The following is a 281198-nucleotide window of genomic DNA, read 5'->3' on the forward strand; positions in this document are numbered from 1 at the left end:
CGTGGGGATCCTGACAGTGCCACCTGTCCTGGCCCAGCATCAGGTACAGGATCGCAAGTGATGGGGAGCCCATCCTGACCTCAGGGGTTTTCGACAGGTGCTTGTGACGTGTCCATAGCAAGTGACCGCTCCTTCCCCTTTCAGCAGAGCAATGCTGCACGTAGCCATTTGCTCCATGCAGAAGCACATGGCAGGTGTATGCAAGACTCAGCAGGGCTGTGCTCCAGCAGCATCCGTCCATCACCCTGACAGCCCTGCGTGAATCCTGGCCCCCTTCCTTGCCCCCCATGCTGCCACGGCGGCTGGAGAGCTGCGATAAGGCCCTTTGCAGGAGGAGGCACTGAGCTGCTGCAGGAGCCTAACTCTGCTATCAAGAACGCTGGGTTGATCGGCTGCTGCGGGAGGTTTTCCAGGACCCAGAGCCTGGCCCTGGCAGACAGCATTGCAGCTAGGATGCGGCGGTGGTGAGGAGCTTGTAAAATGCCTGTCTTCCTACCGTAATCAGGCTAACCTTCTCCACAGCAAGGAAGCCCCCAAGGGAGCTCCTCAGACTGACAAAATGCCTTTCTTTTAAAGTTGCTTTGCTTAATTACTCTGGGACACATTTAAAAATATGATGTGCCATGAGCCTTTGAAGTTCAGAGAGACTTCAGCAGGTGCAGTAATCCCCTTATTCTAATCCTGATGACCAAGATATGTTGGCTGCCCTTTCTCATGGTCTAGCGGGACTCAGGCAGTTTAAAAGCTGGAGTCTTTGTCTGCTTTCCTCAGATGAGACTTTCAGAATTGCGCTGGCCTGTCTTTACTTTGGATGGACCAAACACCTTGCTAATGTGTTTATGCACAGCTGTCGCTTACTTATATCGTCCTGAAAAATGCAGGTGAGTGCCCAGGAGGACAGTGGTTGTGCACTTTGTTCTTCCAGCTGTGCTTGTATCAGGCTGGTTTTGCTGAAGGAGGAGAAAGGCTTGCTCCATCCCTGCAGGCAGCTGGGAGCAGGTTGGAAGCTGCAAACCAGAGTGCGCAGGGGCACAAGGACCCTCTGGCTCCAAAAGTGGTCTGGGAGAGCACTGCAAAGGCTGGGCATTGCTGCCATCCTTCAGTCAAAGTGAGCAGGGAAAGAATTTGTTTCTCTTATGCAACCAACGGGAGCTATTGCCCAAAGCACAGGCCATGTGTAAGACTAATTAAGAGCTGAGCTATGCGCATGAAAGAGCTGAAGAGATGTTGCTTTGTTAGCGAGGTCTATGGGCCTGCCTGGCTGAGGGGAGCAGGCACAATGGAAATAATCTGAAGCAATCATCAGAAAGCCAAGGGTGGCCAAAGCAACACTTTCCAGCCTTATGTTCAGAGCAAGCAAAGACTGAGATTTTGGGCCGCATATTGGCTGGGGAAAGAGGCTTGGGGAAGTCTGGTAGCATCAGTATGTCCTGCTGCACCAGTGCTCATCTCAAGGAAAGGGTCATTTACAACAATGTTTTTGCATATGAAATGAATGCCTCCAGAAATACCTGGCTCTCTTGCAAGTTCCCTCCATATTGGAAATAGCTGCCAAAAGTCAAGTCTGAATATTAGCTAACTACTTCAATCAAATTACATAACTACATGATGTTGAATAAGCTGAGAAATAAAGTCAATTGTGGAGTAACAAATAATGTATTTGCTGCAATAGAGGTGCTTGAGCTTTCAAAGCTTACAAAATGTCTTCTTTTTTTTTCAAAATTAAATTTCCTTGAAATCAATGTATTCCCATGGAAATTCTTTATTACAACAAAACGCCATTTAAATGCCATTTTCTGGTGGAAATGCTCTGTTGGTGTATTATTGACATGGTTCAATTACTGCGCTCACGCATTCAGTAGCAATGTGCCAGACAAACAGCACCCAGGGCACATTCCTCTCTTTCTCCAGACGGTTTTTGTGCCGCCCTAGATGCAAAGGCTGGACTCCAGGCCAGGCTGGGAAGATTCATCTGCCACATTTTGACACATCCTGGGTACAAAAGTCCCTTTCTGCGGAAGGTCTCCAGACTCCTGTACCCTCCTGCATCCATCCAGGACCGTTTGCATGATGAGGTCAGGTCCTGCCCCAGGACCAGCTCTGGCAGAGTTGGGCCCCTTGAGAGATACGAGGGCTGAACCCAGCCATTATGTGTGCTGAGCCCTGCCCAAGGAGAGGTACCCAGACCTGCTGAGTTTCTTCTCCATGAATGGAAGTCATCCATTTGACTGCCACCTCATGCTCCTCTGGCAACAAATTTGCATCTTCTGCCTTTGCATTTCAGCCATGTGATTTCTCATGCTCTGGGGATCCCACATGCCCAGTAAGGTTGTCACTAGACTGGTTTAAACCCAGACTGTCTGGTTTTGTCCCAGAATGCCCTGGACCTGCTGGAAACACAGCCCTTGCACATGCCAGGCTGCCCGATGCTCAGCAGCTTCAGGGTTAAGGCAGCTGCTCCTTGTGTTCTTTAATCCAGTAAACTTGGATAAACATCGTACATTCTTTGAAAGGGACCACAGCAGCACCTGCCCCATCAGGCCCCCACCTCTGAAGTCATGCTGTAGCTGTGCAGGCAGAGAAACTGCAGTATGTTCACTGTCTCCTGAGGATGTGAACTGTTGCTTTCATGGCTGGGAGAAATAACTGCAGCGGGTGCGAGCAGGAGCTGCCTGTTCCTCATCTTTAGGGTGTGCTCCATGGAAATGAGGCAGTCTCTTTCCTCTCAGAGTCGGGAAATCATTTCTCACCTCCTGCTTGGTCCAGCTCAGACAGTGAGGTGCTTTGACCCCCTCCAGGAGAACCTGAGTCTCAGCCCTGCCTCTCACTGTGGCATCCTGCTGCCTGCTCAAAGTCAGGTGTGTTGGAGCTGGGTGACGGGGCCAAGTGCATCTGCCTGGAAGATGGAAAACATGCACCCCCAACAAATTTGCACATACAAAACTGAGAGGAGTGATTGATGCACCCAATGGGTGTGCTAGCCTTCAGAGGGACCTCCACAGGTTGGAGAAACGGGCTGATGGGAGCCTCACAGAGTTCAGTAAATGTTTGCAGTGGTGCCCAGTGACAGGCCAAGAGGCAACAGGCACAAACTGAAATACTGGAAATTGTGTCTGAACGTAAGAAGACCTTTTTTTATTGCAAGGGTCCTTGAACACTTGAAGTTCACAGATTGCCCCAAAAGGTTGTGATGTCTCCATCCTTGGAGATATTCAAAACGCCCAGGTGCAGCAGTGGGGGCATGCCCCAGGGTGTGCCTGCCTTGGCTGTACTACTCCTTGCTTTGCTGTGCAAGCATCCAGGGAAGTGGAATGACATTATCTTCTTCTTTCCACTCAGATTGTTAAAGCGGAGCACCCCATTTCCTTCCTGAATTAAGCTGATGTATAGTTTGGCAGCCTGGATAATCTCCTAAAATGCTCCTGAGAGGCTGCCTGACCCGTCCTGTCCTCCATCAGCAGGGGCTTCTTGGGAACAAGGAATGCAGTGTTTATCCCCTGCAGCCTGTATTCTGGAAATGCAATGCCTGTTTTCCTGCAAACTGCTGCCAGCCACCCCGGCCCCTCAGGGTGCCAAAAGCCCTGCGGTGCCAGCCATCCGCCGCTGCATGCCACATGCCACAGCCACCGGGACCTGAACGCAGCCCTGCAGCCACCCCTCCGGAGCCAGGGCAGATGCAGAGGGGATTCATTTTACCCACCTCAGTAATTTGCTTGAAACAGAAAAAACTTTTTTTAAATCTCCATTTGCTGTGTTTCACCCTGATTCTCCGCTGCAGCATCTCTTTTTCTTGGCCACAGCTTGCACTGGAGAGCAAGGGTCTTGAAGTTTGTTCTTACAAATAAACTGAGTGACTGGTACACTTATGGCAAATTAAAAGCAGCTATTTAGCTATGCAGATAAACTCGGCTCCATTTTTTTTCCTTCAGTTTTGGCTGTTCATTAATAACAGCCCATTTGTACAGAGAGAAATATCACACCAAGCAACCAGCAACACACAGCTAGGATCCTTGGGAAGTTGGCAGTTTTGCTGAAAGGAAAAGGAAACAAAAAAGGCACATTGGGTTATAGAAATGCAGCCTTCTAGTTACAGGCAGCCAAGCAAGTCACAGCAAACACTTTATTCAATTCATTTAGCCCTTTCTCTTCTTACGAAATATTTGCAGTCTTCATTTTGACCCACATGTATTTGTTGATGAGCCAGCTCTGTTAATCATTCATGTCAAACTACTTCAGTCTATCCGCTCTTAGCCCACTGTTTGCTTTGCTGCCTGAAGAATTGGAAATTCAGCTTCGCAGGCTGCAGGTGACTTACAGTTTCCTTTGTATATTCGTGTGCAGAAAAATGGTCTTGAATCATTACTTGAGGGACCAAAATGAAAAGGAGTCAAAGGAAAAGATTATAGCAGAAAGATACAGTATGAAATGACTGATTTTTATTTAACACATTAACAATATACTTTTTCAAATATAGGCTCAAGCCTACTTAAGGCAAAGTTCAAGTTAATATTGATATTTGAAGGAGGAAGCACTTTCCTATTAATCACCTAACTATTAAATGTCTGTTATGAGACAGAGCTTATGGGCTATGTCTCCAGACACATTTCCAAATGGTTCAGGCTAACTTTGATCCCTCTTAATGACAGAGAGCAATTACATAATGGGTTCAGAAACACTTTTATCACACAACTTGCACAGGGTCTTTTTTGCAGCGTTGTGAGACAATATCTCAAAAACATTTCTGGGAAGCAGAAAGGACCATTCTTAGATCACCCTGCAGTTTTGCTCTGCAGTCTCAGATTTGCAGCCTAATTTGCAGCAGGCCAGAGTCCAAACGTGAAATAGCTGAGTGATCAAAGTGCAAGATGTTGCAGTGGTGCAAAACCCTGTGGGCTTCTCCTTCAGCCAGGGATGCACAGCATTGTCCATCACAGGTGGGGAAGGAGATAGGGAGCGTTTTCCTCCAGCCACTGGGTGGTACAGACCCTCGGCGCATGCATTGCCATGGCAACTGCATCCCAGGGCAGCAGAGATGGTGAGAAAACCCAGCGTTGGGCCAGCAGCACAGCAAAGCTCGGCTCATGCCAAGGCTGGCGCAGGCTGGGCAAGCAGTGGGGCCTGACACCATGGCCAGGTTGGGAAGGGCGACCCAGTGGCCCAGGTGCTGGGTGGAGGGAGGTGGATTTCCTCCCGGAGGAGTCTGGGAGGGACCACACACTTGGGGAGTCAGCGGCTGTTGGCATGTGGAAGGGTTGTTATGGGAGCCAGGGGCAAATGGGAGCAGAACTGCTGTGGGGGAGCCTGTGGGTGCACATCTGCACATGTGTGTGCATGCACACGTGTGTGCATATGTACATGTGCATGTGTGCTCATGTGTGCATGTATATCTGTGTGTGCATATTTTTGTGCATGTGTATGTTGCTTGTGCACATGCATGCAGGTGTGCATGCAAATACATACGTGTGCATGCAGGGGCACAGCTGGGCATGAACCTCTGTGTGTGTGCACCCCCTCACTCCCGCATACCCTGCAGGGTACATGGCTCTACATCTACATACATTTGTGGGGAGGTCAGGGGGGTTGCAGTCATGCCTCTGTTCCAGCCAGCCATAGGGTGCTCAAGCACATGTGCTTATGTTAAAAATAATGTAATAGATATTCCTTTCAACATCAGTGGGGAAAGGCTGCCAATACCACAAGCATAACACAGGGCACCATCAGAAAGAGGTGGACTTGCACTCGGCTTTTTCACACTTCATCATTTCTGTGTTTTCTAGCTGAACACTAACCTGTCTCTGAGAGTGGGGTGGTGGGTGCCCTGCAGGGATATGGAGAAGCCTCACACCCACAGCCAAGGCATGAAAATATCCATCTGAGTGTGCAAGGGCCAGTGAGCATTTGAGAAGTCAAAGCATACAGAGTGGCAGCATCCTTCACCTGCTGTCCTCGTCTTAGCAGAGCCAGACACATAATGCTGCTGCTCACCTGTGGGATATAGCTGGACCAAGCATATGGGTCTGGGAGACACCTACAGTCAGTCCAAGGTGTTCATCCTGGCTATATGTCATATATCATCCCCATAACCAGACCAACATGCTGGGACATATCAGCTCTCCCTGTCCTTGGGTTTCCAAAGGGATGAGCCCAGTGGCAGGGGTTGGAGAAAGCAGAGATTTGGGGGAAACAGGGCTGCTGGGTGTACCCCAATGCATGTTCAATACCCATCTAAGCAGGCAGGTGCCTCCTTCTGCAAGCCCTTTTCTTCATCTGTGTCTCTTTGCCACAAGTGCTGCTCTGCAATGATCAGGTCCCCATCATGCAAGGCACCCCCCTGGGATGGTCTGTGCTGCATTTGGCTGCAGGCACAAGCTGCACCTGCCCGGTCACATCCTGCACCCCTGAGCTCCTCAGCACAATTTTTAGCTCTACAGGTGGGATCAGCACAAAGCTTCAGCACCACAAAACAAATAGGGATGGGTTAAACCAGTATTTTACAGCTCTTGGCCTTGCCTGTCCTCAGGGTGAGTGCTGAAAGGAGGCAGTGCAATGAATAGATAGGGAACCCAGAAAATCACCTCCCACTGGGTCAGGGAGCACCTGGGAGGTGGAGTATGGCTGCATGGGGGCCTTCTCTGCTGAGGGTGAGGCTGAACCACAGTTGGTGGCTAAGGCATCATTAGAGTGACTATACATCCAAGCAGCATCCTCTTTCTGACAAGGGCTCTTTTGTCCAGCACAGGGGGTCACGGGAAGCCTGTGACTGTAGGCACAGGGGTGATGGCTGGGTAGGTGCACGAGAAAGTGAAAAGCTTTGGGAGCAAAGCTTCTTGTAAACAGGAAGAAAACACAGCTGACTGCTGCACTTCATCTGTTTACAGCTAACAGCAAGTGCAGCAGCGAACAGAGTAACAGGCAGCTTTCACCTGGAAAATGTACCATGTTTGTGCAAATCATCTCTGAGGAAGAGGATACAGGAGCTGGAGCTGCGTCTCTGGTCTGGAGGCAAACACCAGATGCTGGGGTGCCCAGGAAAGAGATTTCCCACAGAGATGCAAAAATTCTGCATTTACACACATGCCTGTGTGTATTTCTGCCTTTACAACTACAGAGTAAACTTTTCCAGCTGTGGAAACTCAGCTTGGTGAATCCTTTCTTGAGGATTAAGTTTAAACTGGTGTTAACCTAATGAACAGGAGAGATGGTTTAAAGAATTCAAATACAAATAAAGTCTCTTTGTTAAGTAAGGTTTGCTGCCATGCTGTCAGAGACACTCCACTGCCCCACCAAGGGAGTTTTCAGAGGTGCAAATGGTACATAGGTGGCCAGGTCCTGCTGAGAAACACCACTACTCATGTGCGTAATGAAAAGCAGTCTCCTGTCCGAAAAATCCACCAGGTGCAGCTGGACCCACTAAAAGTACAAGAATTAAAATCACAGGAGCCCAAGCTCCATCCACACTGAGGCACCTGAATGAGCAATCTTCTCGGCAGAAATTTTGAGCAAGCCAGGGGCTCCTAATGTTCCTGTGCAGCCTCTGCCACTGCTCAAGGCACAAAAGCTGCTCATTTCAACTGGCCAAATTTGCAAAGTGAAGGGAAAATGATGGTTATTAGACACACTTTTTAACCTGAAATGCAGTCTTTTATTTAGATAACAAAGAATTTTTTACATTATGGGCACTTTCAAGCATAGCTGTTTGGATAGTGACATCGACAGCAGAATCCCAGCATGAAAAATGCAAAATATGTGAGAGAGTATGAAGTCCTCCATGTATCGTGGGTATGCACATCACAGTTCAATTAATTTAAAGCCAACTCTAACCAATCTGGACCTGACTCAGCTATCCTGCTCAGGACTGTGTGATAGCACAGCTGGACTGCCTGGGTCAAGAGCTCCTTGCTCAAATTCCATACGCAGGATAAATAGAAGTGTAGAAAAAATACGACATGGCATTTGTCAGACGTCCGCTCCCTCACCTGCTCCAATAGTAAAAAACCCTTTTGCCAGGTGCGAATTTGCAAGCCCCAGTTTCTGTGATCTCATCTAAAAAAGGGGGGTGGGGGGGTGGGAATGCATTTTAAGCAATTTTGTTTTACGCTACACTTTTTATACTTTGATGGCTTCTTCTTTGGTAGTAAGGGCACAGGAATGCAAAATTAACAAACTGGCCCACTGCCTTTGAAAAAAACAGAAAGATGAGCAGGCCTCTTGTATTTATAAAAATGTTGCACCTTCTACAGCGTTCAGAACTGTACAAGATGAAGGAACCTGTGCAACGGCTAACCTGTACTCAGACAGGTGCCGGAGAGATGCATGGGCACTTCATTTGCAAACACAAATGCTCCCTACGGTGGCTGGAAAGTTGGTACATGAATGTCATCGTCTGAAAGCATCAGGTGGATGTGCCAAGGGTAGACATGGATACTCTGGGAAGGCCACAAAACCAGGCAGAGAATGTCTGATGGTGTCCCAGTGCACAGGCACTCCTCTGGGCTCCACTGCTTCATCAGTGTGGGGCAGCTCCCAACACGAGCATCTGTCCTCAGAGTCCCCGAGGGTGGAGCAGCAGTAACAGCCCTGTCTGCTGTACCATAAATCCAGCTCGTGCACGAGCCCTGGAGGTGCGTGGTTCAGCCAAGAGGAGCGAAGCACAATTGCTGGAAGGGGCTTGACACAGAGGCGTGCGGGAGTGCTGGCAGCCATTCTTCTGAGCTTGCCAAACTGGCACAGATGTAATCTGTGCAAAACACCAGTAACCGGGGCCAAGGGTGTGACAGCTATAGCCTTGACTCGGTTATGCTAAATACAGGAGATGAGACTTGGTGTGCTCTGACCCCCACTGCTGAAGGAATGATCCTTCCTGAGGTGGAAATTGTGGGGGCTGTCTGATGGAGGCACCCCCCAAGCTTTGGACCCAGACTCATTAAGCAGTGAATTTGCATCTTAGCCTGAACTTCTTATTTGACTTTTTAAGAGGGGAGACATCAAACCAGTGAGCAACCCTCATATCATCAGCCTCTTCCAAGCAGCCTCAGGAGTCATAGAATCATCATTTAGGTTGGAAAGGACCTTTAAGATCATCAAGTCCAACCGTTAACCCATCACTGCCAAGTACTCACTAAACCATGTCCCTAAGCACATCTATACATTTTTTCAACACCTCCAGGGATGGTGATTCCACCATCTCCCTGGGCAGCCTGTTCCAGTGTTTGACCACCTTTCAGTGAAGAAATTTTTCGCAATATCCAATCTAAACCTCCCCTGGCACAACTTGAGTCCATGGGAAGCAATATACATTGCCTAAACAAAAGGGATTTCTTGGGTCCCACTGCTCCTCAGGCTACTTGAAGATGTCTAAGCCTGGAGATCTTAGTGTGCACGATGTTATCAGTTCGTTAATCCATCTTTACAAGACACTGCACCCTGGTGCAGCCTCCCAGCATTAACGTAGCACCTTAGGAGGGTCTGAGGAGGGCTGTACATCAATGAAAGAAAAATTGCAGCAGACATTGTGGAGTGCAAGAAGTCCCTGAGCTGCAGGTAGATCAGCCAGCCTGGCTGCTGACACCCTCGCTCCTGCCCTGGCCCAGCAGATGTGCTACCTCCTGAGCTCGCATGGCTGGGGATCAGCTCACCGGCGGCTGTATCAAAGCTGACACCTGTCACCTCCGATGTCCAGCGAGACCGTGCAGAGCCCAGAGCGTGACGTTGGCGTTGGCTCCCAGCTTGCCCTTGGAGCTTGCTCTGTCTGTGCATCCCCACAGCTCCTGTTGTGACCTGAAGCGAGACCGAACGGTGGGTGAAACCTCCCCCAGCGCTGGGTTTCTACAGCCATGACCGACTGCTTTCGGGGTGATTTTGCCTTCTGAAGAGAATGCTGAGTAACGCAGGTTGGACACAGTCCAGGGAGGGGCCATTCAAGCTCAGCTTCTGGCTCACTGTTTGGGGTGCAGATGGGACAGGACACAGGAAACCTGCTTCATCTGACCATCTGCTGGGTAGGAAAGCAAGCACAGAGGCCCATGCTCATCTGCAGAGATCAGAGTCATCTGGGCTGTCTCCATTATCAAAGGTGAGATTTAGAGGACTTCAGAGACCAATTTTGCCAGGCTTGTCTTCAACACCTCCAGTGCAGCAGAGGGAATGCGCTCTGGAAGCATCTCTCTGTCTGCCTGGGCAGTTTTAGGACCCTAGACAGCCACAGAGTTTGCTGCTGTATGGTGACAGGCAGGTCACACAAACATCACCCACCAAGTCTGGAGCAATACTCTTCTGCAGCCAGCAGCACCAGCCTCAAGTGGAAGGATGCAGAATACAACGAAGTGATGGTGGGCTCCTGAGCTCTAGAGCCCCTTCCCCATAGATGGGATGCATCCAACCCACTAGAAGTTAGAAACACTTGCTAAAAACCTTCTGAGGGTTATTTCTCTCCTGTCTGAGTACAGACAGTACCAAGCACAGCATCACATAAACCAAACTTGCACCTGCACAGCAGATGTCCTTGTGGGGAAACTTCCTACCACCCGAAAAGCGTTAGGGACAGGTTATTGTCAGCAACATGGGCTTAGCCCAGCACTGGTCCTGCCAGGTATGGGGTAGAGGAACCCCTGGGGTTGCATTTGATCCAGAAAACCTCAAGTGATATTCTCCATCACCAGAGGCAGTGAGGTGTAGATCCCCCAAGTGAGACCACCATCCTCATCTCTTAAAAGGGACTTCAAGCTCAAAGCTCAGTGTTGCCCTTTGGTAAAAGGCTTTGAGGAGCTGGAAGTGCCATTTTGCTCCCATGCTGCCAGTACTGCAAAGCTCTATGCCAGTAGCCAAGGTGGGAATGGTATGGTCACAGGAGTGAGACCCCAAAGCTTGCACTGAGGGGACCATCCCAGGTGGCACTGCTGGAGCAAAGCCCTCGCTGTGCGAGCAATGCACTGCCATCCCTCTAACTTGTGCAGGGAATGCCGTGTCCCACATGAAAGGTGAGAGAGCGTTTAAGCCACTTTTAAAGCTGTGTAAGACTTAAACCCTTGGTGACACATAAGGACTTAAATGCCTTAAGACTGTAACATGTCATAAGGCAGAGTTAAAGCAGCATAAGCCGCCTTTAGCTTCTGTGGTCCTTGAAGGGCAGCCTTATGGCATGCCAACGGCTCCTATTTTAAAGGCCCCACAAAACCAGGCTCTCAGAGAGATGTCCCTTCTGCTAGGCTGGTCTGGAGTCCCCTGTTTGACCCCAGCTGGGCTCAGGCTGCATCGGGCACTGTGCATGCAGGCTCTCAGAGAGATGTCCCTTCTGCTAGGCTGGTCTGGAGTCCCCTGTTTGACCCCAGCTGGGCTCAGGCTGCATCGGGCACTGTGCATGCAGGAGGTCTCTTCTTCCTTCACCAAGTCTGGATGCCTCATTAAGACAAAGGGCCAGGGCTTCCGGAGCGTGTCAAACAGAGCTGGTTTCTCCTTTTTCCTTGATTGTGAGTTTGAAGAAGCAAGTCCTTCTGGTGCATCTGGTGTGTCTGGGAGAGGAAGAGGATGCTGGAAGATAAAACAAGAGCGTTCTCCAACTGGTACAGACACAGTGGCCCAAGTGAAGAGGCAGGAACACACATTTGAGCAGTGACGAGCAAGGTCAGGAAGAAACGCCTGCGAGGCAGGCAGATGAGCATGCCCTATGCAAACACACACACCCTGATCCATAGGGCTTATCACAGGCTATAAAGACACATTTTGTGGAAAACCCTGTTAAGATACTGGCTGCACATCACTGCTTTAAGCCCCTACAGCAACTTAAACTGGCTATAATGTTAAGCCTTTAGAGTATTTTAAACTGCTTAGATTGCTCAAAAGACCAGCTTAATCTTAAACTGCAGTGCAGCTGCTTAAACAGTTTAAGCTGATCTAAAAGCTCGTAGGAACACAGAGTGCTTGAACTATGCTTAGCCCTGTTTGTTGACTGAAGCACGGTGCTGGCCCTGTCACACCCAATGTGACACCCGGGCTGACATATAAGCTGTTTTCCTAAATAGACCTTGCAGAATCTAGGGGAGAAAAAAGACCTTCTATTATCCCCTCCCAGCACTAGGCACAGCTCCAGGTGCGCTCATCCTTCCCTTAGCACAAGTGGCACCAGCTCCCCAGGGAAAGGAAGGTCTCCAGGGCACAGGTGATCCACAACATGGTGGGAAGTGTCACACTTTTTTTTTTTTTTTTTTGTCAGACACTCTTAGTCTTTGCAAACAGAATTTTGCAGGGAAGGGTACTCACTAGTTGGGTTATTAATGGTGCTTTCTTGCAGAGCCCAGCACAAGTGAATGTTGGCTATCATCTTTCTCTAACATGAGTAATGGCTGGAATCTCCAGCTACAAGGACAGAGGACAATGCTCCATCCCTGAGCAGGATGAAGCCACATCTAAACCGACACCTTGTTCACACTGAGTCAGACCAGCCTTGTGAATCTCCCCCAACAGGGTCATTTTTTCCCATTCCCACAGAGAAAGCCCAGGGCTTTTTGTCACTAAGCTTTGTTTTTATGAGTTGCAATGGCATTTGCACCTTCTTCTCCATGTGTGACTTTTACATAATGCAAGTGCAGAATTTATAACCGTTTTGACTACGTATCACTCGGGGAGTTTAATTTATATGTGTCTGTTATTTTGTTTTCCTAATGCATGTTATACTGAGATGCGTGCTGTCCTGTTTCTCCTGCTGGTGCTATCTAACCAGCCTGAATGGGCTTCTAGTGCTTTTGTGGTGCTATCTGTTTCCTAATAACTGGCTGGAATATATTTAGCATGGTATGGTGCTTGCATATTGTATGTCGACACACAAAGACAGCACAAAGAACAATTCTCCAACAGAACAAATCTCCAACACAGCGAAGTTTATGAAATGCTGCAGGGCTCCAGGAATGCGTCCCGGTACCCAGGCACTTACCCAGCTCTTGCAATGGGTGGGAAGTCCTGGCCTGTCTCTGGTAACTGCTGAAGCTATTTCATAAATTCTTGTAGAGATATGAAAACCTAAAAATAGGACTCATGGTCTGTGGAGTGGCCTGGAGGTACGAGAGAAAAGGCCACGAGTGTCCCTGGTCCTGCCGACGAGCTCACCATGGATTAGATCTCAACACAGCATCCTCCTGCCCTCCTGGCAGAATTCAGTGCTACGTCAAATACCTCTGTTTGCACAGAGGGAGGTCATGCCTTGTAGGAAATGCCTTCCTCCCGTTGTTTCCCTGCCCACTGAGACACCAGCTGCCAGACCTGAGCTGAACACCGGAGCCCCAGTGCTCAGCATGGCCGGATCCTTCCCCTGCCTGTTCCCTGGGAGCTCTCCCTCGTGCACTTGGAGCATCTGGGACTCGTGAACTAGCTAGTCGGCTTTCTCGCTCAGGAATCATTATCATTTATTGATAGGATGCCTTTTGCAAGCCTCAGGGCACTGTTGCAGACTTTCAGGCTGTGCACATACGAATTCAGTCCACCCATAGCAGAGAAACAGTTGCTGCATGCAGAGATGTTACAAAACTGTCTTGGCCAGGAAGCAAAAAGCAGTTTCTCAGTACGTGCGTAGCAACTGCAGCAAAATTCGCCAGCCCGAAGAGTGTGTGCAGGAGCGACACACATTCCAGCATCTGGGAACAGGGGTTTTGGGAAACACCCCAGGCTCCTGTCTGCACGGGGTGCACCATGCAGGGCATTATTTCAACAGCTTTATTCCAGCCTCAGCAATCCCATCCTCCACTCCTGGACACCCCGCACCAGCCCCCACACTTAGGCTGTGCATTTACCCCCAGACCATCCACACCAGTCCTGTCTCACACTCCCTACACAACCCCAAGTATCCCGAATGGAGCATCTCCACCAGCTTTCTCAGTCTTCTTTCTACCATCACCTACTGCCATGGACAGAAAGAGAGAGAAACTCATTTTATAATCCAAATTCCTCAGATCTCTACCTCAAGAGAAAGACTGTGGGCTGTGGTGCATTCTGAGCAGGTCTTCTGGGCAGTTGGTGGCCTCAGTATTCAGGCAGCATGGTCTCCATGAATGGTAGTTAGAGCACAAATGCTCCTTCTCAGCTTGCCTGGAGTTCTCTGACGAGAAGGTATTGCAGTAGTCAGTGATCAGAAATGGACTAAGAGAAATGCTGCATTTCCAAGAAACGGGCGATGAAACAAGCTTGAGGTCAAAGACAAGCTGCCAATTCTTTCTAATGGGTTGCTCCAAAGTGCAGACTCATCTCTAGGACTGAAGTTTTAAGGTAATTTCTGCCCATTGAAGGCTCCAGGGTGGATGTGCCAAAGCTCTTGAGGCTTCTGAGATGCCTGATGGAGGCATTTGGGCAGATGGCAGTGCTGTCTTCATAGCACTGGGGTGGGCGATGTGGAGATGGGGATGACACCCACAGGTCATCATGGGGTGACCAGGACATGGACATGACCTAGAGGTAAGTCAGTACCAAAGGCTAAGGCAAGATGTTCTCCTGGGCTTCATGTAACTGATTTAGCCAGTTTCTCACCCCTGAGAGACGCGTGCCTACCCTGCCACCAGCACATCTGCTCCCTGGGCCCCAGCTCCCCTCTCTGAGCAGCACAGAGACAATGTCCTCCCCTAACTGGGTTATAGGAGATTGGATTAGCAATTTGTGAGTTAGTAAAAGTCTAAGAATGGAAGATAAAACAAAGTGTGACAGGCTAAGCAGCCCTTGTCACCGGGGATTGATCACAGTGCTAATAGCCAGCGACAGCCACACATTAATAACACAATAACCCAGCTTTGGATATTGGCACTATCACAACCCTTTAACCTGGTAATAACTCATTGGGAAAATGCTAACAGTGTCATAGCCAACATGTCTCTGCTGTTTACGCCCCCCTCTACCTGCCAGGCGGGCAGAGGCAACAGGACCACCACAGGGTCACCGGCTCTGCCACAGCTGTGGGTGTCAGGTCCCGTCTCAGCACCCTGTGCCCTGTCAGAATTTTAGTGGATTTTGGTGGCACACACCATCCCCAGTTTGCCTGGGAAGGCTCCTGCTTCTACTTCTGGCTTGGTGGGAGAAGAGACACTGGGGAAGTTTGAAAAAAATCAGAGTTGTTTAGAAAATAGGAAATAAAATTAGAGACAAAGCTTTTTGAAAAATGTAGATCAAAATTTGTAAAAAAAAAAAAAGTAAACTCTATCTTAGGGCAGACAGCATTGCCTTGTTTACAAAGGGTTTTCTGAACGCTGCTCGGTGTCACGCAGCACGGAGGGGGAGGAGGGATGGAGGAATATCACTGCTGTTTCTCCACCCCGAGCACGAGCCGCACGAGGCATTTCCCTGCCTCGGCTGGAGCCCAGGCTCGGCGCTGGCACCCACCCAGCGGCTGCATCTCTTGGCTGCGCTTGTCAGAGTAACGCTGAGAGCAACCGATTTAAGGGATTCAAAGGTCAGCAAATCCTAAGTGCCAGCTGCAGGAGAGAGGGTCTGCAGCATCAGTGAGACATCTGCAGAGGAACCCTTCCCATCCCAGCAGGGACCAGCTTCTTGCCACTGCATGTGCCTGAAACCAAAGACGGCTCCAGGCCAGGTGGGCAATGCAGCCAGGGCTGGGACTGACAACATCTCTGCAGTAGCAAGAGCCCCAGCACAGTTGGGGTGAGACCTATGAAGTCCTGTTGCTACCCCAACTTAGCCAGGTCGGCCATCTGGGAGTGCTTATGGCCGATTACACCCATGGGCTGTGTGGAGCATCCTGTACGTCATCCCCAGCAGACCCAACTGTCCTCATTTTGGGCTCAGACAATCCTGGGGATGTCTGTGTGTGCCAGTGCAGCCCAGGCGTGGAGGAGCAGATGCTGGTGAAGGAGTGGAATCTTGTGCCATAGTGCAAGGACCCGTGTCCCCCCTGTTTCTGGGGGGGCTGCCTGTGCTCCCTGCAGCCCATCATCCCTGCCAGCAGAAAGACAGGTTAACCCACTCATTCTGTGTCAAGCAACACAACTTAATGGCAGAGAACCCCCCCAGCTGTTATAGAACACCTTGGCTATCAGCACAGTGTGCTCTGCTCCACCTCCCCAGCAATGGCTGAGGTTGCTGCTCCAACCCTCCTCTGGAGTCATGACCACTTGTTGCCCAGAGCATCAAGTCACTACCAGCCAGCACGAGGGCCATGGGAGGCAGAGCAAAACTGGGGGGGTTACCTAGGGTACAGTGGCGTGGCCGTGCCCCGGGGGAGTGCAAACCCCTCCCAACCATGGCTTCCTTCAGCTGGCCAGCAGAGGCAACTTTCCTTCCTTCCCAGTGGGCTCCTGCCCACATGGCGCCACCGCCCATGTTTTTGCAGCAGAAGGCATACCTAAAAAAAACCCAACAAACAACAAAAAAAAGGTGAAAATGCAATCTAGCTTTGAATGATCCCATGACTAATTAGTTTTGGAGACCAGGCTGGCTGAGATCAGCCAGCCTTGCCTGCAATTGCTCTGACAAGAAAGGACCCCTTTGAGACTTGCTGCCAAACGGGGCATTTCCCCCTGCTGCCCAGCTAAAGGGATGAGGACCAGAGAAGTGGTGGGGAGAGAAGACATCCCGATGCTCCCGTGCTCCCTAGCTGCCTTTTTTCTCCAAAGGTGCCCCAATGAGGGGCTTTGCTGCAGTGTAGCTCTGATGCATGCAGGGGACACGCATCAACAGTGAGAAAGGGAGGGCTCAGCTTGTTTAGCTTAATTAGAATAATGAAGCTGTGAGCCTAATAGGAGGAGGTTGGAGTGCTGAGGCTGTAATTGGCAGAGATTGGGAAGCGTGAGGCTGTCGGCTGGCAGCCATATGGAAGCAGCAAAGTGAGGGTAGTGAGTGACAGCCTGAACCTGTGGCGCTCTCATTAATTCCAACAGCAGAGCTGTGATTGATGTGTCAGCTCCCTGCTGCTCCACGATTCGGGCGGCTGATTCCACCTCACTTCTGCCACTACTGCTGCAGCCCAGGCTGGGGAAGAGAAAGGTGGAGAGGGGAGGAGAGGAGAAAAATTCGTAAAGGAGGGAAAGAGAGAGAGAGGAGAAACAGCAGAAAGAGGAGAAAGGTCAGGGGGTGAGATGGACGGGTGGGTGGGTAGATGGATGGATGGATGGATGGATGGATGGATGGATGGATGGATGGATGGATGTTATAACCTGGGCATTGGTATCTGCAAAGCCTGCTCAGCCCCAAAGACAGGCTTCAATTCTGGTTTTCAATCCACATTCAGATTTTCAACCCAGGATTCACTCTATGTTGCAGTCAGAAGTGTTTCATAGCCCCCAGGACCTGTACGGCTCTGTTCCTGTTTGTGCTCTTGGAGGCTTTACCAGGCTGCAGGCAAATCGGCAGGGCCAGGCTACCCCCTTGGCCCCTCTGCCTGCACAGCAGGATGAGATGCTTGGTCCTCACACGCTCACCTTCCTGCAGAGAGGCTGCCCACTCCCACCGGTGCCTGACACACGGGCGCCCCACGAGCACACAGCAGCAGCATGCCAGCTCTCTGACTTCACCAGCACACCCAGTCCTAGGCTGAGGCTGCAAAGCTGGTGTGTCTGAGGTGTGGGTGTCTATAGATCCACAAAGAGTTTTCTGTGTAGAGTTCTAAACTCGAGGCAGGAGACACTCACCCTCTCTCCCACCCTAAGCAGGACAAGAGCAGCCCCTACAAAAGGCACACTAAGACATGATATGCTGCTCACAGCCCCTGTCTTATATTACCCTAAAGCTTCTGCCATGATCCTGGCAGAGTTACAGGATTGCCAGCCATCACCGCGTAACCAGCTAACCAGATTTAGCTGCTTAATCTTTCTGCAATGCTTCCACCTTCCCTTCAGCTCCAATCACATCTGAACGGGGCCAGTCCCCGTAGGGTGCAAACCAGAGGCTTCGCACCAGCGGCAGCTTCCTCGTGCCATCTAGACTTGGGTAGCAGTGTCTGCCTGAGCATCCCGCGTGCCTCCAGAGAGCTGGTCTGGCTGAGCGTGCAGGGAGGAGGGAGAGCATGTCTGTCCCAGGGAACGGAGCAGATCTGCTCAGGGAAAGGTGTTTTCAGGATACAGCCTGTGGCAGGACACTGCCAGAGCAGGGAGCGCAGCTGGAAAGAGTTTGGAGCAGACCAGAGCTGCATTTCTGGTCTGTGAACACCGGGCACAGGGAAGGGACTGGGCAGTGTTAGCTAGAACAATTAACCCATCTGTGGGCAGGGAGTGGTTATATGCAAACCCTATTTAATTTCTAGTCTGTCTGGCCCAGTCATTTTGGACCTTTTCCATTGAAACAGTTAATTTTTGTAGTTCTCCAAAAGCCAGATTTAGTCGTTCAAATGTCCTTTTACCTCACTTTAGAGAAGGGAAAATGTCTGGGTAGATCCACCTCAGTGCTGTGACTAAATGGGTGTCTTGGCACGGCATCCAAGCAGTTTTCCCTCGTGGAGCAAGATATGGCTGTGGGAGGTTGTGGGACAGGCGGCCAGGGAAGTCCTGTCACCATGATCTGATGTTTCATCTAGCATTGCCTGCCTGCATGAATCAAGACTTCTCATCCCTCCCTCTGAGGGAAGCAGCTACCCATGAAGGGGAACAGGGGATAAACTGCCAAGATGATAACTCATTTGGGTAAGGCTATCAAGGCTCATTTGTTTTGCCTTGTTGCCTTTGTGAAGGAGCATGCAAAATGAAGTATTAGTGTGTGGAGAACAAAACTTCAGCTTTACCCTCTCCATACGTTCCCCTAGTCCCAGCTGGGGGGAAGCCAAGGTGATACCTCACTCCAGGGCTGGCTCCTACACACTGCAAAACTAATGGGGAAGAACGGGTTGCCTTTTCCTCTGGGCAACTCCACTGAAAGCACACAGCCACTCCACTAATTTGAAGAAGGATGAAAAGCAAGATGGAGAAGGAAAAATTGGGTTTGATTGCACAGCTCCAGCTGTAGAGCTCCTTTAGCAGGGAAACAAGTAACAGTAAGGGTAGCCAGAAGCTTTGTATCCAGTACAGTCATTTTTTCTAGTAGGTATTCACTTGTACGATGAAGACCATTAGGTAAAGTATCTCTGAATAACTCTCATTTGCAGACTACATGGTGAGGAGGTGGTTTCTCGGCAACTGGTACCTCCTACACAGCGACTGCGACTGTTCCTGGAGTAGGACGAGGCTTTTGCTTGTGATGATGCTGAGATGTGTTTCATCCAGCTCCGCTCCAGTCTGGGTGGCTTCCTCAATGTCTCTGTCATATTTGGACATGCAGAAGTCCGAATAGCCAGGGCCATGATTAAACTGAAGGAAATGTCTTCTGCCTGCTCCCTCTGCACAGAAAAGATGCCAGGCTGACCTTGCTTTCCTAATGCAGAGTCTGGGGGGGAGCCACAAAACCACGGCACGGTAGAAAGCTTCTCTGTGAGTTCAGGTCAGCGCAAGCTGTTCTGCAATCAGTTTGTTCTTCAATAAATGGGTTTCTGAACAACTAGCTACCACTTCACCTCTAAGCTGGGGAAAACAGACTGTGGCAAGCTGTTGTCATACCCGTTCTCGCAGCCTTGCCTGTGCATTTGCTATATCAGAGACAGCACTGACCCCATTGGTCTTGAACTTGAACTTGAACAAAAGATGTGCACTGTCTGATCCTACCTGAGATGACTCCTGCAGGGGCTGGCATCCGAGCCGGACCATCGGCCCACAGCTGGCTCTGCTGCCGCCTGCAAGGAGCCAGGCTGTCCTACAGCCTTTGCATGTGCACTGCTTACTCCCGGGTCATCTGGCCCAGAAAGCAGCACACAGGCTTGGCCGACACCAGTGCAGAGCCAGACGTACCTTCAGATCCCCACTGGGAGCTCTGGGTCAGTGACACAGGAGTCGCTGGGGTCCTCAGACCAAGTGAAAGCATGGAATGCATCCCGTGTCTGAGCAGTTTCAGCAGAAAGCAGCATTGATCCTGGACAGGAGCTTTGCTTTAGAAGAGCAGTGAAGAAAATAGTTAGAAGGATGTGCCAGCAGTCAAACACGGCAACTCTGTGAGGTTTTCCCACACATTTTCCTTCCTATAGGTATTTCCAGAGGCTGAAATACAGACTTAAGCTGGCTGAGAATCTGTGATGCTGTTTCCAAGACTGTCTCTCCAGCTCTGTGTACAGTCAATCTGTCTTCTAGCTACTGCAGCTGAGCAGATGAGATGAGTGCATCAGCTTAGGTCTCTGGAGCTTCACATGTCCTGCATGGGTGGTAGACAACAGAAGGCAGCATTTGTTGAGTAGTCAGGAGAAGGGAAATAACTGCATGACAGCCCATGGTTTGTCATCTGTGTCCATCTCAGCATTTCCAAAGCTCATGAGCGAGCAGTAGACTGATGTAGAGGGGGATGTGCATGAAGAGGTGGATGGTTTGTGTCGGCGGAGGCACAGCCAGCTCACCAGCTGCAGCAGCCCTTACACGGCTGGGATGCTCTGAGCTCCCTCTGTGGTTGGTCTGGGGCTGGAGAGGATGTAAGGACTCATGGGCAGGGTCTAAGGAGCCCCTCATTTGTTGTGACCAACATAAGAATGATGAGACAGAAAACTATGAAGATGGCCCCAGCATCCCACATGCTGACATGGTGACAAGCCCCACGTGCCTGGTGATGTCTCCCACGTGGCTGGACACTTGACATGTACTAAGGGTGGCCAGATACCGTGGCCAAGTTAGGATCCTTCGGCTTGATGCCAGGGATGTGCAGGTGGGAGTCAGCGGGTCCTCAAACCCATTGCTACAGCTGCTAAGCACCAGCACCGAGCTGAGCCGGGGGTTTGGCTGTGACAGCGCTCTTATTTCACCCTTTTCCACCTGTGCCTTGGAGTGAAATGGGGTGCAGAAGCAGCACCTGTATATCAGCTGTGTCTCAGCCAGGGGCTGTGATCTGCAACAAGCAAAATGGAGCATCTTCCTAAACTATTGCTCACTGGTAGGAGTCCGGATTAATTCCTCGCTCCTGTCCCCATGTGTTCATGCAGGGGGAATGGGGGCTCAGCACAGACATGCTTCCCCTGGCAACCCATCACCCCCGCTCCTGCTCCAAAGCACCCTGTGCCAGAGTTGTCACTGAGCTGCAAGCACCGCACAGCAGCGGACAGGACAAACAGCCTGCAGGCACCTAAACACAGGGAACAAACAGAAAAAACAGCACCTGGGACAATTCAACCTACAGAGATTTCGGATACCAGGCACTGGAACTTGTGTTAGCATTGCTGAAGCACCCAGGGATCCTGTCCAGGCTCTGGCCCATGGTGCCAGAAAGCTGCCGATTCAGGGAACCACTGCTCAGCCATAACCTGGATCCTTCGGGGTCACGGAGCACACGCCAGCCTCGCTGACTGGGCACTTCCTAGGCACCTCCAATGGCTTTAGCTGGCATCAAGGTTCTCCCATGGTTAGTCACCCCATTTTAAGTTACAGACACAAAGGTACTGGCCCCATCTCCTAGTCACTATTTCGCCTGGATCATTTTCAGTAGTACTTGCAAGAACCGCCATGTGTCCTCTCGGCAGCACTGCCTGGAAAAACTGCAGAGCAAACCCCTGCAGGGGCATCGCGCAGGTTGTGGGACCACGTGCACTGCCCGGTGAAGGGCACTGGGAACAGAGGAGCTCCTTAGTCCTCTTGGTTGATGCTTCTTCCAGTTATTAACTGGGTATTGTCTTCTTCAGGACACCTTCCTCTGCTGAAATGCCTAGATGTTGCCAGCTGATCAAAGTGACCAGGAGAGACACTACACTTCTTCTCCTGCCTGTACAGTGCTGGGACGGTGGGGTCATTTTCTGTGTTGGCTCAACCAGCACTGTGCTGCTGAATATTGCTTCTCTTTCTCTCCATCGTTTATTCACAGCATGGTGTAGTCTTTTCTGGTTTAAGGGCTTCCACACCCAGGTGTTCAGAGCTAATGGTGCCTTCGCTGTAGCACAGCCAAGACAAGCCGAGAGAAGCTCTGAGGAGGGTCAGCTGGGGTCCAGGGCTGGTCAGGGAGATTGGATGAGAGCTGCCAGGGTGGACTATGGCAAGAAATCTCCATCCTACTTTTAAAACCAAACATGATTATGGGTAGCCACCACCACCTCATTGGGCCTTTCCTAGCATTTCCTCCAGGCACAGCACCCTACAGAGCTGTGATCCTCAGCCTGGGGTTTTATTAACCTCACCTCACCGTGCTGAATAACTTTCTGCTCGGTGCATTGCACTGCCTGCTCAGCTGGCCCTGTTTGGTGAATAAATTAATGCCGAGGTGAATCTGGGTATGGGACATGTACCTCTGCCAGGAGATGCTGGCTGACCACGCTTAGGCTAAATGATTTTCATAATTCAGAACTGGAACTGTTTTGACTGCAAACAAGCCGTGTGATGTGGATCTGCTTCTTAATCACATCAGACTCCTCAGGTTTCCAGCGTGAATACTCATAAGTTCAAAATTCATGTCTAAAACACATGCTGCTGCATCTTTGTGTAGAAAACATTCCTGTTGGCAAGCTCTGCAGGAGTGCTTATAAAGAACAAATATCAAAGTGTGACAATCATGGCTGATTACAAATAGCAGGAACATTTGCAGAGCACTGCTCTGCAGAACTGGCCCCGCGCAAGAGGCTTCTCCGTCTGCCATTGAAGCAAAGCCCAGGTGCTCCCTGGGGATGGTCCAACCCTCGGCATTGCTACCCACAAGCTACAGAGCTGCTCTGACTCACCCAAGCCAGGAAAAATAACATAAAATGTGTAAGCAGGGTAGCAGAAATGGAGAAGGAGAAATATGCACCAGAAAATTAATTCTGAAAGCAGAAGCAATATTAGCAGGCAAGCAGAATTCAGTTCCTGCTGTAGCCCGCACAAAGGCAGAATGATGGACGTGCAGAAGTTATTCTTGTGCTGCCTTTTTAAAGCTGAAATGAGGAACAGGTTAAGCAACCTTTTCATGTCAGTGCTGCAGAACACGCTGTCCTGCTCCAGGACTGCAAATCCCACTTCAAAATACCAGAACATGTTCCTACCACAAACCAAAACACCTTATTGTGATTTTTCCAGACATGCTTGCATGCTAACTTATAATATCTTTGCAAAATACGTTGCCTTGGGTATTCTATTTGCATCCACATCAGTATATCTGTGATGAACTTGGTCTTTCTCATGTCAGATTACATGATGCTCTGTGGGTTTTTTGGGAATCATAAGGCAACCCAGAGAATTTTTTCCTGCGTGTCGCCGACAAAGTGGTAATCCAGTAATAGCACCACAGCCTGCTGGCAGTTACTGTTCTCAGATATTAAATGAATGTTCATGGACAATTTTCAGGGTATGTATTGTACCATCTGTCATAGCAGCACTGGTAGGTTTTAATTATGGTTTATACTCTGTCTTCAAGCACCTGGATTCATTTTTTTGTACTGTCTATTATTCATGACGATCTGCTAAACAGTGCCTTGCTTCTGCTTTCTGCTATCCCCTTTCAACAGCTGGGCCAGCAATATAAATGGGAAGGTGTCAAAGGTGTGCAACATGTGAGAACGCTTCTTGCTCAGGCACTTCCCGCTGTGGGGGCCAATTCCACGGCCATTTGGAGATTCATCTTTGAAATAATTTGCTTAGGGACTTAGTTGGATAAATGATTTGCAGAGAGAAAATAGATCACAGGAGCTTCCTGAAGAGGAAGACCTCGATGCAGAAGAAACCTAGCCCAGCTCTGGTGATCCCATGCACAGCTAGGCAGCCCCCGCTAGTAACAAAGCCACTTGCTTTCTGTGTCACTACAACCTGGCCAATTTGCTCTTGTCAGCTCGGCCATGAGACAGCTAGCGGTGGAGGTTTGCAGCTCTGTTATTAAAGTTACTGCCTGTGGGTTGTGAGCATCGAGGGATGGCTCTGAAATAATCGCTAAGTTACAGTGAATAATGTCTTCAAGCCGCACTAAAGCCATTGATGCGGTGAAGCTGTACTCGGTAGAGTAGCTGTAATGCTGCTACGGAAAGTACATGCAGGGTATGGCGCAGGTGGGAGAGGACCTGCTGTTTGCATGTTGGGGCCAGGTGGGGTGGCATCACTTTCCAGTCACCTCTCCAGCAACAAAGTGCAGCTCTGAATTTTAGTAGACCGTGCCCACCACCCTCCACGGCTCACGGAACTAAGGTGTGGTCTCACAATGCCCACAGAAAATTCAAATATACCTTTAGCATGGGATAAAATAGACACTCGGCCAATTTTCCCGATAAGAAAGTGTCCATGAAACAATAAGGGCATAGACCCAAAAGAGGTGGGGAAAACCCAGGCTGCCAGATATACTTGCATCCATGATATGGCACTTTCAATGAGTAATCACTTGCCAATACATATGGTGTTTTTGTAGATGTGAAATGTCATGGAACATAACGTACTGATATGTTTAAAAATAAATCGCTGGGATAGCTTAAAAAATAAATGACTGAAGTGAAGGGACTTATGTTGCATTTTGCTGTGGATTAGTTTTGTCATTTGATTTGGGTAAAGCTTGATTCAGGTGTCAAACTAAGCATTGACTTAATAAACTGGGGTTTTTTCCGCTTGCTCTCTGAGGAGTACTGGGGAACGAGGTCAGTCTCTTAATTAATTTATGCAAATTGCTGTTTTCTTCTACTCCGCTTAAACGTTAGTGATACCTGTCTTATCTCCTTATAGCTAATTGAACAGCAACAAATATGTAACCACAGGCAGGACTTTCTTAAAGTCACAAGCAGGAACGATGAAACTCTTACAATCAGCCCAGAACAGCTGCAAAGTATCATAATAATCATATATGTGTGCACACACACTTTTTCAAGCATTGATCAAACCCATATTCAGTTGTTCAGCATCAGGAGGTGTTACTTAAAGGCACGAAGACAGCGTACGTCCGCAGCCTGGGCTCCCACCAGGGACCTTGCTCTGTGCAGATACCCAGAGGCTGCTGCAGGAGCCTTGGAGCAGCAGGTGTGAGCTCCTGGCTGGCTGCCACACCACCCCCACGCCTGGCAAATCCACCCCCACATCCCCTTTCTCGGTTTCCCCCGTGTTTGTCCCACTCTTCGTCCCGTAAGTGTCTGATCCCCCCAAATCTAGAGCTTACCTTCCACATGCACCTTTGCAGTGTGCTTTCTCCATCCGTGTAGCTGGGCTGTAAGCTGAGAGATTACCACAGAACAAGGAGCTATAAAGTGCCATCCTGCCTCTGGGAACAGCTGTTGAGAGGGGTGCAGAGAAGGGCAGGGTGCTGTGGGGATGGGCAGGATGGCACAGCTGGGCTTCCAGCCTGCACCTGGCAGTGATGCTGTGGGCGCTGAAATAATAGTGCAAATAGTGCAGGTTCCTGCCCCGCAGGGAGCGGGCTTAGGGAAAAGGGACAAAACAACAGGCACCTGCCAGCTCCGCTTATTGCAGTGGGAACCATATACCCCACAGCCTGTCTTACCTTCTGGTTATTCCTGTTCCCCTACTTGTGGGTTATCTGTGGAAGAGGAAGCCTTCAAAATACCCAAAATATCACACCTGCATTCATTTTGCTATTAAAACACTCCAGGTAGCCTTTGTTTGGTTATTGTGTTGTTTGTTTTTTTCAAAGTGATGCTTTTGATTAAGGCACAAGCAAGGCAACAAAGGTAGTACCGCAGGAAAAATCCCAGGGAAGGGGTGGGAGTGGAGGCGATGCCAGCGCAGCCGCGTGGGCAGCTGCCCAGGTCTGAATGCACCTTGGGGCTGCCCAGTGCCACCTTGGGGCTGCCCAGTGGCTGTGTCACCCACCGGCAGGACAGCCCGGGTCAGCCGCATGTGCCAAGCTGAGTCCGTGCAGATGTCCTGGGAAAATCTGCCTATTTTCCTGGTGGAAGATACTACAGAACCGGTCACCAAATGGCAAATGCTGTTTTGCAGGAATTTTAGAGGGTAATTCGTCACAATTTCCTTTGGATCTTCTCTTTCTTTTGTGAGGAAAGAAAAGTTACAGGCTTCATTTTTCAAAAAAAAAATTGTTTGAGCACAAAATTGCAGGGTTCTGCAAGAAACCGTGTACAGATTTTAAAACTGACTTCTAGGTTGCTTGTTTGCTTTGTGAGTATTTTTAAGAAAACCTGTTTTGTGCAAAACTATAAACCCTCTAGCATCATGTTTCGTTCCCCCCCCCCTTTTTTTTTTTTTTCAGAGAGAGAGAACTATGTGAAAATTTGGCCAAGGTGATAAGAAGAAAATAATCACAGAAGCCCTGTCTGGCATAGAAGTTACTTTTACTGGTGAAATCAAACCCAGATATGATGACAGCAACAGCCCCTTGGCTGTGCAGAAGGGAAGCAGCCCCAGCCCAGCGGGAGAGCCGAAGGTAGGGACTGGAGGCTGGCCCATTACCACTTCTGTGGCACAGCAGGTTTCCTACATCTCCGTTGCTTTTTGATGAGTGGTGTGAATAGCGGAGCCACTTTTCCCTATGAAAATATTCTGTGTTTTTGCACATTGCTCTCCCTCCTCCCCCAGCCTACCTCCTGGGGCTCTTCTCTCGAATCCATCACATCCTTCCCCTGCTTCCCATCAAAGTTCACCCAGGCTGTATTGCTCCCAAACACCCTGCATGGAGCCGGCAGTGGGGCTGCAGGTGAGCTTGCCGCCTGCCTCCTTCCATGTGGCACCCACAAGAGCATAAATAAGCATCCACTCAGCCACGGGTGCTCTGGGCTGCAGAGGGATGTGCAGGGTGAGGATGGTGTCCTTACCACTGCTGGTTCCCAGCCTGTGATGGGTGCTTACAGGCACCTAAATGTCAGTGTCCCCGCTGTGAGCCAGGGGTCTGGGCTCTCCTGACAGCCAGCCATGGTCCAGTGATGCGTGCAGGTTCTCTCACAAGTGGGTCTGGAGCTGTAAGAGATGCCCTGGTCTCCAGCTACAGCTTCAGGAGGCATGATCTGTTGTTTGTCTGCCTCCATGCAAATGTCACAGCTGCTGAAGGCTTTTTTATCAGGCTCCTGCAAAGTCAAGGGACAGCCCACCTGAAGGCAGGTGAGGGCTGGCCAGCCCTGTGACTTGGCTCGGAGGCTGCCAGCATACCCAGACACCAGGGCTGGACCGCACCATGCGCGTGGCTCAGTCCCGAGCAGCATCCCAGCCCCTGCTGCTGGCTGCCTGAGCACTTCTCATCTGCTCCAGAGCAAAGTCATATGGGTTCACTTAAAATAACTCCCAGCGCTGCCGCTGAGCCACTCGCAGATGCCTCTCCTCTGAGATGCGTGGAGGGGCTAAGCACATGCGGGTACCTCAAACATGGAGGCAAATTTGGTGTTCAAGCAAAGTGAGAGACTGTGGGAAGCGTCTGGACCCGTTGAGGCTCCACTGTGACTGGCGCAGAATCGCTACGTGCCAGCCTGGCAGCCAGCTGCCACTGTCCTTATGGCTCTGCCTACATGCATCCCCTCTGCAATGATTTCTAAATGTGCAATATCAACATTGCAGTAGCATAGGATTTTTGCATGTAATTATCCTAAGGTTTATTTGAATAAAAAGATGGTTGGGGGGAGGAAGAGCCCATCTATATCTTGCAGATCATGCAAAGTCTAGCAGCTCTGCTAGCAGAGCTTGGAAATGCCGATAGACAGTTAAAAGCATAGACACACAGCCATATCTGTATTTGCTTTGAAGCGTGCTGCTAAAACATGTTGCCATTGAGATTCCTAAGACCCACATTTTAAAATATTCATTGCCACAGCCCAGATTCTCTCCTGAGGAGCAGAAATCCAGGCAGAGATGAGAATCTATCTGGCATCCCCTTGTGGCTTTGTTTCTCCCTGCTGTAACGGGAGAGCAAGTCATAAAACCAAAGGACACCCCAGATCTGCATGGATCATGGCCAGACCTCATGGCAGAGAAGAGAGTGTCTTCCCATAGTTATCTCTCCACTTGCTACTGCTCCCACTAGCCTCCACTTGCTGCTGCTACCCAGAGATGTCATGAGTGGCTTTAAGTAAGAAAAATACACACAGTCTCTCATGATCTGCAACAGCACTAGTCAAGTTTTGTTCTCCCTGAGATTTCCCCAAGGTCTTGGTCACAAAGATCACATTTTGGGAGGACTCAATGTATAAAGCGTGGCCCCAAGGTGACCACGGCTGTGTCAAAAGGACCTTGTTTGGGGACAAGGGTCCTGCTTCAAAGAGTTCAGGCACTTTGCTGTACGTACAGGGACCAGTTCAGCAACAGCCCCGTGAAAAGGCTGAGATTAAGAGGTGCCCCAGGGGTTCAAACCACAGCTACGAATTGTAAAGTGCAGATGTTCTTCCCACACACAGTCCTCCCAGCAATCTGCAGACCAAACCATAAATTTTGTGGGTCAAATTTCGTTAAGGAAGGCCGGGTGCTTCTAAGACATTTAACATTTGTCTCTGGTTGTTGTCCTGGTGATTTACATAATGGATTAGTACAGATTAGCCCAGCATTCGGGAGAGTCACTGCTTTGCTTTGCATGCACCATAGGCAAAGGATTCAGGCTGTAAATGGGATGATCTAATAACAAGCATAATTGCTGTTTTATAGACTATAAGTACTGCCATGTCAGTAGCTCATCTAACTCTACAGTGAGGCCATTGTACAAATATAAATCCCCCAGCCACCAAACAGCTCTTCAGAGGCTCCTCCTTGCGACAGCCACAGCGAGTGGCCTCGCACTGGCTTAGATGCACACAGGAAGCTGAACACCTGTGTTATGAGCCACCAGCAGCAATTTCATGGATCCAATCCTTTAAAGTTGCTAGCCTGAGCATCAGAAGATACTGGGCTCCCTTGATGCAAATGTTTCTGCTTTCCCAAGCCCCAGAGCAATGCCGGGGTGGGGGGGGTGGGGGGTGGGGGGGGGGTGGGGGATGGGACTGAGGCAGGAGCATAGGAGAGCCCTTTGGAAGCGGAGTGTGGGGTGTAGGGTGGGTTTTTCTTATTATACCCCATAGTCAGTGTTTTTCTTTCTGATTCACTGATAAATTCAGGGCTCAACAACTAATTTCTCTCAGGTGCTTTGCATGGCTCTGGAGCAAACCAACCCCATACTGGTAATATTACAAAGCTTTTTAGGAAAGGAGAGGCTGGCAATTGCGACAGCACTTTTGAATCATTCATAATTTTGCACAGGGGCAACTTCCGTAGGTGTCTTGTTTTCTCTATGATTGTACTGTTTTAGGACTAAAAATAACAAGGAATTGCTGCTCAGAATGTAAGCGAGGAATTAAAGTTGCGAAGAAACTTAAGAGTAAAACTGTAGTGGAGGACACCAGAGCTTTCTCATAGCCGCAGCCACAAACCCAATTAATCCTGGGTTAGACAGAATGAAAACACGCAGCTGGAGAGATTTGCAGGAAATGCTCCAAAACAGCTTTAACTTGCCATCCAGGCAGTATGCAGATAGTGGTGTGAAATTTTTTGGAAAATTAACTTGAGCTTATTTGTGACCACAAACACTGAAACGCAGTGACTGTAACTGCATGGCCACCTGAGCACCTGTGTCACATCCCCGTGGGTTAGCCTGCGCGTTTTGCAGTACAAAAGTGATGCTCTGGGGCACCTGAGCTGCACTCCTGCTCCGTGCTTCCCATGTGAGGCTGCTACTTCGCTTGGACCAAAATGCTGATGTGGTTTTGAACAGCTGCTGTGGTTCATGGATCCTCTCCTGCAGGTGGGGTTTGGGCTCCTTGTTGGAGCTGCCCGGGCTCATTCAGCGGTGACAGCCACGGAGCAGTGTGGCTGGGCTTGGGTCTGGGACCCAAGGCTGTGTGAGGAGCATGGCTGTTGCATACATGGAGACACCGAAGCTTCAGGCAATCACAGTAAGGCAGTCTGGAGAGCTGGAAGTGGGGCAGAGCCTTGTCATGGCAGGGGAACAAGACACAGTGCTGACGATCCAGCTTTAAGGGTGCTTTCAGGCACCTAGAAGCAGGGCAGAGGGTGGCCGACAGCATCCTGGAGCTGCAGACAGGGCATCTGCAAGGGAGCATCAGCATGTCCCTGTGCGACCCTGCTCAGGGCCCTGAGACAAGCTGAGGTGTCTGGCGTGGCAAACACATCACTGCCCCAGTGCCTGTGGCTGGCCTCCTTGCGCTCACCATCCCCATTCACCAGGTAGGGGCATGTGGCTTGACACCAGCTCCAACCCGTCCCTCTCTTCAAAGTTCCTTTTGCTGGTTGCTCTGCACCAGGCTGAGGCACCCAGATGTCTTCCCCCTGGCCATGCTGGTCTGGCTGGATCAGAAGGACCAGCCGATCTACCCAACTGGTAGAGCTGTTGACCTAAATGAAGGTCACCCTCTGGACCCCTTGGTGCTGGGGAAAGCTCAGCTTTCTTTACAACAGGTCACTGCCCGTATTCTTTCCTGCACTTCCCAAGCACATTGCAGTGGCCATCTACTCTGAGCCCTCCTCCACTATAGGGGTCTGCTTAAACCCATTGCCTAATGATTTCCACACCGAGCTCTCCTCTGAGCCGAGGGGATGAGAGGAATTCACGTCCTGGAAGTTTCAGCTTCTTATTTTGGAATTAATTTTGTAAGCTCCTCCTTGGACCGAGCTCTCTGTGGGCTCAGGCATAACAGGGCCAGTGAGAGGGGAAAGTCATGTTGCTGGTTAAATCTCTAAAGCAAAAATAATCCATTTTAATGAAGGTTCACAATCTGCAATGAATGTGAAACAATGTTGTCAGCTAAGCTGTTGCATTATTCACTTTTATTTGTACAAGGTCCTTCCATTAATATTTGACTACAAGAGAATGCAATTAAAAATTTTCTACTTGAATAAACCTCTCGCCACTGTGTTAGTTAAAGGATAAAAACCTTTTACATTGCTGAAGAAGAGAATTTAGCACACTAGCTTTGTGCACGTGGGTCACACGCCAACTCTTTTAGTTGCCCGCACCCCACAATTTGTTCTGTACTCCCATTTCTTCGTGGTGCCTTCCCTTCAGCCTTCACCCTCAATCAGCTCCTCTGTGCTTCCCTTCTCCCTGTCCCTCTCATTCTGAGCATCCCAAAGCAATTGTTTCCTTCTGAGTGGAGCCAAACCAGGCGGGGGGGGGGGGGGGGGGGGGGGGGGGCTGTGCAGGCAGGTGGGATGCACCCACAGTTCCCAGTAATTTCACAGAAGTAACAGTAAGGCTGTCTCAGGCCAAGACAGAGCCCCACTTTGCCAGAAAGAAGTGGGGCTTTGCATTCATGTGCATGGGTGTTCGCTGGCAGGGAGAGATGATTTATTATTTAAATTTTTGCATGCATGGATGGGCATTGAATTAGTTGTTATCTCCCAGGGAGGGAGGAAAAAACTTTCTAGGATCCTGGAAGACAGCTCAGTGAAGACATGAGGTCAGCTCGCAGACTAGGGACAAAAAGGAAGATGTTAGGAACAAGGGAAAGAAGGGTGAGATGCAAAGCATAGTGTAACAGATACAAGCATTATGCACTATTTCCCTTCCCAGAGCATCCAAGAACAAAGGGTATCTCGTGAAAATAAAGAGAGTTTATGTGGGCACAGAAGTGAATACAGTTGGTTGGTAGAGCATGATATGACAAGACACCAGTGAAGAAATAGGTCTGTGTGTGTACAGGCTGGTTGCAGAGAAGAGGGGGAAATGTGTTTTGAGAAGAGCTGAAGCAGGAGGACTGAAGTGCTGGCTGTTTTGAAAATACTTCCGCGCCTCGAGGCTAATTCAGGGAGCTGTGATGTACATAGAGGAGATGAACATTTTATCCTGTTCTAATTCATCTCTTGGAGTCTCTGACACTGCTTGCCTGTGACTGCAGCTGTGAGGAAGAGCAGCTGATGGCAAAAGGAAAGTTCACCTGTGGTTTAGCAGACTGAAAGCCAGAACTGGGTGAGATGGAAAGAGAAAGCATGTGTGCATATGCAGAAGAGGAGCCTCTGGCCTTAGAAAACTAAGGCCCATAGAGGTTTGGAGCCAGGACTTTGGGAGTGGAAATTAGGGGGCAAAAAGGGCCAGCCCTGGGGGCAGACAGATGGCAAGGTGCAGGTGACCAATGTGTTGAGTCAGGTGGAGAAGAGGCACTAGGACCAGGTGAGTAACAGTACCTCAATAAGGGCTTTTAGGGGAAAAGGACCCTGAGGAGAGTTCTCACTGCCACAGGGATCTCCAGATAAGGGACTGTGTCCAGCATCCTGTAGATCACCATTGGTTTTTTGGAGTGATATCTGCCAGGGCACACAGTGGGCAGCCAGCTGCTCTCAGAGGAGTGTATAGCCTCATCACATGCCAAAAGCTCACTGGTCCCTGTGGGAAATTCATACACTGACTGTTTAACACCACCCAACACGGTAATGTTTGTAGATCTGTATCTACCTCCTTTCAGGAGCAAGCAGGCCCCTGATCGCCATGCAACAAAATCTGTGCCATGGTGTAAGAAGCTGCCAGTGCTGTCCTCCTCTTCCTATGATGAACATTTCCCATGTCTATGACAAACACAGCTCCACAGCTAGATCTCTTTCACTGAGCAGCTGAGATCCGTTGTTGAGGTTGGTGCAATCCCTGTATGTGGTTCCTGGGGCAGAGGGTCACAAGAAGCAACCAGCAGCAATTGCAGTCAATAATTAGGGAGTATTCTGCTCTTCCATCCCCTCCTGATCTCAGGGGTGGGCTCCTGCCTGGCTGTTGGTGGGGAAGGTGGCAGTGATGTCCAGAGTTCAGAGAGAAGCCAGTGGCACCATCTGCGGGCTCTTCTGAGGTGCTCTGGCTGCACGCCTGGAGATCTCACATCCCGCAGCTGCTCCTGCAAGGCAGGGAATTAGCTCATCTAACGCTAAATAATCCGTCCATCGAATACTAAGCATCACCTAAAGCAGGTCCTCAGAGCCTCAGATTGCACAACTGTATAGAAAGGAATCTTTGGACCTTAAATGCTCTATGCTTCAACTCTTCACTGATAAAATGAGGATTAAGGAGCCCATTCATCTCAGAGAGTGTTGTGAAAAATCAGTCCATTAGTTTGCGTCCCATTAATGTTATCTAGGCCAAGGAGATGAATAATTCTGTCCCCAGAAGATTTGTATAGCGAGCAGCATATAAGACAAGGGACCATACCAAACAATAAAGCTAAAGCGAGATATTGAGAAATGGTTCGTTAAGTGTATGCCATTCATCCCAGCACAGGGTCAGGCTGTGTCTTACAGAAGCAGTACGTGTTTATAAGCAGAGGCTGCGGTGTGGTGCATGCACACAGGGGCTGCATTAAAGCTTTGCAAAACACACTAATTGGAATGTGTCCCACCTTGCTGGTGATCAATTTGCAACCTACGTATTGTTCTGGGGTTTTTTAAATGCTGTGCTTTTTCTGTCAAATGACTTCAAGAGCTCTAATCCTTGTTAAGCGACAGCCATTCACCTGGGAGCAAGGGAACAAGCGCGCAGGGACCAGCCATCCTCTCCGGAGACCAGCGGCTCCTGGAGCAGCGGTGGGGGCCAGTGCAGCTGCACGCCAACCCCACCAGAGCAATCTGCTTCCAGCGCTTGGAGATCTCACTATTACCACCCACCTCTGTCCTCCGAAGCAGGGTTAGTTAACCCCTACTTTCCAAGGCTGCATCTGAAGCCACGTAAGTGTCTGAGCTCAGCAGGAATATACAAGCTTGGAGGTGCGTTCTGTCTCAGACACACAAATCTCTGCTTGAATAAGGGTGGATGCAAGGGGTTCTGCCCTTGACTGCCATGGACCCAAAGGTGTCCATCTCAGGCACCCAGGCAGCTCAGCACCAATACTCTCGCCACTGTGAGCAGCTGAGCCCAGAGCCCTCTGCTCCTTTAGGTCCTTGAGAAGGAGACGGTTTGAGCATTCAGGTGGATGACAGGAGCATCTGCTGCATGGCCAGCACTTACTTTCCAACACAGATGCAGAGCAGGGGGGTGATGTGAAAGCAGACAAGCTTGTTCAGTGAAGGGGACAGGTTTTCTGATACTTCTTTGGCTTCTGATGGAGCTTGGTTACTTTGCAGGGCTCCTTGTGTGCTCCCATCAATAAAACCAACCACCAACAAATCCATGGCTTCAAGGCTTGTTTTTTAGAGGTGAAATGCTTAGATTTCTTCTTCTCTGCCTTGCATTAGTCTGTAGCCAGGAAGGATTTTCGTTAAAATATCCCATTTTCCTTTTCCCCCTCAGCTCTGGAAAGAGCTGGGGTAAATCTGGGTTTCAACAGCTGGGCTTACAGACTGAGCCACAGCCAGATTTCAGATCCTCGGCAGATCGTGTAAACTCTTTGGGCTGACAGCCATAGCTACCAGAGCTTTTCTTCAGAGGTAGTTCAAGAGCAGCTTCTGGGAGTCCAGGACATACAAGGCAACGTGGAAAGGCATCTCCACCTGAGCTGCCCAAGTGATGTGCCCAGCTGGGCTCAGGGCTCCACAAATGAGCAACCACATTTGAATCCATTAGTTTTAAACATGCCACCATTGCTGCACCAATCAGCTTTTGCATTTGGCATGTTGCATGCAATAAATGTTTCATAAAATACCTGTTTCTGACAGTTTCCAAGGTATTCATGGACTTCTGATGATATAAAGAAATATTCCCTTTCGTTCAAAATATCTCTACTAGTCACTAGCTTGCCTAGGCTGATGTGGAAAAATCTCACTGTCAGAAAGGCAGCCTGAAAAAATTAAAAGCAAATGGAAAAGGCAGTGGCTGAACAGGAGCTAGCAACTAACCTTATCTCCAGTGAGCCCCTCTCGTAACAGGTACAGAGCTGCCTGGGAAGGACTAAAGGTGCTAAAATATGATGTTTATTGGATGATCAAGGAGTACTGCACTGGCTGTTCAGGAAGATTTATTCTCCATCTGTGCTTGTTTTTATTCTACTGGCATGCCTAATAAATATCAGCTCTTTAAAAGAAAAGCACCTCTATTTGCAAACGTGTTAGCAAACCTTTGGCATTTCGCAATGATTTTGCCTCCGACCTCCCCAGCTGGAGGCCCACGTGTTTATCCCCAGGACTTGCTGGTATTTCTCAGGCCGATGGTCCCTCGGGTTCACTCCTCTGCTTGTTGCCTGAAAAAAAATATATCAAAGATCTGGTGCTTTTTCAGCACACACACACCCTTCCAGATGCACACACAGGTGACTACCAGCAATCCAGGGAATTTAAGAAAGCAATTACTAAGTGAACACTCCATATCATACAAGCTCACCAAGGCTCAGAAACCTTTGCTGTGCAACTAGAGAAGAAAAAAAATGAAAATAATTTTAAAAATTACCAAATCCCAGGGCCCTGTGAGGGAGTAAGTAAAGTTTGGCAACTTTCAAATGCATAACCCGTTGTTACAAGCTGTTCCATGTGGCTCCCCAGAGGGCTGGTCCATAAAGGATAACAACCTTTGCCTGCTGGGAGCTATTAGCTTAAACGGTAGCGGGCTGCTGCAGCTTTTAAGGCTGATTATAATAGTGTCATTGGATTTGTATGTGCTGGGATCCATGCAGATGGATTTCACAAAAATTCTAAGAAATTGCTTCCAGGAAAGGGAGCTAAAGGGACGCCTCTGTGCGTGGCAAGCACTGGCTGAACTGAAATTGCTAATAGAGGATCACCAGGGGAAAAAAAACCCCAAACTCAAGTAAGTTAAATGAGTATCGGTGTTGTGATGGGGAAGTCAGGAGCAAAAATGTTTTCCAGGCTCTGGAATATGCTGGAACAGGTAGATCTATTAATGATCAAAATGCCTACATCTCTCTTCTTCATTTTTGCATTGAATTCATATTATTTTATTAAGACAGCCTGTGGATACCTGCACATTCATTAGGTATGCGAGCACACTAAATCATTTGCTGTGTTACATGTGGCATTACACAAAATTTGGCTGGTATTGTAACTCTCCTTGCAGGGTTATCTATAGATTAGCACTTCTCCCTTCCCATCATTTCTAGGGATTCAGGGGACAGGCTGTAAGCCAGGAAATCTAATCAGATCAGATAGCAAAACCTGAATTTCCACGTCCTGGAAACAAGCCGGTAATGTATACCTGGCTAAAGCACATGACCCAGAAAAGCATCGATCTTGTACAATTAATTTGCGTTTGACTTGCAGACATCAGGGTCTTTACACATTGCAACCAACTCACCTCTCAACCTTCCAAGTGAGAAGGTAAAGGACTAGCTCTCGAAGCATCTTCTGCTCAAGGTTGGTCGTTTGGTTTTTTCTGTTTTCTTTTTGGGTTGCACATTGAACTATTTAGTGGATCTTTTCAGCAGTTTTCTCACCCGTGGAGCTGCCACAGCACCCATGCTGCTCCCCAGATTGCTGGTGGGCCGTTCTAGAGCCATGGAGCTGTGACCGATGGAGCAGGGCTTCCCCCAGCCATCACAGCCACTGCCAGCGACACCACAGACGGTCACCCCAGCAAACCCAGAAGTGCCCAGCACAGTGCAGCTGGGAAGCAATGAGCTTTCCAGTAGCTTCCTTGTTTACAGAGCCATTTATAAGCTTCCACTTAATTAAAACAATCACTAATAAGTCTGGCAGCTTAGCAGAAGCAGCCCACACTCTTTACGCAGCCGCAGAGGATTGCTGCTCCCAGTGTCTGAAGCCATTGCTGTGGCTCAGTCGTGATTTACCAGGGATGTTGAAATGAAATGAAGGAAAGGACAAGAGACACAACTTTAGACTGCCTGAAACAATCTGATGATGATGTACATGTTCAGAGCCAAGCATCAGCATCCCATCGCATGTCCATCCTTGCAAAGAGCCAGCCAAAGCGGGTACAGAGGGGCACAGTACTCACGACTGGTGCCCACACACCAGGGGCAGCCCTCTGATTTCACCCCCACTACCAGGGCAGCAGTCCTAGCCTTTCCAGCTGGCCAGGGTCACCTACCCAGCTTCACTAGGTTTAATCCCTCATTAGTTCTCCAAACCTCCACCACCTGGACAAACAGTGCCTCACTGCCCAATACTCTTTTTAACATTTTGCAAAATCTTTCCCTCCTTCTTAAGGCTTAAAGAGAACAAAAAAAATGCACATTCCTTATTTAGAAACATTCTTGTGATGTTTATTGGAACAGGCTGAAAGAGCTGAGGTTTGAAAATTAGTATCTGGCAAGGAAACAGTGTCCTCAGGGGCCAGAGAACAAGCCGCAATGGGAGGAAAGTGATGGGACCAGCCTTTAAAGGCTGGAAAATTGCAAACTGAGTGTGCTCAGCAGTATTTTCTTTTATGCAGTTCTTTTATTCTTAAGATGAAAATTGCTCAGGACAAAAGCATCAGCCTGATACCTGGGACAGTCTGCTCCTTACTCTCCTTTTTCCTGTGAAAATGTATGGTTCTTTGAAAAGAAGAAATGTTCAGCAAGAAGCAAATGCCAACGTGACCATTTTTAAAGCAAATTCTCTGAGATCTCTCCCTGTTCCTCTAATACTGCATAGGAAATCTGTGACGGTGCCTTGGCAGGGCTGTCAGTCTGTGCTGCCTCTGCACTGCTGGGAGAGGAACAAGGGCCTGTGGTGGTTTTACATGATGAGAAACTGCCTTGTTCATTTTCCAGACTCTGATCCTACCTCAACGCAATAGCGAGGGCCTGTTCCACCCCCCCTCCGGGACTTGCCATCCCATCGCTCAAAGGTTTTAATGAGCGGACAAAGCCGGTGCTGGTGGCATCGCTGGGAGGATGCTCCTGTGGGCCAGGGGGTGCTCAGTGTCCCCTGGGCGGGTCAGGGCAGGCGCAGCCGCACGTCCTGCACCGCTGGTCCCAGCCTCATGCAGCACGCACAGAGTTAAAACCCCTTCTGCTATTCTCGGGGGGGTACGGGGGACTCGGCTGTGACTTTCCCAGCAGTTCTTCCCACACTCGCCCTCCGTCGGGATCTGGCAGAGCCGAGCAGCGAGCACTGCTCCGTGGAGCATCGCACTGACCCATGACCCCGCGTGGGGCCCAGGCTGCCGCCGCTCACCGCCCCCACAGCCCGGGGAGGCCAGCGGTTCCCACAGCCCGCGCGGGGGGGAGGAGGCGCAGCCCCCCAAATGCAGCCCTCGGGAGCCACAAATCACCCCAGCCCTCTGCCGCCACTCTGCTCCCCGCTGGCCCTGGCGCGGGTGCGCCTCGGCGGGGGTGCTGTGCGAGCAGCCATACCCCTGAGCAAGCCCGCGGATCCTCAGGGTGCCTGCGGGGTAAGATGCATGCAGAGCACTTGTGCTTTCCACTGAGAGTGTCGCGTTCCTATCCAGTATACCCTCTAGCACCCATCCTCCCTCCCCAAAAACAGTCCCACGCTGACGGAACTCTGCCCACCCACTTTATTATCATCTCGACACCAGCATGCACCAGTACTCAGCATCCACAGCACGGCACGCAGATGCACACTGGTGCGCGCATCTACAGGGGGATCGATGCTGCTGGCTGATTGCTCCTCCAACAAACAAATCACACCTGATAAACATTCCTCTGTCCATAAACACACAACCCTGACCTGCACACCACCCGTATTGCCACCCCCACCCCCACCCCGTGGAGTCCATCCATAGGGATGCTGGAGGAGCACAGCTCATGCACCATGACTGGGGCGCTTAGACCACTTTCTGTAAGCCCTTCTTAGACTTGCAACCTCTTATTAACTGGGAGTGAGTCCTCTGCCCCAGAAATTTCCATCCTGGCTACAGCTGCAGAGGCAACACTAGGTGTAAGGGTTCAGCAAGTGATGATTCATAGTTTCCAAGTGCTTTATTAGTATTAACTAAATCATATTCATTAATTAGCCCCATCTGCTCAGCACGTGACTGAGTGCTATAGTCTGCATGCAGGAAAGGTCATTTCGACCAGGTGCTCATACACCTTGTCTTTCCTGCCAAAGAGGAAAGTGGTGGAGTAGAGAGAGAAAAGAGCCTGTGAACAGTGTCCGCTGGTCAACCCAACCAGGAGGGAGTCCCTCCTGTGAGGTGAGATAACGCCATCGCAGACCAGGAACACCCAAGCCAATCCTCCCACCTGAGATGCACAAAAGATGTGAGAGAAGATGGGAGAAGAGCCCCAGCAGCCGATCCCAGTCACCAGGATGCCCAGGCTGATGGGAAGGCAATGGAAACCCGCTGGATGACCACGGCAGGCAGGGAGCTGCAGAGCTGTGATCCAGCACGCTTGGCTATTTAATGCTACTTATTGCAGCCCTCAATTCTTCCTCTCCCTGAAAGACAAATGTGATCACTGCTCCGTTTGCTTCACTAGCCTTCCCCAGCACCATTCAATTCACCACTGAGTTTTGCTGGGGGGCAGGATAAGATTGTACAGATATAATAACTCCATTCATCACCGCCGAGCAGGGGTGGGCAAACAGCGCTTTGTAAATGACTTGGGAAGTTTGGCAGCTCAGATCCCACCAATCTCCCTGACAAGCAATACCAGCGTGCCCTCCAGCCCTGGAGCACCACATCTGGAGGAGTCAGACCCACTGCCACCGTGCTGGCGTGGACCCTGCCACCCCATGGTGCACCAGCCTGGGTGCGCATGGGAGCTGATGGAGGGGAAGGCTCTCGCTGCCTGCCCTCTCCCAGTCAAAGCATTCAGAGCAGCAGGAGCAGTAAATCTGGGGGTGCCAGCACCCCAGCAGTGGTATCCCAGCCATGAGTGATGGTCAGAGGCCAGCTGCTGGGCAGTGCCCTCATGGCTCCCGGGGGACCTATCTGTCGCCTCCCATAGACTTTGGGAGCTTTGCACTTGGACCCCACCAGGTTCCTGTGTCCCGCTGTGGTTGACAAACCCGAGTATCAAAGGCTTTTGGTGCTTTCCTAGCATGCTCACACACACGTGCATGTGCAAACACACATGCACACACATGTGCACACACACATTACATATGTACACACACAGCCTGGCGCTGCTGGCCAATGCATCCCCTCCTGTTCCATCCTGCTTAAAAGAAATAGCTTCCACTAGCCAAAATACAAAAGAAAATAATGGGTATTTTTAAATAATAGGTGCAGACATAGACGGCAGCTTCAGGTGCATCCCACACTGCCTCTTCATTGTCTCAACACCTGGGCAATGCAATCCTGCTGCTGACGTGTGGCTTTGGTTCAGAAACTGCATTAGCCCTAATTCCCTGCACCAACATCCTCTGCTGATCCAGGACTGTGGGCAGGGAAGCTTGAGATGATACTGCTAATTCCCATAGCCATCCCACAGCCTCTGTTGCAGTCCACCCTGGAAACTGCTTTGCAAGCTGGAGCCATAGGGAAGTCACTGCTGGGACACGGCTCAGTGACCTCCTGGGCAAGCTGGCTGTGGAACACCTGTGGGCTGGGGATACTATTTTCAGCTCAGTTTTTGGCCTATATCTGGTTTTAGGGTTTGGGGTTGGGTTTATTTCCAGATTTTTAATTACCAAATTAGTACAGAAGGAGCCATTTGAAAACCACTAGTTTAGTGAGGGCTTGCTACTATCTGGGCTTTTCATTAAAAGGCTAGCATCTGTTAAAGAAAATCCAAGGGGCTGACTTTTTCTTTCTTGACACAAAACAGCTTTCCAGAGCTTAATAGAAATTTGAGTAAGGCGTTTGCTGCCAAGGATGCAAAAAAAATGATTTAGTGTGTTGAAGTTCATTTATTATTTTTTGCAAAATATTTTTAAGGGTGAAATTTCCTCTGTGTGTTTTCAGCGGAGTTTGCAGGAATGTGTTAAGATACTTCTCAGTACAACAGTAATTACCAATGTTCATTTTCAGGATTATAAAAAGACTGGGTTCTTATGACTATTTTCACTTCACAAACAACTGGAAAACCATTGCAGGTTCCTACACAAATACCACATTGCAAGTATCTCTACAAAATATGTAGCACACCTAGTGTTGTTTAAAGTGACAATAAATAAATAAATAAATCAGTGACACAAATAATTATCAAAATGCCTTCGAGCAGTATGTATTCCAACAGAGTAATGAAGTCAGGTATGCATTGTACTCTGTCAAACCAAACAACTCACTTTTAGTACTCCTCCAGTGCTTCCTATAAGTAGTGCTTACACTTACTTATATATTGCTGTATAGGCACTGTATCTAGTTATGTGTTTCCTCCGCTTTTCACATTTCAGGGAAATGGTGTTACAGGTGCATTACATCAGGGGATGGAAAAGATACCCAGAACACGCAAGTCAACCCATGGTCGGATCTGTTCTGCAACACCCGTTCCAGCGCCCTGGGAGCACATGGTGAGGCTCTCCGGCCCAAGCATGGCCCTTCAGTCCGAGCAGCACAGGCGCGCAGCTGGGCATGGGTGTGCTGGGGACATCCTGGGTCTCGGGGTCAGCTGCCCTACCACAGTGTGTTGTAAGATTCACACAGTGAGTAGAGAAGAGAGGTTTTCAGGCACAGGAAGATGAAGCAGCAGCTTCTTCTTACAAGCCCCTGAAAAGTCGATTTATTGTTGTTGCTCTTCTTCTTCCCTGTACTAGAATGGGAGGGAATTACACACAAAGAGAGTAAAATAGGATGAGAGGTGCCATGCTCCTTCCAAGGGAGACCCTCCACGCCAGAAAATGCTGGAAGTCCTCACCCTGCTGCTTGGTGATGGGTTGGGTGAAGGTTCAGGGAAGAGATCTCATGAGCTGGAGCTAGAGGGTGACCAGCACAGTAAAGAGCAGAGCAGTATGGGGACACACACAGATGGCTGTGGCTGGTCTGGACTGGGCAGACTGGGAGAAATAGTTCAACAGCAGGTAGGGTGGGAGCAGAGCTCTAGAAAATCCAGACAGAAAATGGCAATGGTCACAGAACATCAGAAACACCACGTAACAGCATGTCTGTAAGCAATGAACAACTGGGAAAGCCACATAAAAATCCACATCCTGTGAACACCCATGGAAAATAGCATACACAGCAGGATATGAGGGTCATTAGACACAAATTCAAGGACTTTTGGCAGGGAAGCTTCATTTTTAAGAAAACTTTAGGGTTTTATTGCTACATGGAGTGTACTATGTGCATTTATGTTTGAAATAGATGAATGCTTTCCCAGTGGCTTTGGTCTCTCCTGAGCAGGTTGAGAGATGCTGGGAACATCATTCTCATCCCTTTGATCTCCAGGACCTTTGAGTCCTGGAGCAACCCACGAGCAGAGCCCAGCCCAGCTAAGGAGAAGTGAACTGGGACCACCCTGTGGAAAAAAGGGCTGGCCTGAGGATGGTGCAGTACCCAGGAACAACCTGAGGCTGACTCCATTCAAACTTTGTAATTATTTTTCCTCTCTTCTCTTCCAGACGCAACTTCACTGGAGGTATGGATAGCTTATGGACCTTTGGGAAGGAGACAGACTAGCCTGGTAAATACCTACATGTGGAGATCCGGGCCACCGGTGGGGTCCTCTGAGCAGCAAGGAGCAAAACCAGGCTTCTAAAACCCACAGAAATGAAAACAGCTGTAAACTGGGAAACAACCTTGGCTTTTTGATGCAAAGGATGCAAATCTCAGAGGCTGCAATGACATTTTATGCCAACGTCCTAATGAAGCACAAGAAAAGACACATTTCTGACTATGGCTGCAAAAGGGACATTTGCATAATGTTTGCCTGCAGATTGGGGTGTTACGCTATGATGGCTTTAGAGGAAGGACAGGCTGTCCTCCTGAAAGTGTCACTGAAAAACATGCCTCCCTTGGAGACTAAGGGACAGCGTTTGTATCCTTCATTCAATGGGAAATAAGCAGCCCAGAAGCTGCTTGGTGAGACATTCAGCAGGTCACTGTGTGCCTTGGGACAGCAGCGAGGGTGCAGAAGGGTGCCCACCACCTTCCCAAGCACATCCCAAGCTGGAAGGAGCTGGGACCACTGTGCCAGTGAGGTTCCAGGACAGGTAGGAGCAAGTCAGGGGCACACGGTGATAAGCACAGCTGGAAACAGGAGTCATCAGCCCCAGAAAGACGACAGCAGGGACAAGTAGCCCCAAAGCCTTGCATAACAAGGTGTGTACTTCGGAACGGGCCCAGGTGCAGGGCAGGAAGGTTATGGTCAGCCAGACAGTGGCAGGGAAGTAGACATGATATGTCAGGACAAGGCGAGGGCAGCTGAAAAGGTTGCACAGGTCACCAGGGTGGATCCATATGATGATGACGTTGGCTTTGTGGGAAATGATCTTCTCATCAAATTTTACTTAATAAAACTGGATAGAAGCAGCTGATGTTTATGTGCTTGATTGAGGAGTGTGACAGAAAGAGAGCTAATTAATTATTGCAACCTGAGGCTTAAAAAACAGCCAGAAAGTCAGTGTTTGAAATGCTGCTTTCACTGGCCTGCCTGCTCTGACAGAGCATGGAGAAAGCCGTGGTAACCCCACCAAAACCATCTTTTCCGTGCTCAGGGAAGGGGACGTGTCCATCCCCCAGCCCAGTGAAACTGGAGCCATACCCAGCTCCCACTCCCACCTGCTAAACCTACAAAACTTGAGCTTCCTCATAGATTCTAGAAACAGGAATACAGCAGCTGATAACACATGAAAATGGACATTTATTTTTTAATTTTTTTTTTTAAAGGCTTCTATACTTGGAAGTCTCCTGTTGGACCTCAAAGTGGACCTGTTACTCTCTGCTCTTTAGATGATTTATTAATTACAGGCAGATTTACGGCAGAACTGCAGTTCCCTCAGTTCTGGTGATTTGTGTGAGACTGGAAAAAACTTTGCCTTTTGCAGGAATAAACCCCACATGCATAGCCAAAAAAGGGAACGTAGTCCTTAAAAGACTACACACAGAGAGACACACACACAAACACACACAAATATCTATTCATAAATATAGCTTTTGGTGATGTGTCTCATGCTTCAGGACTGAATCTATTTTTATGCTTTCATAAATGACCATGGAAGAGCATTTCAAATGAATCTCAAAGAATAACATCCTTTTGTTCATAGGCACAGATACACACAGAATGGACTTGGCAGAAAAATAAAATAAGACTTTGAAAGAAGGAGAAAGAAGAAAGTTACCTGAATAACTACAGACTTAGAGCTTCTCAGCCTGTTCTCACGGCATGAGATATTTCTCTGGTTTGGAGAAAGAGCTCTGGATTCCCATCTTAGGAAGGATGCAAAGAACAATATAAATCTCTTTCAAATTCTAAATGAAAAGAGGCATTTGATACTGTTTTGGAAGTAGTTAAATGCTGTGAACTCTTACAAAGATGTGCTAATTATGGAGTACCTGCTTCTAGCCACAAGGATGCTCAGCCAGGAAGATATTTTACTGCATTCGGGGACACAGCGAGAGCAGACACACCCCAGCCCAAATCAATAGGTGGACTCTTATGCTCTTGCTTAAACTTAAAGAGAGTGCCAGACTTGGAGGAAGAAGCTGATATTGTCTCTTACCGAAGAATCGAATCAAACAGTAGGTCTCAGCTTTACTTCCCCAGGAGAAGAATAGGCACACGGTGGTACGAACAGAGGCAGGCATTGTGTTCAGGACAAATATTTAGAATGCTCATGATCTGACACAAAGATCAAACAGGCTGGGGGAAGCAAAAGGTTGGGTTAGAGGATTTTTAGGTCGTCGTCTGAAATAATTAATCACCAGTGCGGTCTGTACCCCATGATACACCCTGATTGCTATGTGTTGGGTGCAGGCTAGGCAACGCTGGGGCTAATACAGCCTCAGGGCACGTCTGCACATTGCTGTGCTCAGTATCTGCCGCTAAGCTTAGTCTGAAGAAGCCATTCCAGATAATGCATCTTTATTTGCTTTGGAAGAATTAAATTTAAATTCCCAAAGAAAATCGGTGGAACTACATAATAGACAGCACAAAGCCCGTGAGCCCAAGCTCCACGTTGCTTCAGACCAGAACAAAATCCATCTTTTCAAAACTCAGGTATTTCAAACCAGGTGAAAGTTTTTGTGAGAAGGATTCCTAGCCTAGAGCCAGGTCTTGAAACAACAAGGAGGCAGCCTGGCCTGTTGTTCCTAAATAGGAAATACAAAAATACGGTTTCTAACCAGGAAAGCTGCAAGACCCAGAATATTCATATGTGAGATCTGAAGTTAGGATCTTAAATTCTTTTTCAAGAACATCAGCAGGAGGAGCACCAAATAAAAATTGTCACTGTTATTTTTCTTGTTGTCATTATATGGTTACAAGTGAAAGCAGAATGGGCCTTCCTGCGTCAGAGGATATAATACAATCTGTGGGTGTTGCAGGAAGAAAGAGAGAAGAATAAGCAGAAGGGGAGGTGGGGAAGAGAAGTAGAAAATTAAATAAAATGACAAAGTTAAAGCCATTTTGGGCAATACAGTTATTAGGAAACTGAAAAACCATGAAGGCTAGGCTGCTGTGCTTGGTGGCATCCACGCGGTCCACGCGATAATGTGGAGAGCACCTGCCCGTGGGGCTGTCCTGGAGCAGGCATCCTCACATGGCCTGGCCAGGCACCATGAACGGGTTGGGTTGAATTTCTGACTTCCAGCAGGGGATGACGAAGAGGATGGGAGCCCCTGTCAGGTGCCTTCAGCCTGCCTGAGCTTCAGGGGCTTCAGAGCAACTGGGTCTAGCACAGGGTTTCCAATGCAGCAACAAAGCCAAGGGGAAAAGTGAGGGCTCCCTTCCCTCGGGGGGAAATTTCCTGAACCCAGAGGTGCTAACGCCATCCACGATGCCAGCTGCAAGGTGGGACAAATCCTGCTGTCCCTGCAGGGCTCCTCAGCAGGGATGTCTGCTCCAGCACCACTGGGCAAAGGGATGAGTGTTGGCAGAGCCCACACAGCAAACACTGCATCTTGTCCAGCAGGCAGGACAGGGTCGTGGGTGCTCACCTCCACAGCCAGCATTCAGCATTAGGGCAGCAGCAGAGATAAAAGCCAGAGTAAAACCACAAAAGTGCAGAGCGTGGCTGAGCCGTGGGGCAGAAGGGAAAAGCACCACGCAAGAAATTGATTCCATTAAAAAGTAATCTCGAATTTAATAAAAGTTATGATTTGATTATAGCCATAGAACCGGAGGGCAGGGAAGAGAGTGCAGAGAGAGAGCTGAGGGGGAGGCACCAGGAGGGGGGAAAGCAGCTCTCAGCTCTGGCCAAACCTCCAGAATGGCTCTCACAGCCTATGTGGCTACTGCCTGGCCCATCCCCAAGCATCTCTGCTCCTGCCTCTATCTCTTTCCGACCGGCGGGATGGCTCCCTGCGCTGGGCTCCTCTGCCTGCAGGACTCAGGCAAGGGAGAGTAATGCCGATGGACAGGATGGAGAGCATCATGGGGGAGCTCATCCAGATACAGTCAGCATTTATGAAATCAATGCCTCAACGTGCTTGGACGAACGCAGAGAAACTCTTATGCATCCCAGAAGATGCTCTTGCTTTTCTGAGGCCCAGAGGCACAGCTTTGTGCAAACCCATCTGCTTCACTCCCACCTGCCTTCTCCAGCAAGGTGGCGGCAGCCCCCACCTCCCCCTGCAGACAGGCTCTACCTTCCCCTGCATGTTGGGACCACCACAGGGGCGGGCAGACTCGGTGATTTGGGGCAGGACAGATACCACAGGCATTTGCCTGCACCAGGACCGGCAGATCCAGAGCTGAACCAGGTGGCTGTGGTGGAACCCACATGCCAGGGAGGAGCTGATGAGGCTGACACCTTGAGTGCCCTCAGCTGTGACACATCTGCAGCCTTTCAAAGCTGTCCTTGCCCCTGTGAACTGCTTGGTCTGGGAGCATCCCTTTCCTCTGGCTCAGGGAGAACCCCTGCTCACAGCATGTCCTCCCTCGGTAATCCAAAGCCACCCCTGTGAGCAGGGTTGGGAGGGCTGTGCCAGGGCAATGCTGCAAAAGGCTGGTGGGGGGATGGGGATGGGTGAGGGCCAGCCTTGTGTTAATCCAGGCCCCACATTGCAACAGGGGGCACAAGCGGTTCCTCTCATTTTTGCTGGGGAAGGAGTGGGCATGGCCTTTGAGGAGAGGGGGACCTGGGTGGGGAAACACAGCATTGCTTTCCCCTGAGAGCATCAGTGCTGAGCAAAACTGACGGTGAAGGAAAACACAAAGGAACTTGCTTGTTCCTAGAGAGGCTCCTCTTGCATGTTCGGTTACATACCAAAGATCCATGATTCTGCTGTGCAGAATATAAAAATACAAATTGTTTTGCATGTTAGAGTAGTGCAAAAGCCCAGTCCTTGTCCTGTCAAAAAGGACTAACAGCTTGGTCTGTGAGTCAGCATCTACCCTGAAATCGCTAGCTGCTCCTTTCCAATTTCTCTGTTTATATTGATAAGGTTGGCAGCTGGATGGCTGCCTGTGTCTTGACAGTAAACGCGTATGAATGATATAGATGCATAATATTGTTAAATGTTATGGGTAAGGATGTTTCTTTAAGTGCAGGTGACAGGCCGTGGCTGTTAGTGCAGACCTATATGCATGCACATATATAAAGAAGGGAAGAGAGAATAATTAATCTAACACCAGTTACCTAGATTTTGCCTCTTAAGCTGAACGGCTATATTATTAGAAAGTATGTGGTTATGGAAGTAAGGAACAAAAGAAGAAAATAAAAATGTGTTAGGACTAAAAGGAATCTGATGTTAGTTATTAAAAGGAATCAAATGCTGGTATAAGGCCTGCTACTAAGTGGGCATGATAAAACTGAGGGTAGTGTTACTGAAAAGTCAAATATGTTCCAAAAATATTTCTGCTTGGTAATTAAAAAAAAAAAAAAAAAAGGACAGCGTTTTGCAAGTTTACAGAGCTAATGAGATATTTTTCATTCTAAACTGTAACTATTGGTGGTTATTAAATTGCAATATTGAGTCAAATGCATTTAAATTAGAGATGCTGTGCAATGGGCTTCCAAGTGTTTTTGAGAAACTCCTGGGGAACTTGTGGGTTAATAATACGTACTGTGATAATGGGAAATACTGAGAAAGCTTCAGAGGATGGGGAGAGGGAAACACTGGGCCAAAACAAAGAACAGAATGAAATTGCTGAAGTTATTTTGCTGAACACTGTTCCTACATAAAATAGCAGGACAGCTGGTAAAAGATATAGCTAATAATTAATTGAGAATAAAACATTATTATAATAGATTATTTTGGCCACTCAGCAGGCTTTTCTGAGTGTTCCTGGTAAACGGTTATAAATCACCAAGGGTAACCATTGGAGTGATTTTCTCGGGTACATCTCTCAATCGTGCGTGGTGGTGTGTGGCTGGTGAAACAGGAGGATGGGGACTGCATGGGGCTGCTGCGAGCTCAGGCAACTCCAAAATAGAAATTAAATCCAGGGGTTCAGAGGAACATCCTGGAGCTTCAAAAGCCACAGATAATCCTCCAATATACTTTAATGTACTTAACTCCAAGACTAAAATACCAAATACTACAAAAAACAATGTGTCCAAGGTAGAAATCAGGAGAGACTGTGGAATGCTATCAGTGTGGTGGGCTCCTGCAGCACCGGGGTGTTCGCCCAATAAAAACTGCCAGGTGGCCTCTGATAATGCCATCTCACAGAAGGTGAAAAATAAAGGCATCCCTATGATCCCTGATTTAGGGAAAACCTCCTTGATCCCAAACCTGGTGACCAAGTTAATCCTGGGCCTGGGAGCAAGATGCATCTTTCCATGCCAAACCCACCTTTACCTGTGGCTGCCTGCTGGTGCTGCAAAAGAAACAAGCAAACCCAAAACCCAAGTTAACGCATCAAGTGGCAGAAATAGAAATTTGTCCCGATCCCTGGGACCACAGGGTTATATATAGCCTAGGCATGGCATGCAAAATAAATCTCCCTGCATCCCCTGTGCAGATACACCAAGAAATGTACACCCAGCCCTCCATACCACAAGTGACAATTTCTCAGCCTCCTGTCTGGAGGAGGAGGGCTGGCGCGGGATGTACGGAGCTGTGGGGGGTGAGGTGGCATGGGCTGGGGTGCTGCCAGCCCTGCAGGGGTGCTGGGCAGACGGGAGCAGCCGTGGAGGGGGCCTGGGGCAGCCCACGCCGGTGGGAGCTGCACTGATGCCCAGCAGCCCCCATGTTCTGCGAGGGAGGCAGGATGGCCTGGCGGGTGTCATGGTGGATTTTACCAAGAAACCAAGAGGGACCTGAAAAGCTTATTGCTGCGGTTTGGGAGAGACACAGATGGCTGCTGCCTGTTCATCATCCCATTTTCTTTTCCTTCTTGATCTTCAGCACAGTGCTGATCGGCAGAGCTGTCTGACTCACCACTTGTGAGTGGGAAAGTAAAGCTCGCTGTGAACTCAGACAGTTCAATTTTCAGATTTTGATCAGGACTCCGTTTATCAGCTGGGATAGAAGCTGAAACTGTCCCATGGTTGCAAACTGGGGGTGATAGCTGATGGGCATGTGCCCTTCTCCCAAGTCCTCCACGTGCTGAGCCTGCTCTGCCGCAGGAGTTGCCAGGGATGCTGTTAAAGCAACACAGCTTCTTTGTAAGTTGGGAGATTGTGGGGTTTTGGCATCATGTCAACTATTCTTGAGATGGTTCCCAATTATAGTCCTTTCCTTTGTGGTTTGTTTTTTTCAAATTTGTTGTTTTTCTCCGTCGGTGTGCAGTGCTCTCAGTGATGTGAAATGGGTCCTTACAAGGCTTTTAAGTAAATACTCGTCTGGGTGGATTTGCACTTTATTCTTCAGCTTGTAGCTGAGTCACTAAAACTGTAAACTGTGGTCACAAAAAAAATGTTTGCTTCTGTGATTTTGTTTTTATCTGTGAAGATGATGTGAAGGCTGCCATGTCCAGCTCTAAACCAGACGTCCGGTGACAGCCCACAACACGCATGTCCTGGCAGCACCCGAGCGCGTGGAGCTGCAGGCTCGCGGCTGGTGATCCTGGCTGGCCCAGCAGCTGAGGTCCACGTTCCTCTGGTCAAAATGAACCCATCCTGGCACCCATGTGCTAATGCAATGTCCTGTCTGCGCAGTGTAGCAACTCTGAGCCCAGGAGACAACATTTTATTCAAAACCTGATCCCTTTGGGCTGTGCTGCACGGCCCTTGTTGGGGGTGTTGAGTTTTGCTTCCCGATTTGCCATACCTTTTGAGTCCCAGGGAAACGTGATGTTTTATCAGGCACTGATTTCGCTACTGAAGCAAAATCCTTGCTGTCACTCACTTATGTGTCATGCTGTCACAACACTTCTTTGGCCCTGACTCTTTTTTTAATTCATTATTGATCATGGGAAATTGTTTCTAGAAGTGGGATGTAATTTATTTATTACCAAGTCTTCCAGTGGAATGTGATTTGTGCTGAAGTCCTTTTCCCTGAATTGTGCTTCAGCAAATACGATAAGACTCTGGAAGTAGGACAGCTTTGATGCTGAAGAGTCACTCTTAACATCCCAAACACACTGCTGTAAATGTGGCTGTAACCTCCCTTCTGTGCTCCATTTCTGCTGGTGCCAGAGGCTCCCCATCTCTTCCTTTTAAAATCTGAGCTGTTTCCCTCCGCCCCTGGCAGCAATAGGTGGGGCCTGAAGCATATCAGACCCACTCACATTATATCACATCAATATTATTACCCTTGATAAGCTCACAGGAAGTATTTTAGGCAGAATAAACTTTTTTATGGAAGGAAGCAAGCAAAGGAAATCATATATAGGAAAAGCTATTTCCTAGTCAATAAATAGATATCTTTTTAAGTACGGAGTCTGGTATGTTGTTCTGTTTGTCAGAACTATCCCCAGTTTTAGGATTCAAAATATTTTTGTATGTCAGTGTGTTCATCTTCCCCATGAAGTGAGGGATCAGTGGGTTGAGGGGGGAAAGATGGGATCTGGGTACTGCCAGACAACTAACAACAACTGACACCCACTGCTCTGAGAGCATCCACAAGAGCCTGTTCCAGCTGCAGGCGTATCGTGAGTGCCAAAGATAAGAAGGGGGGAAGCTCCTAAAACTGATGTTATAATCTGTAACACCAGAAAAGCTTTCTTAGTCTAGCCTTGATCATATATTCTTTTACACAGGGGAATGCCATCTCTTTCATTTCCTCTGCTCTCCTTCTCTTATGATTTACTTTTTTTACCCATAAAAGTCTGAAATGTCCTTTTGCACTTCTGCTACTATTGTACCCAGGATTTTAGTGGGAACATTTGAAAAATAAATACTAGCCAAGGAGCACATTCATTTTTATTATAGCTATTCTCTCTGCATATGCAATGGTGAATTAACTCTATTTCTGCAAGTCTCTTGATTTTTATGTATCAGTGGAGAGAAGCTAAGGCCATAAAGCTTGTTTGGTCCTGTAGACATTTGTGTTCTTAAGTATGTAGATACCCCAGCAGAGGCCATACTGTTCCTCTATTTTTTTGTGCAATTCTATTTTAGTGCATGTATTGCTAGTGATTTCCACTTTGGTTAATTCTCTTTAAAAGCTGAAAATCTCTCCAAAATTGTTTCTCTTCCTATTTCTGAGACTGCCTGTTACGGCTGCAGAGTTATAGCATGACACTGCCTGAATATAGGCAGTTTTCTACTGCAAACACGTTATCGTTATTCTGTCAATACATTTATTGCTTGAGAACCTCTGGGGCAGTAGTTGCTTTGCTCTAGTGAGCACGAGAGATAGCAGACACTTGCTAGTCCCAAAGCTTCGAAGTAGGTGCCCTGGCCCGTATTATACTGTCTGGGGCATTTTGCCAAAACCTGTGTCTACTTAAACATTTTCCTTTCCTTGAGCTTTTTGACTTGATCCTAATGTATCCCTGGGTTTATAGCGCTGGGATGCTTCTGGATGTACAGACGTGAGCTCAGTGCCTTGTTTATTGAGTTACTTTTATGGTAGCTTATATCCTTCTGTCTTAATCTTATTTTATGTCCTTTTTCCTCTCCCACTCTGTATAGTGGTAACTGTCTCTGATATTTAAAAGCCCACATACATGATCAGTGGATCTTAAGAGTAATATTTTTATCTCATCCATTTAGTAAATGCTGGGTATGGCTTGCTTTACAAGTAAATCTGGATGATGTGATGCTCACATCGCATGGACTTTTCTTCAGTGGTCACAATAGTAATAAATGGGTTTATTGCTATTGTCAGAGACATATGTTTTAAGGCCAGCAGGGCCTTTATGATTATTTGGTTGGAGATTATGGATTGCTCAAAGCAGAATTCAAAGCACTGAGTCAAACTTAATAATGTGAAGGGGAGTATGCGTGATGTGAATATATTACTCGGGAAGACACAGCCCTTATGTAGGTGCCACTTGTGTGGCGTGCGGCACGCACTTGGCTTCAGTCGTGTGAGCAGTCGCCTCCCTCCTCGAAGTCCACAGTGCTTTCCTAAGCCAGGCCTCCCAGGCTGGAGGTGATGGTCTTTCATGTCCTCAGTTTTCTTTGCACCACGGAAAAGTTGCACATTTACGGTTTGAATGCTTGCAGCAGCTAGACCTTGGAATGACAGTGCCTGTCAGCAAGCTGGTTAAAGTCTCTTAATAAGTATTACATGAATCACTGCATCCTTATGGTCCCAAAGACTTTATGCTGTTCTGAAGAACTGCTGTTCCTGGAGATGCCATCTCAAAATGACATGTCTCCCCCAGAAAAGCACATTCCTCAAGGGGTCTTTAAAGCTACTCTGCTGCACTTAGACCCTGCTGAGTTGTGTGGCTGATTATGATGCTCTGCAAAGACTTGTTTCACAACTATGATTTTCCAATTACTTAAATCACCTGGAACTGAACTAAACCAGAGTTCCCTGTAATTTCTTTTTTCCTGTTTGTTTTGAGTGGAGCTTTATGATCCTATTTTGCTCCTTCCAGTGAGCACTTGTCTAATGCCTAGGCTTGCTATCTGGATGGAGATGTGCAGTCCCACCCACTCTTCCATTGCAGGTGGGCTTCAATTTAAATTTAGGACATAACTGCAGGTATCTACATGAGAGCTACATGTCTGAACTGTTGTTAAATGACCACAGCAGGATTCACAAAGCACACAGACACATCAGAAAGCTATATTTCAGTGCCTTAATCTCCAGCTCAGACACACCCTTCCTATATGGGCTGTATTTTGCTTGCTGAAACCAAGTGAGAGAGATGTTCTCAGCACCTCTCAGACCAAATCTTTTAGGAGGTCACAGCCAAAGGCTTAGAAAAGTGACCCAAAGGCACTGCTATATAGACAGCCTCAGCCAACGGGAGCACTTCTGCCCACTCCAGCCTGCCTGGCCACAGACCCTGAATTGTCCAGAGCTGTATCTGCCCAGACCTCCACCCCATTGCTAGGGCCCAAAGGTGACCCAACCAAAACATTAGACAGAAAATACAATGAAAGCGATTGAAAGTAAGCTGATAAGACAGAAGGAAACACTTAAAAGGCTTATGAACAGCTCTTCCCATGCTCAGATGTCTATGCAGGCAGATCCTTGCCTCCAGACTGGGTTTAGGCAAGTGATTCATTGGTTTCAGGGCAGCAAGCTCTGCACAGCCCTTCTCATCCCAGGAGATCTTCCCTTTCCAGTGTCTCCCAGGCCTGGCTCTTTGATCCCTGTCTCTTGCTGTGGGCTCTGACACCGCTTGGCTAGTGGGTTCCCAGCTCTGCCAGCCCAACTCTGGTAGCACCCATCCTGTCCTCTCCAGCACCTTCTGCCTGGAGCGGGCACAGCAGTGCTTTGCCCTCCCTTCATGGTAACCCACCGGATCCAGACTGCTTCCAGGGAGGGGAAATATCTTCTCCACCTGAGATGCTTCACGCAGGTTCTGGTGACAGCACCAGGTGAGTGGGTGGGTGTGCGGTTGGGTAAATTCCCATGACAACTATGAATTGTCTTTAGCAGATAGGGGAACAAGACTGGATAAGGATTTGATACAAAGCAGTTAAAAATCTTTGAGAAAGGAAGCCTAATTATCTGAATTTCATAATTACCAGCCCTTTTATAGTATACACTCATGAAAGGCAGCTGGAACTTGGAATTACCTATCCAGAGCAGTTCACCATATTGTTGCTTCTGTGAGAACAATATGTTATAAACCACATATCAATAAAGTTGTTTTAATTAAGCAATTATCTATTCAAAGTTTCTTGTAGTTCTCTTTATCTCTGTTCTTTAGCTACAGTACAATATGGAAATTAGAGTAAATTAAAGCTCTTTATTAGACAAAATGGAATTCACAAAGAAAATAAGAAGTTACAGTGAATGAAACGCAGGCCACCTGATCATGCTTGCAACATGTAAAATGATAACTTTAGCTGTTAAAGCAGATGAAGCACAGTGAATTAAATCAGTTAATCCAAGTCATCCTACCACTGTGTTACCAGAGTAAGCTCTATCCGCAACCTGCTGGGGGGGGGCAGGTGACTTCTGGAAGAGTGCAGAGCCCTCCCCAGCGTGGTGTGGGTTTATTGTGGTCTGCAGGAGAGGTGGGTGCCGGCACACGCTGTCCCATGTGAGGCTTGTGCTGGCAGTGGGACCAGGCGTGCTGGGGCTCGGGGCTGTGCAGCAGCTCCCCTCGCAGTGCCCTTAAAGCCACGGTTTCCCCTCAGTGGGGGCTAAGCTGCAAGTCCTGCAAAACACACGTAAAGTAACGCTCCGGACAAGACCCAGCAGCTGCAGCGTGCTCTCAGACGGCAGCCAGAGAATCCCCCTTCTCCTCCCCCCACCCTTCCTGACATAACCCCGTCGTCGCCCAAGCACTGAGTGGGGCACAGGGCAAAAGCCACCCTTGCCTGGGGGGCCAAACGCATCCTCTCCCTCCAGCCGGTCTGTTACTCCCTGGATGAGCTCCTCAGCAGCAGCCTTGCAAGCAGTGCTTAATAAAGCACCTAAAATCAGGGTGGGCAGACGGGACTGAGGAGGGTTGCCTCTCTCCAGGGCTTTCCTCCTGGCTCAGGGTCCTGGTGGGATAACCTGCCAGGGGCCAGGACTTCTTGGCCACGTGGCCGTGGTGCAGCTTGTTTGCAGCGTGACTGCGGTGTCGAGACAGGCAGCAGCTCTCTGTGAAAGCAGGTTTTTGCCACTGAGAACACAACGTGCGCTGAGCAGGCAACAGCTATTAACAGATAAAACCCAGCAAACTGAGGATGTGATTGCTGCCAGGCTTCATGTTAGCAGGTTGTTCTTAGCATCGGCATTGCTCCCGCGCAGTAGCAGCTCCTCTCCTTGTGAATCGGGGAGAGTATTAAACCTGAAGTCCCTTGCAAGGCTTTAACTAAGGTGTGTGCTTCCAGAGAAGTAGTTGGACACAAAGAGTCATCTTGTCACTTGGGTAAACAAGACACAACTATCAGGCTCGGTTTGGGGCTTATCAATTGGAACCAGCATGAAAGCGAGTTCTCCGTCTCACAGTTGCAATGACTGGTTTCTCAAGATAAACTAAGAGTGCATTCAAGTACTTTTCTCTCAAAGTGATATGAAAGTCACATTGTTGTTATTCCACATCTTATGAGCCAGTTCCCTAAATAGGATTTCAGAGACATAAAGTTAATGGGATGCTTGTCTTGGATGCAATTTGAGGCATTACCTGGTAAATTACTGGCTGCTCCCCCTCGCTGCTCCCCGCCCCCAGCCTTCCTGGGGATGCTTTGTGCTCCAGGGAGAGGGGTGCAGAGCCCAGCACATCGGGCCTTGTTCAGTCCCCTATGGGCAATGCCTGTGGTGCCTCTTCTTGACAAAGCTGGCACTTGCTAATCAGTTATCAGATGAGTAAAAACTAGGAGATGCTCACCTGGAGCAAGCCTTCTCTTGGCCCTTCCCAGAAACAGAACAAAGCATGTTCTGTATTTTGGCTGCTTGGTGTTTCTGGGAATATAAAAGGAGACATGTCCTACCAGCTTGGGTAAGACAGCTCTAGCCATCTCTGACCTCTAATTAATTGTACAGCTACAAGTTATCCTGGGATGTCTGTTAATTGGGGCACTGACCAATAGTGATTTGTGCAAGGTGCAGGCTCGATGACCCACTGACTGGGAGGCCACCCTGAGCCCTCCTCACACCCCCTTCTCTAGCCTGTTCAGGCATTGCACTGGCTGGAGATCCCCATTTCAAAGGCATAACAAGGTCCCCCGACGATTCTCTCCCTGCTCGCAGGGCTGTCCCCGCTGGTGGGGAGCCAGGAGCTATGTCTGCCCCGTTGCCCCTTTGGCCTGCCTCACCGGCCTCTTAGACCCAGATTGTCATTATGGGTAAAACAGGAGCAACCTCTGCGGAGCTAAAGATCTAGTGTGTGTCTAATTACAGCCTTAACAGTCTAATCAAAATATAACAGTTATTATCCCTGTTACAATGATACTAACACTCTGAATTGATATGGAAAAGCGTCATTAATAATACAATCATAAAAACCCTGCTGGTGTTTGTCTCAAGCTACGCTCACCCTTCTGTGGTTCCTAAGCCTGGTGGCACTGGTCCTCCTGGAGCAGAAAACGGGTTGGGGTGTCAACTGGGTCGACAGCATCTCAAGCCTTTCAGCAGGATGAGCTCAGGGTGGCTGCACGTGCTGTTCCCCAGGGTGCCTGGGGTTACCCTTACACCTCCCCTCAATGCAGCCTGCTTTCTTGCTGCTGCTAAAGTCTGCAAGTTGCACAGAAGCCCCCACCTCAGCGCAGAGGGTTGGTTGTTACGCAATTACCGCTGAGGTTTGCTGCATCCTCCCGTAGCGTTTGCAGAGCTAAGCTGTGACAGGTCAGGCAGCTGCCACTGATCAGTGGCGATTGCAGCCAAAATGAGCTCAAACCAGCGCAGGGGCCAGGGTGAGCCCAGCAAGGCTTGTCACCTCGCTCTTCAAGCACAAAGCCAGCAGATGTTCCCAGGCCCTGTGTAGCAAAAATCACGTTGCAAAGATTGTATTTGGCCATCCCAGCTGCGACAGTACCGGTGATGGTTAATGGGAAACTCAGTGCCGTGAACAAACCCTTTTACTGTTTCATGAATATCCAATGTTGCCTTGGATATTGTTCCTTATGTTAATATTGCTATAATGTTAGACCGAATCAAAGTATTATATTTCTTATTTTTAATAGGTTATATATATATTAGAGAAATTAATATAAACATTTTATCTTCCTGCAGTTTTGAGTTATCGACTATTACAGCCAGGTAGCTTTTCAAAGATATTTTTTCTATCAAAACACTCTTTTGTCAAAAATGAAGCTTTGGACAGGAGTAGGGCTCTTCAGACGCTATAAGGATTTAATCAAGGAAAGCCATCATTATGGCTTTTGGTTTCAAAATAACTTTTTTACAATAACTTTTTATTTATGGGCAGCTGTAGCCCAAAGATTTTTAATACTGAAGTTATATCAGGTGATTTGCTGCGGATAGCCTAATCCCGTCCCTGTTCTAGTTTTTAAGTGTGATAGGTTGTGGGATTTTAAAGGTATAAGGACACTGTGGGAACTGGCTTTTGTCTGAAGTTTTTCTGCCTCTGGGCCTTGAGTTTCCAGTGTTGTTAGATGCTCCGTGGGGCAAACTGAACTGGTATTTGTGAAATCTGAACGGGCTCCCTCATGTCTCCGTTCTTCCACTCCTGCTTTAAATGGCTGCAGGAGAGTTTAGCTATGGCTATGCACCACATAGAAATTGTCATTGACTCCCTGATTTTAGTGCTAGAAAGGTCCATTAAATGACAGTCTGTCCTTCAGACTAAGGGCTGCTGTCTGCTTGGGATCACAAAAACTTTCAAGAAGCCTGAGAAGTGCTACAGAAAGCAGTGTTAGCAGCTACTTCAAAGCAGAGGGGTGAGAGCTTGTTTTAATAAAATATTGCAAGTGTTCACACCACCCAAGCATCTGCTAACTGCCCTGAATTTTAGGTAAAAAATAATGGACTTCTTCCAGGGAGAAGTGCAGGTTTATAACTGCAGGCAATAATTAGAGGCTGGTGATTCAAGGTACTGCAAAAGGAACAGAGGGGACAAAAAACTGTGTGTGTGGGGGAAGCTACAAACTACTCAAATGCTTGTTCTAGGATAAATTTAACCTTCCTGAAACATACCCAGGCTGAGCTTTTCCCCCACCTAGAGAGACACTGTAGGGCTGTCTTAAGCCAGTATCTGCCCTGGTGACTTGCCTTGCCCTAGTGTTGTGGGGGGGTGTCCCGTTTACCCGGGAAGTGCCTGCAGGATAGGCAAGCCTTGGGCAGCGGCTCACCTCGTGATGACGGTGACCTGGTCCCCTCGGCTGCTGAAAGAGGTGGGTGCACCCAGGGACCCCCACCAAACCCCTCTATGCCCCCTGCTTTAGAAAGAGCCGGGTTGTTGCCCCCAGCACATTTGGCTCCATCGGGCATACCAGGAGCGCAGGAGACCGCTCCGATGGAGACCCCGGCATCTCGCTGGATGAATCCCTCTCCATACTGCGCTCAGTCCCCAGGGGCAGGACTGATACCACCTGCTCCTGTGAGCCAGACACTTTAATTCTTCCTTCGCGTACTATAAGAACACGTTCACAAGTTTCATACAAACTTTTAATAGCTGATCCAAACAGGCTGGAAGCAAGGTTTCTGAACAAGCAGCAGGGCTTGACCAGCACTATTAAATAGTGATTTTATCCATGTTCACACAGGTCTTGGATGAGGGAATGGAGAGTACATAGCATAAAACAGATTATTTTTTTTCTTTTTACAAGAGCTTTAGATTAAATAAGTTTGTGGTAGCTGGTAGGACAAATTAGATGGGAGCTGGTGAGAGATAGCAGGGGGGATTAGTGGCACTTAAAGCAATAATGTAGAGCAGGTCTGAGGTAAGAATTGCTACCTGATAACCTGGGGGGACCTAGGCTCAAAGGGAGCAGAGCTGACACTAGGGTTGGGAAAAACTGCTCTGAAGATGATCTTTTTCTACATGAGCAGTGCTGGTGACTACCTGTTCTGCATATCACAGTGTGATGGTAACATCCACTGCTCCACTCTGCAACTGGAAATTCCCTTTTTTTTAACTTTTTTTTCCAGGGATGTGGAGCAATCTGGCAAAATCTTGCATGGTAAATTTGTGATGAAATCCAGGAGAGAACATTAATTCTGTATTTCTCTTCATCAGCTCACTGCCCTTTAAGTATGCTCATAAAGTCATTTTGCTCTTGCATTTCTTTGCAGTATCTACAGAGGTACTTAAGCAAAACTATTTCTTTCTCCTGAGCTCTTCTCCATTGCATGTTATCATCTGCACATTAAGAAAAGTGTTTGTTTCCCATTTCTCTTTGTATTTCACCTTCACACTTTGAAGGAATTTCTTCAGTCCTCTCTTTGCTCAAGAAAATTCTTGTTTGGGGAGTAGAGTTTTTGCTAATCCTGCAGACATGCAGACCCTTTGCAGTACCTATCACTACTTCTGTTGCCCTTCCTTGACCTGCCTAGTTAGACCAGACAAATTGCTTTAGGTTGCCTATTAACTACTCAAACTCATTTGGGGCTGATTAAATGCAACTATAAACAGCTGTCCCCCTGACACACTGTTTTTTCTTAAGGAAAATGTGCCTTTCCCAAGCAGTGTTTTTGCTTTGACTGTAACATCTGTGACAACACAGAGCCATTTTCCAATGAACATGAAGATGTGCTACAGACCCCGATGCCTCTGGGCTTGCTTGTGGCCTTGTGCAAAGGGTCCTACTTACCTGGTGATGTAGCTTTTTTTTTTAAAAAAAAAAAAAACAAACAAAAAAAAAACCAACATGAAAATACACCAGACAAGATCCAGAATGTGCTTGTATGGACAGCTAATTTGAGCTTTACAGCAACTCACAGTTGCTTGCTGAGTGCCAGCACGGTGATTCAGTGTGCTGAAGTTGGTTGATGGTGACTAACTCAGAAAGCTGTTGTGTCTACCTCAGTGCTGATCCTGCTCGCTGTTTTGATCAGAACTGCTGTGCACAAGGGTTAGACCATACCTTTTATCTTGCCAAGAAGCTATTCACTCTTTGTCAGGTTGATTTCTTTTAGATTTAGTGTGTCCAAACAGCTCAGCACAGACTCAAATCAATGCTGGAGCTGTAGAGAAGAGGGAGCCTGATCATGCTGGTAGTCAGGTAGGTGACAAGATGAACTGTGTCCATCAGTATAAATCAGCTGAGAAGGTGGTGATAGTGGCATTGCTTCTCTACAGCTAGCAATGTATGTATTATATATATTTACATATATATATGTGTGTGTATATATATATTTACATATAGCAATGTAAAGCTTCACATAAAGCCTTCTTCCAGTGGCAAACCTTGGCTGACCTGCCTTATGACCCCCAGGGATCTTCAGTCCATAATTCCCATAACACGGAATTCTGCAAGGACGCGTCCCCATGCTTCTGGTTTGGAAGTCCTCTGCACAACACAAGCACGGCCCAAGAATAAAAACTAGCACTGTGGTTTTACCAGCACCCACGACCTCCGTGTTCATGGTGGTGGACCCTCTAACTTTTATCCCTCTGGTCCACCTGGGACATGGCCATGGTGGTGAAAGGACAAGGTCCCCCTGCAGAGTCTGAACACAGATATTCTTGGCTGGGTCAGTTTTCAGTGCAGCAGTGTCGCAGGTAATGGCTAAGAAACTTGATTTATTAAAGGTGTTGGGAAGGTGCTAGTCCTTTTGGGTATCCAAGATCAATGTGACCAGCGTGGTGTGGCCCCGTGCCCTGAGCCCCCTTTGCCTTCAGCAGAGGATCTGCCCTTTCTGAAGGGAGGGCTGGGAGGGCAGAAAGTTGAGTTGATAGAGAGCAATGAGGTCGTAGGTAGGATCACAGCTCCATGGCCATCCCTTGATAGCAAACCATTAGCTTTCTACCTCTCTTAGGGTATTACTTCAGCCGGGGCTGCAGGAAGCCCCCTCAAACCTTTCCATATCTGGGTATTAACGTGGGACTCCCAAAGCTCAAGCGAGAGCCATGATGGGCATGACACCAGCCTCTTTCTTTCCATGGCGCTTATCTCTGCAGGCTGCCCTGATGAGCCAGAGGACAGAAGCTATTTTGGGTGGTGAAAGGCTGGTTTGACACATTCCTGCAGAGAGCCTCCCCCAGCACCCGTTGAACTCGGGCGAGCTGTCGGAGAGAAGCCTGCTAATTAGCAAAGATCTTCGTGCTGCAGCCGGGAGTGGAAAGGGTGTCTCTGCAGCTCTGTACACAGCGATGACAGCTTCAGCTTTGCTGTTCTGTCCCGGCTTGTTTTTATTGAAACTTTGTGTAGACGTGGAAAATGCACAATTAGAGGCTGTTATGTGATTGATTTCTGGGCGCAGGGGCCTTTCCTCCTTGCCTGGAAGGTCTGGCAGGTATTATTTAAAGAGCTAATGAATGTTAATGGGCACATTATTTGCAAATCTTGAAGTGGAATATTAGATCAGGGCTCCTGTGTGTCATGGTAATCAGCTTTCCCTCGCTAGCTCTGGCTTGGGGGGGAAACACCCTGCAGTTGCTTTGTTGTACGCTTTTCAGATTAATATCCTTTTTCCAATCCAGCAGCTTTTCTCTGGGTGTTTTAGTCGAAGAAGCAGATGGCTCACATGCTGGTATTTGATGCCTGACCAAAGGGATTGTCCTGCTCAAAACCACCCTGCCAGGAGCACGAAGCGAGCTTCCTGCTTTGTCTTCTCCTGGGAAGGAAAAAAAAAAAAGCTCTTGGAAGGAGGCAAGGGCCAGGCTGGCTTGCCCACACCACCACAACATGCCTGTGATGGAGGCCAAGGGCAGGGATGAGCAGGCAGCATCACCTCTGCTCAGCACCTGGCACAGCCCACGTGAAGCCTCCCCTGCACGGGGACTGGCCACGGGAGCCCCAAGGTCTGGCTATGGGAGCAGCTCGCATGGTGAGCAACTTGCTGCACTGCCTGCTGCTGCTCCAAGCTGCCTTTCCTCCAGTGCTTCCCAAGCTTATCTTCTCTGCCACCACTGCCCACCACCCCAGTGCTCCCCCCGCACCATCCCTCCCCCTCAGTGCCCTCCAGCATGCCCGCATCCATCCAGAGCCTCCTGCCAGCTGGTCTGGGGGCCACTGCAGGCTGGTGGCCCACCAGCCCACATCTTCCTGGGCACAGTGAGCTGCTGCCAAATCCCACAGGCAAGGCTTGAGTCTTCCCCACTGTGCTTTCAGTGAGCACAAAGGTTCATCTGCCTTTCACACGACTCCCAGAAGTGTGTCGATCTGGGGACCTCTGCCCCTCTCAGCTGTGGCTTCGACTGCCCCGTCAGCTCAAAATGCTTGGCAGACACTGCATAGCACATGTGTTGTTTCCTTTAGGAAGCCAAATTAAAAGAAAGGAAGAAATAACAGGTGACTTTCCAAATGCCTTTGCTGGAGCCTTTCCTAATCATCAGAAGAAACGAAGCTGCCGCACAGTGAGAAGTACAGCTCTGCCGTGCATCCGGAGGTGCCTGGGGGAGGATGGTGCTCCGTAGCATCCAAAGTGAGCTGCAAAAGCAGTGAGTTGTGAAGCTGGGCAACCACAAAATGGTGATTTAGGTGTTACACTTGCTGAGTGCTGCTGCACATGTAAAGGACCTGAGCAAGATGAGCAGCACCAGGGAGCTGTGCTGTGGGAGACACCCACTGTCCCAGGTGCATGCAAGTGAATGATGGGGGAGGGCAGGCAGCATGCTGCCACAATAAATTGCCAGATTAACGATGGAAGGAGATACATAACCTACCTATGTATTTCCAGTATCCCTCTTGGTGAATCAGGAGGGCTTCTGCCTAAGAAGAGCAAGAGTTTTCTACTTGTTCTGTTACCTCCAGACTTCCCAGCATCTACCCACCCCTTCTCCTCAGCTCATCGGTGCCAACCTACTTTGAATTAACAGCAATTCAAATGTTAACAGCTGCTGTCCATGTTAGTCAAAAAGAAGCTTAATACAAATATATGACTACTGTGTGAGCATTGTATAAATGATACTTGGTTATGTCTTAAGCTAGGATAACAATATACCCTTTTATCCAATCCTGATATGTTTATAAATATATTTAAATGGATATAAATATTTATAAATAGTTTCTGTAATCTTCTATAATTAGGCTTTAAGCTCTGTGACAGACAGCATCTGTTTGATCTGCGTGTGCTCTTGGTGTGTGTGTGTGTCAGGTTTCTCTAAGAAGTGCTGGGGCTGGGCAGATGCCTCTGAAGGGAGCCGGCATGCCTTGCTCCTTCCCTCGGGAGGAGGCAGCCCAGACCTGAACCAGCCTCCCGGGTGCGGGAAGCGGAGAGGAAAAGCCAAGCGTAGAGCTGGGAATCGGCAGCCTGTGCCCAGAGGCTGTGGAGGGGAGCCGGGGGGGGGGGGGGGGGGGTGATGGAGGGGCAAACAGCCCAGGGCCAGCAGCACTGCAAGTTATTGTCAGCTGAAGCTGGTCTGGGAGGAAGGACCAGCTGGCAAGGATGTGGTGGGTGGGGAAACTGTTCATAAACCCTTTTTCACTCCTCTTCGTATCTCTTTTTACTTCTACTTTGATTTGGTCACTTTGACCTATCTTAATTTCAGAAGAGAAGGAAGTATCCCGAACACAGTCAAACAAAACTGTCCCTTTTTGCCCTAAAGGCCTTTTGGGAATGATCTCTACACAGAGGAAACTGGGTAGATCTTTCTTAAGGCTCTAGGTACCTGCTCTACTCCTTGGGACCAGCAGACAAGCCCAGTGGCATCAGGGCAGGATGATCCATGACCACACAGTGCCTCAGGAGCTCCCACAGGTACCTCTCCTGCACTCAGGTCCCAAAGCAGGGAGCAGAGATGGATGCCTGCCTGGACCACTCTTTGCTTGTCCTTTTACAGCTCAGAACAGGCTGATGTTGCTCACATGGCTCCTGGCTGCTTGGGCAACACCATATAGTGGCACAAAGCAAGCAGAGGAGGATGCTTAGACTGTCCCACATAGGGACTCAGGCAGGACAGGGGCATCGGCTGCTTGATGCCAAGGTGGCTTGATGGGTGTGTTTGGTGGGAGAAACAGAAATCGGCACTGCAAAAGTTCTCCTGAGGCCATCCTTTATTATTCCTTTCTGGAGAACCCTCTTTGGGGATGATGACACTGGCCATGTTCTTGGGATATGCTACTCAATGATCCTGTGCTCAGTGGGCACAAGCGAGATGGAGGAGAGGGAGGGTCTGCCAGCCCAGTTCAGATGGGTGCCAGGGCTCAATGCAAGGCTTTGGTCCCTGGAACTGAGAGGCTATGCTGGAGAGACGTCCCTGGCTCCCACGGGTACCACTCTGTGTTCCCCCGCTACACATGTGGCTTTGGAGACCGTGGATGTGTCCCCTGCCCTTGGCCTCTTGTCCAACCAGCCCAGCTGTGTCACTACTTCTGGTCCATGAGAAGAGCACGTTTTGCCTGCGGCCTCCGGGAAAATCATTCTTCTGGGGGAGATAGAGGGCTAGGGATTCAGGCTAAGGAAGAGGACGTGGAGGAGTGTGGGGAGGTTTGTATGTGTGGGATGGAGACAAGTGCTGGGAATGGGAGGAAGAGAGGAAGCAGGGCAGATCAGAACAAAGCCAGACTGGGGCAGGAGCCTGGGGCTGTGTAGGAGTGCGAGACCCATCCAGCATCAGAGCTGGGCTGGCTGTGCCCAAATCCTGGGGTGGGAGGACAACCCTTGGGAATAGGGACTGACCAGACTTGGGCGCTCCATTTCGAGTCCTGTTCTCAAGCAGGCAGATGACTCTTCCCCGATTTGCATGTTTAAAAATGCAGGAGAACAGACTGGGAAAAAAACCAAATCAAATTGCAAACTGAGAAGTTGCAGAATGATCTTTGCTTTGCAGCTTTGACTTGGGCCCTGGCTGTGTATCTTTAATCTTTCTGAAGTCTTTAATCAGAAGAAAATCTGGCTTATCCCTAAAGCCCAGGGTCTGAGCCTGTGCAGCGCAAACAGAATCCTCCGGAGCCTCCGGGAGGAGACTGCACGGAGACAAGCAAACATGCGGCTGTAGCTGTACAATGAGACAAGCGCGTCACTGCACAGCAACAACCAGGTATGCTGTCCAACAGGAGCTGCGTTTGGCGGCATTTGAGGCTCGAGATGCAAAGAGAAGTGATGCTTAAGGCACGAACAGGGAAGGAATGAAACTGTGACAGCTGTGAATGAATAAGCAGGCTGTGTATTTTAAAAGAGAAAATTGAAATGCCTGGGAAATGTTGTCCACGCTCACCTGGAAGGAAGCTTGTAAGCCTGGATTTATTGAGGGGTGATGTTGGGAATTTGCAGGGGTTTGGGGTTTTTTAGAAACGGGGTGGTGTGGCTTGCTACCCGTTTGCTAAAAGATCACATAAACCAAGTGGAAAACACGAGGAACCAGCAGAGCCTGTGCAGCCGCTCCGCTCCCCGTGACGGCTCGCTGCTCCCATGATAGAAGCAGAGCCAGCCCCGCCAGCGCTGCTTTTCAACGTAAAACTAAGTGTATCTACTTCAGAGCTTGCCGGGACAAATTTTTTTGGCATGAACAAGGCTTTCCCCACTGACTTAATGGAGGCAGACTTGCTTTACAAATGTTTTCAGGCAGACTTAGCCAGGGTAGACGGCGGATCCTGCCGGCTGTGCTCGGGGAAGCGCCTGCTGCCTGTGCTACCCAGTTGCGGCTGCTGGGTTTCCCTTTCTTCCTCTCCTCCCCTGTTGAATGTTCCTGGCAGTTCTTAGCTGTGATAAAAAGCTCAGAGGAAATGACAAGATTGGAAATAATCGTGCTTTCAGTCTAAAACATGGGAGAGGGAAAGGTACCTGGATTTTTACAACCTTCCCTCCTCTTGTCACACACTCCCGGCTCCTCTGCAGTAGGTGGGATGTGAGGGGCTGTAGCCACCTTTGCAGACAATATTCTGGTCATGGAGTATGATGGCAAGTTGCAAACCAGAAAGAAACCTGAAAAACACTTAACATCTTTACAAAGTTGCATTTTGTTTTGGTTTTTTAAATATTCCCTTAAAATGGCAGCCCTGGTTTAAATTTTGTGAACTGAGAAGTAGGGAGGAAGGGGCTGGTTTTTAATTTAGAAAAATGTCAAAAACATGTTTGGACAATTTTAAATCACCTTTTCTACTCAGGCACGACCTGAAGTTTTTCACTGCTTGTTAATGTTGTCTCACTTGTTGAAATAAGTGTTATTCCAGACAGAAAATACAAAGTCAGCCTGGTGAGAGGGTCCAGCCCAAAACCAGGCTCAGGCTCTCAAGCCACCCACTGGGATGAAGCCCTGGAGCCGTTGCTCCTCTGCTGTGCTCAGCCCCAGCCCCAGCTCACAGGGGCGATGTGGGGAGACCCAACAGGACATGTCACAGCTCAGATGGTCGGGGCTGCAGGGGAGGAGTAGCATGCACATTCAGCTTGTCACAAAAGAGGTCCCAGCCCCAAGACCCATGGCTGGAGGAGAGGAGAGACCTGGGCTACCACCAAGACAACTTCACAGGCATTTTAAAAAGAGGTGAAACCACCTCGGAGCATCTAGGTAGCCCATAGCTGCTGTTTCAGGAGAGACTGGGGTACTGCCTGGTCCTCTCAGATCCCCTCTGTGTGATGGGATGGTGGCTGTAGGAGCAGCTCTGCATGGTTCATCCATGGGAGCTGCTCTCTGGGTCCATGCCTGTGCACCTGGGCTCACTCCGAACAGCTGGGCTCACTGTCGGGGGCTGCGGGCTACCAGGATCGATGGGGCTGGCAACAGGAACAATGTCTGCCCCCCGTATCCCCTTCTGTTTCCCCATCTTCCTGCCCTGCTTCCCCATTCCTGTTTTACGTGTTTCAAGGAAACAGTCCAAAGACAAAGATGCTCAGGGATCCCTCTGTTTCCATGTTTCACTTTGCGGTGCTGCTGTCTGAAAAGCCAGGGTGTAACTGAACCAGAGACTGGTGCTTGTGCTGGTGGGAAGCTTCGCTGCACTGAGTATCAGCAGGGGTCTTGGTACCAGCTGGGGGTGGAGGGAAAGCATCAGATGGTTTAACTAACTCCCTGCCACCTTCCCCCAGCTCCCATCCACTGCAGACTAGGGGAGGGAGAGATTCCTCTTGGAAATGCCAGGCAGGGGAGTCAGGAAAACAGGCAGGTATGACCATCCCTGGGCTTATCTGCACTGCATGTGCCAGGAGCAGGGGGATCGGCGTGCGTCTGCCCCCCGGAGCTCCCAGGCTGCACAAGGATCGGTTGGAAGGGACAGAACTGGTGGTCAGGAGGACCTTCACACCTAGGTGACCAGTGTGTGACGGGAGGAGGGATGGTGGGACAGGGACCAGGGTGGCTGCGTACTCAGCTGTGGGGCTGAGGAGACAGGAGGGCCTGGAAAGAAAGTGATGGGGTTGGCTTAACAACCATGGGAGATGGTCTGAATCTTCCAGAGGCAGATGCCTTGGGGAGAAAGCTGTGCAGGACACAGCCAGGCACACATCCTGCCACTTGGGATGAGACAGAAGGGCCGGATAACTGGGCCATGGCCCAGGGCACGCTGGGGGAGAGGTCTTCAACACAGGCCAGCCTGGGGGGTCCCCTGCACTCAGGGTCGGGGCACATCCTCAGGAGCTGAGGTGAAGCACCACAGATGTCGAAGCAGCTTGCTGGCTTGGGAAGATCTGTGAGGTTTGGGGCGGGGCGGGGAGGAGGTGTAGCAACCGTCTTTTAAACTTTGTAATTAGCAATATAACCTTTCCGTCGCCAGAGTGAAACATTTTATTTTGTATTCTCAGATTTATTTGGCATCACGTATAAATCCAGGTAAAGTGGTAGGATCATGGACATGCCCAGCTTAAAGAACAGCAGTTCCAACTGAACTTGGCAACTCTCCCAGAGCTTTAGTTTAGGAAAGGGGTATCTTGGATGACCCTGTCACCCAGTTAAGGTCAATGTGGGGCACTACTGAAGTTTTATCCCAACCCATGTGAAAATCAGCGGGACAGGGTGACCTTCATGGTGCCCACAGACCCCAAACTGTGAAAGCGTTGGCATAACAGGCACGTCAGAGTGGGAGTGAAAGCACTGGCACAAGTGGGCTGGATATTAAGTAGTGCAGAATAACAGTGAACAATAAATGTTAGAAAATAACAGACCCCCTGTGGGTTTAAATACAATGCCAATACAAAAGGTTGATGTGACATCCTTAACAACCCAACCAGATGACTCTTAGCCATAATAGCCATCAGTAAGATGGGGGGGGGCGAGGGGGTGCAAACCAGCCCAATGCTGTGGGGGCTTCAAATATTCATATAGAGAAATGGACAGATGCCTGGAGACAACACAGAAGATAAATCTTCCTTGGGACAGCTAGGAGAAGCAACACTAGATTTAATCCTGAGCAGGCCACAGGGCTAATTTAAAATGTTATTATTGAAGAGTCCCTCCACAAAAATGTCTGCAATATACTTAAACTCAGTAACACTGTAGGAATTTAAAAATAAAGCTGAAAAAGTTCATTGTGACTTCATTTCAAAAAGGCTATCCACATAAAAGTGGAGAGGCTTGTTAAAAAGAAATTAAAAGCAGCCACCAAAAGAGTAAAATTTTTCCAGGGGACACAGACATTGTTTAAAGATCTTCTATTAGATGATGAGAGCAAGTCTATACAATTATCAAAAGAAGCTCTAAAAAGGCACAAAATTAGCTCTTCTCATTAAAGAACCGACTAAAGGACCCCATCAGAAGTAAAACAGTATCCTTCAAAAAGCAGAAGTCATGTTCAAATGGGGAAAATAAATAAAAAAAGTGAGAGATGACAAATTAAGCGTATAAATACAACAAAGGAGGTGAACCCTTTTTTTATGAGCAGCTTCCTAAGGTGTAAAAATCTAATAGTAGACCTTTTTTCTCAAACCCCTCAGCAACTGTGGAGCCCCCTGGGGCTCTTCCCACCACAGAAGACCCATCCCAAAATCAGTGTTGCTGAAAGAGGCTGGGGAGCAAACTGGGGAAATCAAGAGTATCAAAGAGCAGAGAGCATTCACCCCAGAGCCCGAGGGATGTCTAGTATGAAATAGCCATGTAGCAAGGGACCGTTTAAAATAACGGTGGTGTCAAAGGAGCCAAAGGTGGTAAATGCAATGATATTAAAAAAGGGTCCCAGCAGCAACCCAGGGGGCTGCCCAGCTGACCTCTGTGCTGGGCGGGCAGTCGGAGACACATAACAAAGGTGCCAGTGAGCATGAGGATAAATACGGAATAGTGGGGAAGAGTCGGTGCAGGCTGTGCAGAAGGAAGACCTGCACCGTGAGCCCTGGTGAGCTTGCAGAGCTGGAGGTGCATTGGGCAAAAGCTCTGGAAAATTGTCTCCATCAGAGTACTTAAAGAAATTAAGCCGCTGTAGTGTAAAAGAGAAAGTCCGCCTCTGTTTAATAGCTGCTTAAGAGTATGAAAGGCAAATTAGGAATAAATTGGCAGATTTTGCACTGGAATGAAAGTGCCAAGAGAGGTACTGAGGGACCTGTGGTGGAGAAGAAAAGGAAAATACTGAGGGGGTGAAATTCCTGGCAATATTTCAATATTCAGGGTTGGTGGTGAAAAGCTATGGCAAGATCTCTCAATACTGAGCAACTGGGCAGCAAAACAAGTGAAATTCAGCAGCAAGATGTGCAAAATCATGTACATGGCTGAAACAGCATGTTTGTGCTTGGGCCTGTCATAAGCCTTGAACGAGCTATTACTGCTCAGGAAAGATAACTTTTCCCTTGCATACCCACCTTGCAGGTAGTGTTATAAAAACATCACCTCAGTGATCTGTGATAGCCTAAAAAGTAAATTGAGTGTGGAAATTTTTAGGGAAAAAGCGTTAAACAAAACAGAAGAGATCAATTTGTCATTGCACAGATCAATAAGTCACCTGCTACTTAAATACTGTTTACAAATGTGTTCCCTCCACTGGAGGGGAAATAAAAAAAAAGACAGAAAAAAACCCCTAGAAACTAGAAAAAGGTGAAGAGAGAGATGGGAAAGATAAGCGCTGGGGAACGGCTCTGCAGGTGGAGAGATTACACGGACGGAGACTCTTCATCCCGGAGAAGTGTGAGTGATGGGCTGGGCGGTGAGGAGCGACACGGGAGAGATTATTCACGCTTCCCTGCAGCACAAAACCTAGGGGTATCAACCTACGGATCAGGACATTTGAAACACACCAGAAGAAAATGCTTTTTTCATATCCTGCATAACTGAACTTCTTCCCCACAGGGTGTTATTTGTAAGGTCTGGATGGGCTGCAGGGTAACTGAACGACCCCAGGGAGAGCAGCTGCTGGGAGCTACAGCGAGATGGTTTTGGCACCGTCGGCCTTACAACACGCCCCCGGGGGGTGGTTTCCTCTTCTTGATCTTATTTCTGGTTTTTAAGCTTCTCGTAGGAGCCCATCAGGAAACTCTTGAAATGGGTGACCCGGGCCAAGCTCTAATGTGAGGTCAGAGGAGGATGAGGTGGGACTCCATACACATGTTTCTGCATTTCTAGTCCAGACTGGAAGCTGAGAGCCTGCCTTTATACAGGACACAGGATTTCACATTGAAACATAGGATCTTCCTCACCATAGAGCACATCCAGCCGCTTTTGTGAGGGGAACCCCCACTGTACATCACATTCGCCTTCCATTACTGTAAGGAGAGAACCAGAATGATGGTTTAATTTCTTGAACAGCCTTTGAGCAAGATGATTTTTAAAATTCATCTCACGCTCCAGGAAAGCTCCAGTCCTACGAGCAGGTGAGCATCGGTATAACCACACCCACGGAGGAAGGTGGTACCTCTGGGACGAGGGGCCACGGCAGCTCCCCATCGGATCCTTTGCGGAGTTGTGCTTGGTGCCAGCTGAAGGCTGGCAGGTCATGAAACACAGGCAGGAGAAAGAAAACAACAGGTCACAGCTTCAAAGCACATTTCTAAAATGAAGCAGGACTCAAAGTGCATTTCCACTGCAGCACTGAAAAAAAAAAATAAATAGATATTTTGCTTATGGAATGCGGTTCTGCCACATTCACGTTTAAACCATCGGCCACGGAGCAGTCGTGCATAACGGCAGCAGTGTGATTTTTTTACTCTACTGTCCTGAAAATGGTTAAACCGTCTTTTATTCAAGGTTAAACAACCCAACAGAAGTTCCTGTTGTGATGAGTAGAAATAGGCAGATTTTCTGCATGAAAAGTGAAATACATAAAGTTTTGAATACTTCGCATTTGAATGGAAATTCTCGCACTGCCCGAGCCCCGCTGATGATGTGCTTATAATGGGGAATCAACGCCGGCAGGGCTGGGGAGCGTGCACCCGGCACAGTGGCTGCCTGCCTGCGCCCAAATGAGAAAATAATTTATTTTCTCAATCGAAATTTATTTTGTGAAAAGTCATTATTCTAAAATCAATGTAAACAAATCAAACGGCAGATGAGAGCAGCCCTCCAGCACAGGGAGCAGCCGCGGCACATGCTGCAGCTGGTGATGGCAAAGATGGGCTGCTGGCACGGCGGAGCAAATATGAGCAGCCGGGCTTGCACAGCACCAGAGAGAAGTTTCTGGTGGGTCCTTCTGGTCCATGGGACATTAAAAAATGCACACTCTAATTTTATCCCCCTCTTCTGCACGCTCCACAGCATTCCAGCCACAGCCTGCTGCGTGGGATGCTCTGGGCAGGGAGACCCGGGGGCAACTTGTTCTGTATCCACCTCTGCATGATAACATATATTTTAGATATATGAATTTATAACCACTGTAGATCATGATCTAGGAAAATAAGGTGATTCTTGGTGCTGAGGCCAGGCCAGGGTGCGCAGCAGCTCCTGCCGATGGGCTCTGCACTGGCCAGAGAGGTCCCAGGCACTAACCATCCCATTCAGATGCAGTAACTAGGCAGAAGCCCTTAGCAAAACCTGCCAGCCAATTCTCATACACACAGCAATTTTTTATAGCTCTCTCCACTGATTCATTGGAAAACAGAAAATTCTCAAATTCTCAGAGAAATAAATGCCTTTTGTTTCGGTTCCTTCTTGACAGGCGTATTTATGAAGATCACAAAGAAAAGATCACAACAAATCCTGGGGAAAAAAGGAAGCAAGAAGAGCGAGCCGAGATACAGATAATAAGTAACAGATCAGGAAAGGGAAGAAGATAATAGTTGTGATTAAAAATCTGATGCTATGAAATAAAGAACAATGGATATGAACAGTAAAAGTATCCATTAGAAAAAAAAATCCATATACAAATGTGTTACGGACAACAAGAAAGCATTTTAAATTATCTGGAATAAAAGAAATTCTAGCAAAATTACAATGTTATAGATCCCTATTTTGATAGGTGCAGTAATGCCATCAATAACAATGCAGACGATGCAGAAGAGCCCAAAAACCTGCTCTGTGAAAGGATGAAGACGACATACTGCCCGCTCTCGGTCCCCGTCCTTTTCTATTCCAATGGTGACTGTGTAGCAGCTACCAAATTGTTAACAGTTTAAAAAATGTTAAGCTGCAGCCTTAATTAACTGAAATAATTATTAATTTTTAAAAGCTTTCAATTAATTTTTAAACTAGTTTTCATCTGCAAGATCAGCCAACTTGTTTCTAAATTTGTGGAGAAAATCACTAAATATTTTAAAAGAATGGCAGAATAAAGCTGGTGTCGTGGTGGTATTGAGAGTGAAAAATGGGGCTACAGGGCATCGCCAGCCCCTGTGACAGCAGCTCAGGTGTGCCACGGTCCCTCAGGGCTTCTCCCCCCTCCGTACACCCCTGCCCCCCTGGATGCTTCAGCTGGGTCTATGCTATGAACTACCCTCCTTTGTTTTCCCCTCAACATCAAACATGCAATATTTTTTTATAAGCTGTGGAAAAAAAATGCTTTCCCAAAAGCATCTCGCAAGCCTGGGGGTTGTCTTTGACGCAGAAGTTTATTGTCCTTGTTATCCTGGAAGAAGTTTTGAGACATTTTAGTTTGTTGGCTCGCAGCAGGTAGGAGTTGACGTGGGAGGTTTGATTCATCATTTGTCAGATTAAGGGGTATTGTGTATGTTTGGGGGTTGGCCCCCAGTTAAATCACCACAAGTCAACTGGAATATCAGCAAAATAGTTGCAGGGTCACTGTGATCCTAATATTATTAGAAATTTTGAAACAATACAAGTGAACTGATGTTTAACCAGGGAAACAACACATTCCACCTCTACCGCAAAACAGGAGCAAACGAAAGCCAAACCCACGTGATTTGGGGTCTAAAAGAGCATCTTCAAGAAATAGCTCCCTTGATCTTGTCCTCCCGTCTAGCACACCATGTCTCTCACCTGGCCATAGGAAAGGCTTGCTATAGGAAAGGGACGCTAAATCGCTGGCAGGACTTGGCCCTGTTAGAATGGTTATTTGGGTGGGAAGCAGCGTTTTGCTGCTGCTTCGTTTCTGCCCAAGGGAGCCCCGACCTCCCCAGGATCGCTCCCAACATCACTAGTTGGAGCCAAGCTACGAGCAGCAGCACACCTCATTTAAGCGTTGTCTAACGGGGCAACGAGCTGGCCTGGAAGGACCCTGGCACTTCCACGGAAGGGATGAACACCCGCTGGGCTACACTGGCTTCCACACCCTGGAACCAGTGTTGTTGCCAGCTTTTGCACTGCCAGCTGTCCTGCATTTCAGCAGGGCTTTGCACAGCAGTGTCCTGGCTTGTAACACCCTGTGACGGTGGGAACAGCTGGAGGAACATCAAAATTCCCCAGGGCAAAGGCATCGAGGGCACTGTGGGGAGCTGTAAGCCAGGAACACAGCGTGCTCTGCTCCCGCTGTGGCCAGGGCCAGGTGACAGTCGGTAAGGCAGGTCACATAGAGCCAGCAGGCTCCTGGCTCCATCTGCCCTGAGGCAGCAGGTCACCCCAGCCCTGCCCAGCCGCAAGTTCACCCTGAGCGCATGATGGAGAGATCGGAGCAGGGATGCACATGCTGAAGCCAGAGCTTCAGCACATGCTGCCAGGCCAGGAGACCTGCCCAAAACCTGGATAGGGTGTTATCATCCATGCATCAACCTCAAGTGGTCACCAGCACTGTTATCAGGTCCCCAGTGTTATAAGGGCACCTTCAAACCAAAGCAGAGGATGCTCCTCAAAGAAAAAATTGCATGAACAGAAGCGTTATCTGAAAAGTTTCTCTAGGTCGTAGCATCTTCCTTCTGTCCCTCTCACTTAATATCAAAGAAATTCACCATCTTTTGGCAATTCGGCACTTTCCAAGGCAGACCGGATATGTGACATCATTCATCTTGATGCAGTACAAACATTAGAGGGTTTTTTTCTTTCTTTGCCATGATGGGTTTCATTTTGAATAGGGTTTGCCAAGTTGAAATATCATTCATAGCAGGCGAATGCGGTTTCCTGCACTGAAGGCCAGAGCGGGGCATTTTGTCACCCACACCCTGGGCTGCAGCCCCAGAGTCGCGCTGCGGCTGCACCTCCTGCTCGCCCCGGTGCATGGGCAGGGCTGCCAGGCTCCGGCAGCGGCAGGGCCGGGGGAGCGGTGAGGGGCTGCTGCTCTTCACACAAGCCTGGCTGGGGAGTTGTTGAGACGGCCCCAGCTGGATGTGTGATAAGGACCCGCACAGCGCCGCGTGCCCTCCTCTGGTCCCCAAGGAGCAGACCGTCTGCAGTAGGCGCTGGTTGAATTGATCTCTCAGGATGACCTTTGGTGTCTATAAGAAGAGTCATTCATTTTTGCAGCTTTTCCTTGCAAACTATGACATGGAAGAAGTTCTGAAGGCAGGGAGGTACGTCTGGTGGTGCAGAGGAGGTTCACAGACCTTTGTGCGAGGCCCCGGTCCTTGGCCAGCTGCAGCACAGGGTGTCACGTCCTGGGGCTTTTCTAGCAGGCACAGGCAAGGCTGTGCCCACAGTCCTTCCAGATACTGAGCATCCCACTTCCCTAGCCCTAAACTTGCCCCTGGAGGGAAACGTGCATTAAGTCTTCCCCCAGCTAAAGCCCTATTTCAAACCCTACTCCACTGGTATTTGAAAATAAGTGGGCTGAATTGAGCTTTCCTCTCCCCGCTTCCAGAAGCCCAGAAGAACAGCTCAGAAAGCATCAGCTTCTCCATTTCCAGCCTGGCTAAACTCATAGAAAAAGGCAGAAAACCATAAAAATAAGAAGTTATCTAGGCCCTGCAGCGACAGTTGCTACTCACTGTCACCGGTGCGTATCTCAGCCCAGTCGCACACCCTGGAGACAGGCAGGGCAACACCACTCACATCGCTCGATGCCTGCCTACGTGCCTAGCACCACGCTAGCACACAGCGACAGCAGAGCTGACAGCGCGTTCACACCTTGCGTGGCACCAGCCCTGCCAGGCCAGGGCCAGCCCCGTGATGCTGTGGTCATACCAGGGATGATGCTTTTCCCAGGCACTGCTTGGGCAGGGTAGATGCTCTCCAGCTGGGAAGGGTGAGCAGGGGACACACGGGTGCTTCTGGCCATCAGTAAAGCTCCTATATCCCCACTAGCAGGGCAACATTTTGAAGTTGCAGCTGGTGTGGAAGGACAGGCTCCCCTTGGACATGCTGAAATATTTATATTGTACTCACAAGAACCTGGCCTGGCTTGTACGCCTGTTTGCCTAACTGATGATGGCTTGATAGCTGCAGCGGGGAGCTTGTTAATTGAATTCCAAAGGGACTAATTATGGCAGGAATAAGAGAGCTCTCTGTCATCTTGCAGATTTTTCCACGCATCTGGGTTTGAGGGGGCTGCAGGAGCCAGGGCTTGCTGGCAAGGGGCAGTTGGAGGCACCGTGGTGTTGCTGCCCTCCTGGTGGGCACAGAGACGGGTCTGGGGTCTGGGGAGGTGCCATCAGCTGTTCCCCTTCTCCGACACTGGAGAGCTGCTCAGCTCACTGAGGATAGCAGGATGCTAAGGTAAGTGGGAGGGGTGGGTGCAGAACATGCAACCCTCCAGCTCTGGGGTGTTTAAATCCTGCTGCATGACTCCTGCAGTGCTGTTGGGTGGCTCCTGGCCGGCTCCTTCCAGCTGCTCAGCTAAAACCAGCACAGGAAAAGCAAGCAAGGACCTGCCTAGTCCCCCGTGCCCAGGGGAGAGGGCACCTCTGGCCGGTGGGTTTATAGAGTCCCTTTGTGACAGCAGCCCTTGGCTGTATGGCCAAGCAGCCACGCCAGGGCAGGTCTTGCTGTGGCTCCGTGGCACTGGATGCATGCAAGGGCTTCCCCAGTGAGGTGCCCAGGCTGGGCACCAGCGTGGCTGTCAGCGGCAGGGCTGGCTGTGAGGGACCAGCTGTGGGCACTCGGGTGTCATCCCTGCTGTGCTCGGGGTGGCTTGTGGGCTGGATGCGGGCTCAGGGAGCCTGAGGTTGTGAAAACCTGTCCCTGTGAATCACTCGGCACACAGGGCGCTGCTGCAGAGAGTTTCTCTTGGCTGTGAGCCCCAGTGCTGCTGCGTTCCCAGCCCCTCTCCCTGCACTGCATCCTGCAACGCACCCAACCCGGCTGCGGTAGCAGCTGGGAGCTGAACCCCAGGGGGGTGACGAGAATTTCCTGGATTTAAAAATACATATTTTTATATGTACATATATATGAACACAATCCTTCTTCCTGCTTTCAAAAGTCAACATTAACTCCAGCTGTGCCAGGGATGCAGTTCCCAGTCCAGACCTGCAGCCACAGACATGTGCTGCCAGAGAAGCAGCGAAGGGGTTGAAGGACTTCCCCGACCACCTTGGTGGCTGGGGAAAAATGTACTGTGCTGCCACATCCCAAACCACCCCCTGGCCCTGCCTGTCTGGCTACTTTACTGACTGACATACCATGCAGAAAAGGATTCTTGGTCGTCAGATGGTTTTATTGCAGTCAGAGGGCCAAATCACAGGAGGGACACTCATTTTCACCCGTCCTGGCTATATGTTTTGGGATATGGTGGCTGTTTGGGGATGCCTGGGGGTGGATACCTTGCATACCAGTGCTGGTGCAGCAGTGGTGCTGCTGCTGCTACAAGGGTGCAAAGTAGGGTTTTTTCATGAGACAAGGAGAGGCGTGATCCTCCCCTGTAGCTGGGATAAAACCTGAGGTACCCTATGCACAAAGGATGGGCTGTGCATGAATTTCATCTCCTTCCACTCACAGCAGTAAGGGCATTGCTGGGGATAAGAAGGGCTGTGCTGAGCTGTGGTTTGCAGCTGTGGGAGCAGGACCCATGTCTGTGGCAGCTTCGGCCATGGCCCCAGATATGTCTGCCTGGGGTCAGTCCCTCTGCTAATCTTCATCTGCTTTTCTCCTGGCAGAGCATACGGCTCCCTGTACGCTACTGCTGTGCCCAGCCTATACAGTGTCCCCATTCCTCTTGAGCGGCAAGTTACAAACGCCTAAATGCCTTGAAAAGTGAGTTACTGAAAGGTTTGTAAGGGGTATGGCAGGGGTGACTGTCATAGGCTGTTGGTCCCCCTGCCTTCAAATTTTTGGGAAATGAGAAGCCCAAACTGCCTCTAGCCGTGCTTCCCGTTCGTGTGACCATGCTGGGTTTTGAAGTACCCGAGTGAAGGAGATCGCAGGTTGTGGAAGTGGGATGAGGAACTGCAGCCTCTACAATGGCTCTGGATAAACCTCGTGGCACAGGGTAACTGCTGGCAGCACCCTGTTTTGTCCTGGGGTAGAGGCAGAAAGGGGTTTATAGACCCATACCAGGAGCTGGATCGTCCACCCTGGTGATTTGAGGGTAACAAGAGGGATATGTCTTAAAAATGTATGAAACACCTTGCTGGGAAAAAAGAAAGGCAAAGGGTGAACTTACTGTAGCCAAAGTTTAAGAGAAAAGGGACTAAAGTTAAAAACTGCTATAGAGAAATAAAATAAATCATTTTTTTAATGGATTTGCCTGTGCTTCAAACTGGTTCCAAAGAGCTTGGGGTGATCCAGGCACCAAAGCCTTAAGTTGCTGAGATATTTATGCTGCTTCTGGACAGGACCGTGGTCTGGGGTATTTGCTTGGCTGGGAGGCGGTGTGTATTGCTGATAAACTTCCATTTCTTTCTTTATGGTTATAATCAAACTCAGATGATTTACACACACACACCCCCTAAAGAGTTCCTGTTATTTCTAACATAGGGTTTGTTCCCTGGGGGTGTCTGCCCTACTTAAAGGCAAGAAAGGGGCTTTCCCTGGGGGCTGGCGAGGCTGCATGGGCAAGTGGTTACCCGGGGAGTGGCTGGGGGGTTGCAGGTTTGAGAACAAATCTGAGAGAAAGGACCTTCCTGCCAGGGGAGAGCATTTCTATTCTGAATTTTCTGTACTCCGAGAGGTTCGGGTGCTCTAATAAAACTCAGCTCCCAGGGTCTGTGCTTTTCCCTTGGGGAAAAGGTACAGGCAGGCTGCCTAGAGCCCGGCTGAGGGACCTTGTGGGGGTTTGCTGCCTTGTTATCAATAATAGAAATGATGGTAATGAAACATCTCCGGGAGCTTCAGGTTTCCTTTCTCCTTCAGCCCTCATGTCTCAAAGGTAAACTATTACATTGCCAATATTGAGTGCAGGGTTGTTTGAAAGTATTAAGGCTCCAGTTCATCAGAGGTCATGTTTTATTTGATTTTGGCCAATTGGCAGTTCCCTATGTTTGCGTCTGCTCCTGGAAGTAAATGTCTTCTCAGTTTGTGTGCCAATGCCAGCGGCAGCCAAAGGCTTCCCAGGTGCTTGGGTGTATGGCAGGGGGACCCTTCCCACCACTCGGTCCCAAGGCTGGCCAACAGAACTGCGCGAGCCCCCACCTCTGAGGTCTGACATCAGGTCTTTTCTAGCATCTCTGCTTTCCAGGCTGGCAAACCTCGATCCAAGCCTCAGATGGAGCAGAACGATTTGAACCAAGCAGGAAAACCTCTCTGTGAGCAGACCCCTGGGCAGCAATCTGTCCCACCACTGCTGCCACACTGGGCTGATCTGTGCCCGTGTGGTGCCAAAGCTGCCGGGCGCCTGGAGGAGGGATTGGGTTTAGGAGTTTTCAGCATCGGTGTGCGGATGCCTTCCAGCACCCACTACAGTCCTGCACATGCATGGCGTGTTTCCTACCCCGGGAAATGCCAGGCTTGTTCCAAACCAATGGTCTGTGGGCTGAGCAAGCTGAATGCATCAGATTCCGGGTCCTCCAGCTACGTCAGTCCTCTGGAGGACACACAAGCCCTACCAGACCTTCCCTCTATGTCCTTAAGAGTGACAGCAGAGCTAAAAAAAGATTGATCAGAAGCTGAGAACAGAAGTGTTTCTGGATCTTTATTTGAAGAGTCAGGTTTCCAAGCTTTGCTTTTCAGATTGTTTTTAAAAGTATGTATCTGGGGCGGGGGGGGGGGGGGGGGAGGCAGGCATGTTTCAGAAACAGTTCAGCATTGTCCAGAACATGACAGCAAGCCTCCATTCCAGATCCGTGACACAAACTGCTCTGGAGCTGCCCTGCCGCGCTCCCTCTTTGTGGGACAGCCAACACCCGGGCTGGGAAACCGCCTCTCCATCTCCATTAGGGCCGCTTTCACCACGCAGGTTACTGTCAGGCACTGTTTGCATCTCTGGCTTTCCGACTGATGATCGGTGCTGTCAGCTTGCTCTTATCCCATTTATTATATAGGTTATTTTATTTGGTTTTATTGCTTCTTTCACCTCTCATCTAACCAAGGTGCATTTTTTTCGTTGTCTTTTTAATCAGCATGGCTTTTTGGAACACGTTTAGGGCATCTTTTAAAATGGTCTTCAACAACTCTAAATTAATCACTTTAATTATTCTGATAATTTTCCTCCCAGTTCCTAAATGTTTCCAGTGTGGCCGTTCTCTGACCACAGCATGTGCCTGTATCAGTGCCTAGGCACGGACTGGTTTTGGGCAGAGCAACAACCTCAGGCCATGGTAGATAACCGTTAATAAGGAGTTTTATCTGGTGATCAGTTCACCCCAATCCATTAGAAAAGGGGCTAAGGCAGCAATATTCTGAAAGTAATGAGTACTTTGAGTAGGAAAATAATTAGCGTATGTCATATGTAGTCTCAGGGTATGTAATTCCAGGGTATGTAATATCAAGGATGTGTGATTAGGAGTTCCCAGATCCCCTAGGAGCCATGCCTGGGCCCACAGCAGCGCGGGGTGCGGTATGTCCCCTGGGTGCAGTGAAGCCCTTCAGTCAATCTCCATTGCTCCCTTTAGGGCCCAGTATGGGGACAAGGAGGGAAATTCTCCTCCTTTTGAAGAGGTCACCCAAAAAGCCCCAGTCCACGGGCAGAGGCTGAGGAGGAGCAAGTTACCATGTGCAGGGTGTTTTATGGGAGATGCTGGGGGTTGGCTCCTGCCTCCTGGCACTTTCTTAGAAAATAAATCTTGAATTACCTTGTTTTCATTTCTAATAAAACTGCATGTTGGCAGTTGCCTTGGAGCTAATAATCTGACACGGTGCTGTGCATCTGTGAGTGTTTGTAGCATGGGTGTGCTGGTTCTGTGTTTGAGACTGACAGTGCAGCACTATAATGTTGTTTTCCTACCACTATATTGTCTTCCCAGCACATCATAATAAAAAGAAACATGAAGGTAGGTGATTTATCATAATACAAAAATAAAAGGCATAATAATGTAAATTACACACATCATTAACCCCAACTGTTGCTCTAAAATGGACAGGAATTCTGCAAGAAAATCATCATCTTTGAAGGGCTTCCCTCTAGGTGCTGGAAGACCCTGGTGTCCTCTTCTCTTGAGGTTTGGAGAACTGGTTTGGAGCTCTGCTGATGCACTAACAGCAGCAGTACAAGGTGCCTGTTCCTCCTGGGGGCCGCGCTGGGTTACCCGTGGAGGGGCTGCAGTACCCTGAGGCACGCTTCTGCTCCACCAGAAAATCCACGGCAAGTCAGGCAGCGCAGGTGGGCTTCATCAGGCTGTGGTGGGCATGGACCTGCCACCATCAGTTCCTCTTCAAGGCAGATGAAGGTCAATGGCACAATTCATCTCATCCCTCAGCAGATGTCAGAGAGGGGTAGGGGAACTCCCCACCTCCCCAGAGCGCCACATGTCCCCCGGCTGGGTGGGAAGCCAAAGTAGCCAACTCGGAGGTCTCACTTTCATGTCAGCACGTTGCCAGAGCTGGAGCCTGTGCCATCTGCTGCCTTGTCAAGAAACATTGAGGGGGAACCAGGCTGGAACTGGTGTTGAATGCCGCCTCCTCTCCAATTCCTCCCCTTCCTTTCTGCTCACTCTTTACCTTCTTCAAAGAGCAAAGAGTCAGTTTCAACTCTTTCATCAGATCATCCTCATCAAAGGCAAGTGAGCTGCAGCCGGAGTGGGATCTTCTGGCCGCCACCCATGGCCCAGATTCCTAAAGCTGGTTTAAAGCGACTTAGAACCTTCCTGTGTAAAAAATTTCCCTTGCAAAAATTAGACCTCATGAAAATAAATAATTCCCAGAGGAAATTTCAATTTGATTACAAATATTGACTTGCTTGGGGGAAGTTTTTTTTTAAAGAAAAATCCATTTGGAATCAACATTTTCAAATTAAACATGTATGTTTGCTCTGTTACAGTACTTAACTTGGAAAAATACTAATTTTGTTTCCAGTGGTTGGGGATTTTAGGAGTTTCTTCCATCCATTTTTTTCTGCAAGAGCTAAACAAAAGAGATGCCTTAAATTTGGGCAAAGCAGGAAAAAGATTTGTTTTAATTTTAAAGGATTAAAAAAATGTAATATGAAATGTTGTAAATCATTTTCATGCTTCTGAAAAAATCCATAAAAATTCATAAATACATGTATTAAAGCTGTAGCCCCAGGAGATGCCTGAGCTGTAGAAGCACCAAGCAGAGCAGTCACGGTAGGTGCTGCTTCTCTGGCGTCACCCTGATGGTCTCCATCGCCCCACTGCTCCCGTTCCCAGCAGGTCAGGAGTGATATTGCACAGATGTGGCAGCCAGGAATGTGGGAGATGAGCAGACAGGTGGGAAAAACTTGGTGGTTCACCAGCTTAGTGACGATGACACCAAGATTTGCAAGGGCTCCCCATCATTTCTGAGTTGCACCCATGAGCATGGGGACCCTCAGCACCCAGGCCGGCAGGTGTTTGGATGGGTCACTGAACCCAGTTTAGGGCTTCACACCCCCCCAGAGCTGTACTTCAGACACCCTCTGCCCTTCTGGGGTTTGGCTGTGCCGGACAAAGTGAAAACCAGCTGCTTAGGACGTGTATTTTTGATTTTTTCCCCCCAGATTCTCTCTTTCCCCATGGAGAGTGATTCTTCTGCACTCCAAAACGCTGAAGTTGAGCTGAAACACTTCAGAAATGTCAGGCATTCCAAGGCATGGGGTGCTCAGGTGTGAATGCGTGCTGCTTTTGTGACTTTATGGATTAAAAAAAAAAGGTAAGAAACCAACTTAGCTGCACCCAGTGTAGGGAAAATTGTTCTTCCTACAGGAAGACGGCCTGGGAGGGGAAGGGATGTGTAGAAGGAAGAAGGAGCTGGAGGAACAGCAACTTTCTGATGTAGACAAGGCTTCCACGCGCTGACATCTGTCCCGTGAGAGGTATCGATGGGGGCCGGCCTCCAGCCAGACCTGCCTCTTCCAAACCAAACCAAACCCATTTATTTTAGAACTAAAATATGATCATCGTAAGTGACCCTGCCTGGTGCTGGGGGCTCTCTTGAAGCCTGAACTGGGGGCAAACAGGGTTAAGCTCTCCCCGGAGTTGGGGACCACGGCAGGTCCCCACAGCAGCAGCTGCGCAGGTCCCTGCTGAAGATGAGCAAGCTTTTAGCAGAGACGCTGCTCGCTGCAGGCATCCAGGTATCAGCCAGAAATTACTCCAGACAGCGGAAGTGCTTTTTAGGAGCACTTTATTAATAGATGCACGTAACAAATCACTGATAACAAATGCAAAAAGCCCTTGGACTAACGGCCGGTTTGCCCACTGAGTGCAGCTGCCATTAGTCGCAGCGGGAGGCACCCGGAGCAGCTCTCTGGCAAGAGAGCGGTGCTCCTATGTCAAAGCGGGGAAGCAGGTGCCCGAACTGTTTACCCCAGCAAAGGTGCAATTTCTGCACCCTCCCAGACACAGCTCAGCATGCACGTGAGCAGGCACCGGGCTCCAGTAAGTGATGTTTGAGCCTGCCTTACACCACGCACAGCACAGCAAAGCCTGGAGACCTGTTGCAGTCCCCGTGCCTGCTGCTGGCCCGTCTCTACCATGACCCACGCAGGGGTCCAGCACTTGCTCCATGATCCCTCGATTTCCCAAGGAATTGTTTCAAACACATTATCCTGTGCAGACATGATTAAGCCATTTAGGACAACGGATGTCGCCAAAGAAGATAACCTCTCTTAAGGTTAATTAATCATTTGTAAACTGACCTTTGGATGTATGCATTATTCATCAGTATTCCTGAGCTAACAGGCCAGATAATTTTCAGCCACCGGCTTTTTTTGTCAAAGCTTTTTAGCTATTCCATAACAGAGGGAAACTGCTGAAGTACAGGGAGAGCAATGCCCCTGGCCCCCTGGCTGCTGCGTCTGTGCGGGATGCTCGTGCTGGCCCATCCTTTAGACCACAGCCTGGGTTTAGCCTGGACCACAGCCCAACAGCCGCTTTTATTCCCCACCTCCGTACTTCTTCCTTGAAGCCTGACTGACCTTAAACTATCTGAAGACTTCTCTCCAGGAGCTTGATATTTAAAAGTGCAGTGACAGAAAATAACTTCTTCTAAAAATATGTGTAACTTATTTACCAGCACGAGGAGAGGGAGAGAAGAATTCAAATGAAGGCATACATATACATCGCACTGCTCAATTGTGACTTTTCCCCGATGCTGTACAGTAGCACCACTTTCTCCTCCAGCAAAGCTGCTCCTGGCGTTACGGTGGCATACAGGGCTCTTCCCCCATGGCCAAACCTGGGACTGGCAGAGCAGGAGCAGGAATAAGGAAAGAGGGGATCCCTGTGTCCCCTCCAGGGCTGCAGGCAGAGCACAGGGCCAGGCTCCAGCCTTGGGATATCCAAGGAGATGATTTAACATTTCAGAGCCACCAGAAGCGGCAGGCAGGAAAAGACAAGCCATTATTTATTGAGGAAAACATCCCATGGATCATTCTTGCTCAGATTACATAAATGAAGAAGAAAAGAAAAAGAAAAAAGAAATCAAAGACAAATCGGTGAGCTCAGTACTTGGGAACCTGCTTCTATCTCCATGGGGAAAAGCCTCCTGCACCTCCCAAGTGAGAGCAGACCCTGCCCAAAGGGGCTCTTCGCTCCCTTCCCCACCTAAAACTACAGCGCAGCTGTGGGGGAGTCCCGTGAACGTGAGGCGTTCATGTATCTTTAATTATTGTTTCAGCCACATAAATCCATGCTGAATTAAAATTCATGATGGTTCTAGGGTACAAGTGCAAACAATTTGTTCGGTAAACTTTGCTCTAATTGGCATTCTGAACATTTCCTGTTAATCAAGCCCCTTGGGCTCGGTTTACCAGTGTAGTTCTGCCTGCGAATGTCAGTGCTCGGAGGGTGCACACATGTATACCGATTTCAAGGGTCTTTATACGATATTAACTCATACACCTTGTCCTCACATTAATTTGCAAGTAATTTTTTAACAACCTTCTGTGGCCTTGTCTTTTATCTCGCTGCCTCATTACTTGAGGCAAGCAAGCAAGCAGAAGAGCATTTGTAAAACTCGAAACAAAACTGCACTCAGAAACGTTGAGGATCTGAATGTGAAATGCCCCCAAGGGCACCTCAAACTCCTCCTTGCAGGAGCCGCCTTCCCAGCAGCACTTGTCTCCAAATGGCCACAGGAGAAACGAGAAGATACTCGGGCCAGCCTGGTGACCATCAGGCAGGTGACCAGTGCCACTGCACCGAGCCTCCAGCCCAGCGCTGGCAACCAGGCTAGGGAGGTGGGCAATGCTTTGGCTCTCCTGAGCCGAGGATACGAATGTCGCCTGGAGAACCGAGGCATGAGCAGAGCTGCTTTTTCATCCCAGCCCCATGTGCACACAGGACATCAGAAATGGCTCTGGGAGATGCCAGGGTCTGGGGGGTCCTGCTGCAGAGCCCCCCTCCCACATACTGCCCAACATGGACCAACTGGCCAATTTGGATCTTTTTGCCCAAGCAACGGCCCCTCCACCGCAACACTCAGGCAGTTCCACCTGGGACCACTGCCAGGAGGGGTTTAGGAGCTTTCAGTGATTCCCACCCCCCCCTTCAGTTTTGCAGCCTTATCAGGCTAGTCCTTAACTTGCACCCCAAGAGATTTGGCAATAGAAGCTATGTATTACCTGAGTGTCTCTTCCCACCAGCACAGCAAGACGGAAGAATAGAAGTAACAAAATAACAAGCATCTGGCAGAGATCAGGGAAGCGGTGGAGAAGCTCTCTTGGATGGAAATACGTGGCGAGGAAACGTATGAGAACTGGCAGTTCCCAGAAGAGACCAAAGATGGTGCACAACAGCAAACTGCTCCCCTGTGAAAGCAGATAAGCATAATTAGATGGCATTATGGCAGCAGCAGGGTCTGGAAGCTGGAAAGAAATTGTATGGGAAGTCAAAACGGGCATGTGCCTGGGGGGAAAACAGAGGCATAATACAGGTTCACAGCCTGAGAGCAGCAAAGTCTGTGCACACAAGGTTTCGGAGGCAACCAGCAAGGGTCTGCAAATAAATTAGATGTAAAATGAGAACAGCAAGATGTGTAGGGGTGTACATGTCTGGGGAAGGAAAACAGACTAAGCGTTCAAAGCAGAAATTTGCCCCATCTCCCTTGTTTCAGTCTTTATAAAATGGTTAATTGTGAATGAAACTTAACAGAACAGGCTCTGAAGGGAACTGTGGAGAAGGCCAGCATAAGGAAAGAAGTTTAAAGCCATTTGGATATGTCAAATGTATTCAAAATGTGAGGACCTGATGAAATGCACCCAAGAACATTGAATGCTTAGTGGTTATCTTCAAAATTTATGAAGGCACAGAGGTCCCTGGAGATGAGAGAAGGACCTCACTTTAAAGAGGGTACTTAAAAAAAGAACCAAAACAAAAAAAAAACCCAAACTGAATAATCATCTTAATCTCAATTCCCTGAAAGAGGCTGGAAGAAAGTCTTAAATGAGCAACTTGTAAGATGTAAAATGATGAATAAAATCAAAGAACATGGGTTTGTCAAGAACCAGTCATGTCAACTCAATTTAATTTCATTCTTTGATAAGGCAACCGGCATACTTGATGATGGGGAAGCAGAAAACACATGAGTGAGGCCTTTTGCATTTCCCCCCTGGACAGCCTCGAACAAGCTGAGAAACCACCCTCTAAAACCAGTCAGAGCTCAACTGGCAGCATAACCACTCCCGAGGAGGAGGGATCGAGGGACAAGGAGGCTTCTCCAGCATCTACTGTGGCTCCAGGGGAGGGGCTGTCAACCTTCCTCTCCATACGGCTGATGGGTGCCTTTCTCCAATCTGGCAGCCCGCAGCTTTGCCCAAGGACAGCTCCTGGCCCAAGGAAAACTGAGACTCAACCTTTATTATACTGATTTCCAGTACCTCGTTTTGGTTCATCCTTAATTTCCCTGTGACATCAGCACCCACACACGTAGAAACAGTTTGATGCAGCATTATCCCATATTAACCTCAGATCCTGGCATTGAGCCGAGACGATGCTTTTGATGGAGCTTCAGGCAATCCACCCGGGTTGGGAATGGTGCAAATCCGTACAAGCAGCCTGCAACGCCTGTGGGTGAAGGTGGAGGTTTTGCTGCTCTGCACCTGGCCCTCCAGACGGACAGACGGACCGATGGATGGGGACCTTTGCAAGCCCCAACCAAGGGACTTTGTGAACTGTAAGAACAGCTACTGGAAGAATGCAGGAACAGAAGCTTTTGATACAGTTTCAAACAATGTGTAATTATCAGGTAGCTGAAAATTAGCCCATCTGTGCCTCGGGAAAAGACAATGAGAAGTTATGTGTTACTAATGGCTGAAAAGTGCTGGCAACACAAAACAGGAAATTTTCACTAAACTTTGTTTCTTAAGGTAATGTAATTACACAGCGTAATCCCCAAATCTCCTGACGTTTTTGGTGGGTTTTAATAAAGCTTACGAGGTCTTCATCCACCTTTCTCTTTCCTCTCCTCATTGCAGCACCGTGGTCTTTGGCACTTCGAGCAGCACCAGCCGTCTGGCTGGGCCACCTAAAGCAACAGATGTGGGTAACGTAAACTGCTTTTACAACAGAATAGCTAACAACATGTATCAGGTTTTTCTAAAGTAGATTGTAAATACCCGCCGTGCCTTTGCCACAGCCTCACTATCTGAATGCAAAGCACCCAAGCTTGTAATACTATTTTGGATAAAATTTCTATGTTGGTAGAGTTGGCCGGCCAGAGTCTGGGTCTCTGATCCAGGTCAATGCACATGCCAGCATCAGCATGGTTCAGATTTAGGACCCCTATTGTTTCCTCTGCTTTTGGTCCCTGCTGATCCAGCATGGAAAAAAAAAAAAAAAAGGGAGAAAAAAAGCATGCTTGCTTTAAGTGCCTTTGAGGATCCAGTGATAAGGTCTTTGGGGGTTGGTGAAGCAAAACTGGAATAGCATAAAACTCATGCAAACAGTCCAGGCAGGGTAAATAGCTCATGATTTTTTTATTCATACTTTTGTCTGTGGAATGACTGGGAGCAAATTGCTTTTTCCTTTCCTAGTCCAAATTATTCAGAGAATTTTTCTGCTGATTTTTGCTATTCTCCCTTTTGAGAGCATTTGCTCTCGAAGATGGCCCGCTTAGCTCTGAATGGAAAGCAAATGTTGCCTTCACCTTCAGTGAACTTTGAAGCAATTGATTTTTACCAGCATAAAAGAAGAGCTGAGAAGTGACAGCTCGTGGGCTTTGCGGAGGATGAATTTTGCCATTTCACAACTGTCCATGCAGGAGGATGCAGGCGTCCCAAAAGAAAGATGACAGATGCTCTTTCAACGCATCCCCGTTCAGCCACCAGCCCCATCCTCTTTCACACACGGGGTCCCCAAACCGCCAGCTTCCCCACAGCCGCTGTGCAGCCGCTTTGAGCAACCCACAATAGGGAGGACTCCAAGGAAAATTATTCTTGCTAGCTTTTGTCTGGTAATCCGAGGTCAAGAAAACAAACTGCTTCCTCCCTGCTCTCTCCCGTGCTGTGGTGAGGAATGCAGCCGAGCTCCAGCACCGAGAATAAAGGCAGAGCTGGCACAAACACAGGAGCTTCTTAAATGAGTTTGCCATTAGCCGGAAGGGCTGCAAATTGAAGCGAAGATAAGCCCCTTAGCGTTTCCCTTCTTTAATCCAAGCCTCGTAAAAGCGGAGATGTGTTCCTATTCAGTGGGCTTTATACAGAGGCAGGTATTTCATTTACCCAAAAAAACCCTGCATCGGATAAATTATTAATGTTATTTATAAAGGCAATTCTGCCATTCAGCAACTTCTTTTGGATCCCTACGCTTAATCTCACTGCTTAGCATAAGATACACTCCAGTTAAAAGGCAAAATCACATTCTCTTACAAGGCCTGCAAAATAACGGAGTGCTGAGGTGCCTGAAAAGGGGTTGTAGTTTAAATTCTGCTATGAAGACTAATACATTTATCAGTGGCAAACATAAGCCCCGATTTCCACTTGCTTGTACCCTCCCCGTGCGCTGGATGGGGCCTCACTCATGCATCAAGAACCATCAAAGCTACTCAGCAAGAATGGTGGAGATGCAAAACACACAGTGCTCATACAGGCTCTGTAAGGCTGGCGGGTGGCGCCGTATGTGAGACAGCAAGTAACCCCATCCTCCTCTACGTGTCCCAGCATGTGTCCTGCCCCGAGACACCCACCGCCATGACTTCGGCTTCTGCAGGCTGAGCCTTATACCCGCCCCACAGACCAGGGTGTTATCAAGGGCAGAGACACCAGAAGAAATATGTAAGCATCTCACCAACCACAGGCGTGGGCTTCTGCAGTCAGGCAATGGAGTCAGGATGCTAGGAATCCCAAAACAGGTCCTTAGAGACCCTGGGAGAGCTGCCACCATTGTGGCATTGAGATCTCAGCCCCAACAAAACCAGCATTGCACATAACCACGAGGAGCAAGGCAATAAACACGAGGAGCTGGGAGCCCCAGTGCACGGCCAACATCACCATTTCAGTTGCAACAGTGGGACGCAACAGTGGAGTGCTCACAGCAGAAAGCCAGCGCTGACAGGTAAAGCAGGACCCCTCCCACCAGCAGGGTGACCATGGGTATCAGGGGGATTAAATGCCCACGCTGAGGAAGAGGAGAGCCAGCATCTCCCAAAAGAGATGTGCTCAAGCCTCTAGGAGGGAAAAAATGGCTCCTTGCTCCCACATCGGGACTACCCGCCCAAATAACTAAATGTACACATACACCCCCTGTGGCCCCACGTACATCCTGGCAGTTGTCACAGCACAGTCGCACGCAGCCATATCCAAATTTGAGGGCAACACACATGTTGCATGGCAAGGAATGGCAGTGCATGGGAATTGCAGGGAGGTTTGAAAAAATCCTCATGAAACATTCTTTCCACACAGTATGTATGTACCCTGAAATCCTTTTTTTAGGCATTTTCCTCTCCAAAGGCTGCACGACAAACTGTTTAATTGAGCAGCCAGTGCTGGCTGATGTTTTGTTTCAGCACAATTTGAAGGCAAGTTATTTTTGTTTGCTAAACTCACTCAACCTTTTCACAGCAGGGTTACAACAGCAACGTGTATTTTGCGTAGACTGCATCACCCCTAGGGAAGAAGCACTCGGGACGTTCAGGATGTGTTTATTCTCCTGGGCTGGGTGCTGAGGACAAGCAGCGGCTCCGGGGTGGCAGCGTGGTTTTTCTTTGATCAGCCCTGAGCAGGGAGGGCTCCTGCAGCTGCGCTTGAAGCTGGAGATGTCTAAGCTACGGGCACCACAGAGAAGCACACTTTTATGTCAAAACGACTTATAATAAGATTTTAAGTTTGTTCAGGGAGCTGGAATGAAATATTTAAACACAGCACCATAGTAGCATTTTATTCTCATGAAAATGCTGAAATGCCACTTGCAAATCAGAAATGTTTTAAAATTTGCTTTGAAATAGCAGTGCCTTTATGCAACTGTTTTGTTTTTTTCTTTCCAGGAAGAAACAAATGAGAGGGGGGGAAGCTGAGATTTTGGCCATTTCTTCACAAATGAGATGTCTGCTTCCCAGTCTATTCCGGTGACTGTGTTCGGAACCATCATTCCCACTTGGAGCAAGGAGAATCAGCCTCTAGAGCAGCTTACATTGTTGCATCCAGTATTCAAATTATATTATCTTTGTTTCTTACACTGACGACAAGTCATTTAGGTTGGAGAACTCCACTGGGCATTAGAGCTGCTCTGAAGGGTTTGCATGACTTGAAATAAACGTCATAAAAGAAAGAACAAGTTCTTGTATAAAAGCACAGCTGTCCTACTTTTTTTTTTTTTTTAAATTGGGGCAGTTTTCACTTTCTTTAGGTACAATTTATTCATTTGCAGTTCTTAATTTCCCTACGTATATATTATATCCTGTTAAACACAAGAAGCCAGCTTGCTGCAGTCCCTCCTCAGGACTCTGATAGTTTCTTACCTGACTCCTTGCTGTTCCTAAGCAGCACGTGACTCCAGGCAGGAGGCCCAGAGCCACCCAAGCTCTTTGGCACCTGGGCCTGGGTGGCATTTGGGCCATACCAAAATTTAGTAACTGAATTTTGAGAACTGAATTAAACTATTTCCAATGGGAAAAGCAGTTCTTTAGGCAGTTCTGGCCAAATTCAGCATTTGAGGTTCAAACTGCTATTAAGAAAGGGCTATTCTACAATAGTGACCAAAATGTACTTGAATTCAGTATCTTAGCAGGATCATAAAACCCCAAATCCCTTAAGATGATGTCTGACTTTAAAAAAAGATCTTCTGATTTGTATACAGTTTGTTCATAGGGGTTTTTCATACAAAATTCAAAGAACTGTAAGGATAAAATGTTGGCAAGCAGCACAAAAAACTGTTTAAAAATAACACATGGAAGTGTCAGAAGAAATGTGTATCATTTGTCCAGAACACTAAGGATCCAAAAGAGCTGGTACAATTGAAGAGAAGAGTAGAGTAGGCATAAGAAAAATCCTTCCAAACTGAAGGCAGGTCTAAATGGAGAGTGCAGACAGAAGCATGTCTCGACCAGTTAAATGCACAATGATAATGTCAAGCTAGTACAAGATTTTAAGGCACAAAAGGCAACTTCCTCAGCAGCCAGCACGGGTAGGACAGACCTGGGAATATTCTAGTTCCCTAGCTCTAGGGGAAGCCATGGTGTTCCGAGGGGTTTCTCTTCAGATCAAGCTGTCCCATGTGTAACCAGTATTTAGGAAGCCAGCGTATCTCCAGCCTGCAAACATTGCTCTTTAAATCCTCCCTGAGATTTGATCCAAATGAGCCATTGTGAAGACTCTCACAGGTTGTAGATGCACTGTGAAATAAGATAAAATCAGCCTCTTTTAGCAATGCAATAATCAGGAGCTCACACCGTCTCCAGCTGATCCTGATTTCCCCATTCCTCCACCAGCTCATGGATGTTTCAGGCCCTGCCTTCTTGCTGATGAAGCTTTCACAGCCATTTCCAGCACCCAAGGCTGCACCAGCACCTCTTGCTGCTTCTCTCAGAGCCCACCTGCACAAATGTATCTCCCAGGAAAGTAAGTCTGGCTGTGATTTCTGGTGCCCTAAAAGCAGATGTTAATCAACAATGTTCCCACCCTTCGGGTAGAACAGCACTTAAAATGTGGCCATGCTTGGAAACCTACACACAACTGGTGCTGAGCTAGCCAATGCTTTTGGCCATGTGCCTTCCTCACTCACCTGCTTCATGCTGCTACAAACAGGGAGGCAAAACTCCTGCAATCATCATGTAAGTGATTAGAGGAAATTGCATTGCTGAAGCACTCTGTGGCTGCAGCCGTGCTTCAGCTCTTGACTTGCCTGCTGGTAAGCTGCCAGAGAGAGGGAAGTGTAGGCATAAAATGAATAGCAGAAGAGATTGCAGGTAATTATGTTTCTTAAGCTGTTAACAGGATTGGCCATTTGATAAATGAGAGGATTTGGGAATGTTTTGTCACTGACAAGGCATTGTAAGATCCAAGTGGAAATGGGAGCGTTTCTCTTCCGTAGCATGAACAATAAGGAAATTCTCCCGGGATGCTTACGCACCGTGAAATGCATCTGAAAAACCTGGATGCCAGGAATGGAGGCAAAAGGACAGATATAGGACTCTTTCTGCTAAAAAAAAAAACCAAAAAAAACCCAGGTCTCTTACATATGCAATTAATTTGGTCTTGATGCCCCCTCCAGTGTCCCTAGAGGCTCCTGTGTTCTTTTATGGTGCCTTCCCATATCCCTGTATATTGTTTCCGGTGCCGCTGTGGCCCCTTGAATTCCTCCATCTACTTTTCAGTGGTCTGAATCCCTCTGCCCCCATGCTGTTTCCCTCGACCACTTGGCTTGCTTTTGTGATTCCCTAGCTAGCTGGAGAGGCGAGAGGGAAACCAGTGCTGCTCTGTCCTTGTCCTCCAACAGTGCCGCTCAGGGTGGTTTGGGGTACTCCTGGAGCCCCTCTGTTTCTTTTCCAGTGCCCTCAAGACCCTTGGGGTGCCTTTTAGGGTGCCCCAGAGCTTTCAATCTGTTTTTTGGTGCCCACTGCCCCTGAAAATCAGTGTGCTTTGGTGCCCTCAGGAACCTTCTGGGTACACTGTGGGCCCCAAGGAGTATCGGTCCCACCACACAGCAGTGAGGCAAAGGCAGGACCCACGGTCTCACAACCACCTGCGTGGGGACGGGACACAAGGACACCTCTTTTTAAGCTATTCAACAATAAGCTGGTCTGAAAAGAAGGGCAGGATGAGAGCTGGACCTGCTCCAGGGGAGGGGAGGGGAACCAGGACTCACCCCAGGGATGGCACATGAGGCTGCTCTGGTGCAAAGGGTTTTGTTCTGCAGCAAGAGAAGATTGCATCAGCAATGTGAATCACACCATTTAAAGCTGTGTTAAAACTCATCTCAGATGTCAGGGCTGTGTGGCCAGTGGGTCCAGGCATCTCCTGTGGACGTGGCCCTTTCTGCTGTGACCTCCTGGAGCCTACATCCTGCCTGGTACAGGTCCTGCTTTCACTGCAGAGCCAGCACTGGAGGTCAGAGAAAGTGGTAAGCAAAGAACAAATAAATAAAACTTCCTTATGCTGCTTTCTGGGGCTGCCTTCCCCAGCCAGGGCAGGTTCCTTGCAGGACTGGAACCCAAGGCAGCCATTGTTTGTGTGCAAGAGCAAAGGAGGAGGGGAAGGATCTCCCTGATCTCCATCATAGCTTTTCACTTCTTTGCTTTACCTGTTTTTTAGCAGCCAAAGCCAGGTTATTCTTACTGTTTTGGTTTCCCTGAAGTTATTAGCAGGGAAAGGTTGCTGGGAAGAAGCTGGTGCCCCTCACATCTCATTTTCCCAGCAAACTCCTTGCTTCAGTCCCGAGAGCAGTCTGGAGCAAGGGCTGGGTGCCCAAGGAAGAGAGGCAGTATGAGGGGAATGAAGCACTTTTGTTTCCTTTGTAGCACATCCTGCACTGGGCAAGAGATAGCAGAAATACATCCAGACAGCCTTGACATGCACACAGCCCCACCTTCTCTCCAGAGACAGGATGAGCAGCCCCCTCTCCAGTGCCCCTACCTGGGGAAGAAGCTTCTGTGATCCTGCCTGGCTGGCATTCCCAGTAGGTACTGGCTGCCTGTCCCTGAGGAGGTAGGTAAAGAAGCAGCTGCCTCTTTGGGATGTCTAGGTAGTAGGAGACACAAGTAAGTTCATGCAGTTTTATATTTGAGCTTTTCTCAACAGCAAAGTGGTGATTCAGCCTGAACAGACTTATTGGGTAGGAAGAAGAGACATGTTTTGACCTCAGCTGCATGAGCTGGTAGCAGCACCCCAGACGGACACAGCCTTGGCGGTTCTGTCCTGGTGCCAGCTCCCTCAGCAGAGCAGTGTCCTGCCCGTGAGCCATGCTGCACTAGCCAGTTTCTGTACTAACTGCAAACAACCCCAAAAGTTGCACAGGGATTCCCTTTTGGGACACAGGTCAGGTCTGTTCATGCACTCTGCTCCAGCAGCCAGGGCTCTTAAGAACAGCAATCACTGCAGAGACTGGATTGGGGGAAAGAAACCCTGGGCAGCATTTTTATCTTCAAACAACTCATTTGAGCTGCAGAGTGAGGTCTTGCAGCCACTGTCAGTCCCTGCCTTGGACGCTCTGGATGGGTCTTGCCCCTCTCAGGCAACTTCTCTGGTGCAGCCTGCCCCCTCCCACCTCTGCACTTATACCTCATCTCATTATCCTAGTAAAGGACATCTTTTAGAGACTTCTCTAAAAGGCTTCCTTATAAGGGAAGTATTTTTAGAGACTTCTTTTAAAGAGTAACAAGATGAGACTTAAGTGCAGAGGTGGGCAAGGCCCAACTGTGTGGTCAATGTTGCCAGACTTTGCTCCCCAGCTTGTGTGAACAATGTGGGCACAAAAAAGCCACTTGGGTTTTCTGCCCTCGCACAGCTCAGTCTCTGCAGTGATCACTGTTCAACTTCCAGTTAAGTTTGGGGTGCACTTGTCTTTCCAGGTGTCCAACTATCCTCCCCCTGAATTAAATGCTTTCTACCCTCCATTTAACGGCAATATTTACGAAACATGCTGGAACAAGGACTTCACCAGCCAGAGCCGTGTTTGCTGAAACGGAGTAAAGAGCAAGCTGGGCTGAAGGGAGCATCTGTGAAGGCAGAGAAACAGCCCCTTCTGGCACTTACATCCTACTAAGAAATAGGAGCTGCTGAAGCAACACAGCCATGGCTGTTGGCTGCCCCCTTTTAGCTCCACCAGCCCAGCAACAAGCTTTTTCTGATGTAGGAGCTGTGGGATAAGTTGAGGATGAGGAGCAGGGCAAAGTCTGCTCCAGAGATCTGTTACCATGCATTAAGTAAACAATGCATTGAATAAACTGAAAGTCACCTTGTCTCAGTTGTGGCTTGCTCCACTTTTCACTTCCAAGAGGAAACTAACCCAGCATGATGCCAGCATGCCTGATTCCTGCTCAGCGCTTCCTTCACACTGTGGTGCGGCTCCCCGGCAAGGGCTGCAGGGAACTGGCAGATACAGCCCTTTCCTCCTCTGGCAGCTCCTTAAGGGGTAAGTGAAGGCAAAATCCGATTCCTGCTCTTTCAGGCTCTCTGGGAAAAAAGGTCACTTGCTCTTTGCAGCTTAATCTGAAGCATAAAATGGTGGCCCCAAGCAGCTGGTGGAGTGTGGGCAAGAGGTGAAATAGCAGTTATTTTTAGCAATAAGCATCTAGGAAAACAGAGAAACAGCAGGAACAGAAACTCTAGATGTTTTTCCTCTATAAATAGTAGGACTCAAACCCCTGTTTTCACCCAAGCAGGGGCAGGTGTGCAGATGTGCACGTTGGATTTATGCTCCCTTGCTCCAGCAGCTCCCAGCCAAGCACAGGGCTTCACTTCTCCACACACAGCAGGTGCTAGAGCTTCAGCCACAGCTGGGCAAGGCAAAATCTCTCCCAAAGCTCAACCAAAAGCACAGGACAGCCACAGGAACACAACTGCCACCTTGAGTGGGTTGTAGTTCAAGCACAGAGGTGCTTGTTCCTGCCAGCACATTTAGAAAAGGAAGATGGTTTGCCAACCCGCTCCTAGGGTAGACAGATGAGAAAGACTTCCCAAAGGGCTGACCCACAATGACAGCCTTTGCCATTCATAAAATACTTGCCAGCCACAAGAACTAGAATGATCAGAAAGGCTTTTATGTACAACGAAGAGCATCTTACAAGGTAAGGCCAAGCCAGCTGCTACCTTTAGTCCCAGCCAGCCCTACAAGACAGGCCCACGGGCAACCCCAGCACCACAAAGACAATCTCAGTCCAGAAGCCAGCTACCACCCACTCCAAACAGCCTCAGCTGAGCAGCTGATCGCCTGGAGGGCAGCGCTCCTGCAGCCCTCACACCCCTGTGAGGCACCAGGCCTCCTGGGTGCTCCTCTCAGTGACTGAGAAACAAAGTCTCCAGCTCCGATTTAACTGTGCTCCTACTTGTTTGGCCCACATCAGCCTTTCCCATGGGGAGATCACAGTCCAGCTCCTGCCTCTGCAGTGCAGCAATCTGCACTTTCACTGCAGAGACCTGAAAACAGCCCACCTCCTCAGTCATGCGGGACCTTGCAGAAGTGCCTGGGATCGCCACACCTCTGGCTAGCAGCAAGGGATGCCCTCCAGGTCCCCCTTGCCCCCACCTTCTGGGCACAACTGACCCACGAGGAATAGGGTACACAGGCCCCCAAAGCCTCCTTGGGATCTAGCTTTGATCACTTACCACTTTGGGGCATTCATCCGACATCTCCTGTGCCCACATCCTCCCCCGTTCCCCGTACTGACAGGGCTGTGCTGACAGCCAGGGACTTCTGATGCTTCACTGCAGTAGAACAGCATCATCTCTGCCAAAAGAAAAGCTCTTTGTGATTAAATGAGACCAACACAGGTCTCTCCAACTCCCCAGGTCCCAGAGCAGTCTCCTGCCCTGCAAACTCCAACCTAACAAATGCTGTTTGGGAACTGGCTCACTGCTGAGGAACAGCCCAAAATCCAAGCAGCTTCCCAAAATGCCCTGCCTGACAGGGAGCAGCATGCACCATGTCCCATCTGCTGGTACGTCTCTTGTGCCTTGTGCAAAGCTGCCTGCCCACCATGCCCCCTGCCCCACAGACCAATGGGGGATATGCAGAGGGACCACAAATCATCCCCACACCATGACAGGAGCAGGTACACACTTTACCTCTCCTCTTCCTCCAGAAGCCACACTCAGGGCAGGAGGGGGCACTTGTGCAGGGGCCAAAAGCAGCAGCACATCTCAGCCCTCACACAGGGATCCCCCCTCACCTATAAGGACCCTCACGCCCACAGATGGCCCCTTTCAGCCACCCTCTGTGGGGTCTTTGCACACCAGTGCAGGGGACAGGCAGAGCTGTAGAGTGCTGCAGAGCTCAGCCCCAGCAGCCAGCTCTCCCACTCCAGTGCAATGCTGCCCGTGGTAGCTCCATTCCCATCCCAGGAACCAGACCAATGGCTCTTTTTGGAGAAGACACTGACACTCCTGGTACAAGCACTCCTGGTCTCATCTACCCTCCCCTCTGCCACATACCCCTGCAACCCAAAAACACCCACAGACTCCAATAGAGGACCAAGCAATCACACAGAGGAATGAAACTCCCCATCTCCTGAGTCAAGCTGGGAAGAGTAACACACCAGTAACCTCCTTGCAGCACCTCTGAAACCCTGGCACTACAGCCCCCACACTGTACTACCACGTTTGAAGCATGCTGCAGAGACCAGGCACTCCACAGCACCTGGACACAAGTCCTGGAGAAAAAGGTGAGGGGACCAAAAAGCCTCAGCCAGGGAGTGTGCCTCACACCACAGACCAGGATGCAAAAGCCCTTGTGGCTGCTCTCCATCCCAGCAGCCCTGGCAAAGAGCCTGTGCCAAAGCAGAGGGACATCTGCCCCTGAGAACAGAGAACCTGCTCCAGGTCCAAGGGGAGATACTTCCGTTAGTGCTGTTCCCAGAGACAGAAGGAAAAGGACCAGCATGGCCTGATGTACGCGCTCCGGAAGGGCAGAGGGAACTCAAAGTAGGGCATCAATTGGTGTGAGAAAAGGAGCCAGCCAGCAAGGCCTCAGAGGTGAGATGCTGCAATGTTACCAGTTTGGGTTTTTTACAAAGAAGAAAAGGCAATACAATAAAACTTCCTTCTAACAACATATAAAAAGAAATACAAGGACTTGAAAGGGTCCAGGACAGACTTACAGACATCTGTGCTATTCGTTAGTCTGTGCCCTTTCCCTTCAGAAGATTGCTCGCAAAAGAGAAGGAAAACCACCCCTCACCTCCAGCTCTTCCACCAGTTCCAGAGGCACAGCAGCACTCAGCCAGCTCGGCTCCTCCTCCACAGCCCTGGCACAATCATAGCAACAAACTCAGCTCGAGGATGTGGCTGCTGCTTCCAGCCCTCGGCTGCTGTCCTTCACCTCCCCTCAACCACAGCACTGCCGGACCCTTCCTGCTGGATAAAACATGTGCTCACTTTCTACTCTTTTTTGGTAAAATGGATGTAGCATAAAAAAAGAGCTGAAATGAAAAACCTCTCTTTCCCCACCCCCTCCACATCTACAAGCACCTTAGCCAATCTAGTTTGGTGCTGACAACCTCTGGTCTCTTTTAATTATCCTCGTGGTTCTCTTTAAATATGCAAGTTCCCTTGCTTGGGAAGTGGTTAGTTCAAGATTTGTGGTGTGTCTTTCTGTAGAAAGACCTGTAAGTAACCTTACAGATGTATTTACAATTTTTTTTAGGTTGCTGTCCGGGTTAAGCTCCATGTAGCTATCAGGACCAGGCACTAAAATTAAGGAAGGAGTGTGTTTCTGAACACTCACAAAGAGAAAAAAAGGGAGTAATTTGAGTATTTCTTGAATTTCAAGTGACTTCTGGTGCCCCCTGAAGCATTCTGTGTGGCTTTCAGTAGTAACCAGAGCCCTTCAGCTTTCAGTGCCCACCACCCTCTCCCCCCACAAGAGGCTTCTGTGTGCATTATGGTTTTCAGAACTTGTGTATGAATTTCTCTGAATTTTTCTTAATTTTTATGCCCCATGGAAAATGCCGTACTCATGCATGGGGAGGCTTTGTAGGTACCGAGACCAACGTCTGGAGTGTTTCAGCTCCCCTGACCATACCACAACAGCATCACAGAGAGATGCTTACAGGCACAGCACAAATCAGCCTAGTCAAAACATACAGCTCTTCCCACTGTGCCCCCTGTTCTGGGATTTGCATATTCTCACTCCTCCACCATATAATGTGTGCCCACCTGCAAAAGGTGTCTTAAGGCTCCGTTGCTTGCTAACAACCACAACCCCTAAAAGACAGATGAACCAGAAAACAGTAAGGAGGTTTTACATGCATAGAAAGAATTAGCCCCAGCACACAGTGCTGGAAGCAGCAGCTCAGCCTCCCCGCTAAAGCAAGGCTCGGCAAAGGCAGCGTGCCTAGTACACCATCTCTCTTCCAAACGCTAGCCCGACTCTTCAGCCAAGACTGGAAAGGACAGGATGGTCCATATCTTCAGTACCCTAGCACTTGACTCAATAACTGAAACTTTCTAGTTAATCTAGTGGAAAGAGTTTTGAAACAACTTGAAGGAAGCAACATGAATATGCAGCAAATATAGTCGAAACCTGCTGTCTATTGAAATGGCTCATTAATACTGCACAGACAAAGCAAATGACAGATGCTTACTGCAGAGTTACCAGTGAACATATCTGTGCTCGGATTATCGAAGCAGTGCAGAATATTTCACCCCATATGGTTTGCCTGAAGAGGCTGTTTCAGATAATGGTTCTCATGTTGTTTCCATGGAATTTCAATATTCCCCAGAAGACACTCACTGGAGCACTCCAGAGCAACCTTGTGTCATTTGGTGCTGCGTGAACTAGCAGAAACGGGTACTTACAATTAAAAGTGGATTACAGAAAAATAATAATGAAGTTCAAATTTGAAAAAAAAGGAGCATGAAATGTTTTCATTGGAATCAGGTCAGTAAACCTAACTTTCAACATAATTTTTTTAATGGGAAGTGTCACTCAGAAAATAATTTTATGTACATGGATAAAATTAATCAAAATCTCTGGAAGAAAAGTAGTGCAAGATTAAGTATCCACAAAATATGCCTAGGCACCAGAGATCTATTGGCAGGAAGGATGGAATGAAAGAACTGGGACTCATGCTCCATCTGCTAATAATGAAAATGAAGAGATACAATGGTGTGAGCACAAGAGAAAGGTTCACTAAGGAAAAGCCCTTCAGATTGAAAGTGCTGTAACTGTAGTTATGAGAAAAGAAAGCCACTGGGCTTTAAGGTACAAAGAACACAAAAACCATCCTACTCAGACAAATGAAAGGGCCATGGACTCTACCTGCTCACATCTTGTGACCTGTAGTAGGTGCTACAGAAAACCCTTACAGCATAGGATAAATACATATTCTTTTGCTGGATAATTTTCTGGATTGTCAGTTAATGTCAGTCTGTGGTCACCAAAATTTACAGTTCAGAGCAAGCACAAGAGGATACAACACTACGGCTGGGCTTTCTTAGCCCACGTAGAAGTAACTGCATGCATGTATCTCTACATACACATATTCTGCATGTTTACCTGCCCATATACTCCATCCAGGGACAGCACAGTGGTGTGAGGAGGCTGGCATGAACAAAAGATACCCGCTTTGATAAAGGAATGAGGATCTTTGATATATGGTGATGAAGCACAAGGTATCTGAGAGTCTGGGGAGCATGAATGGCTTTTGAAAGAGAGGGCAGATTTGCCACCTGAACCTCATACCATAAACTGTAAGCCCTCTTCTACTGCTTGCCTTCCAGCCCTGCTGATGATGTATCAGGATGCCTGTCCAGATGGAGGCAGCACAGGTATCCCTGCATCGACTGAGCTCTTCCCCAGATACTGCTGCTGAAGCAGACAGCATTCTGGTATCCTCATCCCCTCCTGTGGCCTAGTATCTACAAATAATGAGGTTACTGATAACAGTATGATGTTGTCATCCTTTATAAAGACTTTAAGTAGAGTGAGTCTGAATGCACACATTATGCTCGTGGTTTCATATATTTGCTGCCAGACCTGCACAGGAGGCACTCTGTAGTGCTGGGCTCCATTCCACATTCTTAATGGGCAACACACCTGAGTGAGCACCTATCTTTCCACCTCTATCCTGCAGACTTTCCCTGGCCTCACCTGTGCCTGTCCAGCTATTTTTGCCTCCCTTCCCACCTTACAGCTGTTTACCTTCTAAGTCCTCCCACCTGCCTTGCTTCTGAGGTCTGATGGCACGTACCAGCTCCTCTGCTGTGCACTGCAGTAAAATCTTGCTCATGCCTGAAGCTGGGAGTGGTGCCTGTTGTTGGACAAGGTCTCAGTGGAATACACAGCTGAACACTGGCAAGTCTCCGCTGAACAGACACAGACTGACATGGTGAGAGACTCTGGCAGGACACGTCAGATTTCAAAGGAAAAGAAAAAATGCACATCTTTCAGCGGGGTTATTCCTTTCCTAAATTTCAAGCCCTTAATTCTAATACTAAGACTCTAGCTTGTCAAAAATGGACTATATGGCATTGCTATTGGGGGTTTTATTTATATATATCTATTCAACATTAAACATATATTATAAAGGTATATGTACATATTTAAAACATTGGGAAAACGGTACCTTTTTCCTAATCCTTTTACCGTTTTACCTGACACTTTCAAAAATGTGAAAAATATCAGACTGAGTCAGACACTCAACATGAAATCTTAAAACAATTGACTCGTGTGGTTAAATTTTGGTACTGATATCAGCAAAGAAAAACAAAGGCAGAAATGTCAAACATTAGTACTACATGTAACTAGTTGTAAATCAATAGCCAGGAAAACTCCTGACCTACATGAACAGAAGCACGAAACAAAGAAACCTCAGAATAAAATCCATGGCTGACAGAGCTTAACACAAGAAAGTTGTGTTTGCAAAAGAAATCCTAGCAACAGTACGGGGTCACTGCTCAGTGCAGACAGAAGAATTGTGAAGGATTATGCAGAAAATGCAGAAGTGTTCAAACAGACTTTTATTCGGTATTTGGAAAGAAGGATGATTTGCTTTCATTGCTTGAGGATGATAAAATACTTTCCAGTCTATTAGTAACTGAGAGAGATGTTAGAATCTATCAGCAATGAACATTTTTAAATCAGCAGGCTCAGAAGCTCCAGCATAGTTGGCAGAGAAGCTCTCGGGTCCACTAACATTGAATGTTAATAGCAGCAGATCTGTAAATGCCCAACTTATAAAAATCTATTAAATGAGAAGGGAAGCAAAGGGAATCAATGAACCATCAGAGGAAAGAGCAACTCCGGGTCAAAGCAAGGGAGGGTTTTTTTCCATCCTGTCTATAATTAGGATGGTCAAGGGTAACAGGGAGTCCAGTTCTCCTAACAAACTGCAGCCACCACCTTTCCCAGGCTCATTTAACCTGACAGCTCTGAGGTACAAAGTTGTCACTCGGCAGTCCCTCAGACCAAAATTTTGGTAAGAAAACTTTGACTTCTGGGTTAGCTTGAAACCTTCTGCTGGAGTTAAGGAAGTCAAGCAAAAAAGGATAGAGATGGGCTCGAGTTCTGCTCCCTGTTACTGCCCACATGCAAGGTCAGATCATTTTCTAACAAGGATGTAGTTTTTTGTAAGCTTTTCCTTAGGTATGTACTTTTCCCAGTGACTGTGCATGAGAAGTGGCTGGCTTGTGGCCATGAATGTCCCAAACAGGCATGCAGAAGCTCATGGAGTTCATGGAGTAGTGCTGTGATGTGGCTCTGAGCCAGGAGCCCTACCTCTCCCAAGCCACACAGCCATCCACGCCTTTGCTGGCTTCAAGTGCCAGCGAGAGACCTACTTTAAATAAGTTTGACTCCCTCTTCTTTGTAACAAGTTGCAGTTAGAAGTGAAGTGTATTAAATCACTGTATACTTTGCACCACTGTGTAAGCTATTTCAAACAACTGAATGGGGCTAGAAAGCATTCTCAGGTACCAGAAGCCATTACTGCTTCAGGATAATACTGTGCACAAAACTTTGTCTTTGGAACTTACTGATGTTTTCAATCCCCAAAAAGGTGTTGCATTAAACAAACTAGTTCATAGTGGAAGTTGTAATACACTCTGTTTGATCTCCCATTTAATGTAATGAGGCTTCACTGAAAAAAGAAGAGCAAAAAAAAAGATTTATCAAAATCCTATGTGAATTTATTTATGGATCACAAAAAATGTTTCTAGAATATCCAAGACATGGTCGAGGGATAAAGTTAGATGAAGTTAGGATTTATCTCGATTACCTAACCTGGCATTAAAATCCTTTCCACTGATCAGCAAACAGAGGGATAAAAAGATTTCAGAGACATTATGTAGGTCTGGAATAATTCCCAGTACGAGTTCCTATAAGAAGGGGAATTGTGGGAGGAATACAAATATTAATCAGAAGAAAAGGTTCTAAATTGGGAAACTGCTCTGGCAATGAGACAAAAGTCTAAGTCATTAGTGTAGCAACCTCTAATCCCTATCAGAGCAGCCAGTCTCATGACAGAGATGGACATGAAATGGCTTTCTCCATAAATATTTCAGTTTTGATTAATTCTAACATTCTATGTCTGGATGTAACAAATATGTTGTGAAACATATCATGAAAAGACAGAGGCATTTGGCTGAACAATCCGAAACCGTGCAGAAAACTCATTTTCTAGGAAATGGAGAAACAAAATTTAAAGCTGTTTTCTTCTTAACTCAATGCAGAAAATTCCCTAGTGTCCAAATCTTTAAAATAACTTCTCCAAAAAAAAGCAGGCTACCTAATTAAGTCCAGAACCATGCTACCATTTTGACCCTGATTTCCATTGGCAACTCTCTGACAGGCACCAAAATACCTTATTAAATTTTTCCAGGGACAGCAGTTCTGATTTATAAAAAATAAGTAAATATTTTCTAGGTCAGAGAAAGTAAGAAATGCTGGGAACAGTCCTGTGGTCACAGAATTCAAACGGAGCATCAGGCAGTAAGCTCAAAGTCCTGCTATGGTGACAAGTACTCATGTAAAGCAGATCATCCCTACCCAGAGACTGAAGAACATACATATGCATACCAAAGCTCCGAGATTACGCACAGCACTCTCTTTTTTTGTGTGTAACTACAAATCTTTTCGTTTCAGAGGCTGTGCCAGTATAAGAAGCTCCTGCGACAGCCCCACAGTTGTGACAGGACAGCTGTGTTGGGGCCACATACAAAAGTGGATCAAGGTGGATCCCAGGTAAGAATAGCACTGATTAGGAAAATTATTTTTTAGGCAGTCCCATTCTCTGTCCCAGGTTCCTGGGCAGCCTCATCATGATCAAAAGGAAGTGGGGACAGAAGGGGGTGCAGACTGCTTAAGTGTCATACTGGCACTGGAAGAAATGCACTTGTAATCGTGGTCTTTGGTTGAGATGCTTAATAAAGCAGGAATTTCATGTAGGAACAGGAGGCTGCAGTGTTTTTCTACCAGGCTCACAGACATGAGGCTCAGGCCCTTGGGTTGTTCTAGGAGAGGATGATACTTCCTCAATCAGCAGGAGCAACTCCCACCAGAACTTGCACATTCTTACAGTAAGTTTGACTTTGAGGTAATGAATAGTTCCCGACTTCAGAAAGAAAAAAAAAAAAATCCCCAAAGCACTAATGGATTTTACCATGTTGCAGCTCAGCATGCTTTACAATAAAGGATATAATAGTTGGCATCAAATTTACCCTCATTTAAAGGTTTCCACTTCTGATGTTATTATGGGCTTCTTATGTAATACTGAAGTGTATTTTAAAGACGGCTGCATTAGATTTCAATTTTGCTTTTAAGTAGTGCTACCAATCTAATTAAATCATCATTCCCTGAGTTTGCACCCTGCGGATGAGCAATACTGCTTTCCAGAGTACTCCGAGTCCTTCTGAGGTCTGTGGAGCCAAATTCATGGCTGCCTAAGCAGACAGAAAATACCTGCAAACATTTAAGTGCCAGGCGGAAATACCCTGGGGACAGCTAGTAGAGTAACGCAAAACAGAAACAAGGTCAAAATGAATGATGAAAATATATCCAAACAAAATGGAAAATGAAAACAGGATTGAAAAAGGGAAGTTTGGGACCACTATACCCAACTTTATACTAAACTTGCCTACCGTGGTAGCCACATTCATAATTTGGTTCTCTCCCACATCAAAGACCTGGAGATGTTCTCCAGCCTTACTGTCCACAGCCCTGCGTACCTGGTTAGCTACTCCTCAGAGACAATCCATCCAAACTGACTACGGGTCACTGTTGATTGCACTCAGGATCTCATCTGCAGCTTCAGCAATGACTGAAATATTGCTGGTCAGTGAAACCCAGGGAGTTTGGTCAGAGAGAGGTAAGTTGGGTGAATGTGGTTGTTAGCAATTTAAGTCTTTGAAAACCACTAGAGCATTGCTCTAGTAAAGACTAGATTTAGCAAGTGAATTCTAGTACCTACATTTCAAGCCCCAGGCAGAAGTGTAACCAGCTGCAAGCCCTGAGAACATCTGTACTGCTAGTGGGTTCTAGGATTTTCTTCATTCAGGCAGCTCTGAGGTGCTGAAAATCATGACCTACAAACACTGCTTCTTGCTTCCATTTTCTGGAAAACACCTATGCTAACGGCTATTGTTTTATGGCTATAATCAGTCTCCCTCACTTTCTAAAATTTCTGCTCAGGATTTCTCTCCCTGCCTTTCCCTCTTCCTTCCCCCAAAGTCTACACTGCAGCGTACCACACTTTCTGCTCCCGAGATCTCACCTGTGGTTCTCTCTTTGTGGTGTCCCACTGACTAAGAGAAGCTATCAGTGTGGTGCATGCCAGTTTCTCACCATGGTCTCTGTTCTGGCCTAGAAAGTGCCTTTATTGTCCTACTTAGCTGCCTCTGAGTCCTTCCCATGTACCTCTGCCTGGCTTTTGACAGCTGAATGAGCCTTCGTAATTCTGTTTGGCAGGACACTAACTTCCCATCAGCCTTCCAGAAATTCTTAATTCATTTATACTTTTGACCTACTTAACAGCCTCTGGCAATAAGTTCTACAATTTAGTAATAAGTTATATGAGAATGTGTGACTTCCTGGTTTAGACCTGATGCCTCATAATTTCATGGGGTATCCTTAACTTCTCCTGTTCTTAAAATGAATAGCCACACACTCTTCACTGTTTCCTAGCTAGCTAGGAGATCTCAATATCTCTGTCCCATGCCTGAATATTTTCTCTGTCCTGATATGAAAACCATTCTATCCTCATCCACTTTCTGTGGGTGGAATCCAGATTAAAATGCTTTGATTCAGTGTTTGAGTTTAGATATCTACCTCATAGATTGACACCTACAGGTAGAAATCTAAATTTAGGTGTTTAAATCTCTGAGCTCTGTAACTCCCACCCATCCTTTTTAGTTCTATTATATTCTTTATGAAGACAGGATGAACAGAACTGCACATATTAATCAATACGTGGGTTTGCCAAACATTTATACAGTGACATAATCACGTAATTATGTTTTTCTTTTCCTTTTTTCCTTTTCTAAAAATTTCTCATTTAGTTTGAATTTTTTATTGCTGTGGCCACTGCATTAATGCTTCAGAGAGTTATCCTACAGCAACTCTATTTCTAAGTGATAATAATGTAAAGTTCAATCTGTAATTGAATACGTATAATATATAATTGAACATGTATATTCCCAAACGAACTACTTTGCAATTACTAGCATTGACTTCCAAGTGCTATTTCTGACAGAGTCACTCACTGCCATGAGAACCATCCGCCTCTCTTCTCAGGGTCAGATTTCACTATTTGAGCTAATTGTGTGTCATCCACAAACCTTGTCACAGCAATATTCACCCCTCTTTTCAAATCACTTCTAAGATACTGAAAACCACAGGTCCTAAATCAAATAGTTGCAAGACTAAGCTGCAGAGTTCCTTTCACTGGAAAAACTGATCTTTTCTCCCACTTTTCATCCCATTTTGTTTCCATCTTATTTACTTAGGAGAGGACATCTTATTATCTCAGCTCAACTACTTTAAGAGTTTTTGCAGAAAGACTTACTGACATTTGTTTGGAAGTCCGTACACACTTTATCAACTAGATCAGCCTTACCTACAAGCTTGTTGACATCTTCAAAGAGTTCAAACAGATTTATGAGACACGGTCTCCTTCTGCAAGAACTGTAATGACTTTTTCCAAATAAATCACATTTATGAAATTGTCTACTAGTTCTCTTCTTTATTATTGTAGTTTTTACCCACTTATTCAGTTTGGAAGTGAGATTTACTGATCGGTGGTTTTCCACATTTGTCCTGGAGTCCTTTTGCTCAAGGCTGAAGACACATTTGCCACTTTCCATCCTTCTTGCAGTGTGGTCAACTTAAATGACACTTTTCATGCTACATTTAGCTTTCTCTTAATCTAGCGTTTGAGGTCTTTCAGAACTCTTGATTGAGTATCATCTTATCTTGGTGCTTTCTTACTGTTCTTTTTATTGATTTGTTCCAAAATGTCCTCTGCTGAAACTTCATTTAGGGACAATTCCTCATACTCTCCACTGCTTCACCACTAATGTACCCCTTTCCAGCCTTCCTCTGTAATTTGTTCCCTATTATTACAGTTTCCTACCCTTCTGCCAAGTTTCTGAGGCATTTATTATGTCAATAACTTCCTTTAAAATCAGACAGTCTAGTTCACCTCTTTTAGGCTTCAGAGTTGCAGCATTTGTATAGATATATTTCTACATTTTTTATTGATCTAGTTGCCCATTTTTCATGTGGCCTGCTTAGCTGGGACTTTTAATTGCTGAGACCATTCTTTGCTATTTCCTTCCTCAACGTTATTAATTTCATTCCTTCAATTTTTCTAAGTTACAAGAATTTTCTTATTTCTCTTGAAAAGGAGTTGTGATCTTGAACCATGTGCTGTTGCTTATTTGGTGAGTTTCCACAACTGTCAACTATAAAAATACCTCATTGCTTTTGAATGTTAAAACCTAGTTTGCAATCTAGTTTCACATTGATTTATATAGCTTATCTCTCTTGTAAAAACTGCCTCACCAACGACTAAGAATGTGCTTGTCTGATACTGTGACAATTTATAACACTGTGATTCCACTTTCAAAATTTCTTTCCTACTCATTCCTCTGTGGCCGGTACCCACATGATTCACAACACCAGCTCCCTCTAGCACAAAGTGTGGACACAGAAGTCCAGCAAAGGCCTCAACAGCACTGCAAAAAATGAGAATTCCTCCCATGTTTTAATAATACATTTCATTAACACCTCCCAGTATGAGAAGTTTGTGATTGCTCACTCATGTTTAATATTTTATTTTCTCTAATTCCCACATCTTTTCCTGGCATGCCTCAGGCAGTTATACCTTTTTTTTATATTTTGCTATTTGTTTCCTCTTTCATAAATGTGGCACACAGCACTTGTTTCTTTTTATTTCACACTGTTGATTTCTGGATCACTTTCTCCAGTCTCTCAAGATCATGAGAAGTCTGATCCTGACCTTCAAAGTGCATCTTGGTTTATCCACAAATTTTATGAGGGAGTTCTTTGTTAAATCATATAGGTCGTTAATTAAAAAACTGAACAGAACTGGGCCCAGAACATATGCCAGCAGGACTCTGGTCAAAATAACCTCCCAGTCTGACAGTGCACCATTGCCACCCCCATTACAGTAATATCACATCCCTTCCAAATGATGAATCTCAAGCTATGAACTGCACAGGGCCTGCCAGGACAACGAATTTGGCTGTGGTCTCCCTCACTCTCTTATGCATCCAGACCAGAGTCAACAGGGAGGGCTGCCCGCTGGATGGGCTATTTTGAGCACACTGCAGGCCAGCTTTGCTGGGAGTCCACTTAGTGCCTCTGATCACGGCAGTATGTGAATCTGCCTGCACATACGCAATAAATCTCATTGCCCCAGAAAGCACTGGCTTTTCTACACTTGCACAATACAGTTATGCATTAGAGGAAGGGCTGCACCATATGGTCTCTCCCTTATACAGAAACAAGGTAAGTGTCTCACCCAGCCAGAAATACTGGGCACACTGATATAGACCATATTTCTTTAGTCTGCTTCTGAAAGAATCATGTGGAACAGTTTCAAAAGCTTTCCTAAAGCAAAATATGTCCCATCTGCTGCCTCCTCTTCATCTACTAGACATTCTTTTCTCAAAGAAGGAAATTAGAGTTAAGGTTGCATGATTAATTCTTAGTAAATCTATGTCTTTTTTTTTCTTTTTATCTTCTATTTGCTTTAAATTGATCATGTAATATTTTTTTAGACTTGTTTCAGGGAACAGCAGTCTCTAATTCCCTGATTTCTCTTTTTCGAAAAAGTAAACTGTGTTTGCCTTTCTATAGTGCTCAGTGATCTTACCTGCCTTCCAAGAGCTTCCAGGGTTGTCACTAATGCTTCAGTAATTGCTTCAGCTACTGTCTTCATTGCCCACACAGCTCTCAGAGCACATACCCAGAGCAGTTTGAGGCCAGAGCTTCTAATCTGGAGAAACAAAGAGAGAACAAATCTAAGGCATAAAAACAGTGTAAAAGGACATGAGGGACTAGGCCAGGCTGCAACCGCTTGCTCTCCTCTCGCCTTCCAGGAGGCTCAGTCCCCTCTCACAATGGATAGTTTAGCACAGCATAGTATTAACATAGCAGGAAGCTGCCTTCCAGCTGAGGAAAGGCAAGCTGACAACTCCAGGAAGGCTATATCTGAAAATACATTTTCAGTTGAGAACTTCTTGTCTACTGTGCTGATAGGAATTTAAATACCAGGAGCATACCAGCAGCCACACATGTGATGACAGATTTGCTGACTTATAGGCAAAATATGAAGGAGTCTTTTATGAGACACCTAGGTGGATGCTAGAAAGTGCTAGGGAGGAGCATGAGGTCCTACTGCACGTCACAAATTTTAAAGGGAAATGCAATTGAAAGATCCTGGAAGGCAAAGTCAGACTGCTGGCTAGAAGATGTAGCCCCAGGGTACTGCTGACAGTTCCTCTGAAATCCTTCCAGTTATACACACAACTCCAATTAGGCAGAGGGGAAGAAGATGCTATCCGGAGGTGACGGCCTCCATCAAAAGTCAAAAGTGAAATCAGACTTTTCACAAGGAAAATATATATGATGTATTTAATTAAGTGGGAGCTAGGGGAAATCTGTCATGAGCTAAGGCAAACAGATTGCTAAGCGTTGGTAAAACAAAAATATTCTGCATATCCAGCTAGTTCAGAGAAAAAGCTTAGTACAGGGATAGAAACAGTTTGTAGGTGAAATTTTATTATATCAAAATGACATTGGACTAAGAAGCCAAGCAAAGGTGCCCCCAGATTAAGAACTATAGTTGCAAGTATATAAAAACAATATTATTTTTTTAATTAAAAAAAAAAGCTAGATGAAGTAAAACACAGGTAATAAATTCAGGTCTTGACACAGCAGAAAATAGTAAATCCCAGTGACAAAATCAACGGTATACAACAGTATGTGGCCGTGAATTATGGAAAATAGAGTATAAAAGTAAAAGAATTTTTTTTCTATCAAAGAAAATGTTTTAAGGAATCTAGTCAGACTAAAATTCTTACTGGAAAAGACTATACACTGAAACTGTCTGACAGTAAGAATGTTAATATATGAGTAGAGTTATCCCATCAGTCACCAGAGAAAGAAGACTGAGTGCTTAGTGTTGAGAGGTGAAATACTAAACACGGGGACCTCTATTATTCATAAATAAATCGATATAATGGAACAAAGGGAAAAAAAAGGTTAGAAAACCAATTTATAGAAACAGAGTATGGCTGCTTTTCAGAACTGTTAGATCCTGAACATCCAAGAGAGGCTGCTCTCTACTTAATATTATGCAAGGTACACGAGAAGTAAGTTCAAGAAGAGGCAGTCAATGAACCAACAGAGAATATGGGCTGCTCTTACAGAACAGAAAACTCTATCTCGGAGTGCAATGGTTATGACTTAGGAGGTCTTAATGGGCTAGGAGCTCACCACAAATGCTCAAGGTAAAAGCGTGATAAAACGAGAGAAGTGATTAGAAATAAGGAATCCGTTCAACCTCTGGGTACAGCATCATTGAAACCACTAGTATATCTAATTCTGATGTTCACATTTAAAGCTGTTGAAAGATTAGATTGGGGGCAGAAAAGAGCCATAAAAAGTATATGAGGAGAGAAGAACATGTAACTGGGAAACTTAAACAGCTCAATTGTGGGGCGATTCGATAAATACTTTCACAAGGGGAAAATATCAACCAACGTTTTTTAATCTAGCAGAGACAGAAGAAAGACTAAGGGCTGAAAAATGAAAGTGATTCAAACCAGAAATGAAACCCACATTTTTTAACAGCAGTGATGATTAAATTTGGGAACAAACTACCACCTGAAGTGATGGATTTTGCAACTCCTGACATCTGGAACATATGTTCCTGTGAAAAGTTCAAGTTTTGATAAACAAGATTTTTTTTTCCCCTGGAAAACAATTTTGACAGAAAATTCTTAGCCATTATTTCAGTTTCTTGTCTACTTTAAAAGGATATAAGATGAGCCAGAGAAACAGCTTTGTACATTGAAAGTTGGTCAAAATGATAATTAAAAGTGGAATAATGGAATTCCGAGATAAGGAGTATGATATGGTAGGAGCTAATTATCACAGTGTCTGTAATGAAAATTTTGCATCACTAATATTTCAGAATTATTTGAACATATCTTTATAATAATGATCAAAAGGGAACTGCTTGACATAATCTACTTGAACATTCAAAAGCCTTCTGAGAGCCTTTTTCAGGCAGGGCCTATTCCAGAAGAATCCTGCAAGGCCAGATACAGTGGATGCTACAGAAAGACAAAGCACAGACCAACATGCAAACACTGCTCTAACAGCCAGAACACTCCTAGTATCACAAACAGGTATTTCACTACAAGCTTTGGCTTCTCTGTGGAGGTGCTAAGTGGCATTATTCCAAGTATAATTTTTGTAATTGCAATCAAGGCACCAAGAACTCTTGCATAAGTGCTTTTAATACACTACAGGAATGAAATATGACACAGAAGACGTTGACAACTTGTACAGCATCATTAAACATACCACAACCATTAACAGACGCGCCAAGGAAGGCTAGTACATCCCCAGGTAACTCAAGCGGAGGAGTTGGGCTCCACATTTAATTATTTTTTTTTTTAGTAAAATACTTTAGAAAACTCCAGATTATCCTGAGTCAATAGAACATGAAACGTCATTGAAAAAAACATCCTCTTGGGATTTTTCATTGGACTGAGAATTGTGGCACTTCTCAGTAAATGTCAGGCTTATCAGTGTTGTGAGTAAGCATCAGTTAGCTCTCAAACAAGCTGACTCTGTTCATTTTTCTCAGAACTGTATGTAATATTCTCCTGGCAAGGAACAGCTCTTTTAGTAGACTGCAGCACAAATTTGTAAAAGAAGCTTGCCTCAGCTCTGATGCAAAAACCAAAAGAGATCCAGAACAGATTAGATGGCTGTAGAAAGATATGCTTTTTGATTACAAACCCTGGATCATTTGGAGTTAAAGGGATACAAGAAATACAAATTTCTCCTTTTCAGATCATAACAGATGCACTAATTGTAAGCAAAATTTCTTCTTAACACTTGTTTACCTACTTCAAATTACATCAGTAGCTTCAAGTATATTTTTGACCTGTGAATGGTTAATAACATTAATATTTGCAATACATTTTCATCCCTTTATAAAGGTCCTTTCTTTATTTCCAACATGTAGCTTTTCTCTTTATATTGCTAGATGAGACCTAACAGCATCGTGGTGAGATCTTCATTAGCATTCAAATAAAAATTCATTGTTTGCTTGTATAGTGGGGAGATGAGTTCAGCGTTCACTGTTACCATCAGAAGTGTTTACATTCATATCTATGTTTCATTTTCTTTTGACAGAACATAACGAAGCACAAGAAAAGCTGCACTGGGTCAGATCAAAGGTTCCTCTACTGCAGCATCTGGTTTTCAATACAGAGGAGGAAGGAGTTTAAGAACATACCAGGCATGCAACAGCGCTTTCTTGGAATATCACTCTGTTTTCCAATAATATGTGTCTTGGGACTTTTTGAGTCACAATCCTTGGGTTTACTGTTTAACAGGTTATGCTTTGACTTCTCTCCATTAACTCTGCCTGTTACCCCTAGAGCATAAGTAAACTTTGAGCATCCATAATATCCTATGGCAAGTGATTTTACAGCTCAATTACAAGTTTTGTAAAGAGCCATCAAGCAGATGAAACTGATTTCTAGTTGTTGCTTTGGAAGAGACACTAAAGGGGCTTCCTAGTTCAGAGAGAAGGTGACAAGGGAGATACAAGTGAGACTTGTAAAAACTTAGTCACAGCAACAATTGGTGGACAATGCAGGCAGATGGACCATTGGTCTGACCCATTGGAGCATTTCTTATGTTGTTATGACTAGGTCACCTTAAGTTGCATCTTCAGGACCCTTTCAAGGGCTCTAAAATATTTGTGAAATGTGGTTTCTCACTAGAAAAACTTTTCCTAATATGTTAGGGTTTATCCATTTCATCAATTTCTACTCACTTCTCAGTACAGACTCCAGTGTGACAGTCTGCAGTTCTCCACTCCGCTCCTGGGGACCTTCTCAGAGATTGTTGTCACATTTACCATCTTCCATCCCTCCTGCAGGGAGAGTGATTTAAGTGACAGGTTACACACTGTAGTAGCTCTATAATTGCATATTTGTTTTCCTCCAGAGCTCTTGAGTGATTACCATATGGTCTTGGCAATCTCTGACTCTTCATCTTATCAATTAGTCCTAAAATGCATTTTATTGTCATTTATTTTGAGACAGTTCCTTACACTTGTCCCCATAAGTTTGGCTCTCATGGGAGAACAACCTACCTCAACCATAATAAGCACCAACACAAATCTTCAGTTTACTTTTCAAAGCAGTTTTCCTTTCTTAGTGATCCTTTTACAGACTTGTCATTTGTTGACCAAACTTCTGGAAAAGTACCTGACCCCGGCAGTTCTGAAAATATTTTTACTAGTATTTTTATTATTCCTTTAGTGAGTCAGCACCTTAAAATTTTCCCTTGCCTGCCCTACAGATGTAGCTTCACAGTTAATGCTTTTTTCCTTTTTTTTTTTTTAATAGTTTCTTTATTTGCTGAGAAATCCCTGATTTTAAATAGTCTCTACTCTGCTGTTAGAATATTGCCTTTTTGGTTCCTTGCAGAATTATTTCACTGAGTGATATATTGCTCTGAGCTTCAGATAGGGTGTTTCTATCTAGTTTCTCATCTTCTGCATCCTTATAGCAGCTGCTTTTAATTTCCTTTTAAGAAGCTCCCACACTATTGAATAGGTCCCATTTTTAAGTTAGGTATTACTGTGAGGTACTTGTGGGGGGAAATCAAATACTCCTAAGATACTCTGTCGTGAATCCCTCTGAAAATAAAGGCAGGTATCCACCAAGGTGTTTTCAAAGAAGGAAGGCTTTGGAGGAAAGAGGACATCTAACACCTCCAGCTGGAAGGGGAAGGATGGGGAAGATTCGGCCATGGCACTGCAGGGAGCAGGGACCTGGATGCTGGGTGAGGCAGGCAGAGGAACCTCTAGCACCAAGTTTCAACAGGGTCTGCGAGAAGGTTGTATCAGGGCCAGGTAAAAGACAGGTAGGGAATGTGGGGAAGCAACTCCCAAAGGAGTATGCACATTCAAAAGCAGGAATGCACCTGTGTCAGCAGAATGATGTGAACTCCCTCGTTCGGAGTACAGGCTCTCTGCATTCACACAGGCGGTATGTATGGAGCAGAGCTGTCATACATGGCCTTTCTTCAGCATGCTGGATCTCTCTTCTGCTAGGCAGGCTCTGGGGAGGCTACAGGGAGCCTGGGGTGAAAGCCTGTGTGCGCTTCCCTATACCACAGCTCCCACCTCTGCTGTAGTGCTCAGTACCCTTGTGGCTTACAGGAATTAATGATTCATGGATGATGGAAAAGCTGTGTTGCTTTTCTGGGTGGCTGGCATCCAGCTCACCTGGAAGAAACAATCTCACACCAAAAAAAGAGGGGCCAGCTCCCATGAGATGCAGCGTCGGCCATGCACCTCTCTCTGCAAGCTCTCTGGGTGCTGTCACTGGCTGGTGTCACACTTGGACATAACAGCAGTTTGTCAGCTTCAGGGTATTTAGGGTACCTCTTCGGATACTGGCCTGTCCAGGCTGCTTTTTGCTCACAGATGTAGGTGTCCCAGCACAGCAGCTCCCCTGTCCCTCTGGACAGGCTCCCTCCTCATGCAAACAAGGTTTACAAAATGCAATATAAATGGAATATAAAGCAGGCAGCTGGCAGAACCCAGGCAGGCCTGCAGATCCACGACGACTCCCAGAAACAAATCTACCAGATGTTTCAGCCTCACAAGGGAGCCACATGCCTGTCCTACTGCAGGAATTGTGTTTTGCCTCCTGTTGTGTTGGCTTCCTGCAAGAACGCTGGAAAATGGTGGTGGTTCGAGTTACTTTCCCTTCCTAAAATTGGTGCTACCATAGGTTTGTGTAGCTAGTGAATATCAACAAGAAATAAACCAGAGCATGGAGAAATGCTGTTCTCCACTCATCCTCCAGTTTGGCTTATTTACACTGCTGTGCTGCAATCTGAAAAAATCCATCTATAATGAATACTAAATAGTGGGAGTCTTTTTCTCAGCAACGTGTTACTAAACCTGATTGCTGTGAAGTATAATATGCTGGGAGAGAGCAGGGGCTTGGCTGTGTTTCTCTATTTCACGCAGTCGCTGAAACTGTCAAGCTTAGGTGCCTGTGTGATCTCCAAACAGCATGTCTCCATACACCCTTTCCTAGCTACCCATTTATTTTTAAAATGTTCCATTGTTACTGCAGCTCAGTTCTTTCAGCCAATTTTAATGTCATTATTATTTCTGTCTCTTCAAAATTTATCTACTTATGCAATTTTAATCTTTTTTTTTTCCAAACCAATTCATAGCAATACATTAACAGCTGCCTTGTAGTGGAAGTCAGCTAAAGTTAATACTCAAAAGTCCTCACTATTAGGAAATGACTCACCTCTGTATTATAAAATCTGTACTGTATTGCCTTGCACCCCTGTCCTCAGTACACCCACGTGCGTCTCTGCTTCATCACCAAGCACATTTCTGACCCTGCAGTGAGGACCTGTCTGTAGAGGGTACATGTAAACCCAAAGATACCAGAAAGCAAAAACATTTTTCCGTACACAAATGATTTCTAGAGTACTTCTACAGCTCCTTAAGCATAAAAGACCAGGAAGAAGAAGGGATCTATATTGCAGAAGATGGTGAAAAAACAGACAAAAGAAGGGTCATAACAGGGCGCCTGCTCACACTTCAAAATTCCTGCAGCCAACATCGAATACATCTGCCTTTATTTTGGGAGTCTGATGACACTTCTGATTTCCCTCTTCTGCCAGCAGTTCCCGCTTCCAAACAGTTCAAGGCATGACCATGATGATAATTCTATATAACAAAATGCACAGCAGAAATGGTGCTGACCCAAAGGCTTGTTAATGCACAGCACAGATTAAGAGTTTGTTGGGTGGCATCTTTCTGCCCGTTACAATTCTGAATTCAGGCAAAACCAAAGTTTCTGAAAACCAGCCAGTCACTCATACCAATGCAGTGCATATTTTCTTCCTTGGCTCATATACTGGAGTGTTCATATGAATATATATACACTTCCTATACACACGGTATCAAACACTCCAGCAGAAGTATAATACCTTCTTTTGGTAAGATCAAACTTACAGTCACGTGGGTGTACTGAACAGGAGATACTAAAACTTATCACACATGCACTTCTTGTTGAGCTGTGCAAAGGTCATTCAGTTCTATGAATAAGCCCGTGTCAACAGTGAGCATATATTAGAGTTCAGAAAACACTTTGCTGAGGGGATCCAGGCTTTCTGGGTTAAAAGGTTATGAAATTTAGTCTAATCTCTATTTCTATTTTCTTAGATGTTCACTACCAATCTATTATAGGCAAAGAAGTCAGTGCAGGCCAAAATTATGGTTTTCCACTTTTTATTTTACATGACCCTGACCATATTTCTACAAGACTGTTCAGACTCGTAGTTCAAACTTTTCAGAATTCTTCCAAGCTATCCTGAAATCTCTTTTTTAATTTAAGCTGTTTACACCATAATTTCTCAGACTGAAATAACTTATTTTTGTTAAAACATTCCTTCCATCGCTCTCTTAAGAACCTTTTGTGTCTCTGTGCTTTATCACAGGAATTTCACATTTGGCCCAGAGTTTCTTTTGGTGAGGGTTTGTATCTTTTGCCTTCACAACTGTCCACAAAGTTCTCACACGTTCAAACAACCAGGACCACTAGCAGTCATCGACAAGTCAAATAGACTAACTAAGATACCAAAAGATGTAACTCCCAGGAAAAGAAAAACACCAGAATAATCTGAATGATTTCTAAGCACATAGAAACTAATAAGGAGATGAGTACTTGTCAACATGAATTCCTCATGAAGAAAACAAGCTGACTCAACCTAATTTCACTCTCCAATGGATGAGACTTTGTGGATAAGGAAGAAGCAGCAGATACCACATACCTCAATGTCACTGAGGCTCCTGACATTGTCCCACAAGAGATTCATGAGTGCAAGAATGCCCTGGCTGAAGTCATGACACAAATCTGGTTGGAATCTGCACTCTGAGAGTAGTTTCCAATGGTTCACTGAAATGTAAAGGACAAATTGAATGGTTACTCAGCTGTTCATAAGTTCCATTCAATATTTTATTGATAGCCTGGATGAGGGAATGGACTGTGTGTTTATTAAATCTGCCAAGATTAAATCTGTGAAGAGTGGCTACAAATACATGGGGGATAGCAGTATTAAAAACTTTTGACAACTTGGACAAGTTGTCTACAAATATAGGAGTCAATTGTAAAAATGTAATGTTTTAACTTAGGCAGCAGTAAAGTGCACAAATACAGAACAGACATCAGCTGGGTAGAAAGCAGTCTGGAAAAAAAAATATCTGAAGGTTCTGATAGATCACAAGCTGAACAAAGGTTATTGTCCTAAGCAAGAGAAAACACTACACAGATATATTAACAGAAGAATTACTTGCAAGACATCTTGCAGGTCCTTTCACAGTACTCAGTATTAGTAATGCCTCAGTGCAGAGGCACATCCAGTCTTGGGTACCGCTCCTCAAGAAAGGCTGACAGGCTAAGCAACAAGAATAACAATAATGGTTAGAGATCTGGAAAACATGACCTGAATCAAAAGACTGAGAACAGGAGGTGCTCAAAGAGAGAAGACCATGGAGAGATATGGTAACAGTCCTGACAGAATCAGGATCGGTGCAGTAATCGTCCTGTAGCAAATAAGAGTCTACCACAAAATGGAAAAGAAACAACAGTTCTGCACATGCCAAGAATGTCATAAGCAGATTCAATTCTATTGTGGAAGGAGATGGACAAAGTGATCAGATGATATTTCTTCCAGCTTCACTTTTCAGTGATTCTGTGCTCAGCTCATGCTGATTAGCGTTTGTCTGTACTCAATTTATCCTGATGTACCCCAGTGACTTCACACAGTAATTGCTCATGCACATTTACATCATTTCTGCATTAACATCATCATTAAGGTTAGTGTTTTACGTTCATCTTACCATCTTAAGACTATCTGTCTTACAAATACCTTATCAAAATGCTATTTGCCAAACCAGCTTGACTCACAACTCATTAATCAAAAGCCATTTTAATAATTAGTCCTCAAATAGTAATTCAATAAAATCTTTTTATCTTGATTTTCCTTTCTAACCAGTGCAATGGGCAAAAGGGTTTGCAATAATTTGGCACCACTACCCTCAGACTCAAAGAGCCTAGATTACAGCTGCTGGTGCCAGTCTCCCATTCCACTGCCACAATTTTAGAAACCACTATAATTTTAGAAAAAACTGCATACATCTTGAGCCTCTCAGTTCCAGATTCTTATAGAAGACACCAGATCACTGCTGCTGTCATCAGCATCCAGTCCAATCCCTGGCACAAAAGCAAGACCAGCACTACCCATGCCCATTTTAATATCTGAAGAGATGTACTCAAAATCTTCCCCAGATTACCCATTTCATTGATTATACATCCTATACTAATGACATATTTCTAATGTCTCTGGTTATGACATATTTCTAATGTCACTGCACGTTTAGCCTGTTATCTCCAGCCATCTCCTCAGTGAACATGGAAAACAGTTTAAGATGCAGTGGCCAGGCAGGGCAGCTGCATAACATGATCACTTCTTAGTCACAACTACTTCTCAGGGTGCCAAGCAAAAGCAGTGGTGCCTTATCAAATAACCATAATCAATTACCAATATCAATCAGAGACAGCTATAGCTCAGCTCCCCACAGGACCCATCAAATTAATGGTTGTACTGTAGCACTGCTGGAAGAAGGACAAAGATCCTTGTTAAGTTGTGCAGTTCCAAGATTTATGAAAATACAGCTCTATTTCAGTGGCATACAATCAGTTAAATCAACATTATATAAAACCAGAAATAATACAAGCCACAGACCTTGTTACCTCTGTATACCCTTACACCACTGTTAAATTGAGTAGATATGTCAGAGTGGAAACCCAAAGGTTCCAGATTTATCATCTTAATTCTTTACATTTCTTCTCAAGAGTTCACAGTGCTGTCATTTTCTCTTCCATTCTGATTACCTCCTTTGTAACGTATTGGCTTTCTTACTTTTACTGAATAATTCCTGGTCTATTATATCTATAATTATACTAATAATTAAGCATGCCTTTTCATCAGCTAGCAGCTAATTACTTCTGTTCCTACCCAGCTTGCTCAGAAAACAGTCAATTCATCTGTATCCATATCACTCTCACTGTTGCTAAGCAGTCAATGCTAGTCAGCAGTTGCACTGTAACCAGTGTTGTTTGGTTCACCCTGGCTTTAAACGCACTTTGCAGTAGCTGAGTGGTAATGCTTTTCAACCCCAGAGCAAATGTTTTTCACTGGTAAGCAAGCTTTAGTGGCACGCTGAAGCACAGCACCTGCTTGGCAAGGACTGCTTATCCCCACCGGTTTCAGAGCAGCTTTGGAGCTGTCTGTAACTGGAGAGACCCAAAAAGAATCAGCTACCATACCAGCCTCTATTAGCCGCAGACTTAGTCCTTTTTTGGTGAGACCTTATCCAAGATTTTGTTATATGCAAACTGAAGTCATGAGGTAGTCTAAGCTGTTGATTCTCTAGCATTATCACAGTGAGGAACTACTTGCATTCATACACTGTCCTTCCAGACTTCTTGGTATACTGGATCAGTCCTGTGTCCACCAATGTGAGAACCGGACCCTGTCAACATGACACTGCTGTCTCACTCTGGTTCCCACCAGCACAGCGGAGATGGGCTCTGCCCAAAAACACTCAAGCTAGTTAGTATCAAACTTTAGTGATGTGGCAACAAATCAGCCCAGATTGCTCTTTTTTCCCAATTACCTGTCATTTTGTCTGTTGTAGCTTGGAGAGAGAAACTGATGTTCCAGGACAAAAGCTTCCACCACCTCCAGCTATGGCAAGCCACTTCCTTCCCTGTTTCTCAGTTAATGACATTAGTGAAATTAACATTAGTGAAATTTTAATGGCTGATATTTCCAGGCTTCCTAGAGACTGGGTTAGGCCAAAACCCTTAATCCTTTTATCTGATTCATGACTGTATACTCTGAAATGAAGAAATGTTGGCAAATGCAGTGGTTGTGCTTGATTCCAAAGAAAGGGAATTTAAAAATGAGGAAATTTGTTAAAAAAACACTCAGAGTGCCAGCCAGAAGGTAAAATGTTTTCAGATGGCAGGTAGACTATTTTAGGATTCTATATTGGAGGCTCAAAGCAAATGCATATAACCTGTCAAAAAAGACTTGAGAGAAAAACAAAAAGCTAGCATCATAAAATAGCAGGATCAGGGAGGCTGTTGGAAGTTAAAAGGTAACCTGCAAAAAGCTGAAGTTGTGTCTGAAAAAGGAAAACTAAAAAGAACATAAATTCTGGCAGACTAAATGTAAAAGCACAATAACATAGACTGAAGAAAGAGTTTAGAAGCAGTTTGCTAAAGAAATAAAAAAAAATGTAATAAATCCTTCTTGAACACATCAAGAGCAAGAAGCTTGCAAGAGCCAGTGAGCTATACAGGTATGAAAGAAGCACTCAAAAAAGATAATGCCATTGCAAAAAATCCCAAGCTCTTTTTTTAAAAATCTCTGTTCACCTGGAGAATCTCAGAGTAACTCTGAAACCAGTATCTTGCTTATAAGGCATTCACAGAAGGCTTGTCTTGAATTTATAGTTGTTAAACATAGATTACAAACCGGACAAAATGAGTAACAACATACCATTGGGCACTGATGATATTCATACAAGATTTTTACAGAATATTAAGTATGAATCATCTGAGCTAATACCCTTAGTATGTAACCTTTTGTTGAAAATTGCTGTGATTACCAAAGGACTGAAAGGTAACTAGTAAAAAATCAGTTTTTAAAAATAAATCCACTTGGTGATTCAAGAACCCACAAATCACTAAGTCCAGTGTCCATACTGGCCATATTGGCTGAAGCTCTAGTAAAGAACAGAATTAGTGAATGCATGAATAAAAATAACACATTAAAAAAAAGTAAACATGACTTATGTGAAAGAAATCTGAGCCTCCTAAATCTGCTGGAATTCTTTGAAGGAGTCAAAAGCATGTAAATAACAGAGATCTAGCTGAGAAATTTTTCCTGTACTTCCAACTCACCCCAAGCTTCCAGAAACTTCAGACGTTGAAGGTCCCATCAAAGGCTCTTAAATGAACTAAACAGACAGTGACTAGAGGTAGGGACCTCACAGAGTTACATAATAGTTTAATATTGGAAAAAGAAGATTAGACTAAAGGATGAGTTTTCACAGTAGAAGATGATCATCAGTGGAGTCCCACGGGGATTAAAGTCCATGGTGTTCAATGTGTTCAGAAATTATCTGGAAGTGGAACAGTGAAGGTTTCTGGTAAAAACTAGATTAATTAGGATAATATTTACTACAAAAACTTAAAGATCTCATGGCACTGAGAAAGCCTTATGATAAAGCAGAAGATAAATTTCAGCCCTGACAACTATGATCTGGATATCCACGAAAAGCAATGCTAACTTCACACACAGAGTGATAGGCTCTGAACTAGTTTACACAATTTAGGAAACACATCTTGATGTTATAATAGCTAGTTCTATGAACATATCACCTCATTGCTCAAGAGTAGTCAAAAAAAGAAAATCAAAATTTCAGAATTCTTAGGAAAGAAAAGTATGACATCACCACTGTATAAATTCATGGAGCATCTGCTTCTGCAATACCAAGTACACTCACCTGAAAAAAAAAAAAAAAAAAAAAAGAAACTGTAACAGGAAAAAGAAAAGATACATGGCAGAATGACAAACATGGTAAGTACAAAACTGCTTCCATGTGAGAAACAAAGTTAGCATGCAGAAGTTGAATAGGAAGTGATCACTTGCCATTTGACTTTCCCAATTGTACTGTTCAGGCCAGATGCCAGAAAGGGGAGGTGGACATCATACAAGAGCTCTGTCGCACGCCTTTTTGTTCAGCTGCTGAAGCCTTCATATTCTGTCAGACAAGAACGTCAAGGGATGTGTGAGAATTGTGACAGCTGGGTTTCATACAGAATCCCAGCATATCTTCAGGAAAAAAATATAAGAGGAAAAAGGAGGAACAACAACGGCTGTACTTGCAGTATTTTTTGTGCCATTACTTCTAAATCATCAATCATTAGAGGTCTCCACTTCCCAGCCCATCTGCCCCCACCCCCTACAATTTCAGATTTAAAATAAATTAAAAACCACTTAGGCAGCATTTACTAATATCTGACTATGGCGATCTAGCCATGTTGCTTGCCAGCCTCTATGGTGATGCATTTTAACACAGCTCCTCTCACATTTTTACATTTCTCTCATTTTTCAAACTCCTTTGAGCATTGTGGGTTCAGGTTGTTAACTCAGCTCCTTCAAGGACAGCTCTACTTTTCATTCAGTTGTGCAGTGGCTAGTACCAATTGGTCCCATACCTGATATCAGCCTTGAACTACTAATGAGTTATTAATAATATGCAAGCAATCATTTTAATTGCAACCGGGTGTCTAGAATTTAGGACCCGTACAAAGAGTTCCTTCTATCTAAAATATTATTGTCCCATTGTACATTTTGGAGTTTAGTTCTCATTAAAAGTAATAGAGGGAAATAGTCTGTAGCAAACTGAATGTGTTTGTTTTCACAGTTCACCTCCTGCTCCTCTGCACTAAAACACACGCTCACTCAGTGACAAGACCACAGCTGTTGCCATCTTTTACTTACCTGCTGAGTGCAATATTTAGCTTGAGGGACACTGAAGTTTTCTGTTTGTTAGTTATCAGGTCAATAACTCTCACCCTATCACTTCAGTTTCCATTCTGTTGATAAAACCTGTCAGCCTTCCTTGAGTGGTTCCTGGCCCTCAGAAGAAATCACATTAAATTGGCACAACCAACTAAATCTGTAAGGGATGTGCTCCTGACTTACCAAAGGGAAAGGGGGAGGGCTTGGATTTCTCTCCCTCTTCCTCCTTGCACGGTTCTAATGTCCAAGTGCTTACAGCTCTGTTGAAATCTTCCCTAGGGATTCAGCAGTTCAAGTCAGCTCGGGTCTTTGAGTATGGCCCAGAGGAGATGTCTGTGAAGACAAAATTGATATGTTTAAGTGCAAGAGACAATAATCATTTCTTCAAGTAGAAGCTAAAAATACCCAGAAGAAAGTGGAATTCATAATGGAGATTTTAAAGATCTGTGACATACCAGAGTCTGCACAAGGGTTTTAATGAGAGAGAAGCCAATTTAATTGGTCAGTGCAAGCAGATGCTTTACTGGGTGAGTGGGCTACAACGTCTCACATTCCCGTTTAATGCCAGGAGCATCACCGCTGTGCTCAACATGGCTGCGACAAGCCCATGTCAGAGGAGCGCACTGTCAGAATCGGGAAGAACCTTTATAATCAACATCTCCGGGTTGTCAGATCACAGAGCCGAGCTGCAAAGAGAAAGCACTAAAAAGAGGCCGCAAAAGCTGACAAAGGAATGCTTCTAAAGGTAATTGCATGACTGACCATCTCCTGTTGTCGTTTGTTTCATTGAAGCTAAAACAGCCCGTTAAATTTTAAAGTCTGTTAATGCTGCATTAACAGGGAGTTGCCGAGTACCAGGATTAAAATCTGCAGGCCTCCCCTGTGAAAACCCTTCTGGAGTGTATGTCACCATTCATAGGAAACCCAGAAATAACTTCCGTGGACCGTTCAATTATAGGCAATCACCACACAGCGCTCCCTCTACTTGTGGCATGGCTCATCAATCAGGTTTTCTGTCACCATGTCTCTTCTCATAGCAGTCACCAGAAGGCTCTGAGTTCCCTCCGAATTCATGTGACATTTACTGTCAGGGGCTGTCAACACCAAGAGATTTTTCCCAGGGCCTCAGAGTTCATCACAAAGCAACAAGATATATCCTCAAAACCTGCTCCAAGTTCCGGCTCTGGATTACAATGACTGACTGAGGGGCTTTGCAGCAGTCCGGGAAGAGTAAAGTGGCAGCATGAGCTGCAGCTTATGCCCAAATACCTTCTTTTTTCTTATTCTGTTAGAAAAATACAACTGTATTAAGAGAGGTTTTCAGCCTATGACTAATTAAGACTTCCTCAAAAATGCCCCTTGTAAACTTTTAAGGGAAAAATGAGATTTTTTTGCTCTGAAATTTAGCCTTCCCATCTTTAGCATTGATCTTGCATTCTATGTCTGTTTAACAATACAGTGACCCAGAGAAAAAATGTATAAAACTTAATAAATTGCAGTTGGCAGTATTGACAGACTGTGTACATGCACATTTGGTTTTGTATGAACACATTATAAGAAATCTAATAAAGTAAAACAAACACATTTTCTTTGTCTGTGAGCTGTGAAACTAGATCATCTGTAATTACAATGTTTCAAGCACACTTGGTCAAAGTCCTGTGGTGGGTTTTCTTAGCCATAAATTTCTGGCTTTAGAAAAACCTACTGTGTATCAAAGCTTACATGTTCCACTAAAGTTACTTTGCTCAAGACTGAAAAAGAAAAATGCAGGTGAAAACATGTTTCTAGAATACCACTATGAGACAAGAAGAAACAGCTCCAGCACCCAAGGAATTAAGTTCCAGTGGCAAATGTGTCTCAGAGAAATAATCAAGAACTTGGAGATATGTTGATTTTGTCTGGACTTCAAGGGGGGCTGGAATTAATGAGTGGTTAAACCAGTGAAAAAAAGAGTGCTTTCAAATTGTAAGGTTTTGGAAAGACTTCAGAATGTATATAACCTCCTGGAACTTCAATATTTGTTTTTAACTTGCTTTCTACAACCAGTCTGGTTTGCTCTTTTCACCAAAATAAATATATTTTTCTTAAGGAGCACAGCATTTATTTCCCTGAGGAGCAAAGTATTTATCTTTCTAAAATTGTTGTGTGATAACAAACACAGTTTTCTCAGCCCCTTCTTGTACACGCTGTGTGCTAGCCCACTGATCACCATCATCTGAGCCCAACAATCCAAGCAATTTTCCACCCAATTTATAGTCCATTTACCCAATCACCTCACCAGTTTGGTAAGATGATACTATGAGAGACCATGTCAAAGGCCTTGCTAAAGTCAAGGCAAACACCACCCACTTCTCTCTCCTTGTTCCCTGAGCCAGTCTCATCACAGAAAGCAATCTGGTTGGTTCAGCATGATTGCCCTTCTCAAATCCATGCTGGCTGTTCCCAATCACCTTCCTGTCCTTCACATGCTTCAAGTTTCCAGAAGAAGGTGTACCATCATCTTCCAGAGACCCAGGCTAAATAGAGTGTGTCAGAGTTGCCCAGTCCTTCTTCTTATCCTTCTTGAACAAGCATATGATGTTTGCCCTTTTTCAGTCACCAGAACTCTCTCCTGATTACTGTGGCCTTTCAAAGTGGCCTTGCAATAACATTGGCCGCTTCCCCGAGCACCCTTGGATGCATAGAACAGAATCCCACCATCAACAGTCAGAAGAGACATAGCAAGACACTCCACACCGGCAGCATTTCCTCATGGCTTATCACCTCTTTCTTCTCAATATCCTCTCCACCCTCTGGCTGCAAGGAATGCAAACTAGCTGAGCTGGAAAGACACAAGCAGTAGCCCTCACACAGAACGCTCTGTCCTGCCTGCACAGCCTGAGTCATTTCTCTCTACAACATTTACTCCTTCAGCCATGTTACTCCACGACAGCCTACGTCTCTGCTCTTTGCTATCTCAGCTTTGTCTTGCTCTAATCAGTCCCCTTCCTCATCACTCAGAATCCCCCCCTCATCTCATCTTCATTCAGCTATTTTCCTTCTCCAGAGTAAAAGACACAAAAGCACAGCAACTCGCAATGGACACTGTTCAACTCCTGTGGCATCCCCACGATATGAATCAAAACAGATTAGCTCTGCAATAGACTTGCCAGTTGCAAAAAAGACAGTATCACACACCAAATGGCTGGGGACTTGAAAGCAAAACAGGACTAACAGCATTAAAAGTACAGTCATTAGCTGAGAAGATCTTGGATGAACCAAAACCAACAAATGCAGTTTAAGTTTTTGGAGCATTAATTACTCATACCAACTTCATGAGTGAGAAAATTAAGGTAAGATTATACAGTGAAGATGCTGGTATTTCTATTTTGCATGTAATTTTCATCCCCAAACAAACTGTAGTAGCTTAGCAAATACCAGTCTACTAACGTGAGACAATTACAGACACATTTACTAAAACAGACAACTAAATGACTTTGTAATTAAGGTATTAAGCCAAATCTGGGGTGAAAAGGATAAAGGATTTGTGTCCCATGAGACAATAAAAAAAAAAAAAAAAAAAAAAAAAAAAGCAGCAGCTAAGGAAAACCAAAAGAAATTTCGTAGTTTAAAGCTAGCGTTTAGGCTGATGAAAGGGAGCGATTACATATCTCCTAGAAAGCCACACTTGAAACTAAACTTGCAGCCAGCCAAGCATAAAACACAGATATACTGAACAAGAACTACAAGTTCATAACTGGAATTACCAGTAAGGAGAACACTATATTCTGGAAAGAGAAACAAACTGCCAGATTGACCAAGAATTTCTGTGCCTATGGAACAAAGAAATAAACAAGGCAGTACACTGTTGAGCTGGAACGAATGCAGGGGTGGCAATATTCATACTTCTGAGGGAAACCACTAATGTAAGGAGAACATAAAGCGTATTTTTCTCTCACACTGGCTTGCCACACTCTCGGTTGGGAACTCTGCCATCTCCTGTTGCAACACCGTTGAAATAAACACACAGACACACAGCAGATGGAAGCCAAGGCAGGCCTCTGTGAGCACCGTCAGTCACAGATCAGGCTGACTGCTGACAAAAGGTGAATGCAGGTTCATACACGGCCCAAACCGCAACCACATCTTAATGCATTTTTTTAACACATTTCCATTCACAAATATTTTGCATTTATACATATTTCCCAGATATAATTAATCACATCACTGATTACAGGCAGATTAACTGAGTTCCTGATCACACCTGAAATTACTTTCTTGTTCTAAGAAAAGTATTTTGCAGTGCGCAGTTTCTCCCCAGTTCGACTGCAGCATGCCCAAAGGCCCATCTACCCTGCAGGCACGCTGGCGCAGGCCAAGGCACCCTTTATTGGGTTTATTAGGCAATCTCAGGCTTGCTCCCCACTACTAACTTGGGCCCTACAGGCCAAGTCCTCACCCCCGGGACTCATCGACCCCTCACACAAACCGCGGCCCTGCAGCACACCCGGCCGGCCCCCCGTGCTCTCTGAGGGAGATTCATCTCCCCGAGCTACAGGGGATCCTCAGGGATCCTCCCCCGGCCACCCAGACCTACAAGTGACTCCGCGGGCCGTCACGGAACAGCCCTGGCACTACACGGGACCCCGACCCACAAGGGGACCCCGGGGCCTACACGGGCCCCTCCAGGCCTGGGCCTGCCCCAGCCCCACGGCGCGGCCCAGGTCCGGCGCCCGCCGCGCCGTTCCCGCGCTCTGCCGGAGGGCGGGCCGCCCGCCGCTCTAGCTCCTCTCTGTGGTATGGCGGCGCTCTAGCCCTGCCCGCCTGCTGGGCTCGGGTCGCTTGAAACCGCTCCTCGGCGCTTTGCCCGGACGAGCTCCGTTCTCCCCGCAGCCCGGTGCGGGGGCCGCCGCCGCCGTCCCGCGGGAGGCCCGCCGGGACCAGCCGACCCCTTCAGCCGCTCCGTCCTCTCTATGGTCCAGGCCGCCGTCGCTCGGCAACGCGCCCTCTCTATGGTCCCGCGGGCGGGATGTGGCGGCTGCTGCTGGGCCGCGGCCTGAGCCGCTGCTGGCCGCCCCCCGCCCGCCCCGCCTGCGCTGCCGGGCCCCCCGACGGCCGCGGCCCCAGCCCCGAGCGGTGAGTGCGGCCCGGGGCCGGCCTGCGGCTGGAGCAGGGGGTGCCGCGGCCCTCAGGGCCCTGGGGGGAAGGGCGCAGAGGGCTGGCGTCTGGCCTCACGGTGTTGGTGTTTTCTGGTGGTTTCAGAGCGCCCGGCTGTCAGGATGGACGGCCCCGGGATGGCCGGGAGCGAGGAGGAAGGCAGCAGCCCCTGCCCGACCTGGTGCCCCGCTACTCCGTGCTGGAGGCAGTCACCTGGGTGAGGAGCGGCAGGCAAGGGCGGTGGCCCTGGCCGGGGTGTCACCAGAGGGCCCTGGGGGTGTGAAGGGCGATGGGGGCAGCGGGAGCCCTCAGGCTGGGGAGCTGTGGTGGGAGGGGGACCCGAAACAGAGCTGTGGGCAAGCTGCCACCTGGAGACGGGAGGGAAGGAGGGAGTGGGGCTGTTTCCCGTGACTTATCTCTGCTTTTCCTCAGGGAGCGCTCGGTGCGCTGCTCCTGCAGCTGCTCAGACAGATCTCGTGGCTGAGATCGCTGCCGGACGCCAGGAGAGAGCACAGGTCTGCCTGGCTTTCTCCGCTGCCCTCTCAGCAGACAGGTTAGCAGCTCTGGCTTGAGAAGGGGTGGTGGGAGGGCCCGGCTGTCAGACAGGATTTCTGCCTCACGATATGTTAACTAACGCTGGAAGAGAGCTGTTGTGGGAAGCTGACAACCAGCTTTCAAGCTTTCCAGGGAGACTGAGGGCTGGTATCTGTCAAGGGAATCTCACTGTTTCTTACTGATCTGATGCAGTCCCACTTCACATCCCGCATGCCCTTACCTTACCTGTCTGGACTCTGGTCCGTGAACTTCCCCTCTGCTTGACTTTGTGGTCAGAGCAGAGAAGGATACCAGGCAGCTATACAGTCTGGTGTTGTCTCCTAAAGCAGACACTGCTTTTATGCTCTATATTACAGTGGTGACTGAAGCCTCAACCAGCTGCCCCAGTGAGCAGCTGGGGTCCTGCTTCCTGCGGAAAGCAAGTCCAGAGGTCATACCAGAGAATTCATCCTCGGGCATCCCCTCAGGGCAGGGAGAGAGCCAGCCCTGGGCAGAACTAGGTACGTACAATGTGCTGCAGGGCAGGATACTTGTGGCAGAAGGACTTCTGAGTCTTGAGTTTCCCTAGGGCAAAGCTAGAAGCCAAGTGTATAGCCATTTATTGACACTTGAGAAGAGAGGCTAGAGTGGAAAGACAGAACTTCAGAGAGATGAACCAGGAGTCCAGAGACAGGAGGAAAAAATCGGAAGGCAGGGAGGAGCCTGTGCTGTAACTGCAGGTGACATCAGCTTTACCAGTACAGGTATGCCTTAGCGACCTGATTACAGCATCCAGTTTCTGGGTTTTTTATTGTGGACAGATGTTTGCAGCTAGAAGGATCCAGGAGAATACTGCACCATTGATCTGGGAGACTTGTGTACATGGTGTGAAACTAAAGGAATTATTTTCTTCCTGGAAGACGAAAATGTATTTCTGAGCGCTTGTGCTGTAGATAAGAGTGTAGAAGGAGGTATCAAAGACATCCTTATTAAAATTAGTTTTATAAAAATAGAAAGATATACTCAAAAAAATTTGAAGTCTAACCAGGAAAGTATGCCCTACATATTAAACTTAAAGTCATATCAAGGAAGATCAGATGAAGCCTGCATCAGGGCTACTCACTAGATGTATAAACACTAATAATGTCTTCAAGAAAATTGTTAGAAGCGGGTAGAACAACATGTGCTCATGGCTTGGAAAAGACACCTTAAAAAGTCAGCCCACAGATGTTGGCTAGATAATGTAAGGTGCTACAGAAAAGGTCAGAGGCGTTCCCCGTTCTTGCCTCTCTTCTGTGCTGATGTAAGCTACTGCCCATCACTGCTTATCAAACCCATCACCTGCCAGAGGTTACCATTCCCATCAGTTGGCAAATGGAGCATTTTGTTTCCATGTCTCCTAATTAGCTCCAGGAAAACAGCCAGGTTAATTTACCTAAACTGCCAATTAGACTGTTTAACCCATCTGCTTTTGCCTGGAGCGTATTAAGAAGCACTCAAACACAGTGCCTTGCTGGCACATTACTGGACATGGACCTCTGGGAGAAGTGGTGGGGAATAAGTAGAGACAGTGATGCCTTCAGTTGGCACAGTGGAATGTTCAGGAGTTAATGTGTGTCTGTGTCTGACAAACAGTTTCCTACTGAGAGTCAACAGGAAAAGCTTTTAGGCAAACTGATAAATTGAACAGTGACAAGTCACTAAGGCCACATGCTCTTTGTTCAGATGTTCTTCAGAAGCTATGAATTGCTGAGCCTCTAATGATGATATGTAATCCAGTGCTCAAATCTGCTGTATGACCAGAACACTGACAAATTGGACACTGGGTTTTGAAAAGGGCGAGTGGTTTGAGCCACAGAACTGCAGAAAAGGTAATTCTGATAGAAACGGTGTTACAGACTAGAGATGTTAGATACTTGGATGACTGTACTGTATCAAGGAATCAAAGCTCTTAGAAGGATTTAGGAAGCCATTTCTCAGGCCAGCTTGCTACATTGCAGAGACTTAAGAGAGTTGTAAATCTATTAAGAGTTCTTTGGAGAAATCAACAGGCATGTGGAGCAAGATCGTCCAGCTTTTAGCTTTCTGAAAACCTTTCAGCCAGGACCTAAAACAAAGCTATCTGGAGAAGTAAAACTGATGTGAGGGAAGTTGGAGGGGGTACTCTTAGGCTAGTAGCTCCTTAAAGTACAAGAAATAGTTTTCACAATGGAGAGACGTTACTGGTGGATTCCTCTGTAAGTCCTTTGTTGAAATGTGTTCTGTTCAGCATGGTCAGTGGTGATTTGGAAAAAAGAGGTGACGAGTGAGGTGGCAGAAGAAGCAAGTGGTACAAAATTATTCAGGACAGTCAAATCTGAAAGTCACAGCAAAAGATTGCACAGGAATTAAAACCAAGGTAATCCCAAGGTAGGTTAAATTACTGTACGCAGGGGAGCATGGCTGTAAATACACATACAGAACAAAGAGCATCAAATTAATAATTATATTGCAGAGGGAACATTTAAAGTCACTGTGGATATGTTTTTGATAAGGTTAAGTCAGTGCTCAGCAGCAGTGAGGCCAATTAAATGTTAATTATTGTAAAGGAAGGAACCGAGGACAAGACAATATCGTAGGTTTGTGTAAGTCTTATGATGCAGCCACATCTTGAACACTGAAGGAAAAGACGCTCTGCCTTAAAGACAGTAACAAAAATGACATAGAAAAGGAGACAATTACATATAAATAGAGACTGACTCTTCAGCTTAAAAAAGAAGCAGTAGAGGGTGTGCTCGTGCTCTGTGAAATTAAAAGTGTTGAGGGAAGGTGAATAGGGACAATATTTTTCATAATATACATATTAATAGGCAGCACAGAAACGATCAGGTAGCAAGTTTGAAAAAAAGGCAAAAGACGGTACCTGTTTGGCCAGTGCACAGGTAAATTGTAGAACTCTGCTACAGGCCAGAAGTATAAATGGGTGCCAAGAAGTGATTAGGTAAAATTACACATTTGTGTAGACTTAATTGGTCCAGCCAAAACCTCCTGCTTAGAAGATCACAGAACAGCTGATTGCTGGAAAGTTCTGCCAGGAAAAGTGTGACTTTATAATCCCTGTTCCTTACCCTTTCTGCCCAAGCATCAGTCAGTTGTCAGAGATAATGTATGTCAGAAATAATTTGATTTTGCTTAATACAGAAGTCCTCAGGTTACATTCTCACATTATGCTGTGCATTCATTTTATGGGAATTTATTGAGAAAATTCAGGGTGAAGAGATTCAGTAATTTTCACTGAAAAGTCTAAAAAAGTGCATAGTTTTGTAGTGTGAGAAGTCCTGTGATTCTTTCCATGGAAAGTTTTAAAGTGAAGCTTGGTGATGCCTTGGTGTTGCCTTTCTCTCAGAGTATGTTTTGCTTTCTGCAGAAAAAGCTGCCTAAGGTTTAGGGTTTTTTCTTTTCTTTTCTTTTCTTTTCTTTTCTGGTGTTTAGCTACCAAAAGAGAATGAGGCTGTCTAAATCAGAATGCATATTGCAAGGAGCTGGGGAGACCAGAAGGAAGGAAAGGACAGGCGCCTGGCAGATGACGCGGGGCGATCTGGTAGCAAAGTCTTGCCATTAGGGAACAGACCTCCAGAACTCGGGAGTGGAGCAGAATGTACCTTCACTTCTCTAGGTCGTTGTTTCCAGCAATGGCAAAGGACCTTCTAGAGAGAATTCCATGTCCTCACCCTTTCTTTCAGTGTTTCAGTTAATTTCCAGAATTGCTTGTGCTGGTCTATGTGTACAGTGACAAATTGCTATTGCTGTCAACTACTTTGTTACTTCAAGTGGCAAAGATCTTTGTGATGGCTCCAAACATCCCGACTTTGCAGATGAGCCATTCCAGTTTTAACATACCACAGTATGCTAGAATCTGTTACTTTCTGTGTGTTTAAAAAGAAAACTTAAGGAAAATCATTTAGAAGTTGTTTTAAATAGCATTCTGCATATTACTATCAGTAAGTCCTCAGCTGCATGATTGCGTCCAATTTTTTTTCATGCAATTCATGCCTCATTCAAAGGTTTTTTTGCCAAAAGTTAAAGGCATATAGTGAATGAGCAGGTGATTACAGCCAGTCTCAGTGTTATAGCAGCTGAATGCTGCCCTGGGGAGTTGTATTTTACCCCTGGCAGAACTGTAAAATTCGTTATTTCAATTCTGAGATTACGGACATTTTAACAGTGTGTTTTCATTTCAAAGCACAATGAAACCAATTGGAAACACTAAAATTTTCCATGAGGCAGAAATCCTGGATTTTGTCCAGCTCTTGTTGTGAATTCATTCTTGTGAAGCGTTTGGATGTTTTGGGATGAGCAATCTAGACTGTCTATGAGAAGATTATTAATTCCTCATTTGGAGCTAGCTTTGAGCAACATTTGATTAGTACAGGATGAACAGTGGGGAAATACAAAATATTTATTAGCTGCTGAATATGTGAGCATTGGGCATCCAGTACACTGAAAGCTGCAAGATTGCATGGCAAAAAGGATGCATAGTCATATTACATCGTAGCGTATGTTTGAAGAAGTAGAAATAAAGTTGCACAGAAAATTCCAACTGTGGTGTTGCCAGCCTCTGTGTGCTTTAAACATACAACCGTAAGAATAATTGAACATGGTTCTGTATGTGCCATATAGCAACAAATTTGTTCAGAGCCTATTTCCTATGAAGTTCTGCTGAAGCTTGACCATTCTTTGGGAAATAAGAAATAAACAGTTGGCATGAACTTGTATTAATTAGCAATAGGCTGAAGATTATCTGAGCTGGTTCTTTCATTCTGCTGAAGCAGGATGGCATTCTTTGCCACCAAGGGATGCTTTCATTTCTCTGTTTAGTGCTGAGGGAGCCTAAGTGTTGTGTTTAGATTGTGTGCCTGAAACGGGCGAGTCTTAAAGATCATGATATTCATGAAGAGTTTTGATTTGAGTCTTGCCCAGCTTCAAAGGTGAGTTCCGAGAGAAATCATTTATCTCATTCTTCAGGAGATGGGACTGGATATCAGGCTCTGTTGGTGCCTGCGTTTTCTTCCAAATGACCTTATGCTCTCCAGGAATGGTAACTCTAATCTGGGGAGATTACTGGGATTTAAGTAAGGAGGGATTTCCAGTGGTAGAGGGGCTGTCGTTCTGCAGGCTGAATTGGTTTCTGTTTATTTTTCATGGGGTAATGGTTTGTCTAAATTACAGCATGTTTTCTGAGTAAATTATGAATCTCTGACTCGGGAGTAGATGTCTATGCAAAATGTGAAGATTCTTGAAAGCGTGAACGTACTACTGTTGTTTAAACAAGTAGCTGGGAGAATTTTTAATACGGTCAGGTTTTTTTCATGGGATTTGCTGTTGTATGTATGGCAAAAAACCTAATTACATCATGAGGAGATACCTGAACAAGAGAGAGCCTTACAGTGAGAAAGATCAGATAATTTTATGCCTGATCTGAAAATAAATGTAAAGCATAACTAATAAATTCACAGCTTATATTACTTTTGGTGGAATGATGAATAGAAATCATGTTTGCCATAGCGATCTTGCTTGTTGGGTGAGTGGGGCTTGTTCAGATAAAACACATTTCAATACAGCCAGGGGGGAATTGTTTATCTGGGAATAATGAGGCTGCAGCTGGAACATAGGCCATGGCTTCATGTGCATTGTGAGACAGTGCAGGCACCGCAAGAAGCAGTCCTGCCTGTTGCACGCTTGTTTCTGCCGCTGGGCCAGCATGAGTATGTGTGTAGCCATATAGTGCCAGGAGCTGGGGAATCGGGCCCCCAAAAGGACTGAATTTTTTTCCTGCTATTAGCTCCCTGCTCTACAGCCACACTGTTTGGGAGGGGGTGAGGGAGACATGGGGAGGGCACAGCTACTTCTTGTGTTAGCAGCACTGGCTTGAAGTGATCCAGGCTTCAGCACCTGGTGTTAGGTGCCCAGTGGGATCCAGCTGCTTACAGTGATTCAGGTTAAAAATAATTGGCCTCAGTCAGCCCTCGCCTGTTCATCCCCTTTGCTGGAGGTCACTATCCTCTTAGAGTAGCTGACATAAATGCCTGTGTAATCACTTCCAGCACCATTCTGTGGCATAGATTTTGCTGTAGGTGTTTTCGTTAGATAATTCCAATTGAAACTTGCCAGGTAGTGGCTGAACACGTGGTTGTGCCAGCATATCTAAGAGGGCAGTGATGAGCAAGTGGGTCATATTGGGGCGATAACTAAAGCCTGCATCCAGTGCAGCCAGAGTATCACATCTGATCACCCCCTTGCAGAAGCAGAACTGTACCCTGGAAAGAAATTACCTGGAAAAGGAGCTAGGGAGGCAAGTGCCTAAGCGTGAGATCTCAGTGTGATGCCCTGGGCAGTGGGAATTGGAGCACGGTTCTGGTACGTGCAAACTAGGCAGTTGTGAATTCAAGTAAGGAGGCAATTTTACTCTTCCTGTGATACTGGTGAGGGGATCCACACTTCAATAACAATGTTGAAAATTCAGGGATAGTGGCAAAAAGTCATACAATTAATCAACTCAGGCAGAAAAGTACTTCAGTTGAAAGATGTGAACAGCAGTCTGTTTAGAATCACAGACATGAATCAAGAGGGGCTGATTAGTCCTATCAGGACTTTCAAATGGAGGATGGGCTTTTTAGTAGAGAAGAAAAAAAGCTAGAAGAGCCAGTGTCTGGAAGCAGAAACCAGTTGTATTTTAATCTGAAATGAAGCAGAGGTTTAAAGCAGCGATTACAAGTTGCTGGAACAAACTTCAGAAGAAGTGGGAGATTCTCTACCTTTTGGTGTCTTCAGATCGAGACTGGGGGCCATTCTGGAGGAGGCGGATTAGCCAGCTGCAGATTACAGGACTGTACTCACGTGGCACTTGGTTGCTTTTGAACAAAGGTCAGACTGGTCAGTGTTCCTTCTGTTCTTAATGTCCCTGACTGAGTGGGTGATCAGTCCTCTAGGAAAGAGCATGGGATAGAAAGGATGGGAAGAGGAGGAAGAGGTAAAGATATAGCATTGCTTAACTCTGCTTTTTGTGTTCGGTTGGTTTTCTTTAATGTAGGGGAGTTCCAGATCCCTGAGAGCTCAAGCTTGCGGCCAGTCTTCCACAGCACAAAGGTACAATTCAATCTTTTGCACCCTCTGTCTGCACCTGAGGCCCTTTCCCTACAAGAAGACGTCTCAGTGTGACCCCAAGCACAGCCTGAGCAATCCACTCACACGCAAGACTGTTTTCCAACCTGCACAGTTAGGGGCCAGGAGGAAGAGAAATGTGATGTGCTTTAGCCAGAACAAAGTTCCAGGAATTACAAACTGATATCCCTGTCCTTTAAGGTGTCTGTGTGACAGGGGTGCTAGTAGAGAAGCACTAAAAGAAAATGGGGGGGGACAACCAAAAAACAAACTACCAACAAAAAACCACCTCTCCAGTAGCACCAGTCTGTTCTTAGGTATTTGCATTTTGGTGCAATCTTTCACTAGGTGATTACATGCTGTTGCTATTTTGGTTTTTACCAGACAACCCATGACTGAAGAAGGTGGTGTCACTCCTAAAGCCGCAAATCAGAACCTGCTCTTGTCTGTTAGAGAGAGGAAGACACTTTGGGCTTGAAGAGAGTACATCAGCTTGAGAGTCACAAGGCTATAAATTATATTATTGTTCTTGTTGTGATTAAACCTGCTAATTCCTTGCAATTCAGTCTTAGGTGCAGACAATTCCCCATTTTAAAAATCAGTCAGCTGAGCAGTTGCTCAAGGACACAGTGAACAGAGCGAAGGTAAATTCAGTATTTAACAGAGTGGATTCCTCACTTTGACATGGCAGTGTCATGCTCCCCCACCAGAAAGGCATTTGCTTGATCTGCTGAGGGGGTGAGTATCGAGCTTCCCATCCTGGGAGGTGCCGTTTCTGCAGGGCCGTAGGAAGAGTCTAGCTCGTTCATAAGTCGTGGAGCAAGCCTCAGGAGGCTCTTGGGAGAAGAGGGGCATTGGTCCATGCCTTGCCCTCTTGTGAGCAGCTCTGAGTGCTGGCTGAGCAGCAGAGCTGCTGGGTGACAAGGGGCATTTTTGCTGCGTGACTTCCCCCAGTGCAGAGGCATCTCAGCTCCTGTGCAGTGTGCACTGCTGCCACTCGATGGCACAAAATTTGTTCGCAAGCTGGGAAGGTAAAGCTTCAGGCCGGGCTAATCCTCCTCCCACCTCCCAGAGCTGTGGTAATGTAAAAAATGCTGTTCATTACTAAGAAAGAAAAGACATTGTCTCTGCGGTGCAGGATTTTATTAGGAGAGTGCAGTGTTCAGTAAGCTGACAGCGTGGGCTTAGCTTGAATTGTGTAAAGCATATACAAATATGTCAGTGCGTGTTTGGCAGAGACTATTTGTGCTGTTGACATGATGCAGGAGAGTGAACAAGGGCTAGCATTACTTTTGAAGGGGAGAGTTAGGAGTAGTATCAGATATTTGCTACATTCTGAAAGGTCTGATGATGTCAGAGAGGCTACGCCAAGCTCCCTGGCCACAGCGGGGGCGAGCAATGTCCATACAGCTTCCCTGACTAGATGGCTGTGTAGAACAGGGAGATTTTTTTGTGGATACATGACACCAGATTACATCATCCTCTTGATAACTATAGTACAGTATAAATGTGTCTCATTGCTTGGTTTCCAAGAAAGAATCTCCTGTAATGTTTGTATATTTTTGCTGTCTTAAAAGCTTTCTTCTTTAACTCCTTAGGGTGACCCAGCTCAGCGAGGGCCTTTAGAGGAAGCTGCTTTCCAGTTGCAGCAGATTTTCCGGATCGACATTTCCATTGCATTGAATATCCTCGGTAATGTGAACTTGGATTTGTTTTGTCCTTAAACCACACATTTCTCTTTTTGGAGGACCTCCAAATCATTGCAGGTCTTGTGTGAAGGCAGAGATGGCATATACCCAAGCTGAAGCCTCCTTTCAGCAATTTCAACTGTGCTTTGAGAGATTTATTGCCCTTTGTCCCATCCTGCCACCTGATTTATATCAGCATATTTAAATCCAGGCTTGGGTGAAGCCTGCACTGTTGTCCTGACATCTGTAGTTGGAAACGAAGCCATCTCTCTTTTTTGCAACACAAGTTGTCATATCCTTGTATCCTTTTTTTATTATCTGAGATTTTGGTCTTCCGGGCGAGCTGAAAAAGCAATTGCAGAATTGCAGCACTAAGAAGAGCTGAAGATGCAGTGATCTAAGAAAAAGGTCCCTTCCCTGTATACACCACTAGCTGCAGTACTAAAAATGTGAGCCACTTCTGTGTGAACCATACGTTAGCCCGTGATCCTTTGCAATGAGACTAGAAAAATTCCTAAAAGGCAGCGTTGCCATCTTTGCTATGGAAACTTTGGTCCTGTGGAGTGAGGGTTGGTGAGCCAGCTGGAAGTGGACCAGAGCACCTGGCATGGGCCAAGGAAGGCCTGGTAGCTGTGGGGGAGGTTGCTTCATTTGAGGCTGCATTCTGTCCATTTTCTTTTCCCATGTTTTTACATTGTGTTCTCCTCAGGGATTGAAAGTATGAGAGCGGGCCATTACAGGATAGCCTATACCTGCTTCAAACTGGCAGCAGATCGAGGTTACAGCAAAGCCCAGTTCAATGTGGGTCTGTGTTACGAGCATGGCAGAGGCACGGAAAAAGACTTGGAAAAGGTATCCACGGCTTGTGGAGTTGTATGTGTGCGGCACAGACCAGGAGGGTGGGTTATGTTGGGTGCACAGGCGCTTTTCTCCTTCTGCATGGGTGTGACAGTCTCTGAAGTCTTGTTAGAAAATGCTGGAAATAATATAAACTGTGGGTTTGCAGTGCTGGCTTCAGTGTCATAGATCCCCTCAGAGATGTGCTCCTGAAATCCCCTTTGTCATAGCTTCTGAGGTCTTCTCGTAGGTACACAGTCTGTGCTGCTAGCACCCAGGAGAGTACCAAGGAGAAACCTGTCATGTTACTGTATTTAAAACACTGCTGCACATCCGAGAGCTTCTTTACATCTCGAGCCATCCAGTCTGGGTACCTTAACTACAGCCTGCCACCTAGTGTGTGTTGGCCATAGGCAGCACCTTCTGTAGCCAGAAAGATCTGCAAAGGTGGCTTGTTCCAGTAATTGTGCAGATCCCCATTGGCACAGGGTGAGCTGTGGTATTGTTGATCTAGTGCTGCTCCCTTCAGCATGGGGAGTTTTGACTAGAGAAGGCAGGGTGGTTAGAGGGCTCTTGTGTAGTTGCAGTCCACTTGTCTCAGTTAATCTCTGTTCTTCTGCTGAAGAGGTGTGGGAGAGCTGCTGGGGTAAGCATGTGCAGCTTATGATAGATCTAGACAAGAGAGGTTAAGCTTATCCTGGCCAGAGGGGAGTCATGCCATGTTTGAGGGCAAATATTACCTGAATCACGCAAGTGTGTTTCTCTTTTTCCAGGCAGCTTTTTATTACTACCGTGCCGCCAGCAGCTGTCACCCCATGGCACAGTACCGCTACGCTAGATACCTCTTATGCCACAGACCTGAAGATGAGTGGGGCGGGCATCAGAAGGCAGTGACTTTCCTGGAGCAGGCTGCAACGGCCGGGATTACAGAGGTTAGTGTCCACAGCATGGGAGTTCATAGGAGAGGGCCAGCAGAGAACCCTGTCTAAAGGATTTGAACCACAAGACGTCCTAGAAAGCAGCATGCGTGGGACTGGAAGCAAAATTCTTCCAACTTATTTATACTCCTGATGGTGTATGGGAGACAGCTCTGCCTGCACATGGGAGGTAGCTAGGTACCCACTGTGCCAGCAGTGTTGGTTGTCTGTTTTCCTGTTGGGCTTTTTAATGTGGCTCTTAGATTAGGTGCCTAGGTTAGACCGTTGGCTTAAGAAAACTGACCTACAGTTGAAAATGCAGCTCTGTGTTCCACCTCAGTTCTGACAGTACAGGTCACATTGGTGGAGGAACTTCCATGAGGTGCTTGAAGTAAGAATAGATCCTCATTCTGTATCTGTGACTTTTCAAGATGATTCATCCGCAAGTATCTGTGTACCCTGCCCTCCTTTCCCACTCTTTAGGAGATGCATTTAGGCATGTGCCATCTTGTGTTGCGAATACCAGTCGTTCTGGCAGTGACTGTATCTCATGTAGCACGCTGTTCCAGGAAGTGCATCTGCTGTGTCTTACGGACAGCTCACAAGTAGGAGCCACTCTCTGACTCTGACTTCCACAGTGCAGTTTGAAACGATGTTCTGGGTCTTAGAGTGTTAGTATGGTGGTCTTCACTGCACATATAGTGGACTTCTGTAGATCAAATGTGATTTTTCATGTTTACCATGTCAGACTGATTTTTTCTAGGACAGCCCCCCCATTCTCTCAGCAGGCTCTACAGCAAGCAGGGTACTTAGCACACTCGTCTTGCCGCAGTAACCCCAGCATCTGAGCAACTTGCAAAATCAGTAAAAGAATAGGAGTAATTAAGAGGGAAAATCCTGGCTGATTTGTACCATGTGGGTTTTGGCAGGCCCAGGCTTATCTTGGAGTGTTCTACATGCGGGGGCTGCAACCTAAGGAGAAGAGAGGTCTGAAGTACCTGCTGCTGGCAGCGAAGAATGGCGTAAGTAATCCCTTTGCAAGCTCTGATTGTTCTCAATTTAGGATCATTGCAGGTTACAGGTAGCAGATATCAAGGCTTCTTGGAAATGGGAGTAAGTGTAGGGTTTTACCACACAGTCTGAAAGCAGAGTGGAGCCTCGGTGCATCTTGGAGAGGAAACAGGCCCTGGTGCACAGACCCTGCAAAACATGAATGTAGAAACAGCTCTGTTGGGTTGGAGTAGTTCTTACGGCACCAGTACTTATCTTCATCTTACATAATTTTACAGGTTTCCCATTATGGAGCACTACACCCTCTTCAGTCACTATACACCTACATCTACACCCTCTTTCACTACTTCCATGTTGAGAACTTTGTTGTGTCTATCTCAAATCTGTTCTTCAAAACTGGCCCATTATTTCTTGCTTTCTATAGAGAGGATGAAAAGACTGTTTCTGGTTCTTTGCAGGGACCTTTAACATACGTAAATACTTGAATTCAGCCTTCCTCTGTCGTCGCAGTTGCTCTTCACACATCATGTTGTCTCAATCCCCAACAATTTCCTTGCTTGCACTTTCTTCAAGTGACCCAGGCTTATTATTTTGAAGGGCAGTGCCACAATCTTGGCATAGCACTGCTCCTAAACCCTTACCAGCACTTAGAGGAGTAGCAGTACGACATCCCATGTCTTGCAGCCAGGTTTCTGCATCCCACAGTTCTGTTTCTTTACAGCACTGTGACATTGTTCACTTGTTTTCAGCTTGCACTGCATTGTAATAGCCAGTTTTTTCTGAAGAACTTGTTCATTTTAACTTCAGTTCCCACAGCTTTTGTGTAATGGAAAATAATGAATAGCTATTCCCTCTTCTTCTGGCTAATACTTCTGATTCTGTCACCCTTTAGTTTGTCCTCTGAGTCATTTCTTTTGCAGGCTGCAGAATGCTGGTTTAGTTAGTCTCTCCATATAGTTAAGCTGTTCCATTTTGCTTGTCAGTCTTCCCTCTGTTTTTCTAATTCTCCTTTGACCATTTTAAGATGCTTAGACTGAAACTTGACTCAGGATGGAGGTATGCCAGGGATCTGACATAACGAGATCCTCTGCTTTGTTCTGTATTTCTTTCCAATAATTCCTAATATCGTTTGCCCTTTTGCCTGCCACCGAGCAGTGATTTGGTGGTTTCAGGGAACTATCACAGTGACACACAAATTTCTTTCTATAAGTGCTACTTGGCATTTGTCAACACGAAGTTGACTCTGTAATTGTGTTGCCCTGAGATCTTCTCTGGTTAATTCTTTATTATTAATTTGATCACTCTGAATGACATTACATCACTTGCAAACTTTGCCATATCAGTTTTCACCCACTTAAGAATGCAAGCACTGTCAGATCACTGGTGGGACTAGACCTGACTAGCCACAGCAGCTCAGACATCACGATACAGTATTTAATTCCAAATCTGCTAAAGATCTCTCATAAGCTGCATCATTGACTCCTTTCTTCCAGCCTGATGTCCGATGCATATACTGCACAATATAACAATGAATTATCTAATTAAATCGATGATTGTCATTTACAGAATGCCTGGTAAGCCCTTAACAACAGAAAATCTGTCAGGTAACTGCAGGTCCCAGGGGCACCCCTGACTCGATCAGTGTTTGGCATGTTTTGGTCACAGCCATGACAGTCCTCAGAACCTAATCGTTCCCTACCTCTGCTTCCCGCTGGATGCTGGCTGTGGAGCCACAGCCTCATCTTTGGTGGCAGGCTTGTGCGTAGGCACCCTGGGATGGAACCCCACGCGTTCTGCTGGGAGAAGGGCTCCATGAGTACGTGCATTTCCCATTACCCTGGAGTTTGAATTTATGTTTAGTTGGTTAAAAGAATAGTGGATATGGGTGAAGCAAGGATGGCACCATTTAGCTACAGCTCCAAAAAAGGGGAAAAGGCCCAAGAAGTCATGGCTCAGGTTGTTGCTCTGTGCTAGAGCTGAGGGGGAACTCTGACAAGTGTTCTTGCAAACATAATGATGCTTCAGAGAACTGCATTCTACTTCGGTTACCGCTTTTTATCCTCCTTTATTTCATGCATGCAACCATAGAATATAAAAAACATATTAAAGAGTGTTGTTGGTGAGCTGAGTCTGACCTTCAGGTTTCAAAGCATATTGTAGTCACTTATAACATGTGAATTTGGGGATCTTTTCTCCTTGTGGTCTTGTCTTTGAGGTGTTCGTCATATGAGAGACAGCTAGTGGAATACTTCTAATTTAACCCTGTCTCTTGTCACATCTGAAGTGCCAATCCTTCTACATGTTTATCTCCTCTCTACAGAAGTTTATTGCTGTCATAAACTGAGACTTGCAACATTTTCGAAAGCACCCACTCACTGAGTTCTTCACTTTCCTCTACCAACTACATCCCAGACAGAAACACTTGCAATATGTTCCTTTCTCATGGCTTTATTAAAACTTGCTACTTACTTTTTTCCTTTATTTTCTTTCTTTTTTCTTTCTTTATTTTTTCTTCTTTTCTTTTTTTTTTTTTTTTTTGCAAAGCCTTGTCTAGATCACGTTTCTGGCAGTCTTACTCTTTATGTCACTGGCTTTTTTGCTGGAAAAAGTCTGTGTGAATACTAACCCATGTGGGCTTTTCAATGTCTTCGGGACCATCATCTTGCTTTCTTACTGTCTGAGACCCTTTTCCTCCCTCCCATTGGATTGCAAATATAAAGTGCCCAGCCGACATGTAAACATATGACGGGTTTGGATTTGGCTTCGCTGACCCATCTACAGTGACATCCTCTACATTGTAGTTCATTCTCATCAGTTACATTTGAGTAGTTTAAGTGCTTCTTTGCTTGACTTCGTTTCTGCTGGTTGAGATTCCTTCTGGAATATAGTTAGGCGGGGCTGAGCAAGATAGTGGTGCACTGTTGTGTTGAAGGCCCGATGCTGCCAAGGGGAATCTTCCACCCTTGGCAGCAAATACCTCTGTGGAGTTTGTTATGTTTTTACAAGTCTTTCTGCGTGAACTGTAATAGGGCAGTCCACAGGGCGTGCGCAGAGTTTGGGTGTGATCAGGATGTGGGTGCAGCCAAGGCTGCCCAAATCCTCTTAGCTCTGACCCCTGAGACAATCGAGATGCTCTGTGGAGACAGCTGTTCTTTTGTGCCTGTGACACAGCCCTGGGTGTTGAAGGGAAATCAGCAAATTTAATTGGAAAGGAATAGGAAGGAGCTGGTAAGAAATTCTGCTTCACTAAGTGCTCAGAGAAAGGGATTAAATTACTGAAGGTCTGAGGGATAGAGGAGTAAACTTTAAAGGGAGGGACCAAAGACAGAGCATTAAACTTTAAAGAAGGTGTTAAAGACTCTCTGTTCTCCTTTCATATGCTGCCATCACTTCTCCATCATGTGGGGCTCATTGCTGTGCTTTCTCCTGTGGCTAGGATGCCCAAAGCAGGTATCACGTGGGCGTTTGCTATGAGAAGGGCCTCGGAGTGCAGCAGAACCTGGCAGAAGCAATGAGCCACTACCGACAGTCAGCTGCTGCAGGGAACAGGAGCGCTTGGGAGAGACTGCAAGTGTTAGAAGAGGAGGTGGAAGGTACCGTGGGCAGTGGGGGAAGAGGGTGTGAGGGACTGCACGGAGTAGTGACCCCATAAAAGTGGGGCCCACATTGCCAGAGGAAGGGTAACACAGGGCCATGGCAAAAGGAGTCGTTTTTACTGCAGGGAAGGGGAGCACTTGTCCTTTTCAGTTCTTCCACTTCTTACCAGCTATTTCCAGTTGAGCTGAAGTGGAGAAGCTGTTCCCGTCGTATGATGTGTCATTAATACCTTGTTTTAATGTACTTTCAGATGTGCGAACAAAGCCTCCATTCTCTTCTGGAATGAGAACTTCTTCCTCTAGCCCCTGTTTCTGGGCTGTTAAGTGTATGCCTGCAGGCCTCCACGCCACCCAGCCAAGACAATCTGCCCTGCCCCACTCCTGGAGCGCAGACGGGCTCCACATGATGGTGCTCGGCGGTGCAGGATGGAGACATGCCCTCGGAAACAGGGCAATGCCACCGGAACTGCAGTGCTTGCAGCCCCACCACTGCTGTTACTAAAGCAGTCGGTAAGTGAAACAAGCAGGCAGAAGGGATGGCAGCTCTTCTTAGTCTGTGTGGAGGTGGAAACGGGCTGGCAGTGAGTGGAAAGAAAAAGCTTTCTGTTAATGGAACAGGAGCCATTTTTAAATAGCAGGGTTTTGAGAATAAACCTTGTGATACCTCCTATGCCACTGTGTCATCCAGCCCTCTACCTTCCAATACAGGGATGTTTTGTATGCTCCTTAATTTCTGTACAGAGCTACGTATGGACTCCCACCATGCCACGGTGATATGATTTGGGGCTATAATTTCAGTAGCCCTGCACATCTTGCACATGGTCCCCCAGTGAGGTTTGCAAGCCACCATATAGTGATGTTGGCAGGTGTAGAGGAATTATAGAGGACTATATGAAAAGTTTATTTGTAAAAAGTTTGTAATGATTGGTAAACACATGAGGTATGAAATGTTAAAAAGGAAAAAAAAGGGGGAATTGTAGAGGAATGAAGCTGGGTTAATTAATATTGATAACATACAGCTGTGGGCTGGCTTCAGGGGCGGTGGGTTGGCTGATGTAGACAAGGTGCAGCTGTGGGTGGTTCTGGGAAGTGATTGGGCAGCCAAGGAAGAGGGAGGAGGAAGAAGCAGAGAGAAGAGAGATACTGCATGCCCTGGCTGAGGAGAAGGCAGCGGAGGGACTGGCATGAAGAGTATGTTGGTATGAGATGGTAAAAGACCTTGTTGCAGCTGGCTGGTTTGGAGAGTGCTGCGACAGGCAGGTAACTCTGTGATGGGCCTGGTCTGCACCTCTGAGGCAATTTGATCTCACTTCAAGGTTAGCTGTTCCCCCAGCAGCTCTGCTACCAGCTTGTCTCTGCCTGGCTGTTGTGGCAGTTTAATCTGCCTTCAAACCTGTGCAAGCAAGACAGTGAATTGTGGTTATTAGGGCACAGTTTTTTTGTGGGCTATTGCTTATGGATCCACCTGTACTAGTGAGAGTAATGGCTGTCCTCAGCCATCCCGCACCATTGTCAGTGTCCTTCGGCCCCCAGTTATTTTTCCTCCGGCTCTGGCAGCGAGCTGCTCCCATGGGTACACCCCTTTGAGTCACGATGAGCAAGGTTTGCTTCAAAATTTATATTGTACATGTTTGCTAAGCACGCCAGCTCATTTTCGCTGAAGTGGATAAGGGATGCTCCCAGCGGGCCGTAACCACTGTCAGGCAGACAGCGGCAAGCAGCTGGTATGATAATTTCTTCCACTGGGGCAGCTGAATCCGGAAAAAGACATTTGTCCACACCAGTTTAAACTGGTTCAAGGGCATCTGTACAAACTGCCCAGCTTCCTGTAGCCATGGTGCTCTGGTGCTTTGTGTGGATCAGACTCTGAAAAACAAAGGCAATGGCCCCATCCTGAACTTGCTGTGGTCTCCATTTAGCAAGGGAGGGGCACAGCCAGAGCTCAACACATCTGATTGTTCTTCTTACTCTGGTCTCTCTTTCTGCTCAGACCAAACTTTCTTAGACCATTTCCTTTATCAAGCAGGATACATGTAGCAGGAAATTCCTCGGGTGGATTTCCTATTCTGTGATAATCCACAGCATGCTTACACATTGGTCAGGACAGGACGGGGTAGGTGTTGGGGGGGCTGAAAGCAGTTTGCAGAATCAGGAAGTTGAACCAAGAGAGAAGAATGTGTCTCCTTTTTAAGCTGCTTATTATAATGTATTTTTGTGTAAAGATTGTCCTTTGACAGGCACATCAAAGCAAATTTCCAGAGGAAGATGTGAGGTTTTGCTGTGTATTTGTCCTCTGTGTGTTCCCAAGATGCAGAGGAATCTCATAAGGCTGCATCTCCTCACAGTCATAGATATGCCTCCCTCGTGGTTAGCACAGCTGCAACTCAGTTAGAATTTGGCTCATTGTCATTGTTTTGGTGCAAGAGCCTGTTTTGTTTGTGAAACAAAACAGCAAGATATTTCTGTTAGCAGCGCAGCAGCATAAGCAAGCTCGGGCAAACCCATCAGTGTCGTTTATTGCCAGAGGTGGGGTCATCTGTAAAGCTCTTTGGAAGCTCCAAATTCAACAATGGATATTTTGGATATTGAAGAGTCTACCTGGGAAATCTTACTCTGTTGCTTTTGTCATTTGGTCCCAAGAGCAGCAAAAAGGGATAACTTTCCCATTTACTCTGCTTTAAATTATCTGTATAATTGTATGCTGCTGTGGTTTGTGTGTGTACACACTAAAAGCAGGGCACTGTCACTTCTAGGTGTATGGAAAAGGAGCGCAGGTAGGACACTCGGGATGCTCCAGGATCATATCTGCTGGGTTGTGCTGCCTGTTCTTTTTCAACTTAACAGCAAAATGAAAGCCAAAAATATCACCCAAAAGTCACCTGATGCGGCAGCCCCACCAGGAGCAGATAAGCTTTGGAGAAACCTGTGTTGTGAACGGTGGTATCTGTGGTGAAGTCAGTGCAGTATTTTTAATGTAAAGATGGTGAAGATAACGCAAGCAGAGGAGGGGCTGGCAGTCGCTTCTCAGCCTCGCTTTTGTAGTCACTGTAGCAAGCAATGACATTGTGCGCTGCTGGCAGCGGAGGTGATGGCTTACCCTCATTCCCACAGCCCGACTCTCTCTCACCTGTACAGCCACTTTGCCACATGCCCCAAATTTGTTCTGGTGTTTTGTATCACAGTTGGAAGACACAAATTATGGTACAGAAGAGTCCTATGTGTGCACGATCCAGAAGCACTTACCTGCCATCCGTGCACTGCTGCGTAAGCCTACAGATGCACTCCAGATGCTTATGCCACTGTTGTCTTATCCGTTCTCTGTGAGTGCAAATCCCCTTGGTTAACACCACCTGTGTGCTTCTTCCTTTGTTACTAATATCTGTGTCTTTGTTTCCCTACATATGCTATTATCCTAAAACTGTCTTATAGCTCACATACATGCAGATCAAAGTAAAAAAACATAAGATGGTTGAAGCTTCTGGCTGAATATTGCAAAACAGTGTTTTTACGCTTCCCTTTTCCCAGGTTACCTTTGGCAGGCTCCAGCCATCTGTTGTCTGCTTCTGGGCAAGGACTATGCTCCAAAATCCAATGGCCTCAAAAGAGAGTGTGGAGAAAGATATTGTGGGCACCTAATGCAGCCGTAGGAGAGATGCTAGTGCTGATTTTGGGGAGTTTTACAAAATGCCACATTCGTAGTGGTAGAACCCCACCAGCTGTATCAGTGGGAGACAACAGGCATGTGTCTCCTTTGTGAGTTGCCATTTCAGGCTTTCTGCAGACGACACATCATTACATCAGCTATACTGCACCTTGTTCCAGAGATGGTAGTGTTAGAAAAAAACAATTTTATTTAAATAAGAACTGAGATCCTGGAGCCCAACTCTGCGGCACATTGCAAAGTCCATGACTGCAATATTTTATCGTCTGTGGTGCACTATGATCGTGTGGATGTAGCTGACTGTGTTGTGCTTGTGGTTAATCTAACAACCCCCATCCCCTCAATCAGCCTGCCCTGGGAGAAAAGGGCCCTTTGCTGCTGTGTGGCTTGAGTGTGATAGTAAGGTGGAAGAAGAGGAAAGCTAGGTAGGCAAGAACAGGCAGGTAGAAGGGAATTAAACAAGGTGAAATCAGTGATGGAGAAATTTGATGGCATGAGGCAAAGGAAGAAATGTGCCTGTGTGATCAGCCTGGATAAGGATAATACAATGACCCTGTTAAAGCACATGTGTGCACCCCGAATGCAGAAGGAAGCTCTGTCTGACTCTTATCTCCTTATCACAGCTGCCAAGCTGCCTACAGAACAGGAGCGCTGTCTTCCAGTCCAAGGCTCTTCCCGTGTGCCGATAGCTGCCGCAGAAGCCCCGAGCCTGTTTCATTGTGGACTTGGACCTTCTGGGACAAAATCATTTCAAAGAGGGTGCTCATTTCTGAAAGGAAAGTGCTGGCCAGTCTTGTCCCAGCAGCGTTTGAGTCAGCCCCAGCACCTTTGCCAAAGGTCTCAAAGGTCCTTGGTTTCTCCTGCCTTGCAGCTTCCTCATCCTGAGGTGAATGCGGAGAGTCAGGGGAGAAGACGTTGTCCTTGTAATTACTGGTGAGTGGCAAGGAGAGCCGAGCCACCCATGCTGGGTCAGCAGCCGTCAGCCTCTTGAGGGCCAGCTCTGGAGGGAATGAAAACAAAAGAACTGTTGGTGAGACCTGAAGTAGAGGAGACCACAGGAGAAAAGAGAAAAAGAAGAATTTTTTAAAAATGCTGAGAAACGAGGAGGCTTCCTGAAATCAGCTATGAGAGGACCGATTGTAAACAGGTCTAGAGATAAGCTACCAGCAGCATTTTTCAAACCAGAAGCTTAAAAAAATCAACCAAACTAGAAGTGGTTTAAAACTACTGTGCTTTTTGGGTTTGTTTGTGGGGGATTTTTTAAATGTAATAACCATTAGGATCACTTTGCTTTCTCATTTGTTGCAGCCTCAAGTGGCACTTCACTAAACTGTTAGCAAAGCCCTAGAAAGTGAGGGTTTAGGACTGGCTAAAGGAGAGATGACAATGGAAAGCTTTCAAGGGGGAAGTATTGGACAGAAAGAAGGTCACTAGTGGACTTCCCTTAAGGGTCGCTCTAGGGTGGGAATTTGCTGTAAGCAGGCATATTGAGACCAAAAAGAAAGGGGTTATTGTAAAAACAATAATAACAGAAGTAGAATGAAATTCTGGGTTATAAAATGCGCAGCTGGGTGGTTGAAGACTAGTAACAAAAAATTGAGCTATAAAGTAGTTGTTCATCAATTGGAAACAGATGAGGAGCAGTGGGAGCCTGGTGTGGGTGTTGCTGCGGGCTCGTTAGTGTGCCAGTAATGTGATTCTTCCCTGAAACGGGCAAATGAAATCATACAATATGTTGGTCAAGGTATTCCCTGTCGGCATGAAGATATATTCGTGGTATTGTTACTAGGTCTGGTGAGATCTGATTAGGGGTATTACATACAAATCTGATTACCCATCCATAGGAAAGAGGCTCTGAAGGACAGAAGTGCAGAGAAAACTTCTGAGATGAAAACAGGAGTGAGTCCAGGCTTATGTGATGGACACCCTGAGAGGTAGGGGTTGCTTCACCTAAGGAAGCAAATGCTCACTGGGGTTCTGACTGCAACCTGTCGTTATTTTGATGAGATAAGCACCGACAAAGGAAATCTTCATGCTTAAAATAGTTTTGGCAAAAGAAGTGATTATAACTGTCCATGAATAAACATATACTGGAAATTAAAGGAAGGACCCCATAGCAGGGTGAGCCTGGAATAGCATCCTCATCAGACGGCAGGAAAGGAAACGAGGGTTTTTGTTTTTTAAGGTAGAGCTTTGCAGTTGGTAAACAAGACTCCGTGATGTGGTGCACAGACGCTGCCTTCCAGCCCCACATCACTCCATTTCCAAAGCATAACCCAGAACCGCTGGGAGGTTCAAAGCAACCATCAGGTTGGCGAAACGTTTTGAGTCAGAGAGCAGCAAAACAATTAACTGGTGTCTGGTAACAAAACACAACAGTCCCAGTCAGATGGCAAGAGCTGGTGGTGGTGTAATAATTATGTGGCTCTGACTTACAAAGTGACCTGTGAAAGGAGGGTCCCCATTCTAATGCACTTATCGTGCTGCTTCCAGAAGATAAATCAATACCCTGCCAGAGCCTGGGACGCATGGTCCTCAGTCTGTGGCTAGTCAGTCACTGAGACGAGTCTCCTTCCTCAGCCAGCTAAGTAATTAATCCTTTTTCTCTGAAAAACAGCTGTGTTCTGGGGTGGGATGGGGATGAGAGCCGGGATTCAAACCTGGTGAGTAGAGAAGGGCAGACACATCACTTAAGATTTCTGTTTGAGCTGAAGCCCCAGAATACTTTTGTGCTGCTTAACTTCCAGGATTTCTTTCTGCAGTCTCAACATTTTTTCAGTCGCAGTGACTGTTCCTTAAGAGATCTCCCAAGCGTGCTGAAGTCTCATGTTTTTGCTCTAAAACATCCACATTTCTCTTCTCCTCAGTCTGCAGGAAGCTGCTGCTGCATTCTCTGAATATTTTGATGCTTCAGCTCTGGAGCAGGGCACCACAGTAGCCTGCTCGCTGTGGGGAGAGCCAACACTCAGTGGGCTGATGGCCCTGTGACCATGAAACCTTGTAATTAGGTATGTTTAATTTGACTAATAACTCTTTACTGCCTTATTTTAATGGTGTTTTGGGAGTGGGGTCGTTTTTATAATCAATAAAGTTATATCTCTCATCTGCTGCTGCGAGCACGCCGTTTCACTGCTGAGAGAGAGGTGTTAATAGACGGTGCTGAGCGTTCAGCCCACAGCTCGATGCTCACAGCATAAACAACCCGAGCACTGGCTGGGACAGATGAGCGGCGCAGTGCCCCTGCTGCGAGCAGCACAAAGGCCCAGCCAGCCTCAGCCAGCTGTCAGGGTACTCCTGAACGCAAGCAGCGCTTCCTTCCTCGCTCAGGATGCAGGTCCGCTTCTCTGTTTGTGTTTGGGAGAGAAGGAAGGAGTCCAGCAGCTCCCTTGTCTGCGCTCCTTTGCCTTTTTGGGAAGGTCCGGGCTCGTGGTGAAGGTTTTTCACCACTGAAACAGGGCAGCCACTTTTGCCATGTCCAGTGCACCACACTAGCGTAGCCTCAGCACGCACCACTGGTGGTCACTGTGAAATTCCAGTAATTTGGCAAAAGGTGTGTGGGGGGTGTCCTATCAAATCCAAGAAACATGGGAGATGGCACTTCATGGATATGTCTCACCAGAGCACAGATTTTCTAGGATGCTGCCTGTCTGGGCAGGACTGGATCTGGATGGACATGCTGAGCAGGGCCACCAGTCCCTTTACTGGGGCCAGCGCATGTCAGTATACCCATGGGATGGAGCTGGGCAGCCTGTCTGCTCCCTGCTTTTGGCTGCGGGAGCTTTAAATCTGAGGAATCTTGTAGCTCGTTTCCTTTGTTTGCTCCTTACTAGCATAAAAGGGCAGGAAGGCAAACGGAGAGAGGCAGTGTGGTTCTCCCTCTAAGTAAGAGCACAGCAAATGCTCAACTCTGGAATTAAAACAACCCCAGCAGCAAACCTAAATGAGTTCCTCTTGCTGTGGAGGAGCACAGAGGCTCCACAATGAAATTTCTGCTACAGGACGTGAGTCAGCCCAACTCTTTCAAATTGAAATACCAGTAGAAGAGATTTTTAGAACAAATCAATAAAAGGAACATGTAGGAAATGTCAGGCCCAGATGGTATTCACCCCAGAGTGCTAGAGGAACTCGGATATGAAATTGCTTGGTTTATTAGCTGCTGTTCATTAACTACTGCTGCAAATGAATATGGTATCAGAGGAAGGGAAGGTAGAAATTGTGACATAAGTTTTTAAGCGCATGAAGGTGAATCTGGTGCAGGCAGATTCGTAGAAATCATTGTAAGCGAGACTCAGCCAATAGCAGAGTGCCTGCCATTCAGACAAGAACTGATATGGCATTTGCAGGGTGGGGAATTGCGTTTTGCAAATTTGTTGGCATCTTTGGAAGGGGTGAAGAGTCCTGGCTGACAGAGGACACCTGAGCTTGCAGAAGAGCACCAGCCAGGCTCGCAGGGGACCTGAGCTGTCCCTGAATTAGCAGCCAGGTTCTGTTAGGGACTAATAGATATTTGAGAAGCGAGGGTAGGACTGAATAATCTCCCCCACAAAGGGAAGTCATTAGTGGAGTCCCAGAGTATCCATTCAACATAGTGATAAATGACATGGAGAAGTGGATGGCATTGGTGTTGACTCCACTAAAGCACCCAACAACATAAAAGCGGAGAGTTGCTGATAATACTGAGTGCCATGAGCAAAAAGTGGCTGGTGGATTTCTGAGTCACCAGCTGTTGAATAACTCTCATGGGGGGTGACATGTCACGTATTGATGACACCCCCATCACGCAGAGGAGGGATTTGGGAGTCACCATGAACAGCAACAGAGCTCAGCATGGATCTTGGGCAGAACAGGAATGAAGAACAAACCAGAAGACCTTAGACCATTGGTGTAGATGTACCCTAAACACTGCACACATTTCTGGTCACCACATCTCAATAAAGATACACTAAAATTAGTAACAGGTTGGTCACAGGAGAGGAGACTGGACTGGTTCAGCCTGGTAGGAAACAGGAGTTTGATGGTGCTCAAAGGGTGTATAACATCTCCAGGGACTTGACAAGGACAACTCTTCCCCTTTCCCACTCTGCATGAACTAGGAGACCATGAAATGAAGGGTCTCGGGTCAGCACAGCACATGGTTGAACTGGACTGCACCCCTCCGCAGTGACAGAGGCCGACCTCACAAATCAGCTAAACAACAGCAGATACATCCATGGGAGGAAGGAGCTACCGAGAGCCACTAAACGTGAAGAAGTCCAACGCAAAGCTCAGCAAGACCCTTTGCTGTAAAACTGCCTGGTACCAAAAGCATAGGATGCTCCATACATGCTGTCCCGGCACCTGCCACTGTCAGAGCCCCCCCTAGGAGCCGGTGTGCCACGGCTCGCTGCAGCCAGCCAGGTTTATCTTCTGAAGTGGGGTTAGTGTGTCATTTGAGGAGATCCCGCTGTTGGAGCCCCCCCACCAGCCCCAGTGTGCTCCTAGTCGCATGGGCACCTCACCTGCCTGCGGCTCCAGGAGGGTCTCCAGCTCCTCTCCCACCAGCTGCTGCACGGAGAGTTCAAACCCACTCTCGGAATCGCGGTCCTCTGCCTCGCTCTCGCCGTGCCCGCTGTCCTTCGTGCTCAGGCAGTCAGTGTCCAGCCCCGCGGCCCTGCCGCAGGGACCAAAGCACTCGAGTCACACTTCAGCTCTCAGCACAACCCCGCGCCACCGATTACTGGGAAGGTGGTTGTCTTTATCCCCCACAAAATGGCCCAGAGGTGGGGTGTGGGCATCCTCTCCGTGCATCATTTACAGTACCAATGGCATAATCATTTCAGTCCCCGCCAATTAATGAGTTTTGGCTTTACTTGGTGGTTTGGGTTTTTTTAAACAGCAGATTGAAATGATGATGAGAAAGGTGGTGAAAGCTTTGTCTGCCCATGACCTGGGCAGGTGAGGACAGGGGGACATGGCAAGGCGGTGGTGAAGCCCTGGCATCCTCAGGAGCATTGACCCAGAGACACCAACACCATAAAGACCATAAAGTTTGTCTCTGGGAACACCGTCAGCACACAGTTGGGATCTCTCAGTCCTTCCCATCCCTGCTAGCAGCACCTCCCTCACCAGCCTTCTGGCACAGGGACAGATGCCCCAAACTTGTCACCAGGCAACAGCATCTCTAAGAAAGTACCCAGAGACAAGAGAAAACTCATCCTTGTGCTGCTGCCTCCAAAGCTGGGACCCTCTGTGCTCATGAGTGCACCTCTCCATCGCACTTGAACACACTGGTGTTCCCCTGGTGAGGGCAGGCAGATGGTCCGTGGCCATGGAGGAGCTCAGGTGACCTCGCCCCAGGGAGGAGGCAAAGAGCAGCCCTAGGAGGGAGGTGGATACCAACGGGGAGCCAGGACTAGAGGAGCACATCCATCCCCTGAAGGGAGGACCTACATCCCCAGTCTCAGGTCAGCAAAACTGGGGACAAGGTTTTTGCCTTGTGTGCTGCCCTGGTGTCTCCTGCCCTTGGAGGCTCTTAGGGCCAGTGGGGCTGGCAGGGGCAGGAGAGACACAGGGACACGGGGCATGGGGAAGGGAGGGCTGAGAGCCAGCCTTACCTGCTGCCGTTCTTGGCCGTGTATTTGTTTCCCCTGTGGTTTGTTTTGGGCTGGAACTGGCCCTGGTGCAGCAGGGAGAGCAGCTGGGAGATTTGCTGTAAGGCAGGAAAAGCCTGTTGAGCCCCGACGATCGCCACTCAAGCTGCTTCCTGCCAGGACGTCCCCTCCGAGCCCCCCGGCCTTTTTATAGCGTTTCCTCCTCCCGCAGATGGCCCAGCATCCCCATGCAGGGGGAAAAACAAGCGGCTGGGCAGCCCACCTGGCCCCCGTGCCTCCCCTGCGCGGTCTCTGCCGGCCATTCCCTCCCGGGGGAAGCGGGCGCAGGGTTGTCCCCTTCTCCCTGAAACAGCCATCCTCCACCCCAGCTCCTGGGGTGTCCTGGTGGGTGTGAGGAGACCCTGCCCGTGGTGGGGTGGCCACTGGTCCTACCCAGCCCCTGCTGCTGGGGCACCTCTGCCCAGGGCTGGGAGAAGAGAAAACCAAAGACCATCAGGTTGCACATTCCCACCGCCCCAGAGTGTGCAAGACCTGGGCAAGGAAGGATTTGGGGCAGGGGCTGGGGGGCTGGGGGGCTGGGGGGAGGGGAAGGGGTGCACACCTTCAGCAACGCACAGGGCAGCCCCTACCTGCACCGGGGGCGACTCCATCGCAAACTCCCCAGTGGGGCTCTGCTCCGCCAGTGCCACCAGTGACAACCGGACCAGGCTCCTGAGGATGTGCTGGTGGGGCTGTGGCTGCCCAGGTCCCCCAGCACCCACGGGCTTGCTGGGTGGCAGTGGGGGCTGTCCCGCGGGCCCCTGCAGTGGCTTCACCAAGCTCTTGCAGTGCGGTGGTGCATCTGGGGGACTCACAGCATCTTTCGACGGATTTTTCTGTCTGTGGGGTTGGCATGGTCGACGCTGCAGGATGGGCAGGTTGAAGGTCCCCTGCTGCTCATCTGAGTCTTTTTGGGTCCTCTGATTTCTCAGGGTCCTGTAGAGAGTGGGGGTGAGGTGGAGGGGAGGCTGTGGGGAACCCCCCGGCACAGGGGCAGCTGTGCCGGGCAGATCCTCCTGGCAGGGACGGGGGAGCTCAGCCTCCTGGGGCCGGCCCCGGAGCAGCGGGACGAGGTGGATGTCGGTCTTCTGGATCTGCCTGTGCGGCTTCTTGAGCTGCTGCTGCCTGCGGGCATCCTCTGCCTCCCTGCAGTTGTATGCCATGCCGTCCTTCTTCTCCTTCTTACGCAAGGACAGGGTTAAAGCCAAAAGGAGAAGGCACCCGCCCAGGACAGCAGCCAGGCAGATAAAGACCACCAGGTACGGGCTCAGCCAGCTGGGATCCTGGGCTGAGATTTTGGAGAATGCCCCCTGATGCCGGAAAACTAAGTGGACCCGAGCCAGGCTGTGCAGGGGGATGTCCCCCTTGTCACTCACCCGGACCACCAGCTCCTGCTCGCTGCCAGCAAGGCTGCTGGCGTTGCTGGCATTGAGGAAGACCTGCCCCAGGAAAGGGTCCAGGATGAAGAGCCCAGCATCATCCCCACCCACCAGATCATACCGGAGAGCCCCATTGATACCAGAGTCGACATCCCTGGCCGCGATGGTGAAGAGGAAGGGAGTGCTGGTACATGACGCATTGGTCACTGCTGCAGTCCCTTGGGTGCTCCCATTCCCAGGGACCACCCAGAAGCACCCCGTCTCTGCATTGACCAGGACGGACAGCACAGCTGTGCCTCCCACCAGCGCTGGCGTGGTGATGACAGGTGCGTTATCATTGCGGTCGAGCACAGCCAGCCTGATGGAGACGTTGGATGCCAGCCGGGGATGCCCACCATCCTCAGCGGTCACCAGGAACTCCAGACTCCTCTCCTGCTCATAATCAAAAGCTTGGAGGGCAAAAACATCCCCAGTGGTGGGGTCAATTGAGACCAGACCCAAAGCAGAGGAGTCCGGGATGCTGTACGTAATTTTCCCATTGAAATCCAGGTCAGGGTCAGTGGCACAGACCGTGAGCAAGAAGGCAGGTGCTTCACTGTTCTCAGCAACAGCAACCTCATAGGCAGCCTTCTCGAAGGAGGGGGCATTGTCATTGACATCGCTGATGCAGATGGTGAGGTGCTTCAGCACGGCCAAGGAGTGGTCACCCTGGTCCCGCACCACCAACGTCAGGTTGTACTCGGCACGCAGCTCCCTGTCCAGCGTGGTGTTGGTCATCAGCATGTAGCTGTGGCTGTTGGTCCTCTTCAGCCTGAAGTGCTCGTACCCTTGACTGAGGGAGCAATGCACTTGCCCATTGCTTCCCGAATCAGGGTCGCTGGCCGTCACCAGAGCCACGAAGCTGTCTTTGGGGAGCGCTTCCGAGAGCACAGGCGCCCGCGCGGCCCAGGTGACATGGACATCAGGAGCATTGTCATTGACATCCAGGACTTTGACCAGGATCTTGCAGTGTGCCGGAATGGGGTTTGCACCCAGGTCCCGGGCTTGCACATCCAGCTCGTAGGCATGGGTTTCCTCGTAGTCCAGTGGGTGCTTCAGGAAGATGCTGCCCGTGCGGGCGTTGATGCCGAAAGCGTTTAGCACTTCCAGGGGTGCATGCCTGCTCAGGCTGTACTCGATCTCCCCGTTGGGACCCTGGTCGGGGTCAGTGGCTGTGACCGTCACAAGGAGGGTCCCGGGCAGAGCATCCTCCCGAACCTCGACCGTCAAAGAGCTCTCTGCAAAGACGGGGCTATTATCATTGGAGTCGAGAACAATTACTTTAATTAAAGCGGTACCTGATTTTGGTGGCTCCCCATGATCAGCAGCCGTCAGCACAAGGTCGAAGGAGGAGTGCAGCTCCCGGTCCACTTCTTTAACGACAATGAGCTCTGCATGCCTTGTCCCATCAGAGCTGGAGACAACCTCCAGAGAAAAATGCTCACTGGGGGAGAGGGTGTAGGAGCAGTGGGCATTGGGGCCAGCATCAGCATCCAGGGCTCGATCCAGTGGGATCCGCGTCCGCAGGGATGCGCTCTCTGACATCTCCAGCTCCAGCTCGGGCGTGGGGAACTGTGGCGCATTGTCATTGATGTCCAGCACTTGCACAGCCACATGAATCAGAGCCAGGTTTTGGTTGGCCAGCACATCGAACGAGACCCAGCAGGGATCACTGTGCCGGCACAGCTGCTCCCTGTCCACCCGCCCAGCCGTGCTGAGCACCCCATCCCTGCTCCCCACGTGTAGTGGGAACCTCCCGGGGGTCTCCATCAGCTGGAAGGTATCCACTGTCTCGCCACTCTCGCCCTCCTCAAAGTGCTCAGCCAGCGTCCCTATCACCGTTCCCAGTGGCACTTCTTCAAACACCCGGTACTGCACCGTGAACGTGGCCACCTCCTGGGCATCGGCGGAGAGGAAGAGGTACCACCACAAGGCTGGGAGATGGAGAGCGGAGCGGCTCAGCAGCAGCATGATGCTGGCAAAGCCCAGCACCCCACTGCCCCGGCCCGCTGCTGTGGGCTTGCCCGCCTGCCGCCGCATACCCAAACGGTCCCTACGGCGACTGCACATCCTTGGCATCCTCTCCCATCTCCAGGTCCTGTGGGTGCCAGCCACCGGTTGGAAAGGAGAAAAAATCCTGCGTGAGTCTGGCGGCTGTCCCCCACGCTGCCATCATCAGGGGACAGCCAGGAGAGCCAGTTGTTCCCCAGGCTGAAAAACTCAGCCCGGAGCAGAAGGGACTGTCACCACCACTGCCTCAGCCGGGGAGCAGCAGCCAGGCCAGGAGGTGGACCAGCGTGTTTCCTATGGAAACCCCACCTACAGGAAAAGGGAGGACCGGGCTGGTACAAAGCGGGGTGGGGGCTCGTGGGGCAGCGTGGCTTCCCAGCTGGGAGAGGGGTGTGAAAGTGCCCTCTGTTCCCAACCAGCAGGGACCACCACCTCCGCCTGCTGTCACCTGTAAAACGTATTTTACAGAGGTCCTGCAGGCAGACCCTAACCCATCTGCAAAGCCTCCTGTGTGCCTCGGGAAGACATCTGCAGGGACCGGTGATGATGGACTTCAGCTCTTGCATTAACCCAGAGGCTCGTTCCCCATGCTGGTAGATTACTGACTTCATTTTGCCTAAATCCAGCACACAATCCCTGCTCCTTGCTGTCAGTTTTGATGGCAACATGCCCATGTCACCTTTTTCTACATATGGCTTTTGATTATGTCACGGCTTCATTTTCACCTGGACACACCAAAATGAGCTAATGAATCACTGGGAGCGTTGCCACATCAAACACAGGCAGGTGGGCACAGGGGAAGAAAGGAGGCGCTGGCAGATGTGACCTGCGTCCTGTCAGGCCTCTCCCCATCCCCTGCATCCGTCTGGCCTGGCCAGCCCCCCCGGCTTGGCACATGCTCTGTCTCCAGCTTGGCTCCGCTTTGATTTCCCCAGCCTCACTCCTCACCCAGCGCTGATTCAGCACCACCAAATCCCTTCTTTACCTTATTTCAGAATCTCACCCCGAGCCCCCACGCTGGGACAGCCTGTGCAGCCGTACCCCGCTCCCTGGCCAAGCTGTTCCATGTGTTCCTCCTAAGCAAGCACGGGAGCGGGCAGCGGGCTGCCTGCAGAGCCCAGGTACCCCAGCCTGGGCTGCACTTTGGGTCTGGAAGGCATTCGGGACCAGGAAGGTCAGTGCAGAAGCTTCCTTGGCCGTTACGGAGAGCAAGAGCATCCTCGTGGCATGGTTTGAGCCCCACCAGCCAAATCATCTTTGTTCTGCCCCCCATGTCTACCAGGCAGCTACTGGTATCCCACCAATGCCCATCTTGCCCTTGTCCTGCTTTTCCAGCCTTGATGGGCACCCCATCCTATTCCCATCCCTCCTTGCTCCTCTCACAGCTTTCTTCACTTTATTATGGTAAATTTTAATGCCACAATGAACAGCGCCAGCAAGCCCACCCCAGTGCCGACCAGCCGGGTCAGTGCCACCGCTCAGCACACCGGGGGGATGGAGCAGCACAGCTCAGCCGTGGCAGACCTGGTGCTGCTATCCCTGGGCTCAGTCCCAGCGCCAGGTGACCTTTGCCAAGTCATTTCCCTGCTTTGTGCTTTCGTTTCCTCCTCAGCTGAGCAAAGCCAGCACACTGGCTCTCCCAGAGGGATGCTCCGGCGCTTGCTGCTGCCCGCAGAGCTGCGGATGGAGAAGCGGATGTCTCCCAGCCCGTGCCCTGCTTTTGGGGGGTGGGGGGTGGGGGTTACTTCCTTCTGGGGGGAGTCTCATCCTTCCACCTCCCTTTTTTTATGCCTTCCCTTTCAGGGATGGAGAGGAACAGAAGAACCACACTGAAATATCACCAAGGAAAGGAAATAAATATTACACCTGAGAACTGGGGGGTTCCCCAAAGAGCCCTGCAGGACCTCTCCTTCTCCCCGCCACCTCCCAAGCCACCTGCAGAACAAGCCAGCCTCACCACGTGCCCCATGTTTAACCCACCACTGGTGTAATGGGAGGCCTGTTCCCCCCCAGCGCTGCGCCCACGTGTGCTGGACCCTGCTTGGTGGAGCCCCCCCCCCCCCCCAGCTGGGGGGACAATGCCCCTTAGGCTGCTGCAGCCCCAAACGGCTCCTTTTCCTCCCCAAAGGCAGGGAGGCAGATGGGGGGTTGGGCACCAGTTTTCTCAGCCACCACAGGGAGGGGCTGATGTGACAGTCCCGGCGCTGGGATGAGAAGTCACAGTCACCAAGATGAGGGCGATGACCCCCCTCCGAGCACTGTTGCCACCCCCACCCCCCCCAGGCCGTCCTGTCCCCATTCCAGCTGTACAGATACCAGCACCGGTGGCAGATCTAGACTGCCCAGGAGACAAGGAGCTGGAGGAGCTAATGCATTAATTATTACGATGCTTCAGGAATAAATCCCTGTAGACCAGACCTGTGACCCCAGGCCGTCAGGCCATCGGCAGTTTGCAGGGAAGGTGGCTGCAGAATGCTGCAAAAGCATTGCTGAGCTGCAAACCATGCGGCTGCGTCTTGGGGGAAGATGGACAAAGTAATGCTGACAAAGAAAATAGAAAAGAAAGATGGAGTTGAGCTAAGACTTGCCAGAAGCATCGACAGTAAAATGGGATCTGGTGCTAGAAGCAGCACAGGTCTCCTGCTCACGCACAGGCAGGTTTCCAACGCGCAGGTTCTTCAAGACCTCCATAGACAATGTGTCTATGAACATAAAATCTCCCCCCTAGGAGCTGGCTGCACCTCAGACCTTCATTTAAAGCTCGGGAAGAGCATCAGTTCTATCCAGTTATTGCAGCAGTAGTCTTCAGCTTCTGTGTGATGCGATTAGTGCCCACAGCAGATGTAAATGCAACGTGCTGGTGTGAAATCCATCTCCTCTGATGCCCAGCTGGTCTCCCGGCTCCAGAGCACGGACACAGGGACACCCGAAGCTCCCGGGGTGCAGAGCTGCACTCGAGGCACCACACGCTCACCATCCATCACACGGCAGAGCAGCCCGGCCATTACTTCGGGTGCCGAGGCACAGGGGGGGGTCTGCACGCCGGGTTTGCCGGTTTGGGCTGGCTTGGCCTGAGCTGGGAACCACACGCTGCACTGCACATATCCGGTGCCAGCAAAAGGAGAAGGGAAGAAAAACTTCTTCCAAATCCAATAATGAAAAACAACATCCAAGGGAGAAGAGTTCAAAACGAGCACGGCTAAAGACGTACCAGGCTTGGGCCTCATTCGGGTGCTCGGGGCTCTGCCGGGGCGCTCTGCCAGGCTCAGCTCCGCGCCTCGGAGCACCAGCCCCAGCAGCAGGATGGCTGCGAGTCTGGATGGAGCAAGTGGAATACGGCTGCTGCGCACGGGCTGGTGCCTCACCGGGCAGCGCAGCTTTTTCCTCTCAACTGTCCCAGTTTTCAGCCCTTCAAAGACAGGATTCGCTTCTCTAGAAGCATCGCTCCCTTTTCAGCAGGAAAAAGGGTTTTCTCAATCCGTCCCTGTGCGTTTGCTGTCTGGGGTGCTGGGTGCAGGTGCACAAGGCAGCCCAGGACCTGCCCGGGCCGCAGCTGCCTGCGGGGGCTGGGGAGGCTCCTGGGGGGCTCTGCCCGGGGGGAAGGACGTTGTTCCCCCTCTCACCCCGACCGGCGAGCGCACAGACCTGCAGGAGGCGGATGGACCTTCGCTCAGGGGCCCCTGGCTCATCTCCATCAAACCAGACGGTGATGCTGACCGCGAGCGACCTCCACACGCCGCCAGGTCCGGCCCCCCACCCGCCAGGTCCCTCTGGGCCGGGCTGCTCAGCACCTCATCCTGCATCGCAGCGAAGACCTCCCTGTACCCGCTTCCAGTCCCCGCCCCCCCCCCCAGCAACGACCCCCTCGCACCGGGGAGCCCGAGCCAGGGGCATCCCCCCGCAGAGGGGCTCCCACGGAGAGGGCTTCCCCCGCAGAGGGGCTCCCCTCGCTGCGGGCTCCCCCCACCCCCACCCCCCCGCCTGCAGCTGCTCCCTCCGCCAGCAGAGCCCACTGCTGCTCCACGCTCGGCTCTGCCGCAGCCCCCGGGCTCCCCCCGTCCCGGGCAACAAGGCGCAGGGAGCCCCCAGGCCCTCGGCAAGCAACAACCCCCCCCTCCCCCCCTTCCCCCCCGAGGGTCCCCGCCCCCCCCCCCCCCCAGCAGAGGCCCAGGGTGGGCTGAGCCGGCTGCCAGCTCCGCGGGCGGTGATGGCCGTGCTGCCCCTCCCCCCCAGCCCCTGCCGGTGCTCCGGCCCCCTCCCCCAGCCCCGCACCCCCCGGGCAGCCCCGAGCGGAGCCCCCCGCCCCCAGCGCCCCCCCACCCCCCCCCCGCCGAGCGGGGCGCTCCCCTGCCCCGGTGCCTCCGCCCGCTCCTGCCCTGCGCCCCGGGGCTCCCCGGTGCGGGGGCGGGGGGGGCGATAAGGGGAGTTCCTGCTGCTCTGGGCGCATAGAAAGGTTACTGTTAAGGAAGGGAAGAAAGTTCTAAGTGAAATAAATTGGAACAAGTTCTGCGTTTGAATAGAGAGTGATATCGTTACAATAATTTGCACCCGCAGCCTCTGCCACTGGCAAACCCTGATGTATTTTACAAAGATTTGTGCTACAAAGAGCAATCCTGTAAGCGGGTAGCGGTAGAGCTGGCCAAATATAAAGGAGGAGAATCTATAAAAAGGACATTTTATTGTGCAGGAGGAAGCAATGAGAAGCGGAGCTGAGATGCAACCCTTGGTGTCCTGCCGGAGGAGGAAGCTGGCAAAAGAGCATCGCTGCTTTATATGATCTAGTTTGCCATTATGAATCTTACAGTAATTTTTTTCCCTGTATTTCAAAAGGTTATATCTCAATATCTGTTTGCAAATGAAATACATGGCAAAAATCCCCAAGGCCGTAACGTAACTTCAACAGTAGATCTTTCAGAGAGGGCCGTATGGTGCCGGGGCTGCTGGCACCTCCCGGGCTGGGGGCTCGGGGCGCAGGACCCGGCCGGGGGAGCAGGACCCCACTCCCCACCAGCGTTACTGGGGTTTGGGTTGACAGCCTGAGCTACCTGAACATCACCAAGCGCTTTGCAGCGCGGCGCTCCCCGCTCCACCGCCGTGTAAGTGATAGATCTAGGCCACAGCATGCTGTAACACAAATCAGACCTTTACGAGTCCCCAGCGGCTGCAAATCAATGAGTTCTAGTAATAATTACCCATTTTATCATTCTCTTTATTAATATTTAGATGTTTTTAATCTTTTCTTTGCAAACATGATGTTTCCCTGCTGCGGTTGTCCTTCAGTGGGAGCTGCCACGAAAGCTCCTGCTTCTCAGATTAAAGACTGCCTTGAACCAAGCTGCTCCCTGATCTGACACGACACAGCCACCAAGGTGGGTGACAGCACTGCCAGCCCACCCGAGCGGGTGACCCCGTCCCAGTGCGCAGCCCGTGTCCCCAGGTGGCGGTGCCACCACCCTGGGTGCCCAACTCACATGTCGGGCTGGGTGCTGGGGGGGCTCAGGCTCCTGGACAGAGCCCTCACCCTTGGCATGGGTGACCCCCGGACTGGCACCCTACAGCCGTTGCTTAAAGAGACATCCCTGGCAGGTGGTCAGCTCTTCTGCTTGCTAATTAGGGGTGTATAAATTATAAAATAAGCCCTGTGTTGACCTGCAAAGGGAGACGGGACTCTGTAATTTTTCAGTTGAAATGACAGACCCGATCTCCTCTAACACAGGTGTGGGAAAGCTGATAATGCGTCACCTCTGGAAAACAAAAGGGAGAAAAATCGAAACAGAAAACAACTCCCAAAAAAAGTAATATAAATTATGTTTACTGTAAAGACCAAAATTTTCCAGCAAGTCCAACCACTACATATCTTTAAAGTAAGTGAGAAAAAGAAGCTGGAGATAAGTGAGAGGAAGGATGCTGGAGCATCTGCCCTGTCTGAAATACCTCCAGCACCTGGAGGAACAGGTAAAAGAACCCGTTTCTTGTCTGTCAGCGCACAGAGGGACCCGTGCTGGGGATGCGGCTCAGGACGGACACGGACCTGGCCGTTCTGTCCCAGGGTGGGGAGAGGCAGGAGACGTATTTTGACTTCTGGAACTCTTCAGCAGAATAAATCCCTGAGGGTGATCCCAGAGGCTGCGCTCGCTCCCCAGGGACAGTCCTCCGAGCCCACACACTGAAGAAGGGCCAAGTGAGGAGAAACAGAGACCAATTTCTTGCCCAAAGAGATGCTGGAGGCACTCCTCCAGCAGCACAAAGACTCCCAGGGCTGAACAGGTCACCACAGTCTGCTGCCACCAGGAGCCTTATGGGGCTCAGGACATTTCACCTCTCCCTCTGCTCCCTCTGTGCCATCTCAACGAGTTTCTTCCCAGGGTGACCGAGCCATATCAATACCCATCCCACCACAGCTGGCTACACTAACCCCACCATCGCTCCCTCCCCAGCTGGGACATGCCCTGCTGCTTCCAATGCTGAAACCTCCTGAGTCCCCGGGTCCCCGAGCAGAGCCTCCCTTGGCACAGGAACGGTAGCCAGCAACGGGGACAATGAAGATGGCCACAGTGAAAATGACCTCAGGTCTCCCCATCCCCACTATTGTGCACAGAGGTGCTGCAGGCTCTGCCCAGAGATCCATGCCCATCTCCACCAGTGCCAACACCTCGAGATGTTCAGCCAACATACAAACTGATGTGCCGTTATCACCACTCTTGACCACCGTGTTGCCTCTCTTCTCTCGCCCACCTCCACTGGGGGATCGGACACGTTATCCTCTGCTGCTGGCTCCACCACTGGAACACCAGCATGGGTCCAGGTGCTGCCTCCTCTCCTCTGGCTGTTTGCTGGGACGGGCTGAGCCTGCTGCCAGGGCTGGCAGGAGGGAGGACAGCGTTTCAGCCCTCTGACGGAGGAAAAGGGGTAGTGGCATGGAGGAAAAGAGCGGCTGGAGGCTTTTCTGTGCCATGTAAACAGCATAATGAGGACACTGTGCATGTGGAAACATCTTTGACCTGAAAAGCAAGTCCAGCTGTAATTTCCAGCTCCTGCCAAGGGTGAGCACAGGCACAGAGCCCCCCAGCTGGGGCAAGGACCAAGACAGCTCTCCTGGCTGCTCCCAGACAACATGGGACAGGTAAAACCAGGGCGAGAAAAAACAGAAGAGATGCTAATGCTGTCCCACGTAGGCTGGCCCAGCCCCAGCACCTGGGCTGGGGACCCAGCCCTTGCCTGGGGACAGTGGCACACCCCCCAGCTGGACTTTTGGGGGTTGATGATGGGTCACCACAGTGACACTCAACCTCCTGGCTGAGCATACCTGGTGAGAGGCATAATCCTGGGGAGCCACAACCTCCGCATGCAGGAACTGGTGAGTCTTAGGCTAAGCTAACATCCCAGTCACTATTTTTCCAGCGGGACATGGTCCCTTGAGTCCTGCCCAGGTGGACCACAGCCTTGTCACAGGTATGTGACCTCGATGACATTGGGCTCAGAGCTCCTGCAGGGAAGGTGATGCTTGCAGGAGCACTGGCAGCTCACACCGGCCACATCCACGCTGGCCAGCTCCTGCTGGCAGGGCTGGGCAGGCAGCTTCTTCTGGGAGCCCAGCTTCTTCCAGTCCATGAGGTGTACCCCGTTGTCCAGGTCCTGCGGCATGGGCTCGTGGTAGAGGGTGATCTGGACGGTGCGGAGGTGAGGGCCATAGTGCACCGCAATGATGATGAAGACAGCCAAGAGGACGAAGATGACGACGATCACTGAGATCATGGGCAGGGCGTCCGATTTCTTCGTCACGCTCCTGACAATGGAGATGGGGGTGAAGGCAGCTGCATCCTGGGGCTCAGGCTGTCTCAGCTGGCTGCTGGGTGAGGACGTGTTCATGGCTGAGCAGGCTGACCTGGGACAGAGGAAGACAGGGTGGAAAGGGGTGACTGCTGAGCAGAGGTCATCCGATGTTCTTATCTCCTGCCTGCACCTGCAGTGGCCAGGGAATGGGATGATCCCATAAGCTCCTTCGGGCTTGCGGGACAGGGTAAATTTTGGTGGTTTTATCTGGGATTGTAGGACGGTGCCCCAGACACATTGAGCGAGGGAGGTGATGCCCTATGTTCCCTTGTCCCGGACACCTTCACCATGGGGCTCTCCCCTCCCCACTACACCTTGTTCCCTGGTGGGGAGCCCTCCACCCTCCACTCCCAGCCCCACGGTGCCAATCCAAGACCAAACCCCACAGGGACCTCCCTGGGAGACCAAACCCCACCAGAACACTCTGCGAGGCATCCCTGCCACAGCCACAAAATCCTGTGGGAGCCGGCACGGGTGGGAGCAGGGGTGGCGGGGGGGAGCGGAGGGAGGGAGAGCCCTCCGCAGCCCCGCAGGGGTACCTTAGCGTCCCTGCTGCATGAGAGTCATCACCTCCAGCGTCGAGGCTGGGGAGCTGGCAGCAGGACCAGCAGAAAAACCTCTGGGATGGTTCTTCAGTGTAGGTGCAGCCAGACTCACTTCAGAGGCTGCCACGTCATGTCTGGGTCCCACACCCCCCCGGGATTCCCCAGGGCAGAGGAGGAAGCACTTGCTCATCCCGCAGGCAGGAGAGGTGCTCCCTTACCTAGCTGAGTGCCACATCAGCACCACCGCCCCCTCCCTCGCTGCCACGCACCCTTGCCGGAAAAATCCCTCCTCTCGCCTGTTGCAAGACAAGCACCCTTTTGTTTAGGGAGAAAGCACCTACCCACTCCCCTTCAGCTGCAACCCCTGGCCGCTGAGCTGCAGGAAACCTCCCGCCTTCCACCAACTTGGTGTTAAAATTTAACGCGGTTAAGAAACCGGTGCTAAAAATCACCCTTCTGCATGTGAGCTCCTTGCACAGCCCAGCAAAGTGTATCCACACAACGCTCCAGGCTGGAAGGACCCTTGCCCCAGGAGATGATGCAGCCCCAGGGGTGATTTTCTCTGATGGGGGGTCCCACTGCTGCTGAAGAACCGTTCACCAGCATTGCCATGGCCAGCAGCAGCGCGAGCCCACAGCGAAGCTCTGGACCCTGGGACCCGCGCGGGGTGGCAGGCAGGAGCCAGCACCAGGTCAGTGCTCGTGCATCTCCCCTTGCACGATGGCCATGCGAGCAAGGCTGGAGGGATGTCCCCCACTCTGGCAGCACGTACCCTGCATGCAGGCAGGTACCCCTGGTCTGGGGATGCTGCACGGTCAGACCCTCTGCCACCAGAGTGACCCTGAGCACATCTCAGAGCAGAAAAGATGGATCCTTTACAGTTTTAGCCATTACAGAACACGTCTCCCCAGCTTTCCGTCCCAAAACAACACTGTTCTTACCTGGAGGCTCTCAGCAGATGAGCTGGGGTGAATATTTGGGCTGTCTTTCCTGCACATGGGGAGAACGGAGTGGGAAATGCCTCTTCTACCATCAAGCCGAGTGACCAGAAGAGATCTGGCTGCATGTTAGAGCTTCTGGGAATTTGCACTCATTTCAGGATTCAGTAAAACCTTAATCTACAGCATAATCTCTGAGCATCACATCTGTGCAAGAGAGAGGAAAAACGATGGGGGAGGCTGCTAACAGAGGTTTTGTAACAGCAAAGGCTGCTGTGGGATGCTGCCGGCTTTTGGCCTGATGATTTGCTTGGGGTTTTGGGAAGCGTTTGAAGGGACTCACTGAAATGCACAGAGCTGCACAGGGGATCTCTCCCTCTGTTCCTGCGTCCATCTCCCGGCCATGGAAAGCAAGGACCTTGCCAGCAGCATAAGACACCCCTCGATGCGCTCCATGCAGCGGAGCAGCTCCATTGCCCTCCTCTGAAGCTCTGCAGCTTCCCAGGGGGCTGCAGGAGGGGGCTGGACCAGCCCTTCGAGCCAGGAGACACAATCCTGTGGATTTGCATCCTGAGCACCTGCATGGACCTTCCAGATGGGTGGACACAGGAGCCTTTCCCAGGTGAGGACCCTAAGAACCTTCTCCTCCCCCCAACACTCATTCACATCCAAAACAGAGCAACTTGTTTCCTCTGAAGCTGGAACTATGCCAGCAGTGGACAGACAGACACACAGACAGACAGACAATATGTAGACAAGCGCATCACAAGATCGGTGCCAAGAAACCAAATGCCCTGAACCCCTTGGGCTGGAACAGGGGCAGCACCGGCCCAGTTTTCCATTCCCTCCCCTTGTTGAGGAACTTGGGTTAGGGTAAGCCAAAGCCTGCCACGTGCTGTGTCCCCTGCAGGGAAAGATGTTGCTGCTACCTGAAAAACAGCATCCCAAACCCAGCATCCCCAAACCCAGCATCCCCAAACCCAGCATCCCCAAACCCAGCATCCCCAAACCCAGCATCCCCAAACCAGCAAGTCCTGGTGCCCAGACATGCTTGAGCTGCACAGGGGAGCACAGGGCATGGGGTAGCACCAGCTCTTGAGTTACCCCGGCCCCACAAGGAACAAATATTTCCAGATTCCTCCTGGAGATGTTAAGAAATCCCCTCTCAGGTGGGGAGGGAGGACTGGCTCCTCCAGCAGCTCTTAGCCCAGGAAGGGCCAACGCAGCCTGCAGCTCTCACGGCTGATGTGCGGAGTAGATTTGACCTGGGGTGCACATCCTCATGACAAACAAAGCATCTCCCAAAATACTCAAGCACCATAAAGAAGCCACTGTGGCCCAGAGCCGGGCAGGCCTGCTGTGATGCTGCTCTCCACTGCTATGAGAGCCGAATCCCCCAACAAACTGATGGCGAGGTTTCCTTTGCCGTCGGTAAGCGATGTCTCACATCCTCTCCAACCATAATGGGCTAAAAAACACAGTTCCCCTGTGGATTCAGCCCGTTTCCTTCTATTCTTTAACAGGAAACTCTGTGAGAGTCAGACCAGGCATGCAAATCGCTCCTCACCCTCTTGTCCCTCCTGGGATGGACAGAGCCTTAGCGAGGCTGCAGAGCCACAAGCCACCGAGAAGATGCTGGCTCCATCCGTCCATCCGCTCCTCTGGCTGTTCGGCTGCATGCTGTTCCGAGGTGAGATGCTCCGCTTGCACTCTGGGGAGGGGGAAGCGGTGCTGGACAGGTGGATTTGGGGAGCTCAGCGTCACGGCGGGCACCAAGGGGAACTGGCCAGAGGTTGGAACATGTAGTAGCTGTCATGGGGAAGCTCAGCCTTTAAATTCAGGAGTCAGGTTGCTGGGAAAAATGTGGCTGTACCAGGCTTATGGGGTTTATTTGGCACCACTGGAATAGAAGAACTTGTTTCTTGATTTAAAAAAGGAATGAGATCTGAGATGCTGAGGCATTTTGTAGTAAGTGACTTCTGTCAAGTAAGAGTAAAGGTAGAACACTTAAGTGTACATTATTTTCCTCAGAAATGCTTGTTCCTTGACTGATTTGAATTTTCCACTCATCAATATAAATACAAAGACCACATGCAAGACTCATGTAGAACACGCCTCGCCCTTATTGTAATACTTGTGCTCCTTTGTGATAATTCTGCTTGAGCTTCTCTTTCCCGCGTGAGCCGTGGTGTGGGATGAAGGAACCAGTTTCCTGCTCTGAAGGGTGACAGGTTGTTTTTTCCTGCATCGTCAGGCACCTCTTACATTTCTGGCAGCTGTGGTACCTAGGAGTTGAACTGCATTCAAAGGAATATAGACTGCAACATCATTGCCAATTCCAATAGACAACCACCTAAAGATAAGGTGTCTCCACCCCGAGGCTTTTATCATTAAACCATAGAAGTTGCCTGTGGGTTACAGACACTGTGCTGGTAATAATGGGATTTTTGAAAAGGCAGAGAATATGGAAACCAATTCATTTAGTAGCTGTTTAATTCTGAGAAGTAAGAGCACATGGATTGGAAAATGTCTCTCTTCATCAGAGGGCAACACTGCGGCTTCGGCAGGGGGGTGCACTGGGCTGGCTACCAGCCAAAGGGCAACGAGGCCACACTGCGACACTCCTTAATGCTGCCCAGAACGTTGGTTTTCACTTAAAACTACTCGGTATGGTTTGCGTGGGAGAGGAGCAGCACAGAGGCTGTCAGGCACCTCCTCTGGCTTGGCTGGACGTGCCCAGCCCCCTGCCCGCTGCAGGACCACCGGCCGCCGTGCCCCCACAGCTTCGCCTCCCAGGCGGACCCGGCAGCTGCAGCATCAGGGGGAAGGGATGCCACCTCCACTCCTCAGTGCGTCATTTTGTCCCCTGCAGTCTGCCTAAAACCATGTTGTGAGACCACTCTCCCTAGGTGTGCCTGGCAGCTGGTGCCAGACCCCGCAGGGCCAGGACCTACTGCCGATGCTCGCTGTGCATCAGCTGGTGCTGCAGTTGCATCTCTCTCTGGCTTCACCCAAAACCACCAGCCTCCCCCCCCGTCACTGTGCGTTCTCTCACCGTTTTGCATTGATCCGACAGTTCTGAAATGGCTTTTTAAATTTTAGAGCAAAGTCACTAAGGTGGTGCAGCACCCGGAGGGAAAAGCTTCTGCGCGAGGCAAAGCAGCTGGCTTAGCGAAGGGGCAGAGACAGGATCAGCGATGCCGCTGGCTCCCTGACACACAGGCAGCTGGGGAAGGGAATTAGGGGCTCTTGAACAAGACAGAAATGCTCAGAGGTCCCCCTGCACTCGAGGAGATGGAGGTAACCTTGCAGGAGAGACAGAATTTGCTTTGGCTGGAAACTATACCTGCCTGTTTCCACAAGGCCTTTCCCGCCCCCCTCATTATTTTACTTTGTGTAAGTTCATTACTTTATTAATGAATTTATTATTTCTTAATTTAAACTCCTAAGCTCTCAGTTATTTCTAAAGGGAGGTTCAAATACTGTTATTTTGAAATTGCTGAAGTGGGAAGGTTTGGAACATTTCCAGCCTGTTTTTCCTCCCCCAGAAACACTTAACAGAAAATTTGTCCAAACAAACCTCTTCCCATGAACCGTTTCCATTACAATGGGCCGGCATTTTCCAGACAAAAGATTTCCACTGAAAAATTCCTGGTCAAAGTCAATGAGAACCCAGCAGGATTTTTCCACTGTCAGTCACTCCATCCACTGCTCTCCTACCTACACCACAGCCAGTGGATGGATGATGCCGAGAGGAGCATGGTATGTCAAAAACAAGTATGCATGGTGATAAATATTTTCAATAAAATCAAAGACATGGGGTGCAGCTAGAGGACAGACATTCAGCTACCAGGAGACCTTCCAGATACGGTACTTGCATCCCTAAACCAGGGCATCCACTGCATCCTAAAGCTGATTCCTTGGACCAAGGGGAGGCCAGCACACCCCTGACCTGGTGAACCCGGTGAAGGAGGGAGGGAGGAGAAATGTTTGTTCACAAAACAAACTGCTCCCTTCTAGTAACACGAAACCCCACAGATGACTCTGCAAATCTGACTGAAGTAGCCAGAGACAGTTTCCAGGAATTATGTCCCATTTACAATAGGTGAGTCAACAACAGGTGTCCTTGGAGGGGACGGTGCTGGTAACCTAATGCCGGCAACGCTCCTGCTGGGAAAGCCGAGGCACAGGCTTAAGCCCAAGGTTGGGAAAGGGAGATGGATCTGTTTCTTGTGTAGCACCAGCACACGGCACCATGCCAAGCCTCGGCTAGAAGGTCTCATTACTCCCCTTCCCAGAGGAACCCACTCAGCATGACCCAACCAACACAACAAGGAGGAACCTCCCATTTGGTCTTTTTTGTAGACTTAAGGGCAAGGGGGTGCTGGTTTTACCTTTCAGCTGAATCATCCCAGCACAGCAGAAAATTCCCCTCTAGTATCCCTGGTTGCGGTGCTGTTTGGAGATAAAAACGTTTCAAGGAGACTTTGCCCTAATGCCGGTAGCTCGTGAAACTTGCTGCACACCTGATGAAACACCAGGACGCAGTGAATGCCTCTGCCTTACTAGCAGTTGGATTTCAGAGATTAGGGAGAATCTTCTTACCCCGTGCTGGTGAGAACACACCGGCTTGGGACCCCATTCCCTGAGATCAAGGTTTTGCTGGTCTGAAGCACAGGAATGGGACAGGGACTTTGTAGTACAGAAGCGAAGCTGGTGGCTTGGGCTTGCCACCCTGCACAAAGAGCAGGCAGAGAAAGCTCACATGGAGCTGTTTGTGGCAGCAGTGTGGGTCCATGGAAGTGTGGAGCATGTCCGTTCACGCTCCAGAGCAAGCCAGGCAAACCCTTCTGGCACTGGGGACAGCCACCACCAGTTCTGGGCAAGAGACAGGAGTCAAGGTGGGTCTCCCCCACCTTTCCCACCATCACCAGGCACAGCTGCAGACTCCACATGCTCCCGAGGGCAGCACAGCGCTGGGCGAGCAGCTCCAGACGTACGATACAATAAGCTCCTCTCATACTTCAGCTAGAGGTGACTCTGGAGTTGCTACAATTCTTGGAATCACACTGAAATTAGTGTAATTATAAATGAGGGAGAAACATGTCACCGCTAACAATGCACCAGATGGAGACACAGGACCCCTAGGCTTTGTGTCTGCCACTTATCCCAGACACGTAATGCTCCCGGTGCCCCCAGATATGAAACAGGGATAATAAACCAACAACCTCTTCCATATAGTGCTTTGAAATCTGGGAATAAAACCTAGGCGGTGTCACCAGGGTCACTCACCAAAAATCTGGACTCAGATGAAGCCTGTCAGGCCAAGATGCTTCACCTGCCCTTTAGCTGCCACTTCTGCAAGACTCAGCACTTCAGGCAGCAGCTGCACGGTGCCTCCAGCACTGCCGTGCTGAAATGCCTGCATCCAGGGACCTCCTTCCGCTGCTCCCTGGTGTTAAGCCAGGAAACTTAAGAAAAGAAAATGGCAAGAACAGGAATTATGAGAAAGCCCTTTGCCACCAACCCCCTACACACCTTGCCTCCTGAGTCACTAGGTGGGAGCTGAACCGATCCCAGCAGATCACGCTCCTGCATGGTGGTTCACAAACACATTTTTGTGCACAGCCTGGCTGCTACCAGCAACATCCAAATAAACCTGGGGAATCTTAGAATTACTTGAAAGAAGAACGAATTTGTGAATAAACTTGGAAACGGTAGCAAAGAACCGACATGAACTCGGTGGAAGCAAGACAGGCCTGGTGGGCACCTGCCATGATCCACCACCTTGGCTGTGCTGCTGCAGGGTATGGTAACGCATGTGCTGTCACAGAGCTCTGCAGATGCCTGTCCGGAGGTGCAGCACACAAACAAATACAGCAGGTGATCTCCTGCAGCAGCTGGAGCACAGAACATTTGGAACAAAATCATGCAAACTGATGAGGACTGCCTGCGAGGTGGCCTGTGTACGGCAGCACCTTGGCTGGCAGCCGCATCAAGCAGCACTGCCGAACCAGCCTGCAGCCCGTGACGCTTCTCCTCTGCACCTCAGTTTCCCCATCCACAGAAAAGAAAGCAAAGCTAACACTGCCCCTCTCTTCTGCAAAGTGCTCTGAGATCTGCTGATGAATAATATTATTTTTTTAAAAAACACAGGTAGGCAAAAAGCACATGCTGGGCTCTGGCTCCCACCAAGCCTGAACAAGCGGTCTCCCCATCTTTCATTTGAACCGTGCATGGAGTGATTTCCTCCTCCAAAATCCCGGATCCAGCACCAAACCCTAGGAGCAGCATAGCCAGGAGAAGGGCAGGACACACATTAGCACTAGCACAAAGACCGGGAGCAAACACAGAGCTCTAAAACAAGCAGGTCACAGAGGAAACTGGAACTAGCAAGCAGCTGGGAGGGTGACAGTGCAGCAGCATGGTGGAGCAAGTGTTTACTCCCCAAACACCATGGAGCAGTGGTGGTGCAGCCAGCAGAAAAGCCATGCCACCTCCCTCCTCCAGAAACAACCACTTGTTGTGCAAAAACCAGACGTCAGCACGCAGGGTGATGTGGCAGAGCCTGCTCCGTGCATGTGGTTTCCCCACATTGTTTGTCTCCTGGCTTGTTTTCTACATTCAGGTGGTTTTTAATTGACTTCCTCTAAGATCTGCTTCCAGCACAGCGCACCAGAGAGGAGCACGGAGCGTGATGCTCAGAGAGGATGCCCAGGCCTGGGTACAGCCCTTGAGGAGAGGCAGAGGAAGGCAAAGATTAATTTTAATTGCTTATGAGATCCGGGTTTAATTCCTGGCTCTCTAAACTTTCCACAACACTTTGGCCGAGTCATTACAATTCAGAACCACTTGGCAGTGAGCTGCCAACCCCCCCATATCACTTGGGAATTAGATGCTTAAATACCACTGTGGATCTGGGACCTGATCCGGGCTGCCAGTTACCCAGCCTGCATAACAACATTTCTCTCTCTCCTCCACATCTCCACCTTACCTGTTCTGCTGTGAGACCCTCAAGGCAGCAGCGCTTTTTTAGGCACTTAATAAAACGAGGCCTAGGCTTTTGCAGAGCTCTCTGCTTTCCGGGTTTCCTAATACAGCATTTTTTTCCCCTGTGAAACTCCCAAGAATTGGGGGGTGTTGCTCTCCTCTGCTTCAACAGCTGCTGTTTCACCCAGGAAACAGCTGCACTTGCATTAAGCGGTCGGTATATTTTTGTCATGGGTCGTTTGACAGAAGTGCCAATATATGAATTGAAAAGTCTAATTTTAGGTTGCTAGGTTTCTTTTCTAAAGCATCTGTTTATGCAACCTGCAAGCAGCGGGTGACGCCAAGGCTGGCACAGCCAGGCTGCACAATGCCACAGGGGCTCTGCAGCTCCCTGTCATGCAACGTGCCACCCAGGGGCAGGCAGGACATCACCACACCTCCCCCCAAAACTGCCAGGGAAGAAGAGTCCAGCAAGTCCAGGGTTACACATCATCAGGGATAGACGGTCCCTCTCCATCACCCGTTCTGTGTGGACAGGACCCGTCCCAGTCCCTGTGCCTTCATACTAGTGTCAGAGATGCTCCCCGGTGACTCCATCCCTCTATGAATACAGGCTGCACAGCACAAGCCCTTCTTGTGCCTGATCTAAACCCCGATGAAGCGTTTCCAACAGCTGGCCGATGCTGCTATATACGGAGGCTCTGACAAAGACTGAGTTTTTTAAATCTTAATAAATTCAGTGCCTCTCTTTGGTCAGCAGCTGAAGAAATCGCTCTTTAAATGCCTATGATTGCCAAAAATAATACCAAAGCAGAAACATCTAAAATTCACCTTTCTTTTGGTTTACATCATCCTCTTTTTGTGCTGAGGAGCAAGTGGGATGAACTGCTGGCTCTGGGAACATCTCAGCTGCCGTGAGAGAAGGCTCCATGGCGAGACCCCTCTGCTCTCAGTCTAACACTCACAGAACAACTACCACAAGTAACAGAAAAACAAAATTCCCCTGCTCATCCTCTAGAAAAATTAACCAAAACGCAGCTAGTGCTGGGTCAGAGATTAAATGCACCTGCAGCTCCGATGCGCTCCTCTGCAGCAATGTGACTCTGGTGGGTAATTAGGGGTTTCCCATTACAGCAAGAGTAGAAAGCTCTATTTCCCATTGTAAATCCCTCAGCAAGCTCCCCATCTCCACCTAGAACTGCACAATCCAGCTATAAATCACTTGCACCCAAACACGTAACAAATATCTTGGCAGTGCTTATGCTCAATGGCAAGTCATTTGAATGGCTTTGATGTTTATTGCAATTACAGCTGTGCTGGCTGCGTCCCGATTATTATTGTCAGCCAGGGCCCTTCACAGAGGGGAGCACGGCCGAGCTGGCGGCGGCACCGGGAGGAAACAGTTTCCAGCACGGTTTGCACGAGAGTCCCCCAGGGACGTCTGCAGGGAGCTGGGGCGCGTGGCACTGTTTTGTTCGTACCCACCCTGCTGCCCAGCCCCGCGGTGGGACCAGGGTCTCTTCCTGCTTCGCACACGTCAGTCCCCCCCCGAGGTGATTCAACCAGGATGCTCAGCACCTTCACCGAAAGAAAACACCTAATATAACAGGACTTTTGATTATTTGAGTTGGCAGGAAAGGCATAACAAGCAGCAGTGAGCAGGAGTCAGAGCCACGCTTGCTCTGCTTTGAAGTAACATGCAGTTGTGTTTAGAGGAGCCAGGGCCATTTATTCCCGAGTGAAGTGCCAAAAGGGGACCTCCGTCCCTCAGCCTCTTCACAGCAAGACCGGTCACTTCTCCACAGCAAAGCTCAAACATGGCAGACGGGGGCAAGCACCTACCTGGCCAGGTGAACTCCAGAAGCTGAGCACTGGAAAATCTGCTCATTGTTCTTATTTACAATAACCCCAAGGTTTAGTTTTTGCAAACAGAGAACTCCTGTGAGCCCATACTCTGGTGTGACCTTCAGCAAAGCGCTGAGCTGTGGCAGAAGAAAGCGTTAAGTAGCATCCTCTTCCTCTTACCCTAGTGCCAGGGATGCCGGAGTAGCCCACAGGATGGTCCCATCAGGGATGGCGGGACAGGGAAATGTCACCTCCTTCACCCTCAGCTTCCTCCCATCCCCAGAGGCTCTGTTCAAGCTCTCTGATTTCTTCTCAGCTGCACCAAAAATGGTGGAATAAACAGCCAGCTCAGCACCTTTATTCCCCTTTTCATTCCACAAAGGCTAAGTTTAGACAATAGCTCTTTCTTCAGCAATTCTTGATGCTTTCAATGTGCCATGTACACTAAAAAGCACCTGTGATAATTTCAACAAGAAAATGTGTTATAAGCAGCTTTTCTTCCCATGGGAAAACAAGACAATGGCTTCTGCAAGGGAATTATGGATAAAGAGGAGCTGTTTGAGTTTGGCAGCTGCTAGAGGATACTGGCCCCTGTGATGATCTCAGCACATTATTTTTTTGTGCTGAATGTATGGAGTATCTTAAAGCATTTGCAAACCAATGTCCAGAAACTGTATTGTAAAGCTGTTCAGAAGAGGAAACCCAGTGACAGAAAACTTGGCAAACTGGGTACTGATGGAAACAGCCCAAGTCGCTGCATGTTCTCCACAGAGTCAGCTGGGCCACTGGGGAGCAGGTAGCACCCCACAGCAGCCCAGGTGACAGGGCTTCAAAGGGGTGCATCCCCCTTCCTCAAAACAGGCATTTTACCTCTTTAAGAAGGGCAACTGTGTACCCAAAAGATCTTTTTTTCCATTATATTAGTGGATTTAGTAAGTGATGCTACACCTGTCCATACTCCTGTCTATGTTACTAGACTGATGCTCATTTAACCTGCTCTTCAAAACCTGCAGAGAAGGATATCCCATAATTCTCCTACACAATCACTCCTAGCAACTCACTATCCTTATGTCGAGGCAGTTTCCTCTTGCCCAGCCTCCCTTTGCTTTGTTGCAGTTAAAAGTCCTTGTTTTCTGGTCCTGTTCCAATGGATTTAGAAAACCAATTAGTCCCTTCCTCTGTATGTAATTAAAGATCTGATCATGTCTCCTCTTTCATGGACCAAACAAGATAGTTTCACCAGCCTGCTGCCAGTGAGCTAGGAGAGAAAAGCATAGAAAAGATCTGAAGAGTCAGGTCTGATTTTCAAAGCCAAATCCTATCTGGAAAGAGACCATGCCTTATTACGTATTCAGTGTGGTTTGCACACTGTTTTGGTTCCTGTTTGGCTGGGATCATTGTCTAAAGCCTCAGACAAAAAAACAATTATGGCTCCAACACAGTTAAATTGAGAAAAATGAGATCAATCAGGAGCTCACTACACCCAGACAGTTCCCAGGGGTAAGCTCTGAGCCAAGCCCTGATAGCCCACATTCACTAATGAAGCTAAATGAGGATGCTAAAGACTTCACTGCAGATACCCACCACTGTCAGGGCATTCATCTGACCTCTTTCAGACACCTACAGCATAGGTACCCACCACTAAGTTCATCACCTACATCACTTCTACGACTCCTGGCAAGAAATGGGACGTTGCAGGCTGTGGTTCCTCTAGCCACAGCTCGAGTAAGGTAGAAATCTGAAATAGGTAAGGTAGTAAGGTAGAGCTGTGAAATAGGTCAGAGCAACAAGGTTTTAGAAGTGCCTGGTCCTCTCTTTAGTGAGAAAGAGCCTGAAGGTGAGCTGTCTTATGGGAGATGTGAGAAGGGAGCAGGTGAGATGAACCTCACACACAGGAAGGACAGATCCTGGCTGTAAATGGGCGCACAAGCCCTGCTGTGCTCTCTCTGGCTGGTGCTGTGCTGCTGGAGCTCCCCTCCTGCCATCCCACAGGGCACGGCAAGTGCAAAGGCACTGCAGCTCCTCAGGACACAGCTGCCATGGAGCTCGGCGGCATCACACAGGCACAGCGAGCTGCAACGATTCAACCTTTACTGCTGTCCCTTTTTCTCCAAAACTTTCAGCTCTCGTGGGACTCTGGTGAGATGAATCACCGGTGGGACCAGATTCAGCTGGTTTCTGTAGCTGTAATAGATTTTCTTGCATTAATCTTAACTACAGGCAGCACCAGGATCACAGCAATAATCATTTAAAAATATCAGTTAGGATGTGCATTTCAAAACCAACAGACTCAAAGTCACCTTTTCAAAATTAAGCCAGCTGGGTTTGTTTTGAGCATTTAAAGTGCCTTTACATTTTCCAGTTCTTGCCTCCAAGTCTGGGAAACACTTTTTCCTATTTTAAATGGCAGTATTTTTAATTGACATCTCATCTAATCACAGGACTCCAGGAGCTGGGGCTTAAAGACAAACACCAGGGATCCTGAGAGTAGGCAACATGGGAGATCGGTGCAGGGATACTCTGTCAGAAATCCCAAACAAAAACACCTTTCAGTTGAGAAACTAGGGACTCAGCGCAACACCTACAACCCTGGGAGAGCAAAGCCTGGCGTGGACCTACAGAACTCTCCACCACGACCAGGGAAGGCAACTCTGAGTCCGTCCCCAGGCTGCAGCCCTCTTGCCGTGTCCAGATGTACACAGCCACAGGCTTCAGCCAGCTTCCCAGGATGTAAACACACAGGATAGAAGGAACAGACGTAGGACACAGGGAGGAAAACAGTCCCACCAGCTCGTGGAAGCCTTTACAAACTTCATCCACCCATTCATTAAGGTCTCAAGGGAACAAAGTGTTCAAATGCGCGTCAACTATTTAAACAGCTCCCGAACACAGCTCACACAGCCTTTCTCGGCCGACCAAGCTGGAGGCAAACAGCCACGGAGAGGGAATGACCCCCCTGATCATTGGACTGGATGATCTCAAAGGCCATCTCCAATGATTCTGTGATGCTATGTATACAGCCTTGCATTTTCCCTGTAACAGACGACTGCTCCCTGAAGGGCTCACCTCCACCTGGGAGGAAGGCATTTATCCTGCTGAATAAACTCCAGTGCTAATTTACTCAGAACCTGATAGTTTTGCACTCAGTATTTGCTATTACTTCTTTACTTTGTGGAAATCATGTATTTCAATGCCATGCCTACAGAAGATGAAGAAAACCCAAACCACACAGCCAGCAACATCACCAATGCATTAGTGACAGTCACAGATGAGCACCGCTGACGCTCTTACTCTTTCGTTTCAGGTACTACCGCCTCCACAGACTCCTCTGTCCATGCTGTAACAGGTACCTCCTGGGTTGTGATTTGCTTTGCATGTCTATTTGGATGTGAATGCACTTGCTTATGTGGGGCTGCAAATGGGACCCAGATTCAAAACTCCCATCTGCTGAAGCGCCTTCACCCAGGACCCTGTGCTGGCCACCTCTGTCTACCCCATCTAACATCCTTCACCCCCAGATCTCCAGGGACCATGGAGGCCATTGTGCCCCAGAGGATGACCTTGCCTGGCTCCCCCTTTTTGTCTGGAAGAGAGCAATGCAGCGTTCCAGGAAGCACAGTGAAAGCAGAGGGATCCTGCCTCATCTTTGCTCCCCATTTCCCAGCAGTTAGCATGCTCTCCTCCACGGATCCTCAGAGCCAAGGTCCATCTGCACACAGGTTCCTATAGCCAGTGACAAACCCTCTCCTTAGCATCTCTTGCCCGTGTCACCCTTTCAGCTGCGTTGGCTACAATGGCCCCTTTTTGGCCCATGCTTCAACCCACCCCAGTGGCGAACCCACCAAGGAGCATGTGGAGGAGATGTCACCTCTGTCTCTCTGCTTGTGTTACAGGTCAATCCCAATCAACACCACACAGCCCTGAAGTAAAGAACCATCCCTCAGGTAATGCTCATCTGGAGACCTAAGAGTGCAGCTCAGGGGCGTCCTGGCTCTTAACTGGACTGACCTCCAGCCCAGCTGGGCCACCAGCAATAGAAGGGGCTGTGAGACAGCAGGTTAGATGAGAACAGTGGTGGGGAAGAAGGAAATTTTGTGGCACAAGGGCTTCTGATCCAGTCAGCTCACCCCAGAGGGATCAAAGAGCAGGGATAAACCACTAAATCAAACAGGGAGAAGCAAGGCCAGCAGCTCACATCCGAGGGCAAACCCTGCATTTTGATTCTTGTGCACATAAAGGATGCGACTGCCCCGAGCCCAGGCCAGGAACTGGGCTGAGCAGTGTCCACGTTGCTGTATCCTCCTGCCTGCAATCACCCGTTCTGCCCAGCAGTTCTTCGTGCAAGGACCGCCGGGTGTGTGCAGCACGTGCAAGCACAGTGCCCCACATGCCAGGTCTGCCCTTGGCTCCTGGTGTCACGATGGAAGTAACAGCAAAGAAATCACTGTTGTAAGGGCTTCCCTGCATTACACTTGCTGTTCAATAGTGCTCTCTTGACAAGCCTGACCAAGCAAGTGCTTTTTTTTTTTTAAACTAAAAACTTCCAGTGTTTTGCACACCCTCAGCACCTCCCATACAACAGGTCAACATTTCTCCAAGAGGAAAAGGGAAGCATGAAGAGGCTTGTCCTAAACGGCAATGTTTGTGGCAGCACAGGGGCTGAACACTGCCTTAGCTCTAATTCAGCTATTCATGTTGGGAATTTTACTTGGTTACCTACTTTAATGGGAACAGCAATTAGTCATAAGGACAGAAAAATATTTAGAAGTAGTATGAACCTCTGAGGAGCTCCCTTTATTCTTTTTTCTGTACTCCTCCCTCTGCTGAAACCAGCTTCAGGACACTGCGACATCTATGTGGTCACACAGAAGCCCTGGAAATGGGCGTAGGGAGGTGTTAGCTGGGTTCCATGTTTCAGTCTGAAAATACACAAGAAGGGATCTCTCCAACTCCAAATGGTAGCCCGCTTGGATCTCTGGAGACAGATCTCCAGATGCCCTCCTCCAAGCTGTTTCTAAGCAGAGCTTGGGGTGAGCAGAGCTCCCGGAGGTAACGCTATGCTTCCTCCACAGAGCCTTCAGTAAAATCAACACCACCAACTGACTTGAATCTCAGCTCTTCTGTGGGTCAAACTACTACAGCCCAGACCTCCCCCATGACCACAACACTGCTAGCGTTGACTGCGCGAGGTACGTATGGAAAACTAAAATTTTTGCTCAGGCAGGACCTGCTTGTGCATCCTTTCTTATCCACGCAAAATTGGAAGCATCAGGAAGACTGGGCTAATCCATGCTATTCTGCTCACCCAGTAGCAGCAACTTTTGAATTTCTTTGAGTCTTTGCTAAAAGAGCAGCTCGTTCCAGCTCCCCAAAAGCACAGAGCTGGACACAACCACGACCTAGATGTCGCAGCTGCAAGCAAGCCCATACCAGAAAAGCCACATCATGCTTTACCAGGTAACATTTTGTGGAGCAGCTACACGCACCCCAGCAGACCCCTCCCAAGCTCCCCTCCCATGTTCACTCTCTAAATTGACCACACAGCTCGTTACCTGGACACCTTGATATTTGTTTGGAGGGGAAGTCTCACGTAAACAGGTTTTTACCCCATGGAAACCCAACTGCTCTCCATAGCAGAATTAGTAGCAGCTTCAAGAGTTAATTCTCCTTTCCCATGTTTTCTTTTCAGATGAAAAGTCTAGTGGAAGCAGAAGCACAGCAGCTTCACCACCTCAAGGTACTCTGTCCTTTTATAGAGTAACAGTAAGTTTAGATAATTTCATGGCAATTAGCTTCTTCAGTTCACATGGTGCATGTTATATAAGCACTAGTCTTTATCTTGGGGTTGAGCCATCAGTAACACCCAAAATCATGCCTGGTATCCTTGTAAGCAGTGATAAAACACAGGGGTGCACTTGAACAGTCAAAAGACTGATCTATGTTTAAGAAAAGGTAGCCCTTTTAACATCCCTTTTTAAAAAAATAATTTGCTTTTGACAGTTTGCTTAACCCCGCCTGTAAGCAAAAATTAGAGAATTCAGTAAGCGTTTTCGCAGAACAAAGGCTGTATCCAAGAGAGTGGGAAGACTGAAATCTGACAGCTGAGCTGATTCCCCATTAAAGACTCAGCCTCAAAAAATCTGCAACGGTCAAGACAGGAACCACCCTGCCTCTCCAAGTACCTCTCAGATCTTCTCTAACACAAGCAAGGTTAAAAACCCGTGGTCAGCTCTGCCTGCACAGATGTCCAACCAGCATGCCTGTGCCCAGCTAAGCCAAGAGCCCTTTGCATCAGAGCAGACTGCTATTAATTATAACCCTGCTTTATATCTGAAAAGCTCCATACATCTTTGACTATAGAAATGTTGCTGATGCTTCCAAAAGCGAGGTCTCCTGTTGTGCAAGACCCAACATTTCCCAGGGACAGAGTATCCATGCCAAGCTCAGCAAACCACAGCTTCTGCCCACCGCCCATGGCTAGAACAATTTCAGAACGAAACAAAGGGTTTAATGACTGGTGAAAAAACTGTACAGCAGTAGTCCCTGCTTCTCAGGACTGTTGTGCTCCATATGGTTTCTGAACCAGTTAAGATCTGTTATTTCATACCTTTTCCCTTTTTCACACCATTTCCCCTTTTTCTTCTGACTTTTGGCAAAATTAAATTCCAAAACAGAGATATTTTCTGCAGGACAGAAACCCTGGTTTCAGCTGCATGCCCTGCGCCCCAGTGTAGGGTGCCAGAAGCTGTTTCTCATTTCTCCAAGCAGCACATACTTTTGGCCAACACTGCTATTTGGAAGGTGGGGATGGAAAAGGAGGAAAGAAGATCCTACTTAACCTACAAATGATCTTCTGAAACTCTAAAGTATCATTTTTAGTCTCCTGGCAGGGCCTATAGCTACTCATTAAGATCAGTGCAGATAATCTGGCTGTTCAACACACATCCAGGACGAAGCAAAGGATTTTTTTTCCTCTGTACCGGTGAAATACAAAGGCTAGCTTTAAAGCAGCTGTCACAAATGAAACAGCTTCATTTAAGTCAGTTTATCCCACTGAGAACTGGAGTCTTTGCTCAGGCAAACCTCTATGCTGCCACAGCTAGTCTACATATGGTGTACAAGTTAGCCCAACTCAAACTAGCTTAATTACTTACAGATAACCCAGGACAGCACATGCACCTATTCCAATTCCAAGGACAAGCTGAACAGTCAATTCACACCCATATTCTGCAGAATTCCTTCCCCTAAACAGAATATTTTTTAAGTCTCAACATTTATGAGCAAATCTATAACCTTCCCAGTTCACTCTTCCAGTATTCAATTGCTGTATCTGCCAAAAAACTGCACCTGGGACTGCAGAACCTGAGGAGTTCATATAAGGGCATTTGAATGTTGGGTCCCTGAGTTTCTATTTGGACATGGAAAATAGTACAAAGTACGTTTGGTGGGAAGGTTTTAGCCCGAGTACAAATTCTGTGTTTTTTCCAGATACCATCAGCATTACTGTAAATCCATTCTCCTCTCCAGCATGCCCATTAATTCTTGATGATTAGATGACACTCAAGGACAAGACTCACATTCTGTATTTCTCTGTGCAGGTCAAGAGCCCAAGAGAAGTGAGAGTACCACAACATCAGCAACTCAAGGTGCCTTTTGCTTTCTCTTGCAGAGAGGCAATTACTGCTAGGTATTTTATAGCCCTTTACACAACCAATAGCAAGGCCATCACACTGCTGTCTTCAAGGCAGCATAGTGAATGGCCAGAAAGTACCCGGGGGATGCTGGCCATCCCATCTAGACCTTGAAAAGCCTGTAAAACTCCACATAAGCAGCACTTTGGGGGTAACGTGTTGAGCCTGGGAACAGTGGGTGTGAGTCACAGCAGGAAAGGTGCCACTGTGGCAAAAGGTTGCAAAAAGAGGGAGATGGGACAAACTCCCGCCTCAAACACACTGCCAGATCAGTCCTCCACCCACCACGCTCAGCTTCCTCACTAGGGTCCCAGCAGAAATCCCTGTGGATGTTCTCAGTTTGTCAGTAAAAAGGGGCCACACCAAGGCAACCTGATTCCCACGCAGGTAGTGGTCAGTTTGCTGTTAACATTGACGGGGCTGGCCAGGATCCAACATCATTCTCTTCAAAAAAGTGCAAGGGCATGTTAGGTCCTCGAGCATTGTTAGGAATCTTCTTCCCAACCTTGGAGGAAAGACTTTTCTATAAAGCTGCCTTTTCCTGCTCTTGTAGGCACCTCAAAGTCAGTCACCTCAACACCGAACTCCTCCGACTACTTGCCTGCGCCCACTCCAACGGATGATAAATCACCACTGACGGTGGCAGCTTTTGGTAAGGTCTTGTGCAGCCTGGCAAGAGGAGGGGGCTCTGTTTCAGCAGGCCATGCTCTTTTGGACACCCGGCTTCAAAGATGCTTCCCTGGAGATGGCTCCAGTTTTCTTCTTCAGCCTGCCTGATTCTGGAGTTTCCAGAGTGCAAGGGGAAACCCTTGAGAAAGAGACTTGTCACCAGCAGGCAATAAAGCACCTAATAAATACTCCCAGCCATGCCCCGTATACAAAGGACAATCTGAAAGTCCATCATGGCTACACCTGAGCTTGGCATCTTGCTCCCAGCACCAGCGTTTGCCCCAGCTCCACATTAGGACAAGACCAGGGCACAGATCATCCCATGCTATGCCTTGATTTCTGTGACAGGGTCTAGAATAAATACACTACCTGCCTGGAAGTTTAGGTAATTTTTTTCCTGCAAACCTGTTGGGACTGCATTCCCACCCTGCCTTACAGCTTTCCTCTGGATGCTTGCACCCTGCCTGGCAGGAGGCAGCCAAGTCCTCTGCATCCTTGAGACTGTGGAAAGATGAAGCAAGAGGTGCCATGCCTTAACCTGGCCACAGATTTGAAGACAGGCACAGGGTAGATTTAAGAGACCCACTCTGCCTTGGGCTATACTGTCCCCCTCCTCCATGAGGATGAGCAAAAAACCCAAACAGCTCATTTCTATCACACTATGGGAAGAAGTGTTATTTCAGAAGCATTTTAAAAAGTCAGGAGCTAACTTCCTAAGTATCACTTGCTTATATCCTCCAAGGGCAGCCATGAGAAGTCCTGAAGCAGTCTTAACAGGACAAAATTCCTGTGCAAAGAATAGTTTGATTTATCGAGGCCTGAACCAAACCTGCACTTGGCCACTGGTTTATGAGACAGATAATATCACTCACAGTCTTTAGCTTGTCTCTCCCTGTTACGTTACGTATTTATCTGATTTTATACACCTTTAGAACAAGATTTACCAACTGTACTAGGGACATGTAGACTTCAATCAATCCCCAGTGTAATCAGCAGACTTCTGCCCTCCTGGCACTGCCTTACCAATCAAGTACTCCTCAGAAGCCCTTAAGGCTAAAACACAAGACGATAAAGCCATTCACTCCAGTGACTATTTTCTTCTCTGCCTATTACGTACCATGCTCATTTTATTGATTTCCTACCTAAGTTTTGATGACAAAGTCTCTCCGCTACCCCAGAAGCCAAGGACAGGCACATTGTTATATCCCTTGCAGACAGTTCTTTTCTTCGTCCCCAGGTGTCATCAGCTTCATAGTTATCCTGATAGTGGTTGTGATCATTCTGGTCAGCGTGGTCAGCCTGAGGTTCAAGTGTAACCGCTCAAAGGACTCAGAAGGTATTTTCCTGGGATGATCTTGTCGTTCCCTACTCAAAATGTCATCATTTTCTACGTGGATTTGGCAATTCCTAAAAGATGCTTTCAAAAAGCTTACACAGTGGGGAGGTTTTGAAGGCAAACTGGAATGCAGATTCAGCAGTTAGGAATGTAGTGTGACCACCTCTTCAGAGCCCCAGCCCAGACCCATCTGCACAAGGAAACAGTCTCAAGTTTGCTACAGCTAAATGTGCAGATTTCCAGAGGTGGGCAGTTCTTCCAGCAAAAGTTTGACACTCATTTTCCCTAGGAATCCCATTTCCCACTAAGCAGTGCCCACTACAGGGAAAGGCTGCTATACAGCAAGACAGGTAACTGCCAAAAGACCAAAGGATGCTAGTGACTAAACAGGCAGCAAAGCATTCAGTTCTGCCTGTATGTCACATTAGTTGAAGAATTTTCTCTAATCGACTCTCAAGTATCCCCTGTGGTGTCTCTAATCTCATTTGGATTTCATTTATAACCCTGTACAACACAGTTCTGAAGACAGCCGACTTATTTTATTGCTTAGCTGTGATGTTTTCTCACCTGTACATCACCAACTGCTTTTCTCCCTCCAGACAAACACAAACCAGGAACCTCCATGGTATCAGAGAGGTAAGGCTGCTCACACTATTCACATCCTATTGAAAGTACTATTTTATTCCAGAACTAATTTTAACAAGGAGAAGAGTCTGGTTTGGTTATTTCAGGTGGAAGGAAGCATTTCAAGACATCTTTGAAACAGATTAAAAAAACCAAAATCAGCTTTGATGGCACCTCATCCTCTGCCTGATGCAGTTAAAGGTAGAAGTTCAATATTTAGGGGCCTCTTTTCAAAGCTGCACTGTTATCTGCAAAAACTCATCACCTTCCAAAAGCATTTTGTTTGTCTGTCTTTGCCTAGATACAGACTTGAGGTCTAAACTTGGTTTTCTGGGTCTCAAAGCAGCCTCAGTGAAATGAGATCAGGTCCCCAAAAATATCTTCCAAGACACCCCTTACTGTTCCCTAGCAAAAGCAGGATAAGGAAGCCCCAATCCAGAAATCTTTGGAAGAGAAGCATCAAGTGGAGGATGGTCCATCTGAACCCAATGGTCCAGCACTGCTACCCAAGAAGAGAGGCTGTACGTGGGAAAGCAGCAGGAAACAAGAGCAGGAGGCGACCAAAACATGTTGCTCTTACATTTCCAACTGATAGTTTCCTACCAAAATAATAAACCCTGCTTTGGCAAGAGGCAAGGGACACAGGGAGAAAAGTCCCTAAGTATTTAGGTGCCAAATTTGCATCAACATCAACGGTTCCCAAACATTCTTAATGATTGTGATCTAAGTGACCTGAGGTCAATTAGGCAGAACTTGTAAGAGCAGAGGACTGTGCCCCCGAGGCACCCTAATCCCCAATGACACCCAGTCTCCAGGCACTAAACAAATACTCCAGCCCTCAGGGTAGGGAGAAAGGGGAATCCCACCTTCCTAACACTTGTAACGCTCACTCTTGAGAGACAATGGCAATACATGATCAGCAGCATCAGACATAAAAATACCCAGTGTTCCGTTTGTACAACAAAAACTTAAGGGCATAGGACAGAGTGACACAGTAATGTTTCCTTTTGTTCCAGTTCTGGTAACAGCTGCAGGGCTAGAAAGGAATTCAGTCACTGAGAACCAGATCCAAACTGCTCCTTGATTCTGCCTACAAGTCCTGACACAGGTGACAATGGTGCTTTCTGACAGGCAAACCAGCCCCCCACCCAAATTTGTCTGAACACACTGCTTGTCTCCCCAGAGATCTCTGAACCTCTGTTCAGGCAGGCGATGGGAAACCGCGGCAGCAAGGATGGGCCTGAATCAGGACAGCAGATGAATGGGCAGTGCAAGTCAAGTCCAGTCCCATGTACCAGCCAGGCTCGGCCTTGCCTGTTTGCCTCCAGTTGTGTGCAAAGAAACTTCCCCCTTTCATTTTCCAGAGAATTTAATACTGCCTTCTCTTCTTGACAGCTGCTCGGCAGGCCCAAGCCAGAAGGATAATAGCATCACTCTGATCTCCATGAAGAACATCAACATGAACAACAGCATGAGTTACCCACCATCAGAAAAGGTTTCCCTTTTAAGCCTTGCTTTTTAGAGAGTTAGCTGGGGATTATTTCTCTTGCTGGATAAGAGCAAGCTTTTGAGGTATTTCTTGGCTCTTTTATTCCTTCGGAAAGATAAAAAACCTGCCATCAAACTCCTGAAGGTCCAAACTGGGTTCCAGTAAGCCTGGTGAGAACTTTAGGTGCCCATCTCAGATTTATCCAAGCTGCCTGAACTCAAGGTGTCAAGTATGGCTCACGTTTGTAGATGCCATCACCTAGGGCGAGCCAGCAAAGCTAGAGTGGTTTCTCATTAAATGAAAGGTAAATAAGCTACCCTTTGAGAAATCAAGGTCTCACCCTCTAGTCCAAGCTTACCCACTCCCGTTCCACAGGCAATGTTGAAGCACATTCCCATCAATACTCTCAGATGCATCCCACATAAGTAATTTGCATCATTTTCAGTTGTTTTAAAGCTGGGATTGAGTTTGAGAGGACACATTGCCCAACTTCTTTTGCTAGCCCAGACAGGCTGCTGATGCAAGTTTTGTTCTTTTTGCAGGTGCTATGAAGCCAAGGGCCCAGAGCTTGAAGCTGACACATGACAACCAGCAGTGACTTTCTAAGTTCTTTTTGGTTTGTTTTTTTTTCCTTTGAGGAAAGAGCAAGGGTGGACTTTATATATAAATTATTATGTCCTTTCTGATCAATACATTTACAGTAGCATCCCACATAGCTTCCCCACCTGGGGTCTAAGGGCTTTCTCCAGTTGCAGCCTGCCATGCGCAATGGCTGATATGTAACTCTGCTTTTGATAGGCCTTCAAACACTCAGACTATTCCTGCAGCAAGAAGCACCAAGGCACCATCCACTTTGCTAATAAACTGCTGCCTTAAATTAATGGCCTTTATAGTCTGTGCCAGGCAGTCACAGGCTCGTTAATCAATATAGCCCCACATCGAGTCAAACCTGTGCATTAGAAAAGCATGACCTGAAGCTGAAGGCCTAATGGGACTTAAACAGCCAAGTGCTAGATCAGATCCCAGCACAATTGCTCCAAGCCCCTTATCCTTGGTGCTCTCATTGTCCCCACAGCGGTGGGGATGATCATATACACCTACCTCACAGGGTTGTTGTGAGGCTACGTTAATCAATGTCTGTAAAGCATTTGGAGAGCCATGAATTAAAGGTGCTGCTGAAATGCAAACTGCCATCTTAAATACTTTATTATTAATAACTGAGCTTCAGGCAGGCAGATTTCTATCTTCCCACAGGCCCAACATGCTCAAAGAAGACTTATCTTAAGTGTAAAGAACAAGGTCTCTGCATAAACAGGGTTTTATCCGAGTGTAAAAAGGAGTGGCCGCAAGCAAAATGCCGAGCTACTTCAGCACCTGAAATATGGTAGCCTGAGTTTGCTGGAAGAGCTTCCACCTTCCATACCACAGCTTTCCCAGAGCTTCCTGACAGACCAGAAAAGCAGCATCCCCTTCCACAGATCAGCCAGCGCACCCACCTTACCTCAGCACCAAGAACCACCAGTGCACGACCAAGACGCCACGATAAGGGTCCTCCATTAGGCTCCACAGTGCAACAGCTCACGTTGGGAGTCAGCTGGTTCACAACGAAAGCCGGCTCAGGCCCAGCTGCCAGTCACTGCCTGACTACAGCAGAATACTTATCCTAAGCCGAGCAACCGAGGATGATGGAGACGTCAATACCCAGCCTCCACATGACCGTAAGAGAAATGATGCCCTGTTGGGTATTTCTGGAGGTCTCAGCTGCCTTATTCATCAGCCTAATGTACTGAAGCACTAACTCTGCCTCTGCCCATCTTCACCATGACTCCTGCTTGCAAGCTTCCCCAGCTCCACAGTCAACACAGACCTCCAGAGCACCTCGTCCACCCAGCAGCTGTACACTTAGATACTGCCTTCTCCTAACGTGAGCATCAACATCCATCAGCGCTGAAGGTTAACTGTGAAGTTAGGGAAAAAAAAAGATCTAGCCAAGCACTCAAAACAGGTATTGCTGCACACATTCCCCTGCACAGTTCAATGAAGCATAATAATTTAGCCTGATTTAATTTTATAGGATGGATAAGAGATGTTTACTGGAATGTGCAGTGCTAGAGGTAACTGTGCTTTGCAGCTGGCAATAAAGCATTCAGCAAAATAAATGCAACGTTTTCACAACTCCTGCTAAGATCCAACACACTTTAGCATATGCACCAGGCAGTTTGATAAGCTATTTTTTAATAAATGAAGCTTTTCTGGTACAATTCCTGAAAAGTAAAATGACATCACTCCACTCGCCCAGTCCCCACTTGACTGGTGAATTTGCTTAAGCACAAGATCCCTGGTGATTCCCACCTAGCTGCATCCAGACAGCTCCAGATCCCAGAGACCTGTGATTTGGTGCATGACGCATCACAAGTAGGTTTTTAGCTTTAGTCCCAGAAAGACACAACAAAGGCAGCTGGTGAGCACCTGTGATACCAGATGCTTCAGTGTCAAGCTTTAACAGACCTCCCCTCCTGCTGACAAGGAGACAAATCTCTCTAGACCTGTGAGGACTGCCCCGTGGAATCTTGCTGCTGTTTTACTTTTCCTTCAACCTCCTTCCTCCCATAGACTCTTGAGGGTCTTGACAAACAACCTGAACTTGCTCCATTGTAAAATCAATCTGTGCCCAAAAGCAGAGTCCCCGCTTTGACCTTGTTCAAAATAACGACTGAATGAAAAGACCCGTAACCCCCAGTTGCTGCTGCTCGTGTGAAAGGAGAGGCATTCTCGCACCTGTTGTGCTCCCACAAAGAATGCTGGTGGAAAACACCAACTCTTTCACACCATGAGCCCACCTCCCACAGCTCAGGAGCCCAAGTTAACTGGCCGGTGGCATGAGGGGAAGCAAGCAGTGGCGCCAGCCGTGCACACAGGCTGTGGGACAAGGCCTCAAAGGGTTTCCAACCAATCTTCGGCGAGGCAGCGCGTAGGAGGCCGTCCCCTCCTCACCACCACGGCCCAGCAACGTGCCCCACGGCCAGGGAGGAGCCCACGGTGATGCCATTCCCCAAGGCGGCTGGCTGGGCCCGGCCTAAGCCGCACCGCGGCAGGGGGTCCGGCAGGTGAGCCCCGGCCCACCCGAGCCACCTCCGCAGAAGACCAAGCCCCGCCGCCTGCCCGCACCCGCCGCCCAACGGCACTGCCATGACACCACCTAACCGCGCCGTGACGTCACCACACCGCGCCCTGATCCGCGCTGAAGCCCCGCCCCGCGCGGTGCCTGCTGGGTACTGCAGTCCCCCCGCCGCGAGGGGCGGGGCTCCCGCGCCCAGGGGCCCCCGCGCGGCCGCCGCCTCCGCGCACAACATGGCGGCGCGGGCGGGCCGGGGCGGCGGGGTGTGAGGGGCCGGTGGGCTGCCCCGGGGCCCGCCGCGGCCGCCATGACCTACACGGCTGAGCAGCTGGACGGTGTGCGGCGGTGAGCGCGGCGTGGGGGTCCGGCGGGCCGGGGAGCGTCTGAGGGAGCGGCGGCGGTGGGTTCGGGGAGGGGCGGCGGGTCTGTGGTGGGGGCCGGCGGGGGTAGGCCGGGGAAGGTAACCCGGTGTGTGCTTCCAGAATAAAGCGCTGCCGGAACTACTATGAAATTCTGGGGGTGGAGAGGGACGCCAGCGAGGAGGACCTGAAGAAAGCCTACCGCAAACTGGCCCTGAAATTCCACCCCGACAAGAACCGCGCTCCCGGAGCAACCGAGGCTTTTAAAGGTGAGGTGGGGGCTGGCCCGGTCTCCAGAGTCAGAAAGCAGGGTGAAAACGAGAACAGACTGTCTCAGATGTACAATTTTGTGCCTTCTATAAAGGTATCATGCAGGTCCGCATAGCTTGTCGTTTTTATGGACAGCTGTGTGCATCTCCACAAAATCCTGCAGCTGCTTCGTAAGATTTGCCTTTTAATTTTCAAAATATAGACTTCCCTTAGCAGCAAAGGGGAGCATATCCCAGATCTCATTCCTAGATACTGCTAAGGGTTCAGAACAGTGCTTGGAAGTAATACTGGCCGTGTAGGAGAATGTGCTGTTGTGTAACCAATATCTCCTCAGTGTCATAAATTTATATATATATTTACAGATACGCAAGCATATTTGAGGCCAGCGTTTTGTGTCTGGACTTTTCAGTAATGTTGCAATCTAAACCTCTATCTCTGTCCTCTAACGTTATCATCTGAACTCTTACATCTTTTGCCTTTTCCATGCAGTGTTGCAGCTGTCTGCAACAGCACTGCAAGGCAGCGTGAGGAAAGTAAGATGCTAATTCACAATCTATTAAAATAAGGAGGTTTTGGAAGGCTTTTATTTATTTTTTTTGTGTTAATCTTCTGTTTCTGTTTGAGCTTGTTTACAGACACGTGCTGTCAAAGATCAAGGAAGAAGATGAACCAAACATACTTTTGGGTGGTTTGACGTAAGGGGTGAAATAGATATGCTGTACAGCTTCGCAGGCATCTCTGCTGACAGCAAAACATAGAATATGGTTCTGCATTTTAATTAATCTCTGCAGTTATTAACTTTGTATTAACTGGTATTAACTGTATTAACTGGTATGTGGAGGTGTGCTTCTATATCAGTGCTTAGTTTGATCTGGTAAAACATTACATTCTCAGTCTCTTGACTGAAATGGACTCTTTCACCTCAGGTTTACAAATATGTCAACTCTCTCCATGTACTTCTAACACTTTTGGTTTTCTCCTGGTATAAGTGATAGCAAGAAATAGGCTCCATCACAAGGAATGCCAGTATTGTAACACTTTTTTTACAAAGGTAGTTCATTCAAAAGTATTTTAGCCGTTGGTCAAGCACAAATTTCATGTGGCTGTTTGGGCTTTTTTGCTACTCTGCTTGTAAAAGTCTGAGATGTGGAAATACCACGTGATATACCTGTGTAACACTTCTTTTAATTCACTCTCCAGCAATAGGCAATGCTTTTGCAGTTCTGAGCAATCCTGAAAAAAGATTACGATACGATGAATTTGGAAGTGACCAAGACTATGTCAGCACTGGCCAGGCCAGGCACTATAATTACTACACAGAATTTGAAGCAGACATTACACCAGAAGAAATATTCAATGTGTTTTTTGGTGGGCATTTCCCTACAGGTCAGTATCCGTCTGCAGTGCTTTTGAATTGCAATGAACTGACACTAGACCGTAAAGCAAGTTCGGCTTTTCTTGGCACAGCTCAGGGAGTGGATTATACATCTGAAAAGAACAAAAACCCTTTTGGATTTACTCTTCTCTGGTTTCTAGCTTTTTATGCCTGGAAAAGCTCCCTTAATGCACTGTTTAAACTTCAGATTTTAGCAACTCCATTCCCCAAAAAATGTTGTCAAAGACTGGCCTTGCCATCCAGGAATTGCCCAAGAAAAGGGGATTACTAGTGCAATAATGGTTGTTGCTGCTCAGGCAAGTTTGAATCCTCCCAGCCCTTGAAAATTTCTGACAGTACTAGTTAGGGGTAAGAGCATTTTAGTCTGGCAGGGGCTTAGGCTGTTTGGTTCTTGGGTAGGCAACGTTTTAATACCAGCTACAGCTGACCACCCTTCTTTTTGTTGTTGCTTTTATTTCCTCTGTTGTCTGAAGCCAGCAATGGCACGGGAGGTAAAATACGGTGTGAATCGGAAGGAATCAGAGGCACCTTTTCTGATGCGTTGTACTTGAAACACCTTCCTGCCTTCCAGTACAGCATGGCAGCAGCTCCTGGCACTGTGGTCTCAGTGCTCTTATAACTAGGAAATCAGGTGTTCATTTGGCTTGCAGCGGCTTGCATACTGTAAAGAAATTAAAACTTCTGAGCTTAGAAAGTGATGCCCACCAGGAGAGGCTGGCTGTTACTGGATATGGAATATCCAGTAACGGAACATTAGATCTGTACCTGTAGTAGGTCCATGCGTGTCTCAGTCTGGCCTCGGCTTTTGTGATTGGAGTAAAAATAGATACTGCAATATCAGTGGAATACAGGTTTGGATTAAAAGTTAATCTGAAAGGTATGATGAGCTCAGCGGTCTTCTAACAAATGGCTTTAGCACTCTTGCAAACTTTTTGACCTCCAAGGCATGGTATAAAGCAACACCAATTACTACAGTGTAAAGCCATAGGTGCAGGTAATTACTTACAAGCTCCTCATAACCTTAGTATGTGTGGTAGCATCTTGCAGTAAGGGCACCTCAAATTTTTTTCAACATTTGATTGGTAGATGTGCAAAGTGAGCATAATTCCACACTGAGTTTGCAAGTTTTCTCTTTCTGATTTTGCAGGAAATTGCACCTGTGTGTGCCTTGTGCCTTGGCCACCACTGAAACATTGCCCTCATGGAACTTGACTGCTTTGTAGCTGCGTGTGACAGGGACGCTTGGAGTTGAGGACAAGAAATGTAGGAGCTACAGGAGGAATTTGGGTACGGGGCATGGCAGGTTTAACAGATAGTGACGTGAAGAAATAAATGGGAATTTTTATCAAAGTGGCAAAGAGTAAGAAGACCAAGATAATTTCATAGTAATAGATGCTGGTAGTAAACAATAGTTTCCTCACAAAAAAAATGTTTAAGTCTAAATTTAGGTACGTTTTCCTAATCTAAAAGTCAATTTTAAACCATGGAAAATCAGTTAAGTAGTTTTCCAAACAGGCGAAGTCCACACAGTTTCTACTTATCAAGAGAATTGCTAGTACGAGGGTGTCCAGATAGTCACTATGAAGAGAACATTTTTTAAACTGTCATAATGTGAAGTAGGACTCAGGTGTGTGAGCTGGAGTTTGTGCTAAGCTGCAGTGTTGTGCTGGTTTTTGTTTTGTGACACCTTGCTATCACCAGGTTTTCTGGAAGTCTGAATAAGGAATGCTGGTGTTAGGGTAAACTCATTAGTACAGCTTTTGTGGGCAGGTTTGCGGCTTTGTTTTTACTGTGCATTTTTCCTCTATGGATATTCAGTGGAAAAATACTGTAAGTTAAAAATGTTAAATGTTGTAAGTCTAGAAGGAGATGCTCCACATGGCATGGTGTTGCAGTTATGAGGGGTAGAGGCCACAAATTGAACTTTCTTCTCATAAAAAAATAAATGCACATGGAAGGAAAGAAACTGCTGGCAGAAATTCTTTGAGAAACCTAAGATTTGGGAAGACTTTTCTAGGTGCCCTGCAAAAGCCATTCTTCTCTTCCCACACTTTGTCTGTTTTTTCACAGCTTGATAAAATATAGTCTGAGCAGTGTTGAACAATAAAAACAAACTTTCATTTTCAAGAGAGAAACTTCCTTTCCTCAAGGCAGCCTGGTTTGGCGCTCTGTTGAAGCTCTGACTGCAAACATACCTAGACCCTCAGAAAAATCTTTGAACAAGCAATGAAACATATTTTACACAATAGCAAAGGTCATTTCCCCCCAAGTTTCTTTTGGAATTCTTTGGGAAATTCAGGGTATAAAATAATGCAACATCTTTCCCAGGGCTTAAAAATAGATTTGCGTTTCTGTTGTCATTATAAGGCCATAAATTTCAATTCTCTAGTAAAAAGACATTCTGAATTTCAAGAGGAGAGCATACCTATTATTAAAATATGATGATAAAATCAGAGTTCAGACTTCAAATTGAAACAGCATATGCAATTCTTTCCTCATTTTAGAATTTTAAAAAATAGATCAACTACATTCAGTGTGTAAGAAAGGAAGTCCTGAATTGTACTCCTTTTTTACTCAAAAGGCTATTTTTTAAATCTCTTTCCTTCTTATAAAATCGTTAAGTGAAACTGTTAACAGCTTGAAGGAAGAGGAAGTAGAAATGACTGTGGAAGACCATGCCTGGTAATTATGGAAAGCCATAATTTGTGGCCTGAGTCTGGTGAACCAAATTAATTTTCCTGCTTGGAGCCTGGGGATGTAACACAAGCTATGGGCTTGCAAGTTCATGTGACAAAACCAACATTAAAATATGAGATGCAAGAGTAAAAATTATAGCATGTTTCTGCAGTTTGGTTTAAATTAAAATGGACCTCAGGCAAACTTTACAATTTCTCTGGTACACTTCTTTGGAATGACATACTCTGGTGACACTTAAATCTGAGGTGTGTTTGCACTTTTTAATCTGAGGTCCACAACTGTAATTCAGGCCATGGAGTATAAGCCCAGGTAATGAGCTAGAAATTCTGAGTAATACAGGCCAATGCCAGCAACTGGATGAGAATCTACTCTCTCTTGGTTTCTTTTAACAGGAAATATCCATATGTTCTCAAATGTAGCCAGAGATGCGCACTATTATCCACGGAGGCACCGAAATGAAAGAGTGTGGACACATGAACAAGAGGAGGAAGAGAACAGGCCACAGGTAGCCAGGAGGAGGGATTTTGTGGGCTTAAATATTTCAGCAGAGTGAGGGTCCACTTACGTGTCTGAAGCCAGGACAGACCTTCCCATGCTGAAATGCTCAGTGTTTATCCTCAAGTGCTGCAGCCAAAATGGATGCTTTGAAAAGTAATTAGATTGTCTTTTATTAATCACTACTTTAAAAATAGATTATATTGATAGGATTACAGATTACAGGCCCTGGAGTTTCTGTCGCTGAGTGTTTTGCTGTTGCTTGCTTTTTGCGAGCTCTAGTGGTTTAGTAATCCAACAACAATTAGTCCAGATGTGGACTGATGATGGATACGGAAGTACTGGCTTGTCTATCTGGCATATTTAATCCTTCAGTAGATGAGCGCACACTTTCTGCCCAGGTGCTGCAGAGGCTTCCTCCAGCCTGGGATACATTCCTACCACCTGAAATCTCCAGATGAGACACAAGGTGTCATTTGTTGCCAGCACACATAGAGGCGTGCCACCTGCCGTGGAAAAATCTTCCTCCAGAGGCAGTCTGTTAACCTAAGGAGATGACTCTCCAAGGAAGATCAATGTATCCCTGTGAGTCCCTTATAGTCAATCAGGCTCGGAAAAAAAACACTTAATACAGCCTAAGACAGCTAAGCTAGGACAGGGAATCCACCTACTATTATGTCAGGTATCCTGGTTGCTATCCCAGGGCAGAGGACAAAGCCTAAATAGCAGCCTATTGTATTTTGTTCCTGATTAGAAAAGGCACTTTAGAAATGAAACAAAGAGCAGAAGTAAAGATCTGCTTTCTCTATATTTTCCCCACCCTTTTGTTCTACTAAATGCATTCAAACAAAAAACCAAGTGCCTGCATCCTGTCCCAAGCTATGCTATGTATGTCTCTTAACCCTTTACTTTTCAGCCATGTTATCCAGTGCTTGAACAGAGAGTGAGATTTTTAGAATGCATTTAACAAACTTCAGAAAATGCATGAAAAGCCATAGGCACAAAGGGGAATTGCAGTGTGTTCCCTCGGTTTGGATTGTGAGCTGGTCACTGACAAGTACAGTGCTGTAGGCATCTATCGCCTGATGAAGGAAGCTGTAGATGGAAGAAATGTCATGAAAATCTAATTGAAGAAAAATGGCTTCAAAGAGGTTACTGAGATTTTTTTAATAAAAGTTATTTTAAAATTAAAATGTCATCCCTCTCAAAATTCAGAAGTAATTCCTTTTTTTCTTTTAGTTCACACTTAATACATTGTTGATCAATGATAGGTAGCCTAGTTTCTGTGAACAGATGTATCTTTTTCCATCTATATCTTTTATTGACTACTAATTATCTATGTTCTTTTCAGAATTCATATTCTGCATTTATTCAGTTGATGCCAGTTTTCATAATAATAATAGTGTCAGTTATAACTCAGCTGATGGCCACAAACCCACCCTACAGCCTATTCTACAAATCGTAAGTCATTTAAAAACACGTTTTTCTGGTCTTCGGTGTTTGCGATAAGGAGGTAGATAGAAGTAATAATAATAAGTTAATTGAAAAATGCGTGTTAGTGTTCTGTTCTGCTCTTTCTAGAAAGCGTTATCAATTTGTAAATAAGGCAATACCAACAGTCTCTACGGATAAGTTCTCCTAAGCAGTATCTATGAAGTTAACTGTGGTGAGCTTTATTCTGCAAAGAGAGGCACTGAGCCAGAAAGCTTTCTCAACTGCTATGAAAAGTTTTTGCACAGTGATACAGTAGCAGAAATGGGGGAGTAGCTTAGCTACAGTGCTGATCAGCCTCTGATCTGCCCAGCCCCCAGGGATCTGTGGACCACCACTGAGATTCCTGTGTAAAGCAATTAATAAACAAAGCCTGCGGTTTGTAGTGTAAATCCAAATCTGCTTTGGAGCCTGAATTCCACTGGAAGAATTATCAGGCTCCAAAAAATCATTACAGCCTTGAAATCCCCTGTTCTTGACATTTGTAAAGAAGCAGGAACCTGGGGGTTTCAGAGGCCAAACTGAACTCCACAGGTCTGGAAGCAGAAGGAACACCACCCGACCTGCTGTAATCTGAGTTTGTGGGGCAGAGGAGAACCCACTGGCTCCTCTCAGCATCCAGTGTTGAGAGGGGGGAAGCTCTCTGGTTGGAAAGCTCTCTGGTCGGTCACCTTCACTGGCTCTTGCTGAATTAGGAGTGCGAGTCAGCAGGTTTTGGAGAACATGCTGCAGACAGCAGAGTGCTCCAAACACTCCTTTTACTCCCTTCTAGGAGTAAAACTACTTAGGTTTAGGCCCATACCCTGTCCACTGTCGTGGTAGCCCAACACCCTTTATCTTTTTTTACCACGAGATGTCAGTGTGTAGACCTAGCATAAGAACAGGAGGGTGGTTGTTTTTTGCCTGGGTTGTGGTTTTGGTTTTTTTTCCAGAGAGCATTTCTGCTATCTGCCAGTCTCACATGAAACCTCTCGCACTGCCCCCAGAGCAGCTAATCTCTCCTGCTTTTCTTCACTACCTCCCCTTCTCCTGTTGATTTGAGATAGTTAGGCCTGAGCCTTGTACACAGTTATGCTGTTTCTCTAAATCGTATCCTTAAAAAACAATAACAGCCTAAACACCAAAAGAAACTGTTTACATGAAGAGACCATACACCTCTGAGACATAGCGAGAGAGAAGGCTAAGAGGAGTCCAGGAAATAGAATAGATAAACTGGATTCCACTGAGTAGAGTGTAACCTTTGTGTTTTGGCTGCCAGCCTTTCTCTGGGCAGTGATTTGAAAAAATGCCTGGATATCTTTGCTCAAATAAGGAAATTCAGTATAAGAGTGTAGTTTAATCCAGTGGCTGTGTCAGAGTGGCTAATTCTACCTGCAGGATATTCTTTAGGATATTCCATGCCCCACTTAAGGTTTTATAATCATCAGTAAGCTAAAGGAAAGTGTAACTAGAATCTCCCCTGCTGATTTTTATTTCCGCTAAAGAATCCAGAAACTGGGAGAATCCAGATCCAATTGCATCGTGCCCTAAGCAATACTAGGGCCATATGCCTTTCCTATAGTCTCTGCGTTTGTTATCAGTTCCCATGGATTTCTGGACCTAGCTTGCCAGAAATTACCAGCAAACAGAAGAAAGTGTGTGGAGCTTCTGTTCACAGCTAAAATTTGTTTGTGTCTTGACTGAGCTGTTCAGAGCAAACACAGTATTTGGAAAAAACAGTGTCAGTTGGGAGTCAGTTCTTCGTAAATATCTCCAAATATTTTCTGTGGGTTTTAGCAGGCAGCCTGAATCCTGTAAGACTTGTAATTTCCTTGCTGGATGGGTGAGGGAGCTATAGTCCTGCAGAAAGTAACTAAAGAAATTGTAAACGCTGTCCTTTGAAAACGCTGATGTGGAGAAACATCTCTTGTTTTCTTTATATTTGAACTGCTAAAAAATTGTTTTCTCCATGATGTTTTCACAGCTCCGTAGGCCATGTTATTAGTAGAGAAACAGAGAACTTGCAGGTGCCTTACTATGTTGATAAAAACTTTGAAAAGAATTATCAAGGAGCAGAACTTCAGGAGCTAGAGAAAACCGTTGAAAAAGATTACATAGACTATATTCAGACCAGCTGCTGGAAGGAGAAACAGCAAAGTAAGTTATTTTTGTTACAAGTGTGTGCCTACAACCCATCAGTAGTTGTGTGATGGCTATGCTTCACAAAGCACTGCCATTTTTAGCTTCGTTTTCCGATGCTTATGCCATCTCAAACCTTGCACTGGTATTTCTCACAACTGCTTTTAACACTGAATTTGCTATTCTTGACAGTCTGTCAAAATTCATTTTAGGTGATTCTGAGAGACAAGTGGAAAGTAGATTTCACCATTTGAGAGCTTTTTTTCCACTCAGTTTTTATCCTTGAATAACTCCTAGTAATGATGTTTTAAACATACAGTCCACCATATTTATCTAGTTCTGACAGACTGTTAGGGCTAGAAGAGATCTTGAGACATCACCTACTCCACATTTCCTTTGCTGGACCAGAATCGTTTTTGCTTCAGCTGGTTCCACAAGAAGATTATCTAAATTTTTCTTCAAAACTTCATCAGAAGGGGAGCCATAGCCTGCTCAGGGGCTTTTGGTAATTTTTCAGTGGGCTGTGTTGTTGGTATCAGTTTTCAAAGAGCAGGCTTCTGTGCTTGTTCTGTATGCTTATTTGCATTTTCTATCTTTAGATGAGTTTGAGATCATGTTTTTCACCATAATCAGGATTGTCTTTTGAAAATGAGAATTGAATGCAGAAAGGGAGAACACAAAAATGTGAGCATTCAAAATATTTTTTCTTACATTAGTCCTAAGTCAATCAGTGGCACGTATAAAGGCATGTATTTTAACCCCACGTTGTATTACTTGTTAATTACTACTAAGCTAGTTAATTGAAAATGGAGCAAGTCCATCCCCGCTTTTTTCAGAACTGTACAAAATAACAGAAATCAAATTACAAGGACTAGCTGAAGTTGGAATGTTGTGGCTGATTTTTTTTTCAGCTAAAGAACTCATCACCTTCAAATGAGTAAACACAGACCACTGCTGTGCATAAAGGAAACTGGAAGAAGTTGTTTCTGTGTAAATGTTTAATAGTAGCAGGCAAGCTGCTTTTACATATGAGTAGGGCTTTCTGAATCGCTCTGTGTAAAACAGCCCTCAGCAGCCTACTAAGAAGTGACTTTGCACTTGTTTACAGTTTCTTTACCAATTGCATCATTATGGAAGCATACACTTTGTCTAAATAAGACTTGCTTAATTCTATGCTAAAGGTAACAATAGTGTTGCTGATTCCAAACTATTTACAGGATTTTGATGGGGAAGGGTTTTGTTTTCCAGAGACTCTTTTGGTTTGCTTTATATAGAAGTTACCGATCTTGCTTTTAAAGAGAAATATACAGATGTACGCTCTGAAGTTAGAGAAGAAGCTGCAATATAAGACCATAAAAATCTGAAGTAGTCCTTTAGTTTTTGGAGTGCTTGACTTGTGATCTTTGAGCATCTGTGGCTGGCAGTAGCAGCTTCTAGGTATGATGTTAATAACCATGCATGTTGGCTTCATGTGTAGGCTTGCTGTAGGGATAGAATATATTCCTTACAGAAAAATCCTTTGAATTGAGCTTGTGCAACTGAAAGTTGCCATATTGTCTCTCACATAGACCTTGAGCCTCAAAATTGGCAACAGGGCTCGCAAGTCTGAGATGGCCTGGTAGTCAGAAGGGGGGAGGTGATCCAGGATTGAATGCCAAATAATGCCTACAAAACAGTGCTCCTCTGGAGCTTTTTACACTTACAGACTGTTAGTCACACATCTGCAAATATATTTATAACGTCCACAATGAGCAAGTATCCTGAGGACACCAATGTAATTTAAAAAAAAAAAATATTCAGAATGATTACCATCTAGGCCAGTGAACAGGTAATGAGCACAGCTGAGACAGTGCTAACTTTAGTACAGCCAAGTTTATAAAAATAAACTGTGAATACAAGATGGAGTGTTGGGGAAAAGTTCTCTGGAGATACTGAGACAGTTGTTAAGGCAGCTGTTGCTTCATAGCTTTCGTCCATTCATTCTTGTTTAAGTGTTTAGCTTCATAAGGTCAACTTTTTTTTTGTCCGTTGACTATCTATTAATAGTAAGTGTGTTTTGTTTACTGAATGCACATTTCTCTTCAGTACCAGCAAAATGGTCATAGATTAGTTATATAGGAACAGTTTGATTTTTAAAGTCCTTGATTTTATGACTTAAAAAGTGTTACTTGGTATCCAACTACCTTAATGAAAACTTCAAAAGTAACTGGTGTATCAGTATCTTGTTCAGCCAATAACTTCGGTACTGCTGCGGCGGGAGGTGTGCCTCCCTTCAGGACAGAGCAGTGTGTAGAAGTTGTGTGTGCTGTGGTTTTCAGTCTTCTGAATCTTTGCTAAAGCTAAGTACAAAAAGTGCGTACCAGGTTTTTACAGGAGATAGTTCAGCTGTGATAGCACAATTCTAAAGCAAGACTGCAAAGAGCTTCGAGTTGCAGAAAATTACAGAGGCAACTAAAAACAGAGAATAAGGATATGTAGTTGGAATTCAGTATTTTAAGACTTCCTTAAAGAGAAAAAGTTCAAATAAACAACTCGTAAAGATTGAAAAACACAAGAAACAAGTGTAACAGAATGAATGCTGTCAAAGCACAAGCATCTGCAGTGAATAGTTTTGCCCAGTTGGCTAAGTGTATACTAAGATTCTTCACTGCAGAATTCCAGGGATTCTGGATGCAGAGACAATTACCTGAGTCTGCTCTTGTGGAAGGCTTGTCAAGGCTATGTGCCCAGCACTACTTGAGTTATAAAACCTGAAAATTTATTCCTGATCTGAAATATAATGTTCATGCCTGTCAGTTTTTAAAGCTTTTCAATAAATAGGTGGAGAGTAAATGGCCTTAAATTTCCATGGGACAGGGACATAGAATGTAGGGCATGAAAGGACCTATTGAAGTTCTTTCCACTCTGAATAATTTTGTAACATGAGAGGCTTGTAAGGTGCATAAAAGCTCTTTGAAAAATTGAGTGTCAACAGGTAGCCTGTGCTTGGGGAAATTTTGACCTTTTCAGAAACACATTACTGCCATTCTCTTAGGTGTATCTAATCCTGGATCTAAATTATTCTTCAGGGAGAAAGCTATATTAAGACTTCCTTAGCTAATCAGCAAAAGAAAATTCTCAGGGGTGGGGAGTGTAGGGGGTGTAATAATTTAAACAATGGGATTATTTCAGTTTTATGTTGCTTTTGAGGAGAAGGGGGAAAATATGCAATGTACATTCAAGATTGTATTGTCAATGAAAGGGCACAGAGGCCTTTCAGACAAGTCCCTCAGCTAGCTGTTCACCTTCCTGTAATCAATCAGAAGGAAAAAAAAAAAAAGAATTTATAATGCCTTCTGGGCAAACCTCTTGCCAGACAGAGTTTGAATTCTGAGAAGTGCAATATCAAAAAACAATTAGAGCTACATGTTTGGATGGGCTGCTCTGGGCAGCTGTTTGGGACCTGCTCTGGGCCCATGCAGGACAGATCTGCCAAAAGAATTGTTTCTCAGTTAAGTGGGCAGGGGTGTATGTCTTGTAGTTCCTGCTTAGCTTATTAGGCTGCAGACGGCAGACACAGCCCCACAGTGTGTCCTGAGGCTCTCCTTTCTTCTGGCTTGTCACTTAAATGCCGCTGATAGGTGTCAGTCACCCTGCTCCACCAGTCTGCACCCAGTGATACCTCGGAAAGGATCAATGCACAATGAGATTGAACTCAGGTGTAAGTAGCAGTATCACCTAAGACAGGCGCTGTGTAGCAGACCAAATGGTATCCTATCAGTGTAACATACCCCTTTTTATGCACAGTTAGTTTAACTACATACATGGTTTTTAAAGTAATTACCTATTCTGTAGTTCATTAACATAATTTTAAATCTTACGTGACTTCTAAGCTGTACTTTTGTAGTTTGTGTTTTCTTTGTAGACAGTAATAATCGGTCTTATTTTTTCTTTTGGTTATTGCATTAGTGCACTAGTAGAGAGCGTTATTATAGCAAATACTTAAATTCTGAAGTAGCTAGCCTGGCTAAACCTGATGGCCTCTCTTTAAAGAAAGTTGTTAACATGTCTGGTTTCACTGAAACAAGGTGAATTAAAAATAATCATGCCACGAGGATAACAAAGCACTAAGAAACAGTTACTTGAAGTAGGCTCATGGCTTCATGCTAATATATATTTTTTTCGTCTTTCAGAGTCTGATTTGTCAAATTTGGCCAAGCTATACAGAGATGAGCGGTTAAAACAGAAAGCAGAATCACTGAAACTTGAGCACTGTGAGAAGCTCTCCAGTCTGATTGGAATGCACAAAGGGGGCTGACCAGGACACACACGTTCTGTAGTCTTATTTATTGCTGTTTTAACTTATGTTTTTATTTTCCTTTGTATAAAAAGGGAAGGAGCCTATTGTAAAGAGTCTGAATATGTGAGTCCTTCTGCATATAGTGCAGAGATGGGCCAACACAAGCTGTAGAGCTGGTGTTTGCTGTAATATATACTGTACACTACGTTTGGTTCCAAGGACCAGTGGCACTTCGTAAATTAATTCACTGGGAAATGCTATTAGTTTGGAACCTGTCTTCATTGGTAGTTAGTCTGCCATCCAAACAGTGTATACTTCCCAGGAGAGCAGACAAATGTCTTTGCTTTCTGTATTTTATATGGACCTGCGGTTCACTCGGTCATATGAATAGCGTAGTTCTTGGTACTAAGTGCGCTAGCCTTCTCATACGATACCAAGCGGATGTCCTTGCTTCTACAGTGGTCTGTAAGGAGAAAGACAGCTGTTTCCTGTTGGAGTGTAATAGGCAATGCCTAATTCGGAAGAGTCGAGTACCTGCTTCAGGTGAGCACTTGAGCAGCTCCCAGCTCTCCCTGCTGTCAGAGGGACTGCACCCCGTGCTGGTCTGACTGGAGGGCTGTGCCCGTTCTGTTTGTGGTGAGACAACGCGCTGAGATGCCAGCACCGACGTCAAACAAGAAGAGTGTCTGTGAATTGCACCAATTCCTGTGTCTGCCAAACTGTAGAGAAAGGACAACTGTATTTATTTTCTCATATATTTTCAGTGGCATATTTCTAAGCTGGCTGTTTACTTCTGATTTTTATCTGCAAACCCTTCAGCTGTTACAGGGGTCCTGCTTTTTCTGGTACGGTTTTGATGTAGCATATTTTTACTCTGTTGAGCAGTTATGAATGTTTCACTGTAGAGATTAGTATTGCAAAGAAAAAGATCCATGTAGTAGTGTCCTGTTTTTTCTTGATCCTCCTTTATGAAACTAGGTATTTAAAGGCAGGTTGAGGACGGGGTACGCTCGTAAGCAGCAGAGAGCAGAGTGTTACTCCAGTTGAGCATCGTTAACCTCCTGAGGCAGTTTCTCCGGTGGGGTGCTGCAGGTGTGTACTGCATGTGGAATGAACTGTTCTTACAGAGGACAGGGAGCAGTGCGCTGGAGGTACAGGCTTCTTCCCTCCCTCCCTGGTGCTGAGACTTGGCGTAGCTGCAGCAGAGGCAGTGCTTGCCTTTCTGACATGGAAGTACGTGTCTATTAAAACTGAACAAGTCTCTGGTGCGGCCCTCCTTCCTAAAACCTGCAGTGAGTAGCACAGGATGCCACAGATGGCCTTGGCTTAAACCGAGGGAGCACAAAGCTCAGAAGTTTGAGAAAGGCCAGAATTAAAATTGCCTTAAAGCTGGGGCTGCGAGCCTCCCTGTGCCTGGGCGTTACGGTGCGGTCATGTGCGGTTGCTCTGCCCAGGTGCTGAGGGTGTTGTATTGGCAGGGAGCACGAGGCGGCTGTTCCTCCAGCAGGGAACTGGGACTGTGGGTACCAGGAAGTGTCCCCTTGGTGTCCCTATCCCATCCGTCGCAGCAGTGGGAGGTTGAGCAGCAAACAAAGCTGGGAGCTGCAGGAAGAAAAGCTTTTCTGGTGGTCTGCACCAGAGAGGGGGTGTATGTCTTGGGTTTGGAGACTTGGTGCTGCGGCGGATGAGACATGCGCGTCCCACACGTCATGAGACCATGCAACTGCAGCACTGGTGCTGCTCTGAAATGGTGGTGTGTTAAAAAACAATGCGGTGACTACTTAAAATTGCATTTTCATGTTAACAATGTTCCCCATTGGGAACTTTGTAGGAGCGCTTGGGGAGCTTGAGCAGTTTGTCAGCCGCTCGGGCCAGGAAGAGTGCAGGGGGGGAAAGGCGTTTGGGGTGGGGGGTTTTGAAACGTCTTTAGCGTGAGGCTGTAAGGGCAAACATGTTTGAATATTCTGGACTGGCAATATGGCTGTGGTAGGACAGGCAGCCTTAATTCTGGTATTTCCCAGTTTTGAGCACATAGTTTGTGTACAAAAAACAAAGTTCTTTTAATGTTGCTTTTTATAAAATAGTTTGTAGAATATAGTTGAAATATTAAAGTGACTGGACTCTGTTCCAGGTTTGGTATCTTCCCTGTCATTCCTGTTTGACTCCCGTGGCTGTAAAGCGAATCAGAGGGGGAGGCCAAATGTGGCGACTTCACTGGACCTGAAATGTCCTGTACGGAGCTTGAATTCATACCTAGTATTTTGCACTTAAAGTAGATCACGCCTTTCATCCAAAGATCTCAAAGCGCTTTATGGAGGCGCAAGACCTCCTGTGAGAAGCGCAATAATTTTAAGAGTCTTCTCTGCAACTAGGAAAGAGGCCAGGATGAAGCAGAAGATGAGACTGGAAGGTAAAACGATTTTGAGAAGCGATAATGTTCTTTGTCCATGGTCCCAGTCAAGGGCGTGAGGGATGGCGGCGCGGTGTGCGCGGCGAGGGCGGCGGGCTCCGAGGTGGCGGTGGTGGCAAACATGAAAACAGCATTTTGCGGGGCACGGGCATCCCACTCGATCAGGAAGGGGAAGCTGGGAAGCCAGCTGCCAGTGGCACCTGAGGTGCGTCGCTGCCGCTGAGCGAAGGTTCCCGGCTGGCACGGGCTGGATTTGTAATTATTTCTTGGGTCTCTAAAGGCAGAGCAAGGCGTTTGTTCCTGGAGCGGGCCTGGCTGCCTTGGCGCGGTGCCCGGGGTGCCCCTGCGGCTTGGGGAATGCCGAGGTCTTGCACATGAGGGGGTGGGGGGGGGTGGGGGCGTGTGTATATAAAAAATTATGGGATTTTTTTTAAATGAAAGACTTGACGTTTCTGTGCCTGTACGTACCGTGGTAAAAGCCTGACTTTGCACCAAGAACCGCTTGTGCTGCCTGGGCGTTTGTTCCGGGCGGGGGCGGCGGGCCGGGGGTCCCGGCGGGGCTGAGACCTCCCCGGGCTGCCGCGAGCACCGGGTGCGGCCCCTTTAAAACCGCGGGGGGGGAGGGGGGGGGGGGGAGGGGAGCTGCTGGGGAGCGGGGCCGGGCCGCCATTTGCCGGGGCTGCGGGAGATGGCGGGGCCCGGAGCTGCCGCATCCCCCGCCGCGCCGTGGCCGAGGACGGGGCGCTCCTCCCGGGGCGGGGGGAGGCTGCGAGGCCCGGCCCGTTCGGTCAGGCCCCCGCCGTGAGGCCGGCGTGCCGGGGCCCGGGAGCTCTGGCTGCAGCCGCCATCTCGGCAGCCCGGAGCCTGTAGGCCCCAGCAGTGGGCAACCGTGCCGCCGGCTCGGGCATCCCTGCCCGGGCACCCCCGGCTCGGGCATCCCTGCCCGGGCACCCCGGGCTCGGGCGTCCCCGGCTGAGGCACCCCCTGCCCGGCTATCCCTGCCCGGGCACCCCCTGCTCCCCACAGCCAGGCCACACGGTTTGGGTTCCCAGTTCGGCGGTGGCCGTGCCAGGCCCCTCGCACAGGCCACCCCGCGGCTGGGCCAGCCGAGCCCCAGGCTCAGGCACCCGGCACTGAAGTGCCCGAGCTTTGCCAGAGCTGCTGCCGTGCGGTGGGTGCCCGGACCCCCCCCGAACGCTGGCGGCAGCATCACGGGTCCCTGCCCCGCCGGGCCGGTGTGTCCTGCTCCTCTGGAGTTGCGAAAAGAGCGTGGGAGAGGCAGGTCCTGCCGTGGCAGCCCTCATCTCCCTCCTCACCGCCTCTCCCAAGCCTGCCAGCGCCGAGAGGCAAGTGCGCAGAGCTGGCACAAAAAGCAGGTTAATAAGCAAATGCCACGGTAAGTCTACAGGCAGTATCATGCTGGCTTAAACATAAAAGTAAATCAGTATTTAATGAGCGAGCCTGGCTCAGCCTGTTGTTCAGTAACATGCTTGTGCCTAACAGGCTGCTCCTGCGCACACCCCAAAGTGCTTTGGGTGCTGGAAGTTTACAGCTCCTTAACTTAAAATGGTTGTATTTCAGTTGGTAGGACGACCCCGGGGCCCTCTGCTACGCCCTGCTCTATGTACTGATCAGAAATCACGAGCCACACGGAGAGGGGACAGACCCCAGGAGCAGGAGGAGATGCAGGCACCGCAGCCTGGCGTTGCTGGCAGCCTGGGGCTGCAGCCGGGGCGGTGAGAGGGGGCTGCCCAGCCCCTTCCCTCTGCTTCACCAGCACACCCAGACAGGTTGGTCCTGGCAGCCTCAGCGGTGCTGGTTTCGAAACCAGCCAAGCCAGCAGTCCTCGCCGCAACCCGGCCATGCTTTTCCATAGCGCTGGCCCTAGGGAGCAGGGGCTGTACCAGAGCATCCCACCTCCCACAGCACTGCGAGCAGGTGCCAGGGCAGCGGATGAGCGGTGGGGTGTGCGGCGGGACTTTCCAGCTACCCTGGCAGCCTCCGGTTCTGCCGCACCACCTGTCGCAGCGGGTGACTCTGACCATCTCGCTTTAGGCAGGACCTAGGTGTCGGAGTGAAAGATGCAGCAGCAGCAAGAATTGTGCCTAGTGTGAGGGCTGCAAAGGAGGCACGGGGAAGGTTCGGAGTGGTTGGACAAGTCGTTGCCCCAAATCTGCCTCACACGTGCTGCCAGGACAGCGGGACCTGCAGGCAGTAGCACAAGGACATTTCCCTCTGTGCCCAGGGAGAGCTGCCGCGATCCCCCCCAGGTTATTTTACCTTACCCAGAGCGTTGCCAGCTCCTGCAGCCCATGTCCCCCTGTTCCACCCTTCCTCCTCGCCCCCAGCAGTGGTACCCTGAAGGCAGTGGCAAGGCACCCAGGGAGGCTCGGCAGGACGCCGGTGACCCCAGGCTGGGCCACCCTCCCTTTCCCACCAAGTAGCAGTGGCACTGGGATGCTGGGCTGACTGGGATGCTGGGCACAGCTGTCAGCGGAGGGAGGGAATGAAACAGCAGCTCTCTGGGATCCAGACCAGCCAGGGACCGAGGGGTCGGTCCAGCCTGAGGGCACTGCACCCCCCTGCCCTGCTGTGGGTCTGTACACCCCCACCTCCCCCCGGCACTGCAAATCCAGCAGCAGGTGGGGGCTGTGGGCACGGCCCCGCAGTGCAGCCAGCCGCGCTGTGCTGGGGCTGGAGCCAGCAGTGACTCAGCAGGCGCCCGCCGGGCGGCCCTGCCACAAGCCCCTGCTGCCCGGAGCTGGGCACGGGGCTCGGGGATGCTCCCGGCCAGCCCCCGGCTGAGGGCTGGACCCCTCTTCGCGTGGGGACCGTAGGGTGGTTGCGGCACACGAGCAGTAGCCCAAGGGTTTGGGGGGCAGCATGCCATCCGGGCAGCGCTGGCAGCCACATCCCACTGGCTCCCTGCAGCGCTGGGCTGTAGGGATTTGGGGACTTGAAATCCCACGTGTGCAGAGTCTCGCGCAAGGACACCGTGCAGGACACCGTGCCGGCCAGCGCTGCCCACGGCGGGTCTCTGCTCCTGTGGGCATGAATGCCACCTGCAAGCACAGCCCTGCTCAGCAGGGAAGGGTTAAGCGCCGTGCCGGCTATCAGGGAAGCTTTCCTCTCCTCCTTCTTGCCAAGGTTTAAATTTAGTCCCTGCATGAACCCAGAGGACTCGGGCATCAGGTTGCACCGGGGCTGGCAGCGCCAGGAGCACCTGCCACCACTGCTTCTCTGCAAAAATCCCCCTGAAAGCTGGAACTGAGCTCCGCTGGCAGCAGCCGGGGCCAAGAAGCCGCAGAGACCCCAGTGCCATCCAGGGCACCCCAGCTGCTCCTGTAGGTTTCCCCAAGAAAGGCCAATACTGCCTGTCCGTCGTTCGGCTCTTGTGAGCCCCGGAGCGCTCAGTGCCGGTTTGATTTGAGACCTTCGGTTTGCTCCTGGTTGCTTGCGATTAGTGACGGGGGATAAGGTGGGTTTTGGGGCAGCCCCCAGGATGAGGACACGCCATCCCTGTGGCAAGGCAGGCAGAGGTTCTGGGAAAGGAGCTGTGGTGGGGATGGAGCAGCAGCCTGGGACCCCAGCCGTGCCTACTGCGCTGGGGAGGGGACATCCCCAGAGGGGCCTGGGGGTCCCCCAGCTCCAGGCAAGCCCAGCACACTGCAGCGGGGGGCACGCGCCCGGGTACCCTTGTGGGGTGTGGGGATGCGCTGGCGCCTCACCTGTGGGTTTGGGGAGCAGCAGTGCAGGGTGAAGGGGCAGGGGATGGTGCTGGCAGCCCCCCTGCAGCCCCCTAAAGCCGGGGGCGGCGGTGGCATCCTTGCAATGCGCTTGGCATCGCCGCCCCCAGGCTGGCGCTCGCTGATGTCCATGTGATCGAGGGGCTGCTCTGTGCTGCTGCTGGGTCCAGCCGGCGAGGAGAAGCCAGAAGGTCGAGCCAGCGTCCCCGGCGGAGCGTCCCCAGCACCGAGGAGGGTGCCCTGGCACCGGCTGGCACCCCCGGGGGCCACCCCTGCCAGGATGCCCCGCAGGAAGAGGGACCCCATCCTGCTGTCCCACGCCGAGCTGCCCAGCATGGATGGCGAGGGTCCCTGCACTGGTGGGGATGGCCGGCGGTCCCTGTCGGAGGAGGAGGGCCACCTCCCCGGCCTCCCCCGTGATGACCTCGCCAAGAGCATGTCGGGCTCCTCCGTCTCCTCCTACCACTCTGCCCTGTGCTCAGAGGGGACAGAGACCTTCAAGGACTGCCTGGAGTTTCTGGAAGAGGAGGGGGTGCCCCCCCGGGCTGCCGCAGGGCACTGGGCTCCGGCGGGGCCCCCCACCGTCCCCCCACCACCCGGCCCCAGCGCCCGCCCGCGGCAGGCTCAGCTGTCCAGCGCTGCTAAGAATAGCCCAGTGCCGGGGCAGGGGGGCAGGATGGGTCCCCGCGGTGGGGACCGGCAGCCTGTCACCACCCCAGCCCCGGAGCTGGGGATGCTCAGCGGGGCGCCCAGTGATTCGGATGAGGTGGACGGCGAGGTACGAGCACTGACGGCCAGGGCTTTCCACAGCCTCTCGGGTCTCCCTGGAGCTCGCCTGGACATGTGCAGCTCCCACACCTCCTCCAGCCTCTCTAACTCGCTGTCAGAGGACGGCGGGCGACCGCGGCGGTGGCCGGTGGCTGGCAGTGAGCCCCGGGGCACGGTGGCCGCCCTCCCTGGCCGGGCAGGCTGGCCCTTCCCTGCCAGCACGGATGGGGAGCTGCTGGGCTTACTGGGGAAGGAGCAGTTTGAGTGCGTGGATGTGGAGCTGGAGAGCGGGGAGGCCAGGAAGGGCCACGGCAAGAAGAGGACCGTCCCGAAGCGCCAGATCCTGCTGAAGAGGAAGGAGAGGAAGGAGACGGGTTTTGGCCCCCGGGGGGACGGTTCAGCCCCCCAGCCCCTACCCCCTGCCAGGAAGGAGCCCCCCAGCAAGGGCAGGGCTGTCGGTGAGGACTTCAGGCTCAACTACAAGCAGTTCGTGAAGACAGCCTCCCTGGATGCCGACACCAGCAAGACCAGGGCAGCCTCTTGTCTGGTGAAAAACGTACTCGCCAAGAAGATGCAATATGAGCAGAGGATCAAGATGGAGCAGAAGGGGCTGTGGGGCAGCTCGACCTCCTCGGGGCTGTCCTCCACCGGCACCGACCTGCTGGGGGACGGTCTGGAGGGCAAGTCCAGCTCACTCTCCCGCTCAGACTGCAGCTTCTCGGCTGAGGACCTGCGGGGTGGCAGGGTGCCGGCGGCCGCGGTGGCCCTGAGGGATGTCACCACCACCACCCACCCCACCAAGGGGGTGGTGCTGAGTGAGGCGACGAGGGATAGCGTCTGCAAGCTGAAGACGACCTTCAATGAGCTCAACGAGAGGATGAAGTACCAGGAGGTGCTGGAGGGCCACTGGCTGCCTGGTACCACCGAGGAACCGACGTCGGAGAGGATCCGCTACCGGCGAGCGCGCGCCTTGTTCGAAGCCCACCCTGGGGTGGGGAAGGTGCTGGACATCGCCCCCAGATTTGAGAAAGCGCCAAAGCCGTGGCCCAGCCTGAAGCAGCGAGCCATCCTCCCCAGCCACCCCCAAGCCCTCCCCTTCAAGGGCGACAGCCCAGCGCTCCCTGCCACGCCACCACACCGCCTCTTCACCTCCCAGGCGCAGGAGGTGAGGCTGGTGCCGCAGAGCCGGCAGGAGGAGAAGCTGCCAGTGGTGCCCCCACAGCCGCCCAGCCCCGGTCCCCCAGCCCAGGGGTGCCCACCGGCTGCCCCCCCCAAGCCAGATGAGAAGGGGAAGGGGAAGGGGCGCATCCCGCAGCCCCGGGACGTGCGCAAGCTGGTGAAGAGCAGCTACAACCTGTGCTTCGGGACTGCCGGCGCATCCCGTGGCACCACAGCACCGGCGAGCACCGGGGACCCACCGCCGGCCACCCCGCTTGTCATCCACTGCACCTCAGTCTGCCGCCGGGAGCCAGCGACGGAGCCAGGGGACAAGGAGGCGCTGGCAGCTGCCAGCCCAGAGCCAGCCCCACCATGTGCCGACGACCCTGCAAAGCTCACGGGCAGCGGGCCCGTGCCCACCCAGGGCTCCCCTGTCCACATCACGAGGGTCCAGGCCACGCGGAGGGGGGCGGCCACCACAGAGGGGCCACCAGCATCCCCCCCGCGCCGGGAGCGCAGCGAGCTCAGGGTGCCACCACGGGCAATGGTGGCCGAGGGGGTGCCACACATGGAGACCCACCTCCATGTCCTGGTGGGCCGGCGGTCCCCGGTGGCAGCTGGGGAGGGGTCCCCGGCCCAGAGCAGTGCGGTGCTGTGGGCAGAGAAGACCATTCTCTTTCCGCCACCACCGCCGAGTCCCAAGGAGGGAGAGGAGGGATGCAGCCATGGTGGCACCGGAGGGCTCCTCACTGCCAAGGGGCTTGAGTCAACGGTGCAGCAGCACGGCAGCAGCGACAGTGGGGACCCCCAAGCTGGACCCCCAGCCAGCAGTGCACGCCCACAGCCTGTGAAACCAGCAGCAAGAAGCACGCCAGAGCTGCCCGTGAGCGAGCAGAGGCAGAAGCAGCCAGGCAGCCAGCTGGTGCCAACAGGGAGCGGCAGCTCTGCTGGTGACACCGGCCCCACCGCCCCATTTCAAGCCAGGGAGGGCACCGAGGGTCCCCCTGGCCGGCTGCCGGAGCAGGGGGAGGTCTGGGAGCACTCACCAAAGTGGCCGGCACCCACCGAGCCATACCTTCCTGCTGCCCCGGCGGAGAACTCCAACTACTTAGCAATTCCTGTGAAAGCCCCCAAACCCTCTCCAATGCCAAAGCTGCCCCCAGTCCCCAGCCTGGCCAGCACGTCCTTCGGGACCCCTGCAGTCCCCAGCCTGGCCAATGCATCCTTTGGGACCCCCACAGTCCCCAACCCAGCTAGCACAGCCTCTGGGACCCCTTTGGTCTCCAAGCCAGCCAGCGCATCCTTTGGGACACCCATGGTCCCCAACATGACCAACTCATCCTATGGCTACCCATCGGCCTCCAGCCTGGCCAGCACATCATTTGGGACTCCCTTGGTCTCCAAGCCCACCAACAAGTCATTTGGGACCTCCTTTATCCCCTACCCAGCCAGTGCATCCTTTGGGACCCCCCTGGTTCCCAACTTGTGTGGTACATCCTTTGGGACCCCCTTGGTCCCTAACTCAGCCAACGCACCCTTTGGGTCCCCTTTGGTCCATAGTCTGGCCAACTCATCACTTGGCACCCCCTTGGTCCCCAGCCCAGCCAGCTCATCCTTTGGGTCCCCTTTGGCCCCCAACCCGGTCCCTGGTTCCCTTGGGCACCCATCAGTCTCCAACACAGTCCACTCATCCCTTGGATCCCCTTTGGTCCCCATCCCAGCCATCGCTCCACTGGGGACCGGTGTGCGTCCCCTGACTGGTGGGGAAGTGCCCTGGAGCAAACCTATCGCCGAGCCCCCCCTGCCTCAGCCCCCCGAGGGCCCAGCCGCCACCAAGCGCCCAGTGCTGCTGCCCCCAGCCCAGCCCCAGCCTCGCCCTGAGGATGCTCCCCAGGTCCTAAGGAGGACCGATGGTACCTTGCCGAGCAGTAAGACCACGCCAAGCCCCACCAGGCCCTTTGTCCCCCACCTGCCCACACACCGGAGGATGCTCGTCGATCCTGACAGTGGGAAATGCTACTACATGGAGCCACCGCAGCAGCCCCAGCTGAAAACACTCTACGACCCTGAGACCGGGCAGTACCTGGAGGTGCTCATCCCACCGGTGGCCTCACACACTGGGCTCTACCAGGCTCCTTTCAACCCACTGGTCATGGCCCCGGGGGTCTATGGCCCACCCTACATGCCTTACAGTGGCTTCTCGGGGCTGCCGGCACCCCCACCGCCCTCTGCCCCCTCTCCGGTGCGCCCTGACCTGCCAGCTGCTGACAACCCCAGCTCCTCTGGGACCGTCAGCTCTGCCTCCAAGAGCGAAGGGCCACCCGCTGCCGGAGGTCCCGACTGTGGGTACATGGAGAGCCTGTATTACATCCCCACGGGGATGCGGGCCAGCCCCGGCCCGCCCCCTGCCCACGCCAGCCCTGAGAAGGGACCGCTGCTCCAGATGTGACGGCCCCTGGCTGAGGACAGACTTGCATAGCATGTCCTTTCCCGATGGCTGGGCTTTCACCCCAAAGTCAGCATCACCCCCAGCACGGGAGGGGTCCCCAGCCCCGGCCGAGCTGGTGAAGCACCGAGGGGTGAGGGGCAGTGGCTGGACATCACTGGCTCCTCATGGGAATGGGGAGAAAAAGATATTTTCCAGTGTGAGCACCTGCCAGCACTGGGGGGGCCTGAAGCCACATCCCCCGGCAAGCAAAGGGACCAGATGCGCGGCCTCCACTTCCCCCCGTACTGCCGGTCCCATCCCAAGGGTGACCGGGGCTGGTGGGCACAGGGGGTGATGGCCTGGCTACCATCAGCCCCCCCAGCAGGCACGGCTGCAGCACGGACTCCCTAAAATAGTAATAAAAATGCTGAGCCAGCATTAAAACCTGCGTATTCAGCCTGTGTTTGTGTAGTCTGTAAAGGGGGTGTGAGGGGCTCCTGCAGCCCCTGTGGGGGGTCAGAGGGGCTGAGGCACTTGCAGCCCATCTGTCTGTCCTGGAGCGTCCATCGATGAATCCCGTTCCCTGGGAGCAGAAGGAGGCTCTGCAGTTGTCAGCGAGCCCTGAATCCCAATCCTTGAACTCCAGACCCCAGCCCTGAGCTCCAAACCTCAGCCCTGAGCCCCCAGCCCTGAGCCCCCAGCCCTGAGCCCCAAATCCCAGCCTTGAGCCCCAGATCCCAGCCCTGAACCCCAGATCCCAGCCCTGAGCCCCCAGCCCTGAGCCCCAGCCCCCCGCCCCCCGCCCCAGCCCGGGTAGGCCCACACCATCCCAGGGAGGGGCTGTGTCATGCAGGAGGGGGTCGTCGGGTGTTACAGGACCGAATTACACCAAAAACGTTCTGGAGAGGGGGCACTCAGTCGGGGGCGTCCCCACGCTGCCATGCCCCCCCCTCCCCAGGGACACCCCATCCGGTGTCACGCCGGGGGTGGCCAGGGCCATGTCAGCCGGATGCAGGTGCATCGTCAGCCACGCATCAGCACCCGCTCGCAGCCCTGGGGGTTTATAGCTGCCCCACGCCTCCGCCCCGGCACTTTCGGCATCGTGGCAGGATGCTGCTGGCACTGGCGGCGTGGCTGGCCCTGAGCCTGCTGGTGGTAACGGGGTCTGAGAGGTGCGAGGGCCCCCCGGCCACCGCGTCCCGCTCCATGCCTGCGCCCCAGCTCAGCCCCGAGGAGCGGCTCTCACCCCACATGCCCGAATCCCTGCGCTGCGACGCTTGCTACGCCATCGCCTTCCAGGTGAGCACTGGGGAGATGGCACCCCAAAACTGGGAGTGGGAGCTGATGGCTGCTCCCCACCGGCACCCCAAAAAAGCCCTTTGGGGCCAGCGAGCTCCCTTGCAGCTACTCATGGATCCACCACCCTGTGCTGAAGTGATTCAGCTGCCACAGCTGCAAGGAAGGGGGTGCAGACCCTGTCTCTGCCCGGGAACATGGTCGAGGGGGGCCGCCACCCTCACCAGCCAGTTTCTGCCCTTTTGCACCCCAGATCGAGGAGCAGCTGCGCAGGGCGGAGGGGAAGGTGGGCAGGAAGGTGCTGAGCGAGTCTGACTACACGGAGGTGCTGGAGAGGAGCTGCTCGCAGGGCTGGGACAGGTGAGCGGGGCATCCCCGGTGCTGGGGCGTCCCTGGGGCTGGGCCGTCCCTAGGGACTGAGGCATCCCCAGGGATGGGGTGTCCCCAGGGGTGGGGGTGTCCCCCAGGATGGGGCGTCCCCACGGACCGGCGTCTCACCAACCCTTGCCTCTCCCCACAGCTACGGGGTGCAGGAGCTGGATGGGAAGAAGCGGCTGGCGGGGCCGGGGCTGCCGGGACAGGAGCCCATGACCGTGATGGTGATGGGGGGGCCCTGGCCGGGCAGGTAACTCGGGGGGTTGGCAATGCCGGGGGGGTGCCGGGCACTGTCCCCTCGCCGCCACGGCCGGGGGATGCCGCGTGACCCGCAGCGGCTCCTTGCAGGCTGTCCAAGATGTGCCACAGCCACGTGGGTGAGCGGGGAGAGGCGCAGATCTACGGGGCGCACCGGCGGGGCCCGGCCGCGCTGCGCGAGCTGCTGTGCCACGGGGACAAGGGCGCCTGTGCCGGCGGCAAGGCCGGGGTGCCGGCACCCCCCAAGGCGCTGCAGAACGAGCTGTAGCCCCGCTGCGGTTAATGCTTAATGCCCCGGCGACCTTCGGAGCCGACTTCGTCCCCAGCGCCAGCCGACACGAGCCGGGAGGTGGGCACCGTCCCGGTGTCGCCCATCACCGGCACCGCGACCGCCCCTGGACGCCCAGCCCAGCCGCGCCGGGGTGGTGGTGGCGGCAGCACGGCCGCCCCCCGCCAGCCGGGAATTACTCTGTAACCCGCCGGCTCTAATCTTTTACCAACGCGGGGCTCGCGGCGGGAGCGCCCCGGCCCCAGCGGCGGTGCCAGCCCTAATTAAAGGAGTTAATGGATGATCCGTCCCGAGGTAGCTCCCCGGTTTCACAACCGGCAGCCAATGGCCGCCCTCCAGCTTGCGCCCGCGCCACGGCCCCGGTGGCGACTAAAGTCCTTCCCACGGCCATAAAACCCCCGTGCAGTGACATCGCCGCCGGGGCCACATCGCCGGAGGATGGGGACCTGCTCGGGAGACCTGGCTCAGCCCCAGGTGAATGCGGCCCCCGGCCCCGCGCCCTCCTGGGCTGTATCCCCGGGCAGTGGGGGGGTGACCAGGGTGCTGCCCCCGCTGGTGGCCAGCTCGGGGCCGTGCTGCCCAGCCGGGGCTGGCAAAGGATGGGGTGAGCTTGGGGACTGCGGTGAAGCCGGGACCAAGGGGGCATACTGGGATGCTGTGGCTGGAACTGGCCGTGCCGTCTTTCCTGGCACCTGCAGGGTGGTCCTGGCACCCTGGGGCCGGTGGTGACCCCCCTCCGCTCTCCCCTGGGGATGAACCGACATGCAGGGAGCGGTGGGTTTTGGAGCCCAGACCCCTCTCGGGGGTCAGAGAGGTGCCAGGTGGGGTGGACCGGCTGCACCTGCTGAGCTGTGGCCCGGTGGCCCTCGTGTCCCTGGGGCAGAGCCCAGCCCCGTTCCCATGGGACACCCAGGACAACACTGACCCTGCCCCTGCCTCGCCCTTGCTGCCAGAACAGGAACTTGGCTCTCGCCCCCGCCGGGCCCCCGCACCCCCCTGGGAAGGAGCTGCCTGCGGCGGGCAGGGTGAGTACCGGGGCACTCCCGCAGCAGCACGGCACCCACCCCAAAGCCTTCTGTAACGCATCGTTGGATGGAGACCAGCCAGCCGGGACCCCTCCCCATCCCTGAGGGTGCAGAGGGTCCCGTGGAGCAGTCTGTGGGGACAGTGTGGGGTGTCCCCCCTGTCCCCAGCCCCCAGGGTGAGCCGGAGCTGAGCTGTGCCCCCACACACCAGGACCCTGGGGTGGGCACCAGGCCCCCCCGGCCAGAGGTGGACATGCTCTACAGGATTGAGGACGTGCCCCCCTGGTACCTCTGCATCCTGCTCGGCTTCCAGGTACAGCCTGGAAGGGGGGTACCGCCCCATCATCAGAGCCCAAGCCCTCGCTCCCTGTGGCATGGGGCACCCCAGCCCCACTGAGACCCCCCTTGCCCCCCAGCACTACCTGACCTGCTTCAGCGGCACCATCGCCGTCCCCTTCCTGCTGGCTGAGAGCCTGTGCGTGGGCAAGGACCAGCTCACCGTCAGCTACCTCATCGGCACCATCTTCACCTGCGTCGGCATCACCACCCTCATCCAGACCACCGTGGGCATCAGGTAGAGCCGTGGCCCCAGCAGGGACCCCCTGCCCACCCCTGGGCTGCAGGCGCAGGCATCCCCTCTCATCCCCCCCCAGGCTGCCCCTCTTCCAGGCGAGCGCGCTGGCCTTCCTTGTCCCTGCCAAGTCTATCCTGGCCCTGGAGAAGTGGCGATGCCCGCCTGAAGGTGAGGGCGGGTGGGGTACGGGGGGATGTCCAGCTGCTCCACCCCCACCCGGGACCACTTCACCCCCCCTTCATCCCCAGAGCAGATCTACGGCAACTGGGCACTGCCGCTCAACACCTCCCACATCTGGCAGCCCCGCATGCGAGAGGTACGTCCCAGTGCCCCCCAGCCCGGGAACCCGAAATCCTTGGCAGGGCACCGACCGCCTCTGCCCACTCTCCATGCCCTGCAGATCCAGGGGGCCATCGTGGTGTCCAGCCTGGTGGAGGTGGTCATCGGGCTGCTGGGGCTCCCTGGGGCGCTGCTCAGCTACATCGGGCCGCTGACCGTCACCCCCACCGTCTCCCTCATCGGGCTCTCCGTCTTCCAGGCAGCCGGCGAGAGGGCTGGCTCCCACTGGGGCATCGCCACACTGTATGGCATGGGGATGGGGGGATGGGGAGGTAGGGGTGACCCCATGGAGCCAGGAGGATGCCAGGAGCATGAGGGACCTCATGTCTCTCTCCCCCCAGGACCATCTTCCTGATCGTCCTGTTTGCCCAGTACCTGCGGCACGTCACCATCTGCCTGCCCGGCTACCGGCGGGGCAGCGGCTTCATCCTGCTCCGCATCCAGATCTTCAAGATGTTCCCGGTAAGGGCTGGATGAGAGCCACCGGGCCCCGGGGCATCCCAAAATCCTGCCTTTTTCCATGCATGGGTTTGCAAGTGATGCAGGGTGCATAGCTGGTCTCTGCCCCTGCAGATCATCCTGGCCATCATGGTGGTGTGGCTGCTCTGCTACGTGCTGACGTGCACCGGTGTATTCCCCAGCCAGCCCGAGGCGTATGGCTACAAGGCCAGGACAGACGCCCGGGGAGAGATCCTGTCTGTGGCACCCTGGTTTCGGGTCCCCTACCCCTGTGAGTGCCAGGCAGCCCCACGGCGCGTAGGTCCCCCTGATACCCCTTCGCCCTGGGGGACGTGGGGACCTGGCACAGCATCACCGGGGCGGGGGAGCACCCGGGGGGGCAGATCCTGGGGTGTCCCTGGCCTTGACACCCCACTCTGCTCCCTGGGCAGGCCAGTGGGGTCTGCCTACGGTGACCTCGGCAGCCGTGCTGGGCATGTTCAGTGCCACGCTGGCGGGCATCATCGAGTCCATCGGGGACTACTACTCCTGCGCCCGGCTGGCGGGAGCCCCCGCGCCTCCCGTGCATGCCATTAACAGGTACAGCCGGCTGGCCCCCCCTCCCAGTACCCTGCTGGCACCATGGCATCCCTGGGGACTGGGCTGGGATGCTGCAGAAGAGCAGCGGCAGGGACCACCAGCCCGTTGTTTGCGTTTTTCCCCAGGGGCATTTTCACCGAGGGCATCTCCTGCATCATTGCAGGGCTGCTGGGAACCGGCAACGGCTCCACCTCCTCCAGCCCCAACATCGGTGTCCTCGGCATCACGAAGGTACTGGGGCCAGGGAGGGGTCCTGGCTGGGCCGGGGGGCATGGGCGCTGTCACCCACTGCCAGTCTCTCCATGCAGGTGGGGAGCAGGAGGGTGATACAGTACGGGGCTGGGATCATGCTCGTGTTGGGGACCATCGGCAAGTTCACGGCGCTGTTCGCATCCCTGCCTGACCCCGTCCTTGGAGGGATGTTCTGCACCTTATTCGGTAACCTGGCCGCAGCTGCCCCTCAAACCCAGAGCGCTGGTAGCATCAGCCCTGGGCTGCTTCCCTGGAGTTTTGGGGCTGGCAAGCCCAAGGGATGCCGGGTGGGCTTTGAGGTTTTGGGTTGAACTGCGGTTGCATTTGGACGCTGCCGCTGCCTTTGCGGGCAGCCCCCCCTGACCTCAGCTCCCAGCCAGCAGCAGCAGCGCAGGCATCCCTGCCTGCCTGCAACGCAGCTGCCGTCTCTGCTGGCAGGCATGATCACGGCCGTCGGCCTCTCCAACCTGCAGTTCGTCGACATGAATTCCTCCCGCAACCTCTTCGTGCTGGGCTTCGCTATGTTTTTTGGGCTGACGCTGCCAAACTACCTGGATTCCCACCCCAAGGCCATTAACACAGGTACCTGCCTGCCACAAAAAGCCCCGATTTTGGGTGTTTAGGGAGCGAGGAGGGCAGATCTTGAAGGTGCTTCCTCACCCCGGGTAAGCACCGACTAATTAAAGCAAATCTGGCTTATCGCAGCACGCCCCGACTCAGTCCCCACGCTCTCGCAGGTGTCCCCGAGCTGGACCAGATACTGACGGTGCTGCTAACGACGGAGATGTTCGTCGGGGGGATCATTGCCTTCATCCTGGACAACACCATCCCGGGTAACTAAAGCACAGGGGCCAGGGGGAGGAAGCGGCGTGAGTGGAGGCAGGTTCTCTTTGGTGTAGAGCTGCGAGAGGGGATCGCAGGGCGAGGGGGGTCTGGTGCTGGGCTCCCCGGCTGCGGGCGGGCAGGGGCTGGGGTCTGGCTGACGCGGTGCCGGCTGCCGCAGGGACGCAGGAGGAGCGAGGGCTGGTGCAGTGGAAGGCGGGCGCGCACTCGGACAGCGCGGGGAGTGCCAGCCTGAAGAGCTACGACTTCCCCTTCGGGATGAGCGCGGTGAGGAGGAGCCGGTGGCTGAAGCACGTGCCCATCTGCCCAGTGTTCACCGGGTTTAAGGCCCGGGCGAGGGGCGGCAGCACCGTGGCAGCCGCGGATGCGCAGGACGCTGCAGATGGGCTCTCGGTGTGCACAAAGGTCTGAGCAAAGGGAGGGCTCGTGCCCCGGCGCCGCAGAAGCCGAGCCGAGCTGCCACGGGTGCTGTCGGGGCTCGTTAGCACCCGCCAAGGCCAAAGCCGAGGCTGCTGGTGCTCATCTCCAACGCAGGGTTAGGGAAACTCAAAGCTGCCTTTCAGGGACAGCCTGAGCTCCCAGGGTACCGGCCTGGGGACTGCCCCCCCCAGCATCATTGCTCCACCTCGAGCTTTAGCTGGCTGAGACTCGGGCGCTTGCTGAAGCTCGTTAGGCACCACCGGCACCAGCCAGAGCCCCCGGAGCCACCAACTCTCACCCGGAGCCACGGATTTTCATGCTGCGTCCTCGGCTTCAGCAGGGCTCCGCCGCAGCTGCAGCGGGCTCTGCGTGGGGTGCAGTATCCAGAGCAGCATTAGGATGCCCGTTTTAAGAGCATACATTAAAAATAATAAAAAATTCAAGCCCACTTGCCCTACCGGTGTCTTTGCCGCGTCCCACACTGTTCCCTTGTCCCTTCTGCATTGCAAAGGCTTCCGCAGCTTTCCGGACTCCCTCCCAGGCTGCCCGACGCAGGGACACGCTGGATTTCACCCAGCCCTAGCAGCCGTGTTCCGTGGGCTCCAGCCCGAGCGCCGGGGCCACGGGAGGACTGGGTCAGCACCAGCCCTTGGCAAACCCGCTCCGGGGAGCGCTGGAGGGACGGCTTCATCCCGGCCGCCGCGGTGGAGCGCCGCCTCATGCAGCCGGTCGGTTTGCAGCAGCAGGCACAGATGGCAGCACATGGCCTCGCTGCAAAGGGCCCGTGGCATCAAACACGTTTCTGGGCTTGGGTTTAGCACAAAATGGGAAGTTGAAGCCAGTGCTGCATGACCCCGTCACAGTCTGTCCACACCGCTGTGGTGGCACAGCCACGCGCCTGGTCCCCAGCCCGAGCAGGAAGAGAAGTGAGAAAACCCACGGGTTGAGACAAGGACAGTTTAGTAAGTGAAGAAGGGGAAAAAAAACCCCAAGTGATGTAAACACTCACCGCCCCCTACAAGCACAGCGATGCCCAGGCAGGCTGTCAGCAGTGGACGAGTCCCCTCTCTGCTGCTGCTGCTGCCCCAGTTTTGTTGCCCAGCCTGACGTCACACGCGTGCAGCACCGCTCGGCCAGCTGCGTGCCCTCCCTGCTTCTCACCCCCCTGCAGCCCACCCCCCGGGACCAGAGCAAGGGGAAGAGAACGCCCTGACACCATACAAGCATCGCTCAGCGACAGCCAAAACATGGGTGCGCTAGCTATCACCTCTGTTCCAGCTGCAACCCCCGACCAGCTGGGCAGGGGCTGCGATGGAGAACGCAGCTCCCCCCCAGCACAGGCTGTTGGGAAGTTCACGGCCCCAGCAAACCTCCTGGTGTTACACGGCTGGCTGGGGTAGAGCAGGGAAAAAAACCAAAGCGGAGAAACCAACCCACGGCAAGGCTGGGCGCTCCTCGAGCTGGGTCCTGGCAGCAGTGTTGTTGCCACCCACCCCGAGCCGAGATGCTGGGACGACGCTCACCGAGCAGCAACTGCTGCCAGCCGCGCGGGGGTTCTCCAGTGAAACTCCCACTCCAGCTAAAAATAAACCAGGGCACGGTGGTGTGCGATTTCCTGACCTTCTGGCTTTAGGTGCTCAGCTCTAAACTGTCTCCAAGTCAGTGCAAACACCGGGAGTTCTGCCGTTTCCAGGAAGGCCAGATCTCTGGCTCGGAGAGGGGAAGCAGTGCTCGGTGAGGAGCCTGGGATAAATGTGATTAACATTTTGCAGAGCAACAGCAAAACGAGTTGGTCTGACTGAATTCCTCCAAGCTGGGTTCTTTCATCTGGAGCGAGACTGACGCAGCGATGTGGTTGTGCTGTAGGGCAACACCTGCGTACAGGCTTCACCTCACTCCTCCCGTACTGCCCAATTTCTGCAGTGTTTCCACCTGGTTTAATCTGAGCTTTAAAAAACAAAACGAAACAAAAGGACTGTAACAGCGAGGCTGGGCAGTTCTGAAGCAGGGGTGGATCAGACCAGTACCCAAGGACTGCTGGGGGCCGCTACTGCGGCCACAACTCCCCCCCGGCCTCCTGCAGCTCTGGGGTTTACAGGACCGAGCACCCCAGCTCCACCAGCGCCCGCGCCAAAGCCCCTGCAGCAGGCTTTATATAGTGCCATCAGCTGTTAACTAGGACTGCCCGTGCTGCCAGCAGCAGCGGAGCTGAACTGGGATTAGCAGTGGTGAGAACGAAGGAAAATATGCCCAGGCAAGCACATGAAGCGGGAGGAAAGAAATAAAAGAGCAGTCAAGAGTCCAGCCTCAGACGAGTATTTGGGCTATCGTGTTACCAACAGCCCTACAGGCACCGTACCCATAATGTCATCCCTTCCCTCTGTGCGCTGCCAAGCGAGTTTCCATGTGAGATGCATATTCATGAGACAGCCACCACGTCAGTTCTACTATTATTTATTTTTTTAAATATTTTTGAAAAAATATAATTTTTTTACAATATTTTCAACTTAAACACTATTCACACTGAACACGTATGGCAGCTTAACCTACCCAAATATGAAGTTTAAGAAGCCAAAACTGTTCTAGCTTTATTAAAAGAAAAAAAAAAAAAAGTTGTTGTGCTGTAGACTATTGTGTAGTGATGATTAAACAAAGCAAGGGAAAAGCACCACTCAAATCACTAATGCTAGGGTTTTCTTGGTTAAATCCAGCTATAATAAAGTTGTACGCTAAAAGTTACATAGGCAGTGCTATGTATGTATCTGGGTTCTTGGAAGAAATTGTGATGAAACTCACATCTCCTTGAACATAATTGGGAAGCGAAACGTTTCTAACATGATAACATACGGCAAAGTACAGGGAATTTCATCCTTCCAATCGCTTGGATGTTAGTTCAGTAGCTGAAATCTACGACTCTGTACAGGTCTGTAACTTTTCTGTTAATGCTCATGCTGCTTAAAAGCAGCATGATTTTTTTTTAAGGGGAAAAATTAAGATTAGTAACAATACTGATATTTCAAAAGGAAAGTTAGCTAATTTGCATAACAATCAGATAACCTTGCTTTCATTTTCAAGTTAAGGCATTATCAGGTGCAAACTCGCACCAATTGACACATCTTTAGTTAAAAACAGACCACCCATAGCAAATTCCAAGTCCTATTTAAAAAGACAGAGTCTGCAGAAGGTTTTATAGACGTGGTACTTTGTCTCAACTTGACTGGTGCTTCTTACCTCACTGCCGCCTTTGCAGAGAGCCAGGGCCCAATTATGTTTCCATTAAACTTTTGACAGATTTACTTAATAACAGTCTCAGCACTTTTATTGAGCATGCAAGACTAACAAAACTTTGGCAATGCATAAGTGTAACACAGTGACAAGAAGAGAGAGCTTTTACAATTAAATCTTCTAATACTGGCTTCACAGTGTGGAAATTGTGCTACATCCACCAAGAGAGGGCCCAGTCTACTCAAATATTTAAGTACTTCACCCCAGGAACAAACTCCTTTGCGTTTGGATTCAGATTACTCTTGACCTGAGGAAGGGAAAAACAGAAAGTCTAGTTGAATCGTTATTTTAACCTCCCATTTTCAAGCTGAACACAGTCCTAGGCAGACAGAGCGTTAGGAACACTTTACAGATTCAGAGGAACAGTCAGGCATGTAAAAGGGTTTTTGTATATACCACAAGTCTCTATGATCACCAGAAAAGCCTACGCCTTTGTGCGAGTACCTGAATTATCCATCCCTCCTCAGCACCACCTGGATGCGTCAGTCAGACGAGGGGTCAGGGAACAAGGAACAAGAAAACCACAGGCATGCATCAAATGCAGCAACTTCGCTTAGTGCTGAAATAGCGGTTTCTGAAGTTGAGCTGTTAAAATGTGTCATGAGGTTTTTAGATCTTGCTTACTTAAGCAAGAGGAGACTTGTTCCAGGAACTTAAGCTGCTTCTGGAAATTTGATGTATGAGCCCTGTATTGATTTTTTACATTTCTATGTCTGTGACCACCCTGTCCTCCCACCTGGCAAGCTACAAATGCCCTGCAGTTCTAGTGGGCAGCCAGCATCTTCAAAATGAGCTCTTTACCATAGAGATGGAGGATTAGGCTTTTGGGTTCTTAACCGAGTCTAGAACTTAAGCTTGGAAAAGTAGGGGTTTGCATCTGAATTTCACAGCAGCAGTGCAACACAGCGGCATGTTTTCTGTACTCTGTTATCAGCAGCTTCGTATTTTGTTAGGGAAAAATATGTACACATTGTCCTTTCCTTTTAGTTAAGCTCCAGACAGAAGTAACAAGGGCAAGGAAGAGGCAAACCACCACAGTTTAGCTGCTCTCCCCCTCCTTAGGATTTCTACAGCAATCTGCCTGCTATGGTTCGCGCCACCCAAAGCAGACCTTGGAACAGACCTCGTACCTCCCCGACACGTGAAGTGCTGACAGATGCCAAATGAAACTTTTGCAGCCCTGTCAGTGAATGGCACCTCACAGGGTCAGCGAGCTTTGCTTGCTGCCTTTCTAACATACTATGCACACCCAAAGCCACGTGAATTTACACGCCATGGGCTAGGAAAGGCACCGCATGGTTACAAAGAAAACCACTGGACAGGTCACGTCACTTGAGGAAACATCCCTTACCCAACCGTTTCACCTTTCCCCCTCACCACCTGGCATGGTTTAAGAGTCTCTGGCCTACATGTAAAGGGTATTATTCTCTTGCCATCACCAGCAACAAAAATCAGCCCTGGACAAAGAGAGATGTCAAGCCTTAGAAATATGATGAGAAACTGAATTTACCACCAGATCTTCCAGTGATGAGCTGTCACTGATAACAAGGTCATTGAACTGGTCCTGGATTTGATCCATTGTTTGTGGGAGATCACGGGCTGGAATAAACCATTCGTGCTCCTCCTCTTCTTCCAGCATCTCCTGGAAACAGCGCTCAATAAATTCTTCTTCCCACAACTCCTCTTCGATCTAAACAACGAGAAGGAACTGCTTCATTAACTAACAAACTTACTGAGAGTTTGTGTCTTCATTCCAAGATTTGTGATTTGTGCACCTAGCTGACCTTCTTTCTAGCTATGCGGCAAGACTTCTTGCAGAACACCACGCATGTGCTGCAGGAAGGCAATCAACTTTGATTTTTATTATTTTTTTTTAATATAGAAAAGCCCAAGAACTTGGGCTGCAGTTAAAAGGGAATGGCAGGAAAACCCCATAGCCCTGGCTGTTGTTTGCAGCTTGTTACGAGCTCAAGGAGAAGGAAAATGTTGGTTCCAAGTGAACATTTCAGTTGTACCAACTAGTCTGGACTGAACTCTCTCCAAATATGAGGAAGGGAACCAGGGACAACACGTGCAGCCAGGCACAGTCCCCAGAAAAGCTTCCTGCAAGACTCCTGAGAAGAAAATAACCACCGACTGTCACTTGGAACAGGGAACAAGCAGCATCTCCTGGGCTGCTCACCCAAGGAACACAACACGATCTCAGCAGTTGTTAAGAATGCTGACCCGCTGTACTATAAGCAAGACAAATCAACGGATGCAGAACTGACACACACTGCAGATTAAAGGAAAGTTTTGCTTGGTTGTTCAGTAAACAAGCTTTGGAGGGAGTTCATCCTGACAAGTTTTCCATGTCCTGCATCGCAGTACTTAAGCGTGGAAAGCAGGGAAATAGAAGCTGGTGTGAATGACGTGCCAGACATAAGGAGTGGAAAAATGATTCAGGACAGATTTAAAAGTTCACTCATTGGAAGCTCAAACAAGTTTTCCTATCTATCCTTCACTCTAAATCAAAACACACACTTGATCCGACAGTGGAAATTCAGTTACATACCACAAAAAGCAAATCAAAAAAGTTAATGCCAGAGTTTCCCATGAAATCTAGGTCCCCTGTGCTCAGGGCAAACACACTCACCAGCTCACTTGGTGCTCGGGATGCACAGCTTCGGGGAACAGGGACTCATCACCATATACTCTCACTGTCCAGACAATTCAAACCCCACATGAAACACTGACTTAGTGATTTCTCCAGTAAAGCACGCCAGCAAGAATGGCAGTCTCCAATCAATCCTTGTAAAGCACCGTCTCTGTCCTGCGTGTGGGTAAGAGGCAGCCGTGGGCACGCAGCCACAAGCTAGTATTACAGCGGGGGTTGCCCTGCTCCACGCTTTTTATTACATGGTGGCACACCTACAGATGCCTCCAATGGCAGCTCCGGAAGTACTAAATAACATTTGCTTCCCCAAATGTCTTGAAATTAATATTGCCTCTTTGTGTTTTCCAGCCCAAGTTTAACTTGCTCAGGTTCCCACAGAGATGTGCCTGCAGCAGCAGGTGACCAGGCTGCCACATGGTGTTTGCCTGCCTGAACAAGACTGTTCTCCCCTCACGCTCCCACCTTTCCTCTTCTCTGAACGTGGAGTCCGTACCTGAAAAATAGTTTATTCACAGTACAACTCTCAGCTCCTTCCCCGAGAACTACACATGCCATATGCTAACTAGAGTACAGTCCCCAGGAGGGAAAACCCACAAAACAGAAAACAACACTGAGGCATGCCATCCTGGCATAGGCACAAGAGAATTTCTATTTTGTGAGCAACCTGAATTTCAGATTAGCTTGGGGCCCTGCTGGCACCCTAAAGAGAGAGCAGCAGACATATCCTGTTTCAGCAGCTCAGACTTCAGCACAGCCATACTGTGCTGGAGCTGAGAGAAAGCACCTACTTGAGTACAAAGATCAAGTTTTGATTAAGAAAGGGGCAGTGGAAAGAGGCAGGCTGTTCCCAGCCTCCACAGGAGAGAAAACTGTGGCCAGATGCAAGGTGAAAGATGAAGTTAAGGCTTCCTCCCAACCTGATTGCGAAGGCCAGCTGTAAGACACTCAAGTATTAAGCAACAAGCAGGACCGTCACCCAAAAGCTATGTCCACCAACTCGCTGGGGAACAGCAGCCCTGTTGACGAGGGAGGTATGCACCTGGCTGCATCCAGCACAGAACGACAACAGCCAGCATGTTTGCACATGTAAAACCTCCACAGCTCAGTAGCCCAGCAAGACCTGGCCCTTCCCAACTGCCACATAAAGTCTGTCAACTGTTGCGTGGGGTTTTTTCTTTTCCCTCCTTCCTGCAGAAGTCGGGAATTAATGGTGCATTAGAACATGCTGCACTTCCCGTATTTTCCACCAAGATCACAGAACATAGGTATTTATTACCAGAGAAACAAGAGATCTGCCTATTCCCCAGAATTATTCTAGCAGGTCTATCTAAAAACTCCATCTCTAAAGGATTGCCAGTCTTGTACCCCAGCTGCTAAGCCACAGCACCTCTCCCTTCAGCTAGAAAATGGTAAAGCACACATGTACAGAGCGAAATTACTTGCCTGCCTGTTAAATTCCTCTTCATTCTCCATCCACATGTATTCTGCAAAGGGATTGTCATCTTCATGAGAATGACCATTTATAATCACATCTTCACTGATGATGCTTGGGCTAGTACTGCTGCGACTTGGATCTTTCATGGCTGCGTCTTTGATGTGAAGTCTGCAATTAAGAAATGCAGTAATTAAAGGTGCGCAGATTTGCTCATCACCCTGCTTCTGCATAAGCCCGGCCCAAGGGAAGGCTGCACCTGCGTGTGAAGGCTCCAGGTAGCCTTACCGTGACTGCAGCAGAGAAGCTCTGCTGATCGCAACAAGTAAAGAGAGTACCAGAAATGCTGTTTCCATTATATGCACGTTTGAGTAACAGATTAATTTCCCAAATCAGAACTCACCAAATCAGCGAATGCCAAGCACCAAGGCCAACAAAAAGTGACAGAAAAACCCCCAGAAAGCATGCACATTTGCCAGTAGGAAATTATTTAAGGTAACTTTCAAGAAACAAAAGGAAAATTTATTTTCCAAAATACTTTTAAAGCTCCCACCTGAGTTTCAACAAACTCCCCTGGAAATGAAATGCCCAGCGTACATACTGTTTCAGAGGCAGCGGACAAAACTTCAGGGGAATTTCCAAGGATATCCATGGTAGGATAAACTTGGGTGTGACTTCTAGCCTACTCAAATTCAGTTATGGGATGTTCTACGGTGCTCGCATGAACCAATCGTCAGGGCCATTTCACCACTGGGAAACCTTTGCAAGCAAGGCAGAAACCATTATGCACAGACGCCTCACAGAGCCAAGCTGGCACGACAGTTATTACAGATATCTCATTAGCAAAAGCCCACTGATTAGGAAGCTTCAGGTAAAGACAACGTCATAAGGCACTGGCAGAGTACGTGCTCGCCTCTCATCACACTTCATTAATACGGACTGAGTCATGCCTGGAGAGCACTCAACACCTCTGCGTGTCCACGATATGTGCTATTGCAGCGTCCCGAACTCAAGGCGTGAAGGTACAGCTGGCAACCATGTTTTGCTCCACCTAACCACAACAAAAGCAGGACAAAGCCTGAACGTGGTCTGTTAGGTCCTTGCCATAAGAATGGTATTGCAGCCTTTCTGTCAGGCTCACAAGCCTGTGTGAAGCTTGGAACTCTTGAGTTCAGAGAGCCCACTGCTCACACTAGGCTCTAACTGAAAATGCGATGTTCTAAACAAGACAACGCTGTTTTCCCTGTACCATGCTTAAGTACAGTTATCAATACTGGAAAAACTGTATTTTTAGATACTAATACTGGCAGTGGTTTTGGTTTGTTTTTTTTTTAATTGTATATAAAGCATGTGACAACGTGCTCAAAAAAAATAATCCAACTTGAATGTTTTTCTAGTGCTAAAAATTCACAATGAAATGATGCAGCAGTGAGTGAAAATATTTTTATTTTATTCTCAAATCACTGGTTTAGCTTGTTGTCTGCATATCAAAAAATTACTTATTCAGAGAAGAGCATATCAAAATATAGCCTCCATTGTTATTAGAGTACAAGGGCTTATCACGGTGCAGGTCAAGTTTTCTCTTTGTATTTCTGTTGTTCTATTATGTATGGAATTAATGTAAGTTTTGGTTCCAAATGTATTCTCAGTAATACCAGGTCAAAAACCTGGTGCATCCAAATAATCAATTAAGAAAAGCACAAAAGAAAAAGGAACCTGCCTGGCTTGCTCTATTCAAGGTTTTTAAATCAAAGGCAAACCCAAGTGCGGAAGTCACTTTAGCTCCCTAGGAAGTACAACAAATGAGACCAGAACCCGGGTATTCTAGCAAGAGAAAACAGGTTCTTTTTGATGTTCTTTCAAAACAAACTTGCACAGGATTACTGGCAGCATTTAACATAAAACAGGAAGAGACATTGCATTTAACACCCCAATTCAAGCTTGAAATTGCTTTAAGCAACTTCAGCAGTTCACAAGCTAAACAGGATGGACTAAAAGAAATAAAATACCTCAGAGCCTAAAAAGCCCAATTTCTTGGTACCTGTGTTCTACTGGGCTTTCTGCACACCAACAATTTATACTACAGCCAAGTAACTGCTTCAGTGGTTTAAGGTACTCAGGACAAATTCTAGGCAGCTTCTGTACAAAGATGACTGCACTCAGACAAGTCTATAAAGGTAAAATAATTAAAAAAACCAACCCCTCCTTGTTTGTGTAAAAGCTTGAAAGGTTAATTTGTTGAATCACGGGACTAGTTTTCCAGTTTCTCAAGCCTTCCTGTAGAACACAAGCTGTTTGCTTTAGGAAGCAGAGGAAAGAAGTTCAGTGTTTTGTGTTTGGACCAAAACAACTTTTTCCATTACTGCCCAAGGACGATGTGGATGATTATCTTCAAGAAAGATCCGAGGCTCACCCTGAGTAACTGCAGTTTATCTGTTGGAGCCCCAAGTCTGCTAATGTTTTCCCACAGGAAAACAAGTCAACAAATGCTTATCCTGCATGAACAGTTAGGAAGCCCCAGGCCAGTCCCTTACTCATAGCACTCCTTGTAATTTCATTTTCTGCAACTTGTAATAAAACAAATAAATAAAAGCAACATTTTTTTTCCATTTCACCATTTCAAGATACAAGCCAGTTGGCTTTCTGTGCTCATTTGCAAAGACAAGATTAGTCTTGTTTCACTAGTATTAGATACAGGCTTTTTAGTCATGAGCTAGAGCCAAATGCCACTTTAGTCTTGCAAAAAGTCACAATCTAAGGCGGCTGCTGTAGAAAACAAGCCACAGCGACAGGCTATACTACTGTCACGAATAAAAATAATACATTTGCCATCTGGCAGTAGGTGGCAAGCAGAGGATCTCAAAGCTCCTTAAACTAGAACAGGAAATAGAATAGTGCTAAGGAACAGACAATATGGAGAATTCTGCCATAGTGATATGACTGGAGATCCATCCCTCAATTACTCTAGGATTTTTGCAGGGAGTGGGGGTGATGCAGGAAGAACAGTGTAAGTGCATAAGGGAAGACACTAACAAAAAAAGTAATCAGATTTTCATCTTAGGAATGAAGTCAGAAATTAAAAATCCTGTAACAACAGGACTTTCAGTTACCTCAAAGTGTTTTCCGTATGAAGTGTGGAACATGCAGAACATCATGAAGATCCATTAATTTACCTGTTTCTGTGAATTTTCCTGTGTTTATAGCGATGAAGAGCCCTAGACAAATCATGATTAAAATTCAAAGCTTTGTGATTGAAGATCTTGCATTTAAACCCCAATCACAAAAGAAGATTATCTACCACCTACTCTAGAAGATAAGGTCAGTGGGCCTAACTCCATGTAGCAAACCTCAGGTCCTTACCCTTGATTAAAAAAACCCCAAACACATGGGGGGGGGGGGGGGGGAACAAACAAAAAACAACAACAACAAAAAAAAGACATTTGTTTCAAGCACCCAAAAGCAACACAGAACAGCAAGTAGCAGGTTAGGATTTGAATAGCAGCTGAAGTTGAAGCCAAGCTGTTTCAGGGCAGCAGGGAGTACTTTGAACTTCTGCAGAAGACTGTATTATTTGTTTATTAACTAGTGATTACTCTTGTGAGTCAGGAGCACTGACCAGGTTTCTTGTTATCTAATTAGATTAGCAAGTGGTAGTTATCAAGTAAACTGCTCGTACTCCCTATGATAAACAGATTTCTTAATCGAATTCACGAGGCACGCCAACACCATCTGATATAAACACTTCAAAGCAGCGCACCGGAGCTCACTGGGAGCAGTCGACCCACACGGTGTGCCAGCACCCGCCGCAGAGGCACAGTCGGTTGTACCGTGCGGAGCGCCCCCGCAGCCCCGCCGGGAGCCGGGCAGGCCCGGCGGCTAACGAGTCCTCCCGGGGACCGGGGGGCCGCCCCCCCACGGGCCGTTCTCGGCGCCGATGTTTCCACCCACAGCGAGCGCCGCCGCCCGCCCGCTGCAGCGGGCACTGAGCACAGGTGCCCAGCCCGGGCAGGCCGCACCGCGCTCAGGCGGCGGCCGCGCACCCTCGAGCCCAAACACCCACCCCGGCACCGCGGCCCCCCGCCTCCCGGCGCGGGCGGCCCCAGCCCCGGTCCCTGCCCGCTGCCCCCGCCGGGGCCCGAGGGCCTCCCGCGGCTCTCACGGCGCAGGGGCCGACCCCCGCCCGCTTTGTTCGCCCGCAAGGGCCGCCCCCGCGGCAGGGGCTCCGTCCCGTCAGGCCCCGCGCCGCCGGAGCGCCCCCCCCTCAGGACCCGGATGGAGCCGGAGACAATAAAGACGGCGCCACGGGGCGGCCCCGCCACCACGGGGAGGAAGGAAGGGGCCGCGTCGCCCGGCCGCACCTCAGGGGAGGGGGCGGCTCCCCCCGCTCCCCCCGCGGCGGAGGCGGCGGCGGTCCGGGGCTGCGCGCCCCCCTCCCCCCCGCGCCGCCTCACCTGCGCGCAGAGGGAAGGGCCGCGGGTGCGCACGCCGGCTCCCAGCTACTCCGCCACCGCCGCCTCGTCCCCCGCTCGCTCCCGGCTCCGCTCCGCGCCCGCCGCCCCGCTCCCCTCCCAGCACCGCAGCCCGCCGGACGTGAAATCACTTCCGCTACCTGCGTGACCTCACGGCGCCGCCCCCTCCTCCCCCGGAAGCAGCGGCCCGGCGCGCGCGGCAGGCGGCCCTGGCAGGGAGCGGCGCGCCGCATGCCGGGAGCTGTAGTCTCTGCGCCGACCGCGCAGCATGCCGGGAGCTGTAGTCCCGCCCCGGGGCCTGGCTGCCATTTCGCGCGGTGGCGCGGGGCACGCCGGGAAGGGTAGTCCCGCCGCGGCAGGACGAGCCTCCATCTTGTGGCGCCGGGCGGGATGGCCTCCGGGCCCGGCGGCGGCCCGAGCGGCCAGTCGTGCTGATGAAGAGGCAGCCCCCAGGCAGCCTCCTGCCGGCAGGGCGAGCCTGCCCCGCTTGCAGCGGCAGTAGCGCGGGTCCCCGCGCCGGGCATGGCAGGCAGCGCAGCGCGGGGAGGGAAGAGTCCCTGGGCGCATACGGGAAGGCCTTCCCCGCTGCGCCCCGAGGGCTGTCCCGGCCTTTGCCAGCCCGCCTCAGGGGCAAGCAAATTCTGCACGTTCTGGAAACACACGCGTGTTTACATAACGGGTGTTTCTGCGCCAGACCCACGCATCTTTAAGGCTCTGTATTGCCGGGGGTAAAGGATACCACTTTCCTTGGACCCAGACTTCAACCCTATTTACAAAAAAGGTTGAAAAACCAATTTCTTATTCTCTCCTTTGGATCTCACCCCGCCCCCTTTTTCTTTAAGGTGGAAGTATCTCTCCTTCAGACACTACCTGCTGCAACCAGCACAGAGGTTTCGGCAATGATCAGAGCGCCATGCTGTGTTTACCCATCCTCTCAAACACGCTGCCTTGGTACAAGCTTTTCCAGTCTCTGATCTTCATTGTCCCTTAGCAAGCAAAGGAACTAGATAGCACAAGAGCTTAAAAGCCCTTTGTTCCATTCAAGCCACTGATGAATAGTCTGACTTGATGTGGAGTCAAAACGCAATGTTGCAAAGCCATCCCTCCACATGATGGACTTGTAAGCTAATCATCACAAAAAGCAGGAAAACTGTCACAAGAGCAAGCTGGGAAACCTACAGCAGAAAAACGTTTCTGCCCAGAAATGTGTTACTGAGGTCTAAGTTAAGCAGAAATTGGCAACCTCGGATAACTCTGAAATCCGTTAGTAGTTACCAAATGCAAGCACGTTTTTTCAGACCCAAGAAGTTAGTGAGCTAGCAGCATACAGACCACCTCGCTCAGCTTAGCTCTTCGGTTACACCACCTGTTAGGCTGGGAAGTCTGCGCTACCCAAGCACTCCCTACCCAAGCGCTCCCGTAGGCTGCCTTGTAAGCAGGAAAGGGGCTAGCCAAGGATAACGATTTCATTAACATATCTCTACTCAGCCCTTTCCCTCCTTCCTTCCTTCCTTCCTCATAAATTTTAGTAAGGGATAGCCAACTATAGAGTCTGGGTTTTCTCAGATTTTTTTTTCTCAGGTTTTCTGGGGACTGATAATCCCTTGCTCAAGCTGTTTATACTGATTTTATTGGTCACCACTACTAACTTGTTTCCAGGGCCTATAAGCTTTCTCTGGCCTGTCAAATGCTCGCTAAATGATTACCTACAAGCCAAGTACAAACTTTAAAACACTTCTGCAAGGATCATCCTTTAAAAAAAATAAATATCAAAACTACTATGCCCATACTACTCTTTATTTCCACAACTATCTGCAACTCTGTTTTAATAAATCCAGCATAACATGTGGTTTCCTCATTTATAATAGAAGCATCTCTATTTATTTCCTGCATTGCTCAGCAAGCCCAGGGCCTTGCTGCACCTCTGCTGAACTACACACACAGCAGAGGCAACAGCCCCTAGAGTACTCTTGAAGTTGAAAATAACATACAAAAGCTAGCATCATAAATTGCAGAGCCTAATATTCTACACTCTAGTCTCATGCTCTCTGTGTGTTTTCCCCTCACCCCTTTACAGTGCAGCTACAATTATTTCTGAAAAGCAAGCAGCTTGTGGCAAGACCACAGAGCGATCTGCCACCAAAGCGTGTTCCTGGCACCTGTCCTCAAGATCAAGCTACTCCAAGGCCTTCATCAGAAATTAACGTAAGGCATCTATTCTCTCCCTGTCCTTTGCATGTGAACAGAAGACATTTTGCAGAAGCAGTTGAGATTTGACTTACTTTCTGATGTATAAAAGCATCACGCTGCACATATGCAGACATACAGCTTTATCAGGGTTTTGAAAGCATTAGGCACCTAACAACCACTGATGGCAGAAAGACTCCATGGGAGCAAAGGATATTCTGACTCTGAAGTCAAACTAAGCCACAGTTACTTTCTGCCTGGGAATTCTTTATGTGTAGACACTAAACATGATGTAACATCCTCCTACAGTTTAATCCCCAGTAGTCACGCAGGTTAGCATTTAGAACAGGCTGAGGACACCAGATTAAAGATCACTAAACTGCACAACAGCTAAGGAAAGGGTACTTCAAAAATAAAACATACACAGCTGTACTATCTCAAAACATTAATCTTAACTGCATGTTGTAAAAAACCTTAAAATGCTTGGGGAAGTTGGAGACCTTCAAAATAAATTCTTATCTACCATCTTTAGAGAGAAGGGGATGACTGCCAGACACTGAAGCTTTGAAGTCAAGTCCTCTGTTTGGCTGATGAACTAAGCAAGCCTTTGAGACAGAGGAATGACAAATGTCATCATAAAGCAAGTGGGAGTTCAAGTACATCCTTGTGACTTAGCCAAAATAGAACTGACTGCAGGGCTGCTATTGTTTGCACTTTCTTTCAGGGGCCTTGGAAAGCTGTAGTTTTAAGACCATATCACTGCCTTATATTTAATCAATTTCATACAAACACAAACAATTTTGCATACTAATGTGTGTCATGTAGAAAGCTGTAACTTATCTTTGTAAAAGTGCAAAAATGAGTCACTGCAGGGGTAAGGTTTTATAATTTGGATATGCTATTTAAATAAAATCTGCACCATTAGCTGCTTATCTGCATTTCACTGCTCTATACAGAGTCCCCAGAGAAACTGCTACCATCACAATAGATGTTTGAAGTCATACTTAATTCTTGCACAAAAGGGACTGAACACCTCCCCTTTTTGTGAGGATGTAGCAGTTACAACTTTATTTCCACAAAACACCATTCTGTGTCTGCTAGATGTATTTGCTTCAGTAAATTCACGAAGATTCATTTGGAAATGCTTCTTGGCACTGCAGCCTCCCTGTTGGCCAACAGAGTGTGCTTGGAAGAATTGTCCCTAGTCATTTTTATCCACATAAACGTGATGTGGCTTGAACTTCAACTTTGATAAAAATACTGTAAAACTCAAGAAATAAAACTGTCAGCAGAATATGCCTACCGGTGTTTTAACAAGTGATATTTTAATTTGTTTGGAAACAAAGGAAAGAGAAAGAAAAGTTATGCAGTAAGCTGCTAAATCACAGGTGTTAAGACATGCAAATTTTAAAAAGAGAGCTAGCATTTCAGTGTGGTATCATGAACACAGGAGTAAAGAGTGCAGTAGACACATTGGTTAACATGCCAAACATCTATAACAGATTACTGTTGCCTAGCCTTGTTTATTGGTAAATCACTTTAGTAACCTGAATTCACAAATAAGCAGTAAATAACAAAAACTACAGATAAACACAGGTTACACATGCAAATTCCTGTTCACATATCACATGTGCAGGTACATTAAGAGCACAGTTCTAAAGATTCTTGATGAAACCAGATTTTAACAAAAACTGTTTTAAAAAGCAGGTATGAAAAAATTACATGTGAAGAATATAAAGGTACCTTTTTTACATTTCAGGACTCAAATGCTTCTTCCGAATATACTAGAGATGTACGACAGCTACAAGATTCAAGTAAAAGCAGGAAGAGCTCAAGAAATAATACTGGTCAGAGAAGTATGGGCATTTACTTTTCACTAAAAATACACGGAATAGCTGAATAGGAAAGTCTATCAAGAGCTTAGAAAAAAAAAAATCACGAAGTTGTAAAGCTGACTAATCACTGATTTTTCTATTTGCTATGTAACAGCAATGACATTAAAAGAAACTGCAATTCAACATTTAAAAAAGCAACTTACATTTAAAGACTTTTCAAAAATGAAATGCAATGACAGCCTTACACTCAAAATTAATACCTGCTAGGCTCAGACTGAAATATGGAATGTTCTAGATAAAATAAAAAAAACAGTGTTACTTTTTATTTTTTATTGAGAATGGAACTGAAAGAATTTCTGAAGCTTGAAAGTAGTAAATTTCACTTAAATGAGGCTTTCTTCCCATAGATGAGCTTTCCACAAGGGTGCAAGATACTTTTCTTTAATAGCTTGAAGTGTCAAAATGAAAACTTGTTGCTATTCTCACATTAAGAACAAATTTTTGTCATTAACTTAACTGCGTATTTTTGCTACAACATTTAACACATGAACAGACCTATAATGCCTACTGTATTTCACTAAACCAAAAAAGAATACAGTATTTCCATCTACTACTTGTACTGCTTTTAAAAAAGATTAACATTAAAAACAAAGCCACTGGTTTCCTTACATCCTTCCTTCCTTTTAAGCTTCTTTCTTTTGCCTGTGGTCTTCTGCCATTTTATCCAGAATTTTCTGTTAAAAGAAAGCAATCATATTTTGCATATATTTAAAGAGTGTTATAGTCACAACATCAACAATAGAAACAAATATCCTTTTCAAGTTATAAAATCTGCAAATATTAATCGCAATGGTCACAACAAACAGGACTGGCACTTCTCTGCAGCCTGAAGTGAAGTGGAGCTCCTCTGAAGCACCGCACTATTGCTACGCCACCAAACATACAGCTCGCCACCAGCAAACGCTGCATGGCAGCCTCTGCAAACACTGACCTGGCCCTGCTGTTAATGCTTCCCTAACAGGCTGGCAAGCCGAGAGAATTATTTTCAATTTCGTCACGGGCTTGTGACAGCAATTGTGCCACTTACCTGGTTGGAATTTGCAATCTATGAAGCCAGGGACAAAACATCTCCCCTCCCTAGAGAAGGGTTATTTTGCAAGCTTGAGGAATTTATTGTCACTTCGATGACATTTGGTAGCCGTATCGATTCATCTATTTATCTGCTCTTACTGCTCTCAAAGAGAATGAGGCTCCCTGCTAGAGAACTGCCTTGACATTGTGAAACAAAACCTGGTTTTCCCCCCCTTCCTTACCCCGTTCTAAAATACCACCAATGTTACAAAGTCATTCAAGAGCAGCTCACTAGTCATTTGTGCCATGGAAAAAGCAAATCATGCTTCATTTAAGTGATAGAAGTTAATAAATTTGGATTATTTCCCCCACTTCCCCTTTCACATCAAGTCTTTAAAGTCCCATAGTCAGGTACCTCAATGGAAAAAAAAAAGCAAAAAAAAAAGCTATGGGTGATGGATGAGGTGGGTTTTTTCTTTCTAAAAGGTTCTGCATGGTAATTGATTTTCTGATCTACTCCTTGTAGTGTTGTTTGCTTTGCGATATTTATTTGTGCCATCTGCCTTCCAGGGCATTCTATTTGTTTAGGGTTCCCTATTATTAAGGGAGAAAGCAAACATTCAGAGTCTGAGATGCCACCCTTCTTTTCTATGAAACCCCCGGGCGTTGTTTTCAGCTCAATAATCAACTGAGATGAAATCAATTTATGTGAACACTGCATTATTATTAGAATTTCATTTAGGATTTCCCTTTCTCAGAGGTGGTATTTAAAAAAGCAGCTCACAGTACACAAAGATACAGCAGCAGCATTATGATTCATGCCATGCAATCATGTGATACCTAATCCAATTAGAAATTGTAAAACATGCTCACAAAATCAGAAGTTGCAAATACGGATATTTTTTTAAAAATATATATAGATTTCAGTTTAGGCCCATTCTTAAAGGGCCAACTGAAAGGGATTTAAGTCATCTGTATTTACTCTGTGCCACTAGTTCTAAGCCTGGCCTTTACTCCAATTGGAATGCCATCTTTAATCCAAATTTACAAAAAAGTGCTGGAGCCCATCTTTAAACTGTGTATCCTGTGTATTATTTTCACAAGATGAAGAAAGGTCTAGCTTGAATTAGAGACCTCTGAGAGGTCTAGCTTGAGTTAGAAGTTATAGAGTAAGCCAATTTCCACTGCCTGAAAGTTTTTTTTTTTTTTCTTTAATCCAGTCTCATTCAGATCTATTCCCCAGGAAATAATCACGCCATTTAAAATGAACAAGTTTTTGCCTTACCTTCAACTTTTGATAATGAGGAAGGCTGCTGCAATGGGTCTTTTTTGCAACATCTTCATTTGTGTAGAACAGGGAACACAATTTGCAATAAAACCCTGTTTTGGGTACCACATAATTCACACCTAGAGAAGTAAACACCACAAAATAAACTAAGAGATCTACTCTACATCATTTCTTTTAATGTCATATGTCATTTCAGCTAAATCTTAAAACCATAATTCACTTTACATTAAAAGCTGCTTTATCTTTAAAAGTCCTTGTTTTAGTTTAGTCAAGCCAGGGCCTAGTAATAATTAAATATGTGCAGGCTTTTTTTTTTTTTTTAAAGTTTAAAATCAACCTTTCAGATTAAGGGTCCATTTTATTAGTTCCTTCAAAAGAACTAACAATGTTCTGTGATCAGTTTCTAAGTTCTGAGTATTTAGTATGAATCTAAACTATTACCACTATTGTGATTTGTGCTATTAGTTGAATTTATATTGCTAAAATACACCTCTTCCAATTTAATTTCTGCCTAAGGAAAGTGTTATGAAGAACTGTATGAAAATAAGGGAAAAAAGAAAGAAAATACTAGGGTTAGGGGAGGAGTGAAGAAGGGGAAGAGTGGAAAGCACTAGAATGAAAGGCTCAGAGGCCATGTGTTGCCAGAAATAAAAAGTCAAATGAAATGAGAAATGCTACTTCAATGCACAGACATATTTTGCAAAGAAACAGAAACAGCCTTACCAACAGGAACATTTGGCTGGTATGGCCCAATCCTAAATTCATCTGGAACAAGAGATTTCTCTTGGACATTCTTTGTTTCCTGTTCATCCTGGGTGTCTGTATTTTCATGGGCATTCTTCTCAGTATCCTGTGCTGTTGCTGGATCAGAAGCCTCAACAGTTTCAGCTTTCGAATTATCTTCGGTTTTGGTTCCATTTTCTATCGTTTCATTTTCCTGCTCTGGCTCCTCAATCTTGTCTACCTTGATTTCTGCCAAACTATCGTCATTTTTGCCAGCAGATTTTACTGCCAAACCTGACTTGCGGAGTTTTTGATGATCCGAGTCTTCTTCATCACCAACCTCATCTAGAGTGACAAAACCTTCCATGCTCCGTGGAAAGCCACCCACGTATCGCTGTTGAGAAAATGTTTTCCTTATGTCAGCTTATTCTTAAATGTTTCCCTCAAACTGTCTTAAATTTCAGCAGAGAAATATCTTCTCCAAATTCCCTGGAAAAATGCTCAAATTCTTCCTTCAAGACCTACCTCACTCATTCAAAATGTTACTCAAGCATGCAGAAGTGTAACAAGCTCTTTTTAAATGTACTCCACTGTCCCAAAACCAAGTGTTCAATTTCAGAATATTTTTTTTTTTTTTTTTGCATCATGAGGGTCCACTGTTCTATCATAGCAACATGTGATCTTCAACTTGAATTTCAGTATCTTTTTTGTTCAATTCTTACTGTGAAAGTCCTTTTAACACGAGTATTTTAATTTCAAGTGGAAGTCATTTTGGAATGCACAAGTTTTGTTTCTATTTGAGACAGTCCTACAAGATCCTCAAATTCATGCCTGCATAAAAGGTAAAACCTTACCAGAACAAATCTGTGCTCACTAATAGTATGACAGTTCATAAAAAATTAAAATTAAGACCTCTTTTTCAACCAGTGGAAAGCTTGGAGCTTCCAAACAAAAACAAAAAACCCAAAACCCACCAACCACCAAAGCTCTGGAAGTCTCTTAACATCCAGCTTCATTATGTCTGAATTCCAATTTTTTTTTTTAAACATTCCTGCAGATATGGAGACATCAGTATTCCACATGCTTAACAGCAATCGTGAGCAGTACTGCAACAGCATTAGCTTTGTATCTGTGCTCTAAGAATGTAGGTCTTCAAGGAAGCAAGTCTGGATTTTGAGGCAGTTTATAACAGATACCCACACAATAAGAAATAATCACATCACTGCTGTTACATGGTGTTGGAATTAATACTGCTAGTGTAACTAGCTTCCTGATGGAAAGATTCCGCCAAACTGAAAACCATGCATGCTTCATTCATTAAGAACAAGGAACATACCTTACTTTTTTGCAAAACAACATGCCAAATCAACAAAGGTACTAAGCATGCTACTCCATATAACTCAACACAATTGAAAAAAGCAGCTGGCAGAACATAAAAAAAAAAAATCATGAGTGTGGGACCATCTGGTGAGAAAAATGGAATTCAAAGCAAGTACCCTCTGACTGAAGGCATCCTGAAACTATTTTTCCCCCCTCCACTGAAAACGGGCCTCTGCTAACCACATATGGACTTGCCTACCTTTCTGACTAAGCACAAAGTGTAGAGGTACATACAATTTTGTCCAAGTCTACATTAACCTCAAGTCCCAAATCAGTTTGAGTGTCCTGTTCTGCTCTGTGCTCGGAAGAGTAACTACAGCCAGTCTCACCAGAGACTGCTCAGGAGAAAATAGCTCCTGGCTGCTTAGTATTAGTCAAAAAAGGGGTGAAGAGAAAGGCAAGAAAAACCCCAGGAAGCAACATGGGTAGAAGCCCACAAGTTAACAGTTTCTGTCAAAACAGAAACAGTGATTTATAACTGATTCCATCTGCAAGCTACATCCAATGGGATCTTCCATTTTCTTCACAGGAGCTTTAACACCTGTTTCTCTTCAGACAGGTGTGCCATGCATGTGTTTTAAAGACCCACAGAAAAAGATCTGAAATAGAATGTACTGTGGTGTGCTATTTAAGATAGACAGGGTTTTCCACACTCAGGTACCTTGCTATAGATTACCTTTTTAAGCTTTTTCTTTGTTGCTGGATTGGCCACAACATTCCCCTCAGTTTTTACGGTCACATCATCAGCTGTGTCCTTTTTTTCTTCAGTAGTTACATCAGCTAAATTGGCAACATCTGCATCATCTCCTGCTGAGCTGCCACTTTCTAACAGTGCTGCTGCTTCCTCCTCATCCACTAGCAGCTCATCTTCAGATTCAAGGAGTAAACTCGGCTCATCTTGGTCTGCCTGTTCACTACTTTTAGTGCCCGATGGCTCAGCAGCATCATCTTGTTTCTCCTCTTTCACCTTATCTTCTACACTGCCACTTTCAGGTTTCTGAGTAGCATCTGTTTTAGACTTCTTATCACTTGGAGAATCTTTGCTGTCTGGAGAATATGTTCTCTTTCTGTTAAGAAAAAAGAATACTTGCTTGTCAACCTGAACAGAGCCCAGAAATTACTAAAAAAAGAAAAAAAGAGGTAGGTTATATTTTTCTAGACAAGCCTGAAAAAGATGGTGTTTTAGTTCAGGAAGGGTGAGGGGAACCTCGAAGGATACCATTCTTCTAATATGCAAAAAGCTGCTGCAAGGAGGAACTGTCCTTACAAGGTAGGACAACTGCTTGTGGGTTTAAACTGCAGGAAGGCACAGCTACTTAAGGACTGGAAAAGATTTCCTGAGGAGCCTGAAGAGGCTGTGAAAGCGCCACCATTAGAGGAAGAGGGTAGGTAGCATATTAGAAACAGTTAATCTCAGGGCACAACAAACACCACTTTGATCTCAAAGCTTGCCTGACTACTTTTGCATAATTTCTATACTCTGGATACGGTGTTGTCATATTTCCTTTAAACAACATTATGCTTTAGCAATAGGACATTACCTAGTTTTATCCTTTTTCAGCAGTTCAACTCCTTTGTTTGGAATCTAAAATAGAATGAAAGAAATTTGTAATTCCCAGTAGAGTATTATTTATACAACTGTTGCAGCATTAATTCAGACAAGGCAGCACAATTTAGCCAAGCGCTTCCAATTATGTTAATCCACAGGTACTCTTTCACCATGCCCACCTACCCACCAATTAATAAACTGCTATTATGTTAGCCAGGACCTTACCAGCCTAGAAATCCCACGTCTTTATTCACAGTAACCATCAGTTATTCAATACAAAACAAATGGAACATCCTGCTCCAGAATAATTATACACAATTCCTCTTTTGCTTACGAATCGATACAGCGCTGTGCAGGCAGTGGCACAAATCAGTCTTTGTCTGTGCTCTTCCTTACTATTAGCAGTGGGCTACATGTAAAGCTTTAGCAGACTCACAACATTTATGACTTAACTGAATATGAAATTCCACTTGTATGGCAGTTAACATGGAAAACTGTTCAATGAGTCCGTTAAGTATTTGCATGTGCCACAAAGGGTTCATTTTTTGTGCATAATCATGTGCGATACAGATCTCTTCATACTCCACAACAGAAAGCTTATATTTTTATGAGACAGCTGGACAGTTCAGATTTGTCCTGCTTTTCTACCTACCGTCCTAGTCCGATGGAGAAAAAGTCTTATAATTGCAGAAGTATTAGCCTGGTGTTATGTAAAAAACCCAAACTCATCAGCTAACCCTTCCCTCCTTGACATGAACTGCACAGGCAGAGGTGCAGTTACATCTTAAGTTTTGACAAAGCTTATTCTCCAAAATTAAATCGTTAGACTATCTAGGTAGTTGGAGTTAGTGTCCACAACAGGGATCAAAAAGCTTTCTGGTGCTAAACAAAAAAGGTTTTGGATGGCATCCAACACAAGAAACTCATTCTGTTATTAATACTGCATAGTTTAAAAAGGAGTCTGGAAGGAAAATCCTTTCACTTTGTTCTAGGCCTCATAACACCACACTAAGGCTAAGTAATTGCACTTAAGTGGCCAGAAAAAACTAAAGCAAATTCCATTATACAAGCAGCTCTGAATTCTCCATAAGTGATAACTGTCTTTTACTTCACTTTACACCTTCAACTACAATTAACAAACTAAACACACTACTTACCCTTAACACCAGTTTCTTGTATTTTTCAGATAAATCCACTTTCACACATCTGCCTTGGAACCAAAGCGCTTTGTTGGCACAATGCTCAACCATAGCTAAAGCATCTTCTCTGGTCTCCATCTCAATGAATGCCTGAAAATATTAACACCTGTTAAAAAGAACTACAAAATACACAACACTTTTGCAGCCAAAGCTATTTAACTTATTAAAACACAACATCTCCAAATGCCGAAACAAAATTGTGGGATTTAGCTATATCCCTCCTGTCCAAAATAGCTGTACAGTTTAAAATTTACCAAAGTGCTCTATACACCTGAGCTTTTCAATCCAGTAATAGTCCCATAGAAAGTTCTGAGATTAAACAGGTATTAGAAAAATCTGCAAAACAAATGTCACCATAAAGTAAAATATGATTCCAAATAAAAAGCATCTGGACAATGAAACTCATTTATTTGAAGCTTAATTATCTGGGAATTCCAGGGTAGCTAAGAAACTACCCCAGTGCATCTTACTTTTCAACAGTAGCCCGAAACAGAAACACAGCAACTGCTGGTCTCTAAGCCCTGCTTTGTGAGGCATTCCTCCAAGAAAACAAGCCTAAGTTTGCTGAACAAGCTTTTAAAAACACAGCTGTGCTAAACTAGCATTGGCAGACTGAAGAAGGGCATTCCTGCATCCAATTCAGACAGCAAGGGATTTTATTCTTCTAGTGAAGTAAGGTCAGGGAGGACTTCCTAGGGGTCATACAATAGATTCTAGCAATCTTTCACTCCACAAGTATGGCATTAGGGGATTCAGACAATTGTCTCTTTGAAGAAACACTGGAATTTCCTTTTTAACTCATGGGAGCAGCAAGCTGGGACAGCAAAGCTAAAAAAAAAAAAAAAAAAGAACTAAACACACACTTATGTATTTATAGGAACCATATACATGCACAAAGCATTCTGCTATTCACATACAATGTACTATTTTCCAACTTCTTTGTTAAGACAGCCACAGCAAAACTGCTGCTTTTGTCCATTTTTAAGAATGAAAAATGAAGGGTAAACAAAAACCCTCATGTAATAGTGGAATATATTTGTTAATGTTTCACAGGTAATTTTTTTCAGCCTTAAAAAAAGTTCCAAGACTCCTAGAGATTTGCATAACAAAAATGAAGCCTCAATGCTAAATATACCTTCTTCACAGCTGAGGCTTTTTTTTTTTAAAGCAGCTCACATGACAGTAACATTTCACAGTAAGCTAGACAGAAAAATGCCACCTACATAGACCCCTAATAATTTCTGTATCTATGACAAAGCAGAAAGTCTACAAATGCACCAATTAAAACCACATCACTTCATCTCAGTTAAAAACCCTAGCTTCAAATCTTCACACATACATGTTCCTATCATCAGTTACCTGGCTTTTCATTCTCATGAGTATGTAGTTCTTAATTTTTCCATATGGTTCAGCCAGTTTGAGTACTGCGTTGTCAGAGTATCCCGAGTGAGGTAAATTGCTGAGGTGAATCACACGACCGAGCTCTGGTTTTGGCGGCTCAGTTTTTTGGTCCGGTTTACCCTCGGGTTTCTAAAATTAGAGGGAATGAAATTTTTTAAAGTACACACATAAAATATAAATGTGTAACTGTCCCTTGATTAAGTTGATCCAGCCGAGAAGCACATAAATTAAGAATAACTTAAATGTAATGGGCTTCTAACACTGACTGCTCCAGATTAAAATCAGGCAATTTTAGAAAAAGAAGTGTTTTACCTTTATTCTTTTGTATTTCTGTGACAAGTGGACTCTGACTGGTTTACCAAACACCAGCGCAGGTGTTGTTGAATAGTATTCTACTGCAGCCTGGGCATCTTCAGTGGTCGACATTTCAATAAATGCCTGAAATCATAAAAACAAATTAAGTGCTACTCCTTCAAAAGTTAGTATTTTTGTTTAAAAACTCAAGCTATTCCTTTCTTTCCTGTAAAAACAGGTGCATGAAATACAAAACCTGCTTTTTGGTTACAACATTAACTGACCTGCAAAGCTCGGCATTAATTTCACATACTTTATTTAGGTACACAAATAGAACTGTTTGGTTTGTTTGCATTCCACTTAGATTTGGATTCAGAACATTCAATTGCTTCCTGCTTTTTTCTATGATACTGGCTTTTTCCATGCTTCACATTACAACACTGTGTCATATAAACTAAGACCAACTACGTTTTCAGAGAAAATTAGAGCAAGAACAGAATTTGCAAGCATAGAGTATTTTTGAGAAAGCTATGAACCACCACCAAGAAGGATTTTTTAACAGTATTTAAGTTGAAATGCAGTACTACAGCATTCCTGGAAAGACACGTACTAGTCACTCCTCCTTTCACACACACGACCTTAGTGATACATCTGTCATCTTGCTTGGTAACAGAGTAAGTCCTTTTACAAAAGTTAAGCTTAGACAATAAGCATAAACATACTAGAAGACACCAAGCAGTGCCAACAGCAGTACTAGAGGGCCTAATCTTACCTCATTGATTTTGTTTAGAATCAGGTGATTTGTAATTATTCCAAACGGTTCAACAAGCTGAAGCAGCTGGTATCTCAAGTTCTTTCCCCTCTGGAAATCCATGATGTGAACAACCCTGCTTGTCTCCTATTGAAGGCAGAGCAAGATAACGGAACGTGAAAGAAAATGTCTATCAGCTAACCTTAAAAAGTCTGTCAAGGCTCTGCTCTACTTGTATAATTTTTTAAAAAAATTTTAAATCTTCAGTAGTAATCAAAACAAGATGCATACGGGAAAGGCACAGAACCTCCAGGGATTTTCAGAGGAAAATGCCTGCCATGCCAAAGTGCCTTTCTGTATGTCCATGTCACAGTTTCACCACAAGTTTAAATAGGGTCTGTACAGTTTTGGAACAAAGATTTTGTAGAGTACTTGGCACAATGAAACCCCAATCTTATTCCAAAGCTTCAGTATTCACAATCTATTCATTCAAGAAAAAGCTTATGAAAACAAAAAACCAACCACACAACGTAAAATTGTTTAAAAAAAAAAGACAAGTTTTTAATACTAACCACTCTGCCCTTTTGCATGTGTCTCGGTCCCTGCATATTTCCATTTCCAGCTCCTTTAAGAAATTAAAAGAAAGACCAAGCTTAGGTCAACCCTTAAGAACAGTATTAACATGTCTTTTCACAAGTTCTTGTAATCCTAAACCAGAATGACATCAATTTTTACAAACTATTTCATTAATCTGAAAAGGCTGTTCATTTATTTCAGAGCTTTTGTAACTTTAGGTCCTCCTTCCTGATCATTCAATTTCAGTTTAACATCAGAAAAAGCTGCATTTACTGCTGTGCAGAAATAGCAGAGAATACGTAAAGCCCACTGAAAATCTCTCCTGGTTTAGAGTACAATTTTTTATAGTAAATATATCACAAGATGTGATATCTCCTTAACTAAGATATACTTTTTACAATTGTGGTTTTAGGTGTAGAAAAAGACTCCCTAGTTTTGGTTCTAAAAAAATCACCAATTCTATCATAATGCCCATCTTACTAGGAAACACCTGAAAAAAGCCTTTCAGATAGTTTGGCTCAAAGTCAAGTTTGAGATGTTTTGAAAAATTAACAGTACTGTTTTAATGAAATAAGTAAGAATGCATCAGCTAAAAATTCCTTTGAAGTATCTGAAATACTTCAGGATGTCAGGATGTCTAGGTAAATTAATTAGTTTTGCTCTTTTTGTCACTTGAACTACTTAAAAAGTAGGAAGTAACCATTTTGGGCAAGAACCTGATTCTTAGCCTGCCTTACTGGGAAGAGGAGGCTTGCATCATCTACTTCCCATTTCTCAGTTGCTATTCAAATCTACTTGTCAAATTCATTTGGAATTAAGTGGGGGCGGTGGGAAACCACTTCAGACACTGAATTCCTGCAAGTTTCACCAGAAAAACCCTACCAACATGTGACTAATGAGAAGACAGATAAAAAAATTTTAGACAGGAAAAAAAAAGTTTCAGTTCCACTGGTCAGAAAAGTGAATGTTTTGTTGTTCTAAACCACTGGTAACATTGAAACAAGATTAAAAAAAATAATCAAGAACTTAAGTTTTGCAAAAGTAGGTGCCTGTTGATGTTACCTCTTGGCCCAACAGGAGGTCCTCCAAGGTGGAATGGAGGTGGCGGTGGTCCCAGAATTCCTGGTGCAGGATTTGTGGACTGCTGCAACATAAAGGGATCACCCCTAGAAAGAAGGGAAAACATGCCTTAGTTTTAGACCAAAACCAGTGCAAAATTATAAACCAAAAATCTGAAGTTTTCATTCTCAAAACCCCTAAAAAACCCCTGCAGAGCATCAAAGGAGAAGTCAACTTTTGCTACTTTTACTGCTGCTCTTCAGCTAGTAGAAAACAAAGGGCGGTATCTATCTGAAGAGGTGTGTTTCACGTAAAAAGTTAAGAACATCCTCTGCTTCAAATAAAGTTATGAATAATTTAAAATTCATTACTACTTACATTCCATGTCCTGAATCGCTATCAGGATTCCATTCTGGATATCTTAAAAGAACAACAACAAAAAAAGAAATTAAGAAAAACACAATATCCTCTACGTACGTAATAATTTTCATACAATCAGTGATACCTCTGTATGTTAACACAGGTAAAACGCATAGTACCACTGCCCACTACAGGACCACTACAAGAGGCATGAACAGTACCTATGGACAGAATAGAAGTGCTGTCCTTAAAATAAGCTTCTGACACTAATCCGTAACATGCCTGCCAATTTCCAATACAAACTGCACACAGTTTGTCCTACAACAATAATGTGTATAGTGTAAGTGAATACAACAGATTCTCAACCGTTCAAGATCCTCTCTTTAAAACGTTACGTATAGATCAGCAGGATTCAGAAGTTAGGAACCAAGATCCCTTTTTTGTCCTGAAGGTGCTCTTTTTAGTTGTTTCTATTCCCCACAAGGCACAGCATGTCTTCCAAACCTGCTTTGTGCAACATAATTAACCATTTAGTTGTACATGCCCTCATGCCACAAGAATGTTTACTTCAAATTCATACATTTCAAGCAGCAGCTGACAACGTCGGCTGTGAGTCGCTCCATTGATATGATGGTTCCACTCCTGCAGCAAAGTAAATAATTAAAAGTTAACAGCCACACATGGCAAGCCATTTTTTAACAAAATACTGTTGTATAGTGCAGTATCTTCTCTTCTAAGCTGAGGTATCGAAGATACATCGATAACGAAATCTCTTTTTGTAGTGCTTTCAAGACACACTGAAATTGGGCCTACCTCAACTGCTAACCTGGGTAAAAAAAGCATCTGATGAAAAATGCCTTTCCTCTACGGGCCGATCCTGCCTCAGAGGTGCAAAGCGTACCAGGGATAGCTGCTACAGCATGCACGCACATTACTGCGATTTCAACTTCTAGAACTGGATGCAAAGTTATTGTGTCTTCAGTGATTTGAGAATTTCCTCCACTCTCTCTGCTTCGTTCCTCAGACTTTTAAAGATCAATGTGAACTAACCATTCAAGTTTTTAGAACCATAAAGAAGCCAAGAAATTGCAAGGAATTCAGAAAGGAAAGACTAAAAGAAATGAAAGTGCGTAGCTAGGACAAACTACAAGTATACAGGTAAAATATAAAAATATATGACTGTTTGAGGGGAATAATCAAGAAAATAACGAGATCTAAATCAAGATGGTACAAAGGAGGAACAATGTAATTAAACCAAACCAGCCAAGTAAAACACCTTCTGGTTCTGACTTCAGCACCAGGAAGGAATGAGGGTTTTCTACTTTTTCTCTGTAGACAATTTTGATTATGAGGGGAGAGAGTTACTTTAAGAGGAGAAGCATGGGGACTCCTCCTTTATTGAAGTAGAGCGTACAATCTCCACATTCTCACAAGTAACAGAACTAGTTGGTGCTACATTCACATTTGTAAAGTGACAGAACTTCTGCAGCACATCTGCGAACCAGTCTAATTTCCACTCTGCTGCTCTTCAGTAAGCAAAGGGATCAGCAGAGACACACAGGGCGAGTTAGCTTTAGGTTCACAGAGAAGTGATGGAGAGTAATTCTAGATCTTTGGGGAGCAGTTTTAACACCTGAAGGTTTTCTCTTACTGACTACATTTTCAACTGTGAACACATACACTGCACTGGCCAACTGTTTTGTGTGTCTCTTCTTACATGTGTATTTCTGCTCAGCACCCACAAATGGTTTTTTCCTAATCTCTCATCTTTCCTGATTATTAGTTTCCACCACACTATAGCCATTCTTCTGGACACAATGAGACACTCCTGAGGCTTACTGTAGTGTTTCCATATGCTAAATGCCTACTTTACACTTTCTACAAAGGACAAAAACCTGGATTTAAAGTGCCCCATAAATTACTGTTGTTAAGCTACACTGAAGTATTACTCCATGATACACAAAATATAATGTGGAGCAAGATGAAACCTTCATTCATTTTATCAAGAAGACAAAGTAAAGATAAAGTAAAGTGAGGGCACCACTTCTTGTTAACTGCACAAGAGGTAGGCTCTGCAACTACTGATAAATAAGCTGGCAATTACGATGAAAAAACCCCACCAAAAACCCAAAGCAAACCTACCTATGAAACATCAATACATAAACCCAAAATTTCTTCAGTTTAAAACTTGCTAACAAGTTTTTGTACTATACAACAGAAAGCAGTCCTTCAAACACTAAAAAACCCTCTAAATTTGGGTGCACTATCTGTAAAGCCTTGGTGGCTGGTTCTGCTAGATATAGCATGCTTTGAAGAGGTCTTAAGATGTAATGTAAAATATCATAACCTGAAGTAAAAGTTATCTGCAAATTAGAGCCAAAGTTTGGGAGATTTAATTCGTACTACACTTCAAATGCTTTTTAAAAAAGGAGACCTGACATATAACTTAGGACCCCCCCCACCCCAGGAAAGTTTTCAGGAGCTTTTTTATAAAGTGCAATTTTTAATCTGGACTTCCCTCTACTCCCTGCCTCTATCCAGTCTGAAGCATCACTCCTCTGAGGTTTCAGAGAACTAGGTATTTACAGGCGCTAAAATTAACATGAACACCCAAAGCAGAGAGAATCCAAACTGAGTTCCTTAAAACTCAGATTACCTTTTGTCTCAATTGATGCAAGCAAGAGGACACGCTGTTCTTCAAAAAATTAGGCCAAACTTAAGCACCTAATTTTAGACAGCCCTTTATTAGGGACACAGCCATATTTTTCCTTAGAGATGTACCACCATTTCAAATGTTTAACCTCCAAATTCATCTGCTCATGTTGCATCAGCCTTTTTCTTCAGCAGGGAAAACAATCCCTCCACATCTAACACCTCACTCCTTGATAAAGGCATCAGGATTGACAAATTGCCTAAAAAAACCTGGGGCACAATTTACTTCACAATTAGACAGAAAACAAACTTGGTCTTAAATACATATATCAACATAAAGAAGCTATTAATAATACCAGTAAAATAAAAAGAGGACTAGTCTGCCAGTTTACATTACTCTAAGGGTGTTCTACCACTTGCTTGGGCTTAAAATATACATTTCTGTATTATACACGTCAAGAAAAGTTTCTATGATATTTTTATTTGGAGGTGGGAAAAGTGATATTTTGATACTGCAGTGGAAAGTTTACATTGTCCCAGCTAAGAAAAGCATTCCCTTTCTGCTTTCCATAAATTTTGGTTCAGATCAGATTACTTTAAAAGTTACAATCTACTTGATTCAATTTTGTGGGAGACAAAACAAGACTTTCTGTAACTGTTAGATATGCAAAGCAGAGGAAAAAAGGAGAGAAAGAGAAAAATTCTTGCTGTAACATGATTCTGAAATTAGAAACAAAGCCCAAACTTGGGTCATAAGAAACAGATGATCCAATCTCAAATACTTTGTGGTGTACTAGAGTTAAAGTCAAAGCATATTCCTAAAAAACCAGATGTTTCACACCTTACCAAAGAAGTCAGCTACTTAAATTATGCTGTCATAAGAATTTGGTATTTCTCATACCTGGAAAGATACTTCATGCTGGATATCCTTTCAACAGATCTGCATACCAAAGCAAACTAAGAACCACAAGGCTTTAAAATAAAGTGCTAAAAAGAACCCTACTTACAGGATTATTGGTTGCCATCTTCAAGGGCCTCAGAAGTTTATGTTTTCAATCTAACCAAATGAAGTCCTTTTACAGAACTGAGCATGGCATCTAAACTGTTAGCACTTTAAACCTTTTATGAAAATACACGTCAGATACAGGAGACAAGAAACCTGGATTACTGTGATTTTTTAAAATATAAAAGTAATTAAAGCAACACAAGTTCATAAACTGTCAGATCAGCTGGAGTTACACAGTGTGCGCTCTAAAGCTGGTTTGATCATTTCCTTGCAGGTACAGATTAATTCTCATTTCAAAAAGATTACAGATGTACAGAAGCAGCACTTTGAGAGGTAACTGTAAATAAATGGTTAGTAACAGCAATTCCACATTGTATCAATTTTACAGTAACAGCATGTATTCTATTTTCAATTGAAGGCCTTCAAGCTAATCAGCCACTAATTGTGACAAGAGGGCCACTGTATTAGCCAATTAAATTGCCTAGTATACTGAAAATCAGCAAGATGAGTAAAATTGGACAAGCTGAAGGTGAGAAGGCTCTGAAAATAACGTCTGAATAAAACAGGCCATTTTGAGTAACCTGCTACCTTTGCAGAGAGTTGAACTACTCACGAATAAACTAAGAGGGAAGTCTCAGCATACTAAATATACCCGAAGATCCACTCTACTTGTGAGCCAAGTAAAGAACACTACTACTAGGAACACAGAGCAGGATACTGCAACAGCAGACTGATTGCTCAGAGAGTCTACAGGGATAGATGCAACATGTGACAATAAAAAGTGAGTCTGAAGTGTCTAAGAAAGTTGTGAAAAGGGAGAAAAATGACGACAAATTTCAGCCATAGTATGAGATAGAGTGTTAAAGTGAAATTAAAAAGGCAAGAATGAGCTAATCTAAAACGTGGTTTTTACTTTTGCAAATAAGTTCCAGGGCTCTACATTAACTCTTTCCCTTTGGACAGGGAAAAAGCAGAACTCTGCAAGAACGCATCTTAACTACATATAAATCAGCAATCAAGACAGATGTGGAGGAGAGCTGAAACTAGCTTCCTGAATAGCACAGTAGATACACTGCAAAAAAACCCCAAACCAACAATAAAAAAACCCACCCAAAAACTGCTTGAATGCCAGATGTTTGTGGTTAAGAGAACATGTAGATGTAAAATATAAATAAGATATCCCAGTAGATGATAGCTGTTTTGACTTGAAGCTAAGCAATCTGGGCAAACAAAACACATTAATGTAAAGCCCTGGTTTACAACGTTTGTTAACAATTACCTTGTAAATAAACCAAGTGCCTTTTTCACTCTCAAACCAACTTTCAGATCATTTCAAAAGCAACCAGGCTATAGAAATAATTAAAGAAATAGGTAAAAACAGAACAGATACTACAACGTAAAGGAAAACAGAAGTATCTGGTGCGTAACTCACCTTATTAGAATGAACTGGCATATCACATATAGAGCACAGATGGGGATAACCCTTCGGTAAGAATCCATGGAAGTCTTCAATATTGCTATTTGGAGGAGCACCTCTCTTTTTCTCAAAGAGAGATCTCTCAGGACCAGGACCACGACCCATTCTGTCATACTCACTGTCAAATTTATGATAGTTATGCGAAGTCTCACCATAAAAAGATTCATCCCTACACCTTTCTCCATCTCTTAATCTGTCATCTTCATAATCCATTCTGTCATAATAACCAGATTCTTGAGAACGACTTCCATGGTCATAGTCAACCACTGGGTTGAGACTAGGACCACGATCATCAAAGCTATCTCTTCTAAAATGCCTTTTTTCTTCCCAATCATCCCTAGGTACTCTGTATGGTGGTTCCCGTGTGGATGATCTGCCATCTCTACCATAACCTTCTTCAGCTCTCCTCCTTTTAAGTTGTAGAAGGATCTGAGGCAAGTTTTCAGGAGTGATCTTGTCCTCGGGATAGCGACTCAGTTCATCTAAGTCTCTAGCAGACAGACCAAAGCTGGCCAAAATGTTAGTGGCCTGGTCTGCATCTCCACGGTGCTGAGAAGACAAAGGGAGCGGACCTCTACTTCCAATGTTAAATATAGACTGCAAATTATGGGAAGAGGTACTACCAGAAGACAGTGCACTATGAGATCCTTGTTGGTTCAATGAAGAACTCATTCCAAGATTCATTAAGCTAGCAAGGCGTGCAGTACCCTGGTTCATCCTTCCAAGAGATGCTGGCATATTTAAAGACTGGGTAGCAGCAGCAAGAAGGCCTATTCCTGCAGAGAGGTCACGCCCATGACCTTGTGAATCCCTACTCAGAGATGACTGCTGGAATGACTTGGACATTGTAGAACTATAGCTCGTCTACTTTATGGATCAAAAAATTTCCTTTTTTTTTTTAAAGATGGCTGAAAAGAGAGCTCACACTAGAAAGCTAGGCAAACTTCACTTCAAAAATGGTAACGCCAAGAAAGAGGATCAATAATGACTGCAGATCTTCTTCAAGCTGAGAAACACCAGACAATTCTGTAGAAAAACAAGCAGGTTTAGTCATAAATCCCTTTAAACAGATGCAGTTTTAAACTTATGCATCATGTTGATCTAAAAAACATTAAAGATCTCAATCTTACAAGGCTTTTATTACATAACTTAACAGGTTCAAGAGGTACCCAGAACCTACGTATATTATTTCAGATAAAAATACAGCAGTGTTTCCTATACATACTACTCCTCTTCTACAAAAAGCTACTTTCATACTGAAGACAAGTGAATTTCAGAAGTTTGGGATGTCTGAAAGCATCTAAAGTTTACTAGCACATAAGCCTTGATCTCTGGTTAATGGTTTTGTTTATAGCCTATATTACTGTACTGTGTCTATGAGAAGACCACAAAAAAATTAAGCTCATAGAATCCAAGATGACTTTGGCATATAATACATATTTGAAAACGAAACCTATACCACCACAGAACAGGACGAGAGGAAGTTAAAAGTAACTGAAGTTTGGGCAAAAAGTTTCCGCTGTTAAGATCTGGTAAATAAGACCAAACATAATATTTAATCTTTATGCAGTAAAATTCAAATTACTGATGTGAAGACAGATGTGAACAAGGAAAATAAGTTTTAAATTTTGCAGGAAGTAAACAAGACCTCTTGCTCAAATTGCAGTTATACCGATAATAGCACTTAGAAAGTGATTCTTTCGTGTTACATTGCAGCTGTGACATCAGCCTGTACTCTCAGACCACAAGCATCAGGCTTTGTACTGGGATGGGAGAGCTAAGGAAAACCCTGCTCCTGCAGAAAGAGATACTAGGTGAGTCAGGAGATGGCACGACGCCCCCAGCCAGCCCTGCAGGACACCGGTGTCTGTCTCTTACCAGCATACTGCTGCCTTCCTTCAGGCCCAACACTCTGATAACCATGACCACATGTGGTAGTTAAAGATCCTGAAACAATAGTCATGAGAGAGGTATCTGCCCTTGGATCCCACTAAAAATACTAAATATTTGGGCAGTTTTAACTAAACTGTATTATCAATATCCACAGTGTATTTTATGGTGTAATGGATATACTTCACAAGACTTTTTTTTTTTTAAGTGCAGAGCAGAAATAAACTGTAATGCTTCTCCCCATACTCTTTCAGCCTTGGCTTAAGTACACAAAATGTAAAGCAATTCAGCACACATGAAAAAATTCCACCCGGAATATGTTGTTCTTGGGTCCCCGATGAGGTAAAGCCCTTTCAAATCTCTGCAGAGCAGTTTTGCTTCTCCAGCACTGCCGCTCAGATGCACATGAAACACAATCACTTGAAAAAGAAACAGGCACAAATTGCATAGCTCCAAATCAGTTTCTAAGAGAACAGGTACACTTAGAGAGGAATGGAAAGCACAAAATTAAAGCAAGGATTATTCCTTGAAGAGACCAGTTCTGCAGAAGGCAGTTTCTCTTGTACTGGAAACAGAAGAAAAAAGGTCAAGGTTATGAGCATGTCTCTGTCCCAGCTGCCTTCCCAATCCAGGGCCCTATTTCAACAGCGCAAAGTTTTTTCTACTTTAAGTTGAAAAACACTTGCATTTTCTTTCTCAGTAGCAGCATGTTAAAAAAAATACGCATTTATGTAGAACAAGAATGGATTTTATGCGAGATATATAAAGTACACAAAACCCACACAACTCCATCTTTGAAAAGCAACTGCTTTATCCATCTTGCTACGTATCCCATTATCAGTGTATCTAAACTTATATTTCAGCTATGCTTTTAAAATCCACATACATTGCAGTCACTTGAAGTAAGCTTAATTGTGTAACATTTGGTTAAGAGTTAGAGATCAAGAAACATGGCGATGGAATTAAGTTTAAAAGTATCTGAGGCAGAAGACAGAAAAGCACTGCAAAAAGCTTCAGAAGAAAACAATAAAACAGGAATACAGGGAGAGCAGATGAAGCAAATTTTAAGTGAGATATCCAGGACAAGCTGACCACACCAGAGAACACCTAATAGAAAGCATTTAAGAATTACATTGTAAAAATGAAGACTCTTTAGAGTTCAAACACGAGAGAAAAAAATATTCACCTGGGTATTGTGTTTTATCTTACATACATTCAGTAATCATCAAAGTACTTTATGACAATTTTACAAGGTAACCCTTACTCTTTCAATCTTTACATATAGATTTCCTTGTAGTTCATTCACACACTTACAGAACTGAACTTACTACGTTCATCATAAAATCAGGTATTCCAGAGGGCTTTACAAGCCTGACCCTGACAGTGATTCAGCAGTCAGCCGTGTGGTCAGGAAAGCCACGGTGGGTCCTGCTGCTAATGCAAGGACCTGCACTATTAGTTTTCACTAAATCAGGAAAGTTCTCCACTTTTCAAAAACACCCTTTCTCTTTGAACAGATGCTCACTAATCCCAGTCACAATTTGCAATTGGGACTTCACTGTCCACTGCTCAGGAGAGATTAGCAGAGAACAAAACCCATCACATCCCAGTCTGGCACAGACCTGGGCTGCAGAGAACCCGATTACATGCCATGCTTTGACCCCACATACACATGGAGGTTTTACATAACTACACTGTGCTGCTGCAAACACCCACAGAAGAAAGCAGCAAAGGGAAAAATAAAAACAGAAAAGATGGGGGGGGGGGGGGGGGGGGAACCGAGACAAAGAAACAAAGAGGAACAATCTATGAAAAAGCATGAAGTGGAACAGTAAGACAATTGTATGATGAAGACAGACCATAACATTGGCAGTTGGTGCGCTAGCCAGTAAACTGCCCTACACCTAATTAGGTATTTGAGTGAAGTACTTACAAAAACTAAGTTTCTAAGTTATGCTAAAAAAAATATCATTTATCACTGACACTGTTTATCACTGTCATCTTGCAGTTGCTGTACTCTACTCCTAACCATCCCAATTCTTTAAGATCAGATGAAGACAACAAAACAAGGGCGGGGGAAGAGGTCTAAAAATCCCACCAAAGAATGTTTAACTTCCACATGGTCAGGTTTAATATGTGATTCTAAGACAGCATTTCATGTGTTGATCACTTCTGAAAGATTTCATGTCAGTATCTGATAGAGACAGGTTCCCACAGACCAATGCCAGCTTTTAAGCGGGTGTGCCATCAACTGAGTCACAGCAACAAGATGAGTACGACTGAACAAAGCTGTCTAAAGATCCAGACATGATTTAGCAGAGTTGAAAGTGTTATGCTAATTGTTCTTCATGTCATTTCGGCTTTACTGGGAACAGGCTTTCAGATACACATTTTTAAGATCTGTGGACAGAAATTTGGCCATATTAAGATTTGAAAATATATAATATAAAGCAATCTTGAAAAAAGTTGAAAGTCAAAATGTTACTAGATTTCCAGACAAATGTGGACAATGAAAAACCCACATTTTATATCTATCAAGTTGCAAAAGAGTTTTCTGTAAAGGCAGACAACAAAAATAAGAAATTTGAATCCTACAGAATACACTGCTACCAAATAAAGGCCAAAATGCAGCTGATTTTCATGTAAAACTGATTTTCAATAAAGGTTACAGGACTCTTGCTCCACATAAAACTGTTTTCAGGAACAAAATTAATATTTAATTCAGTGAATTCTTGGGATACATTGATCATGCTGAACATGGTAGCTTTAGATTACCACCTTTTATGGAATACCAGTAGGTCGAAAATAATTCCCTAGCTCCCTATTCCTTCTACCACTCAGTTGTTTTTAATCTGTGCATACATATTGTAGCTTTAATATTAATCTTGCTTTTAGAACAACTCATCTTTTACTCATTCTTCTTCCACTATTTATAGAAAATTCTCAGCAATTAAAAAATAACTGTTTTCACTTTCTAGTCAGTTTCACTTTCACTTCACAACCAGATTGACTCAAAACACGTGGAATTTAATCAAATAAACTCAATTTTGGTAAAAATATGAAATAATCTGCAAACTGAAAAAACCCACACCCCTCAGTTTGTAACACACCACACCACTCTGGAAGACCGTACACGCTTTGGGGAAAAAAGTCTTGAAGAAGTTTCACATCCACAACCGTCTGTATAAAAACCCATGGATTTTTCTTCTCCTCCTTTATGCGTTACACCAGGTGCAGCAGTCCCTTTTGAAGCAATCTATTCTGCTATGGAAGAATTTGCATGCTTCTCAGCAAAACTCTCCAACACATTATGGCAAAAAGTTACCGACGGAAGAGATCTGGAAGTCCAAGTGACAAATTCAGACAAGACAGCTCCCCACGTTGCTCTGAGAATTAATGGTAGTAAAAACAAGAACTCACAAGGAAATTGGAAGCAGATGTTATCTAGGCCCTGAAAGACCAAGTCTAATGAATCTGAAATCTATGGGATTAATTGTGGCTTGGACAATAGAGAACAGGCCATTGTCTTTCCAAAGGCAAAGGAGGAATTGTTTAGCAGCCCTAGACAGAGAAAACACAGATCATCACCCATTTCAGGTACCACTGTTCAGAGTGGCTATTTAATGTCGCTGTTTTGCCTGCAAGAAAACAATTCCTCTTGTTCAACTATCTTCAAAGGCCATGACCTCAATAATTAAGCAGCACCTGGCACACCGGATGCATGCACTTTTTCTGTGTGCATAGATTAGACGACCTGTTTCAGGCAGAACAACTGGAAGAGTCTCACTTGTTAGGATTATGTTCAGCTTCATCTCAGCGACTTGCTTGATCAGAGGAGCACACAATCTAAGATCTGAAGTTACTGTAACAGACGATTGCTTTAGAACAGAAAAGTATTACATATGAAAAACATTTATAAAATGGGAAATTAAAATGAATAGCAATTAAGAATCTTAAAATAACTTACAGATTTCAACATCTGAATGCAGAAAAGAGCATTGCAAAAAGAGCATTCAAAAAAAAGCTCATTTCCTACCTCTGCTCATTACAGAATTTATTAAAATTCAAGCACCCTTTCTGTAAGAAGTGCATGGAAAACAGTGCTTTTACTCCTTTACAGAAACAACATGAATGAAAAAAGGGTCCAAGAGTAGTACAGAAAGAGTAAGAGAGGCAAAAAATGTGTATTTTTAGAAAGAGAAAACAGAACCAGTCAGGGACATGCTGAAAAATTGCTGTCACATCTACTGACCACTCCATAAACACACAATTACCTCTATGGCTTCCACGCGCTCCTTCCTACTACTTCTACGTCCACTCTGCAACTTTCAGAGCTCCAACTCTACAATAAAACGGATGTACAGAAGTTCCAACACCTATGAAAAGCTCCATGAAGACATTAAGACTTGGTTCAACAGAAGTCACTGCAGAATGATGTAGGATCTCAGACTGGAAGCACTGGTAATAACGATGGTATGTTCATGCACTTGGCAAACCGAGGAGATAATCACTATTCATTCACATCAGTTGTGGAGATGAAAAGCCACACAGGCACAAAAACTTTGACAAAACCCACAGAATATACCATAATTATTAAAAAAAAAAAAAAATCAGGTCACACAAAACGATCCAAAGCCAGACCAAATCAGAATTAATTACAGCAACAGAGAACCAATTCTACTTTTTTAAAAAACAAAACCAGAACACTTTTGTATTCTTATCTGGTAGGTGATTAAAAAGCCTTCTGACTAATCAGTGAATTTAAGCCTGCCTACAGGCATTTCCAGGGCTGGGATGAAATTGCATTCTTTCCCAGCTGAAATCTTGCATGAGGTTGCGGAGATGTATTCTAGCTGCAGAGAAGAATCAAGGGACTGTTTGACTGTTTCACTGCTCAAAATAAAACCCCTCTTGTTTAAGTTATGACCACACAATATGGTACTTACACACTCGCAAACTAAGTTCACTCAGAAATACTGAGAGGTATTCACTTTTGTTTTCACAACTTGTTGACAGAGCAACAAGGAAGAGTGCAAATAGCATGGAGGGTACAAAAATACACTGATAAATTATTTCCATTCAGTTTATTTGTTAATTTCTTCGCAGCTTTGCTTACAACAGCTTCTCTCTCACATCTGCTGAGCTACCCAGAACACTGTCAAGTATTAACTACAAAATATCCTCACATTCACCAAAACTCTCAGCAGAGATGTGTGCAAGTCAGAGAAGGGCAGTAGACAATTATTTACTTTAATTCCCACTAAAAGAACATTTTTATTTAAGCGTATTCCTGAATAAACCAGGTGGCAATCATACTTCAGTTGTATGGATTGTAATACCACGGATACTTAATTTAGTTTAGAGCCTTACAGACTGACTCTTCTCCCCTCCCCCTTAATTGGTTTTTTGTTTTTACCTTCAGGAACATAGATATTCACATTTTAAAGATTCATTTAGGATTTTCTCTTTGTTATTCTTCCCATCACTTAGTGTGGGGATGTACATAACACCTAGATATGTGCATAACACTGAAAACTTCAGTTTCCAATACACAGTAATTTTGGATAGCTTCTCTAAAACACTGAAAGAAGGCTTGTGACACTGCAAACGTCAGAGGAAACATTAGGAAGTGAAATCTGAATGACAAATTACAGAATTTTGATCATCTCCTTACCTAGTGCCCAATGTAAAACAATGGGATATTGGGTTGCCACTTAACACTCAGATGTACAAGTCTCAAGTGCCAGTATCCTCACTCAAATTTAATTATTCCGTGTAGTTCTGTAATAAACAATTTTGTGAGGTTTTTGGTAAAATTCAAGACAGATATTCACCAATTTCTCGGTAACACATTAAAATGTTAATATATGATTCACTGCATTTTGAAAAACTAACGTAAGACTCTAATATGCTAAAGTTTTCAATGTATTAAACGTGTTTCCAAATTCAGGAAGATTAAACCACTGCATCAAGAGATTCTTTATAAAGAAGTATCAGAAAACGCTCCCCGTTCCTCTTCTGAGGCAGGAAAACCACAGACCGGCCGAGAGCCGCGTTCTCAGCAGGAGCTGCTCTGCTGGAAGTCAGGACCACCTACGCCACTGACAGTTCGAAAACACTTGAGAATTTAGGGCTGAATAAAAAGGATACAGACCGTGCAACGATTTAAAACAGTATCAGGTACTTTTTTCCCAAAGGTATGGTTCGTCAGAAGGAAAAGAGCCGTACATTTAGGAGGGATTTTTCAGCTTTCTTTCTATAGCATAAATGCTTCGTTATCAGAACAAAGTGGTTCTTCAGGTTCCCAGAAAATTCTTTTTAACTTTTGCTTATTGTCACCACAGGTGAAATTTGTATCTCATTACTTTGACTCAGGAAACAAAATATGCGCTTTTTAAAGCGGAGAACGTTATTAATCCACCACAGGAGGAGAAAAAATGAATAACCCTGCGGCATGATTTATAACCGCAGCTTAAACTGTATGAAAGTGAAACTGAGTAGAAAGAAGAGTCAAACGGATGCTTCCACTGTCAGTATTCTTAATGCTCGATTCATTAATTCTTAACGCCAGATAAACATCAAACCCAGCAGTTCTGGAGAGTGACGGCCCTCCCCGTGGGGGAGGCCACACGCCGTGGGGAGGCGGCAGGCCCGGCCGCGCTACCGGGGCGCTGGGCCCGAGCTCCAGCCGAGGGCGAAGCGCCGATGCAGCCGGGTCCACCCCGGGAACACGTTTTCCCGAGCGACCGATGTGAAGCCCTCCCGCCGGCCCGGGGGGGGGGCGGCCAGGGCAGGGGGCCGCCGCCGAGAGCCCGCCCTGCCGGCAAGGGGCGCCGCGGGCCCGGGCCGGGCCGCGCTTTGTTCGGGCCCGCCGGAGGCCGCGCGGCCGGCCCGCAGTACCGCCAGGCAGCGCGCGGGGGCGCCGGCGGGCGCTGCGGGCGGCCCGGGGGCAGTGGCGGGGCCGCGGCACCGGCCTGCCCGGGCTGGCCGCTCCCGCATGCGCGCCCAGCCCGCTCCCCCCCGCGGCCGTTCCTAACGGCCGCTTCCCCCCCCTCCCCGCGGAGCGGCGGCCGCCCGCGCCGATTCCCAACATGGCGGCGGGCCGGGGGCGGCCACAGCGCCGCTCCTACCTGCGGGCCGGCGGGAAGGGAGCGCGGCGGCGCCGCCCGTTCGCTGTCGCACCAGCGGCGGGGGAGGGAGGGAGAGAGGAAGGGAGGGACGGAGGGAGGCGGCTGCGCGAACCCCGCGCACGTCTCGCCGCACTCGCGAGAGCACGCCCGCCCGCAGCCCGCCTGCTCACGTGCCCGGCGGCCGCTCGGCTCGACTCCGCTCCGCGCCTCCGCTCCGCGCCGCTCCGCCCGGTGGCGACAGCCCCCGCCCCGCCCTCCGTGTGTGGATGTGGCCCGGCGGGGGGGGCGGAGAGGGAGGCGCCGCCGACCCAGTTCTCGCGAGAGGGGGGGGGGGGGGGGGGGAAGCCGCTCACCCTGATCTCGCGAGAGCCCCGCCGCGCCGCGCCGCGCCGGCCCGCTGCTCGGCCCCCGCTCATTGTCCGCGCGCTCCCGCGGGGGCGTATGGGAAGGCGCTCGGGGGCGGGGCGGGGCATCACCCGCCTGGCCCCGCCTCCCGGCCGGCGCTGAGGGAGTGCCCGGGCCTGTGGGTTCGCGGCTGCCCTCGGCCTTCTCGGCGCTTCCCGCCCTCGCCCGCCACGCCCGGAGGGCCGCGGGGTGGCAGCCGGCGCGACGGGGACGGTGCACTGTGGACCCTAGGCGAGAAAGAAACGTGTCCCCCAGCCCCGGCAAAGAGGAACCCTCCTCAGACGGGGCTCTCCTCAGGGCTGCTGCCTCCCTTGCTTTCCATGACTGGAAACAGAGGGACAGATAACGCTAGCTAAGTGCTTCGGCCTGTATTTGGCCGAGGTAATAAGGATTCCTCACTGCCACTTGGCCCTTCCAACCCCCGAGCGTTGTCAGTGCTGTAACAGGGCAGGCGCTCAGCCCTGGAGCTCCTCAGGCCGGGCCCTGGCGAACAGGGCGGTTATGCTCTGCCAGCTCAAGCCTAAGCACTGCTCTCAGCAGAACGAAGACGTTACCATCTCAAATATTTAAGACAATGGGCTCTCGATGACTACTACGGTCATTAGAAGATTCTGGTAAAACACCCCTGCAGCCTCTGCGCAAGGCTTTCCCTTTCATCCGAGCCAGCACTGCCACCTTGCGCCGTACGGGGGAAGTTCACCTTCCCTGCGCGCTCCCTGCGCGGCCTGGTTTTGTGACCAAAGTAGCACTCGTACAGTCGGGCAAATACTATTTATGATTTGAAAATCTTTCATAGTCAATCTCTCTCTTTCTAATTTATTTTTTTGGCGAAAGAACGGGTCTCTCCATCATCTGGGAAGCTGCTGTGTTCAGCAGCTTTACAAAGGTGAGGGTGTGTAGCTGAATTCAGTTTCCAGGGGAAAGGAAAAATCTGCCCTTTGAATGCATCACAAGCTGATTTTTCTTCTCTATATGTGGCTGGAGAGCACAATGAAACAATAACACAGAAGGTATTTGAAAAAACTGGGATTGGTACAAAATACATGTTGAAATAATATGAAAGTGCTCAGAGAACAAACACAAGAAATTCAGTTCAAGATAAAAAACAATTAAGTGTTCAAAAACAAACACATAAATCTAAGCTAACAATACTTCTGTGCTCCAGTACTGCTGAGCAGTAAAAGCAGGGCAAAGTGTCTTGGCAAAATGTAAAGCAAACCAGGCACTTTTGCCTAGTAAAAGTCATATATAAATTGCTAAACGTACAGTGTCAATAAACTGAATTGTAAATCACATTAGCATTTCCCAAGTATAAAAGCAGGTCTTGCTCCGTTTCCCTGGGTTGCTTTCCATGCCAGTGTTTTGCTCTTCTTGGATCACGTGGGCGCTCTCAATTTGCTTTGTTGTCCTTCGGTCAAGGACTGACATGGCGGCAAGGTTTTGAACTTTATTGATTGCATTTGCACTGCAGAAGGAGCCATACAGTGCTGACCATCACTACCCTGCTAACACAGCTGCTGTGGTAAGATGCAGAACTCCAGTTCTCTGAGCTTGTACTCATGATGATTACTGGAGAATGTTCTGTGACATTCCTGTGTTTCTCCTTTTTCAGTACCTGCACAAAGCCTGGTGGATTTGGGGAAGAAGTGGGACCCATTCAGCTGCCTGAGACAGGGTGAAGAGCTCTTATGGTGTGTAAGGCATGCGCTGAGTTCTGCAGCCTTTCCCAAGAGCTCTGATGGGATAATCACCGCTGCCAACAGACCTTCTCTGTCCTTTACTATTACTGCCTTTTTTGTTACAGCACAGCCAGGCCTACAGGTCTTGGGTTCAGCCCTGAGATGGATGTAGTAGAGCTTTATCGCAGAAACAGTTTTTCAAGAAAATAAGCCAGTCGGCATGTACTTATTGTCCATATAGCGCATGCTTTATGTGGCTGATGGTAGAGCGTATATTCCTCGATTTTTGCCGATTTCAGGAACACCTGGTGCAGCAGCAGCAACCCATCACAGTGAGGGTGCTTTTTGGCAGTCAGCAGGCAGAAGCCCAGGCCCCCTCAGAGGGCAGCGGGCAGCCAGCTGCAAGGCACCCACGACTCCCCTCCTAGGCAGGTGTTGGGGAACAGACAGATTGCTGGGTACAGCATAAATTCACAGGAAACCTGCTTATTAGTTTTGCAGGTAGAACTTGTCCATATAGAAACAATAAAATTATATTCATGTGCATCAAAGACTTCAACTAAGAAAAAACTTTTTTCCAATAATGTCAAGTACTTCAATAAATATTTCCATATGCATATTCAAAGATCAGCAATACGCAGATGGCAGAAGGGCTAATAGGAGCAGTGTCAGGGACATTTAGAAATAGCCCTGAAAAAAACTCAGCACTGGAATTCATTTATACTAACTGCATGAGAGAAGCACCTACTTGACATAAACTGTCAGTATCTTGTGAACTAACCTGACACGTGCTAGCGTTTTATGAAAAGCCTCACATTTATAAGCTCCAGCCACTAGCAACCTAATTATATTGTCCTGTTATGCTCCTGCAGATAGCAGCTGTCTCATGTCCATTCTTCTGAGTTTGTGTATAGATGGCACTGCAGCTACAGTAGCAGCTACGATAGGATAATTGTAAAATGACTGAAGACCACTGAAGCGTTTTTCAAAAACTGAAAATGTAAGTTTTAGCCTAAATAACTCCCAAGTTTGGATTATTTCATAGACATGGGGTTCTCCGAAAGTCTGCACTACAACCATCTTTCCGCCCCCCACCAGTTTCAAACTATTTTACATATTTCACAGCCTTTTCAACTTGACCACCTTTTGCAGGCTTCACTTTCCCCCAGGCCCAGGGAAGGGATAGGAGAAAGTTCCTTCAGGCCAGGAACCAAAGCACGGGAAGGATACCTTACAAACTTGTACTGGCTCTGTACACTGCAGAGATACGCTCCAGACCTTTTTTCCTTTATGAAAAACTTCTAAACATCTGATCTCCTTCAGTGCTGGAGGAAACAAAGCCTTGTTAGAAACCTATCCTGGCAGCAGAGGCCACGGAAGAGTGTGTGTGTGTGGCTGGAGGCATGCCAGGCACCCAGTGCCTTACTCCTGCCTCTCCAGTCGCCCACAGATAAGAATTCAACGTGACTTTCAAATCCTGCTGTACCCGACAGCCTTATGACGTAATGAAAACCAAAACGAGCAAGTTTAAATATAAACAAGTTTAATAAATAGGTCACATAAAAATATAATTTTAAACAAGCAGAGAGAGGGGATTAAGTTAACAAATTGTAAATTTAATTCTTGTTATACCTTGTCCCCAACCACCTTTGGTGTTTCAAGTTACTACATCCAGGTGCTGAAAGAAAGTACTTCTCTAGTAGATGCCTTTAAATTGTGGACTCTAAGTTTCTATCTTCTCCATCTCTTTAAAATGGGAATCTTCAAAGCAGCACCAACAGCTTATTTCTTCTGACAACTACTGCTACTCCAGCAAGCCCCCACCTGCAGTGAAACATGCAAACCATTTGCCTGTAATTAAAAAACATACAGTTAACAGGAGTATCTCTAAAGACCCCAAATTCAACACTTAACACTGACCAGTTAGTTAGCTGACTTTCATTTTTATATAAAGGAGACAATATTAAACAGTACATCCGCAACAGAGTGTTTGTTTTTTTTTTTTTTTTTACATTTTCTGACTGTGCATTGTCTGCATCCAATCTAGGACTAACTCCACCGAGAAAGAGTTACTCCACTCTCGAGCATGCAGCGTGCTGCCAAAGCCTGGCACCATCCAGCACCAGAACAGCGCAGGCGGTGCCAGGCGCGGCTCGGCAGCCTGTTTCTCTCCCAGCAGCATAACACTATCCCCGGCACTGAGCAGCAATGGGTAGCTGACTACCGCTGGATGAAACAGAACTCAACGTTGAGTTTTTAAAGGACAGAAGGAAGCAGAGGCCCATCCGCCCCTCCAGCGTTGCAGGCCTCACTGCTAACGCCTCGCATCAGGAGAGCGGCTTCCAGCACTGCGTGCTTTGCTAGATAAACCAGGTTATTATTTCCACCCAGAGCACCAGAGGCTGGCACCGCAGCCCATTTACAGGCCTGCAGAGGCCGTTTATTTTAGTTAGCGTGGCAGAACGAACAGCCTTTTTGCCTGTCTCCCCTCATCGGCTCCTGGAGAGACCTCACCCCCGTAGCTGGAAAGGCCCCTGGGCTCTGCCTGCGCCCAAGTGCAGCTCATCCCTTTGCACCTCCTCCCCGCAGGATCAGGCCATGCCAGCGGAGCGGCCGCCTGCTCAAGAAGGCGCCTCATTTGGCCGGTTCCGCCTGCAACACTCGGGGTTTGTCACGAACCACGCCAGGGTGAGGGGCCCTCACCTGCGGGCAGCGCCTCCCTGCCCCCCGCGCCGGCCTGAGCCGCGCGTCGGCTGGAAGCCCTGCAGAGAGCACTGGAGGAGCATCACTTCAAATATTCAATTAATTAAATCTGTTTTAATAGCGCTGAACAGCTGGGAACTGGCTTGTGGAAGAGGAAAAAAAAATCAAACTGAATAATAGGCTGAGAAATTACTTCTAAACGGCACAGCCTGAACAAATTACCCTCCAGTCCCAGGGCCTCAGAGGTTATCAGCCAACGCGGGCCGCCGGGCGCGCCCGCCTTCCCACCATTAATAACAATTAATAGATTTTAAAAAGGGGGAATATTTCCCCGTTTCGGTGTTTCCCGTTTGCAGAGTCCCGGCGGCGGACAGACCCCCGGCGGGAGACCCACCGCTTCCCCTCACCTCATGGTGGCCGGCCCGGCCCCGCGCTACGGCGGCGCCTCATGTCTGCGGGCGCCGAGAGAGGCCGAGCCCCGCCGCGCCGCCCAGGTGCTTCCGCAGGCCCCGCCCCGCCCGCCGCGGCCGCTCCCCAAGGGCGGGCCCTGCGCCCAGCCCGGCCTCCCCCGGCCCGGCCTCCCCCGGGGCGCAGCGCGGCCTGCCTCGGGGCCCGCCATGGCCTCCCCCGGCCCGGCCTGCCTCGGGGCCCAGCGCGGCCTGCCTCGGGGCCCGCCACGGCCTCCCCCGGCCCGGCCTGCCTCGGGGCCCAGCGCGGCCTGCCTCGGGGCCCGCCATGACCTCCCCCGGCCCGGCCTGCCTCGGGGCCCAGCGCGGCCTGCCTCGGGGCCCGCCATGGCCTCCCCCGGCCCGGCCTGCCTCGGGGCCCAGCGCGGCCTGCCTCGGGGCCCGCCATGGCCTCCCCCGGCCCGGCCTGCCTCGGGGCCCAGCGCGGCCTGCCTCGGGGCCCGCCATGGCCTCCCCCGGCCCGGCCTGCCTCGGGGCCCAGCGCGGCCTGCCTCGGGGCCCGCCATGGCCTCCCCCGGCCCGGCCTGCCTCGGGGCCCAGCGCGGCCTGCCTCGGGGCCCGCCATGGCCTCCCCCGGCCCGGCCTGCCTCGGGGCCCAGCGCGGCCTGCCTCGGGGCCCGCCATGGCCTCCCCCGGCCCGGCCTGCCTCGGGGCCCAGCGCGGCCTGCCTCGGGGCCCGCCATGGCCTCCCCCGGCCCGGCCTGCCTCGGGGCCCAGCGCGGCCTGCCTCGGGGCCCGCCATGGCCTCCCCCGGCCCGGGCTCCATCGGGGCCCGGCGCCCGGCCTGGCCGCTCCCGGCCCGGCCTGCCTCGGGGCCAGGTGCCTGGCTCGGCCTCCCCCGGCAGACCCGGCACAGCCCCCCCCGGGGCCGGGCTGCGTAAAAATAAACTCAGTAATCTCGTCAAAAATAAGAAATGGCGGTGAAAGCGGCGTGGCTCTTCCTTCACCTCTCTTCCGGGGTGGAAAAAATACTGGTGTTGAATATTAGCTTGTATGGCATCATGCAGTGCTTGCAGGAGCAAACACTGCTACCATCTCCAGGCCCCAGCTGTGAGAGACTATTAACGTAATGTTATAAAAGTGCTTTCCATCAGAGCCCAGCTAAGGCAGCAGAGCTGCCTTGCCATGGGGCTGGGCATTACAGCTGTGGCATGTGTGGCCGTGGCTGAGGCAGGTAGGGCTGGCTCTCGCAGAACTTGTCTTGCAGTGATTTAGAGAAGTTTCTTCCCCCTTGCACAGCATTGCTTTGCTCTTTGCTCTGCGACTGTCACTGTGACACAAGTGCTGCTGAGCCAAAAAAGTCTGATGGGCGCAGATGGATCACGGTACTAACAGTGCAGTGCTGGAGCTGGAGAAGGGCAGGTAGCGAGTTCCTGTGTACAGGCGGATTTTGGAGCTGAGGGTAATGGTAAAGCATTGCTCTTGCTGTTGCAGGAGCTTTGGGCATTGGTTACACTATGACACAACCCACCCTAGGCTTGCAGCATGCATTTTTTAAGCGTTACAGCTCCGTGCAGTTTCCTCAAGTGGGTGTACTGTGCCAGCAGACAGTAGTTCATGTCCTAACTTAACCCATCCTGCTAATTTATGGGAGCAAAATCTCTCAGACGTGATCCTTCCTTTATTCTGTAACAGCATTTACTCGGCAGGGGTTAAACAGGCTTCTGGAGCCTGTTGAGTTGCTTTGAACACGAGCTGCAGGGCTGTGTTGGGATGCAGGGAGTTCAAGGGAGGCTGTGTCTGGACTAGAGGAGCTCTTCTGGAGGCTGGCTGTGCTTTTGTTTTGTGGTAACTTAAATCTCTAATCTGGCTTGAAAAAAAGCATCCCAGTCCCTTCAGCCTGCAGCACAGCAGTTTCAGGAGAAAAGGACAATTTAGCTTCCACCAAGCCAAGACAAACAGCCCAAGCAGAGGTCTCGGTATCAAAGAACGACGTGATGTTTGCTGACATCGGCTATGGCCTGGGAGAGAGGGAAGGCCAACACAGCTAAGGAGATGAAACCACCATGAAACCAGCTCTCGGACAGTCAAGCCAGTGCTGTGGGCACTTCTAGGGTATTGCTGCAGGCAGCTGCCCACATCTCCTGTCCCCAGGCCTGGAAGCAGGCGGGAGGTCAGGCAGAAGGACCTGTTTCCAGTCGCAGTGTGTTGTGCTCAGCTCTGCAGAGCAGTCTCTGGCCAGGCTGCTGCAGCACGGGCTGCAGGCACGGCACTTCTGGGCTCAGCCTGTTTCAGAAGCCTTTTCTTATACCCTCAAAGGGATGCAGCTGATGTAGACAGCACATTCACCAGGAAGCGGTGTCAGAAAGGGGCTTTGCTTGATGGCCATGGCAGAGCCATTGTGTTTCACCTAGTGTGACACCTTTCATCCAGAGTTCACAAATAATGTGCTAGCATTTGAGCACACACACCCTTGCCCCTTGCCACATGAGATGAACCAGTACTCCAAACCCAGTTACTAGAGGGGAAGGCTGTGCAGGAACACAGGGAAATCTGTGCTGTAAAGTGAGAGGCTGGTCCTGGCATCGAGAGTTGCTGAGTTTTGGTATTTGGCATTCAAAAAACTTTTGAAGTATCTCCCTGGTCCTGCTGAAAACATCTTATTATAAGAGGCAAGGCATACTAATTTGGGTCCCATGCTGCACTAATGAGTTATACAGCTTCCAAACTGGAGCTGTCAGTTAGGCAGCCTGTTCCAGGTCTCAACAGAGCTTATCATCCATCCCTGTCTGTGGGCATGTGCCGTCAGTCACAGGCAGTAAGGCCTCCAGTAACAAAATCATGAAGTGCTCTTTGTGTTTGCTATTACTTGTCCCTCCACCGTAGCAGCTTTTCATCAGCCCTGGATGTTCTGCACTGGAGCATAGCCAGGGAGCTGCTGTCCTTCACTGGGTTCATCACTAGCTGGGAAAGCACTGAACTCTCCACCGCTCAGCACCAGCCTCTCTCCCCACATACAGCCGTGGCTGTCCTGGGCAGAGCAAGCCTGGCGCTTCCTGGGATGAGGCAGGGGCTGGCTGTGCTGGGGAGGAGCAGTCCACATGTCACAGCCTGCGTGAGCATCCCCACACCGAGGAAGAACAACTGCATAGCTATAGAGAGAAACATTAGCTGAATTAATCATTTGCACTCTCTCAAAGCAAGCATATGGGCTTTTCAATTAACAGCAACCTTGTAGCCCCTGACTTGCTAAACTGGGGTGCTTCTGGGCTTTCTGTAAGAACAAGAGCCACACTTCATCTGACTCAACAGAGGGGACCCTGTCATTTCCACTTCGCAGCCATCGTCACAAGATGGCATTGCAGACTTAAAAGCTGAGCCGGAACGGCCAGTGCTGGGAGATCTTTTCCAGACCATGGGGTGTCCAACCCCAGAAGCAGCTGTGGACTTAACCCTGCCTGCTGAGCTCCTCCACCGGGTCTCAGCCCCCAACACTTGCTTTTAATCACGTCCCTTTAATGCCAAGGCTGTGCTTTAAGCACACGGCATGCAGAATGAAAAGCTGCAGCCGTTATTCCTGTAACCTGCGAACCAGCTAATTGCACTGGTTTAAGCTAGTTGTAGTCTTGACAGTTAATGGCATGCAGAGCGCTTTAATCTTAACCTGCAACACCTCCGGCTCTTACAGGGCCTCCTCTGCTCCTGAGGACACACGGTGAATCAGACCAAGCGGTGAAGTAGTTTAAGACATGGCTAAAGGGAGCCAAGGGCAAATCATGAGTGAAATGCTGGGCTCATTTTGTTGGAAAGCACTGTCAGATTTAGAGCTGTCTTTTGTTTGCCCAAGATTTTTTTGGGAGAGCAGTGATAACTCTTTCAATAATTTACAGCTTTAGAATAATAACAGAGAAAAAACCCACTCCTTTTCAATATGGTTTGTTTTTTTTGATAAAGCTTATTTTGAGTTAGGTGCACAAAAAGTGCAGGACGTTACCACCTCTGTGTCCCCACCACTACCCCTGCCCTCATGGGGCTGCAGCCTGCCCTGAGCTGCCTGCCCACCCATGGCAAGACCCACAGCCAGTGGCCACAGCTCAGCTCGTCCCCACTGGTGAGGAAACTCCAGCCCCACACACTGCCCCACCACCTCAGGGGAGGGCATCAGCCACAGTCTCAGCTCACACGGGTCTGCGCTCCCCTTCAGCCCTTGTTGCTGCCCTCAAAGCAGGCAATGCCTTGCCCAGGTCAGGCTGCTATGGCTGTGCTCACCAGCTGGGCCATTGCTGTTTGCTGAGGGTTCTGTGCAGCTTGGATCAGCCCCAGGGGACCAACAGCCCTCAGTGGCCTCAGCCAGCCTCACCTACCACCCCCAGCCCATCACTCCTGCGGTGAGCGATGCTGCGGGAGCGCCTGGCTCCAGCCCTGCCTCTGGCCCCGCTGTCGGATGGACCCCTTGCCTCCTGGAAGGACCCTCAGACATACATGGTAGCTGGCTCTGTTTTCTAGATGGACTTTGAACCTGTGTTGTAGCTATGCCTCCCGCCTCATCTCCTCTTGTTCCTGGGTGGGCTCTGGACCTGGGTCACTGCAAACTGGACCTGGGGCCGCCTGTAACCAGCACTTGGCTGTGCTCAGACCTTGTGGGACTCTGCCTGCTGGTGAGGATGATATTTCTGCTGGGGTCATCTTGGCTCCCCTTAGGCAGCAGCTGACTCCTCCTGCTGTGCCCATCACCTTGTTGCAAGAGGGTAAGTACAAAACCTGTTGATCTCCATGCTAACCCTGCTCCTCTGTGGACCTTCCTGGGTCCCAGTGGGACGAAGCTGTCCTGCTCTGGTATTCAGTGCCTGTGTTGGGACATGAAGATATCGGGCTGGGTTAACATGAGGCTTGCTGTTCCTGCGTGTGAGCGGGTGCTCCAGGCTTCATCCACCAGTTGCTCCCTGCAAGAAGCAGCTGTGATCTAACTGCATCGTCCTCCCTGGCCAAGGGCCCTGCAGCCTGCCACCAGGGCTTAGTATTTGTCTGTCTTAACGGATCGGTGGCTGTGTGGTTTCCAGGGCTGACAGCTCTCCCCAGCCTTCCCCGGGGATGGCAGTGGGGCAGGATCCGTTGCTGAGCTGTCTCTGAGGCTGTAGCTGGATGCATCCCTTTGGGCAGCATGGGGAAGATGCTGGTCAGGCTGTTGCCTTCACTGTGGAGCTAGAGAGCAACCTCCCTTGGCCCAGAGGAAAGAGCAATCCAAAAAGGTTATATAAACCGAAACCAGCCTGCCAGAGGGCTGGATGTGCGACTCCACATCTGGCCAGGCCTGGCTGCGGGGAGAGCCCTGCCTCCCCTCCCTGCCTGCAGCCCCTCTCCCCAGCTGCCTCCCCCCAGGCCTGCCTGGGTTTCATCTCACTGCCAGAGCCCAGGTCTTTCTGTTGTTCAAAATGTACTGAGGCAGCATGAGGAGCCTGTGCAATTCCCCTCTGTTCTCGGTTGAAACTGCTGCAGAGCAGTTTCTTTTCCCATTTTGTCTCTGGCAGAGCCCTGGAGCTCTGCTCCCTTCCTCTCCCATCCCTCCTGTCCTCCTGCGGAGCTCCTCCCTGGCTGAGTCTTCCTCCCTGGCATCCCCTTCCCCTTACAGCTCCTATTCAACCCCCATCTTTTTGTTTCTCTCCCTTTTTCAGTGCTCCCACCAAGAAGACAGATTGCAAACTGCAATCCCTGTTACTCAGTGCCTTTCATCTAACAGATCCTAAGCCACTCTCGCAGCCTGATAAATGTCATCTGCTAACCCTACGGAGGGGGATCCCCCGGGATACAGCCCACCTCTGGGATCTGTGGCAGACCTCACGGCATCAAGCTGCAGGGTCTGAGTTGCAAATGTACAAATGGTAAAGTAGCTGCCCTGCCCCTGAGTGGGGGCATTGCAACTTGCTCCCCAGCCCCTCCACCACCACTGGAGGTTCACCTTAGGAATTTATTTATGCAGCAAGGCTAACCAAAGCAGATCTTCCTCCTTTCAGTGGCCCACCACGTCCCTTTTCAGCAAGGAAGGTCTGTGGGACAAGTGGCCAGGTACACAATTAAGGACGCAGAGGAGAGCTGGAGGTGGGCTTGCACTGCAGCGACCTGAGCACGCAAGTAAGCTGTTCTGGAGCTCTACTCCAAATCATACTATGACAATAAAACCCAGCTATACTGAGTGCCATTTATCTGGTGCTGGTTTAATTCTGTGAGGTCTTGTAAAGCTTGACTTGAGCCCCAAGGGGATTTTAGGCAGTACTGGCACCAGGAGCAGGTATAAGAATGACCCGTGTATCCTGGGGTCAGGTGGTGAGTAGAGATGAGTGGCCACACCAAGAAAAGCACCAGCCCAGCATTTTAAAGTAGAGCTAACTAGAAACAGCTTATTCCATTTAAAAAAAAAAGGGAAAAAAAAACACTTTTAATTAGGACAGAAACCCCCAGATAGGCTCTTTTAAAGAAAAAGCCTAAAAACATCATTTTTGCTTTGATTTGAAAATCGTTTTTGCTCTTCAGACTGTAAGATAAAACACACTTGAATTGATGATGCATTTCACCACAAAAATATATCCCTTTTCATCTTGAAAATGCTGAAATGGGTTGTTTCAAAATTTTCAACATTTATCCCCCTTTTTTAAAAAACAAAATTTTTAATTTAGCTGAAATGTCTTTTTTTTTTTTAAAGGAAACTCTTGATTACATTCCCCCCCCCCCCCCCCCCCCCCAATCGCTTTAATTAGAATTAACAATTACAGCTGATTCTTAGCTGGGTGATAAACAGCTGGACTCCACAGCCCTCTCTGTTCTGGGACTTCCAAACAAGCTCCAGCACTAGCAGGAGTTTAGCCCTCTGCAACATTTTAGACTTGTCTAGTCACTGGAATTAATTTTTCTTCCTTTTTTTTTTTTCCCTCCACTCTTTCTCCTCTGAGGATTAGTTTTTACCAGTGCAGCAGTCAGGGAACTTCACAGTGAGTTGAGATTGCATTGATTTCTTAAGGAAGAAGCCGCATGCTAATTTTTCCTATTTTTCTCCCATAGGGAAGGCAGGTAACAGCTTCAGGAAGGCAGTTGGGTTTGTCGATACTATGTTCATCTGCCAGATGACAGGAAAGTCTGAGATCTGTAGGACCATCATGGAAAAGAAGGAGACCTCAGCTGGCCTGATGCAATGTCTGGAGATGAAACTAGCGTTGCTGGTAAACTTGCACATGGGATTAAAGCAGAATGGGTTAAGCCTGAGAAAAGCATTAGGTGAGGATCAGGGGATGGATCAGTCCATGGTCCTGCCAAGAAGGCGGCCAGGAAGAGCATCCTGCTTAAACCAGACCCCTGTCAGACAGAGGGGAACCCTTGCTTGTAATGCACAGGGTGATGCTCGTTGTAGGCAGCAGCTCAGGACCCCCAGGGTGTTGGCTTGTTCTGTGCAGCTCTCAATCTGTTGGCCCAAGCAGCTCTGTTCTCTGCCTTGATCCCTCTGCAGCAACCCCCACCCATTAGCCAGATGGTTCCCAGGCTCGTGACCACGGTGGAGGGCCCCAGTGCCCAGCAGAAAGGTGCTGCAGAGAACCCCAATGGCTTTTCAGGGCTGGAGCCCAGGTCGAAGCCTTCCAGATGGCATCTCAAAGGTGTCCAGGGCCTTCTACTCCATGGTGTGGGGCTGGGGGCTCACCTGCTGTCCTGCTAGTGCTTCCCTCTGTATCCAGGATGATTTTCACACACGCCAGCTCTTTGGGGGCAAGGGAATGAATGCCACAGCAGTGTGAACAGAGAGGAAGGGCATGGTGGTGGAGGGGAAGGGAAGGGATTAGAGCCTGCTCTTGAAACCCCTAAAAGCCCTGTTTTGGGCATGCAGGCAGGTTTGTCTAGCCTTTGCATGCAACCTTCAGAGAGCCAACAGGCATCGGGGAATCCTCCCTTGCCGAAACCAACGTCCCCACTGCCCACCATGGCTCTCCCGCTGCTGGGTCTGGTGCTCTTTGTCACTGCTCATCCCTGTGTTGGCTTGTTGCTGTTATGGGCTGATCTCTTATCCCTGGAGACAAGCCCATGGCTGCAGCCTGTCCCACTCGCTCTTCCTGCTCCCGTGCCAAACAGTTATTGCCATCTTGGATGACCTTGAGGTGGCATTAAGCAAGAGGGAGGTTTCCGTATAGAAATTGCCCTGTGATTAATGGATTAAGAGACTTTGTGAAAATTAAAGCCTTTCTTCACGCTCCACACTTTCAGCTCTTCAGTTGTTGCTTTTTCTCTCCCTTCTGTACAGAAATCCCTGGGGCCCTCGCTTGCCCAATCCCTTTTGCTTATGTTTTCTCCCCACGGTGACCTGGGGATATGGCTGGCAGCACCCACTGTTCTTTGTCACCCAGTTTCCCCAAAAGCTTCACCCTGCCGAGTCCTTGGCAGATCCCACTGCTCCCAGGCCAGCTGCTGCAGAGAGGAGGGTGCTGCAAACACAGCTTATTTATGTACGAAACCAGCCCAGGAGAGGGGCTGTAAATGCCTCTCTACTTCTATATTTATCCTTGCAGCTCAGATGGATGAGGAATCCGATCGAAAGTTTAGATGAAACAGAGAAGAAATGAAAAAGTGTCTGTAAGCAGCAGCTCAGCTGAGAGACTGGCAGCCTTGAGGGTTTCCAGTAGCAAAAAGACTTTCAATTACCGTGCTGCGCTGCCGCTCAGCAGTGCTTTCTGTTCCCCTGCCGTGCTGCTGGGGCGGATGGGGCAGTGGGTCCTTGCTGCAGAGCACCCTGTGCCCTGCCATGGTGGGACCCAGCTGTTTTCCCAAAGACTGCAGCCTGGTCATTACGGGCTATGGACCTGAGACCTTTAAAAAAAAAAAGGTCTTGTCGGTATTTTACAGGCTGTTTTCTTCCCAGATGCCAGTAGGTATCGTCAGCAGCAGCAGAATGTGAGTGCTGAGGCGCAATAAATATCTCCAGGTAATGAGCATCGTGGTCACTTGCGCCATGGTGGAAAGGAGCTGCAAAGGCTTTGCTAAACAACTTCAGAGCATTCAGTGCTGGGTTTTGGTGATGGATGATGATTTAAAGCCCATTTTTGCAGGGAATAATGGCTCATAACCATCCCCTCTCCTGTAAGTATGTGGCACCACTGAGATTTATGGTCTCCTTGTTTCCACCTTATGGGAAGTGTTTTATTAATCGTCCCTGTGCTTGCTCCCAAACCCCCATGTGCTGTGGCGTGGGGATGCTTCAAATGCGGTGAAAAGGAGGTGGCAGCACAGGATGTGGCTCCCGGGGGAGGCAGCAGAGATGGGTGCTTCCCGGGAGCTTCCCAAGGGTCTGAAGCCTTCAGCCCTAGGAAGGACTGTGGCTGCAGGCCAAGGGAGACTGGCTCAGCCGGGCTGCTCTGCCGGGGGATAATGTGGACTGCAAGTCTGGTCCTAGGGCCCCCGTGTCCCTGGGGAGGAGGCAGGGGATGGAGCTGCCCTGGCACTGTCTGCATAGTCCCCCTCTGGCATCCCATGCTGGTGACTTTATTCTTACCTAAACCCCTGCTTGGACTCCTGGAAAGGCTCCAGCTCAGGTCATTAGAGGTGACTGACTCTAGAAAGGGTCCATGGGGATGCTGCTGCCCTTGTGGTCCCAGCTGAGCTGGCAGCACTAAAAACTTGACGTTCCCTTCACATTGCTTATGTACTTGCTGGGTCCCTCTGCTCTTGCTACGGGCTTTATGCTCCCCTCTGCTTCTAAATCATTTGTGCATGGCTTTGTAGGAAAGCAGCTTTGAATTGATCACTGTTGCCACCTTATCTAATTTAATCCAAATCTGATATCAAACGGGAGTGAGTGAGGGAAGCCCGGTGGGAAGCCTGCATGTGGCAAACCACTTGGCTGTGATGAATGATGTTGTTAATAACCTGTAATGAAATGCTGGAGTCATCTGGCATTGCTGGGCTCTTGAAATGAGGGAGAGCCTGCCCTTGCTCCCCCAAGTGAAGCTGCCAGGCTCCCACAAGGGCTAAGCTGTCCTGTGGATGTGTTTCAAAGGGAGAAGGGTCATCGGGGATTGATACCTGCCAGGATCCTGACCCTGAGCTGTGCCATCATGCATGGGCAGCAGCTCACCTGGAAACCCTCATGCTTCACCCCTGGCCCCGCTGGCAGAGCCTCTCCGTGAGCAGGGACAGCCCCTTGGCTCATCACATCCCACTTACTGCTCCCGAGCCTTTGAGGGAGCCCATGGATGAATCTTGTCTTTTTTTTTTTTTTTTTCTTTTTTTTGGATGGCAAATGAAATAGTATTTGGGTTGGTGGTGATGAGAGGCTGCAAGCAGGATCTATCTGATCCTTCAGAGAGGCTGATGCTGATGTGGCAGACCTGGTCCTGCAAAAGCCCCCATGTCCCAGCACATAAAATGGATGAGAAAGCATCTTTAAAAGCAAGTGGGGTAACACTGCAGCTGCGATGCCATCCCACCTCATGCCCAGTGTTCACCTCTGTCTTCTCTGGATGCATGTGCACTGCAAAAATCATCTGCTCTGAACTCAGGCTGGGTCATGACTCACTTCTTCGGTTGTAAAGATGTGTTTCATCATTTCAGTGTGGAAAGTGGCTGCCGCCAGCTCTCTGGCAGCAGCGAGGCTGGCTGGGGCAGGCTGGGAGGCAATGCAGCATGGTGCCGAAGCTGCAGGTTGTTAAACAATTACACCCGCTGGAGCCTGAATTTCATTTAATCTTTTGGAGCTATGGCATGACAGAAAAGGTTGAGGGGAAGGAAAGGCTGGAGGGGAGAAGTGTTTCAGAAACAATCCTGGTAGGAGAGTCTTCCTAGTGACTGAGTGGCCACAAATTCATCTATTTTGGTGCAAGCATTGAGTGGAAAGCCTGGACCTGCCACCTGGAAACTTGACCTAATGAGTCTCCTGCAGCCTGTAGAGTTTGCTTATTATCTGGGAGAACAACACCATTCATGCCACACAGTCCTGGCACCCTCCCGGGGGAAAAAGACAATCAAAGCCTCCTGAAGGCAGCAGCCTGGTGCAGAAGCCCTGTGAACACGGCAAGGTGATCTGGGAGAGCCCTGGCATGGTGGGGACGGGAAGGTCCCCAGTGCCTGTCAGCTTCGCTCTGCATTGAACAGCATCTCATGGCTTTCCTCTGTGTCTTCCTCCAACCCAAACTACTTGCAGATACTTGAAAAAACCACCAAAACCGAAGAGTTAACTGGTGAGGCACAGCGCTGTGTGGCTTCACAGCAACACCACCTTGTTATTTATTTTTGGACTTAAATTGAATGTCCAGTTATGTGTCTGGGGGTATTCAGCACCAGCCGGGCAACTACATTTCTGGATGCATTGTCATGGCTGAGCTGCTAGAGAAGGTGGATGGTCCTGAGGAGGGCAGCTGGTTCCAGCTGAGCATGCAGTGGTCCCAGGCACAAACCCTTGTGCCTTTTCCTTACAGAAATTTGGACTTCTGATGGCCCAGAGTCACCTGTGGCCTCAGCACCATCCCTGCAGTGATTTCACATCTCTCCTCCAGCTCCTGCCTGGGAAGCAGCAATCATTGAAATCAATTAACTAAGGGCGGTTGCAAAGGCAAGGAAAAGTTTATCGACGTTATCGTGACAGTGAATCATACTGTGGTGTCAAGCTATTGATCTGGGCTTGTCCTGAGCAAGGACAAGTTTTGTACCAGCCTGCCCAGGGGGAACCAAGTTCTCCCTGCTGCTTCCCTGCTGCTTTGGTGTAGGACTGGCTCAACATATCCAGGCCCTTACCCTAGTTAAGTGTCAAGCTTGCAAAGCTGTTGACGAGAAGATGTCAGTACTGTTTCGCAGGGAATAACCCATTTCTGCATCTTCAGCTTTTCTCTTTTCCTCTTTTGAGCAGCGCAGCGCTATTGATAAGTGAAGACCGAGGTGCCTGTAGCAGGTATTTGGGGATGCCAGCGGCTCCGAGTTTGCAGGCGGCCTGTGGGAGCTAGACGGCAGTGCCTGGTGGTCTCTGCCTGAGAGGGGGGAGCAGGCAGGACCCAGTGTGTGCCTGGGCAGGATGCTCTGCCCAGGGAGATCATCCCTGAATCCCACCCCATGCTCAAGGCTGAGCTGCTTTGAGCAAAGCTTGCCCTTAAAAGAAGGCATTTAAACACAAGGAATCAATTGCATTCAATGCAAATGAATCTGTTGATGCTGCTGTCCAGGGACAGAGCAGCCGTTTACTGCAGTGTGTGATGCTGCGGGGATCAGCAGCTCCGTGCTTATTAATGCTCTGGGCCACTAACGATGCCCAGAAGTGGCCACAAACAAAGACAACTGAAGTCTGATGGATTAGTGCTGCCTCCCACCAATGCAGCCCGCGATCCATCAATTACCTATCTGCTTAGTCCTTTTCTCCATCCTTTTACAATCTAAATAGCACATTTTATAGTCGCTGCTAAGTGATGTGATCAACATCAATTACCTACTAAAAGAGAATCAAGTCTTGATTTAAAATTAAGTGCTGCATTTTGCCATGTTCTTTATATGTAGCCAACAGAATAATTGCAGTGACATAAAAACTAATTACACAACTCCACAATTAGGCCTCCCTCCTAGTGCTGTGATTGTCTTTAAGTACACTGATGAAAAATTACTCCCAGCCCTAAATTACTCTCTCACACCCATCTTCTCCAATACCTTTGGAAAAAACCCTCCACCCCATCAGATCAAACGGAAGAACTCAAAATGTGAAAGATAATACATGCAGAGCGTGTTTTCTAATCTCTTTGATGTGCAAGTGGTTTCAGACGGCGGGATTAGGCTGGTATTGCCTGCGGATGCAGCAGCACTCCTCTCTTCGACTATAGACTAAGCATTTCAGCAAGACTTCCCAAACCGCCTGGGGCTGTCATGAGGCTGGTGCCTGGCACCCTGCCGCATTGGCATCGCTGTTAGGCTGCAACCGGGGCAAAACTCCTCTTTCCCTGCGCCCCAGCTGACATTTGGCTCTTGGGCTGCAAGTAGCCCTGCTCAACTGCCAGCCCTGGGTTTGGTGCATGAAGGCATTTTATTGCTTGAAAGGGGACTCACGGTGGCTTCAGAGAGATGGCTGATCATTCTGTTAGTGCTGTTCCACCTGGCAGAAACAGCGCAGAACAGCTGGATTCAGAGAGAGAATCCAGACCTAATTCTCCAGAAACCAGAGAGGCCACATCAGGGTCTGGGCAGAGGCAGGTAGGTAAGCTCTGTCCCGAGCTGCTGGCACTGCTGCTCTGGGAGCCAAGAGGGCCCAGAGCCCCAAAGGGAGGAGAAGGAACAGGCAGCAGTAGGGCAGCCCTTTCACGTACTCAAAGACCAGGAGTTATGTCTTGCCAGAAATCACATAGCCGCCTGAAAAATTGTAAGCCCCAATAAAAATCATAAACCTCAATAAATCTGTGGAGCAGTCC

At 48.1% G+C, this 281198-nt stretch overlaps 10 protein-coding genes, 4 long non-coding RNA genes and 1 other non-coding gene across 39 annotated transcripts; 6 read left to right on the forward strand and 9 right to left on the reverse strand.

Moving 5' to 3' along the window:
• Positions 1-82553: 82553 nt before the first annotated feature.
• On the reverse strand, positions 82554-120166 carry LOC114010766 (uncharacterized). Its single transcript, XR_008748296.1, has 10 exons — positions 120026-120166; positions 117637-117741; positions 117118-117242; positions 113078-113176; positions 108869-108991; positions 96144-96264; positions 92686-95056; positions 91951-92019; positions 86351-91733; positions 82554-85196 (listed from the first exon to the last, which is right to left on the reverse strand). It is a non-coding gene; the product is annotated as an uncharacterized LOC114010766 (long non-coding RNA).
• On the reverse strand, positions 96272-108861 carry LOC129784968 (uncharacterized). The gene is made up of 3 exons (XR_008748298.1): positions 100727-108861; positions 97714-97886; positions 96272-97516 (listed from the first exon to the last, which is right to left on the reverse strand). It is a non-coding gene; the product is annotated as an uncharacterized LOC129784968 (long non-coding RNA).
• A 1904-nt stretch (positions 120167-122070) lies between the features above and the next one.
• On the reverse strand, positions 122071-126362 carry LOC129784967 (uncharacterized). The gene is made up of 3 exons (XR_008748297.1): positions 123402-126362; positions 123130-123279; positions 122071-122182 (listed from the first exon to the last, which is right to left on the reverse strand). It is a non-coding gene; the product is annotated as an uncharacterized LOC129784967 (long non-coding RNA).
• Positions 126363-127925: 1563 nt separating this feature from the next.
• Positions 127926-150569, forward strand: DELE1 (DAP3 binding cell death enhancer 1). Of its 3 annotated transcripts, none has more exons than XM_055811412.1 (12): positions 127926-128061; positions 128188-128299; positions 128515-128635; positions 128994-129137; positions 135686-135741; positions 137355-137448; positions 138154-138296; positions 139055-139213; positions 140128-140220; positions 143646-143802; positions 144057-144315; positions 148090-150569. In XM_055811412.1, exons 1-11 carry the CDS (start codon positions 127955-127957, stop codon positions 144305-144307), a joined length of 1437 nt encoding a protein of 478 aa, XP_055667387.1. In that variant the 5' UTR covers positions 127926-127954; the 3' UTR covers positions 144308-144315; positions 148090-150569. The 3 variants fall into 3 exon arrangements, with proteins under 3 accessions (XP_055667387.1, XP_055667388.1, XP_055667389.1); XM_055811413.1 differs by lacking the exon at positions 148090-150569 and adding an exon at positions 146988-147493; XM_055811414.1 differs by lacking the exon at positions 128994-129137.
• On the reverse strand, positions 147634-157787 carry PCDH12 (protocadherin 12). Of its 2 annotated transcripts, XM_027779689.2 has the most exons (5): positions 155596-157787; positions 154686-155031; positions 154060-154154; positions 152965-153116; positions 147634-148466 (listed from the first exon to the last, which is right to left on the reverse strand). In XM_027779689.2, the coding sequence occupies exons 1-5, from the start codon at positions 157590-157592 to the stop codon at positions 148102-148104; spliced, it is 2955 nt and encodes a 984-aa protein (XP_027635490.2). In that variant the 5' UTR covers positions 157593-157787; the 3' UTR covers positions 147634-148101. The 2 variants fall into 2 exon arrangements, with proteins under 2 accessions (XP_027635490.2, XP_005232406.3); XM_005232349.4 differs by having other exon boundaries at positions 154686-157787.
• A 5544-nt stretch (positions 157788-163331) lies between these two features.
• SMIM33 (small integral membrane protein 33) lies at positions 163332-190659 on the reverse strand. Of its 2 annotated transcripts, XM_027779693.2 has the most exons (3): positions 188985-190659; positions 166843-167046; positions 163332-165408 (listed from the first exon to the last, which is right to left on the reverse strand). In XM_027779693.2, the coding sequence occupies exons 2-3, from the start codon at positions 166965-166967 to the stop codon at positions 164970-164972; spliced, it is 564 nt and encodes a 187-aa protein (XP_027635494.1). In that variant the 5' UTR covers positions 166968-167046; positions 188985-190659; the 3' UTR covers positions 163332-164969. The 2 variants fall into 2 exon arrangements, with proteins under 2 accessions (XP_027635494.1, XP_055667586.1); XM_055811611.1 differs by lacking the exons at positions 166843-167046; positions 188985-190659 and adding an exon at positions 165896-166834.
• ECSCR (endothelial cell surface expressed chemotaxis and apoptosis regulator) lies at positions 168397-188991 on the forward strand. Of its 2 annotated transcripts, XM_027779691.2 has the most exons (11): positions 168397-168529; positions 178979-179020; positions 179568-179618; positions 180747-180863; positions 181364-181411; positions 183273-183320; positions 183919-184017; positions 185272-185370; positions 185970-186006; positions 187390-187489; positions 188026-188991. In XM_027779691.2, the coding sequence occupies exons 1-11, from the start codon at positions 168472-168474 to the stop codon at positions 188032-188034; spliced, it is 708 nt and encodes a 235-aa protein (XP_027635492.2). In that variant the 5' UTR covers positions 168397-168471; the 3' UTR covers positions 188035-188991. The 2 variants fall into 2 exon arrangements, with proteins under 2 accessions (XP_027635492.2, XP_013150693.2); XM_013295239.3 differs by lacking the exon at positions 188026-188991 and having other exon boundaries at positions 187390-188017.
• A 129-nt stretch (positions 190660-190788) lies between the features above and the next one.
• Positions 190789-204643, forward strand: DNAJC18 (DnaJ heat shock protein family (Hsp40) member C18). Of its 5 annotated transcripts, XR_008748328.1 has the most exons (8): positions 190789-190946; positions 191084-191229; positions 192431-192616; positions 195716-195828; positions 197170-197279; positions 199273-199445; positions 200726-200864; positions 203600-203817. XR_008748328.1 is itself a non-coding variant. In XM_055811606.1 (7 exons), the coding sequence occupies exons 1-7, from the start codon at positions 190909-190911 to the stop codon at positions 204312-204314; spliced, it is 915 nt and encodes a 304-aa protein (XP_055667581.1). In that variant the 5' UTR covers positions 190789-190908; the 3' UTR covers positions 204315-204643. The 5 variants fall into 5 exon arrangements, 4 of the variants coding, with proteins under 4 accessions (XP_055667581.1, XP_055667582.1, XP_055667584.1 ...); XM_055811606.1 differs by lacking the exons at positions 200726-200864; positions 203600-203817 and adding an exon at positions 204166-204643; XM_055811607.1 differs by lacking the exon at positions 200726-200864 and having other exon boundaries at positions 203600-203962.
• A 2154-nt stretch (positions 204644-206797) lies between these two features.
• On the forward strand, positions 206798-214770 carry PROB1 (proline rich basic protein 1). The gene has a single exon (XM_055813141.1). It carries the CDS (start codon positions 210143-210145, stop codon positions 214235-214237), a length of 4095 nt encoding a protein of 1364 aa, XP_055669116.1. The 5' UTR covers positions 206798-210142; the 3' UTR covers positions 214238-214770.
• A 507-nt stretch (positions 214771-215277) lies between these two features.
• On the forward strand, positions 215278-216715 carry MZB1 (marginal zone B and B1 cell specific protein). The gene is made up of 4 exons (XM_055812925.1): positions 215278-215515; positions 215766-215872; positions 216033-216137; positions 216236-216715. Exons 1-4 carry the CDS (start codon positions 215327-215329, stop codon positions 216411-216413), a joined length of 579 nt encoding a protein of 192 aa, XP_055668900.1. The 5' UTR covers positions 215278-215326; the 3' UTR covers positions 216414-216715.
• SLC23A1 (solute carrier family 23 member 1) lies at positions 216699-221373 on the forward strand. 7 transcript variants are annotated; one of them, XM_055812919.1, is made up of 15 exons: positions 216699-216908; positions 217393-217459; positions 217628-217772; positions 217876-218033; positions 218113-218201; positions 218282-218349; positions 218434-218615; positions 218714-218834; positions 218946-219102; positions 219263-219410; positions 219536-219641; positions 219719-219848; positions 220101-220244; positions 220400-220495; positions 220666-221373. In XM_055812919.1, exons 1-15 carry the CDS (start codon positions 216710-216712, stop codon positions 220914-220916), a joined length of 2061 nt encoding a protein of 686 aa, XP_055668894.1. In that variant the 5' UTR covers positions 216699-216709; the 3' UTR covers positions 220917-221373. The 7 variants fall into 7 exon arrangements, 6 of the variants coding, with proteins under 6 accessions (XP_055668894.1, XP_055668893.1, XP_055668897.1 ...); XR_008748554.1 differs by having other exon boundaries at positions 219574-219848; positions 220368-220495; positions 220666-220805; XM_055812918.1 differs by having other exon boundaries at positions 219574-219848.
• Positions 221374-223363: 1990 nt separating this feature from the next.
• On the reverse strand, positions 223364-232913 carry PAIP2 (poly(A) binding protein interacting protein 2). Its single transcript, XM_055812821.1, has 4 exons — positions 232750-232913; positions 228310-228469; positions 225721-225900; positions 223364-224457 (listed from the first exon to the last, which is right to left on the reverse strand). The coding sequence occupies exons 2-4, from the start codon at positions 228445-228447 to the stop codon at positions 224392-224394; spliced, it is 384 nt and encodes a 127-aa protein (XP_055668796.1). The 5' UTR covers positions 228448-228469; positions 232750-232913; the 3' UTR covers positions 223364-224391.
• Positions 232914-236260: 3347 nt separating this feature from the next.
• Positions 236261-263026, reverse strand: MATR3 (matrin 3). Of its 10 annotated transcripts, XM_055812823.1 has the most exons (17): positions 262596-262852; positions 261140-261246; positions 259740-259807; positions 253531-254601; positions 249021-249082; positions 248459-248500; positions 248084-248187; positions 247018-247070; positions 246467-246592; positions 245713-245838; positions 245359-245529; positions 243958-244089; positions 242793-242836; positions 241928-242318; positions 239872-240265; positions 239146-239267; positions 236261-237523 (listed from the first exon to the last, which is right to left on the reverse strand). In XM_055812823.1, the coding sequence occupies exons 4-17, from the start codon at positions 254419-254421 to the stop codon at positions 237473-237475; spliced, it is 2709 nt and encodes a 902-aa protein (XP_055668798.1). In that variant the 5' UTR covers positions 254422-254601; positions 259740-259807; positions 261140-261246; positions 262596-262852; the 3' UTR covers positions 236261-237472. The 10 variants fall into 10 exon arrangements, with proteins under 10 accessions (XP_055668798.1, XP_055668801.1, XP_055668797.1 ...); XM_055812826.1 differs by lacking the exons at positions 259740-259807; positions 261140-261246; positions 262596-262852 and adding an exon at positions 262949-262963; XM_055812822.1 differs by lacking the exons at positions 259740-259807; positions 261140-261246.
• Positions 263027-266205: 3179 nt separating this feature from the next.
• Positions 266206-267939, reverse strand: LOC114010772 (uncharacterized). Its single transcript, XR_008748525.1, has 2 exons — positions 267790-267939; positions 266206-267441 (listed from the first exon to the last, which is right to left on the reverse strand). It is a non-coding gene; the product is annotated as an uncharacterized LOC114010772 (long non-coding RNA).
• On the reverse strand, positions 266707-266910 carry LOC114010775 (small nucleolar RNA SNORA74). The gene has a single exon (XR_003552420.1). It is a non-coding gene; the product is annotated as a small nucleolar RNA SNORA74 (small nucleolar RNA).
• Positions 267940-281198: the final 13259 nt, after the last annotated feature.

This window comes from Falco peregrinus, chromosome 8, assembly GCF_023634155.1.
Source record: "Falco peregrinus isolate bFalPer1 chromosome 8, bFalPer1.pri, whole genome shotgun sequence".
Classification (NCBI taxonomy): Eukaryota; Metazoa; Chordata; class Aves; order Falconiformes; family Falconidae; genus Falco; species Falco peregrinus.

Coding starts and splice junctions, on each gene's coding strand:
- ECSCR (XM_013295239.3), top strand. CDS start 168,472: ATGCTGGCTCCATCCGTCCATCCGCTCCTCTGGCTGTTCGGCTGCATG. Junction 183,321..183,918: donor CACAACATCAGCAACTCAAG/GTGCCTTTTGCT, acceptor CTGCTCTTGTAG/GCACCTCAAAGTCAGTCACC. Junction 185,371..185,969: donor CCGCTCAAAGGACTCAGAAG/GTATTTTCCTGG, acceptor TTCTCCCTCCAG/ACAAACACAAACCAGGAACC.
- DELE1 (XM_055811412.1), top strand. CDS start 127,955: ATGTGGCGGCTGCTGCTGGGCCGCGGCCTGAGCCGCTGCTGGCCGCCC. Junction 128,062..128,187: donor CGCGGCCCCAGCCCCGAGCG/GTGAGTGCGGCC, acceptor TGGTGGTTTCAG/AGCGCCCGGCTGTCAGGATG. Junction 128,636..128,993: donor GCTGCCCTCTCAGCAGACAG/GTTAGCAGCTCT, acceptor TCTATATTACAG/TGGTGACTGAAGCCTCAACC.
- SMIM33 (XM_027779693.2), bottom strand. CDS start 166,967: ATGCAGCCAGATCTCTTCTGGTCACTCGGCTTGATGGTAGAAGAGGCA. Junction 165,409..166,842: donor CATCTGCTGAGAGCCTCCAG/GTAAGAACAGTG, acceptor CCTCTGTCCCAG/GTCAGCCTGCTCAGCCATGA.
- PCDH12 (XM_005232349.4), bottom strand. CDS start 157,592: ATGCCAAGGATGTGCAGTCGCCGTAGGGACCGTTTGGGTATGCGGCGG. Junction 154,155..154,685: donor TGGAGTCGCCCCCGGTGCAG/GTAGGGGCTGCC, acceptor CCTGCCTTACAG/CAAATCTCCCAGCTGCTCTC. Junction 153,117..154,059: donor ACGGCCAAGAACGGCAGCAG/GTAAGGCTGGCT, acceptor TCCCTGCGGCAG/GGCCGCGGGGCTGGACACTG.
- DNAJC18 (XM_055811606.1), top strand. CDS start 190,909: ATGACCTACACGGCTGAGCAGCTGGACGGTGTGCGGCG. Junction 192,617..195,715: donor TGGTGGGCATTTCCCTACAG/GTCAGTATCCGT, acceptor TTCTTTTAACAG/GAAATATCCATATGTTCTCA. Junction 195,829..197,169: donor AGGAAGAGAACAGGCCACAG/GTAGCCAGGAGG, acceptor TGTTCTTTTCAG/AATTCATATTCTGCATTTAT.
- MZB1 (XM_055812925.1), top strand. CDS start 215,327: ATGCTGCTGGCACTGGCGGCGTGGCTGGCCCTGAGCCTGCTGGTGGTA. Junction 215,516..215,765: donor GCTACGCCATCGCCTTCCAG/GTGAGCACTGGG, acceptor TTTGCACCCCAG/ATCGAGGAGCAGCTGCGCAG. Junction 216,138..216,235: donor GGGGGGCCCTGGCCGGGCAG/GTAACTCGGGGG, acceptor GGCTCCTTGCAG/GCTGTCCAAGATGTGCCACA.
- PROB1 (XM_055813141.1), top strand. CDS start 210,143: ATGCCCCGCAGGAAGAGGGACCCCATCCTGCTGTCCCACGCCGAGCTG.
- SLC23A1 (XM_055812918.1), top strand. CDS start 216,710: ATGGATGATCCGTCCCGAGGTAGCTCCCCGGTTTCACAACCGGCAGCC. Junction 218,034..218,112: donor CAGACCACCGTGGGCATCAG/GTAGAGCCGTGG, acceptor ATCCCCCCCCAG/GCTGCCCCTCTTCCAGGCGA. Junction 220,496..220,665: donor CCTGGACAACACCATCCCGG/GTAACTAAAGCA, acceptor CGGCTGCCGCAG/GGACGCAGGAGGAGCGAGGG.
- PAIP2 (XM_055812821.1), bottom strand. CDS start 228,447: ATGAAAGATCCAAGTCGCAGCAGTACTAGCCCAAGCATCATCAGTGAA. Junction 225,901..228,309: donor AAGAGGAATTTAACAGGCAG/GCAAGTAATTTC, acceptor CTCGTTGTTTAG/ATCGAAGAGGAGTTGTGGGA. Junction 224,458..225,720: donor CATCACTGGAAGATCTGGTG/GTAAATTCAGTT, acceptor TCCCTTCCTCAG/GTCAAGAGTAATCTGAATCC.
- MATR3 (XM_055812826.1), bottom strand. CDS start 254,421: ATGTCCAAGTCATTCCAGCAGTCATCTCTGAGTAGGGATTCACAAGGT. Junction 248,501..249,020: donor TGTCAGCTGCTGCTTGAAAT/GTATGAATTTGA, acceptor TGTTCTTTTAAG/ATATCCAGAATGGAATCCTG. Junction 247,071..248,083: donor ACCTCCTGTTGGGCCAAGAG/GTAACATCAACA, acceptor AATTTCTTAAAG/GAGCTGGAAATGGAAATATG.